Source organism: Carcharhinus amblyrhynchos, chromosome 24 (genome assembly GCF_965287045.1).
Source record: "Carcharhinus amblyrhynchos chromosome 24, sCarAmb.v2.hapA, whole genome shotgun sequence".
Lineage (NCBI taxonomy): Eukaryota > Metazoa > Chordata > Chondrichthyes > Carcharhiniformes > Carcharhinidae > Carcharhinus > Carcharhinus amblyrhynchos.
This window is the reverse complement of record NC_137347.1, coordinates 17,670,882-17,959,239: the sequence shown is the minus strand read 5'-3', so window position 1 is coordinate 17,959,239 and position 288,358 is coordinate 17,670,882. Positions and strand designations below refer to the sequence as shown.

Sequence of the window (288,358 nt, the reverse complement as noted above, 5' to 3'; positions counted from 1 at the left end):
CTCTGGTTTATGAGAAAACCTATTTTGCTTGCATTGTACTTTCAAAAAAAAATGCAGTCAAATACTTTAGCTAACCCAGCATGCCTGCTGCATTTTAAAATGTGGTCAAGTTAGCTTTAAAAGCATTTAAATGTAATTGCAAAGGCAAAAATATCTTAAAATGAACTCTTTGCATGAATGAAGTAAACAGAGCTAAGCATACAAAGGGTCCTTCACTGACTTACACTGGGTCTAGGTTAAGCAGCATCTTGATGTTAACAATCTCATCCTTGTTTTCAAATCCCTTTATGGCCCAGCACTATCCTCCTCCAGCCCTACAACCTTTCAGGATATACACACCCATTTAGTTATGGCCAGTTGAATATCCCCAATCCTTATCATGCTGGGACTGGTGGCCTTGCTTTCAGCTGCCTAGGCTCTAAGCCCTAGAATTCCCTCCCTACGACTCCCAGCCTACCAACCTCACTTCCTGCATTTAAGACACTCCCGAAAGCCGATCCCTTTGAACAAACTTTTGATCACCTGACCTTATATCTCCTGACTTATCTCGGTGTCACATTTTGCTTTATAATACTCCTGTGAAACAGCTTGGGCCATTTTATAACGTTAAAGGTGCTGTATAAATGTAAATTGTTGTTGTTAAATAATGGGTTTATATTTGCTACCCTCCAATGTACAGGAAACATTCTTAAAACTAGGAAACTCTGGAAGATCAAAAGCAATGCATCCGCAATCACTGCAGCTACCTCTTTTAAAGGCTAATGTATGGACCATCAGGTCCATTGGATTTAATGCACTTTTGTATTATTAATTTCTGCAGTACAATTTCTTTCCTAATTTAATTTCCCAATTTTCATGAGCCCTTGGCTCACCATTACTTCCAGAATGTTTTTTTTGGCTGAGAGCCCAGACATCCATTATTCTTGTTGAAACAACTGTAACATTGTTTGATTGACAGCTCATGTTCTCTGGTTTCTGCTGTCAATTCTACAATATTTATGTGCAGATGATTAAGTGGTTTCTAGGGTTTGTGACATTTATTATTGATACCTTAAATGGTTTGGATGATTGATACTTCTATTACCTTCTAAGTGAAATGACATTTTCAACATATTAGAAAGTTCTGAATGAATTTTTTTTTTAAAAGGATTAGGCACATCCTAATATCACTGTAAGGTTCATTGGTTCTAAACAGTGTATAGTGGATTAATAGGCAGGAAAGTGCGATAGCTTGGTTTTGAAGGTATGAGGCATCATAGAGGAGGACAGGGGGACAGGAGGGCAAAGCAAGGCATAGGAGGTATGAGAGGACATGGCCATGGGTGTAGGGTCAGAGTTTGGTGTGGGAATATGAAGGGCCAAGGGAGTGTGTGTGCTGGTCACAGGCTCACCACCCTTTCCTACCTCTCCAATCTCAGCCTCTTTTTCTATAGAATTCCACACAGCCTCATTCAGCAATGTAAGTGTCCTCTACTATTCTCATGCATTATTGAGAACTCATGAGCCAAATACATCCTGAGAATGATTCCAGCCAACGCACTAAACTATCTGAAGTTCACATTTCTCCCAGCTCAATTTGATAATTTGATTCCAGGATAATGTAGGCTCGCATCCATTTCTAGGACAAAACCCAGACAGATTGAAAAAAAAACAGATAGGTGATACAATCAATTGGATTTCCATCTGCAAGATTCAGATGAAAATGTACTTCAGTGATGATCAATGCTGGAGTCTGAGTCCTTGCAGTGCCATGTATGGCCACTTGGTGGCAATGTTCTCCTTAACTTGGGCAGCTTCTCCACTGAGCAATGTGGAATGTTTTCCCTCGACAACTGATCATTGAGATAAAACTTCTCTTTCCACTTGCTTTTAATGAGTTCAAGTGGGGTCATTCGATTGTGTCACTTTGGAAATGACTTCCCTTTCTTTCGTGTGTGCTGGGGTTAGTGCCAGGTCACCACCCTCCCTCAAGGCTTGTGCCTGTTCCTTAGTATCAGCCAAGATAGTAAATATTGGCAAACACCAGCGTGCTGAGCGCACAGTCCGAATACCACCCTCACCTGACATTCACAAATGCGGGTGGGAGATCTGGATAGTGTTAAAAAACATCACTGCTTCACCCACACCAAACTGGGGCTAATTATAGCCTATTGACACCCCAACTGAGAAAGATTACTTAACACAAACAAGGGTAGAAGGAGAGAAAATGCTGAAAAATCTCAGCAGGTCTGACAGCATCTGTAAGGAACATTGACAAAGGGTCATCTGGAATCGAAAATTCAGCTCTTTCCTCTTCTTACAGATGCTGACAGACCTGCTGAGGTTTTCCAGCATTTTCTCTTTTGGTTTCAGATTCCAGCAGTAATTTGCTTTTATTTAGGATGGAAGGAGATATTGATGAGAATAATTGATTACATTTTTGCTTCTGACCCAGATAGACTTAACAGAAAAGAAATTGACAAGACTGTCAGAAAGTTTTTCACGTACTAATTGCTTCAATTTTGATGGGCATCGCATTCCTCATTTCCCTCACACACCTTGTAGTAGCTGGATGGACAGTAGCCTTGGTAACGACTTGAAGATCTCCATTCAGCCAGGGAAATTGGAACATAATAGCCACCAAAGCTGGAGATAATTCAGCACAATACAAAACTATCCCATAGTTCTACATGGAGATATAAAGGATATAAGGTCAAAACTGTAGTCAGAAAGGTAGCTTTAAGAAGTGTAAAGAAAGAATTGACAAGGCTATGGGGAAAGGGCAACCAAGTGGAACAGGGTGAGCTAGCTGCTCCTTCAAAAGGCCAGCACAGACATGACAGGCCGAATAGCCTCCTCCTGTGCTGTTACTGTTCTATGAAACACCATTCCTGTCCCCATCCAGTGTCCACATGTAAACTGGATTGTGGATAGGCTAAATCAGGGGTCTCCAAACTATGGCCCACGGGCCATATCCAGCCTGCAGTATTTAAATTTTATTCATTCATTTATAAAACTAATTCTTTTCTTTGGCCCGCGAAAATGGCCATCGTACTGAAAAGTTTGGAGACCGCTGGACTAAATCAACAGCAAGAAAATAAATAAAATGAGTCCCATCTCTTCAAACAAATCCAAACTTAGCACCTGTTCCTTTCTTTCCCTTTCCTACATCAGTCTTTTGGAATTCCTGGGATTCATGTGAAGAGCTGGAGTTTTCGATAGGGAATATTGCACATGTTTAGAAATGATCTGAAGTTGAAATCTGCCATTATGGGTTAGGTATAAGGTGCCTTTGACTGATCCACATTCAGTGATTCACTATTAACTAGAAATGGTCAAGAGCTTCAAGATCCTAGGTGTCCAAATCCCCCAAAAAGCTGTCCTGATCCCCCCACGCTGACACAATAGTTAAGAAAACTCACCAACACCTCTATGTTCTCAGAAGCCTAAGGAAATCTGGAGTGTCCACCATGACTCTCACCAACCTTTACAGATACATCACAGAAAGCATCGTTTCTGGTTGTATCACAGCTTGGTGTAACTCCTGCTCTCCCCAAGACTGCAAGAAACTACACAGGATCATAAATGTAGCCCAGTCCATCACTCAGACCGGCCTCCTATTCAATGATGCATAATTAAGAACCCCACACATCCCGAACATACTCTCTTCCACCTTCATCCATCGAGAAAAAGATACAGAAGTCTGAGGATATGTACCAATCGACTCAAGAACAGCTTCTTCCCTGCTGCCATCAGACATTTGAATGGACCTACCTCACATTAAATTGATCTTTCTCTACAGCCTAGCTATGACTGTAACACTACATTCTGCACTCTCTCTTTCCCTTCTCTGTGAACAGTATGTTTTGTCTGTATAGTGTGCAAGAAACACTATATACTAACACATGTGAGAATAATAAATCAAATCAAATATCCAGGTGTACAGTTGGCCTTCTCTTAAAGCTGTGGTTCCACAAATCACCACTAAGTAAAACAGCTTTGTGTGAATCAATGTCAAAGCCAGAAGTAGATTCATAGAAAGATAGAAAATAGGAGCAGGAGTAGGCCATTTGACCCTGTTCCACCATTCAACATGATCATAACTGATGCTCTCTCTTAACATCATACTCCAGCGCCCTCCCCAGACACCGTGACACTGTCTACAGTCTAGAAATCTAGCTATTTCCTTCTTAAATACATTCATTGATTTATGCTCCACAGCCTTCTGTGGTAGAGAATTCCACAGGTTCACCTCCCTCTGAGTGAAGAAGTTTCTTCTCATCTGAGTCCTAAATGATCTCTCCTATACCCAGAGACTGTGACCCCTTGTTCTGGAAACAACATTCGTGCAGCCCTGTCAGAATTTCGTATGTCTTAATCAGATCCTCTCTCATTCTTTGAAATTTCAGTGAGGAGCAAAGCCTAGGACCAAGAGTGGGAATGAAGTCTGGGAGCAAGGATAGGAATGAGGCCTGAGGGCAAGGGTAGGAGCGAGCCCCAGGAGCGAGACCTAGGAGAGAGACCCAGGATTAAGGCCAGGAACGAAACCCAGGAGCAAGACAGTGGAGCAAGGCCAGGTGTGAGACCCAGAAGGAAGGGCAGGAGTGAGGCCTGGGAGCAAAGCAAAGAGTAAGGACTGGGATCATGGATAGGAGTGAGGCCTAGGAGCAAGGGTGGCATGGCGGGGGTGAGGAAGGGTGACCCAGGGGGAGAACGGAAGCACTGCAGAAAGGCGTTGTGAGCAAACAGGCCACAGAGGAGATCTGTCATAAACAGCATCAAAGTGAAACTGGCAACATTAAATGGATGTACTGACAATGTTAACTCCAAACACTAAGTGAGATAACATTAAGCAAGGACTCACTGTACTATATTCAGAACCTTGAGTTAATATTTTTCAATTCACTTTATTGACAGCTGAATGATTCCTCCTGTTGGATCCTGCTTGAAATCATTCCTGTTGGAAGAGTCCATGTGTGCACCGGTGCTGTTGGGTTCACGGCTGAAAGAGAATCCCAGTGAAAGCATTCACATCTTCACAATAACCTGCCCTGTGTGTGGAGGTGTTTGTGGAAGTATGCCATTCTTGCATGGAAATACTCACTTTCCTTGGATTGGATTCTATTTCTGGAAAGACAGGTTTTTAATACAAGTGAATGAAAGATAGAGACCAGAGTTTGAGAATCACCTCTATGGATGAAATGACTTTGAAGATTAAGAATCAAGCTTTGTACATTGGCCAATACTTGCTGCTTAAAAGAAAACGTACAAATGTGATGAAAACAACCCAAGATGCGTTGTGGAAGGGAGGATTGATGGACATTAAAAAGGAGAAACCTTGCATTTATGTAACGCCATCTGGATGCTGCTCTGTTTATTGCTAAATGCAGAACCTAATTTTCCAATCTCAAACTCCTGCAAGCTATACATGAAAAGCAGCCAGATGTTTTTGAGCGATCTTGGCTAGGATACAGAGACAACACCCAGCTCTCCTTTGAATGACACCACACAGTTTTTTTTTCCACATCAGCAGAGACAGAGACAGTCTTGGTTTGGCATTCCGGACATACTCTCTTCTACCTTCTTCCGTTGGGAAAAAGATACTAAAGTTTGAGGTCATGTACCAACCAATTCAAGAACAGCTTCTTCCCTGCTTCCATCGGACATAACTTACACTAAGTTGATCTTTGTTTACATCCTAGATATGACTGTACCACTACATTCTGGACTCTCTCTTTTCCTTTTCTATGAATGGTATGCTTTGTCTGTACAGTGCACAAGATACAATACTTTTCACTGTATACTAATACATGTGACAATAAATAATGAATCAAATCAAATCCAATCCGAAAGATATGACAATGTTAGCACTCCCTTCAATACAGTACCTAACCCAGATTGTATTTTCAACTTCATCCTGGGGTTTAATTAACCACAATTTTCTGAGTAAAGGCAATTGCATTACAGACTCAGACAAGTTGAGAATTAAATAGGGAAGGAGAAAAGGAGGCAACATTAAAGCACATTATAAATGTGGTGGAAGTTGGCAACCTTTTTAAACTCTGACATGAGCAAAGTCCCTTGCAGGAGATAAAGCAGAAATAGAAACGGATAGCAGTAGATAGCATGGGGGTTGATCTCGCGTTCTCAGTCACAGTGCTCGCTGGGTGTAGGTAAAGGTACTTGCAAGTTTATAGACATTGATGTGAGATTGCTGCAGAACAGCTTGTACAAAAGAAACAAACAATGTTGTGTGGAAAGGATGGCAGAAGGTAGATTCTCTGTAATAATAGGCCCTGGATCACAAGACTGCAATCAGGGATTGGCACAGAGCAAAGATTAATGTATTTATTTATAGACGGAGAGAATTGAAGGGCACTTCTGTGTGCATACTAATGATTGGTTATGATGTGAAACTGGCAAAGTTCTAGGAGGAGATTCCGTTGACTGGGAGTTATCAAACCCAAGAACACTCTGTGCATGGCTCTTTCAGTGAGCTGACATAGGCTTGATGGACTCAATGGTTTCCTTTTGTGCTATGAAATTCTAAGATTCTTTGAAATCTATGGACAAGGGTTACGGAATAAATCAAAACAACTGAGAAAAAGGGAAGGCGTTGTCCTACTGGCCTACTAATCCAGAAACTCAGCTAACATTCCGGGGACATGGTTTCGAATCCTGCCACAGCAGATGGTGGAATTTGAATTCAATAAAAAAAAGATCCGGAATTAAGAATCTACTGACGACCACAAAACCATCGTTCATTGTCGGAAAGACCCATCTGGTTCATTAATGTCCTTTAGGGAGGGTAAATCTGCCATCCTTACCTAGTCTGGCCTACATGTGACTCCAGAGCCACAACAATGTGGTTGTAGCTCTCGCCTGCCCTCCAAGGGCAAATAGGGAAGGGCAATAAATACTGGTCAGCCAACGACACCCATGTCCCACGAATAAATGAGGAAAAAAAAGTACATTTGAAGCTGCATACACAGCAATGACAGCATTTTATTTGAAATCAAAAAAATCAAGTGTGAATCCATTGCAAGGAAAAGGTGGACTTAAATACATGGTTCAAAAAAACTCCCTGCAGATATTGTTATGCTTAAGTCCACCATTAGGTGTCACTGTTGTCTCTTTCTCAAGCTTTGAACAGCTCCGTCCAACCTTTAACCAGTCAATTTAACTAACAGATTGAATTGTAATTGGGAGGCGCATTAGGATCAAGAATTCATTTTCTTTCAGGCTATGGGTTTTAAACAAGAACAATATTTCTGAGGATTCATACTGACTGACCAACGTGCAAGTAGGTCTCCAGGATCGAAGCAAAGTACTGTGGATGCAGGAGTCCAAAACTCTGTTTCCTCTCTCTTCACAGATGCTGGCAGGCCTGCTGAGTGTTTCCAGCACTTTCTGTTCACGTGCGAGTAGATCTCTGTGGATTCTCCTCCACCCTGTACAGCTGAAGAAAGTGGAAAAATCAAACACCAGAATGTTTTCCCTCACTATTTCTCCTTTAACCATGCTATTTTGTCTTTATTTTCCACCTACTCCTTCTGGTTTGCTAGGCTTTAAGCCTGGGATTTTTATGATCACATTTTAAATGAATCACTATTCATCCTGGCAGCCCAGCCTGTTTGTTCACTCTCCAAGCTGTGAAGAGCAGGGAGATCTGGGTTCAATGATCAACTGGTACCTGTGGCGTCCTGGAATCTTAGAATCCACAGAGTGCAGAAGAGGCCATTTGGCCCATCGAGTCTCCACCAACCACAATCCCAGCCTGGCCTTATCCCTGTAATCCCACATATTTACCCTGCTAATCCACCTGATACTATGGAGCAAATTAACACAGCCAATCAACCCAATCCATACACCCTGTTGAAACTGGCAACAAAATCGAGGTTTCTGTGACTCCAAAGTCAGAATATCAAGGAGCATGGATTTTTGTTCCTAACAGAATTCCCAAATTGGAATTTGTTCCATTACATTTGGTTTGATTTATTATTGTCACATGTATCAGCATACAGTAAAAAGTATTGTTTCTTGTGCGCTATACAGATAAAACATACCATTCATAGAGTGCACGGTGAGAAGGAATTTAGTGTTGCATATAGAGATAGGGTGAAGAGAAAAATATAAGATAGGTTCATTCAAAAGATTGATGGCAGTGGGGAAGATGATGTTCTTGAGTCGTTTGGGATGTGACCTCAGACATTTGTATCTTTTTCCCCGACAGAAGAAGGTGGAAGAGAGTGTGTCCGGGGTGCATGGGGTCTCTGATTATGCTGGCTGTTTTGCCGAGGCAGCAGGAAGTGTTTGTTGACAGAGTCAATGGATGGGAGGCTGGTTTGCATGATGGATTGGGTTATATGTACAACCCTTGTAGTTTCTCACAGTCTTGGGCAGAGCAGGAGCCATAGCAAGCTGTGATACAACCAGGAAGAATGCTTTTGTTTTACCAGGGGCCAGTTGCCGCCTGTGGGATCGTCTTCCACTAAGGGGTTAATGGCTTAGACTTTCCACCTCTGCACATTTTGTCCGTTCTGCTTTCATTCAAATTCACATTCATATGCCCAAAATCCACAGGCTGCGGGGAACAGAAGTGGAAAACACTGGCCAAAAATAGGAAGAGTTGGAAGTAATACTGAAAGCCAAAAAGAAAAAAAAAATAAGATTGACCATAAAAAAGAAACAATTTTCCGTCCAAAGCTAGGTGTTACGGGATGTACTACTCCAAGTCTGCTGGATTTAATGGATGCTGTGCATTGTCCTCTTACGCTCAATACTTTCCTTTCTGGCCTCTTTCCTTTTCCGTTAATTATGCACAGCGGTCCACTGAGTGTGATTAAATGCAGCTTTTTTTTGTCATTAAGGAGATTTTATCAAGTCAGCCACAATACAATTACTGAGTAAGCAAATTATTAAATACCAAACCTCAGCTCAGCAGCAGTCGCGGTTATTAAATAACTTACCGAGAGTTCATTCGTTGTTAAATGACTTTGGGACGTCCTGGGGGTGTGATGAGGAATAAAATAAATGCAAGTTTGTCCTTTCTTGTAGAAGTCCTGCATGGCTGCCCGAAGGTACAAGGTTCAGGGCCAGAATTATATAATTGAATGCTGGGCACAATTTTACCGACTCCCTGTGCCCGGCTAACAGCATGGCTAGCTGGGAAATTAGCCTGTGTGATGTAATGAATCCAATTCATGCCGGGTGGCAAATGGTTCATTTTTCTCCGCCCCTTTCAAATAGCACAAGTTATAAGCATGAGATTGATTCATTAGCGAGTTCCGCATACATGCTTCCTCCCCCCTGGTGCTTCCCACCCCTCCAGGGAGACATCCCACCAGCGCCAATCAGTACTAGTTTCCATTAACAGAAACCATACACAACAGCTATGCCATGGAGGGGGAGAGGGGAATCGGAGTGGTCCCGGGTGGTCAGTGCATGCCTGGGTAGTGCCCATCTGGCATGCCAGCTGGGCACTGCAAGTATACCAGGGGCAGTGCCAAGGGGGTGGGGCCTGAGTAAAATCACCGCCTTAGAAATCTATTAGGAAAACCCTGCCTGCAATCTTTCCATTTGCTTACGGAATTGACAAAATTAAAAAATACAAACACTTGTTTCAAATCAGATATGGTCTACATCATGTTGTTAATTAAACAATTGATCATTTCCGATCCGGATAAACTGTTCCATCAGGCTGAAGGGCTGGATTATTGTGAGAATGGTTGCCTATACATTAAGGCGATGTTCACCTAATTTCCACCCTTTCTTCATGACTACATATCTCTGTCACTGCGCCGATTGTTGTCAAATTGTGCTTTTGTATGTATCATTGCTCTGAATTTCGCTGTGTTTGATGGTGCACTTCAGGTGGGATTTCAGTGGCAGGAAACTGGCTAAAGCAGGAACCGGGGTGGTACTTAGCATGTCTGAGCCAGTCCTGAAGGAAAGGCTGTCAGAATCCAATTTTCTAATAAATACTAGTTTATGTTTATTTATTAGTGTCACAAGTAAGCTTACGTTAACACTACAGCAGTGTTACTGTGAAATTACCCGAGTCACCACACTCTGGCGCCTGTTCAGGCACACTGAGGGAGAATTTAGCATAGCCAATGCATTTAACCAGCACGTTTTTTTTTGGAGTGTGGGAGGAAACTGGAGCACCCAGAAGAAACCCATGCAGACACAGGGAGAATGTGCAGCTTCCACACAGACAGTGACCCAAGCCGGGAATCGAACCTGGATCCCTGGCACCTTGAGGCAGCAATGCTAACCACTGTGCTGCCCATGTGGTACGTGCGTTATTCACTGTCTAAACCACCTGAGTGTGTAGATAAAATTGAGTTGTAATCAATGTCAGGGTCCATTATTGCCCATCTGATCATCTGCATCCTTCAATTTATACAGCAGCCCTGTAATAATTTCCAGCTATTTATTATAAAATGCATGACTGTATCTGATTAGAAGTCAAATGTATTTTAAGCACTTCATTTTGTGAACTCTACAAATAAATTGTACTTAAGTATAAATTACATCTGATGTCTGGTACAGGAATAGCTGCATCAAAAAGCCTTTCGTGATCAAAATCAATTAAATATTAACAAAGTACCATCAGATGGTGGAATTCACTGAAATCGCTGCATTGATTACTGCGATAATTTAGCTGTGCTTGCGACTGTGCTGAATTCAAATACAATCCGGGTTTATTTACTGATCTGAAACTTGTTTAGAGCAGCAGGAAAGAAGCAAAAAAGACAAACATCTTGTTTGGACCTATTCAAGAATTTTAGGTTCCTTGGATGGGTGGACCTCTGGCCCGAAATTGCGCAATGGGCACACGTCCCGACTTCATCACGTTCTCGCACAATATTTCAGTCGGGGGAGGTCGGGACAGGCGTGGGGGGCACACTTCCAACTCTCACGCGTGCCCACAGACAACCCAGCAGGCAACGCAGCCCATTAAGGGGCCAATCGAACACAATAGCTGGGATATTGTGATCTCACTCAGGTAAGGCTCATAAAAATCCTGCCCAAGGTTAACGGGGAATTCTGTTCTGCGAGCCTCACCCGCCCCAATTCCTGGGTGAGCATGCCGGTAAAATTCTGGCTGATTTTACACGGTCCATCTGCTTTCACGGTTGGTGGGTGAGCCAATTAGTGTTTTAGGTCCAGAGCGAGATGAAATGCGTGGGCTGAAATAACATTTAACAAGGTGCCTGGGGACTGAGGTTTGTATTTGATTGCAATACCCAGACACTCTCTGCATAGTTTTTCCATCGCTATTGATTTCTCATGGGTCAGCAGCTCCCTGAGACAGCTCTGCACCAGCTATTCTCCCTAAGGGAGTGTAGAATCATAGAATCCTACAATGCAGAAGATCTTCACTGAAAACAATCCCACCTGGACCCTATCCCCATAACCTCATGCATTTACCCTAACTAGCTCCCCAACACTAGGGTCAATTTAGCATGGCCAATCCACCAAACCCGCACATTTTTGGACTGTGGGAGTGAAACCCACGCAGACACGGGGAGAACGTGCAAACTCCACACACAGTGACCCAAGCCAGGAATCGAACCCAGGACCCTAACGCTATGAGGCAGCAGTGCTAACCACTGTGCCACCATTAGAAGCGCCAGCATAACACCTTCCCTTTTTCTCAGTGCTCACCCTCTCCCCGGCCTCTCGGCAGCACCGAGCCTTTTCCAGCACATGTTGCACATTGGCTGCAATTAACTGGCGAGTCAGCATGAAACTGTGTTGCGGGGTTAGTCGATCACAGCCAGAAGCTTGTTTCATGCAGGATTTCTGGCACGGTGAGTAAGCATGCCCAACGAGTGAAAAATTCAGGCCAAAGACCCAATTGCTGGATACACTACAGAATAGATGCCTATTGTCTATCACCCAATAGATGCAAACAGCAACCAGAACCAAGGGCAATCTCTATCGGAATCAATGTGATATATGAGGCTGTGATTATCATTCCCCATTGCTGAGCTGGGAATGCTCTAATAGACTGTCCTCTGTTGTTGGTGTCAAGGCAGCAGATGGTATTTTTTTAATTTGATTTGATATGATTTATTCTAATCACACATATTGGGATACAGTGAAAAGTATTGTTTCTTGCGCACTGTACAGACAAAACATATTGTTCATAGGGGAGAAGGAAAGGAGGGGCTAGAATATAGTGTTGCAGAGCTAGGTAGCATGGAAATATTAAAAAATGGGTGCAGTAGTTGGCCATTTGGACCTTCGTGCTTGCATTACCATTCAATATGATCATTGGCTGACCATGCACTTTCAGCATCCCACTCTGGCTTTCTCTCCATACTCCTTGATCTCTTTAGCCATTAGGGCCACGTCCAGCTCCCTCTTGAACGTATTTAACAAACTGGCTCAAACTGCTTTCTGTGGTAGAGAATTCCACTTGTTCATAACTTTGAATGAAGAAGTTCTTCCTCATCTCAGCCCTTATTCTTATACTGTATAATCCAGTTCCGGACTTCCCCAACATTGGGAACATTCTTCCTGCATCTAGCCTGTCCAGTCCCATCAGGATTTTAAATGTATCTATGAGATCCCCTCTCTTGTAAATTTCAGTCAGTACAAGCCCAGTCAATCCAGTCTATTTTCATATGTCAGTTCTGCCATTCCAGGAATCAGCCTGATGAACCTTCGCTGGACTTCTTCAATAGCAAGAATGTCCTTCCTTAGACTAGGAGACCAAAACTGCAAGGTGTGGCCTCGCCAAAGCCCTGTATAGTAGGACAAGCCAGGGAGCATGGGCTGCAGCAGGAGAGGAAAGAATCAAAAGGGTTAAACAGGCAGCCTGACTGTAGTCTCCACACTCACTGCAGGCAGACATACGACAAATTACAAATAACTGCATCCCAGACGGTATTAAACAGTCACCCACCCACCGCCAACCCCCCCTCGCCCCCAGGTGATATCTTTGAGGTTACAGCAACAATAAAAGAATCGATACCACTTATCGAGACTCCACAATGTCTAGAGAGCCATTGTGTCCCTGGAAAACTAATCAAGTATCAGGGAAATGGGGACAATGAAATTGGCTTGATAACTTTGATATTTCAAACAGGTAGGCACATGTTCAGAAAATGATTAAAGATAAAACATTCAACACAATAGATAAGCATAATGTGATCAAAACTGAATTTTAACAAATTCAAAGTGACAATATGATAACCTAATCAAAATGTAGCACTTTGTCACATGAAAAAGTATAAGAATTTGTAAGAACTTACGATTAGCAAAGTAGTTTTGGAACAAGCTGGAATTACAGCTCCGAGTACTGCTGTCCGTCATGCATGTTGGACAAATCTATTTTTGCTGAAGTTCTATACAGTCTTGAAAGACTCAGTTTGTTCATTCTCTCCAACACCCTGTATAACTGCAGCAAGACATCCTTAATACTGTACTCAGACTTTCGTATCTTTTTCCCGATGGAAGAAGGTGGAAGAGAGTATGTGCGGAGTGGGTGGGTTCCTTGATTATGCTGACTGCTTTCCCAAGGCAGCATAAAGTCTAAACGGAGTCAATGGACGGGAGGTTTGTTTGCATGATGGATTGGGCTAGGTTCACAACACTTTGTAATTTCTTGTGGTCTTGGTCAAGGCAGATAACTTATTGTTGAGTAAACCCTGCTGTCTTACTGATCTCAGCAGATTCATAAGATTTTGAGTCTGATTTTCATTCAGCTTGGATGATAAGTGAGATGACTACACTTGAAAATGGTCCCCGTACTAGTCACATGTGTCTGCGGTTCCTGGGGTTCTCAGTGGAAGTCTTTGGTTGGCACAGCAGCACAGTGGTCAGCACTGCTGCTTCACAGCTCCAGAGACTTGGGTTCGATTCCCGGCTGGGATCACCGTCTGTGTGGAGTTTGCACATTCTCCCCATGTCTGCACGGGTTTCCTCCCATAGTCCAAAGATGTGCGGGTTAGGTTGATTGCTAAAATTTCCCCTTAGTGTCCTGAGATGCATGGGTTAGAGGGATTAGCAGGTAAATATGTAGGGATGTGGGGGTAGGGCCTGGGTGGAATTGTGGTTGTGCAGACTCGATGGGCCAAATGGCCTCTTTCTGCGTTGTAGAGTTCTATGATGTTTTATTGTGTAAAAGGAACAAAATGGAGTTCTATCCTGCCTCCTTTTGGTTGGAAGTTACTGCATGGACATTTTTAATTATATTCCTGCCAGTGCTGTCTGCAGTGCACAAAGTGTCGGAGATTCATTTCGAAACCCTCACTGGAAAGACCTGGCAGGACTTACACCAGTTTTTACGCGAATTTGGCACTGTGAATTTTTTTGGGAGAATCCCACCTCTCAGTGTGTTTCCTTCCCCTTCCTGATGCCACTTGAAATCTGGTGCCAAGTCAAGGGGCTCTCCTGGAGTGGAGCAATAGTGCTAGGACCATAGAAATGTTACTGCACAAAATGAGGCCATTCAGCCCATCATTCTGCACCAGCCAAAAAAAGTACAAAAGCAAGAAACCAGCCATTCATTTTAATTCCACCTTTCCAGCTCAAGTCTGTAGTCTTGAAGGTTATAGTTCTTCAGGTGCAGATCAAGATACCTATTAACCGAGTCAAGCATTTTTGCCTCAGCCACCAATTCAGGCCATGAATTCCAGATGCTTACCTATGGGCATATGTTTATAGCTTAACTATTAGTGTCACAAGTAGGCTTACATTAACACTGCAATGAAGTTACTGTGAAAATTCTTTAGTCGCCACACTCCGGCACCTGTTCAAGTACACTGAGGGAGAATTTAGCATGGTCAATGCACCTAACTAGCACATCTTTCGGACTCTGGGAAGAAACTGGAGCACCCGGAGGAAACCCATGCAGACACGGGAAGAATGTGCAGAGTACGCATGGACAGTGGCCCAAGCCAGGAGCCGAACCCGGATCTCTGGCATTGTGAGGCAGCAGTGCTAACCAATGTACCACCCACAAAATGTATGTATATATTTACATTAGGCATACACATATACATATCAGGAGGTAGGCAGCAGCGATTCAGTATAACACATAACAAACCAAGAAGCCAAAAGCACTCAAAATCTTTGAGTTTTAATTTAATTGTTCAAATAGCCAAATAAATTATTGTAACCAGCAGTGATAGGGCCATAGAACCATAGAAATGTTACGGCACAAGAGAAAGAAGGTAAAATAAAGATAAACAAACTTTAAAACATATTTCTTAAATTGGGTGCAATCGTTGACACGATTCTTCTAATAAAAGCCCAGTTACATCTTATTGAACAATGGGTAAGTTTTAAAAGTGTTTTGACACAGACTGGCAGCAGAAAAGTGGCCACCCTCTGAGTCAATTGCAATCCGTGATTTTGATATCTTGCAGTCAGGGGATTTCCTCTGTAACTTTATTGCAGTGTGAATGTAAGGCTACTTGTGACTAATAAATAAACTTTTGACACCTTGCAGTCATGGGGTGGGAACGTGTGCATCTCAAAAGCACATCCTTTGGAGAAGCTTGGAAAACAGACCTCTGAATGTCCACGTTATCCTGCGCATGTGTGGACTCCAGAAGTTGCTGTCAGTTTTGATGGAATAACAACAGAGATTGCTGACTATTTCACCATTGATACCACTGCAAAATCTAAATAGATGAGCGCACGTCAAAGTAATTCACTTTTTATGAAGCACTTTGAAATGCCTCTGAGTAAGCTGCTTCATCAGTTGGCACGAAGAATACCCAGCTGGAGTGCATTGTACATGTGCAGGAGACAAGCCCTCATAACGCTGAGAGAACTCCATGATATTGCTGACATTGAGTTAAAGCAAGCAATGTGTTTATGCTGGACAATGAATAAGGTATTATTACCAACGTATCATAAATCTAAAACGGATATATAAACAGTTCAGTAAGTAAGCTCTTTTTCAGTCATCCATTATTTTTATTTTTCCCTCTTCATCCATCTTTCTCTCTGGAGCAAGATAACAAAGTTTATTTATGAGTGCCACAAGTAGGCTTACATTAACACTGCAATGAAATTACCGTGAAAATCTCCACACTCCGGCACCTAGGTAAACTGAGGAAGAATTTAGCGCGGCCAATGCTAATCAGCATGTCTTTTGGACTGTGGGAGGAAACCAGAGCACCCACAGGAAACCAATGCCGATACAGGAAGAACATGCAAACATCACAAAGAATGGCCCAGCTGGGGTCACCAGGTCCCTGTAAAACAGCGGTGCTCACCACTGTGCCACCGTGCCAAGCAGGCAGTTGGGGCGGCACAGTAGCACAGTGGTTAGCATTGCTGCTTCACAGCTCCAGGGATCTGGGTTCGATTCCCGGCTTGAGTCACTGTTTGGAGTTTGCATGTTCTCCTCGTGTCTGCGTGGGTTTCCTCCAGTTTCCTCCCACTGTCCAAAGATGTGTGGGTTAGGTTGATTGGCCATGTTAAATTTGTCCTTAGTGTCCTGAGATGCGTAGTTGGAGGGATTAGAGGGTAAATATGTAGCGATATGGGGATAAGGCCTGGATGGGATTGTGGTCGGTGCAGACTCGATGGGCCAAATGGCCTCTTTCTGTACTGTAGGGTTTCTACGTTATAAGAGCTTTCATCAGAGGCTTTACCCCCAAAATACTTCTTAAATTCCTCATCCATTAATTCACTTGGAAAATCTTACCCAAAGACCACTATTGCTCAAGCAAAAGAGAAGTTGATGGCACAATCAAAGGAGGAATGTAGAGTCCCTCCAAAATTTATTTTGGCATAAGTTGCACCCCCCTCGCTATTATAAAACTATCAATTGTTCTTGTCCTCTCAACTCTGAGGCTCCTTAGTCCCAATTATCCCAACCAATGAATAAAAAGAAAAACATGAACTGTTGTTTCACTCATTATCCAGAGTACTGAAGTGTGATAGAGAATCTGGTGAACTGGTGCGATGACAATAATGTCTTCCTCAATGTCAACAAAACGAAAGAGATTGTCATTGACTTCAGGAAGCATAGCGAAGAACATGCTCCTGTCTACATCAATGGTGATGAATTAGAAATAGTCGAGATGTTCAAGTTTTTAGGTCTCCAGATCAGCAGCAACCTGTCCTGGCCCCTTCATGCTGCTGCTGTAGTTAAGAAAGCCCATTGACGCTTCCAGTTTCTCAGAAGACTAAGGAAATTTGGCACGTCTCCTACGATTCTCGCAAACTTCTACAGATGCACCATAGAAAGCATTCTTTCTGGTTGTACCACAGCTTGGTATGACTCCTACTCTGCCCAAGACCACAAGAAACCACAAAAGATCATGAATGTAGCCCAATTCATCATGCAAACAAGCCACCCATCCATTGACCCTGTCTACACTCGCCACAGCCTCAGAAAAGCAGCCAGCTTTACTAAGGACCCCGCACACCCTGGACGTTCTCTCTTCCACTTTCTTCCATCGGGGAAAAGACACAAAAGTCTGAAGTCATGTAAGAACTGACTCAAAAACAGTTTCTTTCCTGCTGCTGTCAGACTTTTAAATGGACCTACCTCGCACTAAGTTGATTTTTCTCTGCACCCTAGTTATAACTAATACATTACATTTTGCACTCTCTCCTTCCCTTCTCTGTGAATGGTATGTTTTGTATATATAGCATGCAAAAAACAGTATTTGTCACTGTATACTAATACATGTGACAATAATGAATTAAATCAAATTTATTCTTAACCAAGCAGGCAAACAATCAGTTGATTGCTTCCATGTAGTTTCATCATTGCTGCAGATCTTTAAGTGGGGAAGTTATGAATTATTACATTATAAGTCAGTAACTTTTTCACTTAACGGTTAACTTTTGCTTTGAAGTGAGTTGCTGCCCTGGTCTATTTTTCGCCCCTGTTTGAAGTCATTGCCTCTTCAGTTTCACGGAACTGCTGGTTAGGAAGTCACATTGAAGGGTTGTGACACTTGCTCAGGGCATTGCTGGAATTCACCCAGTCACTCAAAATACTCAGCTTCAGCGCACTCTGAAATCTTTGTTTTACTTTTCCCACCAGATGATTTTTATGGAACAGCAAACACAACTCTACTTGCTCCTAAACTTCAAATAAATCAGAGGAGAACTGGAGTCTTTCCATGTGGTGAAAGGGAGAATCTGACTCACTGTGATTTGTACCTTCTGCTCCACTTTCGAGTTGCGTATTTAATATCTATTGTTTTTCCATAGCAACAAGAACTTGCATTGATGTAGCCCCTTTAACATAGCTAAAGGTCTCAGGGTGCCTCAAAGGGCAAACAAAGTTTGATACTGAGTTACGTGAGGAGATTTTAAGGTGTTGACCAAATTCTTAGGCTGGGTCACACCCCCACCCCCCACCCCCTCACTCCCCCCTTCTCCGCCCCCATCCCCTGCACCCATATTCCCTTCCCTACCTCCCCTTTACTGCCCCCTTCCCTTCCCTACCCCCCCCTCTCCTGCTGCCCCATATCCCTCCCCCAAAACCACCATACAACTAGCCCTCACCCATGGCAGATTTTTGCCATGGTGGCTGGCCATTGGTCGCTGGGGGTGGGGGAGGGATCTTCTGGTCCCCCCAAAGTCGATGGGCTTTTGTGTGGCTTTGCCCACTCTGTCGCTGGCGATCCCGTCATCAGGGGGTCGACTTCAGCGAGGCCAGAAAATCCCAACATCGCTCAAAGAGGTAGGCTTTGAAAGTCTTAAAGGAGGGGAGGGAGACAGAAAGACAGACAGGTTTAGCAAGGAAATTCCAGTCCTTGGGGCCTTGTCAGCTGAAGGTATGACTGCCGAGGCTGCAGCAATGGAAGTCAAGGGTGCACCGAAGATCAGAGCTGGCAGAGCACAGAATTAGCTGGAGGAGATACTGAGGTAAAGAGGGGCAAGAACATGAGAGGATCGAAAACAAAGGTGAGGATTTTAAAAATGAGGTGTTACTGGACTGAAAATTAATGTTGGTCAGTGAGCACAGGGATGATGGACGAATGGAATGCAAATTAATACACAGGCAAAGGAGTTTTGGATGAGATCAAATTTATTGAGCATGCAAGGTGGGAGGTCCACTTCTTCCCATATCCCTTCTTCTCCTTGAGCATTCAAAGCTGGGTAAGAAATGAGACAGTCATCTGTCACCAGGAGAGTCAGAAGAAAGCATTAATTTTGGTTGTGACGTGAATGAGCCTTTAGCCCATCCACACAGGCCAGCTGGGAAAATGGAATCCATAGAATCATACAATCTCTACAGCGCAGAAGGAAGTCATTTGGCCCAGCGAGTCTGCACCGACCACAATCCCACCCAAGCCCTATTCCTGTAACCTCATATATTTAACCTGCTAGTCCCCTAACACTAGGGTAATTTAACATGGCCAATCAGCCTAACCTGCACAGCCTTAGACTGTGGGATGGAGCCAGAGCATCCAGAGGAACCCCACACAGACACAGGGAGAATGTGCAAACTCCACACAGACAGTGACCCGAGGCTAGAATTGAACCTGGGTCCCTGGTACTGTGAGGCTGCAGTGCCATCCTGTGGCCCTGGTTTATAACAATATACCCAAAGGATTATAACAATCCTGTTTGTTGCCACTCACTATGGAAACGACTCAGTGCCACTGCACTTACGAATTCCCAAACAGCACCAAACCCCCTTCAGATAGAAGTTGAAAGTGGCTTTGCATTCCCTCAGTCAGCACAGAGCAATGCAGATCAGCCAGGCTGCAGGACAGTTCAAAATTTCTTATACCTGGGGGACCATCTCACTGGTGATGAGCTTGGAGGCGGGAATGGCATGGATTTAGCTGGGATAATGGAAACCAGCTGCCTTCACCCAAATTAAATTCTGGTCAGGAAGGCCCATGGCTGATTTTCCTGCCCCTTTGCCTATTGAGGCCCTGAAGGAGTCTATCCTAATGCTGTTGGTATTAATCCAACAGCGAGAGGCCTGTTGCCATGCAGTGCACATGGCAAGGCCAAATCCTACAGTCAGTGTTAATCAAAGGCACTCGTGCCTTATTGAGGGAGCTGACATGGGGAAGGTTGGCATGGTGGCACAGTTGTTAGCACTGCTGCCTCATAGTGCCAGGGTCCCGGGTTCAATTCCTGCCTTGGGTGACTGTCTATGTGGAGTCAGCACATTCTCCCCGTGGCAGCATGGGTTTCCTCCGGGGTGCTCTGGTTTCCTCCCACACTCCAAAGATGTGCAGGTTAGGTGGATTGACCATGCTAAATTGCCCCTTAAAATGTTAGGGTGATTTGTGAAGCAAATATGTGGGATTATGAGAATAGGACCTGGATGGGACTATTGTTGGCACAGGCTCAATGGGCCGAATGACCTCCTTCTGCATTGTGGGGATTCTACGAATGAAACATCTCTGATTGAGAACACTTGTAGTACCCATCCTCTAACCAAGAAATCATAGTATTTCCCCCCAATTAGAAGTAATTATAGCACAACTGACTGAGTGTATATGTCTTTAACTGCAATGATTCTAAGTGAATGCCCGCTGAAAGCTACACCCTTACCTTTGCAGCCAACCTCCCTGACCCGTCGCCCTACAACACCAACTCAGAGAACCCCTGTTCCCTCCATGTTAATTACCTATGGCCCAGGTCCTTCACAATCCAGTGACCCCAGAGCCTGTCCTGAGGGCAGCAGCCATGACACCCCCAGTTCTGATTGATTCCAAATTCCACCCAAGAGGTCTTGATTCCAGGGGCAAGCCTGCTGCCAAACTCTCACTGGCTTTCCAGCTGGCTGGTGAGACCCCAACACTTCAACAAGATTCCAGTTGTTTAATGGTGGCCTGCTCACAACCACACATGATGCACTGACTGAGCCATCTTTGCTGACATCCCATCTCAAATTAACCAGCTACACAGCATCAAGGATTTGGCCTTATCAGGCCAAACTCTTAATTTTGCTACCAAGATAAAGTCATAGAATCTTTACAGTGCATAAAGAGACTATTCAGCCCATCGAGTCTGCACAGACAATGGTCCCACCCAGCCCTATCCCTGTAATCGCACATATTTATCCTGCTAATCCCCTGACACTAAGGGGCAATTGAACATGGTTAGTCTACCTAAGTTAAACATCTTTGGACTGGGGGAGTAAACCAGAGCACACAGAAGAAACCCATGCAGAGACATGTAAACTCCACACAGTCACCCAAGGCCGCAATTGAAACTGGGTCCCTGGCACTGGGAGACAGCAGTGCTAACCATTCTGCCACCCATAAAATTGGAGTAAGAGAGGCCTGATACGTGCCCAGGCCTACACAGAAGCAGACAGTCTTCGATGGGACAGCGATGGCCCATGGGACATATTGATGCCACAGTTTCAGGAAGCAACGCATTGACTCCTGGCTCCTATCCCTGTTTATAAGGCAGTGACTGGAAATTAGAATGTGCGCGTATCGGGCTACAACAAGACCCAGCTTAGCAACGACATACATGCCAAGTTCGAGCAGCTGTCTCAAAGAGTGGAGCAATAAATGAACAAAATAACAGGAACATTCGATGGAAAAAGAAGTACTTATCAAACTGGGAGGAAAGAGGAAGAGATTGGAGAGGGTTACAAGGATAACGAATGTTTCAGAGCTCGTTTGAGGCAGGTTCAAGATTAATGACCCTTTACTGGAAACAAAAACACAGGAAACATTTGAACATGCAGAGGAACACACAGAACCTTTCGCTGATAAACTCGATAAGTATCTGAGAGCTCTGATAACGGGATAAAATCTGAAAAACAACTGCTCCGTTAGATTCCTTAAAAAACTTGAGAGATGTGCCGAATGAGCAATTAAAGAGACGCTGCCATCAAGTAACGGGGCTTAGGAGGAGGAGGGTACAGTAAGAGCATAATGTCACAATTTTACCCCTTCCCCCACCTCCTCTGGAGCAGGCTGGCAGGCAAGGTGACCTAAAATCAGGGGATTGAGAGGAGTTCCACACCCATCAGTTTCCCATTTCTGCTGGTATTTTGTCAATGACAGGGGGGGAATGGGGAATGTGGGGGAGATGGGGAGTGTGGGGGCAGGGGAGGTGGTGGCAAGAGGGGGTTAGTGGTGAGGGTAGGCTATGCCAAGTGGTGAGATAGCCAAGTATATTGGCAGCTTGCATGTGGGTTCATGAAATGGGGGGTCCTTCCTGTTTGGGCACCCCACACCTCATGGAAGCTCTCCTCATTGGCAAGGACCCCTGCTCCCCACCTCTGTATCGCAGCCCACATTTCCCACTTGGTCTGCCAAATGTTCTAAGATGGGCCCTTCCACCTTGGACTGCAGGCATGGGACTTGGCTGTTAGACAGATTGTAGACATACTCTACAATTCTAGGTAAGTTGGTATCGGTTTAACAATTGCTTATTAGTACCACATCAAAACAGGTTAGAATCAACATGTTGCTCCAGGCATGATTCCAACCCCTCTCTCTCGAGTCCAACAGATCTGAGTAATGTCAAGAGTACATCATTATCTACATATATTAACATATCCCATCTGTTAACCCTTTATACTGCAACTCCGCCCGAAATATACTATCCTACTATTTTAAAAACAGCATGAAACTATGGCCAGGATTTTCCAGCCTAGTCCAGGTAGAATCTACCACAGGAGACTCGCAGGAGAGTCCATTGCCTTTCGACTGGACCAGACAATCCTGGTGGCAGGATTTTCCCAACTGATGATTTTAATCACTTGCGTTACATTCCTGTAAATTCCCTTCTACAACTACAGATTCTAGCCTGCTCCAACTCCTTCCCCACCCCAAACTACAGCACTGGGTGGGGAAAGGGGAAGGGTTTCAATCTCCCTCAGTATTCTCAGCCCTGAGTGAAGACAGCTTGGGAACATGAGAGCTTTCTCCTGCATCTGGTGAGACATCATTGTTTGCAGAATAGGCCAACACTTTATCAGCAATGTTGGGAGCATAACCTGGAGGCTGAGTGCAGAATGACTGAACTGCAGAGGCAACAAAGACAGCAAGTCATTCAAGTAATTTTTTTTCTAGGATTCCTGGCTGTATCCCAATATCACCATTCCAGGGCGTCAAAAAACAGAGAGGCTGGAATTTTACCATCCCACCTGCCACAGGAACCAGCGTGGGCGAGGGGCGGACCATGGAAAAGTCCATTGACTTCAGGCAGGATTTTACGGTTTCAGGATGAGCGAGCCTGTCAAGTACTGCCCAGAGAGACTCAAAAATCTGGCACCCTTTGTAGCCAAGAGAAGCAATAATTCTGCCTGGATCATGTAACTTGATGTTTGATGGATGAAGGGTCACCAGCTGATACCAGTCAAGGTGACTTGCTAATATGTTAACGGCACCTCCAGGCACATTAGCAACATTTAAGAGGCATCTGGATGGGTGCATGAAGAACCTCCCCCTCACATCTCCCTTAAACTTTCTCCCTCTCACCTTGAACCTGTGCCCCTTTGTAAATGACTCTTCCACCCTGGGAAAAAGCCTCCAACTACCCATTCTGTCTATGCCTCTTATAATTTTGTAGACCTCAATCAGGTCTCTCCTCAGTGTCCTTCTTTCCAGTGAAAACAATCTGAGTTTATTCAACCTCTCCTCATAATCGATATCCTCGAGATGGGGCAACATTCTAGTGTTGGTGAACCTTCTTTGCATCCTCTCCAATAGGGAGGGAATAGAGGGATATGGACCGAATAAGGACAGAAGGTTTTTTTATAGTTTAATTAGGGCATCATGATCGGCACAGGCTTGGAGGGCTGAAGGGCTTATTTTTAGGCTGTACTTTTCTTTGTTCTTGTGATGTTACCCTTAAAGGTATATTACAACATCTGAAACCCTGGTTGTCTCCAGTATGTTGCTGACTGCTGACTCCCTATGGCTAATTGACAATGTTTAGGAGAAATGGTGGAGTAGCAGCATTAAAATCATCTTGTGGATTCCATGCCTAACCCTCAGTTGAGCACCCTGAACACAAGGTTAGATGGCCGGTCACATGCTAGGTCTCTACTCACACCAGGCTGAATTAGTTCTCTCTGCAAATAGGGCAGTCACAGTGAATTGCTTTGTCACTTTACTGCTAAATGTAATTCCTGCACTGAATTCTGTGGTAGCTTTCCTGTGCTTTACTACATAGGGAATGAGCATAGGGCACCAAAACTCCGCTCTTACGGGAGTCAGTACTTTCAGAATAACGCGGCAAAATATTGGATTGAAAGCAGTGGCGTAGCTAGAAGGAGAGCGGGGGGAGCGACCGCTCCTCCTGAGCGTATTCTTCAAAAGTGGCGCCTTTTCAATGGGGTGTTCCTCATGGGCCCCTCAGATCTCTTCCTGAGATCTGAAATCCTTGATCTGTGTACCACAATCGCAGGATGTGATACAGATGCAAGGACTTCAGGCAGTGAGGAAAGCATGCGCTCACGAGGATCATTGCAGAGGCTGTGAAGGACATAAATATGCAGCCACCATGACAAAAGAGGCTGTAGTTGCTTCTTATCTTTTTCATATTGATATGTTTTGTTTTCATTTTACGTTTAAAATGTAAAATAATTAAACAACACACGTTTTTATTATATTTTAATTTTAAATACAAAATAAAAATATATAACGAATTTAAAATTATTTGGTATGCGTCATGGTGCCTTTTTAATGTGTTCGCTCCCACTAACTTTAGAATCTGGCTGCGGCCTTGATTGAAAGGCAAGAAAACACGTTTCGTGCTTTGGCTCTTGTTGGGGGTGAGGGGAAGCAATTGGAAGAGAGCAAGAGAGAGAGAGATATTGTAAGAATTCCACCTGAGCGCAAGTGTTTATTTTCCACACGCCATTTCTAACTTAGATTATCAAATCAACATTACACGAAGCTGATAATCTGTAACGTTTGAAGCATAGAGGTTGAAACATTATTCATTCCCTTTTAATTAGTCTGCTTGTTGCAGGATAAATGATCTCTCAGCCTTTATTCGGCATGATCCCTGTGGTTGCCAAGCATTATTGATGCTAATAAAGGGAGGGTGGGAAGTATTCTTTTCATCTCATTGCCATACGTGAATATTGAAGTAAAATGGATAGGTACTGCCAGTAATTCCTCAACAAACTGCCATGAAACTGCTATGATTGAGGTGGCTTTGATCAATCTCTGCCCACTGCCCGCAGTAACCTCCATTGCAGCCTCAGTGAGAATGTAAGAGAGGTCACCGTGGGCAGCATGGTGGCATAGTAGTTAGCACCGCTGCCTCACAGCACGGGGGATCTGTGTTCGATTCCCAGCTTCAGTTACTGTCTGTCTGGAGTCTGCACGTTCCCCCCCGTGCTTTGCGGGTTTCTGCCAGGTACAAAGGCATGCTGGCTAGCTGCACTGACAATGCTAATTTCTCCATCGGTGTAACCGAACAGGTGTCGATGTGTGGCGACTTGGAGATTTTCACAGAAGCTTGTTGTGTAAGCCGACTTGTGATACAGATAAAATATATAAATGGTGTTGGAATAGGGATTATTGGCACCAGTTGAGTCTGCAGCTTTCCCTACTTCCTGCGGTTTACAGGCTTACATACAAACTAGGAGCAGGTGTAGGCCATTCAGCCCTGCTCCACCATTTATCTTGATTACGTCTGATCATTGAATACAATATCCTGATACTCTCTTCCTCCCATATCCCTTGATCCTGAATTCCTCCTTAAAATCAGAGAATGTTTGAAAAACCCCAGAGAATGTTTTCTTTCCCTGTTACACTTTTGATGATGTCTAGCTGCATGGATCTGAGTGCTTCATATGTATGGTTCTTGATACTGTAAGATTTGTGTTTCATCTTGCATTTGGGATCTAGATGGCATTTCTTTCAGGGCTGCCTGTTACTCTAAGAATGCTACCATAGATGGTTATTCATAACCATTCTTGCTTATTATGGATCTATGTACATCTCTATTTCACGCGAGGTTGTACGTCTGCTTCCCAGCATATCTCAGTTACTGGATCATGTCACATTACGTCATACTTACATCAGCAGTTATATCTGTATCAGATGCTTCTTATGTTCACCATTTACTTGACAAGTTGCATTGGTATGACATTCACCACAAAGATTAATAAGATGATTCATTAGGAAATTCTCCATTAGTGACACACTGGCAAGCACTGCTGCCTCACAGGGACCCAGATTCTATTGCCGCTTGGGTCACTGTCTGTGTGGAGTCTGCACATTCTCTTTGTGTCTGCATGGGTTTCCTCCGTATGCTCCGGTTTCCTCCCACAGTCCAAAGATATGCAGGTTAGGTTGATTGGCCATGCTAAATTGCCCTTTAGTGTCAGGGCGATAAACAAGGGAAATATATGGGGTTAACGGGGAAAAGACCTGGATGGGATTGTGTTCAGTGCAGACTCAATGAGCCGGACAACCTCCTTCTGCACTGTAGGGATTCTATGATTCTATGTCCTGAGAAACACAGACACATCCATATACTTTGGCTTAATTCAATTGTCGGTGTCACAGAGATCTAGAACTAGCTTAGTGTGTGTGGCAGGCCACAGTTATAGTTATCATTTCAATAACTCTCTCCTTTCATCTAGAAATACAAATGCAAGGACTGACCTCGCGATTTCCTACTTGCCAATGGCAGTGCACCAGCTACTCGTTCAGAGCTGGACATGCAGGGTGGCATTTTATGGCCTCGCTTGTCCCAAAACTGTAAAATCCCACCCAAGATAAATGGACCTTCCCATTGTCCTGCCCTCGCCCGCTCTGATTCCCATGTCGGGTGTGGTGGTAAAATTCCGGCCACAATGTCTTATAGTCAGAGGGTTGAATTTTCTCATTTCGCCTGTCACAACAATCGTCGCAGACGGGACAAGGACCATTGACATCAGCCTGGACGTTCCAGTTTTGGGGCAAGCGTTGCCAGAAAATCTGGCTCTTAGAATCATACAGTGCAGTAAAGGCCCTTCGGCACATCACGTCTGCACTGCCAATATCTACCACTAAAGGCATAGCATGGACTTGTTCTCCAATACATTTGACAATTTGGCTTATGAACATTTCAAAGAAAAAACTGAAGTAATGTACCAGTCTACTCCAAGAATACCTTATCTCCAGTCCAATGTTTCATTCCTCTACCAGAACTTGTCCGTAGTTGGCAAGTTCACTTATCTCAGTGCCACACTCACTTGAACTGTCGATATTGACAAGTCACATATAAGCTTTGCCAAATTAAGTGCAGCCTTTGACAGACTTTGAGCAGCAATTTGGTAACTAAGAGGAGTAAGTCTGCCTCACAAACTGAAAGACGATGGAGCAATAGTCATGCCCACTCTGTGCTATGCACGTGAGACTTGGATTGTATACCAACATCATGCCAAGAATTGCAACCACTTGCACTTAAGCTGCTTTCAGAATCTCCTGGCGATCAGATGGCAGGGCAAAATGCCAGATGCTCATCTAAGCCGGCATACCAAGCATTCACAGTTTATTGAGACAGTCACAATTGAGTTAAGCTGGTCATGTAGCTAGAATGCCTGGCACTCGCCCACTAAAACAAATCTATGGAGAGCTTGAGTCTGGCGTGTGCTCTCATGATGGTCAGAGGAAATGCCACAAGGATACTCTGAAGGCTTCACCTAGGAGTTTTGCTGTTGGCATTGAGTTCTGGGAGAAGCATGCCCAGAATTGCAGTAGTTGGCACAACCACATAAGAAATGGTGGGGCCTCCTTCGAAAGCCCAGTGCAGAGGCAGAAAGAAGGAAATCCTGAGACAGTAATTCAAAAACTTAAATCGTCTGCAGTGTCCTGCCCTATTTTCTGCAGATTGGCTACCTAGACCCAGCAGCAATCCACCAAACATTCGAGATAACCAACACGGCCACCCTCATTTCAAAGGACGAACAAGAAGAAGACAGGAGGAACCCAAAAGTATGATTAGCCACATTTTCTTCTCTTCATTTTACATGGAATGTATTTCTGTGGTACTTTTTAAAGGTCACATGGGTCTCCTCTGGGTGCTCCAGTTTCCTCCCACAGCCCAAATATGGTGACTTTTAAGGGGCGTTTTGACAAATACACAAATAGGATGGGAATAGAGGGATAAGCTCCCCGGAAGGATAGGGGTTTTAGTTCAGTCAGGCAGCATGGTCAATGCAAACTTGGAGGGCCAGAGAGCCTGTTCCTTTGCTATAATTTTCTTTGTTCTTGATATTTTGGTTAGGTGGGCTTGGCCATGCTGAATTGCCCCTTAATGTCAGAGGATCAACAGGATAAATATGTGGGGTTAAGGAGATAGGCCTGGGTGAGATGGTTGTTGGTGCGGGATCAATGGGCGGAATGGCCTCTGTCTGCACTGTAGGGATTCTGTGATTGGATTGCGGACCACAGAAAGGTACAAACAAGCAAGAGCTTTACTAGAAAGATGTTTACCCCACAGGCTGTTAGGATAGACTATCCACTTGCCCACACAAACAGTCATTGTGTCATCAGTATGTCACGTGATCAGACTCTTAAAAGTGACCCTATTCCAACTAGGAACAAACACCACAATTTTATCAGAAACAGTCAAACAATTTATTGTCTTAAATTTCCTAACACGGAAATTGGGCCAATGATTACAAAACTCGTCATGCAGGAATTCAATTCAACAATAATTTACCACATCCAAAATATCAGCTTCTGTCCTGCCAATGGAACTCTCTAACCCCTGTCTGGAAAACCATCACTCTCAATCGTTACTCATTTCCACTAATGATCAAAAGTGAGCAATGATTAAGCAACCAGAGACGGGAAACCTTTGAGAATGAGCAGGAGTTCAGTGACTAATCTCATGCCTTGAAGTCCTGTGAGATTTGTTGAAAACGATTCTGCGATCTGGATTTGGACAATGATCTGCCATTTGATGGCTCTAGCCCAACATCTATTTATTCTGCTAGACACGGAGAAGAGGACTAGATGATTGTTTGTTTTGTATACAAGGAGGAAAACAGCTGCAGCACACATGTCCCTCACTAATGTTTCACTGTAATGGCCAATGTTTCAATGGCCCAGTACAAATACCCGTGTTTGTCATTAACAATAAGTCCCAGGCCCTTTTCTCCTGAGCACTAAATCCTACCTCTCTGCTGTTGCTCATTAAAATGATTCTACTCACTCCCTTAGAGATGGCAAACAGAAACTCCTAATTTAGTATGTAAGACAGGGGCTCACAGACACAAAACTAGGCTGGAGTGAGGAGTTGGGGATTTGGTTCAGGTGGGGATTTGTTGCAGAGGGGCAAAGAGATGCTCCTTTTTCCACTTTTTTCAGCCTCCAGCAGTTGGTCAGTTTCCTTCCATGTCTCCAATCTAGCTGAGTCCAACTTTCTATTACTTTATCTGTGTAAGTTATTAACAATTTGACTAATTAAGTGAGGTTTGGAAGAAATGGCAGGGCTGGTGCTGTGCTGGGGCTGCAGCAATGGAGGACACAGCAATCCCGAACAACCAGACCTGCACAAAAATATCTGGAGCTTAAGCAACTTCAGCTCCAAGTAGCTGAGGTGGACATCGCGTGGTATCAGGAGAGGGAATGTTACCGGGACATTTTGTTCTAGGAGGCAGTCACTGCCCTTCGATTAGGCAGAAGCGGGGGGCAGCAGAGTGGCATAGTGGTTAGCACCGCTGCCTCACAGCGCCAGGGACGTAGGTTCGATTCCCAGCCTTGGGTCAATGTCTGGAGTTTGTACATTCTCCCTCATGTCCACTTGGATTTCTTCCCAGTGCACCAGTTTCCTCCCACAGTCTGAAAAACATGCTGTTTATGTGCATTGGCCATGCTAAATTCTCCCTCAGTGTACCCTAACAGGCACTGGAGCGTGGCAAGTAGGGGGTTTTCAGATAAGCTCCAAGTTGGTCAATGTTTGGGGACAGGAAGATGTGACTGCCCCCAATTCCAACAATTAAGGCAGCCATATTGAGTACTGTCCCCACTACCCCCAACATCCTGAGGGCCTCAAGTCCCACCAGCAAGGTTATCATGTCAGGTCCTGATTGCTGGGGACCAACTCTGATCCCCGCTGTTGAGAACCTTCACCTGCAAGGTTGGAAATCCAAGTGAGCCCAGCCAATTGTGTCCTGGGCTCACTAAGGAGATTCAAATGAGGATATACATACTTAAATCAGTCTCATGCTGTTCCCCGGCATGAGGTTAATCATGTCAGAAGAAATAACCCAGGACGGTCACGAACAGCGTCTGGCTGATCGCAGGTCCTGCTTTTGGCCTCCTGCTTAAATTTCCCACCTATCCTTTTTCACGACCATAGAATCCCCTGAGTCACAGGAAGTGAGGTAGTATGCAAATGTAGTTATTGGCCATGTAGGTATTTTGCGCACAGGAAGATCCCACAAAAAAGTGGTGAGATAATGTTGGGTGGACGTATTTGCAAGTATCTGTATGTCGCAAAAGATTAACAGGGATGCTCCTGAGTCATCAGCTTTTTGGCGTACGTGCCAGCTTTTCTGAGCAGATAGCCAGCCTTTGCCAGCTTCCTAGGCTGGCACATGTGCTACGGGTCTCTGCGGGTCAAAAAGCATATCCGCCAGTGAGGCGTCTGTGTCCCCCTGTCACTGCACTTTGTCAAACCCCTGGAAGTGTTAAAGAATTTTTCATTTGCAGAGACTGCCACATTACTCTGATAAATTCTGTAGGTGCATGTTGAGCAAACGCATGGCAAGGTTTCTGCTCAGCTGCTGGAATCAAGCCGTACAGGTACACTCATTGAAACCAAATGTTGTGATTGGCAAATACATGCAGAGAGCCTTGTTTCCTCTTGTGCCTCACTTCACTTCTAACCTTTAAAGTAAAACAATACTCCAGAACTGTGCATGAAACCTTTCAGAAAAAAGACTGAGCAGGATTTTGTAGACTCTGGTACGCTCAAAATTAAAACGAAACCACGTTTCCGTGGTCAGGATCTAAATACCACATTGTCAGTGCCAAATGTTTTTCATCTGGTTTCAATTGACTTGAGCAAAAATCCCTCAGTCTATTAAAGTGGCAGTGAGAGAGACTGCCCTCCTTTCGGAGCTCTCCAGTCTAGCAGCCCTTTGATGGAGTTCTTCTGCTCCAGTTTGCAATAGTTTCACATAGCCAGCTGTCCCTTTGATTGCAATTTGTTCAATCATTCCTAACCCATGTAATCCCGGGCAGATGTCTGCCCCTCTTTGAAATCCTCAACTTCCCAACATGGCTGCCTTAATCGTGAATCCGATAAGATCCAGTTCTTGTTCACAAAGAAATGTAATCTATCTCTTTACTCGTTACGCGCCTCACCCTCCTATTCATCTCCCACTGCACTAAATTTCTGCTAAGTGTACACTGCTACCTCATTTATAAATACATTACATTTCTAAACTGTATTTTAGTCATTTGATACCCTTATTCTTGCCAAGGTCTTAGCAGAATGAATTTGATAGGAGGCTGCCTCCCCTTGTGCCCTTGACACTGTAAACCATTCATGTCAAGCAGGGCGCCAACTAAGATTTTTAAGAACCGCTAGAGCTATTACAAAAAACTTAAACATTAAACGTGTAACTAATATGTAAAGAGACCTTCATTTCTGGCTCCAGTAAGATATACACATTTGGCACATCCACGGCAACTTCCACCAACTTTTACAGATATACCATAGAAAGCATGCTTTCTGGTTGTATCACAGCTGGGCATGGCTCCAGCTCTGCCCAACACCACAAGAAGCTACAAAGGGTCACGAAAGTAGCCCAGTCCACCACACAAACCAGCCTCCCATCCATTGACACTGTCTGTACTTCCCACTGCCTCAGAAAAGCAGCCAGAATAATTAAGGACCCCACGCATCCTGGACATTCTCTCTTCTACCTTCTTCCGTCGGCAAAAAGGTACAAAAGTCTGAGGACATGTACCAACTGACTCAAGAACAGATTCTTCCCTGTTGCCATCAGATTTTTCAATGGACTGACCTGGCATTAAGTTGATTTTTCTCTACACCCTAGCTATGACAGGAATACTACATTCTGCACGCTCTCATTTCCTTCTCTAGGAAGATATGCTTTGTCTGTGTAGCGTGCAAGAAATACTTTTCATTGTATACTAATACATGTGACAATAATAAATCAAATCAAAACAGTTTTGGTGAGCTTTGCTGTTGAGGTGAATCCCAGATTCAGTCCCTGCCATTCAACTCAGTGCTGAGTTATCCAATCTCTGCCTGAACGATAGCGTTACTGGTAGCCTTGGGAGAGGTTGGTTATTAATTACAGTTCCTGATGGAAGTATGGTTGAGTGTTCACATCAAATGAATACAAGCTCAGCATCTGTTGTGAAACATCTCTGATCAAGTACATTGTTGACACCTCGGGCGGGATTTTTCAGCTCCATTCGCCCAAAGGCCAGAAAATCCTGCTCAAGGTCAGTGGACATTTGTGTAGTCTGTGTCCTGCTCACAATGATTCCCTCAGCGGGTGGGATGGGAAAATTCTGCCCTGTCAAGAGCCAAGTAATCACAAGATCGTCATGGATGAGAAAGGCCATTTTAAGTCATGAACCCATCCAGATCAATCCCCACATTTGCTACAGTTTCTCAAATGATTATTGTGCAAAAATCCATTCCAAGTGCTCACACAGTCATAATAATAAAGAAAGCACACAAATTATATCCAGAAATGTGGGCGGCACAGTGGTTAGCACTGCTGCCGCACAGTGCCAGGGACCTGGATTTGATTCCCAGCTTGGGTCACTGTCTGTGTGGAGTCTGCATGTTCTCCCTGCGTCTGCGTGGGTTTCCCCTGGGTGTTCCGGTTTCCTCCCACAATCCTACAGGTGTGCTGGTTAGTTGCATTGGCCATGGTAAATTCTCCCTCAATGTACCCGCACAGACTCTGGAGTGTGGCGACTAGGAGATTTTCACAGTAACTTCATCAGTGTTAATTTGAGCCTAATTATGACACTAATAAATAAACTTTAAAAAAACTTTAATGCTTGGAATTATCTTCCCCAGTGAGCAGTGAAGGGTGGGCCCTAGCCTTTATGCTCCCAGGGCGACCCCCATGACAGGTTCATGTCTGTGTGAACCTCTTGTAAACCACAATGGTGCAGTTTGAAGATAATGGTGAGGAGTCAAGATATGACAAGACGGGGGATTAATTATATTAAAACCTATGCAAATTCATGCAAATCAGGTTCATATCTGTTATGGGTGCAAACTTGATAATGTAGCCAGCAAGGGGCGAAAAAGATCCAAAGTTTCATTCTCACCAGTAAGAACCGTGATTTCCAGATCCAGATCCCTGCTGGCATTGGCATGGATGGCAAACGTGGGCTTCAGATTGCTCCCAGTGAAACCACCCTGTTCCTAGACCAGTCTACTTCTGAAGCATACATAAACTAATTGCCATCTCTGATGGAGACAATGGGAGATAATGGGAGGTGAGTATCAACTCAAAGAATATCCTGTGCATAGTGTCCTAAGTGGATTCCTGGATTACACCTTCAGGGAAGATGCAAAGACTGGCATGAAAGCCAGCCGAGAAGCTAGCCCAAATGTTTATGCTTGTCACCCAAGGGGGTTTGTTAGTGTATGTGACCAAAAAAAAAAGCAAAAAGCCAACCCACCAACAGCACCCTCCTAAAGATTTTTGCAGGTATCGCTCTCTTGGATTGTTGAAGTCAGACATTTCAGCAGCACTGCTGAAATAGAAACAGGGACACCTCTCAGCCAAACAATAGAGCACTGGAATCTTGAAACCAACTATTTGCCTAGTGAATTCAACACTACTAAAATCACAAAACCAACTATCAGTTGAAATCAGCTTGACTGAAATCAATAAATTGCAACAGCTATAATACTCAATCTACTCCTCACAAGTCAAGGACTGTTTTGTATATATTCTTTATTCACTTACTTTGAACTCAATTGACCTTTCTAATCTGTATGAATGTATATGCACTTGCCTTTAATGATGAACTGACCCACTGATTCTTTAACTCAAGTGGGCCTGGTTAAACTGACTCCTTTTAAAACGTAAATATTGGGTCTGGGAAAAGGAAGGGATTGGTTTAGATTAATTCTGTTCTGAACAACAGAGGGGATTTGAAGAAAGAAAGGAAGCCAATTCATCCTGCCTTACCTGAGGCATAACAATTAGGGGGTATCCCAGCCGGATGTTAACAAGTTGGAGTGCTTGGCCGGGTTTTTAAACAAATTGTGGATTATGCTGAGTTAGTTCCCACAGATGGAGATGGAGGGTAAGCACACTGAGGGACCTTGGCCTGGTTAATAAATTTGAGAAACCTCACCAGAGGACCAGTTGTAACTATATATGTATTTTTTAATTCATTTTATGTGACATAGGCATCACTGGCTAGACCAACATTATTGCCCATCCCTAGTTGCCCTTGGGAAGGTGATGGTGAGCTGCCTTTGTGAACCATTGCAGGTCCCATCCACAGCACTGTTCGGGAGAGAGTTCCAGTATTTTGACCCACTGATAGTGAGGGAGCCAGCAATATATTTCCAAGTCAGGATGGTGAGTGACTTGGAGAGGAACCTTCAGTTGATGATATTGCCAGGTATCTGCTGTTCTTGTCCTTCTAGATGATGGTGGTAGTGTGTTTAGAAGGTGTTGCCTAAGGAACCTTGATGAATATTACTGTATCAACCACCCTCATTGTGGAAAACGTCCAGCTGCGTTTCTTCACAGCACCACCACACAGACAGAGCAGCAGGATAGACACAGGGAGGCAAGTAGGCCCTGGGCAACTCTCCAACCCTTTTTTTTTAATGTATTCCAAGTAGAAACCAGAAGACATTGGTCATCTTGGCAACTAAGCCCAGGGTCTATGAGATAAGTTAGATATGTTGCCCCTTTGGCTTTATAGGAGATGATAATCAGTCTTTGGATCCTTTTAGAAGTACTTGGTCTGGAAACACAGGGTGGAATTCAATTGTCTCTTAAAAGAATACACTGTAACCATTCCTGTCATTGGTTACATGGGGTTTGTGTCCATTTTAAAGTATAAAACTCAGGTCTTTTTAAAGTCCAACATTTCTGTGTGTGATTTCATGATATTTTTCCTCTATCATGCTAACTTGGCAAAATAATCTGGATATATTACTCTTGAAGGTGGTCAGACAGCTCTGACTTATTGGTAGCACAGTGGTTAGCACTGTTGTCTCATAACTCCAGGGACCCAAGTTCGATTCCCAGCTTGGGTCACCATTTGTGTGGAGTTTGCACATTCTCTGTGTCTGTGTGGGTTTCCTCCCACAGTCCAAAGATGTGCGGGTTAGGCGCATTGGCCATGCTAAATTGCCCTTTAGGGTCCTGGGATGTGTAGGTTAGAGGCATTAAGGGGTAAATGTATGGGGATAGTGGAATAGGCCTAGGTGGGATTGTTGTGGTGCAGACTCAAATGGGCCGACTGCCTCCTCCTGCACTGTAGGGATTCTATGATTTTAGTGTCTTGGCCAGATAATTCAAGATTGCCTTGATACTATTGACTGCCATTCTGCATTGGGTGGATATTGAGCCCACCAAAACTACCTAAGCAAGCGTCTCTTCAATAAAGTAAGTGATTAAAATTATAAATTAATTATATCACTATGAACGGCTATGCAATGAAGTGTGAAAGACCTTACACTACTTGCAAAATTAACTGTTTTTTTTAGACATTGGTATCAGGGAGTCTAATTTTCAGAGGATCACTTGATGAGACATCTCAGTCCAAAATCATAGAATCCCTACAGTGCAAGAGAGGCCGTTTGGCCCATCAAGTCTGCACCAAATCTCTGACAGAGTATCTTACATAAACCCTACCCCCCACCTTACTGCAGTAGCCCCACATATTTCCCAAGGTCAACACACTTAACATGCATATCTTTAGACTGTTTAAGTTTATTTATTAGTGTCACAGGTAGGCTTACATTAACACTGCAATGAAGTTACTGTAAAAATTCCCTGGTCACAACACTCTGGCTCCTGTTCAGGTACTCTGAGGGAGAATTTAGCATGGCCAATGCAGCTAACCAGCACATCCTTCGTACTGTGGGAGGAAACTGGAGCACCCAATGGAAACCCATGCAAACGTGGGGAGAACGTGCAATCTCTGCACAGACAGTGACCTGAGCCGGGTATCAAACCCGGGTTGTGGCACTGGGGGATAGCACTGCTGGGAGGAAACTGGAGCAGCTAGAGGAAACCCTCTCAGACAAGATATTATTCTTTTACTGCCCAGCTCTCCTTCCTCTGTATTTTGCTGTAGTTGAACATCAGAAGCCCCCTCCTATGCCTCGGCCAGCTGATGCTTCTTTGTGTGTGAATATTGGTAGTACATTCAATCAAACAGGCAAGAAACAATTCAGTCCACTAGCCCACCATTTCCAGTTATCCTTCAACCACATAGACCAGTGATTCACTCCTCTGAATACACAATCTCCCAGTGTGAACACAAGAGTGGAAAACACATCTAGGGATGACTTTAAGTAAAGCTCTTATCCAATTCCAACTGCACCCCTAAGGTTATGAGTAAAAGCTGCTGGAGACCCAGTAACCCATAAATTCTTCTAATCCCGACAAACTGGCAAATGACCATTTAATAATCCAAAATGTCCTTTTTTATTAAAGAACTTGTCCAGCTTTCTTTTGAAGGGCTTTTGGGAATCCAAATTCAACATGTGCTTTAGTAATCTATTCCAAAGGATAATGACATTGTGTAGACGTTAAGCAATGTTTCTCTTGACACAGTCTGCTTAGCGATTTGGTATGCATGGGAAATTCAGTTGCATCATGGTCACATTTGGGCATTTAATTGCATCTCACTATTTTGCTCCAGACAACACCACAGGATGAGATCACTTTTGCACCATCCTCACTAGCCCTGTAGACCTTTCACCATTACAAACAGCCAGTAAATCCAGCACAAATCTGGGAATGAACTGCATTGACTGTCAGGTTTCAAAGAACAGAATCCCTACAGTGCAGAAGGAAGGCATTCAGCCCATCGAGCGTGCACCAAAGACAATCCCACCCAGGCCCTACCCCCCAAAACCCCACGTATTTACCCTGCTGATCTCCGACACCAAGGGGCAATTCAGTACCAATCCAATCAACCTAATCCACACATCATTGGAGTGTGGGAGGAAACTGGAGCACCCGGAGGAAACCCACACAGACAAAGAGGGAATGTGCAAACTTCACACAGACAGTCACCCAAAGCTGAAATTGAACCCATGTCCTCGGCGCTGTGAGGCAGCAGTGCTAACCACTGTGCCACCATGCCATATCTAGCATTGCATTTATCCATGAGGAGTGATGAGCTATTAATTTTACATAGCATTCAACATTTCTTTTGCCTGAATCATGCTTATGTGGTTACTTCACAGTAGAATAAACACTTTTAGTATTAGTATAAATGTTAGTGAGCTAATTATCCTGTTTACTTCAGCAGTGGCCAGAGAACCCAATAGTTTAAATAATATGGCACTGTCACAGATCTCTCGCCTGACAGTATTAAAAGCATTTATGTGGGTTTTTAGATAGCAGGTTCTGCAGGTCAGCAATGTGCTTCTGCCATCCTTGCCCTGTGTTTGTCTTCTCCAGTGCCAGGGAAAGTTCACGGTCATAATGATAACATTGCAGAAGAATGGCAAAATATAAACAGGGAGGTCTTGGCAGCACATTTTCCAGGAAGTCGTTCATGACATATAGAGGGCAATTGATTTGCGATGTTTGTACTGAGGATACACTGTGTTGTTTATTTCTGTCTGGCATCCTCAGAGTGAATGTGTGATGGAAGCCTGAAATCTGCAGTACAGTGAATGTCATCATGGCCAGCTGTCTCTTGAACTGACCGTTACACATTTCTGCCACAAGGTTCTTCATGAATAGGCCGATTCTCAACTCACAGATCTTTAGACACGTGGGTAGGACATCCCATGAGGAAGTGTGATCCAGAGCGTAGTAATTGCTTCCTTTCCTTTGTTTCCCTGCCACCACTCTGCCTCATCATTGAGATATTGGGACTCAAAACATGAGGAATCTTGTGGATGAGTTGTCTCTAATTTGAATGATTGGTTGCAAGCTCATCCCAATCATTAATGCCAATGTTGCCACTCTTTAGTGACAGATTTAGAGCGTCTTTACATTCTTTATTCTCCTCTGGAACTTTGGCAATTTATGAGTTAAGGGAACAGGACTTGATGAGGAGGACAGTTTTTGGCTATCCATTGTGTTCAGTCCATCAGAATTGCTATTGTAGGAGTTTAGCCTGAATGCTTGTGGATCTTCAAGAAGGTCACAAGTGTTAGTTTGATAGTCCTTCCCACTGAGTCTGAAGGATGCAGCAGAGACATTGCTGATGGAAACACCAAACTTGCGCCGCCTGGATTGACGAAGTTACCCTGGTAACAGACCTAATGTACCTGATATTAACCACTCTTAACTTAATTATAAGCTGCAAGTTTGATTAAATGTCAAAGACTTATAATCTTGAAAACTTTAATAACCTAATTATAAGCAGCTTTCATCAATCATTTTAGGGCAGCATGCTTATCTCCAAGAGTTAATAAAACAAGGTCATTCGATGAAGTTACTGTGAAAATCCTGAAGTCACCAGACTCCGTCAAAAACTTGCATTTGTAGTTCGCAATCTTTTATTCTTTCGAATTGTGTGGTCGGGAGTTTCCAGCCATGCTTGCCCCGAAACCAAAAAATCCCACCCAAGGTCAACAGACTTTTCCACGTTCCGCCTCTTGCCCACTACGATTCCCATGGATGGCAGAATGAGAAAATTTATCCCCGTAACTTAAAAAAGTGCATGGGGAACAGATTGTTCTGACTCGGTGGGTTTCGCATTAATTTTACCCTAGCAGGTTTCGTAAATGGCTGTGAATTTTGTCCTGGGAAAATCCAACATCAACTTTCCTTGACTCATTGAGATAACAAGGTCTAAGGTCCCAGTGCAGGATTTTATCTTTATTTCAGTTCATTGGAATTTTTTGACATGACGATGGAGGTGCATCACCAAATTTCAGATAAGCCAAGACAAACTTCTGAGAAAATGTAGGTTGAATTTTTGTTTGCCTGATATACAATGTGCATGCTCTCACTGTAACACAAAAATCAGACTTCCCAAAGTGCAGATAAGTTGGCAGCATTAGAGGTCAAAAACTCCCAAGTATGCCCAAAGGAACTATTGGAGTTTAACCAACTAAAACTACACAATTTACCAGAAGCTTCACACTGCTTGTCCAGTTGAAGTCATCTCACATGACGGAGATTTTGGCTCAGTTTTGAACTGAGTCTACCTTTGAGCCAGGTTGATTGCTCAGTCCTCAACAGTACCCAGAGAACTGCCTGGTTTTTAAGTATTTCATGATTGATTCTTATCTGAGGAAAGATGTTACTGCTATAGAGGGATTGCAGCGAAGGTTTACCAGGCTGATTCTTGGGATGGCAGGTCTGTCAAATGAGGAGAGACTAAGTCGGTTAGCATTATATATTCACTGAAGTTTAGGGGAGTGAGAGGGGATCTCAGAAACTTATAGAACTAGACAGGGTAGATTCAGAAAGAATGTTCCCAATGGTGGGGGAGTTCAGAACTAGGGGTCATTGTTTGAGGATAGATGGCTATGGATACCTTTTGCAACTGAGGTGAGGAGAAATTTCTTCATCCAGAGAGTGGTGAATGTGTGGAATTTACTGCCACAGAATGTAGTTGAGAGTGAAACATTGTCTGATTTCAAGAAGAAATTAGATACAGTTCTTGGGGCTAAAGGGATATGGGAAGAGGGAGGGAAAATCAGGATATTGAATTCAATGATCAGCCATGATTAAAATGAATGGTGGAGCAGGCTTGAAGGGCCGAATGGCCTGCGCCTGCTTCTAGTTTCAATGTTTCTGTGAGTCTGCCATAGTGGTACCCTGGTATATCATGTCCCCAGACATGAAGACGGCCTCAGCCGGGATCTTTGGTTCATGTTACACTATCTGTGACCCCCACAACTTGCCTGGACTTGCAAAATCTCACTATCTTTCCTGTCAGGAAACAATACAAATCCTTTTAACCTGTGCTTAAATCTCTGTCCATTCACATTGTCTGTACCTTTAAGATTTGACTAGCTGTAAAGACTCACATTCCAGTCATTATGCATGTAAATTGGAGTTTGTGTCTTTGTGCCCTGTTTGTGATCAGAATTCCCACCCACCTGACGAAGGAATAATGTGTTCCGAAAGCTTGGGGCATTTGCTACGAATAAATTTGTAGGACTTTAAGCTGGTGTTGAGAGATCTGTTTTATATCATGTGAACACCAAACTCACTCAAAAGGAATCCTGCTTACCTGAATTGCTGACCATGGCTCTGTTGGTAGATCAGTTTGCCTTTCAGTTAAAATCTTTTGGGTTGTAGGACATGAAAACAAAATCGAGGTTGATACTCCAGTGCAATAGTGAGGGAGTGTTGCAATGTTAAGAGATATCGGCATCTCACAAGAGATTAAACCAAAACCCTATCTGCACTCTCAGGTGATTGTAAAAGACCTTTGGCACCATTGGAAGAGCAGACTAGTTCCCCATGGTGTAAAGGCTAATATTTATCTCCTAACCTCACTAAAATAGATTGTAAAATAAAAACTGGAAAATCTCAGTATGTCTGGCAGCATCTGTAAGGAGAGAACAAAAAAGACAGTAGGACTAGGGGGCACAACATCAAGATAAAGGGGAAGCGGTTTAGAACGGAGTTGAGGAGGAACTTCTTCACTCAAAGGGTGGTGAATCTCTGGAATTCTCTGCCCGTTGAAGTGGTGGAGGCTGCCTCGCTAAATATTTTTAAGAAGCGGGTTGATGGGTTCTTGATAAGAGAGGGGATTAAGGGTTATGGGGAGAGGGCGGGAAAGTGGAACTGAGCCACGACAGATCAGCCATGATCTTATTGAATGGCGGGGCAGGCTCGAGGGGCTAGATGGCCTACTCCTGCTCCTATTTCTTATGTTCTTATGTTCTTAAAAGAGCTGACGTTTGCGAATCCAGATGACCTGGACTCAGACCCGCGCCCGAATTTATCTGGCCTCGAAACATCACGTCTTTTCTCTCCTCACAGATGCTGCCAGACCTGCTGAGATTTCCCAATGTTTTTTCTTTTGGTTTCAGATTCCAGCATCCGCGGCATTTTGCTTTTCAGTTGAATAGATTAAGTGGTTATTACCGCACTGCTTTTTATGGGGCTTTGATGGCAGCACATTGGCTGCATTTGCACATTTGCAGACTCTCAGTGCGATGGGGTGCCAGCAATGATCAGAGGGTGGGGGAAGCGATGGCAGGGATGATCCAAGAGGGAGCGTGCGGATGTGGTGAGGGGGAAATGGTGATGATCAAGGTGGGGAGGCCATAGATACCACTGTGGTAGAGGGGGCGGGACAGAGTAATATTTGTTTTAGCGATCCAGCGGGCCCCAAACTCAGTGGAGCCAGTTCCTGACTCTAACTGTTCCCGCCTCAGAGAACATAAGAACATAAGAACATAAGAAATAGGAGCAGGAGTAGGCCATCTAGCCCTTCGAGCCTGCCCCGCCATTCAATAAGATCATGGCTGATCTGTTGTGGCTCAGTTCCACTTTCCCGCCCTCTCCCCATAACCCTTAATCCCCTCTCTTATCAAGAACCCATCAACCCGCTTCTTAAAAATATTTAGCGAGGCAGCCTCCACCACTTCAACGGGCAGAGAATTCCAGAGATTCACCACCCTTTGAGTGAAGAAGTTCCTCCTCAACTCCGTTCTAAACCGCCTCCCCTTTATCTTGAGGCTGTGCCCCCTAGTCCTACTGTCTTTTTTGAGCGGGAAGAGTCTCTCCACCTCTATCCTATCCATCCCATTCATCATCTTATACGTCTCAATGAGATCTCCCCTCATTCTTCTAAACTCTAACGAGTACAAGCCTAGTTTATTCAGCCTCTCCTCATAGCTCAATCCCCTCAACTCCGGTATCAGCCTAGTAAACCTCCTCTGCACTCCCTCCAGGGCCAAAATATCCTTGCGCAGGTGCGGCGCCCAAAACTGCACACAGTACTCCAGAGTAATGGTCAAAATTCCACACACTCTGATTTTTAGGTGGCACCGTGACAAGATCTGGAGACAAAAGTGGCAGTGGAGCGGGAGAGTTTGCGCTAGTTTTCTTACCAGAACTGACGCTTTGCCAAATTCTCATAAGATTCCAATCATTAATCTGTCTACACAGATGCTGCCAATATTGCAGACTTTTCCCAGTATTTTCTGTTTTTATTTCACATTTTCAGTAATTTGTTTTTATCTAATTTTATGTAGTTAACTCTTTGCTGACTGGAGAATGTATCTTAAAGGTAGCAAATTGGGGACTTTTCAGGCTTGGCTTGTTCAGTTGGCATTGACTTCAGCATCAACAGAGTGACAGGTCAAAAGGTAGGAGGCACCTTCATGGATTAGCTTCTCTTGAATAATCTCACTTATGGATGTCTTTTTGGCTAAAGATGTGTTGGTTAGGTGCATTGGCTGTGCTAAATTCTCGCTTGGTGGTTAGCACTGCTGCTTCATGGTGCCTGCGACCCGGGTTCGATTCTCAGCTTGGGCCACTGTCTGTGTGGAGCCTGCGCGTTCTCTGTGTTTGCATGGGTTTCCTCTGGGTGCTCTAGTTTCCTCCCACAATCCAAAAGACGTGCTGGTTAGATGCATTGGCCATGCTAAATTCTCCCTCAGTGTACCCAAACAGCACTGGAGTGTGGTGACTAGGGGATTTTTACTGTAACTTCATTGCAGTGTTAATGCAAGCTTATTTGTGACAATACTAAATAAACTTTCCATTAATGATTCATAATTGTTTGCCTATCATTCTGGCTCAGGCAGCAGTTAATGATTTGTCCAACACCTTTGCTTTAGCTTGAGGTCTTTCTAAGGTTGAAGAGCTGCCTACCATTCCCAAATCTGACTTTGAATCTAATTTCAAGATGATTGAACACTATTAGAAGCGTAGGAGTGAACAAAACATTGCAGAGTGATGGTGCAAGGCCACACCATTACTTAATTGACCCTATTTGGAACAGAGAATTGTCCATATCTTCCATCACTCTCCACTTCTCAATACAAATAAGGTGGCTTACGTTGAAACAGAAGTCCTAGGTAGTATGCAGCCCACCCTTTTGGCATTCTCAATTTGTTCCTACCTGAATCCAGCTGCTGATGTACTGGGCCAGGACCTCCTCCCATCCACAATTAACTCATCTACAACAACTTGTTCTATTAGCTGTGTGAATTTTCCTACTTCTCTAACAGTGAGTCATTCCTTCCTACAGGTAAGGCCTGGATATCAGAGAAATGATATCCAAATGACTGGACGAGGAGTAAATAGAGGGCGTAACTACACACCTCTATGATCACTACCACCACCAGACTGCCAGCAATTACAGTGATGTCATTGTGACTGGGCAAAAATACACATCTGTGGTGATCTTGGCATTCTAAGCCACAGTCAGTCATTCCTAACTGGTGGTTCCAGAGGGGATGATATTCATCAGAACCCTGGCAGGTGTTGGTGATGTCAGAATACGACAGGCCGAGAATTGCTAAACACTCCTGGGCCTTAAAACCTGAATTTTCAAAAAAAAAGCACAAGAATCAGGTTTCTGCAGAGCAGAAGGAGGCCATTCGGCCTGTTGAGTCCTCACTGACTGCAATCCCACCCAGGCCCTACGCCCATCACCCCATGCATTTACCCGAGCTAATCCCCCTGGCAATTTAGTATGGCCAATTCATCTAATCCGCACATCTTTGGACTGTGGGAGGAAACCGGAGCACCCGGAGGAAACCCACGCAGACATGGGGAGAACATACAAACTCCACTCAGACAGTGACTCAAGCTGGGAATCAAACACTGGTCCCTGTGAGCAGTGCTGCCTCACAGTGCCACCACACTGCGCCACCACGTACAGCATATGTTCCAGGGTTAGCCGATGAAGTATCTTCGATCAACACATGGATATCCATCATACCTATGAGGCTACAAGAGCCAGAACCTCGATCCCCATGATCGATCAATGAGGTAAGTCAATGATCATGAAACTAGTGCCCAGAGTGAAGGAGTGAGTGGACACAGGTGTCTCGCATCGTTCATGGAGAGGGTGAAGCGGACAAGGAGGCGGCTTGTGGGGGACTTTTCTTCCAAGACTAATACCTATCGAGCCCTGAAGGGTCAGGCAAGGTCAGACATCAAGTGATACTACTCCCAGGTTGTACGGATAGGTTATCACACGTAGCTATAAATATTGTTGGATTTGTTGTGCTGCCTCTTGTACTTCTTTTTCTGCGATTAAAACATCATGAGTCACTTGATGATTTTATGGGTAAACATCTCTGACTAAAAGCTAACCTTATCTGGTTCCATTTTCAGTGGCGTGACATTCTGCTTGGCTGCAAACTGTGGTGAGGCCATATCGAATCTCAAGATCAACCTCTTGTTTCTGCCGTAGATCTTCCCGCTGTGGACCAGCCAGTGGATGTCATTCAGATTCCATTCTGTAATGTGTCGCATTTTGTCGATGAGCAAGGTAAAAGCTCGGACAAGGCACTTGAAGGAGTGTTTCAAAATGTCTAATTTAATTGATACTTTACTGAAAATTCAGACTGACTGTAGACAGGGCTTTAAACTAATTAGAGGGGGGGAGGGTGCGAGGGTAGGTGACAGTACGAGGCCTAAAGTTAAGGAGAGGGTACAGGTAAGGGTGGAGGCCGAGGATGTCCCAATAATAAAGGGAGTAGGGGGCGTGAGTATGAATAGGGTCCAGGGGAAGGCTGGGATGAAGGCACTTTATCTGAATGCACGAAGCATTCGGAATAAAGTGGATGAGCTGGTGGCGCAGATCGACACAAATGGATATGATCTGGTGGCCATTACAGAGACATGGCTGCAAGGTGACAGGGACTGGGAGCTGAATGTCCAGGGGTATCAAGTGTTTAGGAAGGATAGGCGGGAGGGAAAAGGGGGGCGCGTAGCTCTGCTGATTAAGGATAGCATCACGGTGGTAGCAAGGGATGATATTGGAGCCAAAGAGCAGAAAGTGGAATCGTTGTGGGTGGAGATTAGGAACAGCAAAGGGAGGAAGACGCTGGTGGGTGTCGTCTATAGGCCCCCGAATAATGATCTGGAGGTGGGGCGGGCTGTTAACGCGCAAATAAGTGCGGCGTGCAGGAATGGGACGGCCATAATTATGGGGGATTTCAATCTGCATATTGATTGGTCGACCCATGTTGGACGTGGTGGGCTCGAGGAGGAGTTCTTGGAATGCTGCCGGGATAGTTTCCTGGAACAGTGTGTGTTGGAGCCAACGAGGGAACGAGCTATCTTGGATCTGGTGTTATGTAATGAGGCGGGTAGAATTAGGGACCTTGTGGTGAAGGATCCTCTTGGGGAGAGTGATCATTGTATGGTGGAGTTTCTGGTGCAGATCGAGGACGACAAAGTGGGTTCCCGGACACGCGTCCTTTGTTTGAACAGAGGGGAGTATGGTAGGATGAGAGAGGAATTGGCGAATGTGGACTGGGGGAGCGCGTTGGAAGGTAGGTCTGCTGAGGAGCAGTGGAGGATTTTTAAGGAGATCTTTCTTGGTGCTCAGCAGAAATTTATTCCAATGGTCAAAAAGGACCGTAGGAGGAGAGGTAATCAGCCGTGGATAACGAAGGAGGTGAAGGAAAGGGTTAAATTAAAAGTGGAGGCGTTTAGAGTAGCTAAGAGTAGTGGGCGAGAAGAGGATTGGGAGAGGTTTAAATGTCAACAAAGATTGGCAAAGAAATTGATAAAGAAGGGTAGGATAAACTATGAAGCTGGGCTAGCGCTTAATATAAAAAAGGATAGCAAGAGTTTTTATAAGTATATAAAAAGGAAGAGGCTGGCTAGGGTGAACGTTGGACCCTTAGAGGATGAGAAGGGGGACTTAGTGGTAGGGGATGGGGAAATGGCTAAGGTCTTGAATAACTTTTTTGTTTCGGTATTCACGGAGGAGGACGTGAATAATTTGCCGGGTGTTAGAGATGGAAAGGTGGTAGGACTGGAGGGTCTCAATGACATTACTGTTACTAGAGAGGCGGTGCTCGACAGACTGGAGGGGCTGATTGTGGACAAGTCCCCAGGACCGGATGGAATGCATCCGAGGGTTCTGAAAGAAATGGCGGAGGTGATAGTGGATGCCTTGGTGGTTATTTTCCAGACGTCGCTGGATTCCGGGGAAGTGCCGGAAGATTGGAAAGTGGCTAATGTTACGCCGTTGTTTAAGAAGGGTGCCAGGCAAAAGGCGGGGAATTATAGGCCTGTTAGTTTAACGTCTGTTGTAGGTAAAATATTAGAATCCGTCATCAACGAGGAAATAGCGAGGCATCTTGAGGGGAATTGCTTGATAGAGCAGACACAGCACAGTTTCGTTAAGGGGAAGTCGTGTCTGACAAGTTTACTGGAGTTCTACGAGGATGTGTCTAGGGCGGTGGATAGAGGAGAGCCGGTGGATGTGGCCTTTCTTGATTTTCAGAAGGCGTTTGACAAGGTACCTCACAAGAGGTTATTGCAGAAGGTCAGGGGACATGGAGTTGGGGGTAGGGTGTTAGTGTGGATAGAGGACTGGTTGTCAAATAGGAGGCAGAGAGTGGGGGTCAATGGGTGTTATTCAGATCGGCGGTTGGTGACTAGTGGAGTGCCTCAGGGGTTGGTGCTGGGGCCTCAGCTATTTACCATTTATATAGATGATCTGGAGGAGGGAACCGAGTGTATGGTGTCAAAATTTGCTGATGACACCAAGATTGGTGGAAAGGCAAATTGTGCGGAGGGTGTGGAGAGTCTGCAGAAGGATCTAGATAGGCTGGGCGAATGGGCCAGGAAATGGCAGATGGAATTTAATGTTGGCAAGTGCGAGGTGGTACACTTTGGTAGGAATAATGGTAGGAAGGATTATTACTTATGTGGAGAAAAACTGCAGCAGGCGACGGTGCAGAGGGACCTCGGGGTCCTTGTGCATGAGTCGCAAAAACCCAGCTTGCAGGTGCAGCAGGTGGTCAGGAAGGCGAATGGGATGCTGGCCTTCATAGCGAGGGGAATTGAATATAAAAGTAGGGAGGTCTTGCTGCGGCTGTATAGGGCATTGGTGAGGCCGCAGCTGGAGTACTGTGTGCAGTTTTGGGCGCCGTACTTACGCAAGGATATTTTGGCCTTGGAGGGAGTGCAGAGGAGGTTTACTAGGCTGATGCTGGAGTTGAGGGGGTTGAGCTATGAGGAGAGGCTGAATAAACTAGGCTTGTACTCGTTAGAGTTTAGAAGAATGAGGGGAGATCTCATTGAGACGTATAAGATGATGAATGGGATGGATAGGATAGAGGTGGAGAGACTCTTCCCGCTCAAAAAAGACAGTAGGACTAGGGGGCACAGCCTCAAGATAAAGGGGGGGCAGTTTAGAACGGAGTTGAGGAAGAACTTCTTCACTCAAAGGGTGGTGAATCTCTGGAATTCTCTGCCCGTTGAAGTGGTGGAGGCTGCCTCGCTAAATATTTTTAAGAAGCGGGTTGATGGGTTTTTGATAAGAGAGGGGATTAAGGGTTATGGGGAGAGGGCGGGAATGTGGAACTGAGCCACGACAGATCAGCCATGATCTTATTGAATGGCGGGGCAGGCTCGAAGGGCCAGATGGCCTACTCCTGCTCCTATTTCTTATGTTCTTATGTTCTTATGTTCTTAAAACTATATACACATGGCTACCCTAACCATACAGGAGAGATTGAGGCAGGACGGTGACAGTGGTTAGCACTGCTGCCTCACAGGGTCAGGGACCCAGGTTTAACTCCTGGCTTGGGTGGCTGTCTGTGCTGAGTCTGCATGCTCTTCCTGTGTCTGTGTGGGTTTCCTCTGGGTGCTCCAGTTTTCCCCCATAGACTAAAGATATGCCGGTTAGGTGGATTGGCCGTGCTAAATTGCCCTTTAGCGTCAGGGAGACCAGCTAGGTAAATGCATGGGAATAGAGCTTGGGTGGGATTGTGGTCGGTGCAGACTCAATGGGCCGGATGGCCTCCTCCCACACAGTAGAATTCTATGATACTGTGTTGTTAAACAGATGGTCAAAACGTTAGTCAGTCAGGTAGATTTTAAGAAGCAAAAACAGAAAATGGTGGAAAATCTCAGCAGGCCTGACAGTACCTGCAGAGAGAGAATAGAGCCAATGTTTCAGGTCAGGAAGATCTTTCATCGTACTCTTTGTCATTACTCTGATGAAGGGTCATCCAGACTCAAAATGTTGGCTCTATTCTCTCTCCACAGATGCTATCAGACCTGTTGAGATTTTCCAACATTTTCTATTCTTGTTGAAGTTTTAAGAAGTGTCTTAAAGGAGCAAGCAGAGATGGGGAATATTAATAAGGGAATTCCAGAATTTATAGGGCCTAGGCAGCTAAAGGCACAGCCACCATTGGCAGTGTACAAAAGGCTTGAATTCGATGAGCACAGGTATCTCAGAGGATTGTGGGTGTGGAGGAGAGTTTGGGAGGTGCTGATCCACAGAGGGACTCACAAAGCAAAGACACAGCTTTTAAAATCAAGGCACTGCTTGATCGGGAGACAATGTGGGTCAGTGAGTGTAGGAGCGATGGGCGAACAGGAGCTGGCCTGAGTAAAGTCATGGGCAATAGAGTTTTGGATGACCTCAAGTTAATGGAGGGTAGGCTGAGAGAGGCCAGCCAGGAGTGCATTTGAAAGTCAGGGCCAAAGATAACAAAGGCAGGTATGCATTTAATGCTTTTGATTCCACTCCTAATCCATACCCAATAGATAGATTTGTTGACACAAAGCGTGGCCTATTTCAAATTTGCTTTTTACTAATTTAGGAAGATGTCCTTGTGTTCTCCCGGTTTAACTGCCCCAGCAATAACATTCTGCATTCAATTTATTTTTGTCATCCAGTGCTTTAACTGTATCTAAATAAGGTTTGAGCGCATAATTAAACAGCTCTACAGCTTACGCACAGAGACTGCGATCTGTTAAATATTCAGTTAACGCTGTCAAATTACGTAGGGACTGCTGCCTGAAATCAGGAGTAGTGCAGTCTGCAGACACATCAAACACAGGCAGTCTTCTGTGTCTGTTTAGCCACGGTGAATGGACTCACTATAATGACTAAACACCAATTGTGATCAGATTTCATGAGTAGAATGAGCGATGTGCTGCTCTTTGATTGTAACAGGAGTTTCTCATTCTAAGTATCACCTCAGGCTGTCGTTTGGAATGGCTGCAAGAAACTACCAACAGAACCAGCTGTGCTTCATTGTTGGAAATTCCACATTCTAGTCAGGAACTGAACTGCCATTTTATCTATAAATCGGGAAACATGCATGTTTTCATTTATCCAGTTTAGATTAGACTTCGAGCTGGATCTTGAGTCCACTCTCAATATCTGCAGGAATGACTGCAGGAGCTAAAGATCATGATTTCCAACTTTCACCGCCCCTCACCAGCAACATAATTGGGCTCACGCCCATATTTTGATACATTTTAACATATTTGCATATTGCACCCTCCCAGCCATATTTTAAAGTTTATTTATCACTGTCACAAGTAGACTTACATTAACACTGCAATTAAGTTACTGTGGAAATCCTCTAGTCACCACACTCCGGCACCTGTTCAGGTACACGGAGGGAGAATTTAGCATGACCAATGCACCTAACCAGTCTTCAGACTGTGGGAGGAAACTGGAGAACTCAAAGAAAACCCACGCAGACACGGGAAGAATGGGCAAACTCAAGCCGGGACCCAAACCCGGGTCCATGGCACTGTGATGCAGCAATGCTAACCGTTATGCCACCATGTCGCCATGATGTCACATCAGCGAGGTTTATAACAGATTAACCCAGGTAGGAACTTACCGTGGGCTCCTCCCCAGGAGCATAAAGGTGAGTATGATCCCTGGGGGAGAGCAACATGGCCAGGAGTTGACCTGGCCATGCCCCCGGCACAGCTTGACACTGCCAGGTTGCCAGGGGGCGATATCAGGGGAAGACACTTAATGGAACATGGATTTGGGCCTGTGTCTGTGGGAGTTTGCACGTTCTCCCCGTGGTTGCGTGGGTTTCCTCCGGGTACTCCGGTTTCCTCCCACATCCCAAAGATGTGCTTTTAGGCTGATTGATTGGGTACTAAATTGTCCCTATATTGGACCTCCCTGATCCTCGCACATTAGGCGTAGACTAAAATCATGAATAGGTCACTGAGACAGTGGGACGGCAGCGCGGGCTCGTTGGGCCGAAGGGCCTGTTTCCCGTGCTGTGTTATTCTTTGTTCTTTGGAACTCCATGAGGAAGGGATTCATTTATTTGTGGTGTTGGGGGAAATGGACGTGGGAGCTGGGGAATGCCCACATTGGCTGTTTGGGTGGCAGATTGGAGGGAAGAGGTTCAATGCCAGTGATGTTTAAGGGGAAGGCGGGGAAACAGCTCTGATTATTGTAGGGGTGGGGAAGGGGGAATGGCATGGACTGAGGCCTCCGAGGTGGTGGGACGATTATTCTTTCCAATGATCGGCCGCCTTCTAAACATGGCTCCCCAATCTTGGTGTAGCCAGGCTTTGTTGGCGAGTTTAGACTCCACTCCTAAACATGACAACATGAAACAATGCCTACCTGTTTTGTTTTATTTGACAGAGTGTGAGCAGACCTGGAGAGAAAGCCAGCATGTGTCTCCGGAGAGAAACACATCGGTGTTTCTGACTCTTTGCCAAATTCTGGTAAGATCGCCCCCAATGTTTTTCTTTCCCCGTTCCTCTGAGAAGGGAAGAACTGATTACATTGCTGTGTGGAGCAACATCAGAAATATATTTATATTTTATATTATGTGTGTTACTACAGCATAGTAATTCCTCCCTCTCCTGTTCCTACCATCACCACATCTGGTACCTAAAGTGTGAGGCCACACATTTTGGTCGGAAAAATGGGAAGGCAACTTATTACCTAAATGGGGACAGAATTTGCAGTGCACTAGTGCAGAGGGATCTGGGTGTCCTTGTTCATGAGTCACCGAAAATTAGCATGCAGTTACAGCAGATAATAAAGAAAGCAAATGGAATATTGGCATTTATATCTAAAGGAATAGAATATAAAGGAAAGGAAATGTTGCTGCAACTAAACAAGGCATTGATCAGACTGCACTTAGAGTATGTGCACAGTTTTTGTCCCCTTATGACGAAAGATATAGCAGCATTAAAGGCAGTTCAGAGGATGTTCACTGGATTGATTCCAGAAATGAGGGGTTTGTCGTATGAAGAGAGATTGAACAGTTGCTGCCTCACAGCACCAGGGACCCGAGTTCGATTCCTGGCTCAGTTCACTGTCTGTATGGAGTTTGCATGTTCTCCCCGTGCCTGTGTGGGTTTCTTCCGGGTGCTCCGGTTTCCTCCCACAGTCTGAAAGACATGCTGGTTAGGTGCATTGACCCGAACAGACGTCAGAGTGTGGCCCTAGGGGGATTTCACAGTAACTTCATTGCAGTGTTAACGTAAGCCTTACTTGTGACTAATAAACTTTTTACTCTCTGGAATTCAGAAGAATGAGGAGAGATCAAATTGAAGCATATAAGATGATAAAAGATATGGATAAAGTAGACTTGGAGCAGATGCTTCTTCTTGTGGGACATTATAGGATGAAAGGTCATCGTCTTCAGATAAAGGGTAGCAAATTTAAAACAGAGTTGAGGAGAAACTATTTCACCCAAAGGTAGTGAATCTGTGGAATTTGCTACCCCAAACTGTGGTGGATGCTGGGACAGTGAGTAAATTTAAGGAGGAGTTAGATTTTTAATTCATAATGGGTTAAAGGGTTATGGGGAGAAGGCAGCAAAATAGGGATGAGGAGCATATCAGCCATGATCGAATGGCGGAGAAGACTCGATGGGCCAAATGGCCTAATTCTGCTCCCTTTTCTTACAAATTTATGAACTTAACCCCAACATCGAAAGTGCAGATGGTAGTCGAGTGCATTTTTGGTATTTTTGCTAATCCAACATCGTAGAACAGAGCTTTTACTGACATTACCCACAGAGACCCAAAGTTCAGGGGAACCCATCATGAGGCATTCTCTACCGAACTGTGGAGTTTGAGTGATGTCAGTGGTCAGTTCCCTGCCCAAAGGCCCAGGTTGATTAAAATGGGTGGGAAGATGTACACTGACAGCTGAAGTAGGCAGGTCTGTGCTAGGACTGAGGTTCAAGCGGGGTGAGGGAAACCCTTGTGATGGGGGTGAGTGTCGGTATGGGGGGGATGGGAATTGGAGAATTGCTGACCTGGGAGGGAGACTGGGGGCTGCTGAGTGGCTAGCCTCATGTTAAGAGGTTTTTAAAGTCTCTATGAGGGGGGTGTGGGGTGGAGAAAGCAGAGCGTGGCGGTGGTGGGGAGATCACAGGCTTGGTGGGGTGGGTTGGGGTGAGGAACATCATAGGCCTCCAGGAAAGGCTATTAAGGCATCCTGATCATTACTGACTCCTCAGACATATATATCTGGATCCAGGAGGTAGGTGTATAGACACTTCCCTCCTGACTCCTCACCTCGATAAGCTGATCAGGTTTCCTGGTGCCCCGGAAATGCTGCAGACAGCAGTAAATGTCAAGAACCAGCATGCCAATAAAACTCTCAGTCCTATTATCATAATTAATGTCCCAACCCTGGAGCAGTCGGGTCACCCACAGTGCTTACAATTAAAGGCAGGAATGAACAGGTTGGACTCAGGGAAGCAGATTTTTCTAAGTTGAAGCGCCCCTGCAAACCCAGGACCCCCTAGCCCACACACTCCAACTGTGAGTGAGAATGCTGTTTCATACCATGGTCTATGCCTGCTAGAAGTGGATTGAAGCAGCTCAAACTGTAATGCCAAAGAGAAATATTTTAATTTCATAAATCTGTGCTGCATCAAAGCACAGATCCCAGAAGAGAGAAGGTTTATGCTGATGGTTAGGATGCCACTCAGACCCTCTGCCCTCCACCCCAATCCTCACGGATAAAAAAATCATCTGCAAAGAATTGAGATTTACTCACGTCAAATAAATAAAAAGATACAGTTGTTACATGACGGTCCTGCCGACATTCCCAAAGGATGGCATAGCGTTCATACCCAACTACCTAGCAAATCCATTGAAAAGACACAATACTGTGGCAGAAAATGCCAGAAATACTCAGCAGGTAAGACATCATCTGTGGAATGAGAAACAGGGTAAACGGCTCCAATATCCACTATTATATTGTGAGCAGGGATCTGCCAAACAGTGGTGCAGTGGTTAGCACTGCTGCCTTACAGTGCCAGGGACCCCGGTTCAATTCCCAACTTGGGTCACTGTGCAGAGTCTGCATGTTCTCCCTGTGTCTGCGTGGGTTTCCTCTGGGCGCTCCAGTTTCCTCCCACAGTCCAAAAGACATGCTGGTTAGATGGATTGGCCATGCTAAATTCTCTCGCAGTGTACCCGAACAGGGGCTGGAGTGTGGGGACTAGGGGATTTTCAAAGTAACTTCATTACAGTGTTAAAGTAAGTCTACTTGTGAAACTAATAAACAAATTAAACCAAATATCACATGGGAAAACAGGAATTAAGTTAGGACAACTGGTACCAGCTTTATAACTCAGCTAGATCATTTTATTTCTGGTGTTTGCTGTCTGTTGCGAGTTACGATGAATCTCAATTTCATTTGAAATGCTGATCCAAAGCGAGAATTTGGAAGAGTTTGAGATTGGAAAAAGAGGAACTTTATTGACAGATTGGAGCTGGGAAAGGTTCCATCATGTTTCAATAATGTGTCCCTTGGTGTGGCCAGGGCTAGTCAGGAGTAACAGAGAGTTATCTGCCAACAATGGGGGAATTAAACCTGCTGGTGACAAAGTGACCTGGCTGGAAACAGCCAGGATGTGGGCAGTGGGAGAGTAGTGCCATGCTAATGGGGGGGCAGCAGGAAGTAGTCTCATGATTTGAGCAGGACAAGGAAAGTATAAAGTTGTTCATTTATTTATCGGCTGTGTGCATCACCCCCAACACTTTTCTAACCCACCGTCACATAATTCCTCAACCTTTGCCTGCCCAATCCATTCAAGTCTTTCAATTCATTCTAATAAATCCCCATCTATCATTCACCATTCCAATTCACTCTCTTGTGTGTAGGTCCACGTCTGTCCCTCAGTCATCCTCACCATATCCATCAGGTGAGTTGACACTATTATACAAGTCTGCTTTTTCAGCCAGTTGGAGGGGAGTTGAGTGCAAAACACAAAGGAGAGGGAGATTAACCTTCATAGATTGTGCAATTCACAACTTCAAAAGGTGGAGCCAATGCGTATCACTGGAGTTCTGACATCCCTGATCGGAGATGAGCTCGTAACTACCTAATAACAGAATTGATTATCAGCGACACACATGGGATCAACTCAGGTTGGTTGAGCAGTGTGAAAGGACATGCCAGGAGAAGTGCCAGGCACCAATCTGGTGAAGCTTTAACGATGGGCTACATGCATGCTGAACAGTGGAAGCAGTATGCTATAGGCAAAGCTAAATTACCAACAAATCAGTTTGACAGTCCTCCTACATCCAGTCATGAATGTTGGTGGATATTAGTTGGGAGGAAAGAAGGTGTCATGAACATCCCCACCCACAATTATGGGGGAGTTGAAGACAAGGCTGAAGTCTTTGCAACCACCTTCAGCCTTCATGATCCAACTCAGCCTCCTCCTGAGATCCCCACCATCACAGATGACAGTATTCAGGCAACTTGATTCTCTTCACATAATATCAAGAAAAAGCTGCATGCACTGGATACAAAGTCTATGTGCCCTAGCCACACTCAGACTGTAGAGCTGAAGAATAAGCTATGCTTCTTGCCAATCTGCCCCAGCACAGGTACAACACTGTCATTGACATGGAGAAGAAAATTGCCCAGGTATACTTTCTACAGAAAGCAATCTGGCCATTCTTTTTTGGGCTATATCCAATCAAAGTCCAATTCAAAGTCTCAACCAGTGAGACATTACAGATCTAAGCTGACAAGACAGGCAAACCTCTTCCTATCTTGAGCTTGATCTAAATGATCCAAGCTGATAGGAGCAGGCATTGTATCCCCTCATTGCAAAAGGCCTAGATACTGTTTTATAAAATTGCTTTAAATGAAGCCTCAGGGAAACCTCATTGACTTCTACCAAGTGCAGGACAGCAAAACTACACTTGATCTTAGCCAAAAGGAAATTTACAGCCCCATCAGTTATCAACAAAGTGATGAAAGGTGTCATCAAAAATGCTCACAAATGACATCCTCACCTGCAAGCCCCATTAATGTTTTATTTAGTGTCTGTCTGGAGCTGAATGTTTGGGTGTGTATTGCATACTTGGGTTGATTTTGGTGCAGATTGCAGTGAATGAAGTTAATTGGTGAGAACAGATCCCCCTCATCTAATGGAATTTCAGCATTTGGTCAGACTTGTGAAGATGTTTTTAACTTTTTTTGTGACTTTTTTAAAGAGATCAAAGGATAAACCATGGGAGGCCAGTGTTTAGGATGTTTTATGTGGCAGAATGGAGCCCATTGAACTGACTGGGCCTCAGACAAAAGTGAGTCAGGATTAGTCACTCCATTGGGTGCAGTGAACAAAGTGCCAGAGTATTTTCACCAGTTACTTTGTCTTTGACAAGATAGGGTGGGATTTTGAGCCCACATTTACCATTCGCAGGAAAGGCAGCGCGGGCTCAAAGTATGATGCTCACTGGCGAGATCGTGTTTTCCAAATTTGAGCTAACGTCACCAGCAGAGTTATGTGGAACATTCCAGGGAAGGGCAGGAACCCAATCTGAATAGATCAACATATCATTAGCGAGCACTCATGCCGGATATCGAGTCCGTATTGAATATTCAGCTGGCACCAGCCTGATGTCACATTGGCACCATTTACAACAGCTCTACAAAAAAGTGTGAACCTGGCTCTGTCACTTCTGAGGCAGATATTGGAGGTGAGCACTCATTCCTTTTTTCCTTGCAAGAACTGACTTTGCAAAATTCTGGTAAGATCACCCCCACTGTGTAACATAGAGCTACGTAAAGATCTGTAAAGAGGTGATCTTTTTAAAGATTGCCATCACCTACTAATGTTGTTTGTCGTTTTGGGGTGGCAGGCACAGGGGGGCTGAGAGGCAGAAGGCAAATGTGTAATTCTTTGAGACTAGCTGAAATGTTACAACTCCTGGCTTCACCCATTTATGAACATTCAAAATATTGCAACATTAACAGATTTGCCTTGGTCATTTCTCTGTAAGTTGAATGGTTGGCTCCAATTCTGAGAATTGTTATGAGTTGAGTCACTGTCTTAAAAACAAACAGTGGCTGTTAGCTTAAGAAAGTTCAGTTTCTTCAGCTATTCAGTTCTTTACAAGAAATGTTCATATGATTTAGCCTGAATTTCTTCCCATTTTACAGAATCAGCAAAATGCCAGGAGTTCTTGAAGAAATATTACAAGTAGGTGATAATGAATGTGACATTCCTGTTCCTCATTTTACCGAGGAGTTGGCATATTTTGTCTCCTTAGATATCATGATACTTCTCATCTGTGTCTGATACTGCTGGCAAACTTCCCAAGCCACTCTAGCTCCCTTGGTAGTGATGCATGTGGTAAATATGTACGTAGCAGCATTTATAAAGAACCTTTAACGTTGAAAAAATACTTAACAGACATAAAAGAAAATTGGACATTGATACAAACAAGGAGTGATTAAGAGGAGAAAGCAGAAGCTTGGTCAATTGGCATGTCCAAAGATGTGTAGGTTTGGTTGATTGGCTGTGCTAAATTGCCCCTTAGTTTCAGACGATCTAGCAGGGTAAATACGTGGGGTTACAAGGGTAGGGTCTGAGTGCGATTGTTGTCAGTACAGGCTCGACAGGCCAAATGGCTTTGATTTGATTTATTATTGTCACATGCATTAACACAGTGAAAAGTATTGTTTGTGCGCCATACAGACTGGCCTCCTTCTGCACGGATCCTAATTCTTGAGCTGCTACAGGCTGTATGGTGAAGGTGCTCACAGAGCTTTTTGGGAGAGAATTCCAGGATGGTGACCTAGAAACAATGAAGGAAAGGCGATATCTTTCCAAGCCAGGACGGTGGTGGTGGTGGGCGGGGAGATGTAGAGGAGTGGGGATGTGTGACTTGGAAGGGAACTTGCAGGCAGTAGTGTTCCCATGCAGCATAGCCCTTGTTCTTCTAGGTGGTATATATCCCATTTTTTAAAGATGCTGCCAAAAGGCGACTTGGTGAGTAGCTGACAGTTCATCTTGTGTATAACACACTCTAATGTCACTGCACATTGGCAGTGGAGGGAATGGATACTTAAAGTGGTGCATGCAGTGCCAATCGAGTGGCTGCCTTGTCCTGGATGATGCCAAACTTCGTGGGCAGGATCTTCCTGCCACGCTTGCCCCAAGGCTGGAAAACCCCGCTCAAGATTAATGTCTGTGTCCTACCTGCTACAATTCCCTTGGTGAGCGGGATGAGAAAATTCCATCCCTTGAGTTTAAATTACATGTATATTAAAATTGTCAGTAAAAAAATGAGCTGTCCTTTGTAATGCTATTGACTACAGTGTACACTTTGCAATGGTCTATATAAACTGTCAGAAGAATGTATTGCTGTTGGAAACAAACCATTCCATTGGTGCTGTAACTGATTGAGAACGGCACAGCGTCTAACACACACAAGTTGTGTGTTAGAAGTCAAATTCAAACCATACATTTTCTCTGCTTGTTAAAGAGATGTGGCTATATTTCCATAAATAAACAAGGCTAACCAGATGAGAGGGCAGAGTCATGGAAATATTCTTATCATATTTGGGCGGATTCAGTGTGTTTGCATGGAAAATACATTTCACTGAAATGCATCCTTTGTCAAACAAGTCGTTGCCATCCAGAGGATTATCATTTCCTTTCAGAACATTTGCTCACCTCCCTGTAAATGCAATTCCAACAGTGATCACCGGAGCAGCAAGTCTGCTTTCTTCTGCTTCTCCTCTTTAATCCATGAGGGCGACATGGTGGCACAATGGTTAGCACTGCTGCCTCATGGCACCAAAGACCTGAATTCGATACCCTGTTTGGGTCACTGTCTGTGTGGAGTCTGCATGTTCTCCCTGTGGGTTCCCTCCGGGTACTCCAGTATCCTCCCACAGTTCAAGAGACGCGCTGGTCAAATGCATTGGCCATGCTAAATTCTCCCTCAGTGTACCCATACTGGTGCAGTAATGTGACATCTAGGGGATTGTCACAGTAACTTAAGAACATAAGAACATAAGAAATAGGAGCAGGAGTAGGCCAACTAGCCCTTCGAGCCTGCCCCGCCATTCAATAAGATCATGGCTGATCTGTCGTGGCTCAGTTCCACATTCCCGCCCTCTCCCCATAACCCTTAATCCCCTCTCTTATCAAAAACCCATCAACCCGCGTCTTAAAAATATTTAGCGAGGTAGCCTCTACCACTTCAACGGGCAGAGAATTCCAGAGATTCACCACCCTTTGAGTGAAGAAGTTCCTCCTCAACTCCGTTCTAAACCGCCCCCCCTTTATCTTGAGGCTGTGCCCCCTAGTCCTACTATCCTTTCTGAGCGGGAAGAGTCTCTCCACCTCTATCCTATCCATCCCATTCATCATCTTATACGTCTCAATGAGATCTCCCCTCATTCTTCTTACTTCATTGCAGTGTTAATGTAAGCCTACTTGTGACGCTAATAAATAAACTTCAACACTTCAAAAATGTTGTGGACACTGAAGCCAATTGTAATACCATAGGCATTGTCCCAGAAAAGACCAGCTAGCTCTGTGTGGGCAAACTTGTGAGTCTGGGATAATCTGGCCCATGGTGCTTAGTCCCAAACTTGATGATGTTTTACCAACTAAATCGTTAGATTAAACAGAAAAATGCTCCAGTAAATCGTATCTTAATACACTGGATGAGGAATTGAAATCTAGAAGCAATACCTGAAGGGTTAACATTCAACATTACACAAAATATTTTTCAACAGATGGGTCTATTAACACAAATCAGGCAAGTTGGCTGGAAGGGGATATGGTGCAAGTGTTTACAACCAACACAGTGGACTCCCCGAGTTACAACTGTTACTTTGCCCAGGGCTGTTTAATTGCAGGTACTAAGCCATTGTCAAACACTGGTTACTCATTCAATATTGAGCAATGGCTGTTTAATCTCGTGTATTTTTGAGAGATGCAATCGTCAACTTTTTAAAAATGTACAGGTGATTCAGTGGCACAGGGATACATAAAAGATCATGCCTTAACCTGTGGTACTGGGTTTGGCTGAGAGCTGTGTAAGATTTTTAAGACGGCGACCGGGCCTATTCCGAGGTATTTGAGTTACACTGAATGGCATATACAGCTTAGGATAATGTCAGTTTTATAGCTGGGACTTTTAAAAGCATTCCAATTTTTTCCACTGAGGTGGGGAGTTTGAGTCAGGAAATTTCCTCACTCGGCAGGCCCAGCTCCATGGAAACAAATCCTGCGTGCATGATTTTTCACTCAGAAGGGGGTTAGGTGGCCAAGGAAGTGGCAAGTGCTGAGCTGGGCTGATCAGGAGGCCCATTTACCTCAGACTTTGGCCCAGTTGTACAAATGGTAATTATGTCCTCTAGCCCTCACCCTTCACCCCACCACCCTCTTCCCCATGCGCCTCAATAGTCATTTACCCAGTACCCACTTTCGACAGACTCAGATAAAAAATAAACTTCCGACAATCTAAGGCAGCTCACATTTGATCCTGAAAAGAAATCCTTTCATCCATAAAACCCACTCAAAAAAGAAATGTAAATCTCTCAAGAAGTCATTCTAGTATATAAAAAAAAAATTGACAAGCTTTTATTCGCTCACTGCATCAGAGGCAGCTAATCCTTCTATCACTTCATAACACTGTCATCACAACTTTAACTTACTCCCCTGCTGAGATAAGTGGTTTTGAAGCTTATGAAACTCAGCCAGGCATTGTTAAAGGGCTCAGTTGTAACAACAGCCTCCGGGAAATGTCAACAATGAAGCCTATTGGAAGTGTGGGAACAGGTGGTTTATGTTTTTCTAAACATAAACATCAGAAGACATGTCAATCAATCCTCCCAGGAACAAAGGAAGGGCAAAGAAAATTACAAAACAGGAACAGACTTGGCCTTCCAAGTCTGCATCATGCTGCCCATCTGAACTAAAATTCCCTACCCTTCTGAGGACCATATCCCTCAATTTCCATCTATTCATGTATTTGTCAGATGCCACTTAAAAGTTTCCTTTTGCAACTAGGCCTTCACTATAAGCATTAGCCTGTTTTTATTTTCATTTTTAAAAGATCATGACAGTTAAACAAACATTACCTTCCCTTAAAGATTGATTATGCCTCGTACGTATATTTGTGACTCCCACACTGCAAGTTAAGTTCTTTGGAAAAGTGAAAATAGGTTCTATTTAATTCAGCACTAATTTCAAACGGTTGTGTGAGATTCATGCATGGCGCCCTTTCCCTTGTTGGTAAAATGGGGACAGGATTTCTGCATCTGTGTCCTGTCCATCATTTGGGTCTGGTGACATATTAACATTTTAAAAATCTCAAGTCTGAACCTAAGCTTCTTCAGACCCCCTCATCTCCAGTTTTAAAGTAACTGGAGATAAAATAGTTCACGTGTTGGGAGAGTGGGTTGCGTGATCAGCCTGGTCCCAAGAGGCAGGTTTAAATGTATCAATGACACTTTGCACCTCTGCTTTTACTCTCTTCCAGCCTTCATGCTGGTTAGACTTTCCAGATGACAGGAAACCCAACAGCTAAAGGGTGGTGATGAGTGCTGCATGGAAGAGATAAGCTTTTACAGCACAGCTTAAGAGTCATAGAATCCTAACAGTACAGAAGGAGGCCATTTGGCCCATTATTTTCTCACCAACTCTTCAACAGAAGATTATACCCAGCCCTATCCCTGCAGCCCCACATATTTACTGTGCTAATCCCCCTCATCTGGGACACTGAGGGGCAATTTAGCATGGCCGATCCACCTAACCTGCACATCTTTGGACTACAGGAGGAAACCGGAGCACCCGAAGGAAATCCACGTGGACACAGGGAGAACATGAAAACTCCACACAGTCACCCCAGGCTGGAATTGAACGAGTCCCTGGTGCTGTGAGGCAGCAGTGCTAATGACTGTGCCACTGTTCCACTCCAACAGCAGCTTGTGGGCCAACAGGAGCAGAACTACTACTTCCCAGCCCAGCAAAGCTAGCCTATTCCATGTCTGTAATTAGATCCCACCTCCCGGATTAGAGCCTGCCCATGAATGGAACCTTTGAGATCACCCTCACCTCACCTTCCCTCACCACGGCAGGGTGATTATACTCTGACTCAATCACTGACTTCTCCATGCGATTGTTGTCCTTTTGATGATCATTGACCTACCCCATATCTTCCCGATTTCTCCTTGAACCTACCCAACCTTCCAAACCACACTGAGTCCACGAGCCCAACCCCAACTCTGTTAATGATCAGACGGGAGGGGCCAGGAACCTACTCGCTCCTGGGATACAACTTCTTCGGCAGAGTTCCTTGCCCAATAGGGAGCTAAGCCAGTTACTGACGCTGCCTTGGAGGTCTGGAACTTGTTCAAAATCAAAAATCAATGCACAACACGTACCCAAAACCTTTGGCCGACCAGAACTACACCAACACCACACCTGCCACCCCCACCAACCACATACTCCACTGCTGTCCCACCACACCAAATCTCTTGAAAATACCAGACCAGCACAGGAGAGGCAACCAAAGCTAAATGAGCATCCAGACATCCTGATCCACAGGGACGGAAATGATTCTCCATTTTAAAATCTATGTTCAGAGAGAAAGCACAAAAGGTCTATTATTTTATAAACAAGGAATGTTGCATTCACTGCATTATATGGCTTACTATTGATTCAACTCTTGTTGAAATTGAAGTATTTTGATTTCGAACCTGAGTTCTTGGTCTGGCAATATTCTCAGGTTGGATGCAGTGTCTGTGGCAGTACACAATACAGTCCATTAGCTAGAGTGAGAATTCTGTGCTACCATCTTGGTCCTTGCTCAAATTTTCTTCGATATTGTGCAGAAAAATAATCATAGGATCCCTACAGCGCAGGAGGCGGCCATTTGGCCCATCAAGCCTGCACTAACAATAATCCCACCCAGGCCTTACCCCATAACCCATATATTTACCCTGCTAATCTCCCTGACACTAACGGTCAATTTAGCATGGCTAATCCATCTAACCTGCACATCTTTGGAGTGTGGGACGGAGCCAGAGCACCCAAAGGAAACCCACACAGACACAGGGAGGAAGTGAAAACTCAACATAGACAGTGACCTGAGATCGGAGTTGAACCCGGGTCCCTAGCACTGTCAGGCAGCAGAGCTAACCACTATGGATTTCCTAAAAGATCACAATTGCAGAAAGCCTATTTTGAGGGCAAAGTGTCCAGTAGTGTGCCATCCCCTCCACGGCATGCATTAAGTGACACAAGTTTTGTGGGACAATTCAGTTGCTTGTACAAACAGTTTTTTTGACGTGAACATAAGTCGACAATATTGGAAAAATGCCTTAATGGCAACATTGATGTCCCGATGTCTTCTTGAGTACTCAGACTGCATAATATTTATCCAGACTCACATTCTATTTAATGTGTCCTACTCATATAAAGTTATGTTACTATACAAGGCAATGATTTAACTGCCCCTGTCATTAAATATTTACTTTAAATTTTCTACATTGGGCTATTTGGAGCTTTCAGCACTTTGATCAACGTTTGTATAAAGTCCTTTTAGCTTGATGAAACATATCTGATTATAAATTTTAATCTCCAACAATATTTTACTGGGCAATAACTGTCAAAACTAACAAGTGCCCTGAATACATTATTATTGTTGGGACCTCACCAGGAGTCAAGATATCGTACCCTGTTTTACTCTTTAGATTATCTCAGGCCTTTCATCTCTTATCTTGCCTAAGTGGATTGACTTTGTACAAAAGATTTAAGGCGGTGAATTTGAGTTATTAGTCTGTGAATGGCATCAAATGCTGTCCTCATCCAGGTTCACAATGACCAAGGGGTGGATACCTGTCTATTTATTTTCATTCTCTTATCCAGAGGCACTGCAATCAGTCAGAGAATCCCCTACATATCACAGACCAAGGCTGGGATCAGTATGGCTGAACACTACATCATTCATCTCCCAGTGAATTAAAGCCATCTTCTTACAGCTTTGCATCACTTCTTCTTGCCTATTTTTCCAATACTATCAGAGATCTTCCCTAAAACTGTATCTCATCATAACTGACGTGCTCCTCCATTTCAGAACATTTTTTTGTCATTAAGTTTTGGCAACTGAAAAGTTGACATAACGGAACATAAAGTTCAATGTCAAAAGGGGAGCATAATCTTTAAAAAATTGATTTTTTTTCCGTAATGAAGTTTAGGGGAAGTGATGGCCCATTGACATTATCACTAGGGTATTAATCCAGGAACTCAGCTCATGTGCTGGGGACCCAGGCTCAAATCCCGTCACGGCAGCTGGTGGAATTTGAATTCAATTTAAAAATATCTGGAATTAAGAATCTACTGATGACCATGAAACCATTGTCAATTGTCAGGAAAACCCATCTGGTTCACTAATGTCCTTTAGGGAAGGAAATCTGTGATCCTTACTTGGTCTGGCCTACATGTGACTCCAGAGCCACAGCAATGTGGTTGACTCCCAACTGCCCTTGGGCACTCAGGATGGGCAAAAAATGTTGGCCAGCCAGCGACGCCCATGCCCCACGAATGAATTAAAACAAACTTGAGCACATAATCAAGGCTGATACTTCAGTTCTATATTGTGTTAGTGGTCTGTGTATTTAATCTCATCAGCTGATCAAACATGTATTGAATGATTTAAAAAGAGCTTTTGAAAGACAAGCAAAAGACACTGATGGCTGCCACAAATCACTTGATGTCTGGTAATATCAAAGTTGACCAGTTTACTGGATAGTTCCAATGCAGAATAGAATTCAGACATGCCCAGATATTCTCATGGAATTTCACAACTGCTGGTTCAAGGAACTACCTCAATAGGATTTGCTGAAATTGTACTAGAACTTTGCATTTCTATTAAGCAGAAACAGTGAGTCTACCAGGACAATAACTATATGGAAAGGTATTATTTCCCCCATAATGAATCACTCAAAATCATGGCTGGGACATTGTGGCCCATTGGCCCCATGGTCTACAGTCAGGTCAGACATCAAATACCATCTCAAATCATTATGTGGAGGGAGGTCATGTGACTAGAATACCCAGCTTTTAAATCTCTTAATGCAGCACTCAAGCTGCTATAAGAGCAGTCTGGGAAAAAAAAAATCTGCCAAGGGGGTGGCAATTCTCTCCCTCTTTCTCTCAAGTCCAAGATCCTATCGCTTTTTCAGTTTAAATTCTGGAACATTTTTATATCTTAACGTATCAAAACAAAATCCTTTTTGGTTGAAATGCAGGAAGGCCTGCCATAGTAGTAATTTTGCAATCAGCCTCATGCCTCATCACAGCAACACCACAAACGAGCCATAACACATGGTGCTCAGCAATGACACCGTAATACAGCATCCCTGTCAGCTCCTTCTGTTCTCCAACTCCTATTTGGGGAAGGTGCTGCCCCACACCCCCACCCGCTGGAAGACTGATATGGAACCTCTCCTATGATTAAGTGGGCCTGGCCACCATGGTTCCCATAGCAACAGGCTGCATTTAATCCAGCCCCCAATCAACATTCCTCATCTCACCCTGTGTTGAGTCATTTCTCTTCACCCAACAAACATTTATTTTTAATATGTTGTCAGCGTGCCATTGTCCCGATGGTCTTTATTCCAGCTGTGATCAATCAACTTGGTGCAAATCAGGAACTGAAACCTGAACCTTCTCATCCCTCCTGATTATTGTTACATCAGGTGGCATATTTACCCACCAGGCCAAGGAACTGCCAATGGTTCAAACTTATTGAATCTATATTCATTTAAGCTGCAGAGTTCTTTAAAATGTCCCCCCCCCCCGGCCCCTTATATTGAGTGGGCTATACCAGGTGGGATGTCTCAGAGTTGCTTACTGTACATTTCCAGTATGTGGATGTCATTTCCCATTGCCACATTTGTTTATTGCACTGCACAACACTCAGTTGGTTCCGATAGGTGGAAAGTGATGTAACACAAGTACAACAGCAATGGTATTCTACAGAATTGTAGGATCTGGCAGGCAGCTGTCTGAAAGACATTTGCTCATTCCCAGACAAAACAATATCCGATTTAGAGAACATTACACTGAGGCTGCACAATGAGGTTAGCAGTTGACCAAAAAAAATAAACCACAAGTAATGATGGATGTGGTACTCTTGCACCTGAGGGCAGATGGTGTGTTAAAGAGAGAAGAAATTTGCAAATGCAAAGCGTGAATGAGAAAAGTCATTCAGCTCGTTGGTTTTATTTCTTCCAGAATCATAGAATCCAGACAATGCAGAAGGGGGCCATTTGGCCCATCAAGCCTATGCTAACAACAATCCACCCCAGCAATAGGAACACCCACTGGGCACCACAGGGGCTGGGGTGCATTATAGACCCCAACATTTTGATTTAATGTTTTAAGTTTCCTTTAGACTTTGGTTTTGTTCAGACCATTCCCCCCTTTGTTTTTGGGGGGCTGCCCCTTTTAATTTGTCCTCAAGTTAATTTGAGTTTGTTTACTTGTTTGGTGCCTTAAAAGAGGCCCCCAGCAATAGGAATGATCCTATATTTGCTCCATCGTAGCAGCCAATTATTTCCTTTCGCCATGTTCTCTTATCTGTATTCTTCTACTCCAGAATTGATTCCATGTCCAAGTCTAAGTCTACAAGAGGAGAAATATCTTGAGGTTTGTCTTAAATTTTACTAGCACAAGTCTATTTTCTTGTATCCAATTCCTGCAAAGCAATTCAATGTAGCCTATTGGATTTCTTTCTTTTTTCACAAAGTACAAAGGACTAGGGAATTGATCAAGTGCCATTCACAAACTTCATAGCCAGTGGAGTGCTTTTGAAGTGTAGTCACTATTTCTACACTTTACCTATCTGGCTTATCCCAAGGATTAGTCTTGAGTGTCTAATTCCCTAAACATATGTTGACAGAGAATGAATCTGCTGCTTGCCTGTACCTTAAAACAGGTTTATTTCCAAGACACCAAGTAAAGTAACAAACTCTCCCAGCTCATTCTCTCCTCAGTCTTCCAGCTGTCCCCCTTTGTAGTCTTTTTGGTAAAAGACATGTGCCAAATCAACAAATTAAGGGGCTGCCTCTTAAGTTGTTCCTTAAAGAGATACTGCATCAAAATGAAGAGATCTCAAAAGGAAATTTCCAACATCAAACCAAAATGTCATTAAAGTGGTCAACAATACACCCCAACCAGTGCAGTACCACCAAGAAAAGAAGGCCCATGGCCTGTTCCCATTTATACTCTTCTGGGTGTAATCAGTTAAACAAAAAAAATCAAACAAATTAGAAGAAGAGCACCTTAAAGAGGTATTGCATCAAACAAAAACAAATCACAAAGGAAGCTGAAATCAAAATGTGACAAAAGGGGTCAACAAAACACCCCAGTCACTGTGGTTCCCATCAGCCATGGTCAGCCTTCAATAGTGGTGGCAAAAACTACATGCTCCCTCTCCCAGAGCATCCAACTGCAAATATAACCACAGTATACCCCCATTTATGCTCTACTGAGCTTTAAGAAAGTCCCCATTTATACTATTTTAGTTGAACTAATTAAATTCAATTAAGCAGACTAACGGAAGAGTCAAAAGAGCAGTCTGTTAAAGGGATACCATATCAAACAAAAACAACTGGAAAAGGAAACTTAAAACATTATACCAAAATGTGACTAAAAGAGTCTACATGGTTCTCAGAGGTATGAAAGGCCTCGATAGTGCTGGAAAACACTGTGTCACCATTTATATACTATTTTATAACTTAAATTAAATAAAATAAGGGACAAATTAAAAGTTAATTCCTTTAAAGAGATACCACATCAAACAAAAACAAATTGTAAAAGAAACTTAAAAAAATTAAACCAAACTGATTAACAGGGTCAATAAAACACCACAGTCCCCATGGTGCCCACTGGGTATAGAATGCCTCAATGGTGCCAGCACCACCAGGTCCCTATTTACAGGTGGGCCAATACCCTCACCTGTTTAACAATGCAGTTGCTTTAACAATGTCATTACCATTTAGCAAAGCAGTTGCCATTGGCCCTTAACAATGTGATTAATGAGACATTGGTGCCTTCCCTCAATAAAACAGTAGCAACTAATGGCAGTATACACTAACTAAAGATGGGAATGTGTCTTTGTCCTAATCTGCTCAGTCTGTGATTTGGGCAGCATGATTTGCCTCACAGCACTAGGGACCTGGGTTCAATTCCTGGCTTGGGTCACTGTCTGTGCGGAGTCTGCATGCTTTCTCTGTGTCTGTGTGGGTTTCCTCTCACAGTCCAAAAACACGCTGGTTAGATGAGTTGGCCACGCTAAATTGTCCCTCAGTGTACTGAACAGGCGATGGAGTGTAGCAACTAGGGGATTTTCACAGTATCTTCATTGCAGTGTTAATGTAAGCCTAATTGTGACACTAATAAATAAACTTGGTCCTCAGGAGAGATTCTCTAAATTTGTTATCCCAGGACAAGAGGGATAAACTGTTTCCCTTTCATTATTCAACCCTCTCAGTTATTGTAACAAGATTAATTGTTTGTATAGACCTCTGCCCAGCCCTATATATACATATATGTTTTAAAAGAATTTTAAATTTAACCAGACTTTCTTGAGTAAAAGTTCGAGTAAGTTAATTAGCTACTAAATACAAGAAAAATGATAAAGTCCATGTGTTTACATCCATACAGATTAGAAATGCGAATTGAGTCCAAAAGTAAGGAAGTAAAAAAATGTACAACTCAGAATGGAAATTTCCCATCCCACCCACCGTGTGAAACGTAACGGGTGGGACAGGACTATGCAAACATCTGTTGACTTCGGGCAGGATTTTCTGGTCTTGGGGTGAGCATGACCAGGAAATCTTGCCCTCAGTCTCTGATTTGTCCACAGAGAATCATCTCTATGTCCATAGATGGTGGAACATTGTGGACTGCTGCAATTCATGATTCCAGTAGCACGGACTTCAGCAGGTGAATAGTTGGATTTGAGATTCCAGCTTTCTACAGTTTAGCTGAGAAGCTGTTCAGCTTTGTTTTCAGCTGTGGCTTCACTGCCTTGTCTTGCTTCAGAGAGTTAACTGGAAAAGCTTTTGCAGTTTCCTCTTGTGTACCACATGCTGACACACCTAGCAGTGGTGATTAAGTTTTGCAGCTGACTTTTATCCCTGAACTTGTGTATATTCCTGGAAGGCGAGAATCCACAAACCTGTCTGACATACTGCTCATATGATAACATTCCTACTGAGATGATAATCAGTTCCCATTATCTCCACAAGAGATGGCAGTTAGTTTCTGAATGGTTTCTGTGTTTTTGACATGTACTTGTCTGGAAACAGTGTGTGATTCCATTATCTCTCTCTTAATATCACCCACCAGCAATTCAGCCAATAACTGAACTTATATCCTCAGCCATCCTTGGCTTGTATGTGTTTTTTGAAACCACAGGTCTTATTAGAAAGCTTAGTGTCTCTATACATAATTCAGGGTTTTCCTCCATCATCATGATGCTTCCTTAAAAATTAAATAATTTTAACAAGTTAAAACTTCTCGATTATTACTTTTGCACCTTAAAAAAAACAAGTTCACTTTGAATAGCACCATACATGCAATGAGTGGAAACTCATTGGTGGTATCTTGCCCAAATTTGTCAGAGTGTCAGTTTCAGAGAGAAAACCAATGAGTATCTCACCAGCTGCACAGCCGAGTTTTCTCTCCAGATTTTCTGACACTGTACACAGGGAATCTGAGGGCGCAGTTTGTGCCATCACCCTGAGGGGGTGGGGTGGGGGGGTGGTGATGTTGCCGGGGGGGCAGGGGGTTGGTGGGGGACAGGGTGGTTGGGAAACGACACTGCCTTACAGAACCAGCAATGCCAGCTCCACAGAGATCTGGGCTTTAAAGGGTGTCCCGATCTGCAGTAAAAAGAATACCACACCTCATCACACAGGTATCGGGTCCCTGGCACTGCCAGGTTGACACTTGAGCAGTGCCAGGTGGACTGTGCCAGGGCAGTGTCGAGGCATGTCCCTCTTCCTGCCCCCCAGAGGCTATGCTGATTTTTATGCCCCTAGCATGCTCCCCCCTCGACAGCTTCAAGTTTTGCCAAAGCTGTTGTAATGTTCAGTGAGGAGAGAACATATTGTGGGCAAGTCCTATAATGAGATTTAACTTTATTAAAATCAATTGGCGCGAACCTTATTAAATCAGTGGTGAGGGTTGTGGAAAAAAGAGAAATGGGATCTCACCAGGAAGAATCACGTTTCCCCATTCTGGCAACATTTTGGACCTGCATCACTGTTCACACTGATAGTTAATATGGACCCAAAATCATCCCCTCTGCGTTCATTATTCTGATTTGGAGACCTCATCAATTTATAGGGGGGGGATGCGTCCAGCATAGTGTTCTTTATTGAACCAGTTTTGTTGTCAAACTGCTTCTCATGAAGCTTAACTACAGGCAACTGAAAACTGAGGAGCCATTGGCACAGTGGTTAGTGCTGCTGCCTCACAATGTCAGGGACCTGGGTTCAATTCCAAGCTTATCTGGGTGGAGTTTGCACATTCTTCCTGTGTCTGTGCGGGTTCCCTTTGGGTACTCCGGTTTGTTCCCACAGTCCATAGATGTGCAAGTTAGGTTGATTGGCCATGCTAACTTGCCCCTTCGTGCTCTGGAATGTGCAGATTAGAGAGATTAGCTGGGTAAACGTGTAGGGTTGTAGAGATAGGGTTTGGGTTGGGATTGCTGTCGGTGCAGACTTGATGGGCCAAGAGGTCTCCTTCTGCACTCTAGGGATTTTATGGATGCTATGGAAAATAGCTTCAACTCATTCACTCAGGTATGATAGCTATAGGATGTTTTGGATTTAAATATCACATCCACTCCTATCCCCAACGGATAAATGCTTCTCTATGCCGTCAGGAACAAAAACTCTCAGGGATATTTTTTCCTTCAATTCAAGGAAGGCTGAGGCCAACTGCGTTGCTGCTTATGCCAGCCCAACTTAAATAACCTAACTCAAAACAGACCTGGGATTAAATGGCCTGATCACTTTTGGCACCAAATACACTGAGCATTGCCTATACCTACCGAGCGAACAGAGGAGCCCAACTTTGTTTAATTCCACAAAAGAATTTACTCTTAAAGTGTTAAAGTGCAGTAAAATCCCACATGTTAAAGTTACACAGTAGTGATATAAACAAGTGTTTTATTGATATCATAAAGCAAAGTGAAGGAAAGCACATTTCCCATTAACAGATGCACCATATAATATATTTATTGGGTACTCAGTGTATTGAGTAACCTGACCCCTTGTATAAAATCATAACATTTGATTGTTTCCAACTTATGCATTCTTTCCTTCTTCTTCTCGCCTGCAGTCATCAATTCCAAATAGGATATAGTTTCATGGTGCCTCATTAATACTTTTTATCACGAGTGAGTCTAGATATTGAGTATTGTCAGACAATTTATCCCGATGGGTTATATGATCAAACTGAACCCTACCTTTAATTGATGTGCCAATCTTGAGCAGAGATCTAGTTTCATTATCTTTTTCTTTCTTCCATCTTCTGCCTTTGAGAAGTTTCGGCTCATCCAAAGCTCATGTCCTACCCTACACAAAGTCCCGGTCTCTCTTGGCTCTGCGTCAACTGATGCCTTGATTTTAAAATGCCCTCTCTTGCACTCCTAGTGGCCTCCCTCAGTTCTTACTTCTGTCGGAACCTCAAACCCTAACATCGCCTGAGAATGTGTTCCTCCAGTTCTAACCTCTTCTCCATTCCCCAACTTCTTTATCCAACATTGGCGGCTACGCTTTCCAGTGTATGGACATTACGTTCTGGAACTCTTTCCTTTAAATTCTGCCTCTCCACTTTTCTGTCCATTAACATCCTCCTTTAAATATTAACTCTTTAAGTAAGCTTTGGATTCCCAATCTGAATAGCTCCTACTTGGGCTTGTTATCAATCTTTGTCTGGTTCTTCTCCTGCAATACATTTGGGAAGGGGAGTGGTGCAGGAACAGGGGGTGGGTTAGTGTTTCTTATGTTAAGGGAAATATGTAAGTGCCAGTCATCATTGTTGTTTAGCTGGGACCATTAAACATCACCCTCAGAAGGGAGCATTTTACATAGCACAGACCATGAATCGAACTCAGGGCATTTGCATTCCTCATTTACACAATGATGTTAGCAACTCAAGTGTCAAAGTTGTGATTTTCATAGAATCATAGAATCCTTATAGTGCAGAAGGAGGCCATTTGGCCAATTGAGTCTGCACTGACCATAATCCCATCCAACCCGTATCCCAGTAGCCTACGTATTTACCCTGCTGGTCACGCTGAGGGGCAATTTGGCATGGCCAATCAACCTGACCTGCACATCTTTAGAATGTGGGGGGAAACTGGAGCACCTGGAGGAAACCTTCACAGACATGAGGAGAATGTACACACTTCACACAGACAGTGACTCAAACTGGGAATCTAACCCAGGTCCCTGGCATTGTAAGGCAGCAGTGCTAACCACTGTGCCAATGTGCTGCCCATTTTCTTAGTCTTTTTTTTAAAACTTCTCTTTAGAAACTCAGGATGTGGGTGCACAGCCCCCTTTCAAGATTTTACCTTTGCTCCTCTGTCAGAATATTCTGGGAGGTATATGAGAATAACCTGCTTTGACTCAATCAGAAATAATTCCAGAAACTAACTCAGCAATTGTGAGCACACCGTTTACATTGCGGCATTCCTTTGAGTACAACGTGTTGATCTACCAATGCACTCAGTTACCCCAAGCAAACCCAGTGCCACACAAGACCATTTTATTTGCAAAGCCTTCAGTTCTGATGCAATTCCCTTTGCAAGCAGCCTCACTAAGGGGCCATAAAGCAGAAAGCATAAAAAATTGCTTGGCTCTGTGACCTAGAATCTTTGCCAGGATATAAATCCACATGCAGCAGTGTTGTAGGTTGTAACAAATATCACACAATGAAATATATTGAGTAACGCTCAAGTTCTATTTTCATTCGTGCTGTAGGTTAGCACTGGTTGTGAAGCAGCAGATGATTCATGCCACTGTAACTATGCAATGGAAGGTGTTATTTTACCCTGGCATTTTTCTGTGAACCACAGTTTTAAACATTTTGCCAATCATACTCTAATTCACTTCACATGTTGAAAGTCATTTTAACATTCGGCAATCTGTTAAAACAGGCCAAATGACTGCCCACTATATGCCGCTTTTAACTTCCTGTGACTTTGACAGCACGTTGGCACAATAGTTAGCACTGCTGCCTCACAGCGCCAGGGACCCGGGTTTAAAGTTAATTTATCAGTCACAAGATACTGTGAAAATCCCCTAGTCATCATGCTCTGGCACCTGTTCGGGTACACTGAGGAAGAATTTAGCCTGGCCAATGCACCTACCCAGCATGTCTTTTGGACTGTGGGAGGAAACCAGGGCACTGGGAGGAAACCCGCACAGACACAGAGAGAATGTGCAAACTCCACATGGATAGTGACCCAAGCTGGGAATTGAACCTGGATCCCTAGCGCTGTGAGGCAACAGTGCTAACCACTGTGCCACTGGGCCTTGGATGATTGTTTTGTATGGAATTTGCATGTTGTTGCTGTGTCTGCGTAGGTTTCCCCTGGATGCTCTGGTTTCCTCCCATAATCCAAACAGGTACGGTTAGGTGGATTAGCCACACTAAATTGTTCCCTTGTGTCCAAAGATGTGTAGGCTAGGTGGATTGGCCATGGTAAATATGTGGGGTTACGAGGTGAGTAAGATGCTGCTCTTACTCAGAGAGTTGGTGCAAGCTTGATGGGTCAAATGGTCTCCTTCTGCACTGTATGATTCCAATCTGTGCTGAGTTCCTGTAGTCAGCTCAGGTCGGAGAAGAGACACCACAATTAGTTTCAGAAGCCTGGGTTATGGAAAGGAAGAAAGAGTTTACCAGGAACCTTGCTCCTGATTGTTATTCAGTTAGCAGAAGGTGCACGTCTGTGGAGCATGTGTGTGTACTAGATTTGGAACCACTAACATGTAACTCAGACCTGAAAAAAAACCTACTTGAGCAAGGTATCTGAGGGTTTCTGGTATCTGAAACTGCAACCCAACACAAGTCACTAACTTCGTGAGAGAATGGGAACAAAACTGTGGAAACTTCTATTAAACCTGCACCACATACAGGAGATGAGTCTTATGGTACAATGGGTAATGTCCTAACTTCCTGGTTTGCTTCTCATCCTAGGACTTGATGGCTAAGAAAAATGCATTCAGGGTGCAGTCAAAAAGGTAGAGAACATCAACCTGCAAAATCCTTCCAACAAGCTAATGGCAGGCGGTGAGAGCAGGAAGTGCTCCCTCTCAAGCTATGAGCCTCTGGCAATGGGTTAGCGACTTGTCCCAGAAAGAACTTATTATGCAAACAGATAAAAGTCTCCCTTGTGCACCACTAGGTGTGGGAAGTGAAACAACAAACAAAATGCAGGAGAAAACAAGCAAATTATTTATAGCTATAAAATGCACAGTAACTCTTCCTGCCCCAGAGCAACAATGATGTGGGTATGCCGGCGTTGGACTGGCGTAAACACAGTAAAAAGTCTGACAACACCAGGTTTTAGTCCAACCTATTTATTTGATAATATTCTCACAAGCTTTCGAGGGGACAGCCTCTTTCGAGGCTGTCCCCTCGAAAGCTTGTGAGAATATTAGCAAATAAATAGGTTGGACTAAAACCTGGTGTTGTCAGACTTTTTCCAGAGCAACAATCACAGGCTGGCCAGTAAATTGCAATTTGGTTTTAGTAACTGGGAGCCATATTTTCATCTGTTTCAAGTTTTAAAATGTATTTATTAGTGCCACAAGTAAGCTTACATTAACACTGCAATGAAGTTACTGAGAAAATCCCTTAGTTGCCAAACTCTGGTGCCTTCGCGTACACTGAGGGAGAATTTAGCATGGCCAATACAACTTAACAGCACATCTTCTGGACTGTGTGAGGAAACCAGAGCACCCAGAGGAAACCCATGCAGACACGGGGAGAACTTGTAGACTCTGCACAGACAGTGACCCAAACTGGGAATCGAACGTGGTCCCCAGCATTTTGAGGCAGCAGTGCTAACCACTGTGCCACCGTGCTGCTCAGGTTTCTCTCTAAAGGGATACCATCAGATGTGCTGAGCGTTTCCAACAATTCCTGTTTCTACAGGAGCAAAAAAACCCCCCTTGTGCCAGCCTTCCAAGAACCAATCAGAGTCTTACAAGCCTCTCATGCCCCTCCTGCAAGGAACCCAGCAGCTGTTTTGACACAGCGTTAATCATGAGTTTCTAAGATATGGTATGAAGAAAAGATAAACAACCATGTCAAAGCAATAAATTAATAATGTAAAAAACAAGTCACTAATAAAGATAAAAGTGCCAAGCAGCAGAGCTAACCAAACTGTGTTTGCCTTTTTGTTTAAAACACACTAGGTCCCAGGTCATGGTCATTAGGGAAGGGGGGTGGTGTGAGGGTGGGATTGGAACTGAGCTAAGGAGTTGAGTTTACATAACACTGACCTTGGATTTGTTTCTGATGGTGCACACTAACAGCTGGCCTCAGTGGAATACAGACAAAAATAAGGGTCAGAAGCAGGTTTCCTTTCTGCCTGGGTGTTCCCCTTGATCCGATACACTTTATGGATAGGTTTCTGGGAAAGTGGTGGATGGGGAGGGTGGTGGAGAAAGTGTGTGGGTACATGTGTGCGCATGTCTGTGTACGTGCATGTATCTGTGTGTGTGTGTGAGCATGCACGTGTGTGTGTGAACATATGTGTGAGTGTTTGTGTGTGTGTGTGCGTGTGTATATGAGTGTGCATGCATGTGTATGTGTCTGTGTTAGTCTGCATGTGTGTCTCATTCCCAGCCCCAGTGTTCTCTCAGTCATGCGCACTGTCATGTACTCACTCACTCACACACACAGTCCGACACTCACTCCCTTACTCACCCATTCTTTGCAGTTTAAGTGTAAAAGCCCCAAATTCTCAGATTTCTCTTCCTAACCCTACTTTCTGGTGAACTTACAATGTCCCTTTTCAATTATATTGATACCTTTCCTATTTGAAGTTGCCCAAACGCTCCCTCATTTCTCTCTCTCACGCATTCTCACTCTCTTGCAATTTCACCTTCTCTCTCCCTCTCGCGCATTCTCACCCTTTCACACTTTCACTCTCTCTTCTCTCTTGTGCATTCTTACCCTCTCGCACTTGCATCCTCTCTCACTCTCTCAGCCACTCATGTGCTTGTTCTTTCTTTCCTTTGCTCACTTCTTCACAGCCCGTTCTCCTACTGGGCTGGCTTGCTGCTCACATCAGGGCCATTGGCTGCTTTTCTCTGTATGTGGGAGGACTCTGCACATCTTCTACCACTCTGGTGAGTAACTAACTCAGATTGAACTTCAGCCTTCCACAAGATGCTGGCCAGGATTCCCAATCCTCCCAGAATGACCCATACATTCCTGGATTCAGGACATTCCTTCCCATGCATGCTCTCTAATAGCTCCTGAGTACATGTGGCATTCACTTACTAATCCTGTGGGGTGGACTGATCACTTGAGAGAGAGATGGGGCTGCCCAAAGTCAAAGTTTGGCCAAAACATGCTAAGAACTCCCTGTTTCAAAGTAACATCATGGGATTATTTACATCCAACCATGGACATCTTTAACCTGTGATCCAACAATGCAGCACTTAATCCTTCAGCAATCCACTGAAATGTCAGCATCAATATTGTGTTCAAATTTCTGGAATGAATTTTAACCCGTAACCTGTAAGCAAGACAGCTACCAATGAGCCACTGCTGACAGCTTCTAGAAACATCCCACTGATGCTAAGGTCACAAATATTCCAACATGCAAGTTCATGGATGAACCTGAAATCTTTACAGGACACATTGCTCACATGTGAAGAACATCCACTTGGGTGAAGTACTCAAGGAATGCTGGAACCTTAGCAACCATCCAACAGCTAATTTCAGGCAAAGAATTGTTTAGTTTTTTCCCAGACTAACACTGGAAAGGACCTCATTATGCAGATGTAGATTTTTCTTTTAAATCAGGATCAGAAAATAATTGATGTTGTCTGTCCATAAGACCATAAGATATAGGAGCAGAATTAGGCCATTCGACCCATCAAATCTGCTCCATCATTCAATCATGACTGATATGTTTCTCAACCCCATTCTCCTGCCTTTTCCCTGTAACCTTTGACACCCTTACCAATGAAGAACCTATCTTTTTATCTTAAATATACGCAATGTCCTGGCCTCCACAGCCTTCTGTGGCAATCAATTCCATAGATTTGCTAATCTCTGGCTGAAGAAATTCCTTTCATTTCAGTTCTAAAGGATTGCCCCTTTACTCTGAAGCTGTGCCTTTGCACCCTAGTCTCTGATATTAATGGAAACACCTTCCCCATGTCCACTCTATCCAGGCCTTTCAGTATTCTGTAAGTCTCAATTAGATCTCCCCCACCCCCCCATCCTTCTAAACTCCATCCATGGGCAAGTTGGGCCGAAGAGCCTGTTTTCATGCTGTAAACCTCAATGACTCTATGATTACAAACTCAGAGACCTCAAACACGCCTCATATATGTCAAGCTTTCCATACCCAAGATCATTCTTGTGAACCTCCTTTGAACCCTCTCCAGCACATCTTTCCTTAGATAACGGGGCCCAAAATTGCTCAGAATGGTCCAAACGTGGTCTAACCAGAGCCTCAGCAGTATATCCCTGCTTTTGTATTCTGTCAGCCATTATCTGGTTTTAAGACATGCAAATTATTACTGAGCAACCATCCAAAAATATGCGACTATCCAGTAAGAAAAACCTGATTGTGGACATTTTGCTGATCTTTTCACCTTAAATGACACAACCCTTTATTTTTACCGTAAGTGAAGCTTATAAAGGATCATTTAGTATAAGAAGCTTCCAAAATCCATTCTTACCCAACTTCCTTGTCACTTCATCCCTACCAGCTTGTCTCCAGATTATCTTGGGAATCTGACTGAGCATCACATGGGATGCCACACACCTTTCAAACACTGTTAAGACTAAACCAATACCCCTGCAGTGACATCTAGTCGCAAAGACCAGATGTAAAATGGGCCAAGCAGAAAATGGTGGAAATACTCAGGTCAGGCAGCAGTGAGAAACCAAATTAACGGACGCGATCTTACCTGCCGTTCACGCCATGTTCCCATTGCAATGAGGTTAAAGAATTTGGCAGCCAGCCAAATCCCCGTTCACTGCAGCGGGATGGGAAAGTCCAGCCGGAATGAACCTTGGTAAGAATTCCAGCCAACATTTCAGATCTGTGACCTTTGAAACATCTTCGACTTGAAATATTGGCCAAAATATTCCACTCCCCAACCCCCCACCATGCCGGTGGGATCTCCCAGTTCCACCGACGCGAATGGAGATTTCAGCGGTTCATCGACCGCACCACGTGATGCGGGGGGGGGGAGGTTAGCAGGTGGGGAGGGCTGGAAAATTCCAGCCATTAATCCTGTTTTTCCCTCCTCGGATGCTGCCTGACCTCTTGGGCTACTTTCTATTTGTGTCTCATAACTCCAGCCTCCGCAGCACGTTGCTTCAGCAAGAAATGGGCCACTCGCCCAGAGGAAAAGAAAAGAACTTCTTCAGCCCAATTTAAGTACAGGAAAAAAATAGAGAGCCTATTTTGAAAAAAAAAACCTCACATCCAACCCCTCCAGGAAGAAAAGCAGACAGCTGGCAACTCAAGCTCAGGTCGTGTGACCGTAACTCAGGTGTAAAGACTGCCTGTGGGAGAGGAGCTAAAGGACTGAGAGAAGGCTCTGAACAAACATCGATCCCTTAATTGCCTTTCCTGGGATTTATTGAGGCAGTTATGGAACCGCGTTCAGTCAGGTCAACCTGATCTCGTACACAGGCAATGAGCTGGGAATAAAGCAGCTCACTGCATTCCTCTTCATGTCAGAAGCTCAGGCAGCTTGTGCAACTGAGCACTCCTATTACAAACCGTCATTAAATCAATGAATCTTCAATGATTGAAAATGCTGACTCTGGCTTAATGAATTGTGCATTTGGAGATTTACAGGTTGACTTTTGCAACGTTTGGCACATTTGAACATGGATCCTTTAGCAGCCAGGAGACAGTCCTGTTGTAACTTATCTGCCAGAATTTTACCCACCACGGAATTGGAGTGGGCAAAGGGCAGATAATAGAAATATCCATTGACCCTCAGCTGGGAATTTCCAGTCTTGCTAGAGTGAGGCCATAAAATCCCGCCCATATTCTAATTTCTTTCTCTAGTGTCCCCCCTCTCTTGTTTAACTGAATTTAAGATAAAGGTCGGAATTCTTCGACCTTGCCCACGGCTGGAATTATCCGGCCCCGCCGCTTTTAACAGAAATTTGGCTGAGCACTGAATTCCCGGGACATGCTGGCAGCAGCAGTGGGGAGTGCGAGGTGGGAGAATTCCCGCCTGTTTCTAAAAAAAAAATTGGCCAGAATTTTTAGTGTGGCGTGTGAGCAGGATTGACAGGCCCGGAATTCTCATCAATTGAACATTCTGTCCCTGGTCTACATCCAGTAAATGAAAATGTCTACTAAAGTCTGCGACGTGGAGCCCTATTAACATATTTAAATGGCAGGCCTGGTTTCTGAGAGCTGGTTTGCCCCACAAACCAGCCTCCATTAAAACCAGAAGTGTGCGTCTTCAAGGCAAGGTCAGATTTCAGATTTTTACAACGTCACCACTTCCCACCCAGAAGGAAAAAACAGTTCAGACCAGTGTTATTATTACCCCGTTTTACTGGTGTCCTGTTTTAAAGTGGATAAGACCAGTTCGAACCAGTATCCAGTAATATTACTTACCTGTTTTATTGGTGTTCGATTTTAAAGTGTACAAGACTAGTTCATACAATTGTAGAACCCTTATAGTGCAGAAGGAGGCCATTCAGCCCATTAAGTCTGCACTGACTCTTCAACAGAGCATCTTACTCAAGGCCACCACCTACCCCCACCCCACCCCTGCCCAACCTCTCCCTGTAACCCTCGCTAATCGCCCTAACCTACACATCTTTAGGCACTAAGGGGCAATTTAGCATAGCCAATCCATCTAACCTGCACATGTTTGAACTGTGGGAGGAAACTGGAGCACCTGGAATCACAGGGTGAATTGCAAACCGCTCACAGACAGTCACCCAAAGCTGGAATTGAACCCAGATACCTAGTGCTGTGACCACTGTGCCACCTGACCAAAATTCATATTCCTCGCCGTTAATGTTTTTTTTCCCATCTGGGGCACCACCACCTTTTCTGGCTGGGCTAACTGGGTCAGCAATGTGATTGTACACTTGCTACTCGAGGTGGAAATTCTCCAGCCATTGGACACCACCAGAGTAATGAAGTTCACCTCTTTAAAAGGGGTACATTCACATAGGTGGCTGTACACACATGATGCCTAGCTGCTGGGGGAGAAAAGATAAAAACACTGCTTTATGTAAACCAAGCATTTTTTACAACACCTACATCAATGGGCAATATTATTATCAAAGCAAATCCTGTAGCAGGAGTGGGTCTGGTCCACAATTGAAAGAAGGCTTTGGTGCTTTTACTCATCAGGAATGTGGCTGAACGCCAGCTGAACCTCCCGACATCTCGGCTGCCCGAAATATAACAGGCCCAGTTATCTTATTCTGACTAACATGTGGCTCTAACTTGGGGCGGCATAATGGTTAGCACTGCTGTCTCACAGCACCAGGAACCCGGATTCAATTCCAGCCTTGAGTGACTGTCTGTGTGGAGTCAGCATTCTCCCCATATCTGCGTGGGTTTCCTCCCACAATCCAAAGATGGGCAGGTTAGGTGGAATGACCATGTTAAATTGCCCGTTAGTGTCCCGAGACATGTAGGTCGGGGGATTAGTAGGGTAAATGTTTGAGGTTACAGGAGAAGCCTGAGTAAGATGCTCTGTTGGAGAGTCAGTGCAGATTCAGTGAGTTGAATGGTCTCCCTCTGCACTGTAGGTATTCTATTGTTTTATCAATAGGCAATGAGTTGGTTTTAGCAAAGAGCAATACTGTCAGTTTGTTGTCTGTAAATTTTCATCTAATAATGGACTACAACGATAAAGGGATGTGGCTCACCTAATCTGAACAAAAATATGGGAGAGCATTTTAAAAATACTGTGTCACTTTCCTGAAGCAGGATGTGGTGTTCAGTGTGGAAATAATATTATCTTAACTCTAACCAAAACTTGTGGGGATTCCCTGTACTATACAGCACAATGAATGTGTTCTGTTGGATTAGTTTCAATTACCGAAGAGGTTTGGTGAGGAATTGTCTACATTTTGCCCTAATCGGCTGGGGTTTTTAATTAGCTTTTTCACTATTCTTCAGCAAGCGTGTGCTTCCTGAAGCCTGAGGCATCACTACCAAATGAGGCAATTGCTGTCCTTAGCTTTCTTTTATGCTTGCACATTCATATCATATTCAATCTGACAGTCAGATCATAAAGCATGTAAATTTGAATAGGCCTTTTAAAAACCCTGATGATCGTGATTATACTTACAGCCCTGATTATCTCTGTACAAATCCACAAAGTTACTTTGACAATCTCTCAATCCACAAAAGATGTGAACGTAATCAATCGAAAATAAATTACATTTTGAAATGGTTTCCAAGTGGGTACTACCTACATTTAACAGTGGGATTGCCAAACTCATATTATCCTTCATAAATTTATCCTTAATTCTTGAGAAAGTGACACTGTTGATTTGGGTTTGACTCAATGTGGCCAATCTACTTTGCTTCTTTTTACGCCCCTTTTCTGAAAGTGTTGTGTTTGGGGGCAGTGAGGAGCCAATGCCTCTTCCAAATTGCTGCCCTTCATCGCTGTACCCAGTGAAGGTTGGCAGGCTCATTAACTGTGTGGAGCGATTAGAGTTGAATACTAGGACGAGAGGTCATAGTCTTAAGATAAGGGGTAGCAAATTTAGAACAGTGCTGAGGAGAAACTATGGCTCTTGTGAATCTGTGGAATTCCCTACCCCAAAGTGCGGTGGATGCTGGCACAGTGGGTAAATGTAAGAGTCAGAGACAGATTTTTAATTGGTAATTAGGTTGAAAGATTATGGAGGGAAGGCAGGAAAATGGGAATGAGGAGCATATCAGCCATGATCGAATGGCAGAGCTGACTCAATGGACCAAATGGCCTAATTCTGCTTCTATGCCTTGTGAACTTATGAACTTGAACTGGAGGCAGTGAGGCCACTGGATAATGATCAGGAACAAGAGCCTATTTTGCCCAGCGCCCATGCCCACCCACCCCCCCCCCCCCCCCCCCCGCCCCCATTTAGTTCTGGACACTTATGATTATTGTAACAGTGCAGCATAATCAAGGACCCAATACACCCAAGACATTTTCTGTTCCACCTCCTTCCATCGGGGGAAAGATACAAAATCTGAGGTCATGTACCAACCAACTCAAGAACAGCTTCTTTCCTGCTGCCAGCAGACTTTTGAATGGATCTACCTTATATTAAGTTGATCTTTCTCTATACCCTAACTATGACTGTAACACTACATTCTGCACCCTCTCCTTTCCTTTTCTATGTACAGTCTGCTTTGTATAGTGTGCAAGGAAAAGTACTTTTCAATGTATACTAATACATGTGACAATAATAAATCAAATCAAATTTTAAAAGAAGATACTGGTCGCGATTACCTGCCACAGACTCTCACTATTCTTAAGCTACATGATGCTTTTAAATTGTCCACATGATATGTGTTCCTCTTGTCAACAGGATCTGGACAAATTTGTCAAAATATTTAAAGAAATGTTGCCATGCCTCACTTCCTTTTATTAATACGGGCCTGCTCTATTATGTCACAGACATTCATGTCATCATCCCACTTATAGTGACAAAATGGAAGTCCATTTTCATATCTAATACTTACTGTCTATGTCAATGTCAAAATTATATCTGGCCTGCTTAATTCAACAAATCTTTTAAGTCCTTAACAGCATTAAAGACCTTCTTTTATTACCATTCATGTCAACAAGTCCTTATCTTCACTGAGCCATCGAAAGGAATGGAAGAAACGCCAAAGTATTTGGATAGTGCTAATCCGAAAAGAGTGTCTCAAGTGAAGCAGCCAAGCCCTCAGTGATTACTTACAGAATAAGCTATGAAAAACACATGCGAATAAACCAAAAATACAGTATTAAAATTTATAAAGTTTTCTTTTTTACTACTTAAAATAGTTAGTATGTACAGATTATAAAAAATCATCTTGATGTATTGTATTATTAAATATTTATTGTTCTTTGCAGTTAATTTTCTATTTAAAAGATGAATAAATATATGTCCAATTCCAATTCTCTTCCTGCACCTAGTGATGAACTAAAACAGATTTTCATCTGTTTCCATAGCGAGTAATTCCTGGAACAGATCGCTAGTCTGTCGCCAGAGGCTTCGCTCCACATCAAATGTGGCTGATCAAGTATCTTTTCCGCTCTTACCACCAGCCATTGGCATGCTTGGAAGGATTTGCAGGTGGACACACTCAACCTGTTTGATCGTGCTATGAACGCACTTTCCTTGGACATCAATTTCTAGGGTGGGACTCAAACCCAGAGCTTCTAGTTCAGTGGTAGTGGGGTGGGGTGGATACTACCCACTACACCTCAAGACCCCCTCTAAATATATGTATTGCCCATATGGGGAAACAAAATGAAAATTGTCCCTAACATGTTGCCATAAAGGGTTAGGATTGTCACAGAATCTCTACAGTGCAGACTGAGGCCATTCGAGCCTGCACCAACAACAATCCCACATATTTACCCTATCAATCCCCCTGACACTAAACATCAATTCAGCATGGCCAATCAACCTAACCGCACATCGTTAGACTGTAGAAGGAACCCAGAGGAAACCCACGTGGACACGGGGAGAACCTGCAAACTCCACACACAAACAGTCACCCAAGGCTGGAATCGAACCTGGGTCCCTGGCACTGTGAGGCAGCAGTGAAAAGTGCTGTACTACCATGCTGTCCTAAATCAGATTTCCCATAGCATCGCCTATGCAATGGCAGCATTTAGGTCATGGTGGTTTAACTGGAAGCCCTGGCCCTACCAACTAAAGATGCTGCTCAGGTTGCAACTTTGGATAACTGGTCTAGATCATCTTCAGGCAATTTAGTTTTGTTTGACACTAGAAGTTTCTCAGGTATGTTCGCTGTTGGTCTTCACCCAGTCCTCTGCAGGTCCGTAAAAACGGCAGGAAGCAATTAGATTTATTTCATTTCTTGGCATATTTTTGAATATTTAACATTCACATAAGCTGGTTGATCCCTTGTAACATTTCTGTTAGTGCAGTTGGAGGATAGTGTATTGCATAAAGACACGTGCATTACACATGAAGCAAATGTGTGAAGTGAAAAATACCTGCCCAATACTTTTCACAAGCACCAGACATCACAAAGAACTATCACTCTTCGAGTGCTAACACTGTCATTAGTAGCAGCCACTTTGCACACAGCAAGATCCCACAATCACAATGTGATACAGTCACATGGATGGAATATCCCCCCTAGAAATTCTTAGCCTCACAAAGGTCTAAAAACCGGTTTTCTCAGCAAACTATACCACCCCCCCTGTAATTTCTCCCACACTCTGTCAATTTCTTTAGCAGTAGGGAATGCTCGGCATGCTGATCTCCCCTACACTGTGTACAGCGTATGCAGAAAATGGGAGATCTGTCAACCCTCCCAACTATGGACATCATCCCCACAGAACTCCACAGACAACTTACATTCACCCCTCCCCCGCAGACATCTCCACAGACCTCACACATACACCCACCACAGACCCCACCCCCCACATACACACACCAGAGACCCCCCTCACAAAGCACCCCCACAGATACCCACCAATTTCAACCCCTGCTTAATGGATCCCAATTACCAGCCTCCTGACTGCTGCAGCCCACCAACACCACCCCCACCTCCGCACCCCCACCAATCACTGACCACCCCATCAATGGCCCCAGTCCTCCCTGATTGCTGTCCTTACCATTAGTCCCCATACCCCAAAACAGAATTTCCCTCTTCTCTCCCCTCCTACCGATCTCCCACCCACTCCCTGCCTGGCTCGGTCGCTGTCTGGCCCCGTGAGGCCCTGCCCCCTCAGGCCTCATCCCCTTGTCCCAGAGTCCCAGCGAGCAGACAGTGCCTCTTGGGCAGTGCCAGGCTGGGACTCTGGCACTGTCCAAGAGGCACTGTCCGCTCCTGTCTCCGACCACCCAGGAGGCGTCAATGACCTCCGGCCCCACCGATGAGGCCATCATGTCAGGTCTTTTTTGGTGGGGACCTCCATCAGTGATGTAGGAAAGTTAAGTGACTCTGGACTATTATGCCCCAGGCTCAGTAAACAGATTTAAATGAGGATATAAATATTTAAATCAACCCTGTGCCTAGGAAGAGCATAAAAGGGTTCAAATGGGCAATTTTTTCACTCAGGGACTGTTGAGTGTCTGGAATGAGCTGCCAGGGGCAGTAGTAGAGGTAGGCACAATTTTGTCTTTTAATAAGCATTTACGTTGGTAAAATTGCTGTAGAGGGATATGGGCCAAATGTGGACAATTAGGACCAGCTTAATGGTGAAATCTGGGTGGCGTGGACAAGTTGGGACAAAGGGCCTGTTTCTATGCTGTAACCCTCTATGACCCTATGAAATAGATTAGCATTTTTAAGCTTTGAAGTGTGAGAAATTTGCAAACCAAATCACATCAAACCATCCAGTGGGAATCTCACTATTTTTCCTACTGGGGATAGCATTTTTTGGGAGTATCCCATTGATTCTATTTAAGGCACTATGTAAATACAGGTTGTGTAAGGTATGCAAGAAGATGTAACGACATGCACTGGGTTGGAGGTATTGGTGGGAGATGCTATCAATGAAGTTCAATGCCGCGGCAGTTCACAACAATTTGCATTTATGTTGTGCCTTTAACATGGCAAAACTTGCCTGAGGTGGTTCACAAGAGTGTAGTCATCCAAAACCAGACACCAAGCTAAAGGAGGAAAGATGAGGATATATGATTGTAGCATTGTTAGGAATTAAATGTTATTTTGAACAAAAGGGTGGAACACACACTGAATAAATGCTGCATTAATAGGAACCACCAAACTGAAAGTCGTGACTTAGTACATCACCTTGGTGCTAATTGATGTTTATTGTGAATTGAATGTGCCTGGAGATGCTAACTGAAAAACTAACTGAAAACCTGAGGGTTTGGCACTCAAACACTGATTAGATGCAATTTATGTCGAACAGTATACATTGGTGCCTCACACCCATTTCCACAGTGTACTGGCTGACACACAGTGGCAAGTTTAGGAAACAAGGGAGAGGATGAATCAATGCTTGGATGTGTCACTTGAGACCCTTTTGCAGGAGGAGAAGGAATATCCTGTAAAAAAAAAGGGGGCAGCAAAGATATCCTTTCCATTCCTTTCCCTCTTGTCTGCCTTTCCTTGTCTGCTTGAACCACTCTGCTTAGCTTCATGTCCTCTTCTATTCCTCGTCCCGATTGACAGGGACCCCTGGCAAACACAACCTTTGCCCTGGTCACTCCTGTAAGGTAGAGGAGGACAGCACTTATTCTTTTTAGGTGACGTCCTCAGGGAATTTACTGCAGTAAGTGTTACCCAAGTGTTGTTGAAGTCTTGATAAAGTATCCCATGGAAATCTCCCAATGTGTTTTAAAGGTCCCCATTATGAAGATTGTCGTGAGCTTGCCAGTATCCTTCTGAAATGAATGTAAGGTTTACTGCTGAAAAGCTGGACATAGTTGTAGTAGAGCTTTAGTTGAAACATTTTCAACCAAAACTCTGTGCAGCCTCTTGAATGAGTGCCAGTAGATGTTTAAAGTGGTAACCAACTGATTCACAAGCCTCAGGATGGTCATTCCTAGCCTGCTTTTAACACCTTTACCAAGATGGCATCTTATGCTAAAACCTGGGGTAAATCAGCATTTCAGTTTAAGTTCCTACCTGGAGGACCTTTTTATCTCTTTAGACTCTAAATTATTTGGTGGAAATCACCCCCATAGGTTTTAAGGATAGTCCAAAAGGAGAAAGGAGAGGTGTCATGACAATGAAATTCCACATTCTCATCCCTCTCTGGGTAAATTCCCTGTGGAGCTTCTTGGTGATTGATTTATATTGGTAGTCTCCAGTTATGTTCTTCCCCATAAGTGGAAACATTGGGCAGAATTTTAATGTAACTGATGTGGGTTAAACTCACTGTTGGGAGAACCTGTGAGAAGGCTGCATCGTTTCTGTGGAGGAGGTCTGACTGAACTAAAACCCAGCTTGGGACCTCTCCAAATTCTCCACCCCACAGGTGAAAATCCGGCCCTACCAAGCTGTCAGCCAATCAAAGGCCAGCAACTTCCCATTGCAGGTAGTAACCCGGGAGTGATGGCTGGTGCCAGTCTTAACAAGGAAATGCTATGGAATTCCTGGACATAGGTGAGTGAGGGCAGGATGAGGGCACTGGAAAAGGGGTGTGGGGGGGTGGGTGGTGGGGAGCGGGTGTGGGAGATAAGGACAGGTTTTCACTTCCAGCCACCATTGCAGCTGGGTCCTTTGAATGAGCACAGAGTACCTAACAATGAAGGAGCCCCTCTGTTAGGCCACTGGCAAACACAGTAGGGTTTGATTGGCAACCTTCTGTAAACATGGGAAAACCGTGCAGCTAACTTTTAATCCCTGATTCATGTCAACTCCAAGATAATTGGTGTCACTGAGCTCAGTAATGAGCCTAACTGACAGCCGACAATGAGCAGGCAAGTTTTCCCCATGGCCGCTTCCGGCCTTGAACTTAATCATAAGAGGTTTTTACACCACTGGGAGACTGACGAGCAGCTTCTCCCATAATTAGGTAGACCCCACCACCATGAAGGGCTCCATTAAATCCTGCCCATTCTCTCTGTATTCACTTCATCGAAACATTTCAGAATTTCAAAGACCACTGTCACCCCTCAGCCTTTTATTTTAAAGAGAGAACATCCCACCTACCAATCTTTTCCTCGTTTCCACACTCACGCATTTCTGTTATTTTTCCTTATCAATCTTCTCTGCCCCCTCTCCAGTTCTTCTGTATTATTTTATGATACAATAACCAAACTGAATGTTGAACTCTTTAAATATGCGCTAACCAAGCCTCAATACAGGTTTAGCACAACTTCCCCACTTTTCAATTCTGGATATAAAACCTGGTACCTGTTTTATTTGATGTATGGCCTCGTTAACCTATGCACAATGTTTAGTGATTGATTTGTACTCTGAAACCCCTTGTTTCTCTTCTCCGTCTAGACTTGCCCTTTCCCAGTAATAAGTGGTAGCACAGTTGCACAGTGGTTAGCGTTGCTGCCGCACAGTTCCAGAGACCCAGGTTTGATTCCAGGCTTGGGTTGACTGTTTGTGTGGAGTCTGCACGTTCTCCCTGTACCTGCATGGGTTTCTTCTGGATGCTTCCACAATCTGAAAGATGTGCTAGTTAGGTGCATTAGCCATGTTAAATCCTCCCTCAGTGTACCTGAACAGGTGCTGGCATGCGGCAACTAGGGGATTTTCACAGTAACTTCATTGCAGCATTAATGCAAGCCTATTTGTGACACGAATAAATAAACTTAAGTGACATCTGTATTCTCCCTACCAAAATGCACTAGCCCATATTTATCTGCGTTGAACTTCATTTGACAATTATTTTCCCATTTTGCAAGTTTATTAATTTCCTCCTGTAATTTCTTCGATTCTCCTCAGTATTGACTTTCCCCCAATATGGTGTAGGCCTCAAATTTAGAAATTGTGTTTTTGATTTCAAATTCTAAATCGTCAATGTAAATTGTACACAGTATTGATCCTTGCAGAAGCCAATTCCCACCTCTGCCAACTCCTTTATTTCTACTCTTTTCATCAAAACTAGTTAGCAATCCATTCTAAAATTCTAGGGAGGGAATTCCAAAGCTTGAGGACCAACCTAACTGAAGATATGGCCACCAGTAGTGCAGTAAATGAAGAGGGAAGGTTTGGTTGAGGGTGCCACCTGCAAGAACTGAGGGCTATAGCCAGAAAGAAGTCAGGCTGAAACATGATGGGCAAAGGGGAAGGGAGCATGCATACCTGAGGAAGGATGTCCTTGTTACAGAGAGAGTACAGCAAAGGTTTACCAGGCTGATTCCTGGGTGGCAGGTCTGTCATATGAGAAGAGGTTAAGTCAGTTATAATTATATTCACTGGAGGTTAGAAGCATGAGTGGGGATCTCATAGAACTTATAAAATTCGAACTTATAAAATTCTAAAATTCTGGACAGGCTATATTCAGAAATAATATTCCCAATGGTGGGGAAGTCCAGAACTAGGGATCATAACTTGAGGATAAGGGTGAAACATTTTAGGTGAGGAGAAGTTTCTTCATCCAGAGAGAGGTGAATGTGTGGAATTCACTACTGCAGAAAGTAGTTGAGGCCAAATTGTTGGGTGATTTCAAGAAGAAATTAGATCTAGCTCTGGGGCAAGGTTTCCAAACTACGGCCCACGGGCCACACCCGACCTGCAGCGGGCTGCATCCAGATTGGAGTTTGGAGACCGCTGCTCTAGGGGCTGAAAGGATCAAGGAGTATGTGGGGAGGGCGGCATCAAGATATCGAATTTGATGATCAACTATGATCATAATGAATGGCAGAGCAGCTTGAAGGGCCGAATGGCCCACTCCTGTTTCTAGTTTCTATGGTTGTGATTGCAGTATTGACTTGGTGGTATGCTGCTCAGTTTTGACATCACTCATGGGGGCATCTTGCATCATGGGAACACTCATTAGGGGTTGTGAGAGGACTGGAGGATAGGGAGGGAGACAGTGCCTATGAGTTTTTGGGGTCGAGCGAGGGTGGATTCACTCAGAAGGATGTGAACAGCTCAGAGGTTTGGAGAGCGCTCCCCACTGGAGAGCTGGCAATCATTGTAGAGAGCACGTTGGTTCATAGTGGGTCAACTCAGATATGGGAGGAATGATGTGGGCAGAAAGATGGACAGGATTCTGAGAGCATACATGGGTTGTTGGGCTGTGAGCCACCTGACCAGGAAGAGCATGAGTCGGGCAGATAATTGAAAAGTAAGGTCTGAGATTGAAGTGGCTGCTTTGCAATGGATGGACATCTAAATGAGTTGAATATCATTATGGATCGGCCACTGAATAGACTGGGAAATGTTTGAAAAGGTTGGCTGGCAAGTACTTGGGCTGATCGGGTAAGTGAACAGATAGCATCAGATAATCAGCCAGGGTACAGGTTGGGAAGAAATGAAGTGGAATGGGACTTGGAGTGCAAACATTGACAATTCTCATCGAGTCTTGGAATGTATAGCCTGGATTTTCATCCTTAAGATGAGTAGCAGAGACCATTGAAGCCCTCTGGGGGAGGTCAGAGGCAGGGGGCATGGTGCCCCTTGGGCAGTGCCAATCTGGTACTGCCAGCATGGAACCCTGGCAGAGCCAGCCTGGCATCCTGGCAGAGCCCACTGGGGACTGAGCAGTGCCAAGTGGTGGGGCCATGATGGAAGCTGGGCTATATGGAGCAGGGCAATGATGGGGAGACAGGAGGATACTCTGCAACAGTATTGGCTGGGGGAGTATTGGGTGGCAATTGGTTTCAGGGTATTATCGGGGCAGTGATTCGCCAGGGAGGCCAGTGATCATCTGGGGAGGTCAGCATTCGGCCGGGAAAGACTAGCAATCGGGGGATGGGTGGGGGGGGTGGGTGGGAGGGTTAGGGACAATATTAGGGAGGGTGGGGGGAGTGACAGATCTCTCAATGTTCTGTGTACACTCATACACAAAACACTGAGAGATTGAGGTGCATGCACAATATTGCTTCTTGCAGCCAGCAGCCAGCTTCTCAGTGAGAATAGACTCTGTCCACTCCCCCTATTGGCGTGAATCACACTTTGCCTCTTCTTTTGCACTAGGTGCCATACAATTACATCTGAGAACTTACCCAAAAAATGGGTTGTATTTTCTCCTGCTTTTATACTCATTCGGCACTTAGAAATTTTTTGGTAAGATTGCTTTTCCAAGTATTCTAAGATTGTTTCTGATCTGTAATGAAGGGTAAGTGTGGAATGAATGGATTATGATATCTCTGTTCTCTGGACCTACTGGTCTATAATTCCAGCCCAGTGGGATCTATTTTTCTCCTTCCCACTCCTTCTGGCTTCATTTATAGAATTATACAATCCTTACAGTGCAGAAGGAGGCCATTCAGCCCATTGTGCCTGTACCAACACAACAATCCGACCAGGCCCTATCCCCTTATTTACCCTGTTGATTCCTCTGAACCTAAGGAACAATTTAGCATGGCCAATCCACCAAACCCACACACCTTTGGACGGGAGGAAGCCAAAACACCCGGAGGAAACCCACGCATACATGGGGAGAACATGCAAACTCCACACACAACAGACACCCAAGGCCAGAATCGAACCCGGATCCCTGGCGCTGTGAAGCAGCAGTGCTAACCACTGTGACCCCCAAGCCGCTGTGAGTGTCACTGTAATGCTGACAATGACTGGATCTTGATCTCACCTTTGTGGATCTGGTTATAATAAGATCTGAGGCTGAATATGGCAGAACTCCATTCAACTGCAGGGCAATGCAACCAAAAATAGATGTGCCCAAATTTCAAGGCCTTCTTTGGCTTAGACTCCAATTTTGTTTGATGAAGCTCCTTGGTTATTTTACTCCATTGAAAATAAATGTAAATTGTTATTGAACATTTGAATTGTTTCAACAGAAGTAAGATAATGGAACTGTTAATCATGATCTGAAGGAACCAGCTATAAATTTATGTTTCAGGTGCAGGATTTTTATTGGGCTTTGTTGGGCTGTGCTCAATTATTAATCTTGTTTGATCTTTCAAAAGGTGACTATGTTTTTTCTGTTTCAATGTTCACCTCTCGTGTCTTCCTGTAAAAGGAGTTTTGATGCATTGTTTTTAACTACTAGGGATTGATCACAAACAGTAATGCTATAAATGCACTAAAACTCTTACTTGTTCGCAACAAGGGCTCCAGTGGCTGCAACATGCTCTATAATTCAACATGACTGTGATGTGTGTTGAGTAGGATGATATCAGCTGGATTCCAGGAAATAAAACACATGCTTTGGTTCCTCTGGAAGGTTGTCTGCCAAATCTTTCCTGCTGGATTTCTTCAGAAAGAAGAAGTGTCCATCTTTTCTCCCCCTTCCACAGTGGTTAGCACTGTTGCCTCACAGTGCCAGGGTTCCGGGTTCAATTTCGGTCATGGATAGCTGCTCTATGTGAAGTTTGCACATTCCCCCCATGTCTGTGTGGGTTCCTCCAGGTGCTCCAGTTTCCTCCCGCAGTTCAAAGGTGTTCAGGTTAGAGGGATTGGCCATGATAAATTGCGCCTTAGTGTGAGGGGGATTAGCAGAATAAATATGAGGTGGAGATGCTGGTGTTGGACTGAAGTGGGCACAGTCTCACAACATCAGATTAAAGTCCAACAGGTTTATGTGATTCCAAATAAACCTGCTGGACCTTGACTTGGTGTTGTGAGACTTCTTACAGGGTAAATATGTGAGATTATGTGGGGCCGAGTGGGATTGTTGTCAATGCAGGCTTGATGGGCTGAATGGCCTCTTTCTGCACTGTATGGATTCTATCTCGGAATAGCAGTTCCTTCTTTGATATCATCAATTTGTTGAAGGAAGGGCTGAGTAGGCGGTGATGGTGTTATCAGTGTACAGTGGTTTACAACTCCAAGGTGCCACTCAGTCACACCTCCCGGCTATGCCAGCATGAGTCAGGGGAAGGAGGCCCCGAGTCAGAGCCAGTTAGTTGCTTGCTAATTACCTTGGCTTGGATACAAGGGTTTCAGGGCGGGATCCCGTGAGTCACTTCCTGTGCTTGTTGGGCCCCTATTCTTCCCTCAGTTCTGCCAGAGCAGTCAGACTCGAGCCTGCCTCTCTCGCAGACTGTATGTCAGGAGAACTCCAACCACTGCCCAAGCAGGAAAGCTCAAGACAAAGCAATTCAACACAGTGAACCATTGAAGTATTTAGGTTAAAGCAGTGCTTTGATCAGTGACCTGAGTTCATTGAAATACTGCTGGTAAGAGTCCAATTTTTTTTTCCTCTGTCTTTTGAAATCTAACAATCTACTGTTCTGCTGCTCGTGCTGCCTGTGACGAGCTGTCTGGGAGCCATCTGGAGCTGTATGCTAGTGTTTCTAAAGATCTCTGAATGCACTTTGCTCTGCAGATTATATCCTGGTACAGTGTGGCACTTCTGGCTGTGCAGAATCACAGAGGTCATTGTTATGTATAGATTAAAGCAGGCAAGAAATCTAACTGCACATTTTGCTGGCAGCTTCTCCCTGGCTGTATGCGGAATGTATAGTTTACTACTTCAATTAAAGGGTAATCTGTCTCTTTTGGATATGTCCTGCCCCTGACTGCTTCAATTATCCTTTGACACTTCAGGGACAGCGGTCTTTTTTTTAGTAAAATTTCATTAACCATCGCTCAGGTCTGCACCCCTAAGATATTATAGAATTGCAGCAGCACTTTATGGGGCAAACTGCTGTCAGACTTTGGCCTGGTCAAGTTCCAATGTTGCTCTGAATCACCTACTGGGTGATACTGACAAGGACAGTGAGGGGACGGGGTGAGGGGGTGAGATGTGGGACGCTGGAAGAGTTTCTGGAGAAGGGGAATCACTCTTGAAATTGCAGCCTCGCTCTTTGAAACTCGCACGTTGAAAGTGAATCCATAAACATCAGCTTTCAGCAGCAACTGGCTGAGTCCTGAGAGTGCTTCCCTCCCCAGCTCCCGTTATCTCAAATCCTGTATTAGATTACCAGCGCCAGCATTTATCCCAAAGCTTCCCTTGTCCTCAGAGAGCCAGAGCAGTCATGCTGCTACGAGAGTCTGTAATTGGGTACAAATGCTTTGTCAGCAATGTTTGCCCAAATCAAAATCAGACCCAAACAAATCTCTATCTTTTAGATGGGACAATTTTCTTTCCTTGTAAATCTGTGGATTTTGAGAATTGTTTAAATCCTGCTATGGTTCGCTCCAGATTATCTGTGCAGTCTGGGATGGAAGTGAGAAATTTTATCAATTTTGCGTGAGATTTCAAGGTTTCGAGTTGGAACATCATTACTTGCAGTTTTAAGTAAAAACGGGTGTGCTGAGCACGTAAGAATGGAGAGAAAAGGAGATGTGGGAAGTATAAAGGAGTCAAAACAAAACCAAGATAACAAGGTTTAAGAACAATGTGCTCCTTCAGGCAGAAGCCACTCTTAAAATGTTGCACGCACCGTCATTGACAAACAGTGACTTTCTGCAGAAGTTTCAAAGATTCAGAGCGGTTTCAAGTAGGGTGTATTTGAGAACAAAGTGAAAAGAATGTGATTTAAGTGAGGAAAGCTTTGAGGAACATCTTAGGTTCTCCCAAGTATTTCACACATGAGTGATGCAGAGTGTTTGGTGGCGATGCTACGTGAACAGACTCACTATCATAGTGGGAAAAGTTGTAATTAGGGGTGGGCAATAAATGCTGGCCTAGCCTGCAAACACAGTAGGAAGTCTCACAACAGCAGGTTAAAGTCCAACAGGTTTATTTGGTAGCAAAAGCCACTAGCTTCCCGAGCGCTGATCCTTTAACCTGGTGTTGTGAGACTTCATACTGTGTTTACCCCAGTCCAACGCCGGCATCTCTACATCATGACTAGCATACAAAGCCAACGTCTTTTGAAAGGATATTAAAAAAATGGACATTGAAGACAATTCATCAATCACTACTCCACCAAAAACAAGTGGACCCCAAAAAGTTTAATTATTTTAAACTGAGGGCTCAAAATGCAAAAGTTAAGAAACAATCATTCAAATATCTAGACAACAATATTCACGGCACTTCCAAAAAGTACTTTATTGTGTAAAATAGCATGTGAGGTTTTGACATTATCAGCATTACATGGATAGAAATATTACTAGAACTTTCTGAAGAAATATTTTGGAATGCATTTTTGGTGATCAAAGATTCGGTTAAATGCTTTGATTCATCACTCTCTTCCTAAAAGAAATCTCCTGGTTTTACACTTCATCTCACCCAAGTGGCCAATAGCCAAATGTGAGCGGTTTGAGAGGGTCTCCGGGATATTTGATCATGGGGGAGAGGGGAAATTAAAGTCCAGCTGGATTTTGACTTGAGCTGGTGGTTTTTCCTTCCTTAACCTGTGAGCACTGAGGTGAATTACATTATCGTCTATCTTGAAATGAGCTACTCAGCCGAGGCTGAGCACCCTTTTCAACCATTTTTCATAGAAAACATTCTTTCTGACCAAGACCCCAAGAAACGAACGTAGCCTAGTCTATCACGCAAACCAGCCTCCCATCCAGTGACTCCATCTACACTTCCCACTGCCTCAGCAAAGCAGCCAGCATAATCAAGGACCCCACACACTCCGGACATTCTCTCTTCCACCTTCTTCCGTCGGGAAAAAGCCTGAGGTCATGTACCAACCGACTCAAGAACAGTTTCTTTCCTGCAGCCATCAGACTTTTGAATAGACCTATCATATATTAAGCTGATCTTTTTCATCAACCTATCTGAAACTGCAACATTATATTCTGCACCCTCCTTTCCTTCTCCCCTATGTATTTTATGAATGGTATGCTTTGTCCGCAGAGCACGCAAGAAACAATACTTTTTATTGTATCCCAATATGTGTGGCAATAATAAATCAAATCAAAGGCTTTTTGCCCATTGAATCATACAGGGCGTGTGATCTGCTATTACGCAAGGCTGGATTTCAAACCCTACACTAAATATTCTGTGGACAAATTTTACCTTTCACACCCTGATATTGCAGCAAACCGAGTTACTAAGTTCACTAGCCAATTACAACACCAAACACGACCTTTGGAAATAAAAACTCCCATGCCTTTCGCAACCTCTGATCATCACAAAGTGCTTTGCAGCCTAAGAAGTACTTTTGAAGTACAGTCACTGTTGTAATGTAGGAAACGGGATTTGAGCACAGCTTCCTGAGATAGCAATGTGAAAATGACCAGATAATCATTTTCTTTTTGTGATGTTGATTGAGGGATAATTATTGGCCAAGATGTCAAAGATAATGCCCTGCTCCTCTTCGAGACGATGCCATGGAATCTTTTCATAGAATCACTACCATGCAGAAAAGGCCATTCAGTCTATTTGAGTCTGCACCAATTCTCTGACAGAGTATCTTATCCAGGCACCCTCCCCCACCGCCCCCCCCCCCCCCCCAACCCCTGCCATTCCTGTAACCTCATTTATATTTATTTACTCTGATAATCCCCCTAACCTTCACACCTTGGGACACTAAGCGGCAACTTAATATGATCAATCCACTTAACCTGCATATCTTTGGATTGTGGGAAGAAACAGGAGCACCCGGAGGAAACCCACACATTGCGAGAAAAATGTGCAAACTCCGCGCAGACAGAATTGAACCCGGGTCCCTGGAGCTTTGAGGCAGCAGTGATAACTACTGTGCCACCATGCCACCTGTCCATCTTAGAAAGGAGACAGCGGCTTGTTTTAAAGCCTTGTTTGAAAGACGGTGCCTCTGACAATGTACTTTCTCAGCATTGGTTTGCATTGTTGCCTCACAGCGCCAGGGACCCACGTTCAATTGCAGCCACGGGTCACTGTGTGAAGTTTGCACATTCTCTCCGTGTCTGTGTGGGATTCCTCTGGGTGCTCCAGTTTCCTCCCTCAGCAAAAGATGTGTGGGTTAGGTTGATTGGCCATGGTAAATTGACCCTAGTGTCAGCGGATTAGCAGGGTAAATATGTGGGATTACGAAAATAGGGCCTGGGTGGGATTATAATCGGTGCATACTTGATGGGCCGAATGGTCTTTTCTGCACTGCAGTGATTCGATTATTACTCTGTCAGCATAGATTTTTATGCTCCATGCATTGGAATGGCACTTGAAGTCACAACCTTGTAAATCAGAAGTGGGAGTGCTTCCAATTGTGCCACAGCTCACACCTATATAAGCATAATAAGAACCTAATATTATCTTGGAACAGACAGTGCTATACAACATGTAATATACACATACCAAGTGGTTGCTTGGTATGCGCAAAAGTGGCTGTCACTTTAGTTCAATCTGAAAAAAAGTGATACATTTTGAGAGGAAAGACTTCTGGTATGTAAAGAGTCAGCATCGCTGTGGAAGAATCTGTACAGGACTAAAGTGTGGGAAGTCCAACAGTACAGGGCCTACTGGAAACTTATCAAGCTTGTGCATAGCCAGTTGTTGAGCACTCTTGAATTGGGCTTGTGTAGTTTCTGTGCAGGAACCTCCTAATTTCAAACTATCAAAGTTGTTCTGGATAATTCTTTCAAATTTCATTGCTGCCTTTGCAAGATATGACAGAAAATTACAACATCACAAAGACAGAGCAACACTTTCCAATAATCACTTGTCAGATTCAAATCATCTGGGGGGAAATAATATCAGAGAAAAATCTATACTCGTGGCTTTATGGAGCTCAATAATTACTTAAAAGAGGTCAGTAAGTTTTAAAATGACCTTGATCTATTGATTTAAGTTGCTGTTGTGCTACCCCTTTAAGAAGGTGCTGTTGTTCTGGTGTGTAAGGTTTATTGTCAATGAACTATTGCCACAATAATGCCCTTGCACACCCAACCCTGTGTCCCACTAAAAATATTCTGCCTTTCACAAAATTCTTTTGGAAAACTAGCAGAACCAGACATAGGTTGTGATTTGCTTGACAGTAAACTCTGAAGTTTCTGCAGTGCAAGTGTCTCCCGGCAGTCACTTTTTTTGAGAGCTAACTGTTTCGGATTGCCTCAGATTGCCCCAATGTTTAGTGCTTAGAGACAGTGGCATGAAAATATTAACGTGTTGTTTGCTTAATTCTTCTGACTTACCTAATCCTAAGGTCTCACTCGCTTCATATGACCTCAATGGAAGTGAAAGCAAGATTTTCACAAATATTACCAAGCATATGAACAGGATTAAGTAATTTCACTCCTCAAACCTGTTTACTATCATTTAATAAGTTCATGACTGATCTGTGACCCAATTCCATGTACGTTCTCTCCCATATTCCTTATTCTTTGCGTCACAAATACGCTTACATTAACACTGCAATGAAGTTACTATGAAAATCCCCTAGTTGTCACACTCTGGCACCTGTTTGGGTACACTGAGGGAGAATTTAGCATGAGCAATGGATCTAACCAACATGTCTTTCGGATTGTGGGAGGAAACCGGAGCACCCGGAGGAAACCCATGCAGACATAGAAAGAACATGCAAGCTCTGCGCAGACAGTGACCCAATCCAGGAACTGAACCTGCATCGCTGGCACTGTGAGACAGCAGTGCTAACCACTGTGCTGTCTGAGTAATATAATCCTAAGGGATCACTTACCATTCTGCTAACTGCTGCACTCTCTCCAATGCCAATATATCCTTCTGAAAATGCAATGCCAAAGAGTTGCTTACACCCTGAGAAACTGTCTGGCCTACAGCTTGTAATTAGCAGGTAGCTGTGACAGAAGAGCAGCCTTGTTTTGAATTTAATCTTTTTATTTTTTGTTTTATGGCATTAAAATAACAAAATTACAGAACTATCCAGCAATAGTGCCAATTGGCGTTGTACAATCCATTATCACCAGAAATTCCAAGTGACAGTAAGGGCAGGGATTTTCCGCCATCCTGCAGTGGGTTTTACCATGGCACAGGCATCTGCCATTGGCCAGCAGTGAGATCTTCCTGTACCATTGCTGTCAATGGCATTTCCCGTTGCTTGCATCCTCTGCTGCCAGGAAACCGTTCAGGTGGGGTGGTGGCACCGTTGGTGGGACTGGGGGATTGCAAGATCCCACGGCGGAAACAGCCAGAAAGTCCTTCCCTCAAGTGTCTGAGTTGCTTACGGGCATTCCGAGAATGTGAAAAGCAACATTTCAGTGTTTGTAGGTGGAAGAAGGTTAACCACAATATGAATAAAGGCAAGAGGTGACAGTGAAAATGGACTCTGCATGGGAAAAGGGGAGGGGGAGCCTCAGGGAGAAGCTTCGTGTTAACTTGAATTAATTTATGGCTTGGAGTGGAGTTACCAGGTCATGCATAGGGCTTTCATTAGAGAACAGGTGGAGGCTTAAGGTGACGGTTACTTATAAATCTTATTTTCTGCCTCCAGCCTTTAAAGTACAAAAGGGAGCAGAGACAGGCTTCCTCATGAAAGGTGGAAGGTTAAGATACATTCTGGTTGAAATCTCATACAATACATGCCAGTTTTAGCCAGCCTTATGGTCGCTAACCCCCTCACCCTCATTTACATTTAGATCCTGCAATGTGTTGGGGATAAAGAGCTGGGTATGAACTCAATATGCTGGCACAAGCCACTGCTCTCCAGGATGGGCTTTGTGCCAGCTGAACATCAAAGTCTTTGCAGCATAATCTGCTACACAAGGTCAGACTGGTATTGTATGTGGGATTTACTAAATGTTGGCACTGCGGATGTCAGTGAGAGGTATTTGCTCCATTTTTGACCTTTCCTGTTTCATCTTAAAGCTGGATGGAATACCTAATAGGTTCAAGCATTTAAGTCACACAGCCTGAAAGGACACAGATTCAGCTGCGTTAGCATATCTTAAACAGGCAGGATTAGTTACCATATTGTCCTCACTGCCCCTGTCTTACAGAATGAAACAAGTAGCAAGAGTTTGCATTCCTGATAATCAATGGGGTAGGTCTAGCTGAATGAAGTGCCCCCTCAACTGGCTGGCATGGGCCTTCCCCGAAGTTCAGGACCCCTGTGGCTGAAATGCTGCCAGCCAAAAGCTCCGGCCAGTCAGGGGCTGACAACTCTTCAGTGCAGGGAGCGATGGTTGGTGCAGGTCCTGCAAATAAAGCCTTCATTAAAGATCATCGTGGGATCTCCGGAGAGGGGACAATGAGGTGGGTGAAGGGTTTCTGGCAAGGGTGAGGGGAGGGGTGGTGTTCAGGATATAAGGGTGTGGGGGGGGGGGCGAGCGGACACTCCCCTTACCACTTCTGAGTTCTTCAATCAGGCGCTAAATGCCTTTGAATGAGGGACCACCACCACCACCTGTCCACCTCACCCCTATGCCATTACCTCTCCCCTTGCCCCCATCCCCTCACCGCAGCCCCTCCCAGAAGACCAGTACCGAATTCGGCAGGGTACTGAGCAGCCTTCATGACCAATGCAGGTCTGGCTCACACCAACGTAAGCCACCACTAAATTCCAATAGGCTTACAGATAATGACCTCCAAAGATGTGCAGTTTATGTAAAAACACAACTTTAAATCGCGGGACTGTCCCAAGGATACATGCTTTCAAAATGTCAGCTGCCCCCAAACTATCCATGTATTACTTTTGGTAGATTTCCCCAAATTCCCGATACTTCCCTCACTCGATCCCTTTTAGAATATTCAGCAGCAGAATATCTTTTACAGATGTTGTCTCTCTGGGTCTCGGATAAATGCTCCTCGAGTTCTGCTGAGGACATATATGTGTGCCCTGAGACTGGTTTAAAGAAAGATCTTTGGCAGGAGATCAGATGCTATTTGAATGTTTGCTCATAATGGGCGTATTTTCTCTGGTAACAGCTTGCACAGAGCAGTTAAATGTAACTGTTGAGAAGCTCAAGTGATAGGGCACTTGACTCTCAGCAGAAAGGTCACACAAGGTCACTTGCTCAAACTCCCTTTCAACCAAGCAGCTTGATCAAGTATTATTTTAAAGGAGGCTTTCTCTGGTAGACTAACAAGTTGAGGTGGAAAACAGGGCAAGGGCCATGAGGCATGGGGGTGAGGTGGGCAGTGGTGAAGGGGGATATGTGGTGGGGCATTGAGATGGGCAGCGGTATGGGGGATTTAATGGACAGTGGGGAAGGGGGTGTATCGCATGGGGGTGATGTGGACAGTGGAGGAGGGTGTGACATGGGGGTGACATGGGCACTGGGGGGGGTGTGGCATGGGGTGAAATGTGCAGAGCGGGAGAGGGTGTATGACATGAGGGTGATGTGGACAGTGGGGGGTGTGTGGCATGGGGGTCATGTGGACAGTGGGGGGTGTGTGGCATGGGGGTGATGTGGACAGTGGTGGAGGAGGGTCTGGCATGGGGGTGTTTGGCATAGGAATGAGATGGGGGTTTGGGGGAGGGGGTTTTGGAGGAAGGAAGATTTGGAAGTGAAACTGATGAAAGTCAGATTTGCTAACCCGAAAGTTGATGAGCAAATATTATTAATAGACTGTTCTTCCTCATTCATAGAGCTTGGTTCTTTAAATGGCAAGACTGGCTACAATAGGTTCACATAAAGCCTGCTATGCAGTCCGTTGTTGCCACATTCTACTCATGATCTTACTGGAGATGAAATACCTGGATGGTGGGAGAAAATAGACCTCAAGAATCCAAACATGATTGTGAAAAGGAAAGTCCAATTTAAGTGTAGAACAGTATAATGGTTCCTCATTTATTTGTGGTGTGAGTAACCTCTCGTGAATGCTGTTATCCGTTATCCGCTGATTGTTTTTCATAAGGCTTCTCTCATATTTAATTGTCCCATAATTACTGCAATTGGTGAGACCAATTTAAATGCAACTTCCAGATTGAAATTGTGCTGTGTGATATTATGAATGAGCACATTAACATGGGTACATAGAATTCCTATGTTTACCATCCCAACAAAGTGATTAATGCTTTTGATAAACAAATTAACTAAAAGTTTGTCACAAATGTCAATGTGATGACCCATTAAACCATTGTTGACTGGTGTAAAAACCCATCTATTGATGGCTTTTAGGGAAGGAAATCTGCCATTCTTACCTGACCTGACCTACATGTGATGCAGGCCCACAAAAATGTGATTGACTTTCAAATGCCCTCTGAAATGGGGTGGCAAGATGTTCAGTTCAAGGGGAAATAGGGATGGGCACCAAATGCTGACCTTGCCAGTGGCACCCATGTCCCACAAAATAAGTTAAATTAACTGCATATGGATTTTTGATTGAAATTGATAATTCGCAGTCACGGTGAGCGCTGATAGTATCCAGAACTGAGATAATGGCATGTTCCTGAAAGCAGCATGTATCCAGGGAACTTTCACAAAGCTGTTGAGGTTGTAATCCCTCCTGAAGCAAGTGGAAAGGTGTAAGATCATCCTGGTTGTTTGCAAACTGCTTAAAGGTTTCTTCTTCTGGTTTTTAACATGAACTAAATTGTGTTTTAGTCAGGCCAGGGCTTTGTAACTCATTCGCAGTCAGTCAGAGAGAAATTCAGCAAGGTTCGATATGGCAATGAGCAATGACTAACCACAAATCACACTGAGTATCCCTTTTTTGGCAGAATGTCAAGTGATTAAACCCAGCAATGTAAATGCTGTACCTATTCCCCTGACTCCATGGGATGTTTGTGAAATATGTACTGCTTGAGTGATAGGTATTGTAGTGTGGTTTGTATGATATGTGCTATGTGCAAACTAAAGATTAAATGTAGGTGTGGTATGTACTGTACTGCAATGAATGGCTTGTCGGGACTTGGTAGGCAGTACATCATTCAAGTCTTTTGAATTAATCTTGCAGTTGCCCTTGTCTATATATGGAATTATGATCCGGCCAGCATGTTCTCCCGATAGCTCAGTTGCTAATGATAGTATATCACAAATCCATACAGACCCAGAAGGTCAGTTGTGACTCCTCAGTTGCATTGATTTAACTGATGCAATAAAAGGGTGCTACAATTAGCCTCAGTGTCACAGAGTTTAACAGGAGTGAACACAGTCAGGCCATTCCACTTCCCTGATCGCTACCCACTCTGCACTGGAATAAGTGTATGTGTTGAATGTCAAACAGGACTTTGGACTCTGGACATTGTAACAGTTGAATGACCGACCAGGATTTCCGAGAGCAGAAATTTTTCTCTTTTGTTGCTGTCCTTTCTTTTCCCACCAATATTGAAGCAGGGATTCCAGCATTGGGATCCTGCCTGTTGCTGTGGTATCAACAACCTGCTGCCAACACCACAAGTTTTTGCCCCCCATCACATAGTCTATAATGCAGCAATGATAGAATTACATAATGTGCCACATTTTCCATTGCTGCAGCCTAGACTACCAACAGGAACATAATTGGAGCAGAATTGACCATTCAGCAACTTAAGCCTGCTCCACCATTCAATGCATCATAGCTGATCTGCCTTATCCCCACTAACCTGTCAGCTCTCCACATGCCTCAATCCCTTGAGAAAATTTGTCGATTTCAACCATAAATTAACTCAAATATGCAGCATCCATAACCCTCTGGGCAGACAGTTCCAAAGGTTCTCAACCCTCTGAGTGATGCCATCTCACCTTATCTTGGTCTTAAAGTGATCAACCCTTCACCCTGAGACTGTGCCCCTGTCTTCTAGGTTCCCCAGCCAGGAGAAACACCTTCCGTTTACCCTGTCAAACCCATTCAGAATCTTGTAAGATTCATTCTTCCGCACTGCAGAGAAGGTGGGCCCAATGCACTCAGCTTCTCATTGTCAAATAAGCTCTCATCCCAGAAACCACATGAATTTTCACCGTTCTGTTTCCAGATTTTTTTTTTCCTGGGTCCCAAGATTTTGGTTGTCCTTTGTCCTCAGGTGGCGGTGTGGAGTTTGCATGTTCTCCCCGTGTCTGCATGGGTTTCTTTCGGGTGCTCCAATTTCCTCCCATAGTCCAAAGATGTGCTGGTTAGGTGGATTGGCCATGCTGAATTGCCCTTGAGTGCCCAAAAATGTGTGGGTTAGGAGGATTAGCGGGGTAAATATGTGGGGTTGTGGGGATAAGGCAGGAGGGTGGACCCGGGTAAGATGCTCTGTCAGAGGGTCGATGCAGACTCGATGGACCAAATGGCCTTTGTACTGTAGGTTCCTCTCCCAAAGCACCATTTTTCAGGTGCAAGCCAGGTTTTTCTCTTTGCTGCAACTGGCAAAGTTGGCAAGTCAGACTTTCTATCAATTCTTGCCCGGCCCCCGGCCCGATCAACCCAATTTAAATCATTTCTGTGGCATCCAGAAGGGATTCTGCCCTCACTATGGAGTTTACTATGTGGGTTGGTGGAGACAGCCAATAATGTTCGATGCCAACCCAAGAAGTTAGGTAGCCTTATAGAAAGAAACTTTCTTGATGCAGTGAATCCACAAATGCCCTATTGCTTACATACATGGCATACATTCTTAGATTCTAATAGAGGTAGCTGTAGGGATGTGGATTTACACAAGTTATGAATTTCCACCATTCACCAAATTCTAGAACAATCCTAGGGGATTGGGGGTTAACAAATATTTAAAAATAAAGAGAGGAGCGAAAGAAGCTAATTAGCCTGATATCAATCATCAGGAAAATGCTTAAGGAAGTCTTATCAATAAGCTTGAAAAATCATGATATGATCCGACAGAGCTTTTGAGGATGTAATTGGGAGGATAGATACAGGGGATCTAGTAGATGTGGTATACTAGCATTTCAAAAAAGCATTCAGCCATGCACAAGGTTAGTATACAAGATGAAGGCCCATGGAGTTGGGGGTGATATATTAACTTGAATAGAGGATTGGTTAATAGATTGAAAGCTGACAATAGGGGTATTTTCAAGTTGGTGCCAGTGCCACAATGACCAATGTAAAGACCTCAGTTATTTACAATCTATATTAAAGACTTAGCCAAAGAGAATTGTGATTCAGATCTTCCGACCTCCAGGTAGCCAGAGACTGGATGTGCTCCGGAAGACGTGTTCTGTGAATGGGAATTCCCAATGCAAGGACTCTGACACAATTACTCAAAAAGTTTGCATTTCTGATGGATAATTCCCCTACTCATTCCGGTGTGCACCTTCTCAGGTGGAAAATCACTGGTTACCTGCCCATTTATCTCATTGCTGTTTGTGGAACTTGCTGTTTGCAGGTTGGCTGCTGAGTTTACTAACATTTGCAACAGGGACTGAGTTTCAAGAGTATGTAATTTGCGGTGAAGCATTTTGAGAAGTTCTGTGGATGCCAAAGGTTAGATAGAAATGCTTGCTTTTTTTTCTATTTCAAGGGCAGCACAGTGGCACAGCAGTTAGCACTGCTGCCCCATAGTGCCAGGGACCTGGGTTCAGTTCTGTCCTTGGGTGACTGTGCAGAGTTTGCATGTTCTCCTCGAATCTGCGTGGGTTTCCTCTGGGTGATCCAATTTCCTCCCAAAGATGGGTAGGTTAGGTGGATTGGCAATGTTAAATTGCACTTGAGTGTCCAAAGATGTGTAGGTTAGGGGGATTAGCAGGATAAACATGTGGGGTTGCGGGGATGGGCCTGGGTAAGATGCTCAGTTGGAGAGTCGGTGCAGACTCGATGGGCCAAATGGCCTTCTCTGTACTGTAGGGATATTATGATTCTATGATTCCTCCTTGGTGCCACATGGAGCCCATGTGAGAAGGTTGGCAGCAATGTATGTGTACAACTGTAACTGGGGTATGCTCCAGCTCCTACAAACTGATCAATAGGAGGCATATTGAGCCTAGCCATCTCCAAAGATGATCAAGGAAAGGCAATCTACCATCACCCATTAAGATTAAACTAATTTATCAATGATACGTTGGATGGCATCATGAGGGAGATGGATGGTGTACGCCATGAAGTACAACTGAAAACTTGGCTTTTGGTTTGGAAATGGCAAAGAATGACGAGATATCAAAATGACAAGTAAAGCGCTTGTTGTACAAGATTAATGTCTGCATTCCATATTCTGTCATAAGTGCAGCCTTTAAGTTACTTCACGTGGAATTTGCTGACAATGTTCATTAAATGTGGGGTGTATTACAGTTTAAAAAGGGCTTTGGAAGTTGTCTTTGTTTGGAAAATGAGAAGAATGTAGCCCAATCTCTGTATCAGTGGTGAGTTGCATAATAATATGGGTAGTTGCAGTTCTTTAAGCAGATTAGATTTTCTAGAAGTTGTTTTCACTGCAAATGCAGCATATCCTTTCATTACTTGTGTGAGGGGAGGCACGGGATACAGTAAATAATTTTTTTTTGCTGACTATTCCTACATGCACTTGTTTGAAAATGATCTTACTGTACCAATCTTTGAAAGTTTGTTGCATTATCTTGTAAAAAAAACTTATAAAAATATATTTTTTAAAAATGCAGTATTCAGCTGCATGGTATACCTGGCAAAACAAGTATTACTTCAGTAAATATCAGTTGACCATTGTAATCCAAACAGGTGTGACTGACCAGATTGTGTTACCAGCTGCAAGTATGATATTATATAAATTCAGTGAATTGTAAAGGATTTTTGTTGGTTAATGACTAGGTGTAAAATCTTGAAATATTACGTAGGATTTCTGAAACTAATCCTGTCTGTTAACAAACTTACTCAGCACAGTAGCACTGCTGCCTCACTGTGCCAAGGATCTGGCTTCAATTCCGGCCTTGGATTGCTGCCTGTGTGGAGTTTGCATCTTCTCTCCGTGTCTGCCTGGGTTTGCTCCGGGTGCTCTGGTTTCCTTCCATAGTCCAAAGATGTGCGGGTTAGGTGGATTGGCTATGCTAAATTGCCCCTTTAATGTCAGGGTAAATATATGGGGTTATGGCAATAGGGCCTGGGTGGGATTGTTGTGGGTGCAGGTTCGATGGGCTGAATGGGCTTCTTCTGCACTGTAGGGATTTATGATTCTGACACATTTTCAAAATTTCCAATTTGCATTGATATTGTCTGCCTTGTGTGGGCTTGGGTTTGACACAGAAAAGTTTAAAGTACCTGTGGTGTCCAAATTACAGTTTATCAAATTCAGAAACGGAGATAGAACAGCTTCCAGGGAGCCTGATTCTCTCAGGATCTGTCTGGCAATGAGCCCTACACTGTCAAACCACTGGAACTATCAAACTGCAGACATCGTTTGGAGTTGGTTGTCAGTTGAAGGATCAAAGATCAGGCACTTACATTGGAAGCTGTGTTTGTCTTCAGCATGTAATTTCGAGACACTAAAACAAGAGGGTTTTCTCGGGAGTAGCCTGGAGGCTGAAGGTTTGATGATTTGTTGCTCTCTGTTTTTGTTCCTTAATGCTGCTGCCTCTTAAAAACGTTTGACATGTAAAAAAAGTGTAACATGTAAGGGCTCCATTTCCTGGTTCAGATATACGGGACGATGCTGCATAGGTGGTAACGTGGTGAGGAAAGAATGACAATTAAGCTAGTCCCACAACAACAGTTTAGTGGGTAAAGGTATCATACATTACGATGATGGACCACTGGATTCCAGACCAGGTTCCTGGTCTCTGCTGAACCTGGGCAGCACTGAGGCAATACAATTGACACCATGTGGTGTGTGCGCATGGTGCATGAGCGTGGTGCGTGAGTGTGCACGTGCGTGTGTGTGTATCAAATAAGGATAGGATTGAGCTTGGCTGTAAAGCCTCCACCCCATATCTGGGCCTACATATTTGATTTGATTTAAGATTGTCACATGTTTGGGAATAAAGTGAAAAGTATTGTTTCTTGCGCACAATACAGACAAAGCAAATCATTCATAGATAAAGAAAGGAGACCGTGCAGAGTGTACTGTTAGAGTCATAGCTCGGGGGTAGAGAAAGATCAACTTAATGCGAGATCCATTCAAAAGTCTGTTGGCAGCGTGGAAGAAGCTGTTTTTGAGTCGGTTGGTACATGTCCTCAGACTTTTGATTCATTTTCCCGCAATAAGGTAAAAGAGAGAATGCCCAGAGTGCAAGAGGCCCTTAATTATGCTGGCTGCTTTGCTGAAGCAGTGGGAAGAGCGGGCGGTGTCAATGGGTGGGAGACTGGTTTGAGTGATGGAATGGGCTTCATTCACCACTCTTTGTAGTTTCTTGTGGTTCGGAGAAAGCGGGAGCCGTACCAAGCTGATCTTATCAAGGAGCCCTCTCTGCAGAAATGTGTGTAGAAATTAAGATATACTGTGCCTGGTTTTCCAACCATTGCTCTAATAGGTGGAAAATTTTGTGCATAAATTTTTGATTTGCCTTCTCAGCTTTCCAGTCATCACTGAGAACTACTGCCCTGAGGAGTGGCCACAAGCACTGAAAGAATACCATGGGCATGCTACGGAAACTACGACTTTGACATCCTCAGTGACACAGTGGTTAGCACTGCTGTTTCACAGCGCTAGGGACCCAGGTTCAATTCCAGCTTCGGGTTACTCTCTGTGTGGAGTTTGCACATTCCCCCTGTGTCTGTGTGGGTTTCCTCCAGCTTCTCCGGTTTCCTCCCACGGTCCAAAGATGTGTGAATTAGGTAAATTGGTCATGCTAAATTGCCTGTTAGTGTGAGGGGGAATAGCAGGGTAAATATGTGATCTTACGGTGATAGGGGCTGGGTGGGATGAATATTGGTGCAGGCTCGATGGGCCGAATGGCCTCCTTCTGCACTGTAGGGATTCTATGATTTTAGGAGGGAAAAGTATCTTGTGAGAATCTCTTACTCGTGCATAAACTGAGAAGGATGGTCCATTAATACAAAGTTATTTCAAATTAGAATCTTAACAATACAGTTGAGAGTTTGAGACATGGCCTCTGCTGCTACAACTCAATCCTACCGCTGTTTCTCAAAGCTCATTGCTGAGGTCTCTGAATTGTCCTTTCTAAGGCATTGGAAATAATTGGGATATGTCTCCACAAAGTGGCCCCATGCTCTGAAGTGGTGATCTGCTTTTGTCAGGCTAAAGGCTTCTTTGTAGGAGAAGGACTTTTGTTTCCACAGTTTTTTCTATATGTAGTTGTTGAGACAAATATTCTGGAGGTGGTCAGTTTGCTGCCAATGTGCTATTTCCAGTTTCCAGTAACAATAGGTCAGAGTGGGACAAGAGGTTCATTTACGCGGTGGCTTAAAATACCCCATGACAATATTCAAAGGTAAGCAGGGGAGTTCACCAATATTCCTCCCTCAATATTTTTTCCTGTATCACAACAGTAACTCCTCTTACAGATGCACCATAGAAAGCTTTCTTTCAGGTATGGTATGGTTTGGTGTGGCTCCTGCTCTGCCCAAGATTGCAAGGAACTACAAAAGGCTGTGAATGCATCCAATCCATCACGCCAACTGGCCTCCCATCCATTGACTCTGTCTACACTTCTCGCTGCCTCGTCAAAGCAGCCAGCATAATTAAGGAGCCCACACACCCCAGACATTCTCCCTTCGATCGGAAAAAAGACACAAAAGTCTGAGCTCATGTAACAAACGATTCAATAACAGCTTCTTCCCTGCTGCGATCAGACTTTTGAATGGACCTACCTTGCATTAAGTTGATCTTTCCCTACACCCTGGTTATGACTGTAACACTGCATTCTGTACTCTCTCATTTCCTTCTCTACGAAAGTTATGCTTTGTCGGTATGGCGTGCAAAAAACAATATTTTTCGCTGTATTTCACTGTACATGTGACAATAATAAATCAAATCAAATCGAAAAGTTCTTTGAGATGTGCAGAGGCTGTGAAAAGGACTTTATAAATGCAAGTCCTTTCTTTTTTCAGCCAAGATCACCAAAACAGATTATACGAATCAGAAACAGGAGTCTCCCTTTCAGTTCCTCTAGCCTGCTTCGCTGTTCGATAAGATCACGGCCGACCTGATTGTAGCCTCAACTCCACATTCTGCCGATCCCCAATAACCTTTGACTCCCACGTAGTCAAGAATTTATCTACCCCTGCCCTAAAAATATTCAATGACCCGGTCTCCAGGGAAGAAAATTCCAAAAAATCACACCCACCTGAGAGAAAACAAATTCTCCTCATTCCCATCTTAGATCACACAACATCAGGTAAAAGTCCAATAGGTTGATTTGGAATCATAAGCTTTTGGAGTGCTACTCCTTCATCAGGTTAGTGAGCAGCGATCCGAAAGCTTATGATTCCAAATAAACCTGTTGGACTTCATCACGCTGCTGTGAGACTTCTTCAGTCCAACGCCGGCATCTCCACATACATCTTAAATGGGAGACCTCTTATTTTTTAAATGTGTCCCCTCATTCTAGTCTCTCTCACAAGGAGAAACATCCTCTCAGCATCCACCCTGCCAAGTGCCCTCAGGATCTTACATGTTTCATTCAGATCACCTCGTTCTTCTGTCCCAGCCTGTCCTGACCTGCCTTATAAGCGAACCCACCATTTCCAGGTAACAGTCATGCAACCTTTCATAGAATCTACAGTGGAGAAGGAGGCCATTCGGGCCTGCACGAACAACAATCCCACCCAGGTCCCATTCCTGTGACCTCCTAATTCCCTATAAAGGACACTAAGCGGTAATTTAGCATGGCCAATCAACCTAACCCACACATCTTTGGAGTGTGGGGGGAAACTGGAGCACCCAGAGGAAACCCACGCAGACACAGGGAGAATGTGTAAACTACTCACAGACACCCAAGGTCAGAATTGAACTGATGCTGTGAGGCAGCAGAGCTACACCACTCTGAACAGCTTCCAATGCATTTATATCCTATGTCAGTACTAGAGATGTTTCCTCACAACCTGTAGCAAATCCCTACTTTTATATTCCACTCCCTTTGCAATAAATGATAAAATTCCATTTGCTGGGCTATTACCTTGATTGGGATCTTGCTGTGTGCAAATTAACTGCTTTGCTTCAAACATTACAACAGCAGGCAAATTTCATCATTTGCAACCTGCTTTGGGATGTCCAGAGGCCATGCTACATGTTACAAACTCTGCTGAAGGGTCATCCTGACTCGAAACGTTGGCTCTATTCTCTTTCCACAGATGCTGTCGGATCTGCTGAGATTTTCCAGCATTTTCTGTTTTTGTTTCCGATTCCAGCATCCGCAGTCTTTTGCTTTTATCTACATCGATGCAATTTCTTTATTTGAAGAAGCAATAACAAGAGGAATTTCAGGCTTGCTTGGCAAAACAATAAACAAGGCAACTCACCCTGAGTTCCCAGGCAGGACTATTGCATTAGGCAGTGAAATATCCAAACAGTTCTAAATTTACAGCTGATGTCAAAGGTTTGCATGGAAATTACATTACACATGACTGCAGAGATTTTAGAAATTGGAAAGCAATCATTCATTACAATTGGTATCTCTTTTAATAATCCATAAATCTTCCTATTATTTATTTGCCTACGGGATGTGAGCGTCACAGAATAGATTGGCATTTATTGCCCCAGTTGCCCTTGAGGAGGTGGAGGTGAGCTGCTTTCTGAATCACTGCAGTCCCTGAGGTGTATCTCTCAATGTCAGTTGTGTGGCTCAGCTAGTAATATCCATCCCTCTGAATTATGCAGTGTGGGGGGTTCAAATCCCACTCCAGGGCTTGAGCACATACATTAAGGTGCAACACTCCAGTGCAGTGCTAAAGGAGTGTTGTCCATCCCTGTGGGTTCAGCTCAGTGGGATTGTTTGGTTTCTCACTCTCAAAGGGATCTTGCTGGAGACAATGGTCTTTCATTCAAAAATAGCTTTAAGTTTATTTATTAGTGTCACAAGTAGGCTTACATTAACACTGCTATGAAGTTACTGTGAAAATCCTCAAGTTGCCACACTCCAGCACCTGTTCGGATAACACTGAGGGAGAATTTAGCATGGCTAATGCACCTAAGCAGCGCGTCTTTCAGAGTGTAGGAGGAAACTGGAGCACCCGGAGGAAACCCACACAGATGCAGGTAGAACATGCAGATTTCACACAGATAGTGACCCAAGCTGGGAATTGAACCTGGGTCGCTGGTGCTGTGAAGCAGCAATGCTAACCACTGTGCCACCGTGCCGTCCCAAAAGCATCACTAGCGGTGTACCAAGCTGTAGAATATCAGGATATAGTTACAGCTCCTCTCTAAAGTGCTTCTCACTCACCTTCTCTCAATGTGTGACATCACTGTGACAGAGCTCCTTATGCACGTGCCCTGTAGCTATTATTAGAGTTAATCCTTTACTCTACATTGCTGTACTGTCTTTCAGATGACACATAGATATTAGTCCGTCTGCTTGAGTGGATGTGAAAGATCTCATCACATTATTTTAAGGGGAAGTAGGGGAGTCATTTATCTAGTCATTTAGTACTAGCAAATATGCATTCCTGAATGAACAATTCATAAACTGATGATCTGGTCATTAACCCACAGGAGCAAGGTTCCTCATGGGGGTTTGCTGTGTTCAGATCTGGTTGCTGCAAATTCATTAGTACAGCCATGCCATCTCAAAAAAATCTCATTGTCTGTAAAGCACATTGGGACATTTGGTCACCTTGCAATTCCATTGTCAATGTTTTGTACCCTCTCCAAAGTCTCCACACTACAAGAAGGATGTGGAGGTTTTGGAGAGGGTACAGAAAAGATTTACCAGGATGTTGCCTGGTATGGAGGGCATTAGCTATGAGGAGAGGTTGGAGAAACTTAGTTTGTTCTCACTGGAGCGACAGAGGTTGAGGGGAGACCTAATAGAAGTCTACAAGATTATGAAGGTATCGACAAAGTGTATAGTCAGAAGCTTTCTCCCAGGGTAGACGAGTTAATTACCAGGGGGGGCATAGGTTTAAGATGCAAGGGGCGAGGTTTAAAGGAGATGTATGAGGCAGATCTTTTACACAGAGAGTGGTGGGTGCCTGGAACTTGTTGCTGGGGGAGGTAGTGGAAGCAGGTACAGTAGTGACTTTTAAGGGGTGGCTTGACAAGTACATGAGTAGGATGGGAATAGAGGGATATGGTCCCTGGAAGAGTAGGGGGTTTTAGTTAAGTCAGGCAGCATGGTCAGTGCAAGCTTGGAGAACCGAAGGGCCTGTTCCTATGCTGTAGTTTTCTTTGATCTTTGTTTTCTACCTCCAGGGACACATCTAACAATGCTTCAACAAACTCTCCAGTAACAAATAAATTAGTTTTCTCATTTGGGTGTGATGAAGTTCCATTTTACATCAATTCTTCGGCAGAATGGGAAGCACATTGAGCAGGATGCAGGCCAAGCAGCACAGTGGCACAGTGGTTAGCATTGATGCCTCACAGGGACCCAGGTTCAATTCCTGGCTTGGGTCATTGTGCAGAGTGCGCACTTTCTCCATGTCTGTGTGGGTTTCCTCCGGGTGCTCTAGTTTCCTCCCACAGACTGAAAGGGCTGCTGATTAGGTGCATTGGCCATGCTAAATTCTCCCTCAGTGTACCTGAACAGGCGCTGGATTGTGGCGACTAAGGAATTTTCACAGTAAGTTCATTGTAGTGTTAATGTAAGCCTGTTTGTGACCTTAATAAATAAAACCTAAACCCCAGCATTACAGATGAAGAGAGGGAAGGATGGTAGTTTACCCATGGTAAGTTGATCGAGGCATGTTTTAGGTTTTGGGCTTTCGCCAATGGCAGTTGGTCCTTTCCAGTCATGTCGGCCTTCTGTAGTTGTGAAGTTGTCAAGCTGAAGGACAATGTGAAATTTGAACTTCCCTTGTCTTTTATAGATTATTCTGTGGACTGAAATGTATTTGAACATTGTGTTTTTAACGAGGGCCATAAAAACTCGCTGCAAGTCTGTGCGACATGGAACAGCTGTAGTATCTGGCTTGCAATGCCAAGATGTGCTGAAGCACTGGATAAATACAATTAAACAGTTGAGTCTAAGTTTCAAAGGGCTGTAGTGTCAGGAGCTTTGGAAGTAAGGCTGCTTTACAATTTGTGATTAATCACAAAAGTTAGTGTGGAATTTGAGCATTTACGACACCACCAGGAATAATAGCCGAGAAGTTTAAAAAAAGAGGTCGTTTCAACATAATTTTCCTCAGAGAACAGGAATGGTTATCTTATCGTTCGCTTTGTGACCAGACACACTGATACAGATTAGCGCCAAGTCAGTCTGTCTGAAAATATTACCTGACTCTAATTTTGGTTAAAGTCAGCCGGGGCTTCTGGAGTATTTTGACTTTTTTTTTCATTCAGTCCTGGGATATGGGTGGCACTGGCCGGACTAGCATTTATTGCCCATCCCTGAGGGCATTTAATCGTCAACCACATTGTGGTGGGACTGGAGTCACACATAGGCCAGGCCAGGTAAGGATGGCAGATTTTTAAAAGACTATTATTGTCACCAGTTGGCTTATGTTAGCACTGCAATCAAGTTACCGTGAAAATCCCCACACTCCGGCGTTTGCTTTCGTACACTGAGGGAGAATTTAGCGTGACCGATACACCTAACCAGCATGTCCTTCGGACTGTGGGAGGAAACCAGAGCATCCAGAGGAAACCCACACACACATGAGGAGAATGTGCAGACTCCACACAGACAGTGACCCAAGCTGGGAATCGAACCCGGGTCCCTGGCGCTTTGTGGCAGCAGTGTTAACCGCTGTGCAACTCTAAAGCCCTAAAGGGCATTAGTGAACCAAATGAGTTTTTACGACAGTCAACATTCATGATCATCATTATCCCTTTAAATCCAGATCTTTATTGAATTTGAATTTCACAATCTGCCGTGGTGCGGTTCGAACACTAATCCCTGGATGACGAATCCAGTGACAATACCACAGCACCCCTGCCTCCCCTGCCGCAGTTCACCAGTATTTCTCACAAATCAAATTTATTTTCGGCAAGGTGTTGCCAAGTTCCAAACCAGGAGGCACATATTTAGTGCAGGATGGGTGAATTTGGCAGGATGGTGTCTGAGATGCTACAGATGTGGGGATACCCTTTAGTTTGTTAGGCTGGAGAGAGAAGGCAGTTTCACTCCTTTTACACAAGAGTGAAGATTGTACTTTCTGAAAATAAACAAATCGCAGCCATCAATGACAGCCCACAGAAACAGTCGAAGCAACAAAATCATAGAATCCCTATTGTGCAGAAGAGGCCATTTAGCCCATCGCGTCTGTACCAACTCTCTGACAGAGTAACTTACCCAGGCCTTCTCCCCATAACCCCAGACATTTCCCATGGCTAATCTAACTAGTCTACACATGTTGGGACACAAAAGGACAATTGAGCATGACCAATCCACCCAAACTGCATGGCCACAATTCTCCCATCCCACTGTGCTAATTTTTTAGCGAAGCAAGCTGTGGGATTCACACATCAGCTGATTCATGGGAATTGCGCATGCGTTCCAGTTGCGATAGCATCTCCCAGCACCGGATTTCCAGCAGCATCAGCTTGCACTGGAAATCAGCAGGAGGCTCCAAGACCATTTAAATGGCCATTTTAATATAATTTAAATTTCATTAGTGAGCCCAGGACTGAAGTCTCCAGGCCCACTAGCATTCCCAGCTTCCTGCCAGAGTATTTCACTCCATCAGACATTACAGTAGCTCCCAACTAATGGGGAGCTAGTGACCCAACCCCTGCTGGGGGCAATCGGGGCCTCCCCCAAAGGGTTGGGTAGCCCCCTAACCATTGACACCCTGACAGTGCCAGCCTAGGCCCTCTGGCACCACGCAAGGGCAAAGTGCCCATGTCCAGGGGGCACATTGGCACTGTCCATCGATCGGGGGCAGTGCCAAGGGGGCAGGGCCTATGGAGGTGGGGACTGGTTGGCCAATCGGTGAGGTTAGGGGGGAGTCCCGCTGCCAGTCTGCAAACAGGATTGGTGGGGGAAGGAGGGAGGCCAGTGATCAGGAGGGATTGGGGGGGAGGTGTCAGCCTGCTCGGGGGCCTGGGACTGTGGGTGGGAGGTCAGGACTGCGGAGGGGCAGGGGGGAAATAGGGGTGTGCAGGAAATCAGGGCAGGCCAGGACGGGGGTTTGGGGCTGGTCTGGGAATGATTGGTAGGGGGGGCAGCAATTGGGCTGTGAGGTGTTCGAAGAGCCAGCAATAAGGGACTGGCCAGCAGTCGAGCTGGCCAGCAATCAGAAGGACAGCAGCATAGGGCCACTGCCCATGCGCCAATCTTGGCACTGACAGATCGACGCATGCGCACTGGCCCAATCAGTACTATGCTGCTGGCCTCTCCAGCGTGTGTAGGCCCTGACCCCTGATCTTTAATTATATACGCACCAGTGATCTCTGCAGTGTACAGAGTGTGAGAGATTCTTCTCCAAACTCCCAATGAAACAAAAACCATGTGAATTACTCCAGTTTTCATGCAAATTTGACACCTAGAATTTTTTTGGGAGAATTCTGGCCCATACCTTTGGAGTGTGGAAGGAAACCGGAGCACCCAGAGGAAACCCACACAGACAAGGGGAGAACGTGCAAACTCCACACAGACAGTCACCCGAGGCTGGAATTGAACCCAGGTCCCTGAGAGCTAATCACTGTGCCACCATGCCGCCCTGATCATGCCATGTGGTCTCATGGATAAAACATTACTCCCCACAGGTTTATATTGCTTTATTCAATGAATTATAGAGCCAAAAAGACCAATAAGATCCAAATTGCACGCTAGATGAAAGCAAATTACTGCAGATGCTGGAATCTGAAACCAAAAGAGAAAATGCTGGAAAATCTCAGTAGGTCTAGCAGCATCTGGAAGGAGAGAAAACTGCTGACGATTCGAGTCAGCTTTGACAAAGGGTCATCTGGACTCAAAACGTCAGTTCTTTTCTCTCCTTACAGATGCTGCTGAGCTTGCTTAGCTGAACTGCACACTGGGTTAGTTAATTGCATTATTAACTGGTGCATTCATTGGGATGGGGGGGGGAAGCAAAAAATAACTCAATTGTTTAAGAATGAAGGAAGGGGAAAAGTCAGTCCGAATCTGACATGATCATTAGCTGACACATTGTGGAGTGTGTACTACTTGTCACTTATTAGCCCATCTCTTGATTACATTTTCCCTTCTTATCTTTGGCTCAGCGATGCAGAAAGGCCATTGAATCTCCCACCCCACTCCACTTGGTGCATGTGCTATCAGTCGCCATCAAATGCTGGCAGTTTGCTGATCCAATTAAAGTCAGAGGTGATCAAGAAAACAGACATTCTGCCCAATACACCTCCATCTACACCATTGTCTCCCAATTGTTTACACAGCATTACTCGGAAAACCTGATATATTTTACTTGCTGGACTACAATAACTAATCCAGTGGTGCGAATATAGTGAATCATGTAGTCCTACCTTTCAAATCCCTTGCTCCTTCAGAAGCCTCTCTGTGCTCCTCCAGTTTAGGCTTAATCCCAGATTTTAATGATTCTGCTTTGGTAGCTGTGGCTTCAGCTGTCGAATCGCTAAAAGCTCCCTTGCTAAACTACTCTGCCCCTCTACTTCTCACTTCTCCTTTAAGATGCTCTTTAGAAGTGATCTCTTTGACCAAGCGTCTGACCTCAAGTCTCCTGATGTGACTTTGTTTCGAGCACTGGCTGTTAGCGTTAGCGAATGCTTTGGAAAGTCTTCCTACGTTGAGTCCGCTACAGAAATGCAAGTTGAAATTCGTGCATTTCTGTGAAATTCCAAATGGATTTTTTTTTGGATTGCGATAGCATTTTATTGATTCATGCCTGGCACTGAGCAAGGAAACATTACTGGTGCAGTGATTCAATACTAATTGGATGTAAGTCAGTGTGTCCAATGCATTCAATAGAATACTTAAGCATATCATTTATGTGTTAACAAATTAACAAAAATGCTCAAGCGTTTTGCAGCATTTGATAGCAATGCCTCCTCCTTCCCCCAAGACCCAGAGGAATTTGAATAAATGCAGAGACAGCATGAGTAGCACACATTACCTCACTGCTAAAATATGCTCTGTTATTGAGAAAATGGAAACTGTGGTTTATGCTCTGAGCAAATTCATTGCCTTCCGCCGAACCACTATGAATTGCACTGAAACCAAAAATGGTGGGCTTCCTGCTGTCAATCTTTGTGGCAAATCAAATAATCTAAATCAAACAAACTGAGGGCAAAGTAAAATGGACAGCTCCTTAAAGGGGAAGAAGGGAGGGAGGGAGAGGGGGGAGGGGAGAGGGGGGCACTACCCAAAACAAAAAACAAAGCGTAAAGGAAACTTAAAGCATCAAACCAAAATAATAAACCCCAGTCCCTGCAGGGCCCAATGGGCATGGAAGGCCTCAACAGCAGCCAAAGACACAGCATGCGCTCTCTCCAGAGCCAACCGGCCATGAATATAGCACGGTAGCGGGACAGACACTCAGGTCGGACAACCCCCTCGGCCGCCCGTTGCCTGGGTTGGTTTATGGCAAGCTTGGCCAGTCTCCGGAGCAGGTACACTAGGAGGGCTTCCTCCTTCCCTGTTCCCCTACTCACCGAGGCGCGGGTTGGGGGGGGCTATGGGGGTGTCTCTCTATTAGGCCTGCAGTAATTAAAAGGGCCACTGTCCTCAATTTCCATCTTTTATCAAAGGCAGCTATTTGAAGTGGCCATTAAAACTGGCAGCCAGACTTCTCTCAGGTAGATATCGAAAAGGCACTAGTCCAATTCATTATGTACTTGAAGGTTCCATTCACATGCCTGGATTTGTTGCATGCAAGCAAAAATGGAGAGCTCCAAAGGGCTGATATTAATGATGAAAACAACTAATGGGTCTGTGGGATGCTTACTACTTGTCACTTACTGGTCCACCCCTTTCCTTTGCCTTTCCCATCTTTAAAGGCTCAGCGACACAGAGAGGCCGTTGAATTTCCCACCCTATGATTTTTCATTGATCCATTTATCACAATCACAGTTTCTATGGATAGGTTTTGTCTTCAAATCTAGCCTGCATTTATCAATAGACATTCTGCAGCATATGTTGTGTATCAACCTCCAGCTATTTATTTGCTTTTAAGGGGAGGTGATGATGGCCAAGTGGTACTATTGCTAGAATATTAATCCAGAAACTCAGCTGGGGATCCAGCTTTGAATCCCACCATGGCAGTTCATGGAATTTGAATTCAATAAAAAATATCTGGAATCTACTGATGACCATGAAACCATTGTCAATTGTTGGAACCATTTGGTTCACTAATGTCCTTTTGGGAAGGAAATCTGCCATCCTTACCTGGTCTGGCCTACATGTGACTCCAGATCCACAGTAACGTGGTTGACTCTTAATTTCCACTCAGGTCAAGGGCAATTAGGCATAGGCAATATATACTGGCCTTGCTAGTAGCTCCCACATCCCATGATAGAATAAGGGAAAAAATGTTCATATCATAGGGCAAATACGTCTCAGAATATTGTGAAAATTTGTTTAACATCGTGGTGACAATAAAAATTGGTGATTAGCATGGAGATACTGGAAGAAATTTTTGTATTGGTACAAAAGAAATAGATTTTAGCTGCTCTAAATCAGAATGAGAGGCAAATCTACCCCAATGTTAGACCGCAAGAAACAACAAAGGGTTGTGAATGAAGTACAATCCATCAGCCTCCCATCCATTGACTCTGTTTACACTTCCCACTTCCTCAGAAAAGCAACCAGCATAATTAAGGACTCCAAGTACTCTGGACATACCTTCTTCCATCTTCTTCTGTCTAGAAAAAGATATAAAAGTCTGAGGTCACGAACCAGCTGGGTCAAGAACAGCTTCTTCCCTGCTGCTATCAGACTTCTGAATGGATCGACCTTGCATTAAATTGATCTTTCTCTTCGCCCTAGCTACGACAGTAACACTACATTCTGCATCCTCTCCTTTCCTTCTCCCCTATGTACTCTATGAACAGTATGCTTTGTCTGTATAGTGCACAAGAAAATACTTTTCACTATATACGAATACATGTGACAATAATAAATCAAATGAAATCAATGCTACTAGTTTGAAATTTGTATACATATTTTCCTATTTGCAAGCTACAAAATAAATAGCAGGAGGATGGGAATGGGTGGGTGAACCATTCAGTTAGAAGAAGACTCCAGCAGTTAGGGATCACTGTGATAGTTGACAGTGTAGTTAACCAGCGATGTTTGAACAGTCTGTTTTATACAGATGATGAACTTTCAGCCAAAACCTCGGCTGTAACTCAATCCACCATGAGTCACTTGCAGCATTAACCAGAGGCAAAGCAAGACAAAAGCACAATGGAGGTTCACCTCATTACTCTCTCCCACCGTTCCCCACGGACACTTTGACCATAATGAATGTCCTTTTGCTTTGTACAGTGAGCCAGCTCGATGTTGTAGCAGTTAGCCTGTCAGCCTCTGCCAGCGTTTAAAGGTTTTGCACCATTGTCATTCTTATTGAAAGAAGTTAAAAGAGCAAGGCAGTCACTCGTACGATAGTAGAAATCATCTGACTAAAAAGGATTTCTGTGTACTGTTGCACAGGGAAACTAAGAATAAGGAGATATACAAAATGCTTGCTAACTTTAGCAACAAAGTCATAAGCGGGGAGATAATGGCCCAGTGGTATTATCACTGGACTATTAATCTAAGAAGCTCAGCTAATGTTCTGGGGATCTGGGTTCAAATCCTGCCACGGCAGCTAGTGGAATTTGAATTCAATGAAAGGAAATCTGAATTAAGAATCAATTGATGACAATTAAACCATTGTCGGAAAAATCCACCTGGTTCACAAATGTCTTTTAGGGAAAGAAATCTGCCTTTCTTAGCCGATCTGGCCTGCACCTGACTCCAGAGGCACAGCAATGTTGTTGACTCTCAACTCACCTCAGGCAGCAGAATGATGGGCAGTAAGTGCTGGCCAGCCAACAACACCCATGCCACATAAATCAATAAGGTTAAAATGTCATTTCACAATCGTGACTTTTTCCACTGCAGTTAGCAGGGATGAGCATTTCACCTCAATAGCTCTCGATTTTATAATATTTGAGTACAGTTTAGCTCATCATCTATTAATGCTTACATTGGAGTGACTGTTGCCTTTTACGGAATTGAATTTGCATGGCAGTTTTGAAGGAGGCTGCCTTGCCGGCTGTGAGCTAAGCACTGCAATCTTCAGGCTGACTGTGCAGCATGCTACTTATAATAATAATGATGGGGTTTTTTGGCTCCTAAGTTCCATACAGTGGCTCTCGAGAGTGGGATTGCCACTCTGTCCCTTGTTACTTACCTGGAAATGAAGCCACTTCTTCCTCACCTGACCTCCAGCCTCGGGCTGGGTGACAACAGTGTAGTGCGGCAGGGTTCCTGAGGTCCTGGGGGGGGGGGGGGGGGGCGGGCAGGAGAGTCTGAGGCAAGGAGGCCACACATTTTCTACGGCAGCAGCTGCCGTAAAGCAGGTAAGTTTAAAGGTTCAGCCATTTTGAGAAGCCATGAAGAAGGTAAATTTGCAAGCTAAGTGGGGAGGATTAGGGAGTTTGGGGGTGTTGCATTGGGTGGTCAATGGGTGCCAGATGGGGGTGGGTGAGATCGAGTGTTGAGGGTGTGCCCAATGGTTCGGGTGGGTGGGGGCTGGTTCAGGTGGTCGGGGTAATTTGGCAGGGCTGGGTGATCAGTGGGAGGGCATCAGGTGGTCCAACGAGGCATCAGGTGGTGAGTAAATGGGTGGGGGTTAGAATCCTACAGTGCAGAAAGAGGCCCTTCGGCCCATTGAGGCTGCATCGAACACAATCCCACCCAGGCCCTACCTCCATATCCCTACATATTATACCCACTAATCCCTCTAACCGACACATCCCTGGACACTAAGGGGCAATTTCTTAGTATGGCCAATCAACCTAACATACACATCTTTGGACTGTGGGAGGAAACCAGAGTACCCGGAGGAAACCCAAGCAGACACCCTTATTTTACCGGCACACTGCCCGGGGTGGGCATGGCTCACAGCAGAATTCTCTCTTGGCCTTGGATGTGATTTTACGAGCCTCAGCCGAGCGAGGTTGTAAAATACTAATGACGGTGTCACATAAATGCAAGTTTTTGTTGTTTTTGGTTGAAGCTCAACTATCTGAGATGACAACAGTTGGTGTCGACGGGACCATAGTTGAGTTTGATCCAACACCTTCAGCAGGAGCGAGAGAAGGAAGAGGGCGCAGAGGGAGGGAGGGTTAAACAATCCTTTGCCAATTTTCTTGTGTGCCCAAGTCAGCCACTCAAAAGAATTAACTCATCAGGCAGGCTGATTGCCTTTGTTGTTTTTTTTCTGCACCAAGGCCAGCTTTGGCCCCAGATCAGAAGCATTTACAAAGCACTGGGAAAAATTAATCTCTCAGAGCTGACAAACAAATGGCCATCACCAACGCTACAGGAAGTTTTAAATAAGCTGATTGGAATTTTAAAGATTTGGAGAGCCGTTGCCTCCACCTCGACAGTGCGAGCAAAAGAATGGAGCGAAGAGGTTGTCAGAAAGATCTGTACTGAGTTGATTGTTAAATGTTGAAATAACACTGAAAATCATTTGTTTCCATGATCAATTCGGCCCTCACTGCGTTCCTGCTATGTGACATTGTTACAAAGGAATTGACTGTTCGCAGAGAAAAATGATGAGAATGCATAAAATGTGTTTTTGTAAATGATAAAATCATATTAGATTATACAGATGATCTAACCTCATTTGACTCATTGCTTTTGCTGTAAATCCCTTGGCTTTAAATAAAATACACACTTGGTAATGCTCCTTCTTACCAGCCCCTTCTCCCCTATCACCCACCATCATTTTTCTTTATGGGCAGCACAGTGGTTAGCTCTGCTGCTTCACGGCGCCAGGCTCCCGGGTTCAATTCTCGCCTGTCTGTGTGGAGTCTGCACCTTCTCCCCGTTTCTGCGTGGGTTTCCTCCAGGTGCTCCGGTTTCCTTCCACAATCTGAAAGACATGCTGGGTAGGTGCATTGGCCGTGCTAAATTCTCCCGCAGTGTACCCGAACAGACGCCAGAATGTGGCAACTAGGGAATTTTCACAGTAACTTCATTGCAGTGTTAATGTAAGCCCACCTGTGACTCTAATAAATAAACTCAAAAAAAAGTAAAACAAAAAATTTTACTGAGGGTGAGTTTGAACCTAAGGGAGACAGGAACTCACTGCTGAACCACCTGGTTCTCTGCACAGGCCCATCCTATCTCACCCAAATGCAAAGTTTCAAACCCTCACCTTCCCAGTCACCTCTTTCTTATTTTCCTTCGTGAAGACATGTAACACTTATCTGTGTTTCTAACCCTTGATCTAATCATTGAGTTTCTAATCCATGTTACTGCTTTCACTCTCCCAGTGGTCTGATCTTGGCAAGTACGTTGACATGAGAAATTTCAAACAAGATTTGCATTTATAAAGAGACTTTTCCCATTGCCAGCCATCCAAATGCATTTTTACAGCCGGCGAGGTATTTCTGAAGTGCCCTCAACTGTTGTAATTTCGGAAGTGTGGCTGCCAGTTTGTGCACAGCAAGCTCCCACAGAGACCAGATAATCTGTTTTGTGTAATGTCTGTTGAAGGATGCTCTTGCTCTGAATTAGTCTCAGGAATGTTTTGTATCCACTGAGAGAACAGACAGTGCCTCATATTAACATCTCACCTGAATAAGAGCAACTCTGTGAAGAGCTGTGTGGAATGTTTATGATGGTATGTCTGCAGTGGAGTGTTTCTTGATGGAGTCCCTACGATGGGACGTCTGTGGTAAGTTCTCCATGTTGAGGGGCAGGTTTTTTACACTCCACCCCCCTCCCCCCGTACCCACCACCCCCCACCACCACCACCACCACCATCACCGCCACTACTGGAATGTCAGAGATGGAAGGTTGCTCATAAAGTACAATGTGTCCACTGCCATCCTGTCCGCTCCCAATCTGTTCTCTCATTTTACGAAAGCTGAGGGAAGCCTCAGGTAGCCTGCCTGCCATTGGAACTACTCAGACCCTTAATTGTCCAATTAATAGTAATTTAAGTCCATCACCCTGCCTTTTACACATGACAGAGGGAGACCCATATCAGGCAACAGCTCAGCAACATTTACTGTGCAGGCAGGTGTTAAACACAGAAGAAAAGAACTCCTTTGGGAGTCTCTTGTGCTGATTGGAAATACCTCCCTCCACCTTCCCCAGGCCATGGCCTTCTTTAATGCTCCCCCAGCCTCACTAACCCACTCCCGCTTCCCTCGTTGAGCTCTGCCTGCCAGGCCCTAATGATACTTCAGAATTTTGAGGGAGATGACAGTGTAGTGGTCACATCAGAGGACTAGTGATCCAGTGGCCCATTCTGGGGATAGAGTTCAAATCTCACCCTGACAGCCGGTGAGATTGAAATATTCAAGTCTGGAATTAAAAGCTAATCTCAGGCAATGGTTTCCATGGAGCCATCGTTGATGATGATTTTATTGAACTATCTGGTTCATTAATGACATCTGCCGTCCTTACCTGGTCTGGCCTACATGTGACTCCAGTGCCACAGCAATGTGGTTGACTTTTAACTGCCTTCTGCAATGGCTTGGGAACTCATTCAGTTCAAAGGGCAAGAAGGGCTGGGCAGCAAATGCTGGCTGTCCCTTTCTTGCCACATCCCATGAAAAAAACCTTAAGAAAAAGCATAGCTTGAAGTCCAGCTCCATAACTTCCTCTTGTTTGGGGACTCCCTGTAGTCCAAGAAGTTTCCTCTGCTCAAATCTTGAACCTGACACTGCAGGGAGTTACTGGCTAACTCGACTGGTTTGCAGCAATGTTAAGGTGGGACTTCCTTCCAAGATGTGGGGGTGGAAGGCTGGTACTTGAGCAATTAAAGTCACTTTGAGCATAAATTGGCTGTGGGGCACCTGGCTTTTTGCTGGGCAGGCTCCCGACCACCCCATAAAATACAACTTGGGATGTCTACAATAAGGTACCTGTGGTTAGGTGTGATGACTACGATACAGTGTTTAGGATGGAGTGATGGTGTCTGTGGTGGCATTCCTTTGACACCATGTCTGTGATGGCATGTCTGATGGCAAACTGATTGGTGGAGTTCTGTGACTGGTAGGTGCAGGCTGACTCTCTGGTTATTTGGTTATGGGTCACCTGGCTGGCTGGTGAGGTAACTACTGTTGCGACAGTCCTGAATGTTCGGCTGGAGATTTTGCTTCAGTTCCTGCAGTTTCAGAACTGTAAATTTATAGTCCAACCGCTGTTCTCTAAACTTGTTCTTAACGTAAAACTGCTGCTGTCACCTTCTTAAGACTTAAGTACCTACAGACCACTTAGCGATGCACCACAGAGTCCACTCTCTTCCCAGGGAATTTGCTTGAACTTGTTCCTGACATGGGTTTGATGGTGCTGCACATTTTTTAGCGCAGCAGGAATCCCATAAACAAGGAGTAGGAATTAGTCATTCAGACCCTCAAATCTACCCTATCATTTAATCAGATCAAGACTGATCTGATACTAACCTCAAATCTGCATCCCATTGCTCCCCGATAACCTATGACTCCTTTTCTCACCAAGAATCTATCCACATCAGTCCAAGGATGTGCGGGTTAGGTGGATTGTGGCCATGTGGCTCCTTCGTGTCGGGGGGGCTAGTTAGGGTATATGCATGGGGTTACAGGGATAGAACCTGGCTGGGATTGTGGTCAATGCAGACTCGATGGGTCGAATGGCGTCCTTCTACAAAGAGCCTTCTTTGGCTCATCAAGTCTGCACTGTATGGATTCTATGATTCTATGACCACTGCCTTAAAAATATTCACAGACTTTCTTCTTGAAAAAGGGAAGAGAATTCCAAAGACTCACGACCCTGTGAGTGAAAAGGTTTTGCCTTGTTTCCATTTTGAATGGGCGACCCCTCATTTTTAAACAGTGATCCCCTGGTTCTAGATTCTCCCACAAAGAGGAAGCATCCTCTCCATGTCCACCCTGCCAAGACCTCTTCAGGATCTTTAGATTTGTAATCAGTGGCGTCTTCAGTTTCTTGGGGGCTGTACATTTTCTTGTTAGGCCTGCATGAAAGAAAGAAGAAGAAAGATTTGAACTCCCAAGATTATAGTGTCTTTCGCAACCTCCAAACATCCCAAAGCACTTCTCAAACCAATTAAGAACTTCTGCAATGCAGTCCCAGTCGTAAATCATAGAAATCATAGAAAATGTACGAACCATTGCAGCCAATTCACTCACAAGCTCCCACACAGAACAATGCTGGCAGATTATTTGCTTTCTTTAGTGATGTTAATTGAGGGATAAATATTGCCTGGGATTGCAGCATGGCACAGTGGTTAGCACTGCTGCCTCACAGCACCAGGGACCCGGGTTCGATTCCCAGGTTGGTCGTTGTCGTTGCGACGTTTGCACGTTCTCCGTGTCTGCATGGGTTTCCTCTGGGTGCTCTGGCTTCCTCACCCAGTCCAAAGATGTGCAGGTTAGGTTGATTGGCCATGCTAATCTGACCCTAGTGTCAGGGGGATTAGCAGGGTAAGTATATGGGGTTTCGGGATGAGGAGTTGGGTGGGATTGTGGTTGGCGTAAATCTGATGGGTCGAATGACCTCCTTCTGCACTGGAGGGATTCTATGATACAGGGAATAATTCGTCTCTTCTTCAAAGTAGTCTTAGGGACCCTTTACGCCCAACTCTGTGAGTGGTCTGTGCATCTGTTTAACATCTCATTCAAAGGACAGTGCCACCAACAGTGTAGCAATCCCTTAGTACCGGTTTGGAGTCCCAGTATTGTTTTTTTGTGTGTTAACGCCCCTGTAGTGGGGTTTAAATGCACAACGTTTTAACTCAAGGGAAGAGCTTGCAACTCTCGATGAACAATGACTGAGAGTCCCAGATTTGGCTGAGTGTGCTTTCCTGTAAATATTTATACCTCAGAACATAAAAGTTGACCTTTGGAACTTCACAAAATCCTCCCAAAAACGACCATCGACTTAAACACCGAGGCTGGAATTCTCCAACCTCGCCCACAGCTGGGATTCTCCAGTTACGCTGCATTGGGGTTACGGCTATGCGCCAAATTCTCCATTCCCGCTGGCAGCGGTGGTGGGATGTGCAAGATCGGAGACTTGTGGCCCAAGCATCAAATAAGTAAAGCCAAGCGGCAAAAAGGAATGTAAATATTTTGATTTGTCTCATGGGAGGCATTCAAAAACTGCATGCCGTTTACACAGGAAGATCAATTATAGAGCCCCTACAGTGCAGAAGAGGCCGTTCAGCCCATCAATTCAACACCAACACTCTGACAGAGTATCTTAACCAGGCCCTCTCCCCCGCCCTATCCCTGCAACCCCATACATTTACCATGGCTAATCCATCTAACCAACACAGCTTGGGGCACTAAAGGGCAATTTAGCATGGCCAAACCTAACCTGCACATCTTTGGACTGTGGGAGGAAACTGGAGAGTCTGGAGAAAAGCCACGTAGACATGGGGAGAACGTGCAAAGGCTGGAATTGAACCTGGGTTCCTGTGCTGTGAGGCAGTAGTGCTAACCATTGTGCCACCATCTCCCATAAGTTGGCAAAACTAAACCCTGCTCTTTTTGAATAGGAGGGATATTTTCAATATTTTATTTGATACTCTGATATCTTACAATTGTGGTTTATGTCAAAAGAGATCACTTTCTTCCCATCCAGCAGCACCTGGCAAAGGAACAGAGAGATGCATTGGACAAATTTCATGGGAAAATGTAATTTTTTTCCCTCCCTCTTTATTATGCTCCCTCAATAGAAGAACAACTTAGGGGACCATTGATCTGGATTGAATTAATTGATGCATTTGTAACTCCTTAAAAATTCATGTTTCTGCTTTCAAATCAGTCAAAATTGCGTAGATTCAGTTAACACAAAAGCTATTCATTTATTAACACAACTCAGAGATATAGACAGAAACCCAACTCCAGTCGCCTTTAAGGTGCTTTTACTGCCCACCAGTGTCCCTGCCTTGAGCTTCAACGAATCACAAGATCCTGCAAAACTACCACTGGCTACAGCAAACCCTAGATCTGATGTGATAAAATGCTCACATATCACCCATGGAGATTTGTTCGCTGGATAGTTTTACAGTTCACATAAAACAGTAAGAAAATTATTAATAACCAGGACAAAAAAAAATAATGTTCCTTTTATTGTAAATTCTCAACATGGTTTCAATAAATGTTGTAACTTATCTTTTTACGGGTAACTTTAAAGTTCAGTGACGCTTCCCCAGGGTATGAATGAAGTCATGCAATAATGCTGCATTTTGCAGGGGGTGGGGGTTTGTTGGGGGCGATGTTGGCCTAGTGGTATTATTGCTAGACTATTAATCCAGTAACCCTGCTAATGTTCTGGGAACCTAGATTCAAATCCCACCACAACAGGCTGTGGTATTTGAATTCAATCAAAAAAATCTGGAATTAAGAATCTACTGATGACCATGAAACCATTGTCAATTATCAGAAAAACCCGTCTTGCTCACAAATGGCCTTTAGGGAAGGCATGATATGGAGATGCCAGCATTGGGCTGGGATGGGCACAGTAAGACAACTCACAACACCAGGTTAAAGTCCCATAGATTTATTTGGAATCATGAGCTCTCTGAGTGCTGTTCCTTCATCGGGTGATACTCACCTGATAAAGGAGCAGTGCTCCAAAAGCGCGTGCTACCAAATAAACCTGTTGGACTTTAAGCTGGTGTTGTGAGACTTCTTACTTTAGGGAAGGAAATCTGCCATCCTTAACCGGTCTACGTGTGATTCCAGAGCCACGGCAATGTGGTTGACTCTCAACTGCCCTTGGGATGGGCAATAAATGCTGGTCAGCCGGTGGCACCAATGTCCCACAAATGAATAAAAAAAGGGTGACTGAGGAAACTTATTTGCAAGAAAGGAAGGGTTGACTTTTATGCCAAGTATAGGCCTAAATGCACATTTTGGTGCCAAACAGAAGGGGTTGTCTTACATGCTGGGTCAATGTATACACCACAAGCTACGGTAACCAAAGGAACAAAAAGATAAAGATTCCATTGCTTTCAGCTCCAGTCCACGTGTTGCATTGTGGTATAAAAAAATGTATGAATGCCTAATAGTCCAGGAAAATCAACACTCAGTTACTGAATGTAAACTGCAACCATTGATATCAGTGCATCCTGTGCCAAACAGGATGTGGCTATTGTTTCAACCACCCAATTTCCCTGTTCCTCTGCTTCTCAAAATAGCTACAAAGTTCGGTGAAACCTCCTTATGTCTTGCTTTGGGGAAGTGTTTGTGTTATCCATCCAGAGCTGGAGTGGAGAATGAGGTGCTCAGACAGGGAAAGACTATGCTAGCTAACTGGATATTTTGCTAATTGAATATCCTGTCGGTTACTGATCCCACCGTTAAGTCTTTGGATGATGTGCTTTCGCAGCATGACTGCAACCATTCAGGTCCTGTGCACTTGAGCACTGAATATATCTCAGCTCAGCCCCCTCACATTTTACACCCAATAAATGTTGGGGTGGCACAGTGGGAGGAGCGGCACAGTGGCACAGTGATTAGCATTACTGCCTCACAGTGCCAGAGATCCGGATTCAATGCCAGCCTTGGGTCATTGTCTGTGTGGAGTTTGCACGTTCTCCCTGTGCCTGCATGGGTTTCCTCCGGGTACTCCAGTTTCCTCCTACAGTCCAAAAATGTGCAGGTTAGATTGAATGGCCATGCTAAATTGACCCTTAGTGTCAGGAGGATTAACAAGGTAAATGTGTGGGGTTACAGGGATAGGGCCTGGATGGGATTGTTGTTGGTGCATGCTCGATGGGCTGAAAGGCCTCCTTCTGCACTGTAGGATTCAATGAATATCAATTGCTTGGAGACCATCAGTTCATTTCAATGCAGTCTCATCACAAGATTGACAGTGGTATAGCGTGGAAGAAGCTTCCAATGGGTAGATTTGGTGTATTTGCTACTCTGTACCACAAGCAAGATAGGCGATAGGTCAATTCATTCATTGACTTCCTGTTCTATCTGTTAAGTGGGAAATGATCAGGTGCTTAGGAGTCATTACAAGGCAGATGCTGGATCTCCAAGGCTCATACAACATCTCTGCTTGCAAAAATGTATCACCAGATCAGTGAATCCCAAGATTAAATCACCACCCTTCCCAAGCCTCATAGTATAAATCTCTCCTGATTCTTGTGTATCTGTTAGTTTTATATTGTTTATGGCGCTGTTTAATTGACTTAATTACTTGGAGCCTTTTGCTGCTGCAGTGAATTCCAATGAATTGTACATTTATACAATTACTCTGGGATTTTGACCCTAGTTGCAGCCGCCCTCGTTATAACATTGCAGAGATTTCCATCCCTGGGCTGGGTGAGCTGAATGGGGAGATTTCCTGGCTCGGGGTAAAGCCGATCTTTGAATATGTCCACCACGAGTCAGATTTTTGATTGTGGGGCATCTGAAGAGGGAATGGGGGTCAGATATCCCCAGGATGAGTGTAGAGGTTGCAGGGTACGAAGGCAAGCTGGGTGCAAGGCATGCCTCTGAGTTCTGGCTTGTGTTTAAATAAATAAATATAAATAAAGGAGAAATAGCCCCCCTGCCCCCCCAGCCCTCACTTCCGCCTCAACACCCCACAAACTCCCAAAGCCCCATCTTGCTAATCTATGCTCTCTAGCTACTATCTATGGTCCTCTTACCCCTATGCCAACTTAATGTCCCCACCCTTCACCTTTTGCCTATGCCCCCTCCATGCCAACTCATCTAGTACCCTTGGATAGCTTTGATAGCTAGGCGGGTCTTTAATTGTAATATAAACGCAAAATACTGTGAATGTTGGAATCTGAAAAAAAAACAGAAAAATGCTGGAAGACGTCAGCAGGTCTGACAGCATCTGTGGAGAGAGAATCGAGCCAACGTTTTGAGTCTAGATGACCCTTTGTCAGAGCTGAGAGGAAAGAGAGTCAGGAGAGATTTATACTATGAGGGTTGGGAAGGGTGGTGGGATAGGACGAGGGAATGTAAATGAGTAGGCAGAAGGCGGAGAAGGTGTTGAAAGTGTCCATTAAGTGATCAGAATGTGTGAATGGCAATAAATTTAATTGTTCTTTTCCAATGAGTTTGTGTACTCGGATTATATAATCAAGTTCACTTTTAACAATCCCAAAGGATGCTTCACCTTTCCCAAAGAGATCCTGGGACCCTTTTCAAAGGTAACCTCGTTATCCAAGCAAGTTCAGACCTTCTCTTACCTCTCATAATCTGCACCCTCTGGGTCTCACATTCCTGGCCTACCTAAATCCCATTCCGTGGAGGCGACTGGTGATTGTAAATGGACCGCAGATTCTGTGAACCCCACCTGTGCGAATCTTGCCCCTACAAAGAAGGCTGCAGATACAAAAGCCAAAAATGGCAGAAGCTGGTACGCAGAAATAAGAACTGAAAATTCTGGAAACACTCAGCAGATCCCACAACCTGTGTTGAGGAAGAAAGTTAACTAGCACAGCCTTAAGAATAATTTTATATGCATCAGAGGTCACAAAGCGGTGAAGCGATGCTGATTTAATTTCAGTTGAACTTGCTTTCTCTCACATAATAAATGAGTCACTGTTTGATCTTTCACTGCTGTAATGTCCAATGGTAATGCTACTTTAGAAATGCTCTGGGATCATTACATGTTGTCCATTATGTGCAATAATCTTCCAAATCCCTGGCCTTTACCAACTAGAAGAACAAGGCCTCAATTGGGTTTCTGGCAGGAAGCTCGTTCTCAACCCTTCCTGCCCCATACTTGATTGGAGAGAGTCGGTAGGAGATGGCTTCCAGCCTTCCCGCCTCATTACACAGGCCCTACCCTGCCCTACCCTGCCTCCCAGCCTGTTTCCAGGGTCACGCAAGGTAGGTGATTATTGAATTCCACTTCACAGCTGGACCTCTACCACCCCGTCCGCCACGGAATTGGCGCGGGCGAGGATCCGATGACAGAAATCCCCGTTGACCTTGGGCAGGAGTTTCCAGTCTCGCCTGAGCAAGGCCGCAAAATCCCGCTCCACGTCTCAGCAAGAAAGGCAAGATGTCAATGAAAGGAATGGAGAAAGAACTTCTAAGAAACACAGCAGCCTGCAGCGCTCAGTGAGTCGATTGCTTTTCCAGCTTGTCCTTCAAAGACTTTGGTAAGATGGTCAGCATCAATCAGCACAGGAAAGCCATATTCCCCTTGGACAGGATAGGGGGAAGCCGAGTGTCCTTAAGGTCAAGCGCAAGATATCCTATATCAGAATCAAAGGAAAGTATAAAGGCCGTGGACCCTGACCGCGGAGTTCCTGTTGTCTCTATCTTTAGTTTTAAACTAGTACTTAATCAGACAGAAAATCTTTAAGCAATTGGCATTTGTTTATTGTACAATAGAACAGTAAGAAATGCTTTGAATTAGCCCCAGTCTTTTCCACCCCCCAAAAATAAGGTACATTATATAATAGTTTAAATTTAGCATGATATAAAGTGCAAATCAGATTAGTTTTAATGCAGTACGTGGCACCCAGAGATACTTCACCACACTTACAATTACAGTTACATTTACAATATTCATTTCATATCAAATATATACCTGAGGGGTTTTACACGGGTCCCAGCCCAAATGTTTCCCTAACACTTCTGCATTTGTTCAGATTGAATCCTGGAGCTGTGATTTGTGCAAAGTTTTAAAGTTTGAAGTTTATTTATCAGTGTCACAAGTAGGCTTACATTAACACTGCAATGAAGTTACTGTGAAAATCCCTAGTCGCCATACTCTGGCGCCTGTTCAATGCACAGATGGGGAATGTAGCATGGCCAATGCACCTAACCAGCACATCTTTTGGACTGTGGGAGAAAACTGGAGCACCCGGAGGAAACCCATGCAGTAAAGGGGAGAAGGTGTGGACTCCACACAGACAGTGACCCAAGCCGAGAATCAAACCTGAGATACTGGCGCAGTGTGGCAGCAATGCTAACCACTGTGCCAACGTGCTATCAGATTGACTCAGGAGCTGAAATTTGGGATCTGTCTTGATATTATTTTGACTCGGTCACAGACATCTTTTGGTGAGGGCAAGCCTCACAAGTCAGGAATTGGCCAAAAGGTTGCTTGTACCGCCCCCTGCTTGAAGGGATCACCCAAAGGTTTCTCTATCACTTGATTCAAAGTTGCTCCCGTACCACAATTTAATAGAAGACACACAGACACATAGAAAAAAAAATCCACGTTTTAATTGCGGTCACACCAGAGATGGCAGCTGGAGAGTTGAAGGAATTGTCACCCTGACATTTTATACAGCGAGACTTTGTACGGACCTCGGGGAGACTAAAGTGGGTCTCATTGACCCAGGAATGAACATGAGTCATTCATGTTTAATTGTAAACTGAGTCTGTGTATTGGGTAAACGTGAATGACTTTTACTGCAATCAGTGAGGTAAGGTCTGCAGCACTTGTGACTCATGTAACCTGTTTTCCTTGGGGGATTTTATTTGCAAGCTCTTTGCAGTATTTGAGAGCAGACAAAACAAAGTCTGTAAGGTTTGATCTGGGCATTGGCCTCTGAGGTAGCAAACACGAGAAGCCACTGTTTGAAGGACAAATCATTGCACCTCTGGGAGTATGAAAACAAGTTAGAAGGACATTCCTATCCTTAAAAGCTTAAGTTTATTTGTTAATGTGAAAAGTAGGCCTACATTAACACCGCAATGAAGTTGCTGTGAAAATTCCGTAGTCGCCGCTCTCTGGCACATGTTTGGGTACACTGAAGGGGAATTTAGCATGGCCAAAGCACCTATCCAGCATGTCTTTCAGACTGTGGGAGAAAACCAGAGCACCCAGAGGAAACCCACATAGACACGGGGAGAACATGAAGACTCTGCACATTCTGTCCCAACATCCAGCAGAATAAATATAGCAGGAAAATAATATCCAAGCATTCAAAGGGAGCTCAACAAGGTTAACTTTCTAAAAATTGTTTGTATAGTTGAAGAGGTAAAGATTGCAGGACTCGGAGATAAAGGACAGTGAAAGAAATTGATTAACTCCTCCAAAGAGCCACCTCAGACTCAATGGGCTGAATGGCCTCCTTCTGAGTTGCATGGTTCTACGAATGAGGAAACATCCTGTGAGACAGAATAGGGTTTTGTCTGAAACAAAAACCTCCTCGAACCGTAAGTCTCACTTAATAGTGTAATCGGGGACTGCAGAGTTGGGTAGATTCTGTTCAATCAAAGATGTTAATGTCACAAGCATTTACGCAGAGACGTGTGGCATTTCTAAAACAAGCTAACGAAAACAGCTGGAAACGCTGAAACAATGAATCTGTTCATTCCTCCATTGATTTTAATACTGCAGGTCCTTTCCCCCTTGCATTTTTGATGTGTCAAGTTGCATACTTTGCAGATCGGTTCCAAATCAGCAGGGGCTGTGACTGACAGGTCAATAGCATTGGAACATATAAGGAAATAAAAAATAGGCTAAAGCTTCAAGAGTTATGTACATTGGAACCATCTGCTCGGAAACATTTAACAGGAAGAGATACCAGTGCTGCTTTATATTTCCCTGATGTTGTTGTCTGGTGTTCTGGTATTCCTGGATGTTATGAAGCAGCAGCAGATGGACACAATCCTTAGGTTTCCTTCTGCATCACAGTCTTACAGGGTAAACTGGGATAGCACAGTGGCAGAATGGTTGGCATTGCTGCCTCACAGCGCCAGGGACCCGGGTTCAGTTCCGGTCTCGCGTCACTTTCTGTGTGGAGTTTACACATTCTCCCAGTGTCTGCATGGGTTTGCTTGGGTGATGCAGTTTCTCCCACAGTCCAAAGATGTGCAGGTTAGGTTGATTTGGCCATGCCAAATTGCCTCTTTCTTTCAGGTAGACTAGCAGGGTAAATAGATGGGGCTAAGGGGATGGGGTCTGGGTCATTGTTGTCAGTGCAGGCTCGATGGGTTGAATAGCCTCTTTCTGCACTGTAGGGATTCTATGATTCTAGATAGACTTCAATTCTGACCACAAGCAAAATACAGCTTTGGGCAGATAACAATTAAGCTTTCTAGCAGCAACACGGAAACAGGATCCAGCCTGGAATTCCACAAGGTCATTTCAAATTTAGCCACAACTGATTGAGGGATAGGCTATCTACTTGTCTACAGCTTTGTAAAGCTGGCGCTGTATCTCAGTGTCAGCTTATTCATAATGTGGAAAGTAAATTGAGCTTGAATTACCAAGGAACACTCGCTCTTCTGAGCAGATCGTTGGCTTTCCCACCTTCTCCCCGAGGGAAAGCTCCTTTTGAAGTCTTTGGTTATTGTCATCCATTTCTTTTACTTTCTAAAAGGTTTTCCTCTCTCTTTTTAACGTGCATCTGCCCGGGATGATTTGAGGAACTTCTCTTTCAAAAACAAAATTAATGAGTTGCCTTTTCGGTGTTCGTTTGAAGAGTTCGACTGAAACTGAAACGAGAAACATCAAAGAAACATTAAATAGACAAAAAAAAGTTCAGTTTTCTTTTGCCCCACCCCCATCTCTCCAAAATGATCTGGAAGTCCTACAGCTGGTATAGTCACACCCTGCTATCTTTTACAACGAGGCTTTTAAAAATGTATTGGATCTGTACATGTTCAACTCCAGTTTAGCCCAGTATGGAAAGTAAGTTTCAGTGCACCTAGTTGTGCTGCACTGTGGGAGCACACAAGAGAAAACCTCATACTCGCAATGTAGGGCTTCACCTTCATTAAAGTTGATGGTTGTTCCGTCATAGACAGAGACAGCACAACTTTGCAATTTTAACTCTCAGATCAAGGACTAAGACATCTGGTTGAGTTGAGACTGAGCATTATATCTGTAGATAACACTAGGGGCAGTATCAATGATTATGGGTGGGATTCGATGACCTCCCTCATCCCACAACTGCAAAATTCTGCACATGGTCAATGGAACTTTCCAGGATCCGCCCCTTGCCTGCTCTGATTCCTGTGACAGAGAAGGTGATAAGGTTCTGACCCATGAGCCTGTAATCAGTAGTGGTAGCTGAGTTAGAGGGAACAGAACCAAATAATGGTAAAACACTGAAATACATGGGTTTATTTGTGACTTTTATTTCCCTCTTTTTTGATTTAATTACGAAATCTAGCAGCAGCACCAATTGAACTGGAGAAATAACAGCACATTATGTGAACTGTATCTGACTAGGAACAACAGGGACAGTTGGAGGTCATTTTCACCCTTGCCTCTAGGACAATGAATGACAGAGCAGATCACCATTCTGGTGAAAGATCATCTCAGCCTGGAACACCAGCTCTCTTTTCCTCCACAAGTTCTCCCTGAGCTGCTGAGCATTGACAGCATTTGTTGGTTTTGTTTATTCTATCAGCAGATCACCGGCCCAAAATGGAACTGGTAGAAATTGAAATCGGGGCAGGGGGCCTAGGCCTCAGCCTTGGCCTCACAGCGCCACGGACCCACGTTCGATTCCCAACTTGAGTGACTGACTGTCTGAAGTTTGCACATTCTCCCCGTCTGCGCAGGTCTCCTCCGGGTGCTCTGGTTTCCTCCCACAGTCCAAAGTACGTTAGGTGAATTGGCCATGCTAAATTGCCCCTTACTGTCAGAAGGATTAGCAAGGGTAAATGTATGGAGTTATGAGGATAGGGCCTGGGTGGGAATTGGTCAGTGCAGACTCAGTGGGCCGAATGGCCTCCTTCTGCACTGTAGGGATTCTATGATCAGCAGGCCTGACAGCAACTGTGGTGAGAGAACAGAGCCAATGTTTTGAGTCAGGGTGACCCTTGGACAGAGCTGTAACAAGACGCTGGCCTGACCATATTTACCTCAAATGATGATGATAAAAATTATCCCTTAAAACTATCACACTTTGGGACTGAGTGGTTGTGTTGTCACAACCCCAAAGCATAATAGTTTTAATGTTTGGATTCTCAGCATTTCTGCTTCACTCATTTGAAAATCGCCAAACTCAAAAGATCTCTGATCACCAAAGTATTAGCACTGCTGTGTTATTTTTGTTGCTCACTTCTAACTTGGGATGAGTCTGCTTTTGTGAGTAAAACATGACTTTTGAGCAGAAGAGTCTGAAGACGTGCTGGTTAGGTGCATTGACCATGCTAAATTCTCCTTAGTATACCCAAACAGGACGTTGGAGTGTGGCAACTAAGAGATTTTCACAGTAACTTCATCACAGTGTCAACTTGTGACACTAATAAATAAACTTTAAACTTTAACATTAAGTTACGTTCATTTTGTGGTGAGCTCCACACACGATGCACTGGAGTTTCTCACCTCTAATGACATTAAAAGAGAAGTTTCACTAGATCAGGAGGCAGCAGTTGTTCTGCCATTTCATGGGGACATTTGAAACTCCTCTACCATAAAGGGAGACTTGTTACAATATAAGACAGACGTCTGCTATGTCAGATAAAGGGCTGGAACTGGTTAGCAGAACCAGCTGTCCTGTCTGTCAGTGACTAGATGCATATGATCTGTCACAGCTGAGGTTTCGTGAGATTTGCTGTTGGTCACATGCCCCTCATACGAGCTTAAAAAAATATATGTTTTGGATTTTCCTTTGAACCCCTTATAATGGTCTCTTTTCACCATTGTTCCACCTCTGGCCAGTTGCCTAGTCACTTTAGAACAGTGTTGCTTCGGTGACCCTCAGCTGAACCCATGAATGACCACTTTGAGATAGTGATGATCAGCCTCCCCAACAAGTGATTATTCACAGATGGTGGAGGTTCTGCTGGGATTTTGGCAACAATAATTTGAGGTGAAAAGTTTAGTATTGAGGCAGTAGGAGGTAACTAACTGTGGCAGCTCAGAATCAGGCATTGTGTTGGAGACAAATCTGCTCATTTACAATAGAATCATAGAATCCTACAGTGCAGAAGGAGGTCATTTGGCCCATCATGTCTGCACTGACCACAATCCCACCCAGGCCTTATCTCCATAACCCTAGCTAGTCCCCCTTACACTAAGGGGCATGACCAATCCATCTAACCCACACATCTTTGGATTGTGAGGGGAAACCAGAGCACCTGGAGGAAACCCAAGCAGACACGGGGAGAATGTGCAAACTCCACACAGATGGTTACCCAAGCCGGGAATTGAACTTGGGTACCTGGCACTGTGAGGCAGCAGTGCTAACCACTGTGCCACCGTGCCGCCTAAAAAATGCCCCGCACAAAGGCAATTTTTCTCCATGGAGCTCTGTGTGTGTGGAATTCAGACAGTACCCACCGAGTCAAGAACAGTTTCTTCCCTGCTGCTGTCAGACTTTTAAATGGACTTCCCTTGCATTAAGTTGATCTTTCTCTACACCCTAGCTATGACTGTAACACTACATTCTGCACTCTCTCCTTCCCTTCTCTATGAACGGTATGCTTTGTGTAGTGTGCAAGAAACAATACTTTTCACTGTATCCCAATACACGTGATAATAATAAATGAAAACAAATCAAAATCAAAGGTTTGTTCTTGTATGTGCATTAGAAAGGAGTGGGGGTCTACTTTCACTGTGTTCCCCACTGACACAACTTGGCATGGGATAGCTGATGGTGAAAATTGAGAGGACTTGCACCCTGGATGGTGCATGCTGCATTCTTTGCTTGTGTTGTCATTTTGCAGATATAGTTGGGGCCCAGAATTTATGAAGATCTGCTTTAAAAAATGACCAGTTTTACCAAAAATGCACCATCAAGCCAACAGACTGGAAGGACTGTGATTAAGAGGATTAGAAACATTTTTGCTGAATGAGTCTTCATTAAAATAGGAAACTGAAGAGTTGGCTCTCTGATAAACAATAAGGCAAATACTTCAATTGTCCACAGAGTATTGATGCACAAGGAAAGAATATGATCCTATAGACAGTATCAAGCCAAGAGCTCACAGCCCAGAAGCAATGGTAGATTTGATATCATCCCAGTTTAGCTTTGCTTCATATTGGTTGCAGTCCTGTTCCGAAAGCTCTGATACCATGCTCAGAGCAAACACAAAACTAACAGTGCCGTGGCAAGTCTATATTAATTTCATAATTGAATAAAGATGTCCCAAAATCTAAATGGAAGAAAGTTCATTATACTTGGGTAATAAGAGAAGCAAGGATTGGCAGATGCCCCAGGGTTGCAACTCTGTTGGAGGTTCCCCTGATTGGCGACTGAAACATTCAGGCTGTTTCCCCAGGCTTCCTCTGACTCTTCACCTGAAATCAAGAGAAACTGCACAGAAATCTGACTCTATAGAGGGATCCTTACAGTGGAAGCTTCAGCTGCAAATGAACATTACTGTTACGTTTTGTTGAGAAAATGTGAGTTTTCTGATTTCAGAGGACTTATTTTCCAAGGGTTTGAACAAACATGGAAAGAATTCCTTTTCTTTACAATTAATGAAACTTTGTGGCTATCACACCTTTTCAAGGTTGCATTTTGTTAACTTGCTGCTTAACAGCAGAAAGATAGCAGTATTGCCTCATTTTTATTGAAAGGAGGAATTTTACCCACTCCGAGCCTGGCAAATGCCAGTCTCTTGGGCCACTGGGTGCAAATGTAGAGACAGAATTAGTAACACTGCTGACTCACAGCGCCAGAGACCCAGCTTCAATTCCCGGCTTGGGTCACTGTCTGTGCTGAGTCTTCACGTTCACCCCGTGTCTGCGTGGGTTTCCTCCGGGATCCGCGGTTTCCTCCCACTGTCCAAAAGACGTGCTGGTTAGGTGGATTGACCACGCTAAATTTTCCCTCGGCGTACCCGAACAGGCGCCAGAGTGTGGCAAATAGGGGATTTTCATAGTAACTTCATTGCAGTGTTAATGTAAGCATTAAACTTTCCCCTGATTTAACTATTCCTCTGGAAAAGTAGTCATCCTCTGTTGTATGTGCAATCCCCCCCCCCCCCCCCCCCCCCCACCACCACCCTTGCGATATATCTCGCTGACAGTACAACTGAAACCAGGAGGGCGGCGTGAGAGGAGCTATGTGGCGTATACACAAAAGAAAAATCTCCATTCAGGGCTCCCATTGGCTTTTCTAGGCATGTCCTTAGTCATGTTACTGCATTGGGTGCATAAAGGCACCCACTGCCACTCTTAAATCAGGCTTTGGATCAGACCTTCCCAAATAAGGCCCACAGTTCAATCACTAACCCCGCAGTCTGCACACGCGAAGCCAGCTAGTCCGGAGTAAGAAGTCAAACCGGCGACTTGCAGGAGAGCAGGGCAGGGTTTACAATCGGCTGCAAGTGTTCGCGTTCCCAGTCGCTGCCCTTCCGACAGCTTGAAATGACATAAGGCAGCTGCGTGCTTCAAGGGCCCTCAGACAGGTTGCAGCTCCCGGCAGACTGGGAGGCTTTACATGAGGAACAACAATCTCATTTTTCCAAGGAGTCTGCACTGGCCCCCAGTTTCAAGTGTCACTGTAGGTGGTCTGTCAGGGAAAAGAAAACAAACAAATTGTAAAAACGCTGCGTTACCTCGCATGGTTTTTTTTTGTCGAGGACGCTTTCCTTAAGAGTTTTGTTCCAGCTTGTACGTACTTTCTGCAGAGTTTTGCTCCTCTGCTCCGTCCTGTATCCTTCCCTCACCCTTGTTTTCATCTAAAAAATAATTAATTAAATCCAGGCAATTTTCAAATTTCAGGCAGTCCTTTGGCCTTGAGTATGGAGTATGGGCTACACAAGTATAAAAGTGGGCCTCAACATTTAAACAAACGTAACTCTAATACAAGCATCAGAAATAATAATTCACGTCTTCATTGTTTCAGGGAACAAAGTGAATCAATAGTTTCTGTTAGTAATTGTGTACAGCACTCAAACATTCATGGACATTCATGGTTCATGGAACTTACAGCTCGGGCACAGGCTACTCAATCCACAATGTTTCACCCAAGAATATGCCCAACGGACTGGAAGGGCTGCAATCAAGATAATTACAAGTATTTTTTCCTGACTGAGTCTTTATTACAATAAAAGGCTGAATACTTGACTCTCACAGGAGGAAAGGGTGCTTGCTGATTGATGACAAGTGGATTGGCCAAAGTGCACAGAGCTGGTCCTGGCATGGCATGCTCATAAACACTCGCTGCTAAGCCAAGGTTGGTCCTCTGGCTTGATGTCATTTGTAAAGTAAGGAATATGCTGGGCCACAGGTTACCAGCAAATGTATTTTTGCTGCCACCCTCAATTTTGTGAGCTGCTGGACTGTTCAGAGTTTAGCTCTTTTAACTTGGTAATATCACCATTCAACACAATAAGACTGTCTTCCATATGAAAATGGCATTTTATCCTCACGGAGTCACTCCAACCAATGCTGTAATGATGTGGAGATACTGGCATTGGACTGAGGTGGACACAGTAAGAAGTCTCACAGCACCAGGTCAACAGGTTTATTTGGAATCACGAGCTTTCGGAGCACTGCTCCTTCATCCAGTGAGTGGAGAGATGGGTTCACAAACGCAGCATATATCAACGGAGACACAATTGCAAGATAATGGTTGACATGCGAGTCTTTACAGGTAATCATGTCCTTACAGGTACAGACAATGCTATTGGAGAGAGGATATATCATTGGTTAAAGAGGTGTGAATTATCTCCAGCCAGGACAGTTAGTAGGATTTTGCAAGCCCAGGTGGGGGGGTTACATGTAGTGTGACATGAACCCAAGATCCCGGTTGAGGCTGTCCTCACCCGATTAAGGAGAAGCACCCTGAATGCTCATGATTCCAAATAAATCTGTTGGATTTTAATCTGGTGTGTGAGACTTCTTACAAAGCTGTAATGGACAGATGCATTGGTAAAAGATAGAACTGATGAGGACAAGGTCAGTTTTTCCTCTTGCTAATTCTCTTACAAGATGATGCATGTGAAGTCGGGTGGCTCTGTCCCTCAGAACTCAGCCAGCTTAGTAAGCAGTTTTGTCAACAAGCTACTGTCCAGAATACATTCAGTGCCCTCATTATTCTGAGTACTTCTAAGTGTTATTCAACATGATGGAGTACTGATTTATTGATTGAGGGAGGGTGATAGGTGGCTATTCATTGCTAACATTTAACCTGATGCCTTCATCGGGTCCAGAGACAATGTTGAGAACTCCCAAAACCTTAACTTTCTAACGCTTCTGGTGGATCTGTCCTGTCGATGGGACAAGACACATCCTGGGATGATAATGGAGAATGGAGGGTCAGTGACTGAATTGTCTGATTCTGTGAATATGACCACCATCAGCATGTTACTTGGTTCATCTGTGGGACAAATCTCCCAGTTTTGGTCCTAGTTCCAAATGTTAGCAAGGAGCATTCTGTAGAGTTAACTGGGCTGGGTGTAATTTGTTGAGGACAATTAATGCCTAGGTCGATGCAGGTGATCCATCCAGTCTTATTGTCCATTTTCATAGGAGTGATTTGACAACTCAATTGCTAGGCCCATTTCAGAGGGCAGTCGAAGTTAACCACATTGCTGAAGCTCCAGAGGTGCACTGCAGGCCAAACTAGGGAAAGACATCAACTGTCTATCACAAAAGCAGGTGGGAGTTTACTACAATTCAGTACAATAAGTACATGGAATTTAATGGGATTTAGGGTTATAGATAGGCCTGGTAGGTAGGGATATGATCGGCACAACTTGTGGGCCGAAGGGCCTGTTTGTGCTATAGTGTTCTATGTTCTATGTTCTACTTTTATGATCACCATAATTGCTTCTAGATTTTTATTCAAAGTTTAGTAAATTATCCAAATTTCAATTCTACAGCAGCTGTTTGAACCTATTTCTCCAGATTACCAGTGTAAACTGATGTCACTGTACCAATACAATGGCTGGTATTTTATGACCTCACTCAGGTGAGGCTCGTAAAATCCCACCCGAGGCCAATGGAGAATTCCATTCTGCGAGCTGCACGTGGTGGTAAAATTCCAGCCGATATATCTATCAGTGGACAATTTTTTGTTCTATGTCTTGAGTATGTACTCAAGTTGCGTCCCCAAACCATCCTGAAGCAACCATTGCCCCTCCGCACTGTTGATGCCGGTAAACTTTCAAACAAGACTTATTTCTTCAAACTCATGTATTAATTTTCCTCAAAATATACTTGCCACAATTTAATGGCAACATCATAACGATTGCAAACTGAATCAGGAGGAAAGCTCAGTAGATTAAAAGGCTTGGCCTCAACTGAGCTGCCCCCAGCCCCGAGCTATTTTACAAGCTCCTATGAAGCAGGTTTCTTTCAGCCGATCTCCCTAGAATCCTGGCTCTCTCCTTGCACTTCCTGCTCATTTTATTGGGAAAGGAAACGTGACGAGAATGATATTTGATGGTCTGTGTTGTGGCCCCTGGCTGTTTCTGACTGTAGAGTGAGCGGCTAGAATTTTGCCAGAATCGGGGCGGGCGAGGGTCACACAACAACACTCTCCATTGGCCTCAGGCGGGATCGTACGGGCCTCTGGCAGGCATGGACATAAAATACCACTGAGTATCTGTGAGGCAGTCAGCAGCGGCCAGGTGCTATTGGCTGGTGTCACTACCAAGTGAGAAAAGCTAGTTTTTATTCAGAGCTGTCTCTCAATGGTTGAGAATAGAATGTAGCCCTGTCATGATTAGGTCCACATCACGATTAGGTTTACCTTGATTTATGTTACTGCAAAAAAAAGAATGTTCCCACTTCCACTTTAGACTGCTATATAGGCCCATGTCCCAGCCACGAGATGAGAGGCAAGAAATCTCATCCTAGGCTTCTGTCCATAAGTTGATTTCCTGGCCGATTGGCTAAGGGCCAATTCATTCTCTTTCCTTCCTGCAAGGAAGAATCTGGTTTTCATGGAAACCCCCTCCTGACAATGGTGAGGAACTCACTTTGTAACAAATGGGCAGTGAAAATTGAGGTGTTGCTGAGCTGTGTCCCTGCTCTATCTTGCGACAGGAGTGGAGGTTTGGTAGAATTGATTTGGTTTTTTGGTTTGACTTATTATTGTCATACGCATTGGGATGCAGTGAAAAGTATTGTTTCTTGCACATTATACAGACAAAACATGCCATACATAGAGTACATAGGGAAGAAGGAAAAGAGAGGGCACAGAATATGGTGTTGTAGCCTCCGATAGATGAAGAGGTATTAGGTGGATTGGTCATGCTAAATTGCCTCTAAGTATCAGGGGGACTAACTAGGGTAAATGCATGAGGCCTGGGTGGGATTGTGGTTGGTGCAGACTCGATGGGTCGAATGGCCTCCTTCCACATTGTAGCAATTTTATGTATGAGAGAAATCAGGCTATTACCTGAAAGGACCATTCAAAAGTCTGATGACATCAGATTGTGCCAACATACCAGCCATTGATTTGAACTTTAAATAACTATACAGATGGTACTGTCAAATATTCCCTGCCCTTTGTCATGCATAATGCTAAACAATAAATATGTGGCCTTAACACATTCTCAAGAAGTTGGAAAGCACTTCATAGCCAATTACTTTTGAAGTGTAATAGTTATTATACAGACAAAATCACCAGCAGCCAGTTTCGACACATCAAAGCACCCAATTGAAAGAAAGGACAGATAAACCTGTTTTCTTTTGACTGACGCAAGAATATTTGTCACCTAATGGGGAGAACATCATGTTCTTCTTTGAACAATATACGGCATCTTTTAAATCCACCTTGAACTTGGCCTGGGGGGGAGGGGTCAACGTCTCATCAGACTGATGTTGCTTCCCCTGACAATGCAGCAGTCTCCCAGCACTGCACGATATCGTCAGACTAGATAAGGTGCAGAAGGCCTGGGTACAGCTTAAGCCTGCCATCTTTTGACTGACAGCAAAGATGCTATCAGCTAAGGCAATATGAGCATCAAGCTCTGTTTTTCTTGGACAATGGCAATATCAGCCTCGGTGGAAGGAAAGGGTGAACAGTGAGTATTTCAAGTCAGTGTCATGGGCGCACAGGAGTGCTTCACACTGAGAAAGTGTCCAATGGAAAAACTGATGGCTGAACTGAAATTAGGAAATTTTCAGTACACTCTGCTCTGGGCTGCAGGGATGCAGAGATAAGGAGAAAATGATTGCTTCCAGGGACCCTGCTGTTCAAGTGCCGTCAGAATTCTAGAGCGTTCCTTTAGGTTTGGGGACTATGTGTATTATTTTGGACAGCAGAATGTGTTAAAAAGATCAAAGTTAAAACTGAAATGAGTGGCCAATTTTACATAGTGCAGATAAATCTGACAGAAGTGCCACATTTAATTCAAACAGCTACAATTTGATGACGTAAATGGTTTCCAGCGCCAACGCGGCCTTCCAAGACAGGGATGCATATCTTCAAAATGCAAAGCAGATGTTACATTCTAACACAGACTTGTTTTCTTTTTGGTTTGTGTGTCAGTGATTTTGCAATCCACTGTCATCGTACCCTTTGTGTCGTGTCTTTGTTTCTGTCCCATTTTTCTCATCCCACCCTCTGTTTGGGATGGGATCCTCACGCTAAGATATGGTTGAAAGGTTGCCAGGTGCCCCCTCATTCTTCTAGCCGTTCTTTAATTTGAAGACCAAATGTCAGTTTTGGCCAAGCCCGCCCAGGGGTTTCTGGATGCTGACCTGAGGCTTTACTATCCCTTTCCTGGCCCCCACTCTAAAAGACCTGCCCTCTCATCAGTGTGACATTCTGTTTCTCATAATAGCTGTTCTCAAGGCCTATTGGATGGAGCAGGACACATTTTTGTCAGTTGTGCATTACCCATTTGAGAATCTTCTGTTCATGCGAGATATTGTCAGTGCAGACTCAATGGACCGAAGGGCTTTTTCTGCACTGTATGACGCTATGACTCTTAGGGAAGGGTATGTGAGGCATTTGGTGTTTAAAACTCTCTCTGGCGTCACACATCCCTACCTCCAATTCTTCCTTCCAACTCTATTCTCTTGTGCTTCCCCTTTCCCCTTGTCCCTCCACTTATTCAACTGCTTAGGAACTCTTTCACTTCCTTCTCTCTTTAAGGATCAAGTCCTGGACTTGAGCATAAAACGCAAGGCTGACATTCTAGTGCACTACTGAGGGCATATTGCACTATCGGAGGTGATGTTTCTCAGATGAGATGTTAAACTAAAGTCCATTCTGCCTGCTTTTGGGGTGTGGGTGTGAAAGATCCCATGCCATTATTCCGAAGGAGAGCAGAGGAGTTACTCTCAGCGACAAGCTGATATGTCACCCCATGACCAACATCACAAAAACACATTCGCCGGAATTCTACCGCCTCGCTCGCCATGGAACTGGAGCGGGCGAGGAGCGGACAACAGAAATGTCCATTGATCTTGGGCAGGAATTTTCAGTCTTGTTCCCATTATATGGTCATTAAAGTTTACTTACTGGTATCACAAGTAGGCTTACATTCACACTGCAACAGATTTACCGTGAAAATCTCCTAGTCGCCACACTCTGGCGCCTGTTTGGGTACACTGAGGGAGATTTTAGCATGGCCAATGCCCCTAACCAGGTCATCTTTCAGACTGTGGGAGGAAACCGGAGTACCCGGAGGAAACCCATACATGCATGGGGAGAACATGCAGACTCCAGACAGACAGTGACCCAAGCCGGGAATCAAACCCAGGTCCCTGGTGCTGTGAGCACTGTGCTACTGTGCCATCTGTTGTTGCAGTGTTGTTTGTGGAAGGAAGTTCATTGTGCACAAAACTGATGGCTGTGTTTTCTACATGTTGTGGAGCGGAGAAGCTGTGACATCTTCTCCAGAGTCTTCAACATGTCATTGATGAAGACAAACATCTCACCAATGCCATCCCCACATCCCACTTCTTGCTTTCAAACAACCACACAACCTCAAACAGACTATTGTCCGCAGCAAACTACCCAGCCTTCAGGAGAACAGTGACACAACACCACACAATCCTGCCATAACAACCTCTGCGAAACACGCTGGATCATCAACATGGATGCCATCATCTCACGTGAGAATACCTTCCACCAGGTACACAACACATACTCTTGCAACTCGGCCAAAATTGTCTACCCGATATGCTGCAGGAAAGGATGTTCCGAGGCATGGTACGTTGGGGACACCATGCAGACACTACGACAATGGATGAATGAACATTGCTCGACAATCATCAGGCAAGACTGTTCTCTTCCTGTTGGCGAACACTCCAGCGGTCACGGGCATCGGCCTCTGACCTTCGGGTAAACGTTCTCCAAGGCAGCCTTCACGACATACGACAGCGCAGAGTTGCTGAGCAGAGACTGATAGCCAAGTTCCGCACACATGAGGACAGCCTCAACCGGGATCTTGGGTTCATGTCACACTATCTGTAACCCCCATGACTTGCCTGGGCTTGCAACATCTCACTTACTGTCCTGTCTGGAGACAATACACTTCTCTTTAACCTATGCTTAATGCTATCTCCACTCACATTGTCTGCACCTTTAAGACTTGATTAGGTGTAAAGATTTGCATTCTAATCAGTATTCTGTAAACTGTGTGTGCCTTTATATACCCAGTTTGTGATCAGAACTCCTCACTCACCTGACGAAGGATCAGTGCTCCGAAAGCTAGTGGTGTCTGCTACCAAATAAACCTGTTGGACTTTAACCTGGTGTTGTGAGACTTCTTACTGTGTTTTCTACATGTGACAGTGACTACACTTCAGAAATACATTTCCTTGGTTGTAAAGCATTGGAGATAGCAGGTGAAAAGTGCTACATAAATGCAAGTATTCCTTTTTCTTTAAAATTCTGCCAAATATTCATCGCTTTGATCAAGCTTTTGGGTCAACTCCACCTACTTCATTGCTTCCTAGGAATTCTATCTCACGCTTCTGTAAAGGACCTTGGAATCGGGGCGGCGCAATGTAAATTCACAGTGTTAATTGCTGCAGTTTGCCACCCCTGCAGTTTGATTGATAACTGAACGTGGCACAAACCTTTGGAACTATTGAGAATGAGTTTGTAGCTCTGATATTAAAAACAGCTGCTCATCAGCAGTCCTTACTTGTGTGGCAAAAAAAAGGTTACAAGTCAATCTTTTGTAGTCGGTTCCTGTTAAGAGCAGTGTCTATTTGCCGGAAGCATCTTGCTTTTAGCTGAAATTTCCTGTCATTGAATGATCCAGAGCCAGTATAAAGCTCCTTAAACCGCACGTGTCTAACTGAGGGAACAGCCTATAAACTTCAAGACAGTCATTCGTCAAAAAAAGTGGCAGCAAAATGTGTCAGTTCACAGTTTGCTTCTTGTTCAGGCTGTTTGCCTATAGCATAATCTGTACTGGTGTGACGGAAGAAATCTTTTGAATTTGAGAGAAGGTAGCGAACTTGTGTCAGGAATCGGCTCAAATCAGCAACATTGAACAAACATGATCTCACATAGGAGGGAAAAGTTTAACAAGCTCTTGTGGCGTTTGTCTGAAAGGCCACCCCTGTGTTTATGCAACTGTTTGCCTCGACTCGCCATTCCGAGCGCTGGGATTCATTCCTGTTTATTAATCAGACCCAAGGGCAACGTCTGACTCGGTTAATCTCTGATCTGCCTTGAAAAATAAGGTCAGTTTGTTCCATTCCCAGTTCAGCAGTTCAGATAGTAACAAAACAGCATTGACTACATTATCAGCATCAGTACCAGTGCCTCAGGCAACTCGCACTGTGGTATACCCCAATTTTAAACAAAGACCACTCCTGACTAATGTCATAGCACTCAATGATCCAGCATCCATCTCCACCTACCCCCCCACACACACAACTTGGGGGCTTTGTTTTCATCGTTCTTGAACAGAACAGCACTGTGGACCTTCTCTACAAAACCTTCCTTTTGGAAGCAATACACTAAGTATTTACACCGAAGGCCCTGTTATGGAATCTGTTTCTTCTCCATTGCAGTAGGCTTCTTCATTGTCAAAGGCCAGATGCAACAAAGTGTTCACTTAAAACCTTTACAAAATCAAATTTCTTTGTCTGTGAAGACAACCATAATCAGTGTGTTAGAGAATTATAGTCAAAGCCATGTGAGCAGCTAGTATCTGTTTTCCTGAAAGGGAGTATAACCTTAAATGGACACAGTATTCAGCTCTTAAAGCCAGCCTTGTCTGTGCGGTTTTGTCTCCAAAATGGCATCAACAACGTATTCCAGCGCGAGCCATGTCGAATGCCATTTTGGTGATAGCACATAGCGGGGATCATCTGCGCATATGCAGCACTGGCAGACTGTGATGCCAATTAGCATCTGGTGTTGATTTGATGCCAGGATCAATGCTTTGGAGATCAACAGCCAAGCTAATGTCATCTCTTAGCCTCACACAACTGAATAGGTGGTCCTGAAAACCAGTATTATTTGGAGGGATCATCAACTACTCCCTGGTTAGTTGCTAATTCCACTTGGTTTCGGTCTGATTGTAGAAGCTTTTTGGGTGGTTTATGGAGTTTAAAGTTGCTGTTGTCTACAGGGGATGGCACGGTACATGTTGAAGCATAATATTCTGACTTCTAGGATCCTGCACAATCACTGTTACGCAAACATGAGTGCAGTAGTTAATGCCCCCTTGACCTAGAACTTGACAGGGAGAATGAACAGAGGCCGCACAGAGCAGGACAGGCTATTGGAAGGAAGAGGAAGAGAAGCATGAGGGAGAAGGGCTCTTAGAGGGAAGCCAGATCAAGGCAGAGGTTTTGGAGAATAATCCTCCCATCTGCACATCAGTAAGGTGCAATAGGTAAAAGAACTGGTTAGGAAAGGGACTCTAACTGGAATTTGCCACCTACTGCAGCTATAGTAATAGCTTTAGAGCAGGTACAACATTGACAGTGACAGTAACCGTGACCATGAACTTTTGTGTGCCTGGGTCCCTCCAGTTTGGAGGTAGCAATAATCACAACATCTCCCAGATTTCTATCCACTGCTGCAAGAGTCCCTCTAATCCTATTCCTCTAAGAGGAATAAGTAGAGGGCTTTGTGAAATTTAAGGTATCCCATAGTGTAGTGACAAGTATGTTTGCTTTGAGGGCAATACATATCAACTCTGAGAGGTCCCACAACCAGGAGTGATTTCACTCACTAACGTCCAATGCAATTATATACAGTGCGCCTTACTGTTCAATGCCCAGTATCCCGAGAGCAATTATGTTGCTTTGATTATACAATACTTTGTTGTCTTATCTGAATTTGGAATTAAACAGAAATAGCATGAAGATTTTTTTTAGAAAGTCAAACAGATGAGTGCTTCTATTAAGCTAGCTGTCATGGACATGAGAGGAGAGACAGATGAGTCCATAATCAGCACTGTGAGTGTACCTACACCACATGGAATGCAGTGGTTCAAGAAGGCAGCTCACTACCACCTTCTCAACGGCAATTAGGAATGAGCAATGAATGCTTGCCAAGCCAGTGATGCCCACATCCCGTAGATGAATTTCTAAAGATTAGTATAATTTATTTTTGAAAAGGTTCATGAGTATGTTTCTAAACCCCCATTAGTGTGTGGTCAATTTAAAAAAATAACAGCAGCAGACTTTTGTGGTTCTAAACAAAGAGGATTATTTATTCACATACTCATGCCGAAAGATCTAAGCATGCACGCACACACGTCAAAAATGTAAAAAATTAGGAATCCAAATAAACGTTAAAAAGAATACATAAACTGGCCCTTGGCTTTTCCATGAGGCATAGATTGTGGTGAGATGTGGCCGTTATGTTAGATGATTCCAATATAACTTGGAGTGGTCCTTGTTGGTTTTGCAGTCAGATGGAGACACTGTTGACTTGTCCCCAAAGGGAGAGATGGCCTGGCTGCCTCTGCGGGGTTAAATAAGAGGCTGCCCTGTTTCTTTGTGTTTGCACCTAAAATGCATTTGTTTCCAGTGAGAGAAGGAGAGAGGTCCTTCTTGCTTCCTTGTTCCTGTGCTCCTCCTCCTTCAGCCAGTTTTATCCCATTCTCCTTGTCTACTCCTGACAGAGGAAAATAGGCATCTATAGTCCATTTTGCTTTCATCTCAGAACCTTTTGTTACATATTCTGAGATAAAGATCAGCTCTTGGGGATGACCTGAACCCATGGGAGACACAATGGAAATGCACAATCTGTTTACACTTCTTTTGTATTCTCGCTGTGATCAAAATGTTGGATTTTGAGATGAAAAAATGCACTTGCGACGCCTCTCTGTCAGCTACCGCAAGGTTTGTAAAAATTTCCTTTCCTCTGTGATTCGCTTGAGATTGGATTTGTGTAAATTCATAACAGTTGACGTCAAGCACTTGTACCAAACTTGAGGCTGTGTTTGAAGTCTCTCCCTGCGATTATAATCATCCTCTCTCATTGTGTATAAATAAAGATATCCATATGAAAAGGCACATCGTTATTGAGATAGTTCAATTCAAAAGAATTCAGGTTTCAGTTGATACTTTGTGTAGACAGTGCCCTTGTCGTTGAGAGCCCTGCTGCAACTTGGCGATTCACATTTTACCTTCCTCCGCACCAACTTGAGTTGAACATTTTATCTGAAGGACCTCCGACCACGAACCTTCGGACTAACGTGCAGCATCAGTCCAGAGTATGCACACAAGAAGTGGAACCCCACAAAGAGGAAAAGTGACAAGAAATTTAACCTGTGCATACCTGGCTTCTGTTACATTCAGAGATTTGAATGCAGATGGATGTAAAAGAATTTAGGGTTAAGGTGACTGAGCGGGTGAGTGGAGCCATGATCTTATTGAATGGGTGTGCAGGCTCAAAGGGCCAGATGGCCTACTCCTGCTCCTAGTTCTTAAGATGTTTTCAAGAAGCTAATCATAGATCATAGAATCCTACAATGCAGAAGAAGGCCATTTGGCCCACTGGGTCTGCACTAACTACGATCCCACCCAGGCCCTATCCCCATAACCCCATGCATTTACCCTAACTAGCCCCCCTGACACTAAGGGACAATTTTAGCATGGCCAATCCACCTAACCCGCACATCTTTGGACTGTGAGAGGAAACTGGAGCACCCGAAGGAAACCCACACAGACACAGGGAGAAAGTGCAAACTCCACTTAGGCAGTCACCCAAGCCGGGTCACTTAATGTTTCATTTAATGGGGCATTGAAAGTAATGCTGTGTAAGGATATTGTATAATATTTATGTCTGCAACCTGCAGCATGGATAAATTTAAGCCTTTTTATGGATTGTATACAGTACCTGTCCCTGTGTACATCAGCCGCTATTCTTAAAATGCTCTTGATTCCCAGGAACTGTAGTGTCTGGAGGGGAAAAGGTGCCAATCCATTTATAATCTATGGACGCACCAGAATGATTTATCTTTCTTCTGGAAGAGAATTTAATGTTGGGATGTGGCCTTCGGCTACCTAGAACAATGAGCTTTCCCATCATTATCAATCTGTTTAGTGCAGGTTCTCACACCAGCAAGTGGTAACAAGTGGATGAGATAAAGAGCCTGCAAGTGGTGGCAAAAACCATGTCAGCAAGTAAACAAACACACACATTGTTTTAACTTGCAGCAATTCCCACTGCAAATATATGACGCATGTGTAGCAAACATTGTACATGTCCCTTAAGACTCAGCGTTGACACTCAGTAATAAAGTGAACAGAACTTGAGAGTAAAGGAATACAATAACTGGCCTGGGCAGTCACGGATAGAATTACTTTGATTTGATTTAATTTATTATTGCCGCATGTATTAGTATACAGTGAAAAGTGTTGTTTCTTGCATGCTATACAATACAGACAAAGCACACTGTACATAGAGAAGGAAAGGAGAGAGTGCAGAATGTAGTGTCATAGTCAAAGAGTGCCGAGAAAGATCAACTTAGTGCGAGATAGGTCCATTCAAAAGTCTGACGGCAGCAGAGAAGAAGCTGTTCTTGAGTCAGTTGGTACATGACCTCAGACTTTTGTATCTTTCTCCTGACAAAAGAAGATGGAAGAGAGAATGTCCGGGGTGCGTGGGGTCTTTAATTATGCTGCATGCTTTTCCCCAGGCAGGGGCAAGTGTAGACAGTGTCAATGGATGGGAGGCTGGCTTGCGTGATAGACTGGGCTTCGTTCACGGCTGTGGGATATTTGAAATAATTAATGGGCTGTCATTGGGGCAATGTAACTTGTGAATTCAAAGAAGATATGAAAACAAAATATGGCACCAACTGTCATGCCTCTGACGTCAAACAGTATTATTATCAATGCTTCAAGTTGCGGTTTAAAGAGATCAGAATATAAAGAAAGGCAAAACACCCATTCAGAGAAAGTAAGTTCTGGAGAATCCTACAGTGTACAGGAAGGCCATTCGGCCCATCGAGTCTGCATTGACCACAGCTCCACTCAGGCCCTATTCCTGTAACCCCACATATTTACCTTGCTAATCCCCCTGACACTAGGGTCAATTTAGCACGACCAATCAACCTAACCCACACATCTTCGGACTGTGGGAGGAACCCGGAGCACCTGGAGGAAAACCGCAGAGACACGGGGAGAATGTGTAAACTCCACGCATACAATATCCTGAGGCAGGAACTGAACCTGGGACCCTGGTGCTGTGAGACAGCAGTGCTAACCACTGTGCCACTCCAATTAAAATTGTTATCTGAAGGGCCATCTGATAATCACAGATATCTCCCCCCTAGTGACATATAAATGCATATGTCACATAAGACGCATACCTCACATAAGGGCAATGTAACTTGTGAAGTCAAAGAAGATATGAAAACAAAATATGGCACCAGTACAGCTTCTTCCCTGTTGCGATCTGAATTGTGAGGCTCTCCCAATATTTAGATCGGACTTAATCTGGAATTTCCTCTTTTTAACATATCTACCTAAAGATCTCATCCGTGAGACTTCCAGAGTTACACTCTTTGAGAAGGAGCAACAGGTGGGTAAATATCCCCTTGACCTGGGAGGAAGGGGTCACTTTGATGTGTGGTGTGGCATTTTCCGAGCTGTCGCTGCACAGTCCAAACCTCAATACCTTACCTTATGATGGCACATTTTTAATTCCCTATCCAGGTCCTCAATGATGAAGTTCCTGAACTTTTTTGAAAAACAACCTTTTCATGATGCTTTATTCCTCAACTGTGAAGACAACTTGTTCACATTCAAGTTTCAGGTAGAGGGTGAGATCTTCCAGTCTTGGGGCGAGCACGGCCGGTAAAATCCTAAACTTTTGCATGCTCAGTGTCTCACCCACTACAATTCCTGCGGCAGGTAGGATGGAAAAATTCCATCCAAAGTCTCTGTCTGCCAAATTAATGGTTCCTCTGATGAAATAGCCCGAACGTGCCTCATTGAGAATCCTTCAAACCAGCAAAGTGGAGATTTTCATCCTTCTTGTCTTGGCGGAATCCACACTCTGGTCCCAAGGGCGAAAGGTCAATACGCCAACCAGCACGGGCTAGATTTGTCCTTTGCCCTATTTGACATTTTGACACCAGCAGCAATATCAAACAAATTATTGAATTCCTATTAATATCTTCATGCAACCTCCCATCTATTGACTCTGTCTCCACTTCCTGCTGCCTTGGCAAAGCAGCCAGCATAATCAAGGACCCCATGCACCCTGGACATTCTCTCTTCCACCTTCGTCCATCGGGATAAGGATACAAAAATCTGAGATCACCTACCTACCGACTCAAGAACAGCTTCTTCCCGTTGCCATCAGACTTTTGAATGGACTTACCTTGCATTAAGATGATCTTTCTCTATACCCTAGCTATGACTGTAACACTACATTCTGCACTCTCTCCTTTCCTTCTCTATGAACGGTATGCTTTGTCTGTACAGCACACAAGAAACAATACTTTTCGCTGTACACTAATACATGTGATAATAATAAATCAAATCAAACATCATTTTCCTGGAAAGAAGTGGACCATGGTACAATCACACCTATTACTTTTTCATAGATTGCACAATTTTCCTAAGAATGTACCCTTGTCCTGAAGATCACAGTGCCACTCCACGTCAACATATCATGATTCCTGTATAGAAATACCTACGCCATTATATTAATAGCTAACACTTGCATTAGTGTTGTGTCTTATCATATCAAATAACAATTAAATTCCAATGATTTTCTTTGAACCTCAGTGACTTTTGCTTTGGAATTAAATATTGCTGCCATTTTGTGCCAATAATATTACACAAACTGACATAAGACAAATCATAGAATCCTACAGTGCAGAACGAGGCCATTCGGCCCACTGAGTCAGCAGCGACCACAATCCCATCCAGACCCTGTCCCCATAACCCAATGCATTTTACCCTAGCTAGTCCTTCTGAAACTAAGGTGCAAACTAGCATGGCCAAGCCACCGAACTCACACATCTTTGGACTCACAACTGGCTTCATCTCTTACTTTTTTGAATGTGGTATTAATTGAGGGTGAGAGACTGGTCAGGGGGACCAGGAGAGCATTCTGCTCTTTGCCATGACCAGTCTAAGGTAAAATTTGTGATTTTATACTTTATCAGCGGTACTCAATATAGCACCCTAGCCCCTGTCAGAAGGTTGTGCGTTCAAATCCCATTCTAGCACTTCAGTACAAAAATCCAGACTGATACTCCAGTGCAGTACTGAGGGAATGCTGGATCAGACCAAAGATGTGCAGGTTAGGTGGTGGAGTGGCCATGGGAAATTGTCCCTTTGTGTCCAAAGAGGTATAGGTTAGGGGAATTAGCAAGGTAAATACGTGGGGTTACTGGGATAGAGCCTCAGCTATTTACCATTTATATAGATGATCTGGAGGAGGGAACCGAGTGCAGGGTGTCGAAATTTGCTGATGACACCAAGATTGGGGGAAAGGCAAATTGTGCGGAGGGTGTGGAGAGTCTGCAGAAGGATCTAGATAGGCTGGGCGAATGGGCCAGGAAATGGCAAATGGAATTTAATGTTGGCAAGTGTGAGGTGGTCCACTTTGGTAGGAAGAATGGTAGGAAGGACTATTACTTACGTGGCGAAAAACTGCAGCAGGCGACGGTGCAGAGGGACCTCGGGGTCCTTGTGCATGAGTCGCAAAAACCCAGCTTGCAGGTGCAGCAGGTGGTCAGGAAGGCGAATGGGATGCTGGCCTTCATAGCGAGGGGGATTGAATATAAAAGTAGGGAGGTCTTGCTGCAGCTGTATAGGGCATTGGTGAGGCCGCAGCTGGAGTACTGTGTGCAGTTTTGGGCGCCGCACCTGCGCAAGGATATTTTGGCCCTGGAGGGAGTGCAGAGGAGGTTTACTAGGCTGATACCGGAGTTGAGGGGATTGAGCTATGAGGAGAGGCTGAATAAACTAGGCTTGTACCCATTAGAGTTTAGAAGAATGAGGGGAGATCTCATTGAGACATATAAGATGATGAATGGGATGGATAGGATAGAGGTGGAGAGACTCTTCCCGCTCAAAAAAGACAGTAGGACTAGGGGGCACAGCCTCAAGATAAAGGGGAGGCGGTTTAGAACGGAGTTGAGGAGGAACTTCTTCACTCAAAGGGTGGTGAATCTCTGGAATTCTCTGCCCGTTGAAGTGGTGGAGGCTGCCTCGCTAAATATTTTTAAGAAGCGGGTTGATGGGTTCTTGATAAGAGAGGGAATTAAGGGTTATGGGGAGAGGGCGGGAAAGTGGAACTGAGCCACAACAGATCAGCCATGATCTTATTGAATGGCGGGGCAGGCTCGAAGGGCTAGATGGCCTACTCCTGCTCCTATTTCTTATGTTCTTATGTTCTTATGATGCTCTGTCGGAGAATCAGTGTAGATGGGCTGAATGGCCTCCTTCTGCATTGTAGGATTCTATGATTGGAGATGTTGGATGGGATTTTCTGATCCCATCTGACCCAGAACTGGAAAATTTACCCCGTTGTCTTTCTGGTGAGATATTAAAATAAATTTTTAAAAAATTTTTTAAAAATTTATTAGTGTCACAAGTAGGTTTATATTAACAGTGCGGTGAAGTTATTGTGAAAAATCCCCTAGTCATTACACTCTAGTGCCTGTTCAGGTATACTGAAGGAGAATTTAGCATGATCAACACACCTAACTAACATGTCTTTCAGACTATGGGGGGAAACCGGAGCACCCAGAGGAAATGCACGCGGACACAGGGAGAATGTGCAGACTCCATGCATTCACCCAAATCGGGAATTGAACTCGGTCCCTGGCGCTGTGAGGCAGCAGTGCGAATGAATGACTGTACCACTGTGCTGCCTCTTCCTCTGCCTCAGGTGGATTTAAAATACCCGCAGTGTTTGAGAGACGAGCATGGGGAGTTATCCCTGGTTCTCTGGGCAACATTTAACCCTCAATCACATTGTTTTGCTGTTTGTGGGATCTTGCTGTGCAGCATTTCTGACATTGCAGCAGTAACAGCACGTTAACAGTACTTCATTGGCTGTAAAGTGTTTGGATGTGATGAGTGTTAAATAAATGTCAGGTTTTCATCTCTTTCATCAGTGGAGAACTGTCCAGAGAGGAAGGACCTTCAAATGCAGCTCCTTCGAAGAGCACTACACTCAGCAATTAACATGAAATTTGTAGGTTTCTCAGAGATACCCTGAGGCACGACATAAGCACTCCTTTTGTTTCACTGAGACAAATGGCACATATCATTCAGCAGGAGAAGTAATACCAAAACAAAAGAGGGAATAACACCCCATCGACACACGTTTGATTTATTTAACTAACTTAGATCCTTATAACAAAGCCTGGTGCCATAGCCACCAAATAAAGCAACTTGAGTGTGTATTCATTCTGATTTTACACTGGATTGGACAATATGTTTCCTTTTCCTGCCACTTTCCTGTTTTTCTGTTTGGAAATCCACATCCTTCTTCCCAGTACAAGTCAGCGTACAAAGCTGACCCACGGGCAGGCAGCTGGGTTCTCCAAATTTCGCTGATTTATCTTGGATCAAGAGAACAAGCATAGGAAGCGTAATTTTGATTTACACAATACATATACATCTCTGTAATATATACGTGATACTATACAGGCACATTTACACATACAATATACGTTCACACACACACACATATATTTAGTCAATGGATTTTATAGCCTCACTGGAGCGAGACCGTAAATTCCTGCCTGAGATCAATGGACATTTCCTTGTCCGCTGCTCCGATTCCATAGTGGGCAAGATGGTAGAATTCCGGCACATACTTCCACAAACTTGGTCTTAGGTATAGATACTATGGGTGGGATTTTCTAGCCATTCCTGCCAGCGGCATCTTCTATACCTGCTGACGGTGACCTCCGACAAAGGCTGCTTGGCCGTGGAGAGTGTGAACAACAGGAAGCCCCGTGGAGAGTGGTGCGACCAGGAGAGCCAGGTGCTGGTCTCTGGCAGGTCATCTCCACTGCTGTAGCAAGGTGCAGCCACGTAGCTGCTGTTTTCTTATTAATAAATCCTTTCTGTAATTCACAAATAAAGGCCTGAATTCTCCAGCCGTTCACACTGGCGGGATTTTCTGGTCCCGCCGGCAACGCACCTCCACCCACAGGTTTCCTGCCAGCTTGGGGTGATGTCAGAAGGAATTTCCATTGACAGCGGCAGAACCAGAGAACCCTGCCACTAGCTAACAATGCACCACCTCCCGCGATGGGAAACGCGCGACTGAGAGGCCAGAGAATCTTGCCTGAAGTCTCTGAAAGTAAATCATTACATTATTGCAAGAGTGAATGGGCTTAATTTGAAATAGGGTAACATTTTCTCTAATTTACCCTGTGTGTTGGTTTACTGGAAGTCATCAGGCATTCTCCTGATAGTCACCATCCACAAGAAAAATATATCATAAGTCATACATTTTTCTCACAGTTTGGACCATGCTTTAACATTTGCATTAAGTTCTAAACATTAAAGCTTAATATAACTCTGCTGTGACTTAATGGCAGAACATGTTTTTCCAGGTGTGTTTTTCTGAACTGCAAATAGAAATATACTTTTCTTTAAGTGATAAGTATAGCATATGGGAGCACACATGTATATATATGTTTGACAAATGTATGAGTTGCTAAATGAATGGGAATATCCATGGTGGCTAGAAGGAGCAATAGTTTCTAAAGTTTCACTTGTACCCAATCTTCAAACAGTTTCACCATGTTCCCTGTGAGAGTCATTCTTTTATTAAGTCATAATAAATAACAATATTAACTACTGCATAACTATAAAGTTCATGGTAGGAGATATAGGAGGGATGTCCGAGGTAGATTCTTCATTCAGAGAGTGGCTGGGGTGTGGAATAGACTGCCTGCTGTGATAGTGGAGTCGGACGCTTTAGGAACTTTCAAGCAGTTATTGGATAGGCACATGGACCGCACCAGAGTGATAGGGAGTGGGATAGCTTGATCTTGAGTTTGGACATAGCTCAGCACAACATTGAGGGCCAAAGGGCCTGTACTGTGCTGTACTGTTCTATGTTTCTATTTATTATTGTAGCAATCAAGATGGCATCTGTTGTTCCCTTCTGCTGATACTACAATTTCTGTTCAATTAAATCATAAGAAACGGTGTTAATTGCTGCATGTTGAGATAATAATATACCTTTTGCTCCTTTGCTTTTTCGCTTGTGCATGTTCATTTATAATCAGTGGATAATGTTATACAACTGAATATGCAAAATTGGAACTGTTATTGGTGATAGTGCATGGGTGGTTGTTCCAACCAGTTTTCCAAAAGGCTGCCCAGTATATATTCCAACTTGGACAGCAGTGGGCACAGTGGTTAGCACTGCTGCCTTACAGCACCAGGGACTCAGGTTCAATTCCTATCTGTGTAGAGTTAGCACATTCTCCCCGTGTCTGTGAGGGTTTCCTCTAGGTGCTCCAGTTTTCCTTCACAGTCCAAAGATGTGCAGGTTAGGCAACTACGCTAAATTGTCCCTGAGTGTCCAAAAATGTGCAGTTTGGTGGATTTGGTAAATGCGCGGGATTATATAGTTAGGGCGGGAGTATGTCTGGGTAAGATGTTCTCACAGCAAGTCGGTGGAGGCTCAATGGGCTGAGCGGCCTTGATCTGCACTATAGGGATTCTATGGTTCAATGGTTCAGCAAATTCTAATTTACTGCTTGCAGCTTATTCATGCTGGGGAGAGGCAAGTATTTCATTTATGAGCAGCACAGAGGCACAGTGGTTAACACTGCTGCCTCACAGCACCAGGGACCTGGGTTCGATTCCTGGCATGAGGCACTGTCTCTGTAGAGTCTACACGTTCTCCCGGTGTCTGCGGGGGTTGCCTCCATGTGCTCCGGTTTCCTCCCACAGTCCGAAAGGTATGCTTTGGCCATGCTAAATTTCCTTCCATATACCTAAATAGGTGCTGGAGTGCGGCGAATTCTAATATTTCCAATAATACATTGTAAAGAATGTGATTTATTACACAAAGTTGGATCACAAGTAAAGCTTACATTAACACTGCAATGAAATTACTGTGAAATTTTCCTAGTTGCCACACTCCGGTGCCTGTTCAGGCCAACACATCCCACCAGCACATCTTTCAGAATGTGGGAGGAAACTGGAGCACCCAGAGGAAACCCACGCAGATATGGGGAGAATGTGCAAACTCCATACAAACAGTAACCCGAGACGGGAATCAAACCCATGTCCCTGGCGCTGTGAAGCAGCAGTGCCAGCATGTCACCCAACTAAAGGCACAACCAAGTTAGCCAAGTAAGACTGTATTCAGTATGTCTGTTTATTGTATTCCCATACAATTGTGAAAAGTATCCCACTATAGAATCCCTACAGTGTAAAGGAAGCCATTGGCCCATTGAGTCTGACCGACTCTCCAACAGCCAGGCCCAAGGTCCGTAACCCATGTAGTTATCCCGCTAATTCCCTAACCTACATGTTTTGGAACACTAATAGACAGGTTTAGCAAGGCCAATCCATCTAATCTGCATATCTTTGGAGTGTGGAAGGAAACTGGAGCACCTGGAGGAAACCCATGCAAACATGAGGAGAATGTGCAAACTCACACATACATTTTCCCGAGACTGGAATTGAGCTCAGGTCTCTGGCACTGGGAGGCAGCACTGCTAACCATTGTGCCACCGTGCCACCCAAAACTAGACAACTTGCTGATGTGAGTGTGGATTGGATTGCACAACAATAGGAAGCAATATATTGTGGAAATTGAATGAAAAGGGGTGATTTTCACTCCACGAAAGTCCCTTTCCCAACTGTGGTGTAGATTAAAGTTCCTAATATCATCTGGTACACGAACTGGCACATTCCAACAATCCATGGCTGTTTAGTGAGAGCTTCACATTGAGCTAACATGGTCACAAAATAGACAATCTCGAGCAATAAGTGATTTGAGGTAAGATGTTTTTTCCAATCTAGAGATGATTGTAACTTTCTTCTCCCCAGCAGAAGTGGGGTGGCAGCAAAGTTCAAATCAATAAGGTGGAATGCTTGTTTGGTTCTGGACTACATGTGGCAGCAGGGCACTGGTTTGGAGCTCAGAGCTCACCAGCTTAATTCTTTGGCTCACCTACAAGATAGTCTGTTCCTCTCATGGCAAAGATCGAGGGTCCAGTTCATAGGCTTTGAGTTTAAATGTAGCCTGTTATGTCAAGTGGATGTTCAAACTCTAATCACAAGCCACTGATCACTGGTTTTCTTAACCTGCAAACAGATTATCCTACAAAACTCAGATCTGTGTACAAAATCTATCTTGAAATGATTGCCCAATGACATTGACAGTGATCCTACTACTTGCCATTTGAGATTATCGTTAGGTTTCAGAGAGACAGATTTATCAATGAGAAGCTAATAGTGAAATATGTTTCGCAAGGCATTGGTTTTTGATTTGATTTGATTTATTATTGTCATGTTTATTAGCATACAATGAAAAGCACTGTTTCTTGCACGCTATGCAGACATACCGTTCATAGAGAAGGAAAGGAGAGAGTGCAGAATGTAGTGTTACAGTCATAGCTAGGATGTCAAAAAAGATTAACTTAGTGCAAGGTAAGTCCATTCACAAATCTGACAGCAGCAGGGAAGTTTTTGAGTAGGTCAGTACGTGACCTCAGATTTTTATATTTTTTTCCCGATGGAAGAAGGTGAAAGAGAGAATGTCCAGGGTGCATGGGGTCCTTAATTATGCTGGCTGCTTTTCCGAGGCAACGGGAAGTGTAGACAGAGTCAATGGATGGGAGGCTGGTTTGGGCGACATTCACAACCTTTTGTAGTTCCTTGCAGTCTTGGGCAGAGCAGGAGCCCACACCAAGCTGTAATACAACCAGGAAGAATGCTTTTTATGGTACATCTGTAAAGGTTGGTGAGAGTTGTAGCTGACATGCCAAATTTCCTTAGTCTTGCCAGAAAGTAGAGGCGTTGGTGGGCTTTCTTAACTATAGTGTCAGCATGGGGGGATCAGGACAGGTTGTTGGTGATCTGGGTATTTAAAAACCTGAAGCTTTCGACCCTTTCTACTTCATCCCCATTGATGTAGACAGGGGCGTGTTCTCCTTTACGCTTCCTGAAGTCAATGACAATCTTCTTTCTCCAAAGCAAATGTCTGCAGGCTGGGTGTGCAGTGAATTTTTGGGTCTGCTGTTGCTCTCTGCTCCAAGAAATGTGTTCAGAAAGGAGTTCGCATTCCATCAAACCCAGTTGCTTTTTTTCTAAATCTTGGATTGACAGCTTATGATATCACGTGGCTAAATCACTTTAGGCACCTTTGAGCTATGGCTGGAAGCCACAAGGATGTGGGTTTTATCTGGACTTCATGAGCAATTACTTTCCATTTCCTCAGTCAGATCCCAGTGGTTATAAAGCCTGAACTGCGGAATTTCACAACTCCCACAGTCCTTTTACAATAATCCATTCTCTACTCCTTCTGGTAAGTTTTGCAATATTTTGATTTGGACATTCTGGATTGCTGTTTTCAACATCAAACTGGACTGAGAGGCTTCAAGTATATAACGTAAATCCCTTTTCCTAATTTCTACCACTTGCTTTGTCTCTCTTTTCTTCCCCCAATGAATGGAATTTTAAGGCCCTTTCATGGTGCTGGGGGGGCAGGACAAGGCCGGAAAATATGGCAAACTGTTCAAAAGTCCACCAACTTCGACTGGAGTGAAAAATCAGGCCGGCAAGAAGGGCTGGAAAATTCCGCCCTATCACTAAAAACCTCTGACCTGATCCATGGTTGGAATTCTCCAGTGCTGCTACAGTGATGTACTATATACTCTATGAATGGCATGCTTTTTCTGTATAGCACACAGGAAACAATACTTTTCACTGTATCCCAAGACATGCGACAATAATAAATCAAATCATATCAAAAGTGAGTGGAGTTTTGACTGAGTGCCAAATTTGGCATTCTCACTGGCAGTGGGAGCAAGATGAATAAGTTCGGAGAATCTTTACTCTCTTTCCTTCCTCCCTTCCTTTCTCTCTCACTCTCTTTTCTCGCTTTCATTTTGCACCCTCCCTGCCGTGTCTCTGACCTTCCTCCCTTTCCCTCTCTCCGTTGTTTTGACTCCTCATTCTCTCTTTCTCTCTTCTGCAGAATTTGAAGCTTTTCTTTGGCTGGATAGCATTTCTACTCAAGCTGCGGGATTATCCTCAGCAGTGCAAGAGTTTGAATTTGCAGAAAATTGAAACAAAATAGAGGGAATTCATTGTCTGTTTATGACACTCACTCAAATGTTTCAACATCAGCTGCAAAACAGACGTTATTTCATCATTATTCAGTGTCTTTCTGCAGGGGAAAGGTCCTTACATGGATGAGATCAGAAGTTCTAGGACATAAACACATTCTTATTCTGTTAGTTATGCCCAGTGATGATGCGCACTGCTCGCTGTCAGACTGTTTCATAGAGTCACAGAAGAGGTCATTCGGCCCATCGAATCTGCACCGAATCTCTGATGGAGTACCTTACTTCCAGGCACCCTCCCCTGCCATATCCCTGTAAACACACACAGTCATCATGGCTAATCCATCCAACCTAGACATCTTGGGACATTGAGGGGCAATTTAGCATGGCCAATCCACCCAAGCTGCTCATCTTTTGGACGGTGGGAGGAAACCGGAGGAGACCCCCACAGACATGGGGAGAATGTGCAAATTCCACACAGACAATCCCCTGAGGCTGGAATTGAACCCGGGTCCCTAGTGCATGAGGCAGTAATGCTAACCACTGCGCTACTATGCCAAGCACATTAAAAATACCTTGTTACAGGGGCCATTTCAAATTTATAATATATGCAATTCCACACATTTCAGAGGAAAACCTTGTTTCAATGCTTTGTTTTCCTTAATTTCTATGTCCAGTCAAAGTGAAAAAATATACCACAGCCGGTTAGAATGACACTGCAAAGTAATTTGTTAAGTAATTCTTCAGCCATCTATATTTCTCAAAGAAGGTAGACTCATCATGTCTACAGAGGGGCATCTATATAGTCTGTAAATAGCAATCACACAAGTGAGCTACCTGCAGTTCAACATAGAATATACTCCAGACAGTGGTTAGTAGTGGCTGCTGGAAGAGGGGAGAGGCCGTTATGCTTTAGTCAGCCTGAAAGAACACTTCATGAACGGGCCCTGGTCTGAGCTGAGTTCGTCAATGTTCTGCGTACCCAGGTTCGAATCCCACCATGGCAGATGGTGGAATTTAAATTCAATAAAAAATATCTGGAATTAAGAACCTACTGATGACTGTGAAACCATTACCAATTATCGGAAAAACCCATCTGGTTCACTAATGTCCTTTAGGGAAGGAAATCTGCCATCCTTACCTGTGACTCCAGAACCACAGCAATGTGGTTGACTCTCAACTGCCCTTGGGCAACCAGGGATGGGCGATAAATGCTGGCCAGCCCATGTCCCATGAATTAATTTTAAAAAAAGCCGCTTTGAGCTAGTGTTACAATTAGCTGAGGTTTGGGGAGGGGAAAGGTGAATGGGTTTTGTAGTCTTGATCGCCGTTCCTGAGGGGAGTGAAAATTTGTAGATTTTGAGGGCAGGATCGGAGTTAACTGTGATGCCCTTAGTCCTGCAGATTTGGGTGAGGGAGCAGGAAGCATGAAACCAACCTCTCTGAAACACGTAGCCTTGTGAGGAATTCGTGCATTCAGGAGAGGGCAAAAAATGAGAGAGAATGTTTTGATATGTTTATATTGCAGTGTATATACTTTGATAAATGTTACTAATACTGGCTGGAACATTTTTGAATCTTGACTGCACAGAAAAGAGTTGTTTCTTGAATCAGAAAGAAATTTACACTTTAGACAGCAGGGGAAAGTATTAAACAAAAACTGCAGAGCTTGAAGTTTTATGAGGAAATACTGGAGTGAAGCCATCTTGTTAAGAAGAATATGCTGGATATCCTGAGTTCTGGGAAAGCAACTGCAAAGGACCAGCCCACACCTGAAGATGATCAAACTCTTGACAAAATCAGTCTTCCTAAACTGTATGTGTTTTTTCCCCAGCTGTGACATTAATGTGGATTAGCCATTCATTTTGTGAGCATCATGATCAGATAAGATTGTTTTTGGTCTTTGGCGACAGTTAGGGATCTTATGTCATGGCATCAGACCTTTGATTTGATTTGATTTATTATTGTCGCACGTATTAGTATACAGTGACAAATATTGTTTCTTGCGTGCTTTACAGAGAAAGCATACCGTACATAGAGAAGGAAAGGAGAGAATGCAGAATGTAGTGTTGCAGTCATAGAATAAAGTTTTAGAAGCATAGAACGAGAGTAAAATATATAATTAGAAGGTACGCTGGACATAGCTTGCAAGAAGTCACCACGGTCCAGTGACATCTTGGTTCTAGATCTTAGTTTATCTTGGACCTATCTCTAGGGCAGGGCTTGGCAATCTTAATAATAAAAATAGCCATTTTTTAAAACATAGAACATAAAACAGTAGAGTACAGGCCCTTCGGCCCTCGATGCTGTGCCGAGCTATGACTGAACCCAAGATCAAGCTATCCCACTCCCTATCATTCTGGTATGCTCCATATCCCTATCCAATAACCACTTGAAAGTTCCTAAAGTGTCCGACTCCACTATCACAGCAGGCAGTGCATTCCACACCCCAACCACTCTCTGATTAAAGAATCTACCTCAGACATCCCTCCTATATCTCTCACCATGAACCTTATAGTTATGCCCCCTAGTAACAGCTACATCCACCCGAGGAAATAGTCTCTGCACGTCCACTCTATCTATCCCCCTCATCATCTTATAAACTATGAGTCTTCTTCACGGCTCTTTCCGTTTGAGTGGCAACCTTCAGAGATCTGTGGATATGAGCCCCAAGATCTCTCTGTTGCTCCACATTCTTCAGAACCCTGCCATTGACCCTGTAATCTACATTCAAGTTTGTCCTACCAAAATGAATCACCTCGCACTTGACAGGGCTAAACTCCATCTGCCATTTTTCTGCCCAGCTCTGCAACCTATCAATGTCTCTTTGCAAGCCACAAGACCCCTCCACCTCATCCACTACTCCACCGATCTTGGTGTCATCAGCAAATTCACTAACCCACCCTTCAGCCCCCCTCTTCCAAGTCATTAATAAAAATCACAAATAGCAGAGGACCCAGCACTGATCCCTGTTGTGCACTGCTGGTAACTGGCCTCCAGTCTGAAAATTTTCCCTCCACCACCACCACCACCACCCTCTGTTTTCTATGAGACAGCCAGTTACTTATCCAATCGGCCAAATTTCCTTCCATCCCATACCTCCTTACTTTTTTCATGAGCCTACCGTGGGCAACCTTATCAAACACCTTACTAAAATCCATGTATACGACATCAACTGCTCTACCTTTGTCTACACACTTAGTTACCTCCTCAAAGAATTCAATCAAATTTGTGAGGCAGGACTTACCCGTCTGAAACCGTGCTGACTATCCTGGATTAAGCTGCATCTTTCCAAATGGTCATAAATCCTATCTCTCAGGACCCTTTCCATTAACTTACCGACCACTGAAGTAAAACTAAAACATTGGGGGGAATTTTCCTGTCCTGCCTGCCATGGAAATCATAGAGGGTGGTAGGAATCATGCAAAGGTATGTTGACTTCGGGCAAGATTTTTCAGTTTTGGGGCAAGCACAGCCAGAAAATCCCACGTGGTGTGTCTAAAACACAATGCCGTTACCCAGGGCAGCATGGTGCATAGTGGTTAGCACTGCTGCCTTGCAGCATTAGTGACCGGGTTCGATTCCTGGCTTGGGTCGCTGCCTGTGCGGAGTCTGCACATTCTCCCCATGTCTGTGTGGGTTTGTTCTAGTTTTCTACCACAGTCCAAAAGAGGTGCTGGTCAACTGCATTGGCCATGCTAAATTCTCCCTCAATGTACCCAAACAGGTACCGGAATTTGGCGACCAGGGGATTTTCACAGTGACTTCATTGCAGTATTAATGTAAGCCTACTTGTGATGCTAATAAATAAACTAAATAGTAATAATAAGGAAAAGCAAAAGGGAAACATGTTTCAACAACATTTTAAGGGTCTTCATGAAAAAAAAAGAAACATTTTCATAAATACTAAAAGTTTTAAAAATAAAATAGGTTTGATTGATCGGGTCCAGAGTCACATAAAACTTGAGTCTTTAAATGATTTGCATGCAGCTTTGGGGCTGAAGGTTGGAAACAGATACAAGTCTATTGCACACAACTATCCAAAGTTAAGCAGTAACTGCTGTTACGTGTCTCGTGGCCAATGGACGTGGCTGCCAGTAGATCCAACCTTTCAGGTGCTGTAGAGGTCCTAGAACAGATACCCTCAGGACATCCCAAAGCACTTTCCATAAGAACATAAAAAATAAGATCAGGGGTAGACCATTAGGAGCTGTTGTGGGGCATTTGTGACTTTTAAGGGGCGTCTTGATAAATACATGAATAGGATGGGAATAGAGGGAATAGATAGATAAGGGGTTTTAGTTCAGTCAGGCAGCATGGTTGGTGCAGGCTGGGAGGGCTGAGTGCCTGTCCCTGTGCTGTAATTTTCTTTGTTCTTTATAAGTGGCCCAACGAGACTGCTCTGCCATTCAATATGACCATCGCCAGGCTTTGGCTTCAACTCCACTTTTACGCTTGTTCTCCATATCCCTTGATTCCATGAGGGATCCAAAAAAATCTCTCTTTAAATATATTCCAGCCACATTTTGATGTGAATTCTCCTTCCAATGTAGAGAAACACAGCAGTGAAGTCCCATAAACCCGTCCGACTACGTAATCTATTTTACTGATGTTGATTGATTGAAAGATGAATATTGGGCACTATTAGAGATGGATAACTGCTCTACTCTCCTTTGCAATGCCATGGGAGCTCCTGCATCCACATGAATGGGTGGACAGGACTTTGGTTTAATGTCTTATCTGAAAAACAGCCTTTGCAGCACTCCCATCAGCATTGCACTGAGATGGCAGCCTTGGGTATGTACTCGAGCCCTTGAGTAGGTGGGGGAGGGGAGGGTGGTGTTCAGTTCACCACCTTCTGATACAGAGATGAGCATACTAGCACTGAGCTAGGTTGATACTGCTTTTCCTACATTACAGCAGTGACTGCACTTCAGAGGTATTTCATTGGATGTAAAAAAAGCTTTGGGACATCCTGAAGTTATAAAAGAAGCTTTAAAATTGATAGTTTTACAAGCTGCTAAGTTTGATGGGAGGGAAATGGGTCTGAGACTATGGGCACGATTTTCCCAATCCATTGGGTTGCTCAAGTAGCACAGTGGGTTGGGAAATGTCAATTGGTGGCCAAAAACGGGAATTGCAACCGGCGTCCGGGGAACAGTGCGAGGCTGATTACAATATGCATCTATTTAGTGAACCTGGATCGCAATCATCCGGGCTCACTGGTGTTTTTGACTCTGCCGTTTGTTTTCTAGGAAAAAGGCACCCTATGTTTTTAAACTCAAATGAGGGCAATTCTGAGTGTATGAAAGGAGAGATGGCTGAAGTGAATTAGCAAATTGGATTCCAAAAGAGAAAATGCTGGAAAATCTCTGCAGGCCTGGCAGCATCTGTTGGGAGAGAAAAGAGCTGACGTTTCAAGTCCAGATGACTATTTGTCATTTAGACCCCCACGTTTAGAGTACAGTGTCGTAATGGCCCCTTTATTTAAGGAAGGATATAAGTGCGTTCAGAGAAGGTTTACCAGATCTGAAATGGATGGGTAGTCTTAGATAGGCTAGGCTTGTATCTGCTGAAGTTTAGAAGAGTAAAAGACAACTTGATTGGAACAGAGGTGCCTTGACAGGGTGGATGTGGAGAGGATGTTTCCTCTTGTGGGAGAATCTGGAATTAGAGGGTCACTGTTTACAAATAAGGGGTCACTCATTAAAGACTGAGACAACGAGAATTTATTGTCTCTCTGAATGTCGTGAGTCTCTGGGTCTCTCTTTCCATAAAGGTATTGGAATCAGAATCTTTAAATATAGTTAAGGCAGAAGTGGATAGATTCTTGGTAAGAAAGGGGGTGATAGTCTATCGGAGGGTGGCAGGATACAGTTCAGAGGTTACCATCAAATCTGTCATGATCATATTGAATGGCAGAGCAGGCTTGAGGGGTTGAATGGCCTATTTCTGCTCCTTACTTGTGACTGTGTCATAAGCACATGGTTACAACAGGCGTCTGCTGGTCTGTGAAACTTCCCACCCTCTGTGACACAAATAGTAAAAGTAATTCATTTAAAAGATTATAGATGAGATGGTCCAATATAACAACTTAATGGAAACAGTGGTAAACTAAGAATAAATACACTCTACATATGTAATTAGCTTGTGGTCTCATAGTTTGGTTACTAAATACAGAAAAAGACTGTAGCAAAGAATTGAAAAGTACATTTTATTCTATACTCTGCTGCAAAGTGGTGCGAGGGAGGAGTAGTCTGTGACAAAATTACAAGTCAGAGGTTGTTGCATCACTTTTCAAGAACCTTGTAGCAGCAGTGACTAGTTTAAAGGTTTCATGTGGAGGTGTTCCACTGTTAAAATTTATTTATTAGTGTCACAAGTAGGCTTACATTAACACTGCAATGAAGTTACTGTGAAAATCCCCTAGTCACCACATCCTGGTGCCTATCCAGATACACTGAGGGAGAATTTAGTATGGTCAACATACCTAACCAGTAATGTCTTTTAGACTGTGTGAGGAATCTGTAGGAAACCCACACCGACATGAGGAGAATGTGCAAACAGTGACCCCCAGCTGGGAATTGAACCTGCGTGCCTGGCGCTGTGAGTCAATAGTGCCAACCACTGTGCCGCCACAACACAGCAGGTTCTCACAAGACAGTGAGAAAGCTGTTAATGTTCAATCAATCCCAAACATTCAGAGCAGAGATCAACAACCTGAAGCACATCAGGAGTAGAGATTAGTCCCAAATTAGTGCAAAGATCCACATTTCAGGATGTTGGTTTCTGCTACGACAATGCAAGCATCTTCCAGACAAGCCCCACGCTTCTTTATTCTTACTCCCATTGATAAATTGATAGTGGCAAGAAAGTGGTGGACAGGGAAGACATGAATTCACAGACTGAGCAGATTGATGGAACAATCACACATATAGCAAGGGGAGCCGTAGCATTTCCTGAAACCCCCCCTCTAATTGCGGATGCTGCTCACTCCCAGTAATTAAGCTGAAGTGGTGGAGTTTCTTTTTTAGCAAAGCCAAACTTACTTTTCACCATCTGATCAGAATAATTACAGGGCTTTACCTCTGTCATTGCTTTAATATCTCAAGTGCACTGAGTGAAGTGAAAAGCCTCTTCATATTTTATGGTAGGTGATATGTACAGCTGGTGTGAGTTTGTGTGATTCTACCTGAAAGGTTATAGCTGCAAGGAGAGGCAACTGGTGCAGCGTTGAAAGTTTTGTCGGGAGATTGCTTTATACTGCGCAGCAGAAAGGAGAAGACATTGTCTGCTGAACTATAGTTCTCACAACTCGAAGTTTTCATATCCACGTTGGCCGGCATGATGTCACTGTGGTTAGCTATCTCATTGTGCCAGGGACCTGGGTTCCATTCCAGCCTTGGCTCACTGTCTGTGTGGTATTTACACGTTCTCCCCGTGTCTGCATGGGTTTCCTCCCAAAGATATGTAGGCTTCTTTCAATGCTCCAGTTTCCTCCCACTGTGCAGGTTAGGTGAATTGACCCTTAGAGTCCTGTGTACATTAGGAGGATTAGTCATGGTAAATGTGTGGGGTTACAAAGATAGGGTGGGGGCAAAGGCCTGGGCAAGACACTCTGTCAGAGAATCAGTGCAGACTTGATGGGCCAAATGGCCTCCTCCTGCACTGTCAGGTTTCTCTGGTAACCCAGAAGGATTGCTGAGCAATAGGTTACTCATAGTGGGAAACTTTATGGAAAAATGTTTTCAGTTTGTGTCTGCTGATATTATGAAGTTGATGAGTTGATGGATGAAAGGGAAGATAATAGGAACAAGACAACCCTGTGAAAATCCTAGAATAATCAGGCAGCTCTAACTGAGGAGCATACATTATGTTTTTGCTTGGCTGAGACGGTCAGAAAACTCGATATTGCCGACTGTTTTACTGACTACTAAGCTTGCGAAGCAGTGCTTTCACCACCAAGTGACTCCAGAGCCACAGCAATGTGGTTGACTGTCAACTGCCCTCTGAACAAGGACAACTGGGGATGGGCAACAAATGCTGGCCAGCCAGCGATGTCCATTCCCACAAATGAATTAAAAAAATGTTTCAGCTAGTGAGCTGAGGGGCAATTAAAACGATTGAAAAGATAACTTTCTTTGCACGGTTGTCTATATCCTGGTGTTTCCCCAGCCTGCAGCCCTGAATCAGCAATAACAAGCTCTGCCAGACACTGCAGAGAAAGACCCACATTCATATCACGCCTTTTCCACCCTCAGGACATCTCAAAGTACTTGACAGCCAGTGAACTATTTCTGAAGTGTGGTCACTGTTTTAAAGTAGAAACCATGACAATCAATTTGTGCGGAGCAAGATCCCACAAAGAGTAATATCACGACAACCACATTAATTGCTTTTTGTGATGTTGTTTGGGAGACACCTATTGGCCAGGACATCCTGGAGAATCTTCTTCAAAATGGTGCCATTGGATCTCACACGTTCATTTTTGAGAGCAGATGGGGGTTTGTTTTAGTATCACTTCTGAAAAGACAGCACTCCTGACTGTGGCCCACTTCCTTCAGTGAAGACGAAAAGGGGAATGAGAAGTAAACAAGAAAACTAACAAGAAAAAGAAAAGTATCTATTCCGCAGAGAGATGTGCCTGCTCCACGTATGCCCTCGATGCTCCACCCTCGATGCTGATGGGAGTTTTGCTGCACAGACCACTTCTTTCTCGCCGTTGTACAGAACCCACTGATAAGCAAGACACAAAGCCTGACTCGAATCTAACTGTTTCCCAGTTGCAGAGCACTGAATTCAAACTCACTGCAGCCAAGTGTGACCGAGGCACTGACATAGTTTCAAAATTAATGTTTTACTTTGGATTATGATTTGTGTTTCATTCGCACTGAATTACTGAAACACAGGCCTCATGGCGATGCCTTTCAAATTGTTTGTTCTTCTCCCTAGTTTACAGAAAGCGGATGGAACTAGAACAATTATTAACAAGTTAGTATTGCAGTTAGGATTTCAGTGCTTTGTTTCTTAAAAGAACAGGCTCCCACCCTTCATTAGGAATCGAGGAGTTACTCCGTCTCTCTCGCAAGCACTTATTTAGTATCTCTTTGATCTGATTCGTTTATAAACTTGCAAAAAAATTGTTCCTGTCCATCATTTATGCGGATGGCTGTGATCACCTACCCTCCACATCTTTGCTCAAGGCACTCGTAGGAAGTCCCAGATTCATTTTTAACCTCGCTGCCCTCGTATAAGCTGATTCAGGAAAAAGAAGACATCAAAACAGAATGTCAGCATTAGCCACAGACCATCTGTTTAAAGTAAAATTGTCTCTGTTTGAACCTTCAGGAAGCCGCAGGTATGAGTGGTTTTCAATTAGTGTAGTATGATTCATCCAATAATTCAGTAGTTGCCATTGTATCATCTGCATTTCCACATCCCACTGTCTGATTTTTCTGATCTCTATGAATTTACTGTAACTACTGTATAACATCAGCACTTCAACACGCTTTCCGCAGTGTAGTATTTATTCTCTTGAGATACAAATGGCTGTGTTATTGAATGAATCATTGCACAGATTGTAGGGTTCATTGTTTTCCACACACACGTTGTTATTGCCATCAGCTCGCAGTAATTCTGTTATTTGGTGCAAAGTTTAAACACTTCAAAAGGTCTTTCATGTCAGCCCCACAACAGTTACCGCACAAAAACACACTTGTTGGAAATCTACCAGCTCACCTGCCACGGAATCGGAGCAGCCGAGGGTAGAACAACAGAAATCTTTGCTGATGTTAGAGGGGTAGTTTCCAGTTTCATCAAAGTGAAATCCTGCCCTCTCGGTCCACGACCATCACTTAAGGAACTTCTCACCCTTGCCTCCACCGGAATAGGCAGACTACTTTCCCTAAAAACTATTGTGCTGCTGTTGTGTCATTGGCCAGAATTCTCCCAGCTCCCCCATGGCTGGGATTTTCCAGTCCCACTGCAGTGAATGGATATTTGGCTGAGTGCCAAATTCTCCATTCTCGCTGGCAGCAGTGGTGGTGCATATGGAATCGGAGAATTCTGGACATTGGCTGAAATTCTCCCATCTTGCCGTTAATGGGAATCATGGACAGCGAGACAGAAAATGTTGGCGGATCATTTTGGCAAGACTTTCCGGTCTTGAGAATGACCGGAGAATCCCACCAATTGGAATTTTACTGGCCTAATCGACATGGGGATTAGAGTGGGCGAGGGGCAGAGCATGGGAAGGTCTGTTGACCTTGGGTAGGATTTTACAGTTTTGGGACAAGTGAGGCTGTAAAATCCCACCTGTTGTGTTTGAACATAGCTAGAGTAATAAGAAGCCAGAATGATGCTTGCTGCTGATGCACATGCTATGGTGGAGTAGCAATCTTTCCAAAAGAGATTTGTTATTTTCTAATGGGCAGCTGCGTTCAGAAGAATTCACTGTGTAGGAAGCACAAAATGAGGCAGAGTAAGATGCAGTGATGGAAGTGATTCAGTGCGAAAAAATGCCAAAGGGAGGACTTGTCAATCAAATTGATCCCGCTTTCTGTTATTCCAATCAGACTTGCAAGAGATTCATGTGAACCCATCCCTGTGCCTCTATCTCTGTCTCGCTTTGTCTCTAACCCTGGGTGTTAATCACACTAATATCCCAACTACACCAGTGGATCAGATTATAACAACCCAAGGATAGAAATATAAGGAAAAGGACCAGGAATATACCAGTCCGTCATTCAAATCTGCCCCATCATTCAGTATGATCATGGTTGACCTTCTATCTCAACCCAGTACTCCTGTGCCTGTCCCATAGCATTTGATGCCTTCAGAGTCTAGAAATTTCCTCCTTAAATATATATTCAGTGACTTGGCCTCCACAGCCTTCTGTGCTAGAGAATTCCACAAGATCCCCAACCCCTGAGTAAAGCAATTTTTCCCCATCTCAGTCCTAAATGGTTCATCCTGTATCCTGAGATTGTGACCTGCTTTGTTCTAGACCACTCAGCCAGAGGAAGTAACATCCCTCTATCCAGCCCTGTCAGAATTTTATGGATGGGGTTTTACAGCTTCACTCGGGCGAGATCGGAAATTCCTGCCCGAGGTCAGCGGGGATTTCCGTTGTTGGACCTTCGCCCTTGCCGATTCCGTGGTAGGTGAGGTGGTAGGGTTCTGGCCTATATGTTTCAATGAGATGCCCTCACAATCCCCTGAACTCCAATGAGCGCAGGCCTTGTGATGAATCAATACTTCTGATTTCGGGAACAGTCGGTATTATAAAAAATAAATAGATTAAAGTATTTTATTAGGGTCACGTAGGCTTACATTAACCCAGCAATGAAGTTACTGTATAGTAGTAGTCACATTCTGGTGCCTGTTCGGATACACTGAGGGAGAATTTAGCATCGCTAACGTGCCTAACCAGCATGTCTTTTGAACTGTGGGACGAAACCAGAGAAGGCACACGCAGACACAGGGAAGATGTACAAACTCCACACAGACAGTGACCCAAGCCAGAAATCAAACCTGGGCCCTTGGCACTGCGAGGCAGCAATGCTAACCACTGTGCCATTGTGCAAGCAATCTGTTACAAGCTACAAGAATGTGGTTCTACTGCATTAGCTGTTAGATGTTTGCACCTCTCCCCTTCCAGACATTTGAGTTTGGTATGGGGACTAAATGATACATGATGGCACAGTGGTTAGCTCTGCTGCCTCACAGCACCAGGGACCCGGGTTCAATTCCAGCCTTGGGTTACTGCCTGTGTGGAGTTTGCACATTCTCCCCGTGTCTGTGTGGATTTCCTTCGGGTGCTCTGGTTTCATGTCTCGGTCCAAAGATGTGCAGTTTAGGTGGATTGACCATGCTAAATTGTCCCTTGGTGTGTCAAGATGTGTAGTTTAGGTGGATTGGCCATGTTAAATGCATGGATTATGGGGATGGGGCAGGGCTGTTTTGGAGACTAAATGGCCTCCATCTGCAGGGATTCAATGGTTCGATGAATAAAAGATGCTTTACCTTCTTGGCACATTACAGCAGCAAAGTCATATTTTATATTTCACATATGCCTGAGTTTACTCATTGCTGCTAATTGTAACAATAGACACTGCTTTATTCCTGTATCCTAGACTACGTTGCATATGGAGTGAGGGATTTGATTGCGAATGTTTCACTCTAATAATTCATTTTGATGATGGCATATGTGAGTTTGATTTCAAATACTTTGACTGCAACCCAAGAATTGACTCCGTGAGGCTGAAGCCAATGCCACAGCCCAAGCGCTAGCACAGGCAGCTAAGTTCAGTTAACAAAGCCAAGATCAGGAATTAAAACTACCATCTTCCAGCCTCAACATTTCACTGGCTGTCCCTTTATCCATTAATAATAGGCAGCTGTGTGAAAGTGTCAGTTTTCAGATCGATCACCTCATTATGGAGGTACCTGCTTGCACTAATTCTGGTGTCAGTATATTGGTAAAGATCACCATTGTCTACTCCAAGTGTTATTGAATAGCAACATTGAAATTCTTCTGTCATCAGGATAAAAGTGAAAATACATTCAAGTTTAGTTTAAATTCACAACCCTGAATGTTTCCTGTTATTTTTACGTAGAGCACAGTTCCAAGTACCTGACCTTCATTTTTTTTTCAAGCCATTGCCTTTTAATAACCATTATAATTTGCTCTTCCCTACTGGCATCCAAGATCTTTTAAGTCAGGAGAAGCCTGGAGTTATGGGGAACACACACGAGTCATGGGGAACACACACGTACTTCAAGCACTTTCTGAGCAAAGTGCTTTATTTTAAATAATCTGTGTGCTCCATATTTACTTGGATTCATGTCTCTCTTTGGCTGAGAAGAGCTGTGTTCCCTTTGTCAAGCGCTAAGCCATATGAGAGATTGCGATGGCTTTCTCTCAGGGAGGTGCAACTGCTTCTTGCTGGCTCCTCTCATTTGGGTGCAATCCAGATTTGTGGCTGAGTGGATCAGGTGGACTGCATGTAAGACCATAAGATACAGGAGCAAAATTAGACCATTCGGCCCATCGAGTTTGCCCTGCCATTCAATCATGCCTGATATGATTCTCATCCCCATTCTCCGCCTTCTCTCCATAACCCTTGATCTTCTTATTGATCAAGAACCTATCTATCTCTGTCTTAAAGACACTCAATGACCTGGCCACCACAGCCCTCTTTGGCAATGAGTTCCACAGATTCACCACCCTCTGGCTAATTCTTCCTCATCTCAGTTTTAAAGGAGTGTCCCTTCACTCTGAGGTTGTGCCCTCGAGTTCTAGTCTCTCCCACTAGTGGAAACATCCTCTCCACATCCACTCTATCTCGGCTTCTCAGTATTCTATAAGTTTCAATTAGGTCCCCCCCCATCCTTCTAAACTCCATCGAGTAAAGACCCAGACTTCCCAACCGCTCCTCATATGACAAACCCTTCATATTACTGCTTGCCACTCTGTAGCTGGTCTGCACATATTTCTTTGAAAAAGTTTTTGATTGTTCATGAGCCAGATGTAGAAATGCCACTGAACAGCTGTTGTCAATAGATTAACAAAGATTGCCTCACCTGAAGCCTAAAACATTACAACTTCAGGCTAGAATGACTGAAGTGATACCATTGAAATGAAGGCTGAACTCAACAATATTAAGAATGGCAGCAACATGCTGTATAATGCTACTGTACTGATGTCCTCTCCGCACACTTAGAGGATGTTTCAGTGACCAAGGGAATATTGCGGTGTATTTTTATTAGTCTATGTCTTCTGAAAGCAAAATACAGCAGATGCTGGATTCTGAAACAGAAACAGCAAATGCTGGAAAATCTTAGCAGGGGTGACAGCATCTGTGGAGAGAGAATCTGAGTTGAAACATTAGCTCTATTCCCTCTCCACAGATGCTGTCAGACTGGCTGAGATTTTGCAGCATTTTCTGTTTGTGTTTAAGGCTATTCCACACCAGATTCCTGAAAATTGAAAATCAATAGTGGAGGAATGTTATAACACAAAGAACTGAAATTACAAATTTCATTCCAATGAGGGGGAGGTAAAGGAAGAAAATATACATTCTGAAAATGTTGGCAGTCAGAATATTTTTCCATCTTTGAACCATTGGTAATGCCTAGCGCTGAAAGATATATTCCCCAACAATATGGAATTTGATGCCCTGAAGCAAGTCCAATCAGCAATTGGGTGGAGACAGCTGAATTTATATTAGAGCCTTTTCAGCTAGCAGAAAGAAGAAATGTTACCAAGATAAGTTTGATTCATGCAAATTTGACAATCCCTTTTACTGAGGCTTTTGCCACACAGATGTGTGGTTGCTTACTGATAAGGAAGTGAACAAGGTATTTTGCCACCCAAAGAACCAAGAAAATTACAGCATAGGAACAGGCCCTTTGGCCCTCCAAGTCTGCACTGACCATGGTGCCCGACTGAACTATAACCCCCTACCCTTCCAGAGACCATATCCCTCTATTCCCATCCTATTCATGTACTTGTCAAGACGTCCTTTAAAAGTCACTATTGTAACTGCTTCCACTACCCACCACACTCTGCATAAAAAAAATGCCTCGTACATCTCCTTTAAATCTTGCCCCTCGCGCCTTGAATCTATGCCCCTTAGTAATTGACTCTTCCATTCTCAGAAAAAGGTTCTGACTATCCACTCTGTCCGTGCCCCTCTTAATCTTGTAGACTTCTATCAGGTCACCCCTCAACCTCTGTCATTCCAATGAGAACAAATCAAGTTTCTCCAACCTCTCCTCATGGCTGATGCGCCCCATACAAGGCAACACCCTGGTAAATCTTTTCTGTATCCTCTCCAAAGCTTCCACGTCCGCTTCGTAGTGTGGCAACCAGAATTGAACACCATAATCCAAATGCTGCCTAACTAAGGTTCTATAAAGCTGCAACATGACGTGTCAATCTTAAAATTCAATGCCCCAGCCGATGAAGGCAAACATACTGTATGCCTTCTTGACTACCTTCTCTACCTGTGTTGCCACTATCAGTGACCTGTGTACCTGTACACCCAGATCCCTCTGCCTATCAGTACCCTGGTGAAATAACTTGAAATGAAGTAGAGGATGGTAGACAGTAACAACCTCTCGTCCTCTGGGGGAATGAAAAGGTACAGTTGCACTAGTCCAGCAGTGAATGGCCATTGAGGATATCTGAGTGGAACGTAACTTCTGCTGCATGCTGAATACTGTTTCTTTATCTGGCTGGAATAATGGGCCGCAGACTCTGCATTGTTAGTATTAGTAAGGAACACGCCAAATCTGATACTATCTACCACTTCCACAAGTGGTAGCCTTGTCTCTTGTTGTTGGCAGCACTGTCAGGAATTGGATAACTGATTAGGCTGCACGGAACTGCTTTACTGCTAACCCAAGCATCTTCTACGCAGGAACTGCATCCTCCTAGTTCCCTACTTGTGCCAATTATGAATTATGGTTAATTGAAACCCCCATCTGTAATCTTATTGATGGCACTAGGGGCAGACTGGAATAGTAGGCAAGAAAATGCTGTCCAATCTTTTCTTAGTTACATTCCCAGTATTTGATTGCATTAAGTAATGATATAACACAGATTTTACTGCTTAATTAATAGCTGTCATTCAAGCGTCATATTTGGGATATGTGGAGATCATTATCAGAGCACTTCTTGGACTGAATAGTAGCCTGTCCATCTGTAAACCCAGACTTCCTCCTCCCTCACAGGTTTCAAATAATGTTACCTTTTTGACAAAGGTTTGTTTTATCCTAAAAGCAGCTGGAAGGTTTGATGGCAACACAGCAGCTGACAGGCACACAATAAATGCAAACATTGTTTGAGCCAGTGCTCTCTCTGGGTATCAGCTGCCACACTGAGTTTTCAGAATAGCATTTGCTTCTCATTCAAATCCTTGTGATTTGAATAAATACAGATTGATACTTGTTTTCTCGCGTCTCTTGAAGGCATGGCCCCTGACTGGGCTGTAGTTCCATGGACGACAGAGGTTTTTGGTACCTTCTCAAGCACTTGAGCCAAGTTGGTGAATATTGGCAAGCATTGCAGTTGATGTTTGTCCTGTTTCAGCTTGGTTTTCTGCAAGGATCATTGGATTATAATCAGGAGGGGAAAGGTCATCTAATTTTTTTTCCCTTCCCCTCGGCCAGATATGCTGACTCCAATGCATCAGTCTGACAGCTAACTAAGTACAGTCAAACCCAACCTAGACGCAGAATGAACATTTATTCAGTTTTTCTTTTAGTCTGGCTGTACTTCTCTACAGTATTGCAAATTGAGGTGTGAATCTGAAGTCTGACAAGACCTTAAACGATTTTGAGAGAGTAAGTAAGGAGAAACTATTTCCATTGACAGGAAGGCCAGTAACCAGAGGGCACAAACGTACAAATGAACCAGAAAGAAGGTGAGTTTTTTTTAACACAGTGAGTTGTTTTGATCAGGGATTCACAGCTTGGAAGGATGGTGGAAGCAAATTCACTGATAACTTGCAAAAGAATAGAATATATGCTTGAAAAGAAGTAATGCCGCAGGGGCAATAGGGAAGGGCAGTGGAACCAATTAGTTAGCTCTTTCAAACAGTCACAAACATGGGCCAGAATTCTCCAATCTCATTCACCCTGCCACTGCTGCCAGCGAGAAAAGAGAATTTGGTGCTCAGCCACATCTCCATTCACAGCAGCAGGACTGGAGAATCCCAGCTGTTGGCAAGGTTGGTGAATTTCAGTCATGATCATTCACAGCCACTCGTCTGTACTGATTATTACTGAGAACAAATGACAGCCCTCTTTGGTGGTGAAGAAATTTGGTGTTGACAAGCCTGGTGATGGGAGTCAACAACATAGCAAATCCTCAGCAATCTGGTACCTGCACTGGGAAGGTCCACAGATCCATGATACCTTTGATGGAAGACATAGTAGCTCAGCTCAAAACATGCCCTGGTGAACATTGGAATAGGCATAGGTCAATGAGACCATGGCTGACCTGTGACTCACTCCGTACACATCCTGTTCCCCATAACTCTAACTCATGTGGGTTGATTGACTCAGTTGGTTAGATGGCTAGAGTGTGGCATAGAATGATGCTAACAGTGTGGATTCAATTGACAGACTGTGGTAGTTTATGGGGGTCTACATGCTTCCTTGTCTTGCCTCAAACTTGTGGAGTGGTACCCCTCAAGCTGTACATAACCAGTTGTCTATCTTTCTCTAAGTGAGAGGGAAACTCATGGTCACTTGTGAATTGTGACTAATTACGTTTACCTAATTAACCTTAACGAATGATCTAGAATCAATTGCTGTGAGAGTTCTAAACTTTGTGTGTGGAAATATTTCATTCCTGAAAGTTCTGGGTCTGAATTTCAGGCTATGCCTTCAAGCTCAAGACTCCCCATGCATTTTCTCTCCATCCAACCCATCAGTTCCCTGTTATCTTGAAAATTTCAATCCAATTAACCCTTCGCCTTCTAAACTCCAGGGAATGCAACGCTTGTTTGTGCAATGTCTCCTCATCACTTGGCTCTTGGGTGTGCAGGTAGCTTGTCACCGGGAGCTGAAATTCTTTCCGCCATTAATTCCAGATAATATTATGCGTGTACGTTCATATGGCAGGGAGGCTATGTCAAACAAGCAATGAGCAGTTTATTAGAGCTTGTGATAGGAGGCTTCATGCAGTTATCTCTTGTAATATCAGTGCACAGATATGGGGGCTCCTAAGTTTGGTTTTTGCCAACTTGCACCCAAGACTTGTCAACTGAGGGATAAATAGAACATTGCAGGAAGTCAGTGTCTGCTTGTATCAATTTCTTTTATAACTTGGCATGATGTAGCATATTTTAGGCACACAGCTGATCAGAAAAAAATGTATGTTCGTTGCTTTCTTATTTTTGCATCCTTCACTTTGAGGTTAGCATGATGTGGCAAAGGTATTGTAGGCTGACAAACAGACTGACAAGCCAAGACAAGAATGTGGCCGAAATCATCTTTGTACCAGAGGACGGGGTAGCTTGTCGTAGACAGAAAAGAGGGTTTGATGGCCTCCGGGACACAAGCTTCCCAATGGATGTTAAAACTCCAGGAGGAAGTCCACAACCAGAGTACCATTTGTCAGGGCTGTTCTGGAGTTGGATTCAAGCACAACACCACTGGATCAGAGGTGGCAATGATAGTCCAAAGCCAAAATCTCACTCCAGCCTATTGGTACAATACACTCAGTAAGATCAAGCTAAATCAAGTTTGTAAATTTCATTAACCAGATGAATTCAATTAATCAAGTGATTGGTTTCAGGCACATGGTGAATGGAATGAAGTGCTTTCAAAGTGGCAAGTTATGACAGGTTTCATTCCTTCGGTGAATCAAAATGTCCAATGTTCCACTCAATGAACAGTTACACAACATGTGTATATGTGGGAACATATTACTTCACCACGCCGTGATTTGATTTGATTTATTCTTGGCACAGGTATTGGGATATAGTGCAAAGTATTGTTTCTCGCACGCTATACAGACAAAACATACTGTTCATGGTGTACATCAGGGAGAAGAAAAGGAGAGGGTGCAGAATATAGTGTTACAGTCATAGCTAGGGTGTAGAGAAAGATCAGTTTAATAAGGAGGGACCATTCACAAGTCTGATGGCAGGAAGGAAGAAGCTGTTCTTGAGTTGGTTGGTACGTGTTTTCAGACCTTTGTATCTTTTTCCCGATGAAAGAAGGTGGAAGAGCATATACCCAGAGTGTGTGGGATCCTTGGTTATGCTGGCTGCTTTGCCGAGGCAGCGGGAAGTGTAGACAAAGTCAATGGACAGGAGGCTGGTTTGAGTGATGGACTGGGCTTCATTCGCAACCCTTTGTAGTTTCTTGTTATCTTGGTCAGAGCAGGAGCCATATAAAGCTGATGGCAGTATGTAGTGCTCAGTGTAATAAAAATGCAATGTGTTTCAATGTTTTTTGTGTGATGTGTGGTAGAATTCTCTGCAGTGTGAACCTTGAGGTATGTGAAATTGGTTGTGCCGCTGGGATGGAGGCTTTCATCAGAAAGGTCATAAATAATGCACATTGTATTCAGGACCAAGCCAGGGCAGAGAATGTCATCATATCACATCACTGTTAGAGGCATTCGCTGTATCTTTTCACAAGGCGAGCGCTGATACTTTCAACTCTCAGCTGTTTTCATATTTTACTTAACTGACAGTTTAATACAGGCAGCTTTGCTTTTTCACCAGTTTTTAATCTATCTGTCAGCACTAATAGACCTCTCTTTATTCCCATCAGTGAGCTGCAGGGGCTTGGATAGACGCAGTGAGATGGAGATTCAAATTAACAGCATGCTGCCTTAATAGCCCATGTGTTACATATTCTTGTGATAAGTCATCTTCCTGCCTAAACGAGTCTGTTAACCGTGGCATTTGGTGTGAGAGTAACGTAGAGTGCTGTGTACCCTTAGCTTGTCAGTACTAATCCTGCTGGTAGCTGTGGATACTTGTTGGAAGCGTTTCTCGTGAGTCCTAACCTTGTTTTCTTTGCATTTTCTCATGCTGATTTTAGGAGTCTGGTAACAATATAAGTTATCTTAATCACAACTTGTTTCTTATTAAGAACACTGTGATTTTGGGTGTGTTGTTCGCAGTATTTTGTATCCTTATAATGTTTTAACAGTAAAAACTTGCAGAAGTAGCATTTACGTATACTGAAAACTCCAAAAGACAATCTTCAGAGAGTAAAGAAATGGTGTGGGGGCATTCAGCGTTATTACAACTGGAGATAAAGCTGATTTTTTTCTTTCGTTTTCTTGATTAGCTGTATTTCTGAAATTGCATTCAATTTAACACAAACCTATCTGTTATATTGTGATATTATTCGTAAAAACAAAGCTAAGCACTAATTGTTCTGCGAATACATGTCCGTCCTGGGTGCCACATTTTACTGCTGTAGTCATGTGCAGAGAAACAATGTATCAGTCTTTCAGTCCACCAGCCACATGGAAAGTAGCAAGAAGTACATTTAATGAAACTCCAGAATTTTGAGTCAAAGCATGATTCTTTTTTCTAATTTATGGGACCCCTTAGCTAGTGAGACCTTAACGTATACAGTACAAGTGTTGGAATTCACTTGCGGGTTGTTCCAAGTCAACAGTAAGTCTGAAACAGAAGGTTTCCAGATTCCCTTGTGTATTTTAATATAAAGATTTCATGTTTTCAGAATTAAGAGCAAATAGAACACTCCCCTGTGAGCTAAGTCCCGGCACGGTGGCACAATGGTTAGCATTGCTGCCTCACGGTGCCAGGGACCCAGGTTTGATTCCTGGCTTGGGTCACCGTCTGTGTGGAGTCTGCATGTTCTTTCCGTGTCTGCATGGGTTTCCTCCGGATGCACCGGTTTCCTCCCACAGTCCAAAGATGCGCAGGTTAGGCTGATCGGGCATGCTAAATTGACTCTCGTTTCGGGGGGCGGGGATTAGCAGGGAAAATATGTGGGGTTACGGGGATAGGTGGGATTGTTGTCAGTACAGGCTCGATGGGTTGAATGGCTTCCTTCTGCACTGTAGGGATTCTGCGTAATTCTGTTCTTTGTAAAAGTATCCATCAGTCCATTATTTCAATGTGATTTGAAGTCCTGTTTGACCGAACTGGCAGGCACCCTCACTAACCCTATTTTTGTTTTAAATCACAAACCAATGCTGCTGAATAGCGAGAGAGGTTGTCTTTTTTAACTGCTCGCTGCCAGCTACACCACTCCACTGTTCACTGAAACTTGGCACATGTGGTTCTAACCACAGTGGGAAACGGTGAAATTCTCAAAAGGCTTTTAACAGGCTTCAGATTGGGGAAACGTGAAGCAAAACCATATGTGTAAGAAAGGTTCCGCTCGTTCTAACCTGCCTAGGGATAACAATTAGCAGATGTCCAGATGGCTCAATAAATGAAGGCAGTGTTGTTGTGTGATATTGAGCTATGTGGAACCAGTAAGGACCGAGGTTTGATCTTTGCATCAATTGAGCTGAGGGAAGTTGGCTGGGGCGTTCGCTTGACTACACTCCAGTTGGTTTCATTGCTCCTGAGTCAGGGAGGGGGAGGTTTTTGCTCTTTCATTTTAATGATTCTTGTTGCATGGGCATCAGGAAAGTACAGGACCAGGCTGTTTTCCGTGGCTGAACAGGCTGTCAGCATGAGTCTAAGTTCACCCATGATGAATGACCACTTGGGCAAATTGCCTACAGAATTATACTCTAGCATGTGAGTCAGTCGGAGAAAATGGGGGAGCACGGGGGAGGTGAGTGGACCAGTAATCCATAGCTTCCCTCAGAGTTTCCATGTCACCGGGATGGAGGCGGGAGGGTTAGTTCTTCTATGTGTCTTAACAATTATGACGGAGCAGCGTGTTCTACAGCAAAATACATTCACTCAAAATAAGCAAATGCCAATCATTGTGCTTGTCAATTAATGCTTGATTAAAGGCTTTCCCTCATTTCTCTTCACAGTGACCGTTTAACATGAGTGAACGTTTTGATTGTGACCACTGCAAAGAATCCCTGTACGGCAGGAAGTACATTCTATCCGAAGACAGCCCCTACTGCATCCCATGTTATGATTCGCTGTTTGCCAACACATGTGACGAGTGCAAAGAGCTGATTGGACACGAAGCGAGGGTAAATGCAGTGATTTGAACATACTTAGAATGTATTACTTAATTTTGTTACTAACTTACCACTCTCATCCAACTGTATTACTGTGATGTGAAAAGCATTGTGCACTTAGTTAAAACACCAGCCTCAGGTCACTGTGTGGTGTTTGCACATTCTCCCAGTGCCTGCGTGAGTTTCCTCCAGATGCTCCGGTTTCCTCCCTCAGTCCAAAGATGTTAGGGTTGATTACAGTGCTAAATTGACTCGAGTGTCAGAGGGACTAGCAGGGTAAAATATGTGGGGTTACGAGAATAGGGCCTGGGTGGGATTGTAGTCAGTGCAGACTTCATGGGTTGAATGGCCTCCTACACTGTAGGATTCTATTAGCCACAAATATAGAGGAAATATGTACTTCATTCTTCAATCTATCTTGAGTTTAAGACTCTCCCCCTGCTCCAGAAACAGAATCGGGTAATGTTACTGGACAATGTGCAAGTCCTTCTCATTAAAGTTGTTAATGTGCCAGTTCAATGGTTTTCTGAAATTTCTGGTGAATGCCGCACCAAATCTGTGCACTATTTCCATGTCTCGTAACTCGGCTTTTCACTTACCTCATGTCCAATTGGCTTTTCTCCAAACTTAGTGAGTCGGGCTTCTCATCCGCCTCTAGTCCAGAGGTGGGTGACCTGTGGCCCATCTGGGGTCTGAGTGTGGCCCATGTGACATTTTGTTGACCTTTGCCCACACACAGGACTGCCACATTCTATAGATTTCCATCCGCATTGGGTTTTTTTCCTATCGGTCTGACTGAAGAGTTATGCATGTAAAGCATAAGTGAAGTGAGGTTGCTGATTGCTCACAACATTAACTGGGAGAGCTGTGCTCTGTGGCCAAAGCTTCAATATTTCTTTTGATTTTACTATTTGAAGTTGATGACAGATCTGTTCTATTACATATAAATGATTAAGCATTTTCTATAACTTGTTATGAAATATTCGGGGTGAATTCCATGTATTTAATCATATTCATAGGGGTCATCGTTAGAGAACAGGCCAGCAGCCCACTGATATGAAGGAGGGACTCTCATGCAGCCCACTCACTAGCCTAAGTTGTCCATCATTGCTGTAGTTACTAGAAAGTAGCAATAGCCATTTGTCCCTTTTGTGATCCCTTAGGTTGGTTAGGAAATAATTCTTCATGACTGTGTGCTGCTGGAGGGCTGGGAATCTGACAACAAGAGGGCAAAATAAAGGGGCAATCATTCAGGAAAGAACTTATTTCCATTTGGTTTGCACTACACTATGGCTCTGTGAAAACGTTCAGTGTTGAGGGAGAGCAAGTGCATCTATAATTTGCTCCCACCACACATCGTTGTGACATTGATTTCAAAGATGGGACTGTAGAGGTTTGCCCACTCGCAACATTTCATTGGCTGCCAACTAAAGCCAAACTTTACAAACGCTTTCAAAATGCTCCCCTGACTCCAAGGTTGTTACTATCGCCGCACTCCAAATTTTCCTCATACACCTTGACCTTCAGGCCAAGGTTGGGACCTATGCAGGCTCAACTTCTAGCTTCTCCGACCCAATGTTCACTGTCTTTGATAGGTCTCATCTTCCTGAACAGCTTAGGATGCATTCAAAATGGCAGTGCATGGACTGTCTCACATGGACAGTAAATCCTAACACAAGCTTATTTTGCTGAATGTCCTGTCTTAGCATTGTAACTGCTATGTGAAAATCATGTGGCCCTTTGTTCTTGCAACTTTCCAAAATCAATAGCTTTTAATATGCTTTTATTGCATTTCCTCAAAAATTAATGGATGATTTCCTTTAGTAGGAAGTTGGTTCCTGTAGAAAATGAGCAAGTCCAGAGCACTGCGAATATGCGTTATTGACTTTCCCAGAGCTGCATTCTGTAAGAACACTAGCAAAGCACAGAGTACTGTTTTGTGTGTCTTGATCCTAGTTTTACACAGTCAGGTAGTTAATCATTTTGAGATTTACATATTTGTTATATTAACACAAGCCCTGCTCCAAGCTTCCAATAAACAAATGGTTTTGTGTTTACATTGGCCATGACTGTCTGTATGTTCAGTTTCTTCTCTTCCAATGTTGCTCTTTGAATGCTTTCCCAAACATTTAGCAACTTTATTTGTTTCATGAGAGGATTTCGGGAGTGCGGCTCATTTTCCTTGTCTCCCTTGAGGAGTATTTCATTTTCTTGGTTTGGTGCCAGGCAACCTTTTAAGAATATTTATTTTAAAGCAAAAGTCAAGACTTCGAAAACTGCTTGTATTTAATGTAGCAAGCATTCCTCCATTACTGAGTTACTCGAGTCAATTTGCTCCTTTATCAGTTGATCTGTGCAGTGAAAACAAGCCTAAAAGTGACTATTTTCTTCTTACCTGACTGAGATCATTAATTACTTCAGCGAGGTCATCAGCAGTGTTTTATCACCATACCATGCTGTCAACGTATTGGTTTCCACTGTGTGAAATCTGTGGGAAATAGGCAAAGTCAACATGAGGAGACCTTTCTTTATTTGGAAGTTTCCAAGCCAGTATTTCAAAGGAAAGTTCTCAAATGTGATTCCCACCCATGTACCCCATTCTCTGTGCTCTCCCTGTGGGGCTAATTCATTGACCCATTGGTGGCAGTCATGCCATTCTCCCACGAGTCATCCTCGACATGAAAGGAATCAGGTAATTTGACCACAGCAAGCAAATAGGAATATTCATTCGATCAATGGAGTCAGAATGTGCTTTCTTTTACCTTTCCTTGCAATGGACATTTTTCCTTCCCAGTGGCCAGAGATTGAATGTAGAAGCTTCCTGCTTTGGATTTTTTTTTAATGGGATGTTGGTGTCAATGGCCAGGCCAGCATTTATTGCCCATCCCTAACTGCTCTCCATTTCACAGTGAATTTAAGAGTCAACCAGATTGCTGTGGATCTGGAGTCACATGTAGGTCAAACCAGGTAAGGGTGGCAGATTTCCTTTCCTAAAGGACATTAGTGAAACAGATGGGTTTCTAACAATCGATTCATGATCATCATTATAGAGATTTACAGCATGGAAAGAGGCCTTTCGGCCCATCGTGTCCATGCCAACCATCAAGCACCTATCTATTCTAACCCCATTTTCCAGCACTTGGTCCATAGCCTTGTATGCTATGGCATTTCAAGTGCTCATCTAAATCCTTATTAAACTTTCAATTAAGGCTTTTAATTCCAGACTTTAATCAAATTCAGATTCAATCTGCCATGGTGGGGTTTGAACTGGTGTCCCCAGATCTTGCTCTGGGTTGCTGAATTACTGGTCCACTACAATACCACAATGCCACTGCATGTCTTATGAAATCTACTGTCAGAAATGGACAATAAATGACAACTTTGCCAGCAATGCCACCATTCCAGGCAAGAATGTTGGAAAACTTGTGAAACATAAAGTGCTTGCCTCTGAAGTTGTGTCCCAGTGAGGGTAAGCTCTCCTGTAAGATGCTGATTTTGAGCTTAGGAACATGATTGAGTCTTGAAAATGATTGCAACATGGATGAGGCTGTGTCAGCAAATTACATCCTCAGCTCACCCCTGGCCCAAACATGAAGCAAAATAAGGAAGTTGTTTGCCCCATTGAAATTTAACTCGCTTTACTACATTTAGAACTGCAACCAACTCCTTTTTCTTTCCACTACAAAGCTGCTAGATTGTTAAAACATTTTACTAAACTTTGAGTCATGCACAACATGGTGTATTTTTAACAATGAATTGTAAAACTGACTTGGGTGATTTTGGATAGAAACTTCAACTTATAAAAGTCACTTGTCCTTGACCATGAGTGGTTGTTGTTTAAAAATTGTGGCATAAAGTTTGGTCATTTGGAACTAAATTGCTTATGCAGAGGATTAACAGGCTGAACCACTTCCTTCTGTGCTGTAGCTATTCTATAATCTGAGCAAGTTTCCAATGGTTCTTTGGCTTCTAAAGCCAATGATTACATCTGTTTACTGTTACAGACAGAGGAAGGCAAACTGAACTCCTTCATTTTTCTCACCGTCTGTCTGTAAGCAGACATGTTTTAGTTTTTTGAAATAGGCCATGGCGTGTTTCCCCAAATCCTTTGTTTGTGAATTCATCAAATTTAAAATGATTCACATCAACCTCTCTTTTTTGGGTGAAATTGGAAGTATTATTTATTCATACATTCAAACCTGGGTAATGGTCATCACACAAACACACATACAAGCTCACAAAAAGAAGTTAGAGCAAAAAAAGAGTTTTACAGTCAGGGCAGCACAGTGGCACAATGGTTAGCACTGCTGCCTCACAGCGCCAGAGGCCCGGGTTCGATTCCCAGCTTTGGTCATTGTCTGTGCAGAGTTTGCACGTTCTGCCCATGTCTGTGTGGGTTTCTTCTGGATGCTCTGGTTTGCTCCCACGGTCCAAAGGTATGCAGGTTAGGTGCAGCCCAGGAAATGATCTAGATTCTTAAGCTGTTATGCTGCAGTGAATTTCAATGGAACTGCATAGATGTTTTTGAGAAAGATACAAGGGAATGTTCTGGTGTGCACTGCCTTTCAAAATTGAGCATGGAGCTTTTTGATGTTTGTCGATAGGTTATTGCGAATGTGTTTTGGCATGTTGTCATGTAACACTTGGATCAGCTTTGATGTGAGTGCCCAGTGGATGGGGTCACTGAGACAGAACTGCCGGGTTATGGAATCCAGCAGGAACTTCCCCAGTCATGTTGCTGGTAAATTTTCCGCTCTGCATGGAACTGAGGCACGGCCACCAGGAATTTCCCAGGCTCAATATTCCATCTATGTTGAATGAATTGATCTTTGCCAAGGTTGAAGTACAATGTCCCATTCCAGCTGAGGCATGCAATGCATGTAACCATTTGCGTTCAGGTACCAAATAGAACCACATTCCAATGTGTCATCACCTTTAAGGAGATGCAGTGAGAAAATTGGAGCACAAATTGAATGCAGTGGTGATGGACAGCAATCCATGATGTGCTCTTGATGGACATGAACTTAACATGGCTGTTAATAGATTTACATTTTGTTTGCTGTCTGATAGCAACCATGGACAGATTATAGTCTCTGAAATAAGATCAGAAAATGCTGGATAAACTCAACAGGTCTGAGAGCAGCTGTGAAGAGAGAAAGAGTTAGTGTTTAGTATCATATAACAGAATCCCTACAGTGCAGAAGGAGGCCACTCGTCCCATTAAGCCTGCACCGACAATCCCACTCAGGCCCTATTCCCATAACTCCATGCATTTACCCTGATTGTTTACCCTGACACTAAGGGACAATTTAGCATGGCTCCCAATCAACCTATCCACACATCTTTGGAGTGTGGGAGGAAACTGGAGCACCTGGAGGAAACCTACGCAGGCACAGGGAGAACATGCAAACTTCACACAGACAGGAGGCCGGAATTGAACCTGGTGCTTTGAGCTAGCAGTGCTAACCACTGTGTCACTGTGCCGCTCTTACCAACTCAAAACTTTTGGCTGAAACTTCTCGGTCGTTCATGCCAGCGATGTCTTCCACTTCCATGGACGGCGCACCACACAACGGATTTCACATCGATAAAAGAGGTGCATTCAATGGGAAGCCCCGTTAACAATGGCTGGACCAGGTAATCCTGCTGCTGGCCAATGCCAAGCGGCTCCTGCTACTGCAAAAATACATGGTTGGTTGTGCAGTAAATTCCATCCGTAAACTTTATTTCTTTCTCTCTCCCCCACAGATGCTGCCAGACCTGCTGAGTTCATCCAGAATTTCCTGTTTCTCTTTTCAGAGTTCGAGCATCCGCAGTGTTTTGCTTTGTATAATACTCTCCCTACCTGAGCTGTTGTGCCAGTGTGTTGATTAAGATTCATTACTCAACCAGCACCACAAAACCAAGGAATTGTTCAATTATCCGATTATGGCTTGTGGCACCTTGTACACAAATTAGCTACTTGGTTTGCCACATTTACCATAAGCAAGAGCAATTCATTGGCTGTGAAGCATTTGGGGTTATTCTAAGTACAGGAGAGGCAAATTCTTTCTTTAGCTGAGTGATTTACCCCTGCTTAAGAGTTAACATTGAACCTTTTGAATCATTGATATAATTGAGCCACTTTCCTAAAAGGCTGCCTCTCCACTTGTTACTAAGTATCACCCTCCTTCTCCTTTTATTTCTCGGTTTAGGAGCTGTTCTACGAAGACCGCCACTACCATGAGCATTGCTTCAGGTGCTATCGGTGTGACAGATCTTTGGCAGATGAGCCATTTACGTGTCAGGAAGAAGAGCTGTTATGCAATGATTGCTACTGCAGTGAATTCTCCTCCAAATGTATTGCTTGTGACAAGGTCGTCATGCCTGGTATGTGCCCTTTAGTCTCATTTGTCAAACGCTTGATTGCCCTTCTCTGCCTCTGCTGGAATAGTCTGTCAGACCATTTTTCATCTATCAAATAAAGCGATGGTGTAACTTTAGCAAATTATTCATCAAATGCTCATAATTAAGCTTTTAAGGGAGGAGGAAGAATTAGAAAGATGACCTGTTAAGTGAGCAGGGATGGAAAATCCTGGAATTGTTTTAAGTGTGGACCTGTTTGCTTTTCCCTGTTGAGTTATTTTAGCCATTTAATACCAAGTTCTAAATTTGCACATTTACATGTATCCACAGGCCGAATTGCACACATTCACCAGCTGTGTGATTTAGGCCATTCCAACAATCTCCCTAAGTTACAGCCAGTTAAGCATGACCAACCATCAGAAACATTTCATTTTCCTTTGCAACGTGAAGCCAGTGAGGTATTAGACAAGAACACATTCTCATTCGCACGGAATTCAGATAGCTGACTCATTCTGATCAGTTAACAGCAAGTTGTGGAACACAAATCTTTTACTGCATTACAACTTGTACTATACTCTGCCTATACTTCCCACTGGTTCGGGAAAGCGGCCAACGTAATCATGAACTCCATGCACCCCAGACATACTCTCTTCCACCTTCTTCCATCAGGAAAAAGATACAAAAGTCTGAGGTCACATAACCAATCAATTCAATGACAGCTTCTCCCCTTCTGCCACCAGACTTTTGAATGGACCTAATTGATATTAAGTTGATCTTTCTCTACACCGTAGCTATGACTGTAACACAATATTATCATTCTCTCCTTTCCTTCTCCCTAACTTACTCTATGAATGGTATGCTTTGTCTGCAGCGCGAGAAACAATACTTTTCACAGTATACCAATACATATGACAATAATAAATCAAATCAAAAATATTGCCTTTAACATAATTAAATGTCATAAGGGACCTGGGTTCGATTCCTGGCTTGGGTCACTGTCTGTGTGGAGCTTGCATGTTCTCCCTCTTGTCTGCGTGGGTTTCCTCCGGATGCTCTGGTTTCCTCCTAGAGTCCAAAGATGTGTGGGTTAGCTTGATTGGCCATGCCAAAGTACTCCTTAGTGTCTCGGGATGCGAAGGTTAGAGGGATTAGCAAGGCAAGTATGTGGGGTCACAGAAGTACCAGAAAAAAAATTGAACAACTCGTGTACTAAGATTTCAGGTCAAATGCCCAGAGGTGTTGTAATATGCCTTTAAGGGATATCAGCATGCCATCACTAGAAGGGAGGTATTTCCTGTGATCCACTCTCAGTTTCACTTTTGCCTGTGAGCAGAACACAGTACACACAGCTCTGCTGCTGACGTCTGCAATCTTTCTCTCCATATGTGTATGTTCTAATGCACCTAGCTAAATAAATAAACCCACAACATGTTTAGATGCCTCTATATCATTTTAAAACATGACAAAAAGCTTGGTCAAAGAAGTGTCTTAATGAGGAAAGGGGGACAAGTTTGAGAGGCTGGCTGACAGAAGAGGTCAAAGAGGGACTTGATCTGGGGGCAGAGATATTGCTCTCGATTGGCACAGGGGACCTTCCCAAAGGAGACTCCCAACCCCCTTCCCCACTTCTTGCCAAACAGCAACCCACTCGTGAAAGCTTGTGAGATTCCCGCCTTGGCCTTCCATTGCTGAGGGTAGCAAAGTGGTGGAGGTGCAACAGATCATTAATTGGCAACTCAAGTGCCTCAATAGGCACAATGGTGGACAGATTGCATGATGTCTCCACTGTACCCATCAGTAATTTGAGAGAGACGTCAGGGCTGGGTGGGAAGACTGCATGCTTCATTTTAAGAAACCTCCCCCACCTTCAAGTACACCAATGGTAGGGAACTGTAAAAAGTGTAGCCCATTATTTCCCACAATTGATAATCTCACATGTTTCTGTTCCCGGGTTAGTTCCAGAAATATCAAAAGTGGAAAAGTTAGAACTATCCCATAATCATTGTAATCCTGATCTCCTCCGCTTCCCCACAGTGGAATCAGTGGTAAGATATGATTCAATCTGGTGCCAGTTGATAAATAGACTCTCAGTGCAGTAAAGGAAGGCCTCTAGTCTGATGCTAGGTTTCTGCTGAGCTAGATGATCTCTGTATGCAGAGTGATGTTGGGTACATTGATTCTCACTGCTTCTTATTGAGGGAAGGAAACAGCAGCCCTGCGATGCTCTTACTTGCTGGAGAGTGCATACATGTGATTTCAACACTGATTTCCCCACAATATATATGGGTAGCACAGTGGTTAGCACTGCTGCCTCACAGCTCCAAGGACCTGGGTTTGATTCCTGGCTTGGGTCACTGCCTGTGTGGAGTTTGCATGTTCTCCCTGTGACTGTGTGGGTTTCCTCAGGGTACTCCAGTTTCCTCCTAGAGTCCAAAGATGTGTGGGTTAGCTTGATTGGCTTTGCTAACGTACTTCTTAGTGTCCTGGGATGTGTAGGTTAGAGGGATTAGGGGGGCGAGTTTGTGGGGTTACGGGATAAGGGCCTGGGTGGGAGTGTTGTCGGTGCAGGCTCGCTGGGCTGAATGGCCTCCTTCTGCACTGTAGGTCTTCTATGATTCCATGATTATCCGATGAGTATCCTGCCTTTATCCATGACATCTCTTTGTGCAAATACAAAAGCCTCCTCTTTGGGTGAAGTGAAAGGATACGCAATGTCAATAAAACCATATATCAGCAGAGCTCAGGATGAGCAGGGAAGAAAAACAAAAGTTAAAGTTTATTTATTTGTCACAGGTAGGCTTACATTAACACTGCAATGAACTTACTGTGAAAATCCCCTAGTCACCATGTTCCCATACTTGTTCGGGGACACTGAAGGAGAATTTAGCATGACTAATTCGCCTAACCTGCACATTGTTGGACTGTGGGAGGAAACCAGAGCAGCAGAAGGAAAGACATGGGGAGAATGTGCAACTCCACACAGATAGTGACACAAGCCGAGAATCGAACCCGGCTCCCTGAAGCGGCAGTACTAACCATTGTTCCACTGTCTGGGTGTAGTCAGCCACCCAGTGAGAGAATTATAAAGTTCGTTTATTAGTGCCACAAGTAGGCTTACAGTAACACTCCAATGAACTGTGAAATTCCCCTAGACATCACAGTCCAGCGCCTGTTCGCGTCAGTGAGCCTATTATTAATTGTTCAGGCATCAGATGTCCACAAGCTCTTCTGATCCATCCAACTATATGATACATACATGTCCTTTGTGCTGAGGTAGATATCAATGGACAGGAAAATCAAGAGCAATTTTTGCTAAAATTTGTGATAACTGTTTCCACTCTGAGGAGCTACTGTATTGAAGAGTTGAAGAAGCAATCTGCCCAACTGAGTCATTGATAAGACTTTCACTCCATGATGCTATTGAGTCCACCTTGATCCAGCTACTGTAACACTCAGTTAGCTCAGTGGTGTTGCATTGCTGTGCATTTTAAAGGAGTTATTTTTGGGTGTGATGGATATTAATTTTTCTGTCTCTCTCAGGTACCCGGAAGCTCGAATACAACGGCAGCACCTGGCATGAAGGATGCTTCATTTGTCACACTTGCGAGCAGCCAATAGGATCAAAGGCCTTTGTTCCTGATAAGAATGAGATTTACTGTGTGCCTTGCTACGAGAACCACTTTGCCCCTCGGTGTTTCCGCTGCAAGAAGGTAATTGCCAACATTCAGGGCATTTAAATGGTCATTGGATAAACATACAGATGATATTGGAATAGTGTAAGTTAGATTGGGCTTTAGATTGGTTTCACAAGTCGGCTTGACATCGAGGGCCGAAGGGCCTGTACTGCGCTGTAATGTTAAATGTTCTATGTAATGCCTGAGATTTGTTTTAAGAATACTGTAGTGCCCTGCTTACCTCTGAATGTCCTTTCACTCAGGAATTTTGACACACAGCTGTACACTTATTCTCTACCACTTTTTAAAAATTTATTCATGGACTCGGGCATCGCTGGCTGGCCAGTGTTTACTGCTCATCCCGAGTCACCCTTGAATTGAGTGATTCGCTCAGCTATTGCAGAGGGCAGTTGAGAGTCAACCACATTGCTGTGGTTCTGGAGTTACATGTAGGCCAGACTGGGTAAGGACGGCAGATTTCCTTCCCTAAAGGACATGGCATTTTAAGTGATCTTGGACTGTTACGTCAGGAAAGGAAGTATAACTGTGTAGCTAAATATTGGGCAAATTATTAACTTGCCAACCAAGAGAATGCTGGCAGTTAGAACATTTGATTGATCGATTCATATCTCTTATGATGGGTCTTATTTCTTCATCAGTGAAACAAATGCCAAATTAGGAGATAATTAAATGACTGTTTATTTTGCATCCTTAATACTAAAGTGTTACTGCCAGCATTTACATCAGAAATCATTACATCTCAGATTTCTAAAAAAACACTCAGAAGGTAAAAGAGATACGCTGCACAAGAGGAAAATCAGCCCATCATGTCTATGCTGTCATATTGAAAGGGATGTCCAATTAGTTTGCCTCCCCTGCTCTTTTCCCTTAGGCTGACATGTTTTTTTTCTCCCTTTTCAAGTATATATCAAATTTGCTTTTGAAGAGTATTTTTTGAATCTGTTTCTCTCACCCTTTCAGGCAATCCATTCCAGCCTCCAAAACTTGCTGTCTTTTTAAAAAAAATTCTCCCCATTTCCTGATTATCATTAATCTGCGCCCTCTATTGGTCCATTCATCATTTGAGACAGTGGCCAGAATGTTACAGCCATTCATGCCGGCTGGGTTTTCCCATCCTGCTGTCGTGAATGGAGATTTGACCAGGCACCAAATTCTCCAACCTCAGGAGTGCTGTGGTGAACAGCCAGGAGCGTGGTGGTGAACAGCCAGTAAGATCGCACCCAGTTTCGACTTCCTTTCAGTTCTCTGCCCCAAGGCAGTTCAGATCCACAGCACGGTGACCCACAACAGAGCAATCTGTCTGTGGCTCACCACAATAGGGAACTGTGTACGGCTCTTGTACTGGGATGAATGAACTTTGCTCAGGGACCAAAATATTATTTTCTCATATCTACTAACTATTTTGCCACCAAAATAATCAACTACTGACAAAGCTAACTACAGGATCTCCCAAATATTTTTCACTTGCCACTCTGCACAGCCAGGTTGTGTAGATCAATGTTTCTTCAGTTAATTCCTGACAGTCATTCATTTTACCAGCACTGTTTCAACATTCGAGGTATATGTCATAAAAATGCCAATAACAAATCCATTCACAGTTTCTTGTATTGCCACCAGCTGAATGGTCTTTTAGATTGCCCTTGTACCTGAAGAATTTTCTCAAGCTCTACAAACTGTATAAAAAGATGGTGTCAAATGAATCTGCTGCATGGATAGTTCTAATGATCTCTCCTGAATGAATGTGCAGGCATTGACCAAAGGAGGTGTTACTTATCATGATGAGCCCTATCACAAAGAATGCTTTGTCTGCAATGGGTGCAAGACTCAGCTGGCTGGCCAGCAATTCACCTCTCGGGAGGACTCTCCGTACTGCCTCAAGTGTTTTGGGAACCTGTACGCCAAGAAATGTGCAGCCTGTGCCAAGCCCATCACAGGTAAACAGCCGTGTATCTTAATCTTTTCTAACAATATTCCCCTGAGTATCTGCCAATGTCAGTAAAACAAATCCTATTATCTTACAACGGTGCAGGAATTCCTGCAACGTGTTTCTCTTGAAACGCTGCTTGGTGCCACATTCTAGACTGATCCAATCTGAATTCTTCTTATTTACTAGTAAGATTCATCGTTATTTCAAAGGACTCACTTCAGTGGGAGAGCACAGTGGCCTCATACACATACATCAGATTCGGGTTTGGTTCCAGCCAAGGTGACCATCTGTGTGGAGTTTGCACGTTCTCCTCATGTCTGCATTAGTTTCCTCTGGGTGCTCCAGTTTCCTCCCACAGTCCAAAGATGTGCAGGTTAGGTGGATTGGCAATGCTAAATTTCCCCTTAGTGGCCCAAGATGGAGGGTTAGGTGGATTTGTGGGGTAAGGGGTGGGGGGGTGGGGGGTGGGGTCAGTGGTGGGCCTGAGTAAGATGCTCTGTCGCAAACTCGATGGGTTGAATGGCCTCCTTCTGAATTGTAAGGATTCTATGAATCTCATTGTTCACCATACATTTTAGATATAAGGCCAGTGGAAATGGTGACCACATTTGCACAAATTATTAAAACGGAAGACGCTTGAGCCAGATTTTCCGGCCCTTCCTACCAGCGGGATCTTCCGGTTCCCTGAAGTTGACCCCTGCCGTGGGCCCCCAGTGACCTGACGGACAAGCCATGCAAAGTGCTGTAGATTTTAGCGGGACCAGCCAATTTCACCGGTGGCCAATGGCAAGTTGTCCCCGCCACGGGAAAACCTGTTGCAGGGAGTGTGGGGGTGGGAGCCGGGGCTGGAGAATTCCAGCAAAGTAAATAGATGCTGAAGAGTAAAGAGAACTGTAAGGGACGTTGAAGATGGTGTGTTGTGAATGTGAGGTGCTTAAAATCCATAAAGAAAATGTTATGGGTGAAGTTGGATGATGGGGAGGAGCAGAAGGATTGCGGGAGTTGTGTGTGGCGGAGTGGACTTCACGCTCAACAGACATTAAAAAATAACTGACATGGATAGGGCAATGTATGCAAAAACAAGCAAAATGAATGTTGGGCTTTATTGGAACGGATAGAGAAAATAAACATTGAGGATGCTATACAAAACATAAATAAGACCACATTATGCACAATCTTTGGCTTCGCACATTGAAAGGATATCAAAATATTCATGAGGGTACAGTGCAGGTCTTCCGAACTATGGCCTGGCATGAGGAAATATAATTATGAAGAAAGTGCTGGAAATTGGGGCTATTTTCATCGGAACTGAGCTTGAGGTTTTAAAGAGTTGTGACAGAGTCAAAAGAAATATGCGCTGGAATTCAATCCCCTTGCCCGCCACGGGATCAGACAACGGACAATGGAAATGTCCGTTGGCCTTGGAATTTCCAGTCTCGATCATGGTTTCCAATAATTTAAGACTCTGAGAATGCAGGGGCACAGATTGAAATGTAGCAGTTGGGGATCTGGAGAAGCCTTTTTCCACAGCATTGTCAGGCTGTACAATACACTTTGATTTGATTTATTATTGTCACATGTACTAGCATACAGTGTAAAGGTATTGTTTCTTGCGCGCTATACAGATAAAGCATACAATTCATAGAGAAGGAAACAAGAGAGCGCAGACTGTAGTCATAGCTAGGTTGAAGAGAAAGATCAACTTAATGCAAAGTACGGTCAGAGTTAATGGTTGTGGCCAATATGGAAGAATAGGTGAGGAAGGTGGCTGAAGGAAAAGGAGAATAAAGTGAGAACAGTGCAGATACATGAGGTTAGGGAGGATTAACACAATATGGAGTGGTTGGGCTCTTTCAATGCTGTCATTTCTATGTAAATCTCATTATATCGTCAGCTGCCAAAATTAAGAGGTTGCACAAGCTGCGAACGTATTCTGGTCTGATTACAAAATATCCTTGTCTGCTTTAAACTGAGCACTGTGCTGCTTTCAGTGATACAGACAGTCTCCAATGAAACCCATCCTTCAGCCAGACATTGCATCATCCCTTCACTCTGCTTCTACTCAATTTTGAGATTAATTGGAATTGTTTTGCACGTCAGGCCCTGGATGTCAGCTGATTGTGGGGGCACCTCCCACTCGGCGTGTTTTGCATTCTAACCGTGTGTTTCATTTCTGTGGAGGGTCCAGGTATTATGGATTTGGCCAGTAACTCATCTCTACGACAGCTTGTACGCAAAATATTTCACTTCACCATACTGACATAAATGACGTCCGTGGAAAATAAGCAAAATGTCAGATTCTGACAGCAGTCCAATGGTTTTCAGCTGTGAAATGCTAAACCTGCAATCGGGAGACCAGTTTCTTAAATTGGTGATTTTTGTGTTTATCCAAATGAGATATATAAAGAGTACAATTTCCCTGTTCTGCAACGTTGTACCTTAATCATGACGCAAATCTCCATCTGCTGTACCAATGTGACATTTCCATTTTTTCATTATTCATTTGTAGGACTTGCACATCACTGACTAGCCAGCATTTATTACCCACCTCTAGTTGCCCTTGGGCTGCACGGTGGCACAATGGTTAGCACTGTTGCCTCACAACTCCAGGGACCTGGGTTCGAATCTCGGCTTGGGTCACTGTCTGTGTGGACATTCTTCTCAAGTCTGCACAAGTTTCCTCTGAGTGCTCCGGTTTCCTCCCACAGTCCAAAGTATGTGCTCATTAGGTTGATTGACAATGCTAAATTGCCTCTTAGTATCCCAGGTTGAGTAAGTTAGCGGAATCAGCGGGGTAAATGTGTGGATTTGTGGGGATAGGATTGTTGTTGGTGGTGCAGGCTCGATGGGCCGAATGGCCTCCTTCTGCACTGTAGGGTTTCTATGGTTTGAAAGAAAAAGAAAGTGGCTTGCTAAGCCATTTCAGAGGGCAGTCGAGTGTCAACCACATTGCTGTGGCTCTGGAGTTACATGTTAGCCAGACCAGGTAAGGTCGGCAGATTTCCTTCCCTATTAGTGAACCAGATGGGTTTTTCCAACAATCAACAATGGTCATCAGTAGATTCTTAATTCCAGGTTTTTCTTTGAATTCAAATTCTGCCCTGGCGGGATTCAAACCTGGATCCCCAGAACATTAGCTGAGTTTTATGGATGAATAGTCTAGTGATAATACCGCAAGGCCATCGCCTCCCCTTCCAATGCATGATAGTGATTGACCAGCTAGTCATCTTCTTAAGGTTCCCTAGGAAGCCATTGGGCAGAACAGATGTTCTTTCCTTGGAATCCACTGCATCACCCAATCCAAAACCTTACAGCGGGCAGGCTGAGGTTTGAAGCACTGCCACGGATAATATTTGAAATCGGTTGTGCTGATAGCTACACTTATTTGTGGCTCTGAGCTAAGCTTGTACGCTGAGTTAATCCCATTCCAGCCCATCTCTGGAGCAGAAACCAGCTGGGCCATTCCCACCTGGCTGATGAATATTCTTTTGTCAGCTAGAGAGAAGCCTGAGGCCTGGGGTTCATGGCTGAAAGAGAAAGCACAAGCAGTTGGGAGCTTTTTTAAAAAAAAACCTCCTCTCGAGCCAAGAGCCAAAACAATCACATTTTATTGCTTTAATGTTTCAGTCTGTGACTTACATAGACCCTGGCCCTTTGCGAGTTGCAACTTTTTAATGATTCCCACTAATCCTTTGCTTTAAAAGCTATCGGTTCTGATATCTTGATTTTTTTTGTTAGTGAAGAAAGACTCCCAGCTGAGTCAAAAAGTTCACCAACCTTCATAAACTACACCTCCGGGCGTATTCCAACATATTCACAGGAATATCAGAAACACTTTTGTCAGACTTGAAAGGATTTCATGTGGCAGAAGTCAGGAAGATAAATACCCCAATGTTTTTCTTAGTGCAGTGCCAAAACACTGGAGCTAAAGCTTTGAAGAGAAACCTCTGAGGGATCAAATATTTTGCGATAATGTTGTAGGTGCACACTGCAGTATCTCTTAAATTAACAATTCTGGAGGGCTCTTAACGACAGTAATAGCAGTGAGAGAGCTGGAATGCTGATGGGCAAGTTCACAGGGCCTTTGGATCTGCAAGTACAGAGCCTTATAAAATAATCTATGTCCTAATTTATGACTTTTTGATTAATGAGAACAGTGCCAGTGTGTGCACTGTGGCTTGCAGTTCCGTGAGACGCATGCATCATAGTTTGAGCAGGCAGTCTACTTTTTAATGTGCCCTATAGTACTTCTAACTGAGCAGAACCCTCGCCTTAAGTGATTTTTAAATACTCACCCTTTGGTGTAGTTGTACGTAGTCACTGCTGAGAATATGGCAAAGTGGACAAAGCTTTTCAGAGTTGAAACATTAAAACAAAAGTGGGAAAAAGCACTGCACCAAAACCAAAATTTGCACAAAGAATCATTTTATTCGCTCAGGGGACGTGGGCATCGCTGGCTGGACCTGCATTTGTTGCCCATTTGTAATGGCCTTTGAACTGACTGTCTTTTCAATGGGCATTCTTAAAAGTCAACCACACTACTGTGGGTCTGGAGTCAGATGTAGAGTGGGCCAGGTTGGCAGATTTCCTTCCCTAAAGAAAATCAGATGCATGCTTCTGACAATCGTTTCATGATCATCATTGGACTTTTATTTCCAAATTTTTACTGAATTCAGATTTCAACATTTGCCTTGGTGGGATTATGAACTTGGGTCCCCTGGATATTACCCTGGGTCGCTGGATTAGCTAGTCCAGTGACAATGCCACTACACTATTGCCTCCCCTTAATGCTTGAACATCCCATAATTGATCTTCAAATTTTGCAAGATGATTGATCTTATTCTTTCCTTCAGCTGAAGCTTGACATTTTCTGACAGAAAGAGGGTGAAAATAAAAAGGAGCCCCAAATTAATGAAATATAACAGTGAGTGTGGCTATAAGACCATCCGGCAGATTGTGATGAGTTGCCTAAACTCAGCCAAGGCAGCAGAAAGCAGTCTCTGGCAAGAGTAAAGGGTAACCAACCACAATTCCTGCTGACTAATATTCACCAATCTCTGTTGGAAAGGGACGCATTTAAGCTTTGGCCTCGAATCTAATTACCCTCCTTCACCTTGTTCTAATGCTGTCCTGGTAGACTTTTGCTTTAGTCTTGCTAACAAGCCTTGCCTGAGGAATACTTACTTGAACAAGGTAACCCAGGAGATATCAGCACCTCGACATTTTGAACCTGTACCTTTAAGAGAGAAGTCAGGGGATGGGGAGGGGGTACAGTTTGATTATGTAATCTAACCACTACGTATCCTGTAGTGTAATTTTTCTGCGGAATGAGTTTATCATAGCCAGTTTGACATAGAATAGTTCATAGCAGAAGGAGGCCATTCAACCCACTGAGGCAACATTGACTCTCTGAAAGAGCATCTTATCCAGTCTCACCAACTGCTGCCCTATCCCTGTAAACCCACACATTCTCCATGGCTAATCCACCTAACCTACACATTTTTGGATACTGAGGGGCAGCTTAGCACGGCCAATCCTTCTAACCGGCACACCTTTGGACAGTGGAAGGAAACATGAGCATCCAGAGGAAACCCATGCAGATATGGGGAGAACATGCAAACTCTACACTGACACCCAAAGCCAGTATTGAACCGACGTCCCTGGTGTTGTGAGGCAGCAGTGCTAACTAATGTGCCACTGTGCTGCCCTAAATCAAGTCAAATTTCCCCATCTGCTGTGGGAGGAAACCGGAGCACCCTGAGGAAACCCACAGAGACATGGGGAGAATGTGCAAACTCCACACAGAGAGTGATCCAAGGCTATAATTGAACTTGGGTCCCTGGCGCTGGGAGGCAACAGTGCTAACCACTGTGCCACCATGCAGTGCAATTGTGTCATTTTGTTACTGCATTTCCACTTTAAACACTTCGGTTGGAACTTACAGAGCACACAAAACTATTGGCGAACTGTTTCTAAAAACCCTCTCTTTTTTTCTCTCCAAAGGTTTTGGAGGAGGCAAATACATTTCCTTCGAAGATCGCCAGTGGCACCAGAGCTGCTTCACCTGCTCGCGATGTTCGGCCTCGCTGGTCGGAAAGGGATTTTTCCCTGAGAAGGATGACATTCTTTGTCGTGAATGTAACAGTGACTTATGAATTGATTGCTGACACCAATTCCACTCTTCATATATTTTTCTACACACAACTTGCACCAGTGTGGCATTAGGCCATTGAAAGCACAGTTTGTGTCTCGGAGAAAACCTTTCCTTTCACACTCCCCAAGTGACATTTTGTACATGGATAGACTTGGTACAATAAAGATTTAACAGGTTCCCTCCCCCTCCCTATTGTCACTCAATCTTATCCGTAATGCTCAGAAACTCTCTCGGGAAGGTGCACAATGGCAAATTGCCTCTTCTCATCAAGTGGGACGTCTGTTATTTATTCCATAGAATTAACTCGCACATTCAGATAACATAGCTGAAATAACTATTTGCAGTAAGTAGTCTCACAACACCAGGTTAAAGTCCAACAGGTTTATTTGGTAGCGTGAGCTTTTGGGGCACCATTCCTTTATTAGGTGAGTGCAGGATTTGTTTCACAAACGGGGCATGTATAGACACAAACTCAATTACAAGATCATTATCTTGTAATTACCATTATCATCATTAATTATCATTATCTTATAATTGAGTTTGTGTCTATACATGTCCTGTTTGTGAAATAAATCGTGCACTCACCTGATGAAGGGGCAGCACTTCAAAAGCTCACGCTATCAAATAAACCTGTTGGACTTTAACCTGGTGTTGTGAGACTATTTGCTTTGCCTATCCCAGTCCAATGCCAGCAACTCCACATCATAACTATTTCCAGCATAGCTTTCCTAATGGTCCAATAACTAAATGCATGGGGACTAAAATTCAGCTGGGGCAAAGGTATAAATTGCTCAAGATTGGTTGGTCATTATAGTTCTGATGCATTATACATTTGCCTATTGCTTTCTGTTGTTTTCAGTCAAAAGTTAGATCAGGCTGGTGTAAAATACACAGCTGATCCAATCCCACTCTCTTTACTGCCCTTCCCAAGTTTGGATAGTTCTGATCCATTCAGACCTGAAGGACCCCAGGTTTGATCCCTGGATCGTGCCAGATTTGCTGATCTCAATCATGTTAGGATACTATAATTAGTGGGCTTCAGAGTAGAAAATGAGCCAGGGGCCTTGCAATTGATCATTATCCAGCGTTTCCTTTTGGAACATATGCTTGTGGATATGAACAGATGATAGATAGAATTTGGCTTGACCCTCATCCTCCATCCCCACCCTCCCCTGATATTCCCCCTTGAAGGATGATGACTTGGTGACTTACCCGACGTCCACCAAAACTCTTATCATCTTCACAAGAGGAAGATGAAGGAGAGGAAAGGAAGTGCTTCAGAGTTCTTTAGAGCAATTTTCCCAGCCTTTTGAGATGTGTAGGGATGGAGGGGTAGTGGATAAATCCTGAAACAGTTTGTTGTGTCAGACCCTCCGATAACTTGACTCTGGCTGCTTTTCCCAAGGGTGAGTTGCATCCCCAGCAGCAACCCCATCTTGCTGCAGTGGGAAACCAATTAAGGCCATTATAACAGCAATTGACTGACATTTTCCATGGTCAGTGACTGTTTGCCAGAGGTTCACAGGAGGCTAGAACAATGCGGAAGGTCAAAGCACTGTGGAATGATGATGTGGCGTGGTCTTTAAATGAGCACGTATGTTCTATATGCCATATCCGCAGACAAATGCTTTCATGCGGAAGAGTTTCCCCTCCAGACAGATCAACCTGATAGATTTATATTGGGAGTAGTCTGCCAATTCCAACATTAGCCGTGCATTCCTTCTTTAGTCACTGTTCATCTCACCACACACCATTCTGAATGGGGCTATGGAGCACCCTTCTCTTCAGCCTCTCTGACGAGCTTCCAAATTTAATTTCTATCCTCTGGCCCAAATTAACTGGCACTCCTGGAGGAAGTTTTCCAAGGGGTGGCCTCTGGGAAGATGGTGGGCATGATCCTGCAAATGGTGCGGATTCCCACAAAACTATTCAGCGGAGGAAATCCTGGCCGTTTTCTTGACACCCTTTGTCGAGCCCCTCATGCCACGATGTCTGCAGTATTTTGCCTGTGAATCCTTTCCCACTGTTTAAATCCTCTCATCATTTGGGATGAATTGTCAGGAGCTTGTCAGGAGCAGCATAGATGTGTTTAAAAAAATAAGAGAAAAGTCGTAGGGTTGGTATTCTGAAAGAATGAAAGCAAATGATTAAAAGGATCTTTTTTGTTGAGACTTATGTTCTGAGAAGGACAACCTTAATTCCCCTGCAATGGTACATTGGAGCGTGTGTTTCTATCATTCACCAACCAAAACAGTCCACTCCATTGTCTATTGTACCCCTTGACATCAGGGCCACTGCATCTCACCAGTCAGGTATCTGACCTGATGATTCATTGAGTAGGTTTATCAGAATCAGACAGACAGTTAATTAACCATAGATCAACCAGAATTCACATTACTCATTCACTAATAAGACACCATTTTCTGTTGTTCTGTCTGGGGACTCCATTAGGATGGCTCAGAATAGTAGCAAAACACACTAACAAGTTGCTGTGTCGTGGGTAAGGACAATCTTTGGCCTGTATAAGACAAGTTTCCCCACGTAATTGTACAGTTTCCTTGTTCTAAGGATCAAAAACGAATCACTTGAGCTTTGCCCGCTTGATCTGATCCCTAATTCTGGTTGTGGTATTGAACTGGTTCCTGAGGTGGAACACCACTGTCCATTGTGCTGCACTTGTGCTAACAATGAACCTATTAATTTGAGCTACTTGTTAAAACTGAAATGGGAAAGCTGAGCCTGTCACACCTGTCAGTATTTACACCAAGTGCATCTGATCTCAGACAGAGTTCACTGCCTGTTTGACTGAGGGACATGAAATGGCTCAACGGCTACAAACAGGTCGGGAATGCATGGTCGCACTTGGCATCACGTTAATTAGGCAAATAGACCAAGTAACAAGTTAAGGAGACAGAGGGTGTTCTAAACCTTAAATGGAAAATTAAGTTTGTTTGGAAAGGACTTAAATTTAAGACAAGAACCCAACTTTGGAATCTTGCATTTCTCACACGATGTTGAAATAGAAACAGCACATTTTCCCACAAATATCTTGACTGTAGACTGGAGGGGGAGGGGAAGGGGGAGGGGGGTGCAACATGGGGGTGACACTTACTTCGAGGAAATCAAAAGGTATTCCCATTAATGAGTCACATTGAGAATTTAAATTTGACTGACGTAAATGGGATGTGTTTGGAAGTTGCTACAAACAGAAGGGGAATATGAGCAGACTCATGTAATACAAATTATGGTTCAGCTGTGCTTTGTCAGTAGTTCCATTTGCAAACAAAAGCTAGCGTTTATTTCCATTTACTTTAGCCACGGTATTTGTTCCGCTGCCCGTTTTGAACACCCTATTTACCGAGCGCACTGAGGATTAGTACTCCACTTCTTATGCAAGATAAGCTATTAAATTTTGGTGAAAGTCCATTCTGTAAAGTCAACGATTATGTTACGTTTCAATTGTTGAAAAGTGGGTGGATTAAAGGCTTGCAAATACAAACATTCCTGCTGTGTTACTGGCTTCAGTCTAAAATGTTGCCTGGTATGGCGGAAAGGTCTTATGAGGAAAGGCTGAGGGACTTGAGGCTGTTATTGTTAGAAGAAGGTTAAGACTCAATAGAGGCATACAAGATGATCAGAGGATTAGATAGGGTGGACAGTGAGAGCCTTTTTCCTTGGATGGTGATGGCTAGCACAAAGGGACTTGGCTTTATATGTGGGGTGATAGATATTGGACAGATGTCAGATGTAGGTTCTTTATTCAGAATAGTAAGGGCGTGGAATGCCCTGCTTGCAATAGTAGTGGACTCACCAACATTCAGGGCATTTAAATGGTTATTGGATAAACATATGGAGGATATAGGAATAGTGTAGGTAAAATGGGCTTTAGATTGGTTTCACAGGTTGGGTTGGTGCAACATCGAGGGCCGAAGGGCCTATACTGCGGTGTAATGTTCTATGTAAAAGCTTACTGTAAATATGAAGCCCTGTTTACAACAAATGGATTAGGAGATGATAGATGTTCAAATGCAAACCCAGCCTCTGATTCAGAGTTTTATGGTCTGGTGTTCACATGTACAACTACAGTTAGAATAAATCACATAGCCATCATAATATTTAACATCACAATTTTGTTGTTAAAACAATATTGCAATCACTTCCGAAGTCTAATAATTCCCAACTTGACGTTCGGCACAATGGCTAAACACCTTGTGATAGCAATAGGATTGGCAGCATGTCACAAGAGCCTCAAATATTATGGGCTCAGCTTTGAATTCTAGTTTGTGAATCCAATGAGGATTAATCTTGAAGTGAAGGTCTACTGGATGGAGCTTGCTCTTCCGAAGTGGTGTGCTGTGTCTGGGAGAGATGAGGGAGTTAGCGTAGGTGGCTGAGCGAAAATTTGATGCGTCAGAATGGCACTGTTTGTGTTTATAGAATTGGTCTTCATTGTGAGCATTCTGTTTGCATTGGTGGAAGGAGTGGTGAGATAGCGATCTGGCTGTGGACTGTTGCAAATAGCATGAAATAATTGACAGCCCAACCCCTTTCTTTGCATGGAAAATAGGAGCGGCTGCTTAAATGCTGCAGAGGTCACGTTGCTGTCTCAGCTATACAGATCCAAGACTATTCTGGTGGCTAATCTGAGTTACCCTCAGCGCTCCTAGGCTAGGGAGGAAATAACTGACCTGTGATCCCTTTCCTAAGGAGTACTCTAACTAAGGGTCACCTGGACTCAAAATATTTGATCTATTCTCTCCCCGCAGATGCTGCCAGACCTGTTGGGATTTTCTAGCATTTTCTGTTTTCGTTTCCCTTTCAGAATGACTATGTTGTGAGTGCTATTGGGAGTACAAGGCAAGGACAGGCTTACGGTTGGCTTTGATGTAATTAGTTGAGCATTATTGATGTGCATGGTACTTTAGATCAGCTGATTGCATTGCTGCACTGGAAGGGGGGGGGTGGTGAGATTGGTATCTTAACACAGGGAACCTGATTAGTATACAGTTATCATGTTCGTCCACACCACAGATGCAAGGTTAGCGCCTTCAATTTGAAAACATAGGGCATAATTTTCCAGCCATGCTCGCCCCAAAACTGGTCAAAACCCACTTGAGGTCACCGGATCTTTGCATGGTCCACCACCCTCCCCCCAACCACCCCTCCCCCACCCCCACCCCCTCCCCTGCCCATCCGCTATGATTCCCATGGTAGGTGTGGGGCGGGAAAATCCTGGACATTGTTTCAGTTATTTCCCTATGGGTGGTAGATCCTAAATGGCTTCCTTCCCACCTGAATTTGTGCAGCACTCCAGCAGATTCAAGATCTTTCTAAGCTTTTAGTAAGAATTAGCTCCACCAACACTGTCCACTCCAATTAGAATTGTTAAATGGGGCTGAGAATTCTAAAAAGAACGATGGCTGTGGACAGAGATTGGGAGAGAAGAGGGCAAGCTCCAAAACTACGCTAGTTGAAGGGTGTCTAAAATCTTGCCTGTGGAATAACTGCCAAAAATGCAGCCTTAGAGATCGTTGCTATGCGATGGTTCATACATTCCAGCTTGTCTACCCATCAAAGTTCCTTGATGTTACCACTAAATATGTGTAAAATTGCCAAATATTGTTGGTGTGTGTGCATTTTTTTTGTTTGTTTTCTCTTTTAAAAGTGTTTTCTTGTTTTTAGTAAGTGATTTGTAACCTAATACCATTGGGAGTGGTGGGCCAGTCCCACATGTCACGAGAGAGTTTACATATAACAGAATGTTATGCATGTTTTTTTTATTAATCACTGAAGCAAAGTTCATATATAACACTATTTTAAAAGCTTTGATGCTGGTAAGTCAGAGTATACTGTGTACTGGTTAACAAGAGAGCTGTGATCAGCAGCATGCAATGTCTGCTTAGTGTAGTTGTCCTGTCTGACTTACTTACATTTTCATTTATGTGTCTCTAAAATGCTTACACAATAAAAAAAACTATACCTTCATTGTCTTCAATGTCATTTTTCTCTTTTACACATTACACTTAATATTTTTGTGTTGGCACCAATCCCAGTGTCCCGGGAGGTATATGCGCTGATGTAACCTGCGCTGAGTACATTACTGGCATTGACTTAGTTGATCTCCATGTCTCCTGGCTGGGAAGAAAATGCGTATGAAGATGTGCAGAGTGAGGACAGCATGTCCCACCCCTCCCCTATAACTGTCCAAGACCATTGAATCCCTACAGTGCAGAAGGAAGCCATTCAACACATTGAGCCTCCAATCCCACCTATCCCTGTAACCCCACGTATTTACCCTGCTGATCCCTCTGACACTAAGGGGCAATTTAGCCGAGCCAATCAATCTAACCCACACACGGTGACATAGCGGTAATCACTGCTACCTCCCAGTGCCAGGGATCCGGATTTGATTCCTGGCTTGGTCACTGTGTGGGATTTGTACATTCTCCCTGTGTCTATGTGGGTTTCCTCTGGGTACTCTGGTTTCCTCCCAAAATCCAAAGGTGTGCAGGTTGGGTGAATTGGCCATGCTAAATTGTCCCTCAGTATACCCAAACAGGCGCCAGAATGTGGCGACTAGGGAATTTTCACTGTAACTGAAAATACAGTGTTAATATAACTTACAGTTACAGTGTCACAGTGTTAATGTAAGCATTCTTACTAATGTGACTCATAAACAAACTTCACTTTATCTTCAGACTGCAGGAGGAAACCGGCAACCCAGAGGAAACTCATGCAGATACAGGGAGAATGTGCAAACTCCACACAGACAGTCACCTGAGGCTGAGTATTGGATTGGGTCCCTGGCATTGTGAGGCAGCAGTGCTTACCCCCGTGCTGTCCTTCTGCACACTCCCTAATCTGGCTGTTTGTGCATTAAAGAACATTAAAACTAGGAGCAGAAATAAGCCATCTGGCCCCTCGAGCCAGCTCTGCCATTCAATAAGATCATGGCTGATCTTTTTGTGGACTCAGCTCCACTTACCTGCCTGCTCACCATAACACTTAAATCCTTTACTATTCAAAAATTTATCTATCCTGGTATCCTTGGTGCCTTCAGCTATCAAGCTACAAAGCTCTGGAGCTTCATCCCTAAAACATTCTTGCCCCTTTATCTCTCCTAGAGTCAAAGGGGTTTACAGCATGGAAATAGGCCCTTCAGCCCAACTTGCCCATGCTGCCCTTTTTTTTAGAAATCCCTCAGCTAATCCCAAATGCCCGCATTTGGGTCATATCCCCCTATACCTATTTTACCCATGTAACTATCTAAATGCTTTTTAAAAGACAAAGTTGTACCTGCCTCTACTAATACTCCTGGCAGCTTGCTCCAGACACGCACCACCTCTGCGTGAAAAAGTTGCCCCTCTGGACGCTTTTGAATCTCCCCCCTCTCACCTTAAACCTATGCCCTCTAGCTTTAGACTCCCCTACCTTTGGGAAAAGATATTGGCTATCTGGCTGACCTGTGCCCCTCATTATTTTATAGACCTCTATAAGATCACCCCTCAGCCTTCTACACTCCAGAGAAAAAAGTCTCACTCTATCCAGCCTCTCCTTATAACGCAATCCTAGTAGCATCCTAGTAAATCCTTTCTGCACTCTTTCTAGTTTAATAATATCCTTTCTATAATAGGATGACCAGAATTGCACACAGTATTCCAAGTGTGGCCTTACCAATGTTTTGTACAACTTCAACAAGACATTCCAACTCCTGTATTCAATGTTCTGACCAATGAAACAAGCATGCCAAATGCCTTCTTCACCACTCTGTTCACATTTGACTCCATTTTCAAGGAGCTATGAACATGTACTCCTAGATCTCTTTGTTCTGTAACTCTCCCCAATGCCCTACTGTTAAGTGAATAAGTCCTCCCCTGGTTCAATCTACCAAGATGCATCACCCCACGTTTGTCTAAATTAAACTCCGTCAGCCCACTGGCCCAATTGATCAAGATACCGTTGCAATTGGATATAACTTTCTTCACTGTCCACTATGCCACCAATCTTAGGGTCCGATTTTACCAATCAGAGGCTAAGGGCCGGATCTGGACGTAAAACGGATCCGAGCCCAGAATCCTTGTTCCAGCGCGCCCATATGCTTTTTGCCAGCTCTGTTCCGGTCCGTGCTGTGGGTGGGGCATAGCGCTGCTGGAACAATTGGAGCTCTGAATTGCGCGTGCGTAGTTCAAAAAAAATCTGAAACTGCGCGCCCGGGCACGAGAAACAGAACCAGCAGAGTGAGCCTGGGTGGCGGGGGGGGGATGAGCCATGATCGGCCCCCCCACCCCTGCCCCAGCAGATGCCCCCGATCAGACCCCCCAAGGAGGCCCCCCCCCCCTTCAGACCCCTCTGGGAGGCAGCCCCCCCACCCCCCTCCAACGATCAGACCCCCCCGGGAGGCAGTCACCCGTCTCGGCAGAGCACACCCCCAAGCTACCTCGATTGCTGCTCTCCTTCCACCATCCTTCTGACCTGCACTCGCTGATGTGGAGATGCTGGCGTTGGACTGGGGTAAACACTGGGGGGGGGGGGGGGGGGGGGCGGGTCTGCCGCGGGGGGTTAGCAGGGGAACTGCAAAGGGTGTTCAAGGAGGATGGGCTTTGGGGGTTCCCCTGCAGAATAAGAATCCGCTTCGGATTTTTATCCTGCAGGTTGATAACAGCACGGATCTGGAACGGATCCCAAGACGGTAAAGTGGGATTTGGCGGTAGAGTTGGGCACACGGTTCATTAAATCGAAAATGTCGGGCTGCCCAATTAGAGCATGGACCGGATCTGTGCCCAAAACGGGTGTCGTTAAAGGCGCAATCTGCTCAGATTCCGGTGCAGATTTGTGAGACATGATTTTCCACTCACACAGCCATGCTGGCTGTCCCTAATAAGCCTTTGCTTCTGTAAATGCCTGTCGATCCTGTCTCTCAAAATACCTTCCAACAACTTACCCACCACAGATGTGGGGCTCACTGGCCTGTAGTTCCCAGGCTTTTCCCTGTAGCCCTTTTTCAACAAAGGCACAACATTTGCCACTTTCCAATCTTCAGGCACCTTACCTGTGACTATCGATGATTCAAATATCTCAGCTAGGGGACCCGCAATTTCCTCCCTAGTCTCCCACAATGTCCTGGGATGCACTTATTCAGGTCCTGGGGATTTATCTACCTTTGCGCTTTAAGACTTCCAGTACCTCCTTCTCTGTAGTGTGTACACTCCTCAAGACATCACTATTTATTTCCCCAAGCTCCCTAACATCCATGCTTTTTTCAACAATAAATACTGATGAGAAATATTCATTTAGGATCTCACCCATCTCTTGTGGGTGCGCTGCTTTAAGACACAATTAAATCCTATCTTCTGATCAAGATTTTAGACATCTATCCTGGTATCTCCTTATGTGGCACAGTGTGGAATCTTGTTTGATGAAGTGTCTTGGGATGTGTTATGTTAAAGGTGCTGTATAGACAAAAGCTGTTGTCTCCATTAAGATGCTGACAGTAATTGCCTGACTTCACTCCAGAATGTCCATCTGGAAGAAACACAGAAAATTCGGAGCATGAAGAGGCCTTTCAGCCCACTGAACCTGGAGAGTTAACAATACAGGGTTGACCCTGGAATTGCTCCTGCATCAAGAGCTGAAACATATCAGTTATTTGAGTTTCGTAAATGCATTTGGTGTTAAAAATTGACATTGATGATTTCATTTAGAACCTTACACAGTGGCGTCTGATGTTAACACATATATCAGGCATTGTGTGGCTGCTTCCTGCACTTTTATTGCAAATCACTTTGACCTTGTAAAAATTTAACAACCCTGGAAGGTTGAATTTTAGAAAATGCGTGTCTAATATTAACAATTTCTTCACAGTAGGGGTTAAACTGGACTTGTGCATTAGAAATGATTGAATGATCTAATCAGAAGAGGAAAAATTGAGATTTTCAGCTCCTTCCCCAAATCTGCTCCTAATGGTTTGATTAGTAAGTGTGAGGTTCTTGAGTCATAAATATTAGGACATCCTGGTTCAATCCTTGGGCTTGGTTGTTTGATTTCAGTCAGAGAAATAGTTCAGCTGTGAGAATGATCCACAGCTTGCCTGGCCAGGGAGTGGGGAAAATTAGTTGGCATATTCCGCATCCCCACACCTCAAAGCTGAATATGTGCAGACATAAAGATTCTCCCAGAAAAATTCTAAGTGTCGAATTCATGTAAAAATTGTAGTGAATCCCACTGTTTCTTTTTCAGTGGGAGTTTAAAAATTAATCTCCCACATTCTGTGCATTGCCTATTCTCACTGGAAAGGCTCCCAGCCTAGCGCTGGGCGGGCCACTGCACATGCGCTGATCTGTCAGCACCAAGATTGACATATGCACAGCGGCCCCTGTCTGCTGGCCTCCAAATCACTGGTCAGCTTGATCAGTGGCTAGCCCCACGATCCGCAATGCCGGCCATGTGACCCCCCCCCAACTCACCTCCCAATTGTTGGTCTTCTGGACATCTCCACACCAGCCTCGGCCCTCCCCCTTCCTGGCCTCACCTCGATCTACTTTCCCCCTCCCCCCCCTCCAGCCTCTATCACCAATATCCCCGCACTAGCGGTCCCAACCCCACCCCTCCATTCAACAATGCCTCATTCTTTGTGGGCAGTGCTAAGGTGCCCTGGGCATTGGCACTTTGCCCCTTGGGCAGTGCCAGGGCCAAAGCTGGCACCGCCAAAGATGCCAATGCCAAAGGGGCACCTCCTGGCTGAGGGGCCTCGATTGCTCCGCTTTCACTCCAGGGGGGCAGGGCCGCCAGCTCCCCACAAGGGAGGGGGGTTATTGTAAACCCCGTTGGAGTGAACCATTCCTGTGGGGTGGGGGAGAGAGGCTAGTGGCCCTGGGGACTTCAGTTCTGGGCCCACTAATCATATTTAACATAAATTAAAATAAGAAGCTGCATAGACTAGGCAGCTTCATGCCAATTTCTGGCACAGAGCTGACAGTGCCAGACATCCAGCACCGGGAGATGCATGGATGTCTGTACAACCAGCATGGAATGCACAAATCGGCCACCGCTAGAGTTTCCTGGTCGGCTGCACTAATAACGCAGCACAGTGGGATGGAAGAATCACCCCCCATGATGTGAGCAGAACCAAATTTGTAGTTAATGTCCATCACCAATAATAGTCTACTGAATAGCAGCCACTTGGAGCACCACCAGATACTAAGAACTGTCTGTACATTTTAAGATTGGAGCTCAAAACAGATTCAGAACCAGAAACAAAATCCAATGGTTGATTACTTTGCAAACTGGTCCCATTAAATTGAAGAAATATTTGTTTTGGAATTGAGGGAAGCAGCAATTCAGATCCATGCATTTTATAGAATGGATTGTCAGGAACAAATGTTTAGAAATGAAGTTCATGAAACAGGCACAATGTATTGCCATTGCCCTATAAGGGCATGTCTTATTATTAGCCTTTCAGCCAATACTCTTAAAGCTTACCGACAGAAACAAGTTGTTAAGATGGCTGTTGCAAATCATGTGACTTATGGCATTTAGAAGACAAACAGTATGAGGTCTCCAGTGAATAACTAATTAGATATGAGCAGATGTGATGTTAGCTCACAGCCATCCGTGGAATTCACACATCTCTTTGTTTAAGGATGAGCCAACTCCTGAAGACTATGGAACTTCGAAGCTGTATTGTCTGCATGTTTCAAATTGGACGAAAGGGAAGGTCAAATCTCAAAGGCCACTATCAACTTCCCATTGTTTCATGATGGCCTTCCCATCCAAACCAGACTGAATAGGCCTCAGAAGTGTTAACTCAGAAGTTATGTGATTGAAAGTGGTTTCAGGGACTGCACCCTTGTTATTCCAGAAGGTTAATCAGAATCACATGTCATCAGCCGGTCTGAGAAACAATTAGTTGCAAGTCATCGTACTTCAACTGTTCCAGTTTCAAAGCTTACCAGAGAATCAACCTCCTCAGCAGCTGATTACAAGAATCATCACAATTTGCAGTGAGCCGTTTGCTTTATATTAAACTCACTTTGACTTTAAAATGTGAAATCCATTCAAGAAATCACAGGCCTCCTGTATGGGAGACCATAAATATAAATCAGAGGCTGAATGAATCATAATCTGTAAAGGTGAACGATATCTAATCTTTTTGTGTGTGTGCATGCGTGAGACAGAGTATGCAATGTGCAGAGTTCAGAGTGTGTTTTTGAGTATAAATATTCTTCTTTATTTTAAACTCATGAAACATTGCTGCTGCATTATTTAATTGAAATTCACACTCCAAGGGACAGATACACCTCTTTCCATACAAAACATATTATTTACATGTAGCAAGAGAGCAGAAAGCAAGATTTAGGTTTAAATTAATGCTTTCTAGGTGGCACAGTGGTTCATACTGCTGCGTCACAGCACCAGGGATTCTCAGCTTGGGTCACTGTCAGTGTGGAGATTGCACATTCTCCCTGTATCTGCATGGATGTCCTCCGAGTGCTTCAGTTTCCTCCCACAGTCTGAAAGATGTGCTGGTTAGGTGCGTTGGCCATGCTAAATTCTCCCTCAATGTACCCGAACAGGCGCTGGAGTGTGGCAACTCAGGGATTCTCACAGTAACTTATTGCAGTGTTAATGTAAGCCTACCTGTGACACTAATGAATAGTGAAAATTGCTTTTTTATTCAGAACTGCGGTGACATATCTACACTGAAAAATAACACAGCAAAGGCCAACAGCTGCAGGCTCTGAAACAAGGGATTTTTAATTATCTGACAAAAAGCAACAATAAAAAAAAACCCAAGGCACTGAGAGTCTGAAACAAAAAGCAGAAAATGTTGGAAACATCTGCAGGCTTCATGAACTGTGGTAAGGGTTGGAGCTTGGAAATATCAGGTGAATTTTCAGATCACCACCCCTGGGGCAATTAAAATTCCCCACGTAACAATTGACAGAAACACTTCATCAGAACTGCACAATATCGCGGATGGAAAACATTTAAACAGACCAGAGCAAGTGAAGGAGCAGGAGGAGGTGAGGAACACCTGCGGAGGAAGAAACAAAAGATTCTTACAGCTATTTCTGTTCTTTCCCACCGGTGGATACTTCCTCCTTTGTCAAGGTGTTCATCTGAAATTTCTTTCAGACTCAAGGAAGTGGCTACAGCTGTAGCATTACCACATCTGTTCTCACCACAAAAACATGACTAACCTGATGGTGGTTTCCAACATTAGCTGATCCCAGTGATCTGATTTCATTCCAAAGGCAGCAATAAGGTTCCGAAGTAAAAAGTGCAGAAAATTAGAAAACAGAGTAAAACTGACATCAAATTTGACCTTGCTTGGGACCATCACAACAACGTTTTGGGGTGATTATTATTGGAGGGCGGGATCTGTGTGCTCTGAGCTGGGGCGAGGGAAATAATCGGGGTGAGCAGCGAGGTCACAAGGCAACTCGCTATGTGAGGCCTGGAGAGGTTTTAGCTTCAGTGTTCCCACTTCCACATTCAGCTAAGACCCCCGCCAAACACACGAGGAATCATCCCTGTTATTCTGGGCAGGAATGGGATTTTGGGGGCCGGAAGCTCCCACAGGGATTCCAAGGAAATGGTGAGATAGGTTGTCAGTGAGGGGCCTAAAATGGATGGTGATCGAAGGGAGGTGAAGGATGGGTCTGCTCTAAGCTTTCCTTGTAGAGCCTGGAGGAGTCCTCCTGCTCCCCATACATACAAAGAAAGAGCCTTTCCTCTGCTTCAAAGCCTTCTTGGCCTCTTTGAACTCTCTAGTTAAGACTTTTTTTGGGCCCACAACTGGGGAGGTAGGGCAGCAATAGAGTTCACTAAAGCCTGCAGAAGTTTCAAAAGTTCCCCTTTGTCTTTCTCTATTTCTTTTCTGCTGCTTAGTGTGCCATTCTTTTAGGCAAAACAGTTAAACTAAATTAAATAAACTGAGGCACAAAGTAAAATGGGCAGCCCCTTTAGGGGGCATTTAGGGGAACTGCCCAAACTGATCTTCTGTGTGCCAATCCAGCTACTGGATCACCACTTCCAAGGCATCTACACCTTTGCTACAAGGCACCTGCAAGTGAGATGTAAAGATGACAGACATTGACACTGACAACTGGGACAGCACTTTCTGCAGTCGTGGCCTGTGGAGGCTGACTGTTTTGAGGAGTATTGGAAGTGCTGAGCAGAAATAAAAAGCTCAGTTGGCCCCCAGAGAGAGTGGCATGGTGGCACAACTGCTGCCTCACAGTGCCAGCGACCCGGGTTCAATTCCAGCCTCAGGTGATTGTCTGTGTGGATATTGCATGTTCTCCCCATGTCTGTATGGGTTTCCTCTGGGTGCTCTTGTTTCCTCCCACACTCCAAAGCTATGTGGGTTAGCTTGATTGGCCTTGCTAAATAGCCTCTTCGTATCCCAAATTGGGTAGGTTAGGGGGATCGTGGGGTTAGGGCCTCGGTAAGATGTTCTGCCAGAGTCAGTGCAGGCTTGATGGGCTAAATGGCCTTCTTCTGCTCTGTAGGAATTCTATAAATCTACAAATACAGGGGCCATTGAATTCTGTACCCTCTCAGCCCTCTGTCCTGTAGCAAATCTGGCAGAGAATGCCATGCCACAAGATGATACTTAACACGGAGTTGACCACCATGGCTTAAATCTTGTCTTATATACGCCAAACATCACTTTTACGATAAAGAGAAAGTAACCATTACTTGAAGTGTGGATTGTTACAGGCTCGTTTAGCATAACATCAGGGATGGGCAAACAGTGCTGACCCAGCACTTACGTTAAGGAAGGGGTCCCCAAGGAAATCATTTTGGCCATATTGACAGATCAGCAACTAATGATTTACTACTTGTCAATTACTGCATTAGCTTTTAATAACGTTTTCAATTAGAAGATAATTTTCAGTTTAAAATATCTTAAAATTCTCATCTAAGTAACATTCTTTGGAATACACTCATCAATGTTATGTAGGCATATACTAATAATAAGATTTGGCAATTAACAGTGAGAATCATCCTAATGCCAAAATCACAATTTTTTTGATGAGGGCTAAAGATACTGAGCAGGATTGTTCAGTTGCGCCCGCCCCAAGGCCGTAAATTCCCACCTGAGCTAAACCGATCCTTGCATGGTCCACTAGATTTCCTGTCTTGCCCACTGCAATTCCCACGGCGGGCGAGATGGGAGAATTTCGGCCACTAAAGTATTGCTGTGATATTTTATTATTACCATAAGATGAACTGTGTACCTTGAATGACTTAGTGATTGAAATACATTTGCTTATATAATGTGGGAACATTTTCCCAGTGCTTGCAGGGAATAGAAAGAAATAAACATCTTTTAATATTAATTTCAAACAGGCGTGTGTGTGTGCCACAAACTATACTTTCAGCCTTAGGTTAACTTTGCAAAAAGACCAAGCGTTATTGCCAAAAAAGGAAATGAACAGCTTAATGTTTTCTTGGAAAAGTTAAGCACTTAAACATCTGGATTTTATCCGTGTCTTGATGTTGGTCACGGATAAATACAGGCTAACTTCTGATTTATGTAAGAAAGCAATGACGTAATGGATATCCCAATAGACAGCGCACACTCTGAACTAGGCTGCGTTTCAATGGAGAGAGCACAAATTGGGCTCTAGGGCATTGATGCATATGTTCCTTCTTGCTGCTGTGTTTTCGATGAATATTAGGATGAAAGATAGTAAAGGAATGCTGCCTTGATAATCCCAGCAGTCATTTACTTGGGATCTAACTTGATTCTTTCTTTTCTCCATGGGGGAGAGTAGTGTGTGAGAAATAGCTAAAGGATGACGTGGAGCCTAATGGCTCTCATGCAAAGGAGACATGGAGTAAGTTATTTACCTCAACATCATCGAATCCCTTCAGTGCAGAAGGAGGCTATTCGGCCTGATACTAAGCACAAGCACACGTCTGAAGCAGGCTTTTTGTTTAGCAGGGCAGGTTTTGTGCGCGTCGCGGAGAGGATTTTAGATGTTGGCGAGGGAAATTTTTTTCCGCTTTTGTCACTCAGTTTCTGCACTTACTTCAAAATAAGTTGTCGTATTCTTTGGCAAGCAGGGAGAAACTTGGTGTCAAAAGATCAATGAATAGGATGGATTTTTTTACTGGTGTGAGCTGCACATTTCTGTCAAAGGGTCTGTCACAAAGGTTTGAAAGGTTTTGTCCAGAATGTTATTGCCATTCACGCCGGCGGGATTGTCCCAGCCTGTCGCAGTGAATAGAGATTTGGCTGGGCGCCAAATTCTCCAACTTTGCTGCACTGGGAGCGTGGCGTGAATGGCCAGTAAGATCGCATCCTTTGACTACTTTATGATCTTTTACATTCTTATGATGCCATGTGAGCTGGACACAGAAAATAATTCCCTCCTTTTTCCTCCTTTGTAACAAGAGCCTTGAGGCTGGAGAAGACCATTGATCAATGTTCCCTCTAAGCAGCACAGTTGCGTGGCAACCTGAATGTTCTCATGCGTGATGCTCAGAAGTCGACCCCTTCATGTTACCGAGCATGAGAGACTGCACAATAAAAAGTGAAAGGGGTCAAATAATGAAAGGCACGGCTGGACAGATTTTTGGAGCGCAGGGAATGAAGGAATACGAGGAGCAATTGGGAAAGTCAAAGCTCAAGATCTGCCATGATTGTATTAAGCCTACTTGCAAAGACCCCCCCCGCCCCCCAAAAGACGGACTTACATGGGTTCCTCAGCATGGTGGGACTGGCTGCAGTTACAACAGTGGCCACTTCTGTGGGCCGGCGTTGCTCAGATTTCAAAGCTGACCGCCAGCTGATTGGCTCTCTAAGACAGGGCTTCCTCCCAAAACCGGGGCAGAAGTCTTGCCTTAAAATAATTAACTCTGCTCCCAGAGTTAAAATTGGTGTAGGATCGTGGGAGATCCCCCCTGACCGTTGGCTGGTGGTTGGGGAGGGGGGTGGGGGAATGGTCGGGGGCTAGGCACCCTGTAAAACGTCAGCCGTATTGCTGCAATTTTGCGACCAACAGGCAACCAAATGCCCACTTGCTCAAATTCATTGCATCTTCATCTCCAGTTCATAACAACTGCTGGACCGATTCAGAAAATCTGCCATGAATTCTCTGAACACCCGTTTCCGTTGTGTTGCCTCCAGGTTGTCACTGTGATGCCTCATCCCTCAACAGTTGGATGGAGGATGCACACCCAACCACACGTGCAATTCTGCAGCAGGCATGGGTTGATTTTTAACTTGGGGGGGTTGGTTTGAATTAATAAATTAAAAGCAAATTGTTTGACTTATTTACCAGTAATTATGGAACGATCTGATTTCCAGGGTTTTAGAGCAGTGAATAACATTACTGGAAATTTCAGCATCAGTTAAGGTCAACATGGAAGCTAACTGCTAATGATTCATGGATTAGTCACTGGGAAAGGTTGGGTTGAATGACTCCAGTGTTAGTGCAGTGAGTTCGCAGGAGTTTGAATGCAAATCCATGATTCGGTCAACATTTGGTCAACATTTCCCAGCCCTTGTTTGACTGCAACAAGGATTTGTTTTTAAAAGGACTTGTTTGTCGGTTCCATGGGTTTTTATCTGTTTGTGTGCTGGGAGTGTAAAAGAGAAACACTAACAGGCTTCCTTGTCAGACTTTAACAAAAAGAGAAGGCTATCAATTATGCTTAACTATTAAATGAAAATAATAAAAATGCTTTGACTTTCACACACACATATGCATTCAATTATTCACACATGCAAGTAAGTTAGAGAAGTGGAATGACAGGTTAAATAGTTTAAAAGTCCAATAAATGGATCTTGCAGATTGATGGCTTAGATGGTTTCAGACGGGGTCCAATGGTCACTCAGGATTCTGTGTTAAGATGATTTATATATTTTCTACTGAAGCCAGCAGTTGCTGGGTTGATTCTTGAAACACCGCCTGTGGCATGTGGATGGTCAAACAACAGGCAGGTCCCAAGCTTATAGGATGGATGGAGCGAGAGTATCCACTTGGGGTTCTATTTCTTCTGCACTTTCCTTCTCCTGTTCTGTGGCCTGAAGGAAAGCAGTTTCTTAAACACAAAAAAGGGATTAGTTAGTGCATCACATGACACTGACTCACTAACTGACCAGTTATCCAAACATGGCCGTAACAAGTTCATTCCTTGTTCAGATTAGGGCTGGAAGAGTTCCCTTCTCAGCCAGGGTTGATTATTCAAAGTGATTGCACCTCCTGGCTTGTTTCTCACCCAGTTGAATACACCCAGGTGACTGGGTGTTTTGGGAATGGTTCAGCAGATGGGGTCATTCATATTATTCTAAGGTGATTGCCTCTGATAGGGTTTCTAGACAGCCTGGCTCCACTACAACGGCTTTGCATTCATATGTCAGCGAGAGTTAAAGAAACTAAAATGAGTACTAATGCGCCTTAATATCTCACATATGTTGCATGGTTTACATATGCTGAAATTATCTTGATGCCTCGCACAGGTATAGTTTTCACATTGCCATGACTGCTATAAAAGGAAACCTTTTAACTGGCGAAACAATTTAACCACAGGATATACCTCCTTTTAAAATAATTTCACTTCCACACAAAGCTGGAAGGATGTTGTAGATATTACTCACTCTTTGATGAGTAAGGGCTTTTTTTTATTTGACCTATGGCTGAGTGGCAGGAAGAGATGAATCAGGAAAACAATGACATCTTTATTATCCGCAGATTGAATATAGCAGGAAGCGGATTCAGCTTGGATAGGAGATGGGAGGGGAGGTCGGGGAATGTGTTAATGTATTGCTTATACTGTAATTCTCTCGATTCCTGGAGATCATATGGTCAAGTCTTGCAAGTGGGGATCATGGCCACTTACTTAAGGCCAATTTGTTTAACCAGATGAGCTAAATTAAGACTTGACAACAGTTCCATGGAAGATAAAGAAATGAAACACGTGCTCTGAACTTGATCATTTATCTGAATTCCGAGAACTGTCCCTTTCCCTTTGCTCTCTTTCCCCTTTCCTTAGCAATTAACAATATAAAGCAGCTGAGGAGAAGAATATTGAAACAAATATAGTTTTGTGGAATTGGGTATGTGTGCTGCAGCTAATGGTCTGCGTTTCCCAGCTCTGCTGTTGCAGCTTCTCTGTTTTCTTTCATGAATTTGTTACTTCCAATTTATGGGAAAGAGAATGAAGAGATTTTGTAGGGTGCCTGTGAATGATGCAATGGTCCATTCAGGTTTATTACCAGCTCCATGAGCGCCACCATCCCACCCCGGTCTTTCACAGGAGCTGCCTGTTACTTTAATTTTTAAAACTGTCCTCAGAAGAAATGAGTTTTAGACAATTCGACCATAAGGTATAGGAGCAGAATTAGGCCATTCAGCCCATCAAGCCTGCTCCACCATTTGATCATGGCTGATATGCTTCTCAACCCCATTTTCCCATCTTTTCCCCTTAACGTTTGATCTCCTTATCAATGAAGAACCTTTTTATCTCTGTCTTAAATACACTCAATGCTCTGACCTCCACAGCCCTCTGTGGCAATGAATTCCACCAACTTAGCACCCTTTGGATGAAGAAATTCCTCCACATCTTGGTTCTGAAGGATCATCCCTTTACTCTGAGTTTGTGCCCTTGCATCTTAGTCTCTCCTACCAATGGAAAAATCTTCTCCACATCCACTCCATCCAGACCTTTCAGTATTCTGTTTCAATGAGATCCCTGCTCATCCTTCTAATCTCCATTGAGTACAGACCCATAGTCCTCAAACGCTCTTCATATGTCAGGCCTTTAATTCCTGGGATCATTCTCGTGAACCCTCCCCAGGATCAGCACATCATTCCTTAGCTACAAGGCCCAAAATTGCTCTCGTTATTCCAAATGTGGTCTGACCAGAGCCTTTTCTTCCCAATCTCATTATTGAGCTTTTATAACCACTATTTTTAGGGATTCTTTCACACTGTGTTTTTTTCTCCACTGATAAGACTTGCTAAGCAAGACATAGCCTATCATCTATTGCACCTCAGTCAACCTCTACCTTCCAACAATCCTCCCTCCTCATGTTAATTTATCTGGTTCATCCGGTTTAACAAATCGGCCCTTGTAAGTTGTCATGATTCTCACTTGTAAGGCTTGACCATGCAATCTGCCTCAGTACAATGCTGAGGGAATGCAAATACTGAAAGAGTGCTCCCTCTCAGGTGAGAAGGTAAAGGAGGGCTTGGCTGCTGTTTCTGTTTCTCATTCAGAACTTCACAGATCCCAAGAATAGTAAGGAATTCACAGATTTGTCCCTCAATTAACCACCAAAATAGATTGTTTGTTTACCTCTCTCTTGCTTGAGGAGATGACTGAACGCAAAATGGTTGTGCTGGGGAAACAGATAGTGACTGCCCTTCCAAGTAATTCAGAAAACTGTACATGGAGTGCGGCCACATATTTGTAAAAAAACTGACAAACAATTTTTAGATGCAAGGTATTTCTTGAGTAAGTACATTGCTTCTTCTCGAGATGTAACCAACTAAGGTCAGGAAGTCACCATATGTGAAAGCTTTACACCCGATCTATCGTTGGTTCTTCGTTCTTCTCTATCACTTATGACCATACCATCCATCCATCTGCCTACATCCAGATGTAAGTCATTTCACCTCAGAAGTTCAGGAAACAGAGAACTTGCGATGTTGCATTATTTTTGATGGTGGAATTGCCCATGTATAGACACGTTTCTCAGCTAGATTTATATTTGTTACCCGTAAAATTTAGTCTGAAACCCTGGAGGTCATGGCAGGATATCAGAGGAACACATCAATATTACTGTCAAGTAATGAACGGATATAGAGTAATATATCCTTGTGGTTGCCAACTGAATTTTCTATAAAGTATTTTGTATCAAATTACCTTTCTCTATAAACACTTTGTTGAACCTTTTCATGTGCAATGTAGTGAAAAGCTGTTCCGAATTCTCATTGAAAGTGGGAAAGGCAGCACACACTAAATAAACTAATTTAAATGTCTGGAATTCTCCAGTCTCGTTCACCTCATGAACGCTGCCAGAGAAAATGGAGAATTTGGCACTCAGCCAAAGATTCGTATGCTGCAGCAAGATCAGATAATGTGGGCAAAGTTAAGGAATTCCATCCTATATTTTGTCCCAAAATATTTGTCCCTGTTGTGGACAATCCTTACACTCTTGTTGCCATCTTCAAATTTTGATTTGATTTTTTTTATTGGCACATGTATTCGGATACAGTGAAAGTATTGATTCTTGAGCGCTATACAGGCTAAGCATACTGTATGTAGAGAAAAAAATGAGATGGTACAGAATGTTGTGTTACAGTCATAGCTAGGATGTAGAGAAAGATCAACTTAATGCGAGGGAGGTCTTTTCAAAAGTCTGATGGCATCAGGGAAGGAGCTGGTACATGACCTCAGACTTCTGTATCTTTTTCCTGACGGAAGAAGGTGGAAGAGAGCATGTCCAGGGTGTGTGAGATCCTTGATTATGCTGGCTGCTTTTTCAAGGCAATGGGAAGTGTAGACAAAGTCAATGGATGGGAGGCTGGTTTGCGTGTTGGAGTGGGCTTCGTTCATGACCCTTTGTTGTTGTTTTTTGCGGTCTTGGTCAGAGTAGGAACCGTATCAAACTTTGATACAACCAAAAAGAATGCTTTCTATGGTGCACCTGTAAAAGTTGGTGAACTAGCAAACATACCGAATTTCCTTAGCCTCCTGAGACAATAGAGGCATTGGTGGGCTTTCTTAACTATAATGTCCCATTTTCCCATCTCAAGACCAGTACTACCCTGCCATGACCTATGTAATACATTTCCAAAATTTATCCACTCCAACCTGTGAGATTACAACATGCCCAACATAAAAATGTATTCCCTCTCTATCAATTTGAACCTTTCTTGCTTACTCATGTGCCATTCATGAATAACTTATCACAAAATTATTGTCCTCTTTCTGTCTTGTTCATAGTGTTTATATTCTTCATACTGACTGATGCTTCTTATGTCCATAAACCAAATAGCATCTCTCAATTTTGCTGCACATCCAGTCTAATAGTGGAGCCAGCAGTTTATCTCAAGACAGGTATCCTCATAATTTGTAGATGCAATTCCTGTCACAAATTAAAAGTTACTGCACACTAAAGTTTGGCAAATCCCAGTAAAATTCCATGCATCCAAACAAACCAATGCAAACTGATTTTGCTGATAAAAGGTCTTTTGTCAAATCTTTTCATCTTGCACTCATCAGGACAATCACAAGAATACCAATGTCAGGAGAAGCAACAACTTTATTGGGAAGAGGCTGCTGAGCTGTTGGCAAGTAGATTCTGATTGTTCAAGGCATTGACCAATCAGAATAAAGCTGACTGGTTTAAATTTCAAATAACACTTGGCAGTTTAGCTGTTTAAAAGGGCATTTAAGAGTCAATCACATTGTTGTAGATCTGGAGCCACATATAGGGCAGACTAGATCATGACCGCAGATTTACTTACCTGAGGGGCAGAAGGGATTTTATGGACAACCCAGCAGATACATATTCATTATGACCGACACTAGTATTTTATTCCAGATTTGTTCAATTAACTGAATTTAACTTTCCCTGTTGCTGTGGTGAGATTTGAACTCATTAACTCACAATCATTGGTACAGGGCTCTGAATTGGAGAGACCAAACACAGACTGTGCAACTGCTTTGCAGAACACCTTCGGCCCATTTGCAATAACTTCCTGTCGCTTGCCGCTTCAACACACCATCCTGCTCTCCTGCCCACATGTCCACCCTTGGCCTTTTGCAATGTTCTAGTGAACACCAACGCAAACTGGAGGAACAGCACCTCACTTTCCGACTGGGCACTTTACAGTCTTCTGAATTGAACACTGAGTTCCTCAACTTCAGAGCATGAACCTCATTTCCATTTACTTAATTTCATTTCTTCTTTTCATCTCATTCATCCATTTTTATCGCCCTTTGTTTTCGCTTCTATTTTTCCACTTCTTCATTCTCGCCCTCCATCTTGCCTCCAAACCCTGCCTCCTCCCCACCCGCCATTCAGGGCAACTGCTACATTTCTCAGGTAGTCGCTTAACAATCTGTACCTCTGCTCTGATATTCACACATTCCGATCACTTAATGGACACTTTTAGCATCTTTCTCAGCCTTGTTCATCACCATTTACATTTCCTTTGCCCAATTACAATGCCCCCAACCTCATAGTGTGAATCTCGTCTGATTGCCTTTGCTCTTAGCACTGATGAAGGGCTAAACTGACTTGAAATGTTAGCCCTATTCTCTCTCCACAGATACTGTCAGACCTGCTGAGATTTTCCAACACTTTCTGTTTTTGTTGCTCTGGGGACGCACAGTGGCACAGTGGTTAGCACTGCTGCCTCACAGTGTCAGGGTTCCAGTTTCAATTCCAGCCTTGGGTCACTAAATGTGTGGAGTTTGCACATTCACCCCATGTCTGTGTGGGTTTCCTCTGGTTCCCTCCCACAGTCCAAGGCTGTACAGGTTAGGTTGATTGGCCATGTTAAATTAAGCCTAGTGTCAGGGGGATTAGCAGGGTAAATATGGTATGGGCTTATGGAAATAGGGTCTGGGTGTGCTTGTGGTCTCTACAGACCTTATTGGGTTAAATGGCTTCCTTTTGCACCATAGGCATTATAAGCCTACTATCAGAACCATGGTGCAACCATAATCCATCACTATATAGATAATTAATGGACTTGTGTCTATTGACAGCTGTACCAAGAACAAGAGAAGTATAGCACAGGAGCAGGCCCTTTTGCCCTCCAAACCTGTGCTGATCATGATGCCTGCCTAAGCTAAAACCGTATGCACTTACGGAGTCTGTAACCTTCCATTTCCATTCTACTCATGTATTCATCTAGTCACCCCTTAAATGCCGCTATCGTACTTTCTCCCACCACCTTTCCAGGTAGTGCATTCCAGATATTCACTACCCTCTCTGTAAAAAACTCATACATCCCCTCTAAACTTTTCCCCATGCACCTTCAACCTATGACTCTTAGTACTTGACTTTTCTAACCTATCCACTCTGCCCATGCCACTCATAATCTTGTCAACCTTCATAATCTGTGTCACACACAAGAGAAAGTAGGAGCTATTCATTAAATATCACATTGTCTGTTAACTCATCTGCTATGAAACAGTTCATTCTTTGACTTAGTCTGAGGAACGCCATGGCATATTGCAAGCATTTTTTAATAAAAAAAGGTTCAGATCAATGGCTGGGATCCAATTTGGAATTAACTTGATAATTGCTCAGATTTTGCTGTGGGTGTTTTATGATGACATCTAGTTCAATCCCTGAGGTTTCACAACCTTGGAACGCAGTCCCAAGGATCTGTTTTTCTCACTAATGGGAGAAAGGCACTGAATTTTTATTGCGAGCTGAAAGATGTTAGAAGTACGGGAGATTAAAACGTTCACAAAAGCAACAGCCCCTTGAGAACTGTTTGAAAACGAATTTGTAATTTTTTTTGGACCTTGCCGCATTCTCCCTCACTCCTTGTGACCACCCTGGTGTGATCCACGAGAACGCCAAACGTTAAGTCTGCCTTGTAATTAGATGCATCAACATTTTTATGCATCTGTTTTGCTTAGTACTTTTGTATCCGTACCCCGCTCCTGAGAAAGGGCAGCGACCTGACAGACACGGGTCAGGCACAATCCGAGCAAACACTGATCTGCTCACACTGCAGTCTGCTCTTCCATATATGGAGACTGTTTGAAAGTCAGCTGCCTTGAGCAGCGGGGGAGGGGGGAGGAGTGGGGGAGGGGGTGGAGGGTGGGGGAAGGGGCAGAGAGGGATCAGAAAGTAAAGGAGCTAGAGGTGGCTGGATTTCATCCATCTGGTTCGAATTGCATTTTGCTTCAAACCTTTGAACCACGCTGTGAAAAAGTGGAAAAAGATTTCAAGCTCCCAGGGTTAGCATCTTAAAGAGCAAACTTCAATGAAGAGTTTGCAATTGCACAATAAACTACACACTTAAATGAATAAAATCAGATTTGAAAGGCAGTCAATTTTGTCTTAAAGTTGTTAATGACACACAGGAAAGTGAAGAGCGAGTGAGTTGAAGGCATGCCGTGGCAATGCCTTCTGTCTCTGTAATGTGTGCACCGATGATGCTGCGTGTTGTCAGGTGAATGTGCTGCTATCAGGAACCAGCCAGTTAAATGACTCCAGTTACTACAAAAGTGGACCGGAGTCTTTAGCTGCAAGACTTGGCTTTTTTCAAAGGATAGAATCCATGTGGCACATCTTTCAGATTGTCCTGTATATATTGGACCGCTCTGAAGTGCAGTGATTTGTTATTAAGACACGGGTTCCGGTTGAAACCTCGTTGAAAGATGGTTGAGAAACTCGTGCTGAGTTCCACAATTCGAAGGTTCAATCCCCTAGATGGTGCTGGAGTAGTCGACCTTGACTGGGAGGGAGGAGGGCGATTCGTAGAGACATTACTGTCGGTGTCAATGGGCCCGATTTTACAATCATGTTAATCCTGTTTTCGGGCATGAAAGCTTGGTAAAGTTGGGTGTGAGGCAAGCAGTGAGATCTGTGCCCACCTCCACGCCAGTTTCCCCTTTACAATCAGGACTCAGCCCGAAACGGGCGCAACAGCCATTTGCATGCATTTAAATTGACTAATGGGCAGCACGTCTAACTTTACCACCGCGGTCACCCATCCAAAATTGGTGCAAAACAAGTACGCTCCATATGAGTTCGATTTGGGTGCTCCATCAGTGAGGGTTAGTGATGAGGTAAATGCGGAGTGACCGACAGCTCTCTGCTTGAGACCGGTGGAGGGGGGATGGGGTGGGGTGTGAAGTGGGGTGGTGGTGGAAGGGGGAGGTCCACTGCCTTTCTACCTGTAATCAGTGGGGGGGGGAAGGGAGTCCATTGCCACCCTGCTTGAGATCGTTAGTGGGAAGGGGGGAGGGGCCCATGATTAGTCTTGGTGTTGGGGGGGGGGAGGGAATAAGGGGGTCAGGAATGTGGTGGGGCTGCGGCAATGTCTGTGGGGGCATGAGGGAGGCATTATCCAGCCCAGGAGGGATGTGGCAGGGGAGCAGCATTCTATCTTTTTTTGCGCATGTGCAGTTGGAGCTGCTGATCGGAGCTGCAGGGTTTCGGGCACACTAAGCTCCCTGCAGGCTTGAACAGCGCAGTTTGGAATTGCTGATATTTTTGCAGGCAAACTGTGTGTGGAGGTGCCTCAGAATGCGTCTAGGAGTCAGATCTGAAACACTCCTAGTTTCAAATCCACCCAGATCTTAGAATCGAAATGATAAAATCGAGCCCAATGTCTTGGAATCAGTTTGAATTTTTTCTGTCTACGTGGAACGCTATTGAGGTGGCTGCACGTAAGAAACAGAGCAGGAGAAGATCACACAACTCCTCACCCCTGCTGCTTCACTCTATATGAGCACGGCTGATCTTCAGCCACAAATCCACTTCTCCTCTTGTTCCCCCTATCGCTTGATTCCCTGAGAGACCAAGACCAGGATTTTTTGGCCCCACTACGGTGCATGCAGTGAGCTAGCTCAAGGTCCACTGATATCAGTAACATTGATAAATCCCATTGCAAAAATCTGTCTCTATCTCAGTCTTAACTATGTCAACTATTGGAATGAACTGCCCTGTGAAGTAGAGAATTCTGAAGATTCTTAGCCCCTTTGACAGATTGCCTCATAGATTCCTGCTCTGATCAAGACCACAAGAAATCAGATAGGGTTGTGAACATAGTCCAGCCCATCAGGCAAACCAGCCATTGACTCTGTCTACACTTTCTGCTGCCTTGGAAAAGCAGCCAGCATAATCAAGAAGCCCACATTCCCCGATCATACTGGGTGGGACTTTCCAGCTGTCTTCTCACCAAAACCAGAAAATCCTGCCTGAGGTCAATGGATCTTTCCATGGCCCCTCACCCAATATGATTCCTGTGGAGGGCAGAACAGGAAAATTTGCTCCATTTTCTTCCACCTTCTTCCATCGGGAGAAAGACACAAAAGTCTCAGATCACATCCCAATTGACTCAAGAACAGCTCCTTCCCTGCTGCCATCAGACTTTTGAATGGACCTTCCATATAATAAGCTGGTCGTTATCTACACCCTAGCTATGACTGTAATACTATATACTTTTCCTTCTCCCCTATATACTCAATCAACGTTTTGTCTGTACAGCACACAAGAAACAATACTTTTCATTGTATCCCAATACATATGACAATAATAAATCAAATCAAGAAATTTATTTTCATCTTAGCCCTAAATGATCAGCTCTGAAACTGTGCCCCTGTGTTCGAGATTCCCCAGACAGGGGTAACAACCTTTCAAGGTCTATCCCATCAAGTCCCTTCAGAATCTTGTATTTTTTTATCAGGTCACCTCACATTCTTCTAAGCCTGAGAGTATATAAGCCCTATTTAATCGAGAGATGTAGGCCCTATCTACTCAGCCCCTAATCACTGAATGGCCTCAAATCCCAGGAATCAATCTAGTGAACTGTCATTTGTACTGCCTCTATTGCAAGTATACTTCTCCTAAAAACAGAGACTGTAACAGCACACAGTATTCCAGGTGCTGTCTCGAGTGTCGGAATTTTACTACCTCGACCACCTGAGGCTTGTAAGATCCCAAGGCCAATGGAGAATGCCCTTCTGGTGAACCACACCTGCCCCATTTCCAGGGCGAGCATGGCGATAAAATTCTGGCTGAGTGCTGTACAATTGTTGCTGGACTTCCTCATTCTTGTGCTTCAATCCCCTTGCTAACATGACAATTGGCATTTCCAATTTCCTGCTGTACTTGCACGCTAACCTATTTCTTGTACGAGTACACCCAAATCCCTCTGAACGTTCACAATTACAAGTTTCAACCTTTTTAAAAATTCTGTTTTTTTTCAGACTATCAAAGTGAATAAGCTCACACTTGCCCACTTTATACTTCATCTGCCATCTTCTTGCCCACTCACTTAACGTGCTGCACCTCTTTGCAACCTCTCTGGGTTACCCTCATATCTTGTATTCTGACCTAGAACAGCGAACTTAGTTATATCACTCTCTGTCTCTACATCCAAGTCATTGATACTGCTTACAAAGATCTGAAGCCCAAGTATTGATCCTCGCAGCTTGTCAAATTGAAAGTGACCCATTCATCCTTACTCTTTACCTCTGAAAAGTTAATCAATTCTCTATCCATTGCTGATGTGTTACCCCCTCACCTTTAATATGACAACTTATCAAATGCCTTTTGGAAACATTGCTGTTGTGAATGGTGTAATTAAAAATAAAATCATGGCATGTGTGCATTGCTACTAGGCCAATATTTATTGCCCATTCCTAATTGGTCTTGAGAAGGTGAGGGTGAGCTGCCTTCTTGAACCGCTGCAGTCCATGTCGTGTAGGTATACCTACAGTGCTGTTAGGGAAGAAGTTTCAGGATTTTGACCCAGTGACAGTGAAGGAATGATGATATATAGCAAATTAAGGACGCTCTGTGGAGATGGTCTTGAGCTTCTTGAGTGTTGTTGAAGATGCACTCACCCAGACAAGTGAAAAGTATTCCAACATAGTCCCAACTTATGCCTTGTAGCTTGTTATAGAATCATAGAATCATCCAGTCCAGGAGGCCGCTTGGCCCATCAAGTCTGCATCAACCACAATCCTACCCAGACAATATCTCAATAACCCCAAGTATTTACCCTAGCTACTCCCCCGACACTATAGGCAACTTTAGCATGGCCAATCAACCTAGCTCACACCCCTTTCGACTATGGGAGAAAACTGGAGCACCCGGAGGAAACCCGCACAGACATGGGGAGAAGGTGCAAACTTCACACAGACCGTGACCTGAGGGTGGAATTGAACCCAGGCCTCTGACACTGTGAGGCAGCAGTGCTAACCACTGAGCTACGTGCCACTCCAGGCTTTGGGTTACTCACTGTAGGATTTCCAGCCTCTGACCTGCTCTTGAGGCCACATTATTTGTACAGCTAGCCCAGTTAAGTTTCTGGTCTAGCCCCCAGAATGTTAATAGTGGGGATTCAGTAATGGTAAAACTATTGAATGTCATGGGGCAATGCTTAGATCCTCTTTTGTTGGAGATTGTCATTGCCTGGCCTTTGTTTGGCATGAATGTTATTTACTACTTGTCAGCCCAGGCCTGGACATTGTCTAGGTCTTGCTGCATTGAACAATATATACAAAGTACTTGAATTGCTGGAAAGGAAAACGCTCTGTGTCCTTAATTTGCTATAAACAGATGAGTCAGACTGTTGTGGTAAAGGAAAGTACTGAGATGTCAGTCAGATTTGGCACAGTCTGTTACATCTGTAACCTCTGCTTCTAGTATGACTGAGATCTGAGGTGAGGGTGACTGTGAGAGTGAGTTGGTTAAGGGAACAAGTAAATGAGAACAGGGTGCAGTAATGGGGTAGGCAAGGGGCAACACAACAGAGAGGGACAGAAGGAAGGAGTGAGTGGGAAAATTTTGTGAAGGAGAGATGAGAAGAGGGAAAGGTGGAAAATGGGTGAAAGGGGCAGGGCAAAAAGAACCTGGATGTTGAAGTACAAAATAATGAAAGCAATAAGAGTGAAGCTGTGGGAGATTTATGTGAAGATATTTGAAATAGAGACTGTAGTCGTACCACTCAAAACAAATCAACTTTAGGTCACATGAATAATGTATCCCTTCCACACCTTCAAGACACCTGGCTCTTCCAATGTCTTTTTCTTAACCCCCTTATGCTTCACTCAAAACATGGTGGCGCAGTGGTTAGCACTGCTGCCTCACAGCACCAGGGACCTGGGTTTGATACCCAGCTTGGGTCTGTGTGGAGTTTACACATTCTCCCTGTGTCTGCATGGGTTTCCTCCGAGCGCTCTGGTTTCCTCCCACAGTCTGAAAGACGTGCTGGTTAGGTGGATTGGTCATACTAACATGCCCCTGACTGTAACCGAACAGGCGTCAGAGTGAGGCAACTGGGGGATTCTCACAGTGACTTCACTGCAGTGTTAATGTAAGCCTACTTGTGACACTAATCAATCAATAAATAGATAAAATGAAGTAAATAAAAAGTTAAGTTCATCCAGAATTCTGCCACCCATATCTAATCCCACAATTGGGGCAGAATCTTCTGCTCTTACTGGTGGTGAGCTCGGAGGCAGGAAGGGCAGTTACTGAGGCTGGGTGGCAACGTACTGGAAACCTCTCTCTCACGACCCACTCTCCCCCACCATCTTCACCTGGCCAGAATTGAACTCTGGATGAGAAGGCTCATTGTTGACCTTGCTGCCTCCACCACAAATTAAGGCCCTTTAGTGACCAATTAATGATCTTATTAGGCCTCATTCTGCTGCCACTGGTATTAACCCAGCTTAAAATGGGTCTGTCACTATGCACCATGCAGGAGAGAGGATGCTGTGTGGGCTGCTTGTCACTCTGGGAGAGGGGTCAATTAAAGACAAACAAAATTCAATTGAGATACTGGGAAGGGGGTGAGCTGCTGAGAGCTAGCCCCCGCCCTTGCTTCCAACCCCCTTTACCTACTCTCCCTGTGAGCTCCACCTTGCAAAGCCCTCCTCTCCTCACTCACAACATTATTTATATGTAGCCTGGCTCCTCTGCGATCCTGTGACTCGGATACCAATCCTGGTGGCAGCCATAGCCTCCCCAGTGGCACTCCCAAGTTAATCATGAACTTCCACCCTATGATTGACTGGCAGCTCTCGATAGGTTAGGCTTCTGCCCCCCGGCTCTTGAATTCAAGGGGAAGACCTGCTGCAAGCCTTGCCGCTACCAGATTGGCATGTGGTTTGATGAGCGTTCCCTAAAAGAGGCACCATGAGTCTTTCGCCAGCTCTCCAGCTATGCCCGATGCTACAACAATATTCTGCCAGAGGTTCCACTCAGTACCATCTCCTTGCCTACCTACCCCAATTGGTTCTTTCAGCACCTTGATTTCAAACTTTTTAATTTCATCTAAGGTAACCTCTATGGCCTCTATTTCCTCCCACAGGCGAAGATTGGCAGGTTAGGTGGATTGGTCATGCTAAATTTCCCCTTAGTATCCCAAGATATATAGGCTAGAGGGGATTAACGGGGTAAATACATGGGGTTATGGGGTAAGCCTGTGTAAGAGTTGGTGCAGGCTCAATGGGCCAAATGGGCTTCTTCTGCACTATAGGGATTCTATGATTCTGTTCACCCCATCTCCACAACCTGCCTTGCCTCTTTGTCTGTGTATGCATCCCTCTCTCTTCTGACTCCGGGCTTATTGGATATTACACCATCCCTCCTTCAGCCATACTCTGAAATTCTTTAGTTCAAACCCTATTATTGTGATATCTCAACTCCACCTATCAAAGTCTTCTTAAGACCTGTCTCTGAAACTGTAGCTTATGTTACCTCCCGGCCACCTTGTTCCGTTTAAAATATACTATAAATACATATTGTTGTAACACTTTGGAATAGTCTGGATACAGTTCATGTGCGAATACTACAGATGGAACAGGATCTGTGAGTGTGTGCTTTGTATCAGTAACTTCTTTATTCCATCTTTAGCACTGATAGCTTCAATACTTGGGCATGGCGGATATGTGAGGGAGAAGGAACATGATGAGTTAACCCTGTGTCTTATTTATGGACTACACTGTGTATCTTGAAGAGATAATTCTATTTTAGAAAAAATAATTCTCTTGTCCTGGATTCTGATGGAAGTGTTTAGCTACCCTTGCCTTACACTCCACTCCTGGATCTTTGGAACCTGCTCAGCTTTGCCAGTTCATGCTCCGTTTAGCTAATCTGTTTTACATTTCAGGTGAGGTGGTGGCATAGTGGTATTGTCACTGGATGAGTAATCCAGAAACCCCCGATAATGCTTTGGGACCTGGGTTCAAATCCCACCTCTGCAGATGGTGAAATTTGAATTCAATAAAAATCTGAGTGAAATAAAATTAAAGTCTCATGCTGACCATTGCTAAATGTTGTAAAAACCCATCTGATTTACTACTGTCCTTTAGGGAAGGAAATCTGCCATCCTTACCTGGTCTGGCCTACATGTGACTCCAGATCCACAGCAATGTGGTTGGTTCTTAACTTGCTCCCTGAAGGGCAATTAGGCATAGGCAATAAATGCTGGCCCAACCAACAATGCCCATGTCCTAGGATTAAATTTTAAATAAAAGGAGAAATGAACTAGATTGGGAAGTGCCTCACATGGAACATAAGCACTGGTTTTGACCAGTGGGTCAAATGGTCTATTTGTGTGCTGTACTTTCTATGTAATTCTCTGGGCCTTATATTTCTCTAACTTCGCTCATGACGTCACTTCTGTCATTTAACCATCTCCAGCCATTCAATTTGCAGGTTTTCCTTTTCTTTTCAGTTTCCGCCCTCCCTCTTTATAAATTGTTAACCCCTGCTATCTTCCAGTTCTGATGAAAAGCTATACTTGAAGCATTGACTTTTTCCCCCTTTCTTCCCCGATGCTATCAGACCAGCCGAATGTTTCCAGCATGTTGTGTGTTGCTTTCGGACTTCCGGCATCTGCGGTATTTTATTTCATGTTTCACTTGTGTCCTGTTCCAGTGCGTAGCTGACCTACAATAAAAAATCCAATGCCTTTGCTCCTTGTTTCCAAGCCTCTCTGAGTTTCTCAATGTTTACTTTTGGTAAAGAGATTGCAATCCACAATTACTTTATCTCAGTAATGATATTGGAATCTCACTTCCTAACTCTTAGGCCTACGGCAGGGATTTGTATTTTAACCACACACGCATCTGGGGGGATGAAATAATTTCCCGGTGAACTTTTACCTTTACAATGATAAGTTGCATGTCAGAAATGTGGAATGCAATGCATGGTGCAATAATTACTCATATTTTTTGGCGAATAAGTACTCATGTTAAATGTTCACAACTCAATGCTAGAAAGATTTATGTGCTCAAGTCAATTTATAAACAACTCAGGTCAGATGAGAAAATATTTATCTTCATAAAAGAATTGATTAACTGTTATGCTATTTAAATTCATTCCAGTTTAAACTATTGCCTGTAGATTCAATTCTGGAAGACTAAGTTATAATCCCAATAATTAGCCAATCAATACTTTCAATCCAATTCCTTTCCCTCAATCTCAATCCAGTAACTCTTGATTGTGAGATATGTTTTGATGTGAAATTAGATTGGCGTTAGTAAAATACAAAATGTTTTTGATGTTCAGGCAATGAAAAACTCTAGGCAGGATTTTCCCAGCTGGCCCACAGCAGGTTTGGTAGCAGGCCAGTGGCGTGAATGTGACAGGAACCAGGAAGTCGGAAGCCTGCCAATGTAAAATCACATTGCAATTCTCTTAATGGAGAGTCACTCTTCCCTCTGGTAGGTGGTGCAAACATTATTTGGTCAGGATTTACCGCCACCCCCCCATCACATGAATCGGAGCAGGTGCAGAGTAGATAATGGAAAGGTCTGTTGAAATTGGGTGGGATTTTATGGTTTCAGGGGCCGTAAAATCCTGCTCTTTGAGTTCATTTGCATATCATAAATGCTCATTCAAACAGCTGTCTACCAGGATCCTGTCAGACCTATAATCTTGTGTCATGCCAGCAGGAAATTAAACAGTGCACATCTGATTGATAAAGGCTGGTGTATACAAGATGGTATTCAGATCTCCAGTGACTTTGAGGTGAGCGCAACATACAAAGTCTACCTGCTATCATGCTGCACTGTTCACCACTGTGCCGGGACAGACCAGTTCCTGCCTCCATCTCCATGTTGAGTTATCCCTGGGGTAGAGGACATGCTAGTGGACCTGCATGCTCCAGATAATGTTCTCAAGGGCCCTGGCATTGAAGTTGGTGCTGCCTTCTTCTTCAGGCTGCTAGCTTTTGTCACAGGGTTCTGGACATGTTGAAGGGTCTGGTGAAGACAAGTGGACTTGTCTACTGGACTGGTGCTTAAATATGGTGCCGAGACCTTTGAACCCATCAGCTGAAGTTGGGTGGATGAATGAGCTGCCAACCTGCTAGGAAGATCAGAGGGAGACACAATGTGCATATTTAATGAGGTTCCGGGTGCTGAATCTGTTGCGGGATCCTGCCATTCTGGTCAGCAGGAAAGACACCACCAGAGCCACCCACCACCGCACTCAATCTCAAAATGGGAGAATTCCACCCACTCAGTCTACAGGAAGTCACACAATCTATATAGATTTACAATTTATAAATCTAAAATCAAGAATTCCAAGTCTTGTGATCTTCTGAAATCTGAATTTTCACTGTCCTTATAAATCCAGGGAATTTCAATTCTACAAAGCCTTACAAAGCAATGATTTAACCCAGCATCATGATCGTGATTGTTGAGCACAGTTATGCATGGCACGGATGTACAGAGAAGATATTCCATGACACGTCTGTTCGGGCAAACTGAACAATCAGAGGATAAAATATGCATTTGAACTGGGGCAGATTATCTCAGAGCATGGAAAATCTCAAGGTTGGACAAGACTGCAGACCCTGACGTCCTTCAGAACTAACAACATCTTTCTCATTGCTTGCCCTCTTAGCTCAAAGAAATTACTCCTATCCCAACTTCTCAAGAGTCTTTCTACCTGCATTTGAGGCTGCCATGGATGAGCCATGATCGTATTAAATGGTGAGGCATGCTTGAAGGGCAGAGTGGCTCATTCCTGTTTCTATTTCTTGTGTACCTGTCAATAGTGGACAGTTTTCCTTTGGATGGATAACAATCAATTGTGGAAACCCTGGTTGTCTTTTCATTGGACTTGGAGGTCTGAGGTTGGCTGTAACTTCTCGTACTCCCAACTGTAGTGAGCCATGCAAATCAGGAGTGCCCTGTTTCAATCCATGGTTTATGATTACCGATTTCAATAAATGGAGAAGAAACAATTGGCCTTAAAAAGTAAAGTATGAGCTGAATTTAACACACAGGATGGACTTTTCCTGTCCCGCCTGCCATGGGGATCGTAGCAGGTGGGACACGAACCATGTAACGGTCTGTTGAACTTGGGCAGGATTTTCCATCCTCGGGGCGAGCGTGGCTGGAAACTCCCACCCACCGTGTCTTCTGCTGGGAAGTGTGTATATTGTGGATGTTAGCTGGTGGGAATAGGAATCTCGTTTATGGTTGCTTGGTCTGTTGACATTCACTATCTGGAAGGCAGGGAGGACAAACTTGCATTTATGTGACACTCTCCCTGCCTGCAGTTCAGTCAGAAATGCAGCCAAATGGGTGGCTTTGAAGAGTAATCACTATTACACCATGCAGGAAGCTTGAGGGGTGGTGGCGTGAAGGGTGGGGGGAGCTCGTGCACAGCAGGTTTTCATAAACAGCAATCTGATAATGACCATGGAATCCTATAGTGCAGAAGGAGGCCATTTGGCCCATTGAGTCTGCACCAACCACAACCCCACTCAGGCCCTATTCCCATTATCCTTTGCATTTAGAATGGGATGGGATGTTGTACTGTACCTCACTGGAGTGCACATTGAGAATCTGTGCCAAACTCACTGGAGGGACTAGAACCCATAATCTTCTGACTTGCACATCGCAAGTGAACATAGAATCCCTACAGTGCAGAAGGAGGCCATTTGGCCCATCAGGTCTGCATCAACCACAATCCCACCCACATCCTACCCCCATATCCCTACATATTTACCCGCTAATCCCGCTAAACTACGCATCTCAGGATTCTAAGGGGTAATTTTTAGCATGGCTAATCAACTTAACCCACATATCTTTGGACTGTGGGAGGAAACCAGCCCACCTGGAGGAAACCCGTGCAGACACGAGGAGAATGTGCAAACTCCACACAGACAGGTGACCCGAGCTGGGAATCGAACACAGGTCCCTGGAGCTGTGAAGCGGCAGTGCTAACCACTGTGCTACCGTGCCGCCCAGAGGGTTGCGTCAGGCCCAGGCTGACTGAACAACTTCTGGAACAGAAGGAGAGAGAAAAAAAAATCTTTAAAAAAGACAGTTCAGAAATTTGGAGTGTCACTAATTGCAGACAAAATGAATCAGGCTGCAGGTGAGTGTAATTCAAAATGACTGTGGTTTTGCAATGGAAATAAATTTAAACTACTGAGCCTGGGAGCAGAGTAGGAATAGCTACACAACTGGGGCTGCAAAATCCAGTACAGAACAAACTGCAGCTTCATTTATTGCCAGAACAAATAATAACTTTAAAAGGAAAAGAAGATGGAGAGAGAGAGAGAGATGGGAACATAATTGAGAACATGGAGATCTAGCCTGACCTGACCCTTCCTCCAATTTATCCAGAGATTTGATATCATTCAGGAAGCAGTGTATATAGCAACCTGATCTGGCCTGTACATTATAATTGCTCAACGGTTACGTTTAAGCATCTGATTCTTCAAAGCTCACAAAAGAACTGTAAAGTAAACCTGCACAACTACTGCACCTTTTGGCTGTTGAACTGTTGTTAATATAAGAGATTGGTGCTGTAGATGTTATACTGTCATGTGCACAACATGAGACACTTGCATCAATTTTACAGAAGACAAAGAGGTTATTTTGACTTCTGGTAAAAGCCTGACATTGATGACTCCACTTTAATGAGAATTGGGAGACGTTTATAATGGGTGACCAATTCAATGTTGTGCTTTACCTTTTCCCCCCTTTGCCTAACTCAAGGCTCCACCGTTCCAATTACTCCAGGCTAAACTCTGCTGCCATGTGTCCTATAACTCACACCAACACCCATTCATCAAGGCCCAGTGCTCACTGACCTGCCCTGGTTCCAATTTTAACACCTCAGTTTTAAAATTTTCATCCTCATTTTCAAATCTCTCCATGGCCTTGCCCCTCCCTACCCCTGTAATCTCCATCAGCCACACCACCCTCTGAGATACCTGCGCCCATCTAATTCCTTGGTTTTAATTGCTGTGTCATTAGTGGTGAAACTTTACCCCTGTATTTCAAACCCTTCTTCTTCCTCTAGAATGCTTCCTAAAACCTACTTATTTTGTTGTGCTTTTGAGCACTGTTATAAAAGCTCTGGTGTCAGATTTTGCTTTGCAGGCTGTGTAGTAGCACTGTAAGAATTAGATGAAACAGACCAGCAGAAAGTTGGCCAATAATGATAGCATGCTGGGAACTCTTTAATACCGGAGACGTAAGACACAGAATCAGCCCTAACCTCAATTGCCCTTGATACCTAAAAGAGGCCAATAGCCCTGATAAAACAATAGAAGTCAGGAATGCATAGAACACAGTCACAGACAGGGAAATAACTTTATGGAGCAATAGAGTCAGGAACTCACCTGAATACATTTAGGAAATAATCAGACCCTCATTGATGAAACAAGCACTTGTAGAGACTACATCATATAAAATTAATAAAAACAAAAGAGCAAATGCTATTCTGACTTAAAACAAGACATGCAGGCAGCAGGACACTAGCAAAGTAAGAATGATCATCGGAACTCATTAACAAAGTTTTGAGGTGGCAAAACTAATCAAGTCAGGGCCCCCAAATGGCAAAAAATACTGGAAAGTTCTGGAAGATAGCCAGAAAGGGAGAAGGCCCCCAGTTCGAATAAGGCAAGTAGAGAACCCCCCTCTCCTCCATCCTGAGGTACGGCTAGACACAGTGAAGACACAAGCAGCTCACCTTCCAAGAGAGAGTAAGAGACCAGAGACACAGAGAGATCAACAGTAACAGGCTGCAGGAATCAAGCAATTGGAATCAGCAAATTGACAAGGAATAAAGATCTGGGAAGTATTTGTATTCTAGTGAAATAGGGCAGTTAAGGTAGATTGTTAGAGGAAGAATTCTTGGAATTAAAGTGTGCAGTAATATCTTAAAATTGTCTGAAATAAAGTTGCATTGGTTGAATCATCTCATGTTCATAGTTATTTGCCAATAACTTGCTGAAACACCTGGGTAAAACATATTGGTCAAACACATTGGTTGAGTGGAATCTGCAGAGTCCTCGTGCACCTTGCATACAACACTTAGGTCTACAATTAAGACAGAGATGAGGAGGAATTTCTTCCCTCAACGGGTAGTGAATCTGTGCAATTCTTTACCGCAGAGGGCTGTAAGGTCTGGGTTGTTAAGTATTGTCAAAGCTGAGATAGACAGAAGTTTAATCAGTCAGGAAATCAAGGGTTATGGGGATAAGGCGGGAAAGTAATGTTGAGGATTATATCAGATCAGTCATGATCTCATTGAATGGTGATGCAGACTCGATGGGCTGAATGGTTAATTTCTGCTCCCATGTATTATGGTTTTATGAAGTATCTTAAGATGTTTTATTATACTAAAGGTAGCATCTAAACACAAGTTTTCATTGTTCTTCTTGCCATTTTCCACTATTCATGAAAGACACAATCATCACCATAGATGGAAATGTGTCTTGGGCCAATTTAAAATGAAGGGGAATGAATAAGGGTTCCAGTATGTACAGGTGCTCTCTCTTTTATATGCCAAGTTCTTCTATTCTGGGCATTTGATTATCCAGATGCACCCCACTCATGTTAAAGTGGGAGATTACATATAAATCATTTGATGAGGGAATTTTAGGAGATGTCAAATATTTGTGTGATGATCTGCTCATGTGTTTTGCAACGATATGTTTTGATATGATTGATGGTCGCTGAATGACATGTTCGTAAGCAGACAGCAAAAGATTTCCCAAATATGAAGAGATTTTTAAACAATTTTATGATAGTTGGTGTAATTTATTTTATACAGAAAAGTAGCTGGATGTGATAAATTATAGTGTGAAGATGGGATAGAACTGAATAATACTGTCTTCAACTCCTCCTGACATATTTCCAATCATAAGAGTATAAGCACAAGACGTAGGAGCTGAACTAGGCTATTCGGCCCATTGAATGGCAGAGCAGATTCAATCAGACTGTGACAATACTGTGCCTTTAAGAAATGCATTTTTATCATGTGTTTTTTGTGGGGGGTATGTTTAAAATTCAGCTTTGTTTACATGGTGCCAATTTGTCTGCATGACAAAATGCAGGCGAATAATTAGATAATGGGGTATTAGTTTCAACTTGAGTTAATGCATTTTTATTCATATTTGCTTTTTCTCCCTGGGGTTTCAGAGTAGGCTTTGATTAGGTTGATTGACAAGAGACAGAGTCATGTGAAGAGGAGGAGTTAAGCTCATAGGGAAAAGCAAGCAATTTGTGTCTGGTTTTGAAAGAAGCAAGTGGTCCATCCCTCTGGAGACTGCTGTTTGAGGGTCAGAAGACAGGTGTCTCACTGTGTCTCTCCAGAGGTGTTCAATGGTTCAGGGACTATTGACAAGTAAAAAACATGTAAGCCTGTGTTGTTTGCTAACTGGGTTGGAAGAGGAGTTTAAGTCAAAAAAAGGAATATTGCTTGAATTGGAACTAATAGAGACAGGCCAGCATTTAAGCTTTGTATCTGGTCATATTGAAATATTTCAAGTAGTAAAAGTTAAGCTAATTAATTCATTATAGCTAAACTGTATTGTTAAAATAAAGTTTGTTTTAATAAAAGCTTCCTAGTGTGTCAATAGAATCACACCTGGAGTGAAATACCTTATCCTCACCCTAATGCCAAAATTAAAAAAAAGTTGGCATCTGGTTTAACTTCATAACAACATAGTAACCTGGAAAAAAAAGCAAAAGCTGAGATGCTTAAACAATTGACAGCTGAAATTTTATCCTATGCTATTGCCTTTATCGCTTGCCAGCAACAGCAATGAGGTGTCCAGGACAAGCTTGGATTGTGCTTTCTTCTTCCCCTCCTTCTTTGCAGAGAAACACCTCCCCTTCATTCAGTGTCTCCCCGCATGACCCACAAGATACAAAACTCATGGCAGTGGATAAATATGAGTAGCAATCTACCTCTCATCACTCTGCACTTAGCCATACTGGGTCACTGTGCTCCCATTGCCTGCCCAATACTTACAGGATTGAAGGCAGCATCCTTGATAAAGAGCAAATTGTTCTTTGTGGAAAAATACCAGGGAGAGCCCTTGCTCATTGTGAATTTAATACATGTATACAGCATTCCATTTCAACACTCAAATAAAAACCTTCTGTCTGTCACATCTTGGCACAAAATACCACAGTTTCAAAATGTCTTTTTTACTGTGTTTGGAACACATTTTTGCCATGGCCACAAGTCAGTGCATCGGTTAAATTCTGGCTTTCCACCTCTTAACGAGTGGCATGTGGCACAGTGGTTAGCATTGCTGCCTCACAGAGCCAGAGACCCGGGTTCGATTCCTGGCTTGGGTCACTGCCTGTGCGTCATCTGCACGTCTCCCTGTGGGCTTCTTCTGAGTGCTCTGGTTTGCTTCCACAGTCTGAAAGACATGGTGGTTAGGTTCATTGGCCATGTTAAATTCTCCCTCAATACTCCTGAACAGGTGCCGGAGTGTGACGACTAGGGGATTTTCATAGAACATAGAACATAGAAAAACTATAGCACGCACAGGCCCTTCAGCCCACAAGTTGCGCCGATGATATCCATACTACTAGGCTTACCTATAACCCTCAATTCTATTAAGTTCCATGTACTCATCCAGAAGTCTCTTGAAAGACCCTGTTGAATTTGCCTCCACCACCACCAATGGCAGCCGATTCCACTCACCCACCACCCTCTGAGTGAAAAACTTATCCTGATATCTCCTCTGTACCTACTCCCCAGCACCTTAAACCTGTGTCCTCTCATAGCAATCATTCCAGCCCTTGGAAAAAGCCTCTGAGAATCCACCCGATCAATACATCTCAACATCTTATACACTTCTATCAGGTCACCTCTCATCCTTCGTCTCTTTAAGGAAAAAAGGCTGAGCTCCCTCAACCTATCCTCAGAAGGCATGCCACCCAATCGAGGCAACATCCTTGTAAATCTCCTCTGCACCCTTTCAATAGCTTCCACATCCTTCCTGTAATGAGGCGACCAGAACTGAGCACAGTATTCCAAGAGAGGTCTGACTAGGGTCTTATAAAGCTGCAACATTATCTCCTGACTTCTAAACTCATTCCCCTATTGATGAAGGACAGTACACCATATGCCTTCTTAACCACATCCTCTACCTGCGAGGCCGATTTAAGAGTCCTACGGACCCGGACCCCAAGGTCCTTCTGATTTGCTACACTGCTAAGAGTCTTACCCTTGATATTATACTCCTTCATCCCATTTGACCTGCCAAAATGGACCACTACATATTTATCCAGGTTGAAGTCCATCTGCCACTTCTCTGCCCAGCCTTGCATCCTATCTACATCATGCTGCAACATCTGACATCCTTCCAAACTATCTACAACACCACCAACCTTCGTGTCATCAGCAAACTTACCGACTCTCTACTTCCTCATCCAGGTCATTTATGAAAATTACAACCAGCAAGTGTCCCAGAACAGATCTGTGGGGCACTCCACTGGTGACTGACCTCCATGCAGAAAAAGACCCATCCACAACCACTCTCTGCCTTTTGCGGGCAAGCCAGTTCTGGATCCACAGCCCCTTGGATCCCATGTCCTCTCACTTTCTCAAGAAGTCTTGCATGGGGGACCTTATTGAACGCCTTGAAACTTCATTGCAGTGTTAATGTAAGCCTACTTGTGACACTAATAAATAAGCTTTTGACACCTTACGTAGGAATAGGTCACTCAGACTCTCAAGTCTGTTTCACAGTTAAATAAGAACATGACTGATTTATATCTTAACCCCTTCCATTTTAATACCCTAAACTGTATAGAAGCATCAATCTTAGTTTTGAAAATTTTAATTGTTCTTGTCTTGACTTTGGGTTGGGGGTTTGGGGTTCAGGTTCCGAAATGTCACTACCCTTTATTCCAGGCATCATTCCTAAAAGGTCTAGCTTCAATATTAAAGTTAAACCTTTCTGTTCTGGAGTCTCCCACCAAAGGAAATAATTTCCCTCTATCTACTGAATCAAATCTTTTAATCATCTTAAACACCTCATTGGATCAACACTTAATCCTGCCTGCTCAAAGGAATTGCAAGCCTAATATCTGCAACCTGCCACTTTTAGCTCAGTACACATGGTTCCCAGATGCGATGATAGCCTGCTCAGTCTGGTGGGCATAAGGATCTAGACAATGCATTCGGACTGTCTGAACCCAGTACCTTGTTTGAATGGAGACCAGCACAAAACCTCCCCTTAGTTGGGACTGATTGACCATAGCATGCCTGGTTGGAAATGTTGCATTGCTGCTTTTCCAAAACAATGTTAACATAGAGAGAAATTTACTCTGCATGGAACTGCACCATCAGCATTGATGCTAATTGCCTGCAATAGAAAGGGCTGTACTACCCAGCACCTGATGAGTGTAGAAAATCATATGAAAACTATATTTTTAAGAAATCAACAGTGAACTCATCCTCACATTATTAAGGTTGGTGTTATTCAGCTGACTGGAATCATAATTGACCACAGGCTAGTTATGTGAGTCTGAAACAAGGCTACAACATTGTCACCCCACAGCAAATACTAGGTGCAACACATTCACATATTTATCATAGAATCCCGAAAGTGCAAAAGGAGGCTATTCAGCCCATTGTGTCTGCACTGAGTCTTCAGTAGAGCATCTTATTAGGCCTATCCCCACATCTTTAGCATGGGAAATCCTCTGAACCTGCACATCTTTGGACCGTGGGAGGAAATTGGGGCACCTGGAGGAAACCCACGCAGACATGGGGAGAACGTGTAAACTCCACACAGGCAGTGATCTGAGGCTGGAATTGAGTCCGGGTCCCTGACAATATGAGCGTTGTCGACTGTACCAACCTCTAAATTTAATCTAAGTTTTAATGTAAAAAACTAGCAAAAGGTGCAGCACAAATGCCTGAACAATTGACAACTGAAGAATAGCCTTGAATGAAGTGATGGCACATGTAAATAAAAGTAATTACATTGAAAGAGTAATGGGGGAAAATGCTTGTGCCCTGAGGTATGGATGCAGGCACACAAGCAAAAGCAATTCAACAATCAGGTATTCCTGGAGAGAAGCGGTAGTCACAAAGAGCCCATTCTAAGATACTGCATACCTTAATTTCCTAATTTAATTTTAATGGACAGCAAAGCATTTTTTAAAGTTTATTTATTAGTGTCACATGTAGACTCACATTAACATGGCAATGAGGTTATTGTGAAAATCCCCACCTGTTCAGGTACACTGTGGGAGAATTTAGCATGGCCAATGCACCTAACCAGCATCTCTTTCAGTCTGTGGGAGGAAACTGGAGCACCTGGAGGAAACCCATGCAGACGCGGGGAGAACGTGCGGACTCCACACAGACAGTGACCCAAGCTGGGAATCAAACCCGGGCCCTGGTTTCGTAAGGCAGCAGTGCTAACCACTGTGCTGCCCTTTTCATTTGCAGGCCTGTGATTTCCGAATCATTGTCCCTGCATGAATGGCATCTCTTTTAAATGTGTACAATCCCTAAAACCCCTTTGCTGTAATTACCTGATAGCATGAAAGATGATACAAGTGTTGTTGCCTTATTTTTCATAGTTCTGGGAACATGTCACTCCAGAGTTTTAACTGATACATTTTTTCAAGAATTTGGAATCTACAAAGGTTAGAAAATGCTTCACATTGTTTTTCCTTTCCAATCAGAAAGGTCTTTTGCTTAATTGCATTGAGAAGTATTATTTGATTTTGCGAATTAATCATTTATTTTCTTTCTATTTTAAACTTTTCCCTTCAAAATATTATATAATAGCAGAGACAGGCATCAGGCCCAGATTTACTGGCCATAGTTATTCTAGGCTTGGCTAGATACATCAAATTAAGATTTGCCCTTCTAAATGCTTCCCTCACACACAATTGATGATGCAATTTCCAGGGGGTCCAGGGATATGTCCTCTCCCCAATCATGAATTTTTACTTTGCAAACGCTGTATTCTGGTTAAGTTTCATCACTTTTATACTTCACAATTGGTAGATTTTGACTCATTAGAAAAAAGGGGAAAGCAATGACATTTGGGGTCCCACTACTCCCACTGGACAGAGCTTTTCCCCCACCCTCACTAACGCTACCACCAACTTCCCTCCCTCCACCAAGTGTTGCTCCTTCCAGCTTCATATTGATCTACTTGCTCCACCACCCAAGGACCTTGGCTGCTGGTCAAGATGGCACCCTTTCCTCCCTTTTCCTCGAGTGCTGGGATCCTATTTGCTTGCTTGGCTGAATGATTGATAAGGATGTACTCTGCGTGAAAAATATCCATTCTTGTGAGGATTACCAACCACCATATACAACGCTGCCAGGCACAAAGGAACGTGGGCAGAACAGTGAGAACAATGATGGAGAGGAACCTGGCTACAGAGCAGTGCAGTCCTGAAATTCGTGTGTCTATTTCAAAGGTGAAAGGTTGACATGTTTACGTTCAGCAGAATTAATTGTTGAAAGTGACATAATTAAAGCAGCCTGTAGCAAATACGGTAGTCACATCAATAAACATGAGGAATAATGTATCGTATCACCAGAGGAACGGTGGATTAATTTTACATTCAGACGACCAGATTTGCTGTAACTCTGATCCTGGGAGATTAGATTATTTACAACCCATGACGGAGGATTATATGACAGCAATAAACTCTTGCTTAGGGGTCAGAAAGAAACTAAAATCAGTTTGATCATAAAAATAAAATCTGATGTGGTCAAAGGTCTGCAGCAAAAGTTTAAAAATGTCAATCTTTCTCCCAAGACGTAAATATAAATCACATCCAGCTGAATCGCAATGCTGTTTTCCTCAATAGCCAAACTCGTTCCGGGTGCATTGAAATCTGAGCTTGTCTCCTTCTAAAAGGAGGTTTCTGATCAGCTTCAAAAGTTCCACTGAACGTATTGACACCTACCAAGATATGATTTTACAGATATAAAGGACGTACTAGCATTGTTCCCATCTTTATGTTCACCCAAAGCACTTCAAAGCTAATGGTTTCCTTTTGAAGTGCAACCTTTTTTGTTTTGAGGGCAAACATGGCGTTGCACAACAGGGTGTTGCAAAGCTACGACATCTCCTCCAGAGGCTTCAGCATGTCATTGATGAAGATGAACCTCTCGCCAAGGCTATCCCCACACCCCCACTTCTTGCCTTCAAACAACCGCACAACCTCAAACAGACCAATGTCCGCAGCAAACTACCCAGCCTTCACGACACCACACCACCCTGCCACAGCAATGCCTGCAAAACATGCCGGATCATCGACATGGATGGCATCATCTCATGTGAGAACACCATCTACCAGGTACATGGTACATATTCTTGCAACTTGGCCAACGTTGTCTACCTGATACACTGCAGGAAAGGATGTCCTGAGGCATGGTACATGGTACATGGGGACACTATGACAATGGATGAATGAACACCACTCGACAATCACCAGGCAAGACTATTCTCTTCCTGTTGGGGAACACTTCAGCGGTCACAGGCATTCGGCCTCTGATCTTTGGGTAAGCATTCTCCAAGGCGGCTTTCACAGCACACAACAGTGCAGAGTCACTGAGCAGAGACTGATAGCCAAGTTCCATACACATAAGGACAGCCTCAACCAGGATCTTGGGTAACCCCCAAGACTTGCCTGGGCTTGCAAAATCTCACTAACTGTCCTGTCTGGAGACAATACACATCTCTTTAACCTGTGCTTAACCCTCTCTCCACACACATTATCTGTACCTTTAAGACTTGATTACCTGTATAGATTCACATTCCAACCATTATTTTGTAAACTGAGTGTGTGTCTTTCTATGCCCTGTTTGTGAACAGAACTCCCACTTACTTGACAGAGGAGCAGCACTCCGAAAACTAATGGATTTTTCTACCAAGTAAACCTGTTGGACTTTAATCTGATGCTGTGAGACTTCTTACTGTGTTTACCCCAGTCTAACCCCGGCATTTCTACATACAGAAGAGGGGCCAAAGGACTGGAGATCAGCCGTTATTCAAGAAGGAATGAAGGGATAAACCAGGAAACTACAGGCCAGTCAGTCTAATCTCAGAGATTAGTGTTAGGGCCCTTGTTGTTGCGTTTTATATAAATGATTTAGACTTGATTGTAGGAAAGTTTATCAGCAAGTTTGCAGATGATATGATAATTTGTAAGTTGGTAAATAGTGAAGAGGATAACCTTAGATTACAGGAGGATATGGATAGGTTGATGAGATGGGCTGATCTGTGGCAAATGGAATTCAATCTGGATAAGTATGAGGTGATGCACTTGGGCAGGACAAAAAAGGCAAGGGAATACCTCATCATTGGCAGGACCCTGGGAAGACTAAGGATCAGAGGGACCTTGGTGTGCATATGCATTGGTCCCTTAAGGTCGCAGGACAAGTGGATAAAGTGGTTAAAAAGGCATATGGTATATTTTATTAGCCAAGGTATAGCGTTTAAGAGCAGGGAGGTTATGCTGGAGCTACATAAAATGTTGGTTAAGCCACAGCTACAATATACTGTGGTGTTCTAGAATCCACATTATAGGAGTGCAGTGATAGCATTGGAAAGGGTGCAGAGATTCACCAGTATGTTACCTGGGCTGGAAACTTTTAGTTTTGAAGAGAGATTGGATAGACTGGGGTTATTTTCCTTGGAGCAGAGGAGACTGAGGGGAAACATGATTGCAGTGTATAAAGCAATGAGGGCCATAGATAGAATAGACAGGAAGGAACTTTTCTCCTTGGTGGAGGGATCATTACTAAGGGGCATAGATTTAAGGTAAGGGGCAAGATATTTGTGGGGGGGGCGGGTGTGAGGAAAATCTTTTTCACCAAAGGGTGTTGGAGTCTGGAACTCATTGCCTGAAAGGAGGCAGAAACCCCCGTAATATTTAAGAAGTGTTTAGATGTGCACTTGTGGTGTCATGCATGGCCTAATTCTGCTCCTATATCTTATGGTCTAAGTGCACATCCAGAAAGTCAACCCATTGCCTAACGCCCACTGTCGAATGTGAGTCTCAAAGCAGCCGAGTTCTGATAAAACAGAAGACTCTGAATGCTATTTACTGCCTCTTCGTTCTCTTCATTCCACCACTGCTTTTTCTGATAGCAGGAAAGGAGAGTAATTTCCTTCCAACCAGACATTGGCCTTCGATCAAAGCAACTGCTCCTTACGCAGGGTGGGGGAGAAATTGAATTTTACAAGGAAATTAAATGAAATCCCCTTTGTATTGGTGCATTAATAGGGAAATGCCAGGACACTCGTATTTAAAATAGCTGTATCCCAGAATCACTGATGTCTAGACATTGTCACAACAGCCTGGATTTAAATTGATCCATTTTTGCATACATTTATTCTTAGTTTTGTTGAAAAGAATCCATTTCATTGAGTCCCTCTCTCCTTATCTTTGCCATTCGCTTCGGAGCATGCCTCCAAGCACTGCATCTATGTCATCATGCAGTTAATGAAAGCAGTCAATGTATACCTTCGTTTCTACTTAAAGGATCATGATTTATAAAAGTCAATGAAAAATTGATGGGGCTGTATGAAACCACAAAGGGGGAGCATTCCAATAATTCCTTCAATTAAAAAGTCCCTAGTTCAGGCCACATGGATGTCATTTAACTCCTTTAAATTATGAGGTGTGATGGAGTTTCGCTGAAAACATGCAAGGCCTGTTATTACTCTGAATGTACTTTATTCATCTACCATAAATTAAAACTTCCACCCCGACCCAAAAAAAATTTTGCTCCACTTGTCAAAGATTTATCCTCCAGCCTCTCGGTCAGTATGAGGAGACCATCAATGTGTCTGGAACAATTGTCATAACTTTGCACCAGGAATTAGACAAGCAGTGATGGGGATGTGGACAAAACCATTTATAGCAACTCACTTCACTTGCAGTCCCAACAAAAGGGGCTCCTAAGAAAAGAGAGGCCCATTGAATGTTCGTTTATTTTAAGCAAGTTGCTATTTCCTCTCCCTCTTGCTGCAGTCCACCTACACTTTGCACTGCGGCATCTCACCCAACGCTCCCTCGATTGCAACTTCTAAACCTGATAGTCTTTTCTACCATTGAGAAGAAGGGTGGCAGATGCATGAAAACACCATCATCTGCAAAATCCCCAGCCCCCCCACTCAAGCCACACACCATCCAAACTTGGAACTATATCCCCATTCCTTTACTGTCACTGGATAAAAATCTTTTCCTAACAACACTGTGGGTGTACCTACACCACATTGACTGCAACGATTCAAAAGGTGGCTCCCCAGCACCTTCTCAAGGGCAGTAAGGGATGGATAATAAATGCTGCTGGCCTGGCAATTGATGCCCACACCCATGCAAGAATTAAAATGAAAGATGCCCCTTACACTCTGCAGGATTCCCCTTTTGCAGCAGATGGGTTGAGCAGAATAATTTGCATCCAAGTTTCTCAATAACCAACCATAAAGAGGTCAGGAATCTCCTTTGGTGATAGTGAGGCAGCTTCCTCCAGTTAGATGTACTAAATTAATGTGCCGCTGTGAAGGTCTTGTGACACAATGGTCGTTTCCCTACTGCTGCACCAGAAACTCTGGATTTGAGTCCTGTGCCAAGACTTGTTGGCCATGAAAGGAGTATTCATCACACAGTTCAACAGGCTGATAATCAGCTCAGGAATCCTTCCACCACTTCCTCACTATTCCCCAAAGGGAAAAAAATGTTTGTGTGAAGATACACTAAAGCCACAGAATCATTCCCCTTATTTTCCACCATAGTTCACGGAGAGATGGGAATAATGTCACTGAATTAGCAATCCAGTAGGCCCAGACTATTGTCCTGGGAACAAAGGTTCAAAACCCTCCACGGCAACTGGAGGAATTTGAATTCAATTCATAAAATCTGAATTTGAAAGCTAGTCTCAGTCATGGTGACCATGGAACTATTATCAACCAATCCATCTGCCTTACTTATATCGTTTAAGGAAAGAAATCTTCCATCCTCACCCAGTCTGCCCTACACATGACTCCAGTTCCAAAGCAATGTTTAATGGCCCTCTGAAATGGCCTAGCGAGCCACTTAGTTCAAAGGAGATTATTGATGGGCAACAAATACTGGTCTTGTCAGTGACGTCCACGTTCTATCAAAGAATATGTTTATTTCAAGTTACAGAGGACCCAACAACCACTTTGAGGCTCATTAGCAATTTAGGCACAAATTGTACTTGAAATTACAATGCTTTTCTGAAGTAAGGTGAAGGTTCAAGTTTCTGTTCAAACTTATTTGCATTCTAATGAAAGCAAAATCTCCCACAAATGAGTGCAGCGTAATAAAAGGTTACTTCTGCTTTTGTAGAATCCCAACAATGCAGAAGAGGCCATTCAGCCAATCGTGTCTGCGCTGAGTCTCTGACAGAGTATCTTACCCAGGCTCTATCCATCGCTCTTTCCCTGCAACCTCGTGCATTTGCAATGACTAACCTCCCTAAGCTACATATCTTGGGATACTAAGGGGCAATTTAGCTTGGCCGATCCACCTAATTTGGACGTCTTTGGATTGTGGGAGGAAACCGGAGCACCTGAAAGAAAACAAGACAGACACAAGGAGGATGTGCAAACGCCACACAGTCACCCAAGGCCACAACTCAACCTGGGTCGTTGGAGTTGTGAGGTAACAGTTCTAACCACCGTCCCACTGTGCCACCCTTCATTAAAGAATATTTCTTAATACATTCAAAAGTGCAGTTTTATTACTACACCTGAAAATAGGATTATCACAAAAGAAACACTTTTGGTAAGAGTGCTTTGTCCAATACCTGGGTGTAGCCTAATTTTTAATAACTGAAAATGACTTTAAATAGCTCACTGAGCCATTTACTACCTTCGTTTCTATGAAGCTCCTGAATGAATTAAATGTAAATTTTAAGCTATTAAATACTACGTATTCCTTTGCACGTAAAAATCTAACTCCATTTAAATAGCCTCCATGAATGGCCACAGATGGGGATATTGAGTGGGAACTCTCCACACTGATCAGTTCAATTTAAAGCATGGTCAATTCTGTGGCCCTCCAATGCAATGGTTTTTTAACTGGCCACAGAAACTCAATGTGCGCATGTGCTTGAAATTAAAACTTGGCATAAGTTAATTTATTAGTGTCACAAGTAGGCTTGCATTAACACTGCAATGAAGTTACTGTGAAAATTGCCTAGTCGCCACACTCCGGCACCTGAGTGAGAATTTAACATGGCCAATGTACCTAACCAGCACGTGTTTCAGACTGTGGGAGGAAACCAGAGCACCCGCAAGAAACCCACGCAGATACGGGTAGAAAGTGCGGACTCCTCACAGACAGTAGCCCAAACCGGGAATCAAACCTGGGTCTCTAGTGCTGTGGGGAAGCAGTGCTAACCACTGTGCCACCGTGCCCGGCCCTGGGGATTTCAGCTTGCGAAAAGATATGGACCATTATGTTTTGTGTGGGGAAGACATAAAGCATCTGGGAAAAGATAGTGTGTCAAATGTTCAAAAACGCATGTTGAAATCTCAATTCAACAGCAATGCCGAGACATTTTGTTCTCCAGTGTAGTGGAGAGGGTGAAACCAGACCTGTTGTTTTCACATGATAAAGTCCCAGTTTTCTTCCATCTGTCAGTAATTGAAGTCTGAGATTTTCTGCCTTGTGTCATTTTTTTCTTTCAAGCCTTAATAGACTTGTACCTTAATACTACTTTCTTACGAGTCAGATAGAAAAGCCGACAGCTGCCTTGGAGTAGCCAATGTAATCAAAATGTCCACAAGGCAGCAGCAGAAGTCATCGTGTCTGTTTTGTTTTACATTGCTTTTATTGGAAAATGCTTTGTCCTCAATGTTTCTTTGAGGGAAACGACATCATTCCTGGCTGAACCATCGCAGTTCAACTGAAACATCCAGATACAGATTAACTCTGATTTCTGGCTCTGTTTTACGTAGCTGGTGCCAAACTCTGTGTTGATTTATACGGACATACAGCATTGAACTTTTGCGTATCAAGAACCCTTTCCTTTACCAAGAAAAACAAATCACTGAAAGTACAGGGTTTCTTCAGGGTTATGGTTTCTGTTACTGCTGATTTAGCCTCTTCCTCGCTACATTTTTGCCACTTTGATGAGACAGAATTAAATCTGATTATAAAAATTCTGAATATGTGATCAATAGATTTTTCAAAATATAAATAGCCATTAAAATTAAGTAAAGATCTTTTGATTAAGTTTAAGTATTAGTATCACAACCCCAAACAGAGGAGCACAGCACCAAACAGTTGGTGAGACCCTCAATTATGAAATCCAGAGTTTTGGTTCCTCTCTTCCTGTTAAGATTATGGAGGCCATAACCCTAGCAGAAGCAGATGAGCCATTGAGTGTTAAAATACATTAACACTGCAATGAACTTACTGTGAAAATCCCATAGTCGCTACACTCCAGCACCTGTGCGGGTACACTGAGGGAGAATTTAGCATGGCAAATGTACCTAACCTGCACATCTCTTGGACTCTCGGAGGAATCAGAGCCCCCCAAGGGGAACCCACGCAGACACAGGGAGAATGTGCAGACTTCACACAGACAGTGACCCAAGCTCAGGAATCAAACTCGGGTCCCTGGTGCTGTGAGGCAGTAGTGCTAACCATTGTGCCACCAGCAATGTCTTAAAAAGTAGGCTCTTTGTATCTGGCAATGCTAAAAAGAGCACATTCATTATCCATCCCCAGTTTCCCTGAGAAGCTCATGGTCAGTTTGTCAAGGCAAATAGGATTTGTTGTGTGCAATGCATTTAGCTGCTTCTAATGGCACATGTAATGAACCAAATTGACTGGACACTGGCACCTATAGTGGGGACAACCTTGGGAGGAAGTTGAGTATTATCACCCACCACACACATTTGGCTGGAGACACTTGCAAACACTTCCTGTCCTTGTCTTGATGTGTAGATGCCGGCGTTGGACTGGGGTGGGCACAGTAAGTATCTCACAACACAAAGTTAAAGTCCAATTATTTGGAATCACAAGCTTTCGAAGTGTTGCCCCTCATCTGATGAAGTGCTCAGAAAGCTCATGCTGCCAAATAAACCTGTTGGACTTTTACCTGGTATTGTGAGACTACTTCCTGTCCTTGCCTTGTCTTTTTCCACTCAGGTACTGGGCTTCACCATTACGGAGGATGAGGATATTCATTAGCTTTCCCCTGTTATTCACCTGCTGTTGTACAGCTACAGAAGTTTTATTTGATCCAGTAGATATGGATTGCTTAGCTCTGTACATAGTCTGCAATATTTGCTCTTTAGCGTGCAGTTGGTCCAATGTGGTTGCTTCATGAGTTGAAATCTAAGGCGCACTTAATGCTGCTCCTGGCAAGTCCTTCACATAAAACAAGAATTGATCCATGATGCTTCGTAGATACTTTGTTCTGGTTAAGTTTAAGTTTATTTATTATTGTCATGAGTAGGTTTACATTAACACTGCAATGAAGTTACTGTGAAAATCCCCTAATTACCACACTCTGGCTCCTGTTTGGGTACACTGAGGGAGAATTTAGCATGGCCAATGCACCTAACTAGGACGTCTTTTGGACTGTGGGAGGAAACTGGAGCACCCAGAGGAAACCCACACAGAGAAGAAGGTGCAGACACCTCAAAGGCTTTGTTAAATTTATCTGAGGTATAAATCCCATCAAGGGAAGGTGATGTTGGCTGAAAGACAGGATTGAGTGAGCTGGATTCATCGAATCCCTACAAGTGTAGAAGGAGGCCATTCAGCCCACCAAGTCTGCATCAACCACAATCCCATCCAGGCCCTATTCCTGTAATCTCACATATTTAGCCTGCTAAGCCCCTTGAAACTAGGGTCAATTTAGCATGGCCAATCAACCTAACCCACTCATCTTTGGACTGTGGGAGGAAACCAGAGTACCCGGAAGAAACTCATGCAGACACGGGAAGAATGTGTAGACTCCACACAGACAGTGACCTGAGGCCGGAATTGAACCCAGATCTCTGGCGCTGTGAGGCAGCAGCACTAACCACTGTGCCACCATGCCACCCATTTATACATAGCAGGTTGTAGATTATGGCAGGTTGTTGCTTGGGGACAGCTGTCAAAACTTGAGCACAAAGTGTATATAGACAGAAGCCTTGGTTTTGAATTTTATCTGAAGGACAATGCAGCCCTTCTTCAACAATGTGCAGAATTTCAGCCTCTGTTACTTGGTTGTACTTTGATGTGGGGCTTAAACACACCACCTCTATTGCTAGCGATGGCAGGGTGGGGGCCTGATGCGATTCATTTTCAGAGCTGGTTTATTGGGTGGGTGAATTGTTACACACTCCTTAGCAGATTTCAGGACAACCATCCTACTCATTATATCAATCAACCACTTCTGAGCTGTCTGCTGAGAGTCAGAATCAGGCACCTTCATCCTTTGGGGAGATGGATGCACAGTGAGTAATATCACTGGACAAGTAATCCAGAGGCCCAGGATAATGCTCTGGGGGCACTGATTCAAGTCCCACCACAGCAGCTGGTGGCATTTAGATTAAATTCATTAATCTGTAATGTAAAGCTACCTTGGTGATGGCGATCGTGATGAGTCTCTGTAATGGTGACAATGATAAATATCATTGTTCACAAAACCAACCAGGTGTACTAATGTCCTATAGGTTTAGAGAAGGACGTTTGCTGCCCTTACCTGGTTTGACCTGAATGTGAGTCTAGGGTGACAGCAATATAGTTGACTCCAGGGTCAGGGAGAGAAATTATTGGTCCTGTTATTTCTTGTTTTGGGACTCTTAATGAAATAACTCCTCAGAGGCTGGTGTCCTTTTGCCAGATTCCCTTAATTTAGAAATGCTACTCCACTCATAGTTTCTGGTACATAGTCAGAATCTGGAGTGCTGGAAGACCAAACACTCATTTTTAAATACAGGTGAGGCTTTCTGAGTGGGCAGGGAATTATGACTTCAATCAGGGAGCTCACACTCCAAGAGGCCAACCTCATGGGCCTCATTGAAGTCATTACACTTACTCCCTACTTCATCCTCCCTGTCGACCATACATAAAAGTTTTCTCCCTTTTAAGATGTACCAAACAATTCATGAATCACAGAAAGTTACCAGTAAAATGATGATGCCCACTGTTGACGTCTAGTTACAAATATTATCCGATATATGTGCAGCACAGGTCAGTAGTATAAGGAGATATTGCCGCGTTAGTTTGGTGTGTCCTCTCAGCAATCCTACCATGACTATTAAACAAACCAGTAAAAACAAATTTTACTTTATCAGCATTATCCAATGTTGTTAATTTGAGAAGAAAGGTCCCCATCTGTAACACTTTGCAAATGGTAATACTGATTTCAGTGACTGCCTCAGCCTCATTCACACGTTCTGCACTTTGCACCATCTGAATACGCTGAGAGTGAATTTATATTTGGGGGGAGGATTCAGAACTTACAACCAAGATAAACTGCACAAGATCGTTTCCATTCTGTAGAAGAATGTAATAGAATTATAATCCTGCTGGGTGCATGATATTATTCAAATTGAAAATATAATTAATAAATACAAAACTCCAGCAGGGAAAAAAATGAGTTGCACACCATACCCCTTGCCATCCCTGTCATCCTATCCACCAACACCCTGTAAACACTCTCATCATTCCCTACCAATAGCCCCCAATCCCACTACCCCTCCAACACTCCCAACCTATTTCCCACTCCTCCAACACTCTGTCAATCTCCTCCCTTAGCACCACACCAGCACCCCTTAATCTACCTCCCTTCCTATCCAGCACCTTGAAACCTCCCATTGTCCAGGGTGCCAATGTTTGGCACTGCACCACCTCTCCCAAGCCCTGATTGACTCTTAACTATCCTGGTCTGCAATGGCCTAGCAAGCCACGCAGTTCAAGGGCGATTAGGGATGGGCAGCAAATGCTGGACTTGCCAGCAACACCCATATCCCAGGAAAGAATAATAATCACTCCATTTAAAAATATTGGTGATCTCCAGGCATTTGCTCCTTACCCAAATAACCAATGGGCATATTTCCTGATTCTTTCGACCTCCTTGTCTTGTTCCTTTTGTTTTGCTACCTTTGTTCCTGTTTTCAAAAATCTCCCACAGCCTTTCCCTTCAACCTTGCCTTCGACCATGCACCCTGACTCTGTGTCCTCCATTTCCCACTACTTGTGGAGCAGCGTTCTATCTGTAAGTCTCACGGCGACATTGGCCTGCACATGGGGAGCATTGTAAAAAATGCAAGTTGTGGTTGACATCACTTGAAATGAACAGCAGCAGTGTGAAAGCTCATAGCCTCCTACGCCTATTGAAACATTCAGGCATTCATTATTGTCACTGCTACCATTCAAGCTCTGATTAGAATGTCAGCAGCAGGTCGATGCTTGTTTTGCTGTTTTGTGCATTTGCCGAGGAAAAATTGTGAACTTTAAGACTAAATAATCAAATATCGAGGTTCAAAATGAGTTTGATAAGGCGGGCTATCATCGTTTATGAAATGATCGTGTCAAGTTATGATAACCGGGATTGGAATTAAAAATATGCCATTGAACTAATTATGGATCACTCCATTTAAAAACAAAGAGTGATTTCTTGGATGTGGGAGAAAGTAAAAACTGTTTTGGAAATAGCATGAATACTTAATGAAATGGAAGAGTTCTGGTGACCTTTTCCTGTGTCTCATGAGCATCCCCATTTCTTATGTTTCTGGTGCACTCCCCATTGCCTTTCTGTTCCCAGGATCCTGAGGGAGGCATTCTGCATGATTAGAAACTGGGAGAACGGTAGGGTTCTGATTGTTTAAGTTACATTTGATATAGAGAAGGCTTGAACTGGAAATAAACGTTCAGATATGAAAGAATGTTTGAAGAACAAATTTAAAGATAAAATTAAATCCATAAAATCTGAGACCAAAAGAACTCTGCCACCCAAGATCGGGAAGAGACAGTTGAAAAACTCTTGAGTACATAATAAAGAATCATGGCCGGAATTCTCCAGCTATTCACGCCGGCGGGGTTCTCCGATCCCACCAGCAGCGCACTCCCATCTGCGGGTTTCCCTCTGGTGCAGGGTGATGTCAATGGGAATTTGCATTGACAGCAGCAGGACCGGAGAATCCTGCCATGAGCAAAAAACACGCCACCTCTCACTGGTGGGAAACCCACGGCTGTGAGACCAGACAATCTCGCCCCATGATTGCTGATGGGGAACATTGATGGCGGTGGGACTGGAAGATCCCACCGGTGGCCAAAGGCAAGCTATCTTCACTACTGGAAAACAGGCTGCAGGGCAGAAAATCCCAACCTCTCTTCAGTTACCACGCCGCATGGTGGTATAGTAGTCAGCACTGGTACATCATAGCGACAGGGACCTGTTTTCGATTCTCCGCCTGGGTCAATGTCTGTGTGGAGTTTGCACTTTCTCCTCATGTCTGCATGGGTTTCCTCTGACTGCTCCGGTTTCCCCCCACAGTCCAAAGATGTGCGGGTTAGGTTGATTGGTCATGCTAAATTGACCCTAGTGTTGGTGGGATTATAGGAATGGTAGATGTGTGGGGTTACAGGAATGGAGCATGCGTGGGATGTGGTCAGTACAGACTCAATGGGCCGAATGGCCTCCCTCTGTACTGTAGGGATTCTACGGCAAAAGAGATCGCAGTAGACTAAGAACTAACTTTCTAAAGAGCCTCGTAAGAGCCTCCAATGAGGAATGTACCACCAACAAAGATGTTCCACTCCTCCAATCTGGAGGTCCATGATCTCCAGCACCCTCTTAGGGCATGGTAACTGAAGAGAGGAGGGATTTCTGCCCTGCGGCGTGTTTTCCAGCAGAGAAGATGATTTGCCATTGGCTGCTGTGGGATCTTCCATTTCCACTGCCTGTCCTGTCACCAGAGAGTATACCATGGGGGAGAGGTTGCCTTTGGCAGGGACTGGACGTGAGATCCCACTGACAGGAAGGTCCAGAAAATCCCGCACAGTGATTCTAAGGTGAAAGTCACCCTCGTGGCTGGTAAAATGGGTACTTCTGTGAAGTACCACTTTACAGAACAAAACAGCTCAGGATTAAGCAAAAATTACATGCTACATCGATGTAAGATATTGACCAATAAATTAGAGTGAAATTCCTTTCTCTGCGAGTGGTAGAATGTGGAACCTCGGATCATGAGGAGAAGTTGAAGTAAGATAATGGACAGTGAGATAAGCACCTGAGAGTGAAAGGAAAGAACAAAGAACAAACAAAGAACAAAGAAAACTACAAAGGAACAGGCCTTTCAGCCCTCCAAGCCTGCACTGACCATGCTGCCGACTGAACTAAAACCCTCTACCCTTCCGGGACCATATCCCTCTATCCCCATCCTATTCATGTATTTATCCAGAAGCCCCTTAAAACTCACTATCATATCCACTTCCACTACCTCCCCAGGCAGCGAGTTCCAGGCAACCACCACCCTCGAGTAAAAAACTCGTACATCTCCTTTAAACCTTTCCCCATGAGGATATACTCTAAGGAAGTATATCCTCATGGGGTGAGATTAAGTAGAGTGGAAGGAGGCTCATGTGAAGCATAAATGCTGGCCGAGACCAGCTGGGTGGCACAGTGGCATAGTGGTTAGCACTGCTGCCTCAAAGTGCTAGGGACCTGCATTCAATTGCAGCCTCAGATCACTGTCTGTGTGGAGTTTGCACATTCTCCACATGTCTGCGTGGGTTTCCTCCAGGTGCTCAGGTTTCTGCCCAGAATCCAAAGATGTGCAGGTTAGGCAGATTGGCCATGTTAAACTGCCCCTTAGTGTCCCAAGATGTGTAGGTTAGGGTAAATACATGAAGTAACATGAATAGGTTCCTGTTGGGGTTGTTGGCAGTGTAGGCTTGGTGGGCCAAATGGCCTCCTTCGGCACTGTAGGGATTCTCTGGTTCTAGAAGCCTATTTCCTATGTTGTAGGCTCCATGTAATTATCATTTTGACCTAAACATGGAACTATATATGAAATAGAAAAGAAGAAAGAAACCAATATGGTGGTAATGATCATTGGACCATGGTCTTAACTTCCACAGAGACCCATTCGAGACCCTCCACAACTGATATTCTTTATAACCAGTATGCCAGGAGAACCTTCAAGCATTTAAAAGATTGAAAACGTTCAAAGGAATTGGGACTAAATAGGTGGCCTTAAATTTGGAGAAGGAAATTGTATTCTGTCAGATGTAAGATAACTCACTTCAATATAATAAACAGGAGATGAGTCCAATTAATAAGCATGAGAAGAAAAAGAAAATAATTTGTATGATCATCCATCATCAGTTAAAAGATTGCATCAATTTAAATCTGCTGTCAACAAGTCTAATATAGAAAGGGAATGCATATGAGAGCAAATAGTTACGAGTTTAAACAAGTTATGTTTTAATGCTGCAGATTCATTTAAAAAAAAATTGCTCTGGAATGTTGCTCACGGTTTTAGTCACTTTATAGATAACAGGACGCAGAAGGATTTGGAAGTGCACAGGAAAGTCTCAGGGTATTTGTATGGTAATTCATGACTTCTTCAGACAACGCCTTGTCTGGATTGGTGGATTGTGTGTCACACAGAATGGGAGGCCTGAGGTCCTTGGATTATGCAAAGTTAGCCGAGGTCAGCAGCAGTTCGGGTGGTGGGGCCGTGGGCTGGGTATTAGGTTCACTTGGACGTGGTGCATCTGGATTATAGGGAAACATGAAGTAATGTTTCTTGTCCTGGTTCATCCCCATACTAGAAAAGTGTGCCAGTATGGAAGTTGGGTGAGATCAGGATACAAAATTGATAATATTGCCCTCAGCAGTTAAGCACTCATTGGGTAAGTGCCAGATCTACAGAATTGTATCCAAGGAAAATTTAGTGACTTCAGGAGGAGAGAGGGGAAACAAATGACAATTGGAAATAGAATATCATCAAGCAACTTTATTGTCATAGAATTGTAGAATCGTATAGTGAAGAAGAGGCCCTCTGTCCCATCATAAAAACATTGAAACATAGAAACTAAAAGTAGGAGTAGGCAATTTGGCCCTTCAAGCCTGCTCCGCCACTCATTATGATCATGATCATCAAATTCAATATCCTGATCATCAAATTCGATATTCTGATTCCCCCCCTCTTTCCATACCTCTTGATTGCTTTAGCCTCAAGAGCTATATCTAATTTCTTTTTGAAATCACACAATGTTTTGGCCTCAGTTACAGTCTGTGATGGTGAATTCCACACATTCAAAAGGCGAAGAAAGTTCCCCTCACCTCAGTTCTAAAAGTTTTATCCCTTATCTTCAAATCATGACCCCTAGTTCTGGACTTCCCCACCATTGGGAACATTTTTTCTGAATCTGCCCCGTCTAACCCTGTCAGAATTTTATAAGTTTCTATGAAATTCCCTCTCGGTCTTCTAAATTCCAGTGAATATAATCCTAACCGATTTAATCTCTCCTCATATGACAGTCCTGCCATCCCAGGAATCAGCTTGGTAAACTTTGCTGTACTCCCACTATAGCAAGGACATCCAACCTCAGATAAGGACACCAAAACTGCACACAATACTCCAGGTGTGGCCATGTTAATGCCCTATAGAATTGTAGCCAAACATCCCTATCTGTATACTCAAATCTTCTTACTATGAAGGCCAACATATCGTTTGCCTTCTTTACTGCCTGCTGATTCCATGCTGTACCATCGGGTCTGCCCTGGGAGAACTATCCTTTCAGGCACAAAGATCTATGCCAACCATCTTGAAAACACTTTCATCATTCAGAAACTCAGTACATGTCTGTTAGGCGCCAGCGGTGCAAAGACCTAAAGCACTTTAATCTCCTCACTTAGAGCACCATTTAATCTTTAGCTGATCATCAATCTCGATTGCATTAATTTGACCAAATATGTACAATCTTACAGCGGGCATACTCCACATTCAAAACAGTCTCTCTTTGCGCCAAAGATTAAGAATTACTCCCCTTCCACTGCATGGCACTGCAGTTTATAAAATATGTATCAGAGTTTGAACACGAATGTGAAATAAAATTCATGAAGGAGTTTTAAAATTGTTTTTGTCGCTACCACGTAGGTCTATCTGCTACAGTTATTAATGAACTTGTGTTCTATTTGAAATTGACTTTTCTCACTCCGTATGCACGCTTTCCTATTTCTGTAATACTTAGATAAAACATTCTTCAGTGACAGCATCCATTTCTGACAGCAACTTTATAAACTGCATTCTTTTCTTTATTAAAAAATGTAAGTTACACAGTAATGACCTTGACTTGGGTAGAGGGAATACACAATTCAGATATTTATGGGCGATACAGAACTTGGCAGCACGGTCAATCATAAGCATGTTGGTAGCAGATTTCAGGGGGATGTGAACAGACTGGGGAAATGGACACATTGATGGCACATCCCATTCAATGCAGCCAGGAAAGAAGTGATCCACTTGGAAGAATCACCCTGGAAAGGTCGTTCAATTCAAATGGTACAAAAGCACAATCCTGTGAATGCTGGAATTCTGTATTACCAACATGAATTATTGACAATACTCAGCAGGTCTGACAGCATTTCTGGAGAGAGAAACATTATTTTTTATTCATTCGTGGGTCATGGGTGTTGCTAGCTGGCCAGCATTTATTGCTCATCCCTAGTTGCCCTTGAGAAGATAGCGGTGAGCTGCCTTCTTGAATCACTGCAGTCCATGTTCTGTGGGTTGTCCGACCGACAATGCTACTGGGAAGTGAATTCTAGGATTTTGACCCAGTGACTACAAAGGGATGGCAATATATTTCCAAGTCAGGACGGTAAGTGGCTTGGAGGGAAATTTGTAGGTCTTCCCATTTATGTACTGCCCTTGTCCTTCTGGATCGAAATGTTTGCGGGTTTGGAAGGTATTGTCTAAGGATCTTTAATGGGCAGAGTTTTTCAGGCTTAGAAAGATTTTAGATACTGGGGCTATTTCCCAGTCCTAACTTCATTCACAGTGTATCTGGTTCAATCTTCTGGAGGGTGGCCCAATTATGAACCCAAATCTGGGATTATTGCCTAATTAATGACTGCAAGGAGCCTTGAGGAGGTGCGAATGTCGATCCACTGTGAGGGTGGCTAGCAGCCTTCACTGTGTCTGCAGTGAGAGTTTTGCTGAGGGAGATGCAGCTGGAGAAGACAGGGCACAATAGAGGCACCTTCAGAATGATGGATGTGACTGGCACTGCATCACCACTAGCAGTATCGGAGACATCGATCTCCGGGAGCTCCTCACACAATGGCAAGCCTCCACCGTTGGAAGACATCAGCCTTGCCATCTTTTGTCATTAAAGCGTAGGCCTTGAATTCTCACCCCGCTCTGACCTCCCTCTGTGCAGCCACCTCTACTGGGTTTCTGAGGTGCTGACACTGGTGATGCTGTAACAACTGCAATGTGGGTAGACGAGTGCACCATAATTGGCTTCTGCTCGCTGCCTGGTGAGTGTCTGACATCAGCCACCCTGGGAAAAGCAGCAAGGGGCAGCAACACTGGCCCAGTGTTTCTTTCTCGAATTTGGCTCCCACTCTGCCTCCAAAGGCCGATAAGAATCCCTTAATGTTTCAGGTTGATGACCTATCATCAGAATATAATGTGAAGGGTATGACTGTGGAGGGCAGTAGGTCAGATGAACCTGCCGGGGGTGGGGGCTAGAAATATTCACAAGTCATTGAAAGCAATCGACCAATTTAATAAGGCAGTTAAGAAAGATAATGGGAAGATCTATTTTTAAATAGGGATGCTAAATACAAAAACAAGGAAGTCGTGCTAAACATAAACCTTTATATGTCGCTGTTTAGGCCTCACTGGAGTATTGTGCACAATTCCGGGCACCGCACTTTAGGAAGGATGTCAAGGCCTGGAGATTTAACAAGATTATACCAAAGATTTCTGGAGAGATTGAAGACATTAGGATTGTTCTCCTATGAGCTGTGATGGTTAAGGGAGAGATCAAATAGGGGGTACTAAAATTATGAATGCTTTTAATAGAGGAAGTGTGGAGAAACTTTTTCCTTAGTAATTAGAGGTCATAGTTATAATTGGTGAAAGAACTGGAGAGGAAATGAGAAGGAATTTCTTCACATGGAGGGTAGTTAAGATCTGGGCCTACCAGGAAGAGTCCTGAATTGCAGAAAAGGCCCAATGGTGACCATTTAAATGTCTGTTCCCTTATAAAACTGGCAGGAGGGCCATGCTAGTTCTCTAACAGGTAGCTGAGACCCCTATTGGACCAATTTAAATCCTGAATAGTTACAGTGTCCTTAGGGGTTTCTTGTCCATCCATTCTTGGAATGTGAATGTTACTGATAAAATCAGCATTTATTTCCCAACCCTAATTGCATTTGAGAAGGTGGCAGTGAGCTGCCTTTTTGAACCACTCTAGTCAATGTGGTGTAGATGCACCAACAATGCTGTTTTGAAGGATTTTCAGGATTTTAGTCCAGCGATGGTGAAGGAACAATTATATATTTCCAAATCAGGATGGTGAGTGGCTTGGGGAAGAACTTGCAGGTGGTGGTGTTTCCACGTATCTGCTTCTCCTTGTCCTTCCGGATGGTAGAGGTTGCGAGTTTGGAAGGTACCGTCGAAGGAGCCTTGGTGAGTTTCTGCAATGCAATATGCAGATATCAGATCTTGCCACCTTTGTCAAGTCCAAAATTGGCAATAAGTTGGGGCAGTCCATAAATGGTCCAGATAGGACTTGCTGCCTTCTATCATTTCTCATGCAACCCTGGATTGGACATTTAATCCTCATTCTGAAAAGCTTGAGGTAGAATGTGGGAAAGTGAAGGTGTGATCGAACACCAATTCTAATCATACTGAATGGCGGAGTAGGCTAGTAAGACTAAATCATATATTCCTGCTCCTATTTTTTTCTGTCTTATATTTCAGACTTGTTAGATGGAATCTTATGGAAGCCATGGGGGTCTCGCCCACTAGCTGAAGAGCTATGTCACATCTTTCCAGAAAGATCTTCCACATCTTAAACATAGAAACACAGAAAAAAGGAGCAGGAGTAGGTAATTTGGCCCTTTGAGGCTGCTCTACCATTTATTCTGATCATGGTTGATCATCCCTGTCAGTAATCTGTTCCTGCTTTCCCCCCATATCCTTTGATCCCTTTAGCCCCAAGAGCAATATCTAACTCTTTCTTGAAAACATACAATGTTTTGGCCTCAACTTCCTGTGGTAGAGAATTGCCACAGGTTCACTACTTTCTGAAGACATTTCTCCTCATCTCTGTCCTATATGTACCTTTAGGCTTTGACCCTTGGTTCTGGTCTCAGCAGCCCTGCCAACTTCCCCCACCTTTCTGATGCTGGGTCTTTTGTTCAGACACCGAGGGTGGGATTTTCCGGCTGCACTCACCCCAAAACTGGAAATCGTGCCCTAGGTCAACAGACCTTTCCATGGTTAGCCCCTTCCCCGCTCCAATTCCTATGCCGGTCTCAGCAGCCCTGCCAACTTCCCCCACCACCCCCGCCCACCCACCTTTCCAATGCTGGGTCTCTTGATCAGACACTGAGGGCAGGAAAATTCACCCCTGAGTGCCTTTGAAAAAGACATCTTCCTTGGAGCAAATAAGCAGCCATGCATGCATGCCCTCTGCCAATTCCTGGGTGCAATATCAGCCATATTGGTAATAACTGGGCATCCATTTCCCACTTAAGGGCATCAGTTGGCAGTGGGGTGGGAAAGCCATGCATGAGACTTTCTGCCATGGACTAAATCAGCCACCCGCTGGCCTGACTAAATGCCCCCTTCACCAGGGAGGAGGGCACAAGATTTCATCCACAGCCTTTAACTGCCCTTTGGAAGTTCAGGTGCAGTCTTAGCACTTCAGAAAATTGATTGAATTAACTGCTTGTAATAAACACTTACACTCTGTAAAACCTATTGGTTTTCACTGACTTGGGCTTTTGGAACTCACACTTCATTTAACCTGGGAGCTGAGGAATACATGACACAACAGCACCAGGAAAGAGAATGTGATCATCCACACCTGTAATTACAGAACAATTTGCTGCTTCCTGAAGCCTAGAAAAACACCTGGTACCTCAATACTTCTCACAAGGCCCGAAACACTCAGCAATCTCTTTCCCACCAAGACTTTTACTCTGTATGTTCCAAAATCCTGCGGCATTTTCAATTTTCCACATTCACTTTCTCTTCTGAAGGGTATTGTGAGATACTTGCATGATCTTTTCAAACTTCTCAGTTCCTTCAATTGTCCAAACTTGCCCTTGCAAGATTGTACAGGGTCAATATGTCATTTTTTAAAATCAACTTTCTGTTCTCTAAGCATCAGTCTTGACGAGGTGGTATTGGTTTCACTCTCGCCTCTATATCAAAAAGGTATGATTTCAAATCAGAGAATCATCATGGAATCCGTACGGTGCAGAAGGAGGCCATTCAGCTCATTGAGTCTGCACTGACAACAATCCCACCCAGGCCTAGCCCCGTAATCCCACATATTTACCCTGCTAGCCCTTCTGACACTAAGGGGCAATTTAGCATTGTAAATCAACCTAACTTGCACATCTTTAGAGTGTGAGAGGCAACTGAAGCACCTGGAGGAAACCTAAGCAGAGACGGGGAGAATGTGCAGACTCCTCACAGACACTGACCCAAGGCTGGAATTGAATCCAGGTCCCTGGGACTGTGAAGCAGAATTGCTAACAACTGGACCACCGTGCCACCCAGTAAGAACATTGGACTGTTCGATGTGCCATCTGTTGGGTGTGAGAGCGAAGCCCGGGTCCACTCAGGTGTATGTAAAAGATCCCAGTGCACTATAATAGGAGCAGCAAGGGAGATCTTTCAGTGTTCTCATTTGTATTTGTACTTCAATCAACTGGTAAAATAGACAAGTTGGTCACTAATTTTCTTGTTATTTGTGGGGACTTGCTGTGCGAAGATCAGCTGAGGTGTTTCCTACAGCATGACAGTGGCTAGAGGTGAAATTGGCTGTAAGGAGTTTTGGGTTGGAGCTAAGATACAGATCAGAACTGACTGAATGGTGGAACAGCTGTGAGAGGCTGAATGGCCTTCTGTTGCTATGCCCTTAACAAGGCATCGTGCCAGGGTGATAATTTGCCCCTTTAAGTGGGGAGTAGCAGATGCATGGTAAAACTTATTTTGCTTAAATAATCCAAGCTTGCATTTTAAAAGGTTCCTTTCTTGTGGAATTCTTTTCACGTTTAATCATTGTCATTTTGATAAAGTACGGTTGATCCCTTTTAACTTGATTACAGCAGCAGGATGGCAGCTCAGTTGTTTGAACAAGTCGGATACCAACCTTCTCTGCCAGAACAGATAAAGTATTAGGTCCTCTCCGTCATCGCATCCAGTATCATATTGTAACTGGTGATGAATCATAAAAACACATGCTGATGGGATCTGGGACGTTTCACTGAAGTGTACTGTCAAATAATAACTTGCCGTCTGACTGAAATGATTGAATAACATTTGTAAACAGTTCAGGAGACACAGCTGCTTTACTTTGGCTTGAATTTTAGAAAGAGGAAGTTTATTTTTTTCCAACGTTGAGTAGTGGCACCAACATACCTTGCTCCCAGAATGGAAAAGGATAAGGCCTAAATGGAATCCGCAAAGCTAAAAGATGTGTTTGCCTTGGGTCCCTGCCTCACAGCATCAGGGACCCGGAATCAATTCCCGCCGGGGTCACTGTGTGTGTTGAATTTGCACATTCTCCCCGTGTCTGTGTGAGTTTCCTCCGAGGGCTCCAGTTTCCTCCCACAGTCCAAAGATGTGCAGATTAGGTTGATTGGCCATGCTAAATTGCCAGGTAGTTTCAGAGGGACTAACAGTCTAAGTGTGTGGAACTATGGGGATAGGGGCTGGATGAGATTATGGTCAGTGAAGACTTGATGGGCCAAATAGCCTCCTTTTGGGGGTGTAGGGATTCTATGGATTCTATGTTTCACTGGGAAACCTAGGTGCACAACTCAATCAGGTTCAAATCACATCCCTTCACTAACTGACTCCCCACCTACTTGTGTTCGGAGTAAAGCACCATTCTTAACTGTGATGTGTTCACTTCAAAATGGCTGTTGTCCACCCAGCTTCTTTTGACATGCACCAGTGGTTACAGGGCAGAGTCTGCTGATGTCCAGCTGCCTTTAAAGAGAAATGCCTGGTTCAGTGAACTGCTTTCCAGCTCTTTAGCTATATTATCCAGTTGACAAATGATTGGTTCTCTTGTCACCCAGCTTTTCGAGTCATAGGTTAAATTTTAGAGTGTTCAGGAAAGAAAAGGGGGAGAAGCCGCTTTGAATGCTTCCTGTGTTTGTCTGGGATCCTTCAGGACTAGGGGGCACAGCCTTAGGATAAGGGGGGGGGGGGTGCAGTTTAGAACAGAGTTGAGGAGGAACTTCTTCACTCAAAGGGTGGTGAATCTCTGGAATTCTCTGCCCGTTGAAGTGGTGGAGGCTACCTCGCTAAATATATTTAAGACACGGGTAGATAGGTTTTTGGTAGGCAAGGGGATTAAGGATTATGGGGAGAAAGCGGGAAAGTGGAACTGAGCTACTTCAGATCAGCCATGATCTTATTGAATGGCAGGGCAGGCTCGAAGGGCTAGATGGCCTACTCCTGCTCCTATTTCTTATGTTCTTATGTACAGTCTGGCTCCTGGATGCGGCATACAAATCAGCACCTATACCCTTTGTTGCCATTATCATGGATTTTTCCAGAGATTGAGCATCATTTTCTGGAATTATTGTCCATTTTGTTATTACCTTTCACTGTCTTTTACTCTCTTAAAGGCTTGCTGACTTCTGGCGGGGTATAACTCCATGGGTACATTATCTAATTAGCCATTCCTCATTGACAGTGAGTCCAATGCATACCAATGGGAGTTCTGCATTGCCAGAGATACTCCCTTTCATATGGGACATTTAACTGAGGCCTGTTTGTACTTTCAGGTGGACCTAAAAGATCCAACAGCACAATCTGAGAAAAGAGCAAGGGATATAACCTTGGAGTTATGCTTCGATCAACGTTACTCAAACAGATTTTCTGATCATTGGCTGGAATTCTCCGCTGTTCACGCCATGCAGCTGCTGCAAGCGAGGATGGAGAGTGTGGTGCTCAGCTAAGCCTCTGTTCATAGCACCAGGACCGGAGAATCCTGCTGGCATGAATGGCTGGAGAATTCCGGCCATTATCACGTTGCCATTTGGGAGGGTTTGCTTTGCAGATATTGGCTGGAATAATACCGTCCAGCCTACCATGAAACTCGAAGCAGGCAAGGGGCAGACATGGAAAGGTTTGTTGTCCTTGGGCGTAAGTTCCTGTCCATTGACTGTGATGTTTTCTTGAGGAAGTCACAATTATGATTACACTGAAAAAAGTACTTAATTGGCTGTGAAGCATTTCGGCATGTCCTGAAGTTCTGAAAGGAGTTCTATAAATGCAAGCCTTTCGCTCTTTAAGTGTTGACATATTATTCAGCTACAGAGTGTATCACAATTGTGCTGATCCTGACTTCTCTATCTATTAACATGGAAACATTTTAAAACAGAGGTCACCAAATAGTTAACAGGAGCAGACTGACTTTGTCTTTTCTAATCTAGATTTAGTACTAGTTGTGATTTACCAACTGCTGCCTAGCAGTCAGTCAATTAGCACAGACTGAGTGCCATACCTGGGTCCATTTCCTAATGGACTGGTGGGAGGGGGGAGTGAAATAATAAGGCTGATAAAAACAAAATCTGAGAGTGTCCATCAGCTTGTATAAAATGCAATTGTGGAAAGGTACAACAAGCTGTCTGATAGAACATCCTGTATTGTTAATAACTTGTGGGAGTGCAACAACGAGTTCAGGCGTATAGTTTTGACAGGCCACATGTGACCGTAGATGACTACTGTGAGTTGCCTTTGGCTTTTGAGGATGGAAGGCTGTTTTATCACAATGCAGGGCAGTATGAAGTCCCAACTTTAAGCAGTAATGTGAGGAGTACATCTTTTGTGGATGAGAAATACAAATTAGTAGGCAAATCACAAAAGGTCATAGTACTGGAAAAAGCTCCTAATTAATTTCATCAAGGAATGGGTAACAAATGGAAATGGGTGAGTTAAGAACAATGGCACTGCTCCTACTGCAGTTTCTTTGTGAATTCACGGTGGCTTTGATTGCACATTTTGTAATAGAACAATTTAATGTTTTTACAGTTCAGATTATGATCTGAAAGCTTTGATGAAGTAGTTACCTTGTAGCTCACAGACACTGATTGTCTAATTGCACCCTACCAAATCCTGCTTCTCAAGCTATTGTCTAAATCCTTATTACAAAGCGTGTATCTTGAAAGTTACAAAGCAAATGGTGGGCTACAAGAGACATATTAAATAACTGTTTACATAAAGGCAGGAGGTATTTCTGAAAGGTATAATTGCTAGCACTTTTGAACTCCCCTTAAATTGAGCGGAAACACTCTCTAATTAAAAACAAGGCAATACCAGTGTAAAGTATAATTTCTAAAGTCATTTTTATAATTGTCTACTTCTGGTGGAACTAAATCCTACAAACTGGCACCTTTTCACATTCTAAGTGATACTGGATTTCTTTATGTTGTTCAAACATTTGAAATGCTAAATGCATCTTCTGTTTAATGGTCAAATTTATTTTGTGCTCCTTCTTCTACCTTGGGCAGAATTTTCCCCAAACTGCACAGTGTTGGCTTCACATATACCTTTTCTCACCCGATTAAACAGCACTTTGTGCAATTTTAAATTGCTGGCGAGAATCACATAGCAGGGCCTAAATTTACCAGCAAAGGTCAGATTCTGAGATTGGGGTGCCCTTTATAAAGCAAAGTTAAATGATTCATCCCCTCCTTACATGGACATTTGGATCCCCATGAAGATCAAGACCCCCCAGTGGCATGAGATACAACCACAATCCTTGCATGTAGAGGGGCAATACTCCCAACCAATGAAAGATCGAGGTATCCTCTCCCTCCACTCCAGGCAAGCAAGGTGATCCAATCCCCTCCCTCCACTGGCATCAGGGCAACCCAACAAAAATGGAAGGTAACCTCCCCCCAGTGGGGCAACACGGAGGATCTGCCCCTGGCAGTACCACTGTCGGAGTAACACTGCCAGGTTGGAACTGCCAAGGTGCCAGGGTACAATACCATGGCATTGCCATGACCCTCACACCCAGGTTGCTGTACTCACCTCTGTGCCCCTGGTGTGGTCATCATGACTGGTTTTTGTGATGTCACACAGTGGGGTGGGGATCATCTACTGATTCCAGAAGTAATGGCGCTGTTCAGTGTAATGATATTAAAATCTATTTTAATTCATGGAAATTAGATTCAGTCCCATTAGAGTCAGAGTCATTGAGGTTTACGGCATGGAAACAGGCCCTTCGGCCCAACTTGTCCTTGAACCAAGGATTGCACAATGCCACAGTAGTTAGTGAGGCACTACTGCCTCACATTGCCAGGAACCTGGGTTCAATTCCGGCCTTGGGTGACAGTGTGGAATTTGATTGTTCACTCTGTGTCTGCATAGGATTCCCCTGGGTGCTCTGGTTTCCTCCCACAATGCAAAGATGTGCAGTGTGGTGGGTTAGCCACGCTCAATTGCCCCTTGGTATCCCAAGACGTGTAGGTCAGTGGGTAAATACATGGAGTTGATTTCTGACACCCCAAAGCTTGCCACCACCGATAAGTCAGGAGTGTGATGGAATACTTGCCTGGATAGGTGCAGCTCCAATAACACCCAAGAAGCTTGACACCATCCAGGACAAAGCAGTCCATTTGATTGGCACCACATCCACAACCATCCATTCCCTCCACCACCAATGCTCAGTAGCGAAGTGTGTGCGATCTACAAGATGCACTGCAGCAATTCACCAAAGACCCTTTGACAGCACCTTCCAAACCCACTTCCATCTAGAAGGACAGGGGCAGCAAATACATGGGAACATCACAACCTGCAACTTCCTCTCCAAGTCACTCACCATCCGACTTGGAAATATATTGTTGCATTCCATCGCAGTCGCTGTGTCAAAATCCTGGAATTCTCTCCCTAATGGCATTGTGGGTCAACCCACAGTATGTGCACTGCAGCGTTGCAAGAAGGCAGCTCACCACCACCTTCTCAAGGGCAACTAGGGATGGGCAATAAATACTGGCCCAGCCAGCGAACCCTACAAATGAATACATTTTTAAAAAGTTGCAGGGGATAGGACCTGCGTTAGATGCTCTATTGGAGATTTGATGCAGACATGATGGGCCGAATGGCTTCCTTCTGCACTGTAGGGTTTCTATGATATTAAATTGAAGCTCTGCTTGACCTTTTAGTTGACAGAAAAGTCTCCACAGCATGATTCCCCGGCAGAGAAGTGGAGTAGTTCCAATGTCCTGGCCAACATTTCTCCCGCAACCAACATGGAAAACAGATGACCTGGTCATTTATCTCATTGCTGTTTTGGCTGCTGCATTTCATTATAACAGTGACTCGGCTTCAAAAATACAAAACTGCAAAGCACTTGATGCTGCCCTGAAGAACCACACTATGAAAATACAACGTTGTTTTTAGAACCATACATGATTTATGGGTGGCATGAGAAAGTGGTAAGAAACTGGACAAAGGTGAAATGTTGGAAATTCTGATGAGATCATTTGATGAGAATTTACAAATGCTCATGAGATCATTTCTGCAAAGGAGCTGTGCAATTTCCTCTGGTTCAATTTGGTTTGTACCTTCATAGGAGCCATGTTGTCAGTTGTGGTTTTGTGCTGAAACACAAGTCATTTTCTCATGCTGCCAAGCAGATTTTGTGTGGCTCTTCACTGCAAGTTAACATTCCTTTGCGAGTGTGGTTGTATTTAATTGTGTAGCAATTGCCTCATGGAAACAGGACATTTGGTTCAAACAGTTCACCTAATGTTTATTCTCCTGATGACAAGTAGTCTCGTTACACGTGCACCCCCTGCCCCCATATTCCTTTACTTCCCTTTTCCATACAATCATCTATGACCTCTGTTTCATTCACTATTTCTGCTGATGCATTGCATAGTCTCTTGAATTTCTGTGTAAAAAGATTGCACCTACTCTTTCTTTGCACTTAATCTTATAACCAATTCACCTGATTCAATACCCCCCCTTCCCCACCAGTTATTGGAAAAGCATTGCCCCATGTATTTGCCAGAAGGTGAGGAAGGGACAGAACACATGTACCCCAATTTTAATTCTCTTCCCGCAACTAGTGGTGCACTAAGGCAGACTTTCATTTATGTCCATAGTTAGTCATTCTTAGAGGCGGTAGTCTGTTGCCAGGCACATATAGTATGAGGGGCTGCCATTCCACATCAAGAGGAGTCTCTCCCGCTCTTGCCACCAGCCATTGGCGTGTATGAAGGACTTACAGGGTGACATATTCAACCTGTTTGATTATGTTATGAACACACCTCCCTTGGCCATCAAATCCTGGAGTTGGAGCCAAACCCAGAACTTCTAGCTCAGAGGCAGGGAGGCTACCCATTGTGCACATGACCTTTGTGTGTGTATGCAGCTACTGTAATGAAAAATTAGACGTGGCCATGAGGTTGAGGGGGTTGTAAGATTGCAAGGATTGGGGGAAGCAGATCACAGTTTCATTGAAGGGCCAGGGAAAATATTCCTGGACTATCACAAGTACTGTAAAGATCTCTTAACTGTTACAGCTGAAGTTCTCACCTCCTTTTAGCTGCATGAATTCCCAGGTGTTAGGAAAATCTGCGCTTGGTGTTAAATTCAAATTGTCCCCAAAATAGTCTTCATTTAAATATTGTAATTACCTCTCCAGAATAATTTACTCAAATTGTTTGGGTTGTGCAAATACAAGGCTACTAATAACTGGCTTGCCATAATCATGTGACTCTGCCTTGGAGGAAGACATCATTAGACCAGTTCAATAAAAGCTTCTCACAGAAACACACGCTTAGGAAGTACAGCTGTCATTGTAGCAACATTGCATCAGGAGAGAGTGGCAAAAAGTAGATTTTTGAAGGAGCAGAGAAGACACTGAGAACCCAGGAGCACAGAAAGGCTGCTGAAAAGAACAAAAATATCTTTGTCTATTTATCTGCAAATGAAATTACTGTATTCAGAAAAAAAAACAAAAGAAAAGTACAGATAGGCTGCAAGTGAAATAACTAGCCACAGAAAGAAGGACAAAAGAAAGGCACACACATGCTGCAAGGGAATTACTAAGTGAGTAAAAATGGCTGCAGTAAATTTTCCAATCCTATCTCCATCCAGTTGAAAAATGATGCATGGCAGAACTTGTAATTTTTCCAATTACAATGTCAAAACTATGTGATTGCAACAGGACAGCACAGTAACACAGTGGTTAGCACTGCTGCCTCACAGTGCCAAGGATCCGGGTTCAATTCCCAATTTGAGTCACTGTCTGTTCAGAGTCTGCACATACTCCCTGTGTCTGCGTGGGTTTCCTCAGGTGCTCTGGTTTCCTTCCACAGTCTGAAAGATGTGCTGATTAGGTGCATTGGCCATGCTAAATTCTCCTTCAGTTTGGCAAATCGGGGATTTTCACAGTAGCTTCGTTGCAGTGTTAATGCAAGCCGACTTGTGGCACTGATAAATCAACTTTGATTAAGAAGCCTGAAATGATGAGTAGCTACACTTTTAACAATGATGGGAGAGAATGCTACAAAATGTATACAACCCTAAATCTAACAGACAAGCAAAAAAAAACAGATTTTAAAAGCCTTGAATGCACATTTTGAATCCCAAAATAATATTACATATAGAAGGGATGTATACAACGCTGGAGTTCAGAGTGAAAATTACATAATTGAAAGATATATCATGGCAGTAATGCAGCTGCCAGAGTTATGTGAATTTGTACAGCTATATTTGTACAGATCTGGTAAAACATATGTTAGTCCTAGACATGAGAGCAGGTCGGCTGAAAGGTGAGAAACTGGTGCTCAATTCAATGATAGATATGTGGTGAAAAGCAGAAGTTATGAAACAACAGTGAGACCTTATGTCTGGCTGAGCAAATCTCAAGATACTTCATGCTTAGGGACAGTATATACCAAAAGAGCTGGACAATTTCAGGCAAAAGCGAGGACTGCATGCAGAGGAAAAGGACTTCCCAATGTGAGGAAAGCAAAGTTTTATCTGCAAGAAGCAAAATCATTTTGCACATGAGTCTGATTAGTAACTGTACAAGTCCATAGATGACAAATGGTTTGTGACTGTTACCATGATGGAAATGACAGCGAACAAGTGTCAGGTAGTCTCAGGTGCAACATACAACATAATGGCCTTCAGTAACCTGTGTGAAGTGGATCAACATGGTGATTTGAAGACAAAGCCTTTGAAAGTAAGATTAAGGCTATATGTTGGCACAAGACTCATACCGATAGGCCAAATTAGTTTGAAAGCCCAATGCAATGGCAAGAAAGAAGATAAAGAGATAGGATGCAAAGGCCATTCATCTCAGCTGGAGATGGTCTAAAGCTTGGACTGGTAACCCTGAACGTGCCAACACAGGGTGGAATACGATGTCAGAGAGAAGGAAACAAAAGAGTCCAGAGAGAAGGAAATAGAAGACCCCAGAGACAGGAAGATAGTATTTGAGTATTCAACTGGATAGTAATACAAATAGTGTTAATGCATGAGCGAGTGCATAGTGGATAACTTGGGCAACTCACAGTCACACATGCATGCAAATGTATCTTGTGTTTGCTGGGAAAAAGGGAATGTTTGTATTTTTTATATGAAAAGGGGTTGTTTTGATTTTATATATTCAATAGGAGATATACAATGGCTTGCCATTGTCATGTGACTCTGCCTCTGGAGGTAGACATTTTAAGATCAGTTCAACAAAAGCCTCTCACAGAAACATACACTAAAGTACAGCTGTCCTTATACTTGCAACACAAATGGCCCCAAATCTACCAATTGAGATAAACATGCTCATGGTTTTCATATATTTACCAATTTAGTGTCCATCCCCCTTTCCTACCTCTTGTTTACAGGGGGATGTAGGGGGAGGGATTAAAATGTTCCCTATGTTACAATCAATTTTGATAACTTTAGGTATCTTGAAACAAATCAAACCTTAATTTTCTCAGCTTGACCAAAACAAGTTTAATCGTTTTTTCCAGTTTTGATTGGTATTATTATTTAATTATATCAGACAAAATGGATAAATAAATCTGCAGCGCATTTCCGCAGTGGTCTTGCCTTTTCCATCTACAGTCAAGGCAGTTCAGCAATTTGGACATTGGATGAAAGGAATTAAATTCATGATAGCAGTGTTTTGGATGGACAGACTGGAAGCTGCATTCAGCGCTCAGGTAGTTAAAGTGATTGTTCCGAGAAGCAATGACGGCTGCACTGAAAAACCATAAATGTATAACAGGTCTTGGAACAGATCCAGAATCCATAAATGGTTTTGGCTGATGGCCCATCACTGAAACACCCATTAACCTTTCTCCTGCTTACCAAACTGTGTCTTAATTGCAATTCTGTGGCATCAGTGGTCTAAAGGTTACTGGCTATTTCTTATTTCCTATGATAAGGCTTTAACATCAAGGATGGGATAACACACCCAAACATTGTCTCACATGAATGCAAATTCTCTGCATCATTCATCATTCTTATGACTACAGAAAAACCCACACTTAAATCACCCCACATCTCACATTCCAATTCTACATACAAGCACTTGTTGTGTATTAGCACTCTTCAGATGGTAATCATTTAATGAGATGACTGAGTGTGTGGTAAAGTCACTTGACCTTCTTAAATAGCCATTTTCTTTCTTGTGTCTATGAATGGATGGGGCATCGTTCGTTATTTTTACTGACTTTTAAAAGAAAAGATTTGGATATTTAAACATTTTTTGTCCCCATCAAGTAATGATTGTCAAATTTCTGCCTCTTCCCAATCACTCAGTTCAATCCATCGGGTCTGTGGTCATTGCTATGTCTTGGCAAAATCTACCGGCTGGGGCTCCCTACATCTGCATTCTGCAGACTGTCTTCTGCTCAGTGGAACTATTGGACAACATGTTATCAACTTTGGCCAGGAATATCCAAAGGATCTGCTCTGAAACCTAAGCATCTGAAAAGTACAGCACTTGGCAGGACCCACTCTCTGGATGATGCTTACACAACTGTCCAAGACTAGTTGGTATACCATTTTCTGCTGGGTAACCACATAAAGTGCCAAGGTTTATTGGTTTGATGGATGTGTTTCCAGTAATTGGGTCTGGCTTCCCGCAATGGATATACGGTAATGACCAACCCCATTTGGTAGACAGTCTAGCAGACCAGGAAAATTCCAGGTTCCATCAAGGTGGATAACCTTAGCTGGGAAGACACTATTGCTTGAATTTGGAGGGTAAGAACATTCACTAGCTTTCTCTCTGTCGATCATTATCCAATGGCCCCTGCTGGAAAGTATGTGGTTATGGACTCCATTGGAACATACAAACAAATTAGGGGCATGATTTAGCCATTCGACCCCTCCAGCCTGCATCAGCATTAAATAAGATCATGGCTACTCTGACAGTAGCCTCAACTTCATTGCCAGTGGGGGAATTTTCCCATTCTGCCTGCCATGGGAATCATAGTGGGTGGAATTGTCCGTTGATCTTGGGTGGGATTTTTCCGGTTTTGAGCAGAGCGCGACTGGAAAATCCCACCCGTTGTCTTTGATCCCCATATTAGTCAGGAATCTATCTACCTCTGCTTAAAAATATTCAATGATCCTTCCATCATCGCTCTCCAGGGACGAGAGTTCCAAAGACCCACCCTTAGAGAGAAAGCATTTTTTTCTCAGTTCTGTCTCAGATAAGAAACCTTATTTATAAATGTAACCCCTAGCTGTTAAGTTTTTCACAAGTTTAAAGTTTTTAAAATTTATTTATTAGTGTCATCAGTTGGCTTACATTAACACTGCAGTGTTACTGTGAAAATCCCCTAGTCGCCACACTTTGGTGCCTGTTCAGGTACACTGAGGAAGAATTTAGCACGGCCAATGCACCTAACCAGCACATTTTTCGGATTTTCCCAGTAACTTCATTGCAGTGTTAATGTAAGCCGACTTGCCACACTACTAAACAAACTTTAAAAAACTCAGATTTTAACTTTAAACTTTAAAAAAACACAACGCAAAAACTAGCGATGAGAACTTTGAACGGCGCTTGCTAGCTACCCAAGAGAAGGAAACAATTCACGAAAAGTTGGAGAAGGAGGCCAAGAAGAAAAGCTCTCTCCCCTGCTCTGGACATAATGGGTGAGGTGGACGAGAGTAATGATCTTCTGCAGAGCAATTATAGAGATGAGGGTGTTTAGAAACAGGCTGAGGCTCAGGTTGTTGTTTTGTTTAAATGGGAAAAGCAAGATAGCTGCTTTCATGTTACAAAGTGCCCAATTTTTACCATTGCTTAGCGCCCATTTTCAGGCACGAGAACTTGGTAAAGCTGGGCATGAGGCGTGTAGCGTGATCTGCTACATGTGGGGGAGGAGGTTGGGGGGTAGTGGGGTTGGGTGGATGGGAGGGGCGGCGTCTGCTGCCAAAATAAAGCAACAACACTCGTATCACCTTCCATGTTATCAAGTAATTACAGCAAAGGGACTTCAGGGACTGTACGCATTTAAAGGAGATGCCCGCAATGATTAGGAAATCACAGGCCTGAAAATGAAAAAGGCAGCATGGTGGCATAGTGTTAGCATTGCTGCCTCACATCACCAGGGGCTGGGTTTGATTCCCGGCTTGGGTCACTGTCTGTGTGGAATTTGCACATTCTCCCCATGTCTGCATGGGTTCCCTCCAGGTGTTCCAGTTTCCTCCCATAATCCAAAGATGTGCGGGTTAGGTGAATTGGTAATACTAAATTGCCCCTTAGAGTCAAGGGGAACTAACTACAGTGAATGCATGGGGTTATAGAGATAGAGCCTGGGTGGGATTGTGGTCAGTGCAGACTCGATGGGCCGAATGGCTTCCTTGTGCATTGTAGGATTCTATGATTCTACGAAAAGTCAGATCTGAAACACTCCCAGTTTCATGTCTGTCCAGCACTTCGAATCAAAATGGTAAAATAGGGCCCAAAGTTTGCATACAGGGAATCTCCATTATTTTAAGTTAGGTTTACATTAACATTGCAATGAAGTTACTGTAAAAATTCCCTAGTCATCACACTCTGGCACCAGTTCAGGTGCACTGAAGGAAAATTTAGCAAGGCCAATGCACCTGACCAGCATGTCTTTTGGACTGTGGGAGGAAACCAGAAAAGCCAGAGGAAATACATGCAGGCACAGAGAGGACGTGCAGAGACCCAAGCAGCGAATAGAACCCAGGTCCCTGGCGCTGTGAGGCAGAAGTGCTAACCACTGTGCTGCCTAGGAGGAAAATGGCGGGAGTTTGCAGCGCATGGGATCCTTCAATGATAATGTATGGTGATGGAGCTCCTGTGCTGAGCATTTGAACTAGTTTGCGCAGGCAAACTAAATAGCCGAAGATATTTGGGTTCCCATGTTCCTGAGCGCGATGGGGGTAACACATCCAATCTACTAAGTTTAGTGCACACAGAGAAGCCAGGCATGTTATTCCCTTTTTAAAAAACATACTGACTCTGCCTGATTGCATTGAGATTTTCTAGGTGTCCATCATTAACCTCCTTAATAATAGATTCTAGCAATTTCCTGATGACAGATATTAAGTCTATAGTTTGCTGCCTTCTGTCTGCCTCCATTCTTGATTAGAGGAATCACAATCCGAACAGAATAAGATGGGGCTGAATTGTAACGCACTCAGCAGATTGCCAACACTCGCTGAATAAGCTCATACATGACAATTGGCTGCTTGCCTGAGGTACCAGAAGGCAGTTGAACCGATGGAATTCTATCCTTACATGATTCAGGGGATGCAAAAAGGTTCGAGGAAACTGGTCTAGTCTGCTGGCAATTACTGCCCTCTCCTGATTAGTCAAGTTAACAATTGCTGGTCAGAATGATTGAAAAAGGTATTCTTGGACTCAATTATAACCGTGTAAGCGAGTGGGTTTTAAGTGAGTTAAAATTCCTCAATAGGGTTATTTTTACACATTCCACCGCATTGCAGTTTATGGTATCCAGCTGTGTGAATTGAACTGGGAAGAACTTTACCTTTTTTTTAAAACCAAGTTATTTGGTTCATACTTAACTTCTGGACTAGATATCTCTCCTGACTGCCAACTTGACTTGATCTCCAGAAGGTGACTGAGTACCATTGATGAGCTGACTATTATAATGGTCATTCATTGTTAGGTAGCAGTGGCAGAGACCATTAAAGTTTTTAAAGTTTTTTTTTAAGTTTAAAGTTCATTTATTAGTGCCACAAGTAGGCTCACATTCAGACTGCAATGAAGTTGCCGTGAAAATCCTCCAGTCGTTACTCAGCCATCACTAGTCCCATTGCACATCCATGCAACAACTTATGTTCAAATAATAGAAAATATTTTCTTTTTCATTTATATTCAGCGTCAATGTGAAAAGGTCCGGCATGTTAAACCATTTGCCTTTGTTAATGCCTCCTCCCTAATGAAAATTTTGCAGTACAGTGTCTTCTGTATCTCTGTGATCATGGTGGTGAATACTGAGGGTCAAGATGGTGAATACTGAGGCCAAAGATTGAGCCTGAATCAATTAGAATAAGCTGAGCTTTCTTTTATTCCACAAGAATTCCACATGGGTGGCACAGTGGTTAGCACTACTGCTTCACAGCGCCAGGGACCCAGTTTCAATTCCGACCTCAGACCGCTGTGTGGAGTTTGCACATTCTCCCCGTGTCTGTGTGAGTTTCCTCTGGGTGCTCTGGTTTCTTCCCACACTCCAAAGATGTGCTGGTTAGGTTGATTAGCCATGATGAATTGCCCCTGGTGTCAGGATAAATATGTGGGGTTTCAGGGATAGGACTTGGGTGAGATTGTTTTTGTTGCAGGCGCTATAGTCAAATGGCCACTTTCTGCACTGGATGAATGAATTCTATCATTTTAAGAATAGAATTTTGCCCTATTTAGCAAGTTTGGAATAGCTTGTCCTATTTGTTCTTACATTTTAATTCCTCCATTTTCCTCCCTTCCTCTCCTAAAGTGTTTGATTTGTAGCCATGTGTAGCTCCGCAAGTAGTACCCGTTCCAGTACTTTGCACACGTGACCATCACGTGTTCTTTGATAGATACTGTGGATTGTCTATTCAACTGTGGAAGGCATCACATGAAGGCCTGATCATTTCCTTATCCAGGAGCAGGAACACAAGTTAATGCTTTCCCTACCAAACTCACCGGCACTGAGGCCAATTGTGAATCTTACCTCAGGCGGAATGGAGAAAGTAATATCTTAAGTATTTATATTTGCTGCCGTCCCCTGTTACCCTTCTTCTGACTGATGGAGTTCTTTCTTTGGCACTCTTTATTTTAGAAATCGATGACATAGTGTTTTGGCATGAGATATATAATTGTGTTCATGATTGTCTGGCAAAATTCAAAACTAAAAATAGCGTCACAAGATCTCTTACGTCCACACAAGAGGGGAGCCCAAAAGACAGAACTTGCAGCAATGCCACACATCTCTCAGTACTGACTGGAGTATGTCACCTGGAGGAGGATTGAACCCGCACTCTTCTCATTCAGAGACAAGCAAGCTTTTATCTGAGACACATCTGATAAATGTTAGAAGTCATAGATCAAAGTGAAGATATTCATTGATGATTGCCCAGTGTTTAGTTCCATTTGAAACATTTCAGGCACCAAAGCAGTCCATGCCCATTTGCAACAAGAACTGGATGATATTCTGGTTTGGGCTGAGAAGTGCCAAGTATCATTTGCACAAGTGTCAGTCAATGACCATTTCCAAAACTAGTGGGATTAACCACCTTCCCAGGCATTTAAAAGCATTGCCATCTTCAAATCTCACACCTTGGGTTCACCAATGATCAAAAGCTTGACTGGAGCAGTGGGTACAAGGACATAGAATTAGAGAATCCTTACAGTGCAGAAGAAGGCCATTTGGCCCATCAAGTCTGCACTGAGCACAATCCCAGCCAGGCCCCACTTCCGTAACCCCACATATTTACCCTACTAATCCCTTGACACTAACGTCAAGTTAGCATGGCCAATCAATCTAACCAGCACATCTTTGGAGTGTGGGAGGAAACCTGAGCAACTGACCCCACAGACATAGTGAGAATGTGCAAACTCCACATAGACCATGCCTCAAGGCTGGAATTGAACCTGGGTCTCTGGTGTGGTGAGGCAGCAGTGCCAACCATTGTGCCACCATGCCGCATATCTAAGGCTGGGAATTCTGCACTAAGTAAATCAACTCCTGATGACCCAAAGCATGTCCATAAGTTGTGAGTGTGAAGACAGTACAGTTGCAATCAAATGTGATTGACTGTACATTTAAAAATTCATCTTGTTACCTTTTCCTTTTATAAAGTGCACATGAACTGTATTAGGCAATACTAAGCTTTTCCTCCTCATACTGGCCATGTCATTGTCTGAGTCAGGAGATCCTCATTGTCATACCATCTTCTACAAAATGCACACTATAAGTAGAACATCCTGCTTTTCTTTTGAACAGGATCACAGAACATCTCACCATATTCTGAACACATCTCTCAAGGCAGCAGGAAGTGTAGATGGAGTCAATGGATGGGAGGCTGGTTTGTGTGATGGACTGGGCTACATTCAAACCCTTTTCAGTTTCTTGCAATCTTGGTCAGAGCAGGAGCCATACCAAAATGTAATACTTCCAGGAAGGATGCTTCCTATCGTGCATCTGTGAAAATTGGTGAGAGTCATAGCGGACATGTCAAATTTCCTTAGCCTCCTGAAAAAATAGAAACATTGGTAGGCTTTCTTAACTATAGCGCCAGCATGGAGGCACCAGGGCAGGTTGTTGGTGATCTGGACACCCAGAAACTTGCAGCTCTTGAACATTTCCACTTCATCCCTGTTGATGTAGACAGGATGTGGAGATGCCAGCGTTGGACTGGGGTAAACACAGTAAGAAGTCTGACAACACCAGGTTTCAGTCCAACCGATTTATTTGATAGTAAACTCACAAGCTTTCGATGTCCCGAAGCGTGGTACATTGGGGAGACCATGCAGACGCTACAACAACGGATGAATGAACATCGCTCGACAATCACCAGGCAAGACTGTTTCCTTCCTGTTGGCGAACACTTCAGTGGTCACGGGCATTCAGCCTCTGACCTTCGGGTAAGCATTCTCCAAGGCGGCCGTCATGACACATGACAGCGCAGAGTCGCTGAGCAGAGACTGATCGCCAAGTTCCACACACATGAAGACGGTCTCAACCAGGATCTTGTGCTCATGTTGCACTATCTGAAACCCCCATGACTTGCCTGGGTTTGCAAAACCTCACTTACTGTGCTGTCTGGAGACAATACACATCTCTTTAACCTGTGATCAGTGCTCCTTCCACACACATTGTCAGCCATTTTAAGACTTGAACGGCAGGTTAGGTGTAAAGATTTGCATTCTAATCAGTAATCTGTAAACTGTGCTTCATTTTCTCTGTCTGAGGCCAAAACTCTTCATTCACCTGACGAAGAGGGGAACCTCGAAAGCTTGTGAGTTTACTATCAAATAAATCGGTTGGACTTAAACCTGGTGTTGTCAGACTTCTTACGATGTAGACAGGGGCATGTCCTACACTGCGATTCCTAAAGTTGATGACTTACTCCTTCATTTTACTGACATTGAGGGAGTGGTTATTGTCATTGCCCGAGTTCACCAGCTTCTCTAGCGGCTTCCTGTACTCCATCTCGTCATTGGTTGAGATACTACCCACTATGGTGGTACCATCAGCGAATTCGAAAATGGAGTTGGAGGGGAATTTGGCCACATAGTCATAGGTGTATAAGAGGTATAATAAAGGGTTAATCGAGAGGGCTAGAATACAAGAGCACAGATGTACTTCTGAGGCTATATAAGGCTCTGGTCAGACCCCATTTGGAGTATTGTGAGCAATTTTGGGCCCCATATCTAAGGAGGATGTGTTGGCCTTGGAAAGGGTTCAGAGGAGGTTCACAAGAGTGATCCCTGGAATGAAGAGCTTGTTGTTTGAGGAATGGCTGAGGACTCTGTGTCTGCTCGTTGGAGTTCAGAAGGATGAGGGGGATCTTATCGAAACTTACAGGATACTGCGAGGCCTGGATAGAGTGGAGGTGGAGAGAATGTTTGCACTCATAGGATAAACTAGAACCAGAAGGCACGAGCTCAGGCTAAAGGGACTATCCTTTAAAACAAGAGATGAGGGGGGATTTCTTTAGCCAGAGAGTGGTGAATCTGTGGAACTCTTTGCCGCAGAAGGCTATGGAGGCCATGTCATTGAGCGTCTTTAAGACAGAGATAGATGGGTTCTTGATTAATAAGGGGATCAAGAGTTATGGAGAAAAAGCAGGAGAATAGGAATAAGAAAAATATCAGCCATGATTGAATGGCAGAGCAGACTCAATGGGCCAAGTGGCCTAATTCTGCTCCTATGTCTTATGGTCTTATGGGCTGAGGACACAGCTTTGTGGGGCACAGGTGTTGAGGATAATCATGGAGGAGGTCGTGTTGCCTACCCTTACTGATTGCGGTCTGTGAATTAGGAAGTTCAGGATCCAGTTGTAGAGGGAGGGGCTGAGCCTTAGGCCGTGGAGCTTGGAGGTGTGTTTTGTTGGGGTAATGCTGTTGAAGGCTGAGCTATAATCAGTAAATAGGAGTCTGACAAAAATGTCTTTGTTAGCCAGGTGTTCTGTGTTACTGTATATACCTGTGGTACTATACCTATCATATTGTATATATCTGTGTGGCACTGTATATACCAGTCTTATTGTGTATACCTGTGTGATAATATATATACCTGCAGTATTGTATATACCTGTCGTATTGTATATACCTGTGTAGTACTGTATAAACCTGTCATATTGTATATACCTGTGTAGTACTGTATATACCTGTTGACCAAGGCAAGAAGAAACTGACACAAATCTAAAGGAAATAAACATGCCCACAAATATTGAGCCTGGAATTTTATGGCAGCAAATCCAAAGGACAGACAATGAAGCAAATGCAAAAGAATTTCATAATTTGACACGACCAACAACAAATGAAAAAAAAATCACTAACTTTAGAAATCTTGAGTGAAAATTAAGAAGTGAGGTCCTGAAATTCGAGCAACCCCGCTCTGCCAGCAGCATAACAGCAAAGCGAGTCTAAGGATGCCAACTTCAGTCCAAATTACAGAAACACTGAATGATTCCAGCGTGTACCCTGAGGATAAGGCAGCACTGGTAACTAGGTTGTGTGTGTTTTCAGTTAGGAACTCAGGAACCTTCAATTCAGCAATCCAGAAGATTAGGTTTTCATTTTGTCTGTCTATTTTACTTACACTACCATTTATTTTTGCTGAAACCCCCAGCATATTTGTGGCATAAACGAGTGCCTTTTGGATTCAGACCAAGACGTGTAGCTTATTTTACAACACCAGTTTTCATTTAAAGAGCCAGATCTGGCGTCATTAAGAATTTCTTACTCGCAAATTCCAAATTCCTGCTGACAAACGTTAAGAACAGAAATTCTTGGCAGCATTATGAGTTAAGTAAGAGCAACAGGCAAATTGAATTGCCAAATATTTACAGTAAATTTAGGCAATTTTGACAGTGGGGTGTTCTTGTAAATTATATGATCTCTATCACCCACCTCTGCTTTACCATTTGTGACCTCTACAATAATTACCTATCTTCCCATACACTTAACTTAATGATGCAGCTGTTTCAATAGCAATTGCTTAGTCTCAAATCTGAAATTTACCTCCTTCTTTGCTTCTTATGCCTGTCAGATTTCGCACAGATTTACTCCTTGGACCCTGCCAATGTCATTGCTAGGATGGCGGGATTGTCATATGTAGAGAGATTCGGTCAAGCAGACCATTGGAATTTAGAAGAATGGGAGAGGATTTCATTGAAACATATGAAAATCTGACAGGGTTGAACAGACTGGATGTTGGGTCCTCTGGCTGTGGCACCTAGAATAAGGGGTCAGAGCCTCAGGATGTAGGGTTGGTCATAAAGGACTGAGATGAGGAGAAATTTCTTCACTCAGAGTGGTAAACCTATGGAATTCTTCACCACAGAAGGCCATGTCACTGAATAAACTTAAGAAGGAAATAGATTTCTAGACTCTAAGGGTGTCAAGGAATATGGGGAGAGTGCTGGAGTATCATGTTGTGATAGAGGCCATTCAGCCTATTGATTCTGCACCGACTCTCTAACAGAGTATAATCACCCGCCACCTGCTCTGGCCCCATAATCTTACACATGTCAATTCATTTAACCTACACATCTTTAGACTCTATAAGGAGTACTTTAGCGTGCCCAATCCACCTAACCTGAATATCTTTGGATTATGGGAGGAAACTGGAGAAAACCCTTGCGAGCACGGTGAGAACATGCAAATTCCACACAGTCACCCAAGGCTAGAATCAAACTTAGGTCCCCATGGTGCTCTGAGGCAGCAGTACTAACCACTGTGCCACCATGCTGTCCACTAACCTCTAAAGTAATGAGAGAACAGGTCAAGGCAATGCAGTCTTTTCTCTTCTTGTTTTTACTCCATTTTCATTCCTTCCGCTCTTTTCTTACTCCTCCAACTTTCTCCTTCCCATGCTCAACGGAACCATATCCAAGTAACCATTCTTCATGTGCGTCAATGACTGTCAGCAATACTGACTACGGCAACAACACAAATGGGCATAATTCTGTGCTTAGCCGGCACTCATAAATGTATACAGTGACTGGATAGTAATTAGAAGCTAGAATCATCATCCCTGTTTCACCCTGGCCTAGCAGCCTGAAGCCTAATCGTAGTCCCGTTGGTGAATATGGGCTGAGCACAGAATGTACAATATATGATTCTGCTGTATTGAACCTCTGAACTCTCAGAGAACACTGGGACCTTCCTATCCATGAGGAAGAACTTAGTCTTCATTCCTCATCTTTCCTGCCTAATGGAATCCTCCAGGTGGGAAGCTAGTGACCTAACTTTAGATTCAACCATTCCATTGTATGTCAAGAAAAGCATGGTACCAATTAAATCAACAATGAGTCAAATGTTTTAGATTCTTCAGCTCTCAAACTCTACACTTATACATTCCATTTATTTATCTGTGTCAGCCGTTTGTGACATGCAAGGCTAATCTTGGTGCTGTAGACTCTCATAGAAAAGTAGAAAATCGGTGCAGGAATAGGCCAATTAGCCCTTTGAGCTTGCACCACCATTCAATATGATCATGGTTGATCATACATGTTCAGTATCCCACTCCTGCATTGTCTATATACCCCAGAATCCCTTTAGCCACAAAGGCCACCCCTAGCTCCCTCTTGAACATAGTTAATGAACTGGTGTCAACAGCTTTCTGTGGTAGAGAATTCCACAGGTTCACAATTCTCTGAGCAAAGAAGTTGTTCCCCATCCCAGTCCTGAATTGTTTACCCCTTATTCTTAGACTATGATCCCTAGTTCTGGACTTCCAAACATCAAGGACATTCTTCCCACATCTGGACTGTCCAGTCCCACCAGGATCTTCAACGTTTCTATGAGATTCCCTTTCATTCTTCTAAATTTCAGTGAGTACAAGCCCAGTTAATCCAATCTCTCTTCATATGTTAGTCCTGCCATTCCAGGAATCAGTCTGGTGAACCTTCTCTGGTGTCCTTCAACAGCAGTTCCCATTTACTGGGAACTGGTGAGATTGTTGCCCAGTACACATTTAATAAGAAATGTATACACTCTTACAGCCAATGGAGGAAAATATTCTCGGAATTGGGTCCAATAGACTGGCCTCAACACCTTCAGGCAGCCAGTTCAAA

At 43.8% G+C, this 288,358-nt stretch overlaps 1 protein-coding gene and 1 long non-coding RNA gene across 4 annotated transcripts; both read left to right on the top strand.

Moving 5' to 3' along the window:
- The first annotated feature begins 55,858 nt into the window (after nt 1-55,858).
- On the top strand, nt 55,859-73,745 carry LOC145358017 (uncharacterized). The gene is made up of 4 exons (XR_013889413.1): nt 55,859-55,945; nt 56,409-56,448; nt 65,876-65,925; nt 73,501-73,745. It is a non-coding gene; the product is annotated as an uncharacterized LOC145358017 (long non-coding RNA).
- Nucleotides 73,746-92,293: 18,548 nt separating this feature from the next.
- On the top strand, nt 92,294-202,982 carry fhl3a (four and a half LIM domains 3a). 3 transcript variants are annotated; one of them, XM_080211713.1, is made up of 6 exons: nt 92,294-92,472; nt 184,121-184,288; nt 190,471-190,645; nt 194,162-194,331; nt 196,064-196,250; nt 202,247-202,821. In XM_080211713.1, the coding sequence occupies exons 2-6, from the start codon at nt 184,133-184,135 to the stop codon at nt 202,396-202,398; spliced, it is 840 nt and encodes a 279-aa protein (XP_080067839.1). In that variant the 5' UTR covers nt 92,294-92,472; nt 184,121-184,132; the 3' UTR covers nt 202,399-202,821. The 3 variants fall into 3 exon arrangements, with proteins under 3 accessions (XP_080067839.1, XP_080067841.1, XP_080067840.1); XM_080211715.1 differs by lacking the exon at nt 92,294-92,472 and adding an exon at nt 181,177-181,311 and having other exon boundaries at nt 202,247-202,982; XM_080211714.1 differs by lacking the exon at nt 92,294-92,472 and adding an exon at nt 182,053-182,140 and having other exon boundaries at nt 202,247-202,822.
- Nucleotides 202,983-288,358: the final 85,376 nt, after the last annotated feature.

Excerpts from the sequence above, each read along its gene's own strand:
- fhl3a (XM_080211715.1), top strand. The coding sequence starts at position 184,133 with ATGAGTGAACGTTTTGATTGTGACCACTGCAAAGAATCCCTGTACGGC. Across the intron at positions 194,332-196,063 it reads GGTGTTTCCGCTGCAAGAAG|GCATTGACCAAAGGAGGTGT; the intron begins GTAATTGCCAAC and ends ATGAATGTGCAG. Across the intron at positions 196,251-202,246 it reads CTGTGCCAAGCCCATCACAG|GTTTTGGAGGAGGCAAATAC; the intron begins GTAAACAGCCGT and ends TTCTCTCCAAAG.